General features: G+C 59.3%; 17 protein-coding genes and 1 long non-coding RNA gene across 42 annotated transcripts; 13 read left to right on the forward strand and 5 right to left on the reverse strand.

Annotated features, from left to right (window-relative positions):
* The first annotated feature begins 750 nt into the window (after nt 1-750).
* Nucleotides 751-11895, forward strand: GRB7 (growth factor receptor bound protein 7). 4 transcript variants are annotated; one of them, XM_068919423.1, is made up of 15 exons: nt 751-831; nt 4485-4653; nt 4790-4934; nt 5410-5566; nt 5673-5794; nt 6073-6150; nt 6224-6361; nt 6461-6571; nt 6794-6892; nt 7646-7726; nt 7835-7951; nt 8040-8100; nt 8263-8350; nt 9600-9693; nt 9771-11895. In XM_068919423.1, the coding sequence occupies exons 2-15, from the start codon at nt 4493-4495 to the stop codon at nt 9915-9917; spliced, it is 1599 nt and encodes a 532-aa protein (XP_068775524.1). In that variant the 5' UTR covers nt 751-831; nt 4485-4492; the 3' UTR covers nt 9918-11895. The 4 variants fall into 4 exon arrangements, with proteins under 4 accessions (XP_068775524.1, XP_068775522.1, XP_068775520.1 ...); XM_068919421.1 differs by lacking the exon at nt 751-831 and adding an exon at nt 2752-3875 and having other exon boundaries at nt 8043-8100; XM_068919419.1 differs by lacking the exon at nt 751-831 and adding an exon at nt 2753-3875.
* A 266-nt stretch (nt 11896-12161) lies between these two features.
* Nucleotides 12162-14732, forward strand: LOC138062165 (retinol dehydrogenase 8-like). The gene is made up of 6 exons (XM_068918765.1): nt 12162-12258; nt 12330-12491; nt 12587-12766; nt 12884-12977; nt 13295-13478; nt 14493-14732. The coding sequence occupies exons 1-6, from the start codon at nt 12162-12164 to the stop codon at nt 14730-14732; spliced, it is 957 nt and encodes a 318-aa protein (XP_068774866.1).
* A 6183-nt stretch (nt 14733-20915) lies between these two features.
* Nucleotides 20916-61355, reverse strand: IKZF3 (IKAROS family zinc finger 3). Of its 6 annotated transcripts, XM_068919173.1 has the most exons (9): nt 61155-61355; nt 60955-61007; nt 54766-54819; nt 53408-53518; nt 39233-39493; nt 38338-38505; nt 36505-36621; nt 29942-30058; nt 20916-24129 (listed from the first exon to the last, which is right to left on the reverse strand). In XM_068919173.1, the coding sequence occupies exons 3-9, from the start codon at nt 54803-54805 to the stop codon at nt 23426-23428; spliced, it is 1518 nt and encodes a 505-aa protein (XP_068775274.1). In that variant the 5' UTR covers nt 54806-54819; nt 60955-61007; nt 61155-61355; the 3' UTR covers nt 20916-23425. The 6 variants fall into 6 exon arrangements, with proteins under 6 accessions (XP_068775274.1, XP_068775278.1, XP_068775273.1 ...); XM_068919177.1 differs by lacking the exons at nt 60955-61007; nt 61155-61355 and adding an exon at nt 60491-60595; XM_068919172.1 differs by lacking the exons at nt 60955-61007; nt 61155-61355 and adding an exon at nt 58050-58263.
* A 4204-nt stretch (nt 61356-65559) lies between these two features.
* ZPBP2 (zona pellucida binding protein 2) lies at nt 65560-71779 on the forward strand. Of its 3 annotated transcripts, XM_068919297.1 has the most exons (8): nt 65560-65719; nt 66178-66255; nt 67171-67296; nt 67863-68024; nt 68921-69139; nt 70279-70364; nt 70961-71138; nt 71658-71779. In XM_068919297.1, the coding sequence occupies exons 1-8, from the start codon at nt 65644-65646 to the stop codon at nt 71753-71755; spliced, it is 1023 nt and encodes a 340-aa protein (XP_068775398.1). In that variant the 5' UTR covers nt 65560-65643; the 3' UTR covers nt 71756-71779. The 3 variants fall into 3 exon arrangements, with proteins under 3 accessions (XP_068775398.1, XP_068775400.1, XP_068775399.1); XM_068919299.1 differs by lacking the exon at nt 67863-68024; XM_068919298.1 differs by lacking the exon at nt 66178-66255.
* A 6755-nt stretch (nt 71780-78534) lies between these two features.
* Nucleotides 78535-81685, reverse strand: LRRC3C (leucine rich repeat containing 3C). The gene is made up of 2 exons (XM_068919043.1): nt 81632-81685; nt 78535-79512 (listed from the first exon to the last, which is right to left on the reverse strand). The coding sequence occupies exon 2, from the start codon at nt 79431-79433 to the stop codon at nt 78651-78653; it is 783 nt and encodes a 260-aa protein (XP_068775144.1). The 5' UTR covers nt 79434-79512; nt 81632-81685; the 3' UTR covers nt 78535-78650.
* Nucleotides 81686-89448: 7763 nt separating this feature from the next.
* On the forward strand, nt 89449-101921 carry ORMDL3 (ORMDL sphingolipid biosynthesis regulator 3). Of its 2 annotated transcripts, none has more exons than XM_068919324.1 (4): nt 89449-89531; nt 94628-94834; nt 96466-96617; nt 97602-101921. In XM_068919324.1, the coding sequence occupies exons 2-4, from the start codon at nt 94661-94663 to the stop codon at nt 97735-97737; spliced, it is 462 nt and encodes a 153-aa protein (XP_068775425.1). In that variant the 5' UTR covers nt 89449-89531; nt 94628-94660; the 3' UTR covers nt 97738-101921. The 2 variants fall into 2 exon arrangements, with proteins under 2 accessions (XP_068775425.1, XP_068775424.1); XM_068919323.1 differs by having other exon boundaries at nt 89454-89531; nt 94634-94834.
* Nucleotides 101922-102703: 782 nt separating this feature from the next.
* Nucleotides 102704-111069, forward strand: GSDMA (gasdermin A). 2 transcript variants are annotated; one of them, XM_009673801.2, is made up of 11 exons: nt 102704-102841; nt 104311-104573; nt 105631-105835; nt 106435-106600; nt 106688-106781; nt 107598-107645; nt 107866-107922; nt 108207-108361; nt 108866-109016; nt 109732-109805; nt 110475-111069. In XM_009673801.2, the coding sequence occupies exons 2-11, from the start codon at nt 104360-104362 to the stop codon at nt 110709-110711; spliced, it is 1401 nt and encodes a 466-aa protein (XP_009672096.1). In that variant the 5' UTR covers nt 102704-102841; nt 104311-104359; the 3' UTR covers nt 110712-111069. The 2 variants fall into 2 exon arrangements, with proteins under 2 accessions (XP_009672096.1, XP_009672098.1); XM_009673803.2 differs by having other exon boundaries at nt 107866-107913.
* Nucleotides 111070-111432: 363 nt separating this feature from the next.
* PSMD3 (proteasome 26S subunit, non-ATPase 3) lies at nt 111433-117034 on the forward strand. Its single transcript, XM_068919325.1, has 12 exons — nt 111433-111762; nt 112698-112888; nt 113276-113413; nt 113696-113832; nt 113956-114146; nt 114353-114456; nt 114647-114761; nt 115138-115257; nt 115400-115503; nt 115786-115941; nt 116301-116351; nt 116506-117034. Exons 1-12 carry the CDS (start codon nt 111594-111596, stop codon nt 116581-116583), a joined length of 1554 nt encoding a protein of 517 aa, XP_068775426.1. The 5' UTR covers nt 111433-111593; the 3' UTR covers nt 116584-117034.
* A 2651-nt stretch (nt 117035-119685) lies between these two features.
* On the forward strand, nt 119686-122315 carry CSF3 (colony stimulating factor 3). The gene is made up of 5 exons (XM_068918903.1): nt 119686-119839; nt 120182-120342; nt 120509-120616; nt 120800-120946; nt 121246-122315. The coding sequence occupies exons 1-5, from the start codon at nt 119812-119814 to the stop codon at nt 121414-121416; spliced, it is 615 nt and encodes a 204-aa protein (XP_068775004.1). The 5' UTR covers nt 119686-119811; the 3' UTR covers nt 121417-122315.
* Nucleotides 122316-124796: 2481 nt separating this feature from the next.
* On the reverse strand, nt 124797-145787 carry MED24 (mediator complex subunit 24). Of its 4 annotated transcripts, XM_068918905.1 has the most exons (26): nt 145724-145787; nt 145504-145635; nt 143127-143209; nt 142552-142590; nt 140853-140926; nt 139436-139659; nt 138666-138777; nt 137970-138120; nt 137555-137668; nt 136772-136819; nt 136452-136534; nt 136202-136288; nt 135770-135881; nt 134887-135029; nt 134029-134066; nt 133200-133282; nt 131122-131300; nt 130894-130993; nt 130322-130497; nt 129959-130223; nt 129551-129732; nt 129112-129205; nt 128643-128742; nt 126461-126538; nt 125803-125951; nt 124797-125232 (listed from the first exon to the last, which is right to left on the reverse strand). In XM_068918905.1, the coding sequence occupies exons 2-26, from the start codon at nt 145631-145633 to the stop codon at nt 125116-125118; spliced, it is 2961 nt and encodes a 986-aa protein (XP_068775006.1). In that variant the 5' UTR covers nt 145634-145635; nt 145724-145787; the 3' UTR covers nt 124797-125115. The 4 variants fall into 4 exon arrangements, with proteins under 4 accessions (XP_068775006.1, XP_068775005.1, XP_068775009.1 ...); XM_068918904.1 differs by lacking the exons at nt 128643-128742; nt 129112-129205 and having other exon boundaries at nt 145724-145784; XM_068918908.1 differs by lacking the exons at nt 142552-142590; nt 143127-143209 and having other exon boundaries at nt 145504-145779.
* Nucleotides 145788-157166: 11379 nt separating this feature from the next.
* Nucleotides 157167-165722, forward strand: THRA (thyroid hormone receptor alpha). The gene is made up of 8 exons (XM_068919191.1): nt 157167-157370; nt 160631-160692; nt 161993-162093; nt 162181-162328; nt 163183-163388; nt 163875-164021; nt 164104-164362; nt 165320-165722. The coding sequence occupies exons 1-8, from the start codon at nt 157318-157320 to the stop codon at nt 165568-165570; spliced, it is 1227 nt and encodes a 408-aa protein (XP_068775292.1). The 5' UTR covers nt 157167-157317; the 3' UTR covers nt 165571-165722.
* Nucleotides 165723-166171: 449 nt separating this feature from the next.
* Nucleotides 166172-168999, reverse strand: LOC138062220 (uncharacterized). The gene is made up of 2 exons (XR_011136312.1): nt 168919-168999; nt 166172-168794 (listed from the first exon to the last, which is right to left on the reverse strand). It is a non-coding gene; the product is annotated as an uncharacterized lncRNA (long non-coding RNA).
* A 58-nt stretch (nt 169000-169057) lies between these two features.
* Nucleotides 169058-175458, reverse strand: NR1D1 (nuclear receptor subfamily 1 group D member 1). Of its 2 annotated transcripts, XM_068919189.1 has the most exons (8): nt 175184-175458; nt 172238-172549; nt 172073-172161; nt 171830-171974; nt 170949-171415; nt 170660-170845; nt 169434-169644; nt 169061-169353 (listed from the first exon to the last, which is right to left on the reverse strand). In XM_068919189.1, the coding sequence occupies exons 1-8, from the start codon at nt 175209-175211 to the stop codon at nt 169154-169156; spliced, it is 1638 nt and encodes a 545-aa protein (XP_068775290.1). In that variant the 5' UTR covers nt 175212-175458; the 3' UTR covers nt 169061-169153. The 2 variants fall into 2 exon arrangements, with proteins under 2 accessions (XP_068775291.1, XP_068775290.1); XM_068919190.1 differs by lacking the exon at nt 172238-172549 and having other exon boundaries at nt 169058-169353.
* An 8415-nt stretch (nt 175459-183873) lies between these two features.
* MSL1 (MSL complex subunit 1) lies at nt 183874-195708 on the forward strand. The gene is made up of 8 exons (XM_068919248.1): nt 183874-184491; nt 191399-191622; nt 192030-192412; nt 193942-194006; nt 194308-194375; nt 194585-194709; nt 194802-194874; nt 195021-195708. The coding sequence occupies exons 1-8, from the start codon at nt 183913-183915 to the stop codon at nt 195109-195111; spliced, it is 1608 nt and encodes a 535-aa protein (XP_068775349.1). The 5' UTR covers nt 183874-183912; the 3' UTR covers nt 195112-195708.
* A 1150-nt stretch (nt 195709-196858) lies between these two features.
* CASC3 (CASC3 exon junction complex subunit) lies at nt 196859-211187 on the forward strand. Of its 3 annotated transcripts, none has more exons than XM_068919108.1 (14): nt 196859-197144; nt 198864-198891; nt 199260-199297; nt 201073-201231; nt 201321-201472; nt 201942-202118; nt 202510-203204; nt 204663-204727; nt 204986-205100; nt 205754-205852; nt 206646-206860; nt 208112-208234; nt 208397-208473; nt 209281-211187. In XM_068919108.1, the coding sequence occupies exons 1-13, from the start codon at nt 196869-196871 to the stop codon at nt 208430-208432; spliced, it is 2178 nt and encodes a 725-aa protein (XP_068775209.1). In that variant the 5' UTR covers nt 196859-196868; the 3' UTR covers nt 208433-208473; nt 209281-211187. The 3 variants fall into 3 exon arrangements, with proteins under 3 accessions (XP_068775209.1, XP_068775210.1, XP_068775208.1); XM_068919109.1 differs by having other exon boundaries at nt 208410-208473; XM_068919107.1 differs by lacking the exon at nt 208397-208473.
* A 3642-nt stretch (nt 211188-214829) lies between these two features.
* Nucleotides 214830-222611, forward strand: RAPGEFL1 (Rap guanine nucleotide exchange factor like 1). 2 transcript variants are annotated; one of them, XM_068919035.1, is made up of 15 exons: nt 214830-215256; nt 217676-217754; nt 218443-218593; nt 218667-218764; nt 219037-219149; nt 219278-219445; nt 219525-219622; nt 219738-219860; nt 219937-220115; nt 220196-220286; nt 220808-220858; nt 220939-221026; nt 221112-221176; nt 221901-221955; nt 222060-222611. In XM_068919035.1, exons 1-15 carry the CDS (start codon nt 214845-214847, stop codon nt 222182-222184), a joined length of 1896 nt encoding a protein of 631 aa, XP_068775136.1. In that variant the 5' UTR covers nt 214830-214844; the 3' UTR covers nt 222185-222611. The 2 variants fall into 2 exon arrangements, with proteins under 2 accessions (XP_068775136.1, XP_068775137.1); XM_068919036.1 differs by lacking the exon at nt 214830-215256 and adding an exon at nt 217379-217578.
* A 476-nt stretch (nt 222612-223087) lies between these two features.
* Nucleotides 223088-244687, forward strand: WIPF2 (WAS/WASL interacting protein family member 2). 5 transcript variants are annotated; one of them, XM_068919037.1, is made up of 9 exons: nt 223089-223219; nt 224940-225177; nt 236619-236743; nt 237325-237457; nt 237632-237751; nt 238237-238896; nt 240901-241110; nt 241708-241809; nt 242814-244687. In XM_068919037.1, exons 3-9 carry the CDS (start codon nt 236681-236683, stop codon nt 242852-242854), a joined length of 1329 nt encoding a protein of 442 aa, XP_068775138.1. In that variant the 5' UTR covers nt 223089-223219; nt 224940-225177; nt 236619-236680; the 3' UTR covers nt 242855-244687. The 5 variants fall into 5 exon arrangements, with proteins under 5 accessions (XP_068775140.1, XP_068775138.1, XP_068775139.1 ...); XM_068919038.1 differs by lacking the exon at nt 223089-223219 and adding an exon at nt 224111-224508; XM_068919041.1 differs by lacking the exons at nt 223089-223219; nt 224940-225177 and adding exons at nt 225429-235215; nt 235685-235770.
* A 440-nt stretch (nt 244688-245127) lies between these two features.
* Nucleotides 245128-252659, forward strand: CDC6 (cell division cycle 6). Of its 2 annotated transcripts, none has more exons than XM_068919193.1 (12): nt 245128-245208; nt 246143-246424; nt 247141-247368; nt 247450-247649; nt 248357-248529; nt 248838-248944; nt 249186-249325; nt 249737-249837; nt 250905-250969; nt 251595-251803; nt 251989-252129; nt 252213-252659. In XM_068919193.1, exons 2-12 carry the CDS (start codon nt 246151-246153, stop codon nt 252300-252302), a joined length of 1728 nt encoding a protein of 575 aa, XP_068775294.1. In that variant the 5' UTR covers nt 245128-245208; nt 246143-246150; the 3' UTR covers nt 252303-252659. The 2 variants fall into 2 exon arrangements, with proteins under 2 accessions (XP_068775294.1, XP_068775295.1); XM_068919194.1 differs by having other exon boundaries at nt 245141-245208; nt 246149-246424.
* Nucleotides 252660-261748: the final 9089 nt, after the last annotated feature.

Here is a 261748-nt window from a genome sequence, read left to right on the forward strand (position 1 = left end):
GGAGTCCCAAAACACCCATGGGAGCCCTGTAACACCTATGGGAGTCCCATGGCACCCACGAGAGTCCTATAGCACCCACGGGAGCCCCAAAGTACCCACAGGAGCTCTATATCACCTATGGGAGCCCCATGGCACCCACAGGAGCCCTATAACACCCACGGGAGCCCCATGACACCCATGAGAGCCCCAAAGCATCCATGGGAGCCATCTAGCACCCGCAGGAGCCCCACAGCACCCACGGGATCCCCATAGCACCCACAGGAACCTCATGGTACCAACGGGAGCCCCACAGTACCCTCAGGAGCCCTATAGCACCCATGGGAGCCCTGTAGCACCTTTGGGAGCCCTATAGCAGCCATAGGAGCCCCACACCCCCCTCACAGCCCCCAGGGGACCTTCTGGGTCCCCCATGTCCTAGCAGGTCCCCCACATCCCCGTTCCACATCCCCCCCCACACTGTGGGGCCCGCCCCAGCCCCCCAGGCTCTCCCCAGGCCCCCCGAGCTGCACCCAGCACCCTGGGGGGCCCGGACACCTGGGTTCCCACCTGGGCTTCGCCGTGTTGGTCCTGGGGGAGGGGGGGGGCCTGCCCCGGGGCGTTGTGGGAAACTCCCCATCACGGTGGGGGGGGTGGCGAGGAGCGCGGGGCCGGGGCACCCCAGGGTGGCGGGCGGGGGCCCTGGGCGCGGCGCCCCACGGCGGGCGCCCCACGGCGCGGCGGCCGGGCGGCGTGATGTCAGGCGGGGGCGGGAGCTGGCGCAGGTAGATAAAGGCTGGGGAAAACAGGAATGCCCAGCGCGGCGGGCGGGCGGCGGACGGCGGGCGCCTGCAGGTAGGAGCCGGCCCGGGGGGCCCCGCGCGGGGCCCCGGCACCTCGCGACGCCCCGGACGCCGGGGCCCAGCTCTGCTGGCCTCCCCTCCCCGGCCCTCCTTCCTCCCCGCTCTTCCTCCTCCTCCTCTCCTGCCCGGCTCGGCCTCGCCGCCACCCTGCCCCTGCACCTTGACACCCCCTGGCCCTGGGGCCCCCAGAGCCCTGGACCCCCGATGTGGGGCCTTGATGGTCCCTGATCCCCTGCCCCATGGCCCTGGTGGTCCTGGACCCCTGCCCCATAGTCCTGGTGGCCCTGGTCCCCTTGCCCCAGAGCCCCATGGACCTGGTCCCCTGTGTGTCCCAACCCCAGGACACCCCATGTTTCCCCCCCCACCATCACCACCATCACAGCTGGGGGTGTTGGGCTGCAGGGCCAAGGCCGGCATCAGGGTGGCCTGAGGCCACGGTGAGAGGCTGGCAGGTCGGCAGCGGAATTGTGCCACTCCCTGCAGTGTCCCCCCTGCCCCCATGTCCCCCATCCCCCTTGCACGGCCCCCCCCCACCCCCGTTACCCCGGCTGGGACGGGCCACGGACAGGGCGTCACACCAGGATGGGGATGGGGACGTCACACCGGGATGGGGACATCACAGCGGGACAGAGACGGGGTGGCACACTGGGATGGGGACGTCACACCGGGATGGGGACAGGGATGTCACATCGGGATGGGGACGGGGACGTCGCAGCAGCCCGGACCGCATCGGCCCTGGCGTGGCCGTGGACTTGGACCCCGAGCGGGCTGGCGGGAGGCGGGGGCCGCAGGCTGCCGGCGCCGGTGAATGATTAAGCCGGCGGGCGGGTGGCGGGGCCGGCGGTGCCCGTGCCGGGGCCAGAGGGGTCCCGCGGGGCGTCCGAGCCTGCTGGCGGCCGGCGAGTCACCGTGCTCTGGCACGGTACGCGTGCTGCGTGCCGGCCGGCCGCGCCGGACGGGCTGGGCCAAGCCAGGGGCCGCGCGGCCGCCTGCCCACCCGCTGCCGGGAACCGTCTCCCTGCTTTGGGGCCGAAAGGGCGAGAGGCCGGGGATGGCGCAGCGTGGCCCCGGCCGGCTCGGCGCCGTTCCCGCGGCGGGCGCGGGCCCCCGGCCCCGCGGCGCTGCCGGCCCCGGCCCGGATGCCAGCGCGCTGAGGTGGAGCTGGGAGCGGCCGCCAGAACTGGTTTGGCCGGACGCGAGGAGGTGTCTGGGCTGGGCTGCGAGGCTCCGCTTCCTCCTGCCGCCGCCACCGCCGCCGCCGCTCCGCCGGGCGCTGCTCGGCTCGGCTCAGCTCGGCTCGGCTCGGCTCAGCTCCGCCTGGTGCTGCTCAGCCAGCTCGGCTCAGCTCGGCTCGGCTCGGCTCAGCTCCACCTGGCGCTGCTCGGCCGGCTCGGCTCAGCTCAGCTCCGCTGGGCGCTGCTCGGCCAGCTCGGCTCAGCTCGGTTCAGCTCGGCTCGGCTCGGCTCAGCTCCGCCTGGCGCTGCTCGGCCGGCTCGGCTCAGCTCAGCTCCGCTGGGCGCTGCTCGGCCAGCTCAGCTCGGCTCAGCTCGGCTCGGCTCAGCTCTGCCTGGCACTGCTCGGCCAGCTCGGCTCAGCTTGGCTCGGCTCAGCTCCGCCTGGCGCTGCTTGGCCGGCTCGGCTCAGCTCGGCTCGGCTCGGCTCAGCTCAGCTCCGCCTGGCACTGCTCGGCCGGCTCGGCTCGGCTCGGCTCAGCTCGGCTCCGCTCGGCTCAGCTCCGCTGGGCGCTGCTTCGGCCAGCTCGGCTCGGCTCAGCTCGGCTCAGCTCAGCTCAGCTCCACCTGGCACTGCTCGGCCAGCTCAGCTCAGCTCGGCTCGGCTCGGCTCAGCTCCGCCTGGCGCTGCTCGGCCAGCTCGGCTCAGCTCGGCTCAGCTCAGCTCGGCTCAGCTCAGCTCCACCTGGCACTACTTGGTCTGGCTCTGCCTGGCCCACCTCGGCTCGGCTCGGCTCGGCCCGGTGCAGTGCAGCCCAGCCTGCTTGGTCCAGCCCGGCTCCGCTCTGCTCAGCTCAGCCCGGCACAGCTCGGCTCAGCTCCATCTGGCTTAACTTGTCTCTCCTTGGCCTGGTTCAGCTCAGCCCAGCCCAGCTCAGCCCAGCCCAGCTCAGCTCAGCCCAGTTTGGCTCAGCTCGGCCCTGCACGGCTCGGTTTGGCTCGCTCGGGCTCGGCATGGCTCATCCTTGCTTGGCCCCAGCTCGACTTAGCTCAGCCTGGCTCAACTCAGCTCGGCTCAGCCCGGCCGGGCTCATTTTAGCTCAGTTCAGCCCGGTTCAGCCCAGCCCGGTTTGGCTCAGCCCAGCTCGGCTCGGCTCGGCTCACCACCGCCTCCCAGCAAAGCCCAGCGGCGGAGCTGGGGGTGTCAGGGCGCCCGGTGGCGATTTTGGGGGATTCGTCCTGGGGGGCCGCGGTCGGCTGCCGCCACCGGGAAGCGGCTCCCAGGGTGGGGCAGCGCGTGGGCGGCCAGGGATTCTCGGGCGTCTCGTACGAGGTTGTGCTGGCAGGGGGGCACGCGCGCCCCGTCTCCCCGGCTGCCTCTTCCTGGAAGCACGTGGGTGTTTGAGGCTGATTTGGGTCCTAAAGTGATCGGGGCTGGGGCAGGAGGGACAGCGGGAGACCCGGCGGAGACGCCACCACCCCTGGGCGCAGCGCGAGGTGCAGGCCTGGCTCTTGCCCATCGCTCGTGGCCTGTGGAGGCAGCTGGCGGCCGGGTGCCTCCCTCTGGCCGGCTCCCGCGGGCTGAAGTGCAGAGCTGGCTGGTGTCCGGCTGCGCGACCCCCCGCCGGGGTCCCCCAGGGACCCGCCGAGCTCCATTCCCAGCACCCTGATCCGGGCCGGGGTTTCCTGGAGACCCAGCCAGGTGCTGCCCCCTTCACCCAGGCACCTGGGCACCCGCAGCCTGCAAGAGCCGGACTGGATCCCTGCAGCACGGAGGGAGCGGCCTCCCTGGGGCCAGGCCCACTCCTGCCACGAGCTGGCTGGGTCTCAGCTTGAATGGGGAGAGACTGGCGGGATGTGCGGGGTGAGGCTTTGGGGCTGTGTCCCTGCCCCTCTGCTGCCCCGTTCGCTGCTGGGGGGGGGGGGGGGGCTGGTCCCCAGGGACAGCGGGGAAGAGGCCTCGGAGGCATCGGAGGCGGCAGGCTGAGCCCTGGCGCACCGCGGAGGCAGATCTCCAGCTGGGACGGAGCTCAGGCACCGGCTGCAGCGCCGGGGCACAGCCCCGCGGACACCCCCGGCCTCGGCCCTCCCGCGACACCCCCAGCCCAGGGCCGGGGACGTGGGCCGGGAGCAGGCCGGGTGCCCGTCGCAGCGGGGCAGGAGCGAGCCGCGGGGGCAGGTGGGGCCATGCTGAGTCACCTCGCCGCACGCTGACTCACCGCTTGTCTGGGCGCCGGGGAAAAACACTGCCCAGGCGGGTGCCAGGGCGGGCTGCCCCGGGCAGCGGCGGGGCCGGCGGCTGGCGGGGTGCACGTGGCGTGGCGGGACCCCCGCCGGCTCCTGCCGTGCCCGCAGCCCAAAACTCCAGAGCCCGCTCTCCGGCCCCCAAGCTGGTGCGAGGACCCAGGCGTCCGGGCCTGGCCGGGGCTCGGGGCGGCGTTCAGCTACAGGACCTCCCCCTCTCTGCCCCCAGATAATGCCATGGACGGGGGGGCTGAGCCGAGCAGCCCCCTGGAGCCCCCCGGGGCGGGCGGCGCGGAGCAGGAGGGGGCCGCCAGCCTGCCTGGCGAGCGGGACGCGGGCGAGGGGCCGCCCGCCGCCGACGTCAAGCGCTCCCAGCCCCTCTTCATCCACGCCGGCAGGTCGGTGGGGGGTCCCGGACGCCTGGGTCCACCCGGGGCAGTGGGGGGTTGGAGTGCAGGTGGAGGGAGGCAGGAGCGGGCCGGGGGGCCGGGAGCTGCCGCGGCCCCGGCGCCCTCAGCCCCTCTGCGCCCGCAGCCGGAAGCCGGCGCTGGAGGAGCCGCGCGCCTCGTCGCTGCCCTGCATCCCCAACCCCTTCCCCGAGCTCTGCAGCCCCTCCAACTCCCCCATCCTGAGCAGCCCCGCCGTGGGGCAGGGGCCCCCCCGCGAAGGCGCCTCCCACGTGAGTCTCCCGGGCACCCCGCAGTTGTCCTACCCCGGGTCCCTTCCTGGCTGTGGCTTGGGGCAGGATGGCGCTGGGGCTGAGGCCTGATGCACTCATCACGGTGGGGGGGGCCAGGGCTTGCTGGTGGGGATGGACCATGGGGGAGCTAGGGGAGGGACTGGGTCCCCTGCAGTGCTGCTAGCGCCGGGCACATCCTTGCCGCTATTTTCGTCCCCAGGAGAGGGAGGGAAATGGGGAGGGGGCCCAGGCGTCCTGGGGGACCCCATGGGTGGGGGACACGGCGGTAGTGCAGCCGTGAGGGGTGCACTCGGACGCTGGGGTCCTCGGGAGGTGAAACCTCTCCAGGTGCCACCCACGACCAGCGAGGGACCCCCAGCTCTGCCCCATCCCCACGGGAGAGGGGCTGGCAGGAGGCAACTGGGGGCCCCGGGCGCCGGGGGACCCTGAGCACGTCCCCGGCGCGTCCCCGCAGGTGGTGAAGGTGTTCAGCGAGGACGGCGCGTGCCGCTCGCTGGAGGCGTCGGCGGGCACCACGGCGCGGCAGCTCTGCGAGATGCTGGTGCAGCGGGCGCAGGCGCTGCACGACCACAGCTGGGCCCTGGTGGAGCTGCACCAGCAGCTGGCCCTGGGTGAGCGGCGACGGCGCGGCCTGGCGCGGCGGCCGCGGGGCCGAGGGGTGGGCACGGCGCCGGGCACGGCGGGCGGTGAGCCGGCGCTGAGCCCCGCGCCCCGCAGAGCGGTGCCTCGAGGACCACGAGTCGGTGGTGGAGGTGCAGGGAACGTGGCCCCTGGGCGCCGACAGCCGCTTCGTCTTCCGCAAGAACTTCGCCAAGTACGAGCTCTTCAAGAGCAACGGGGTAAGCGGCCGCGGCGGCAAACGCCACCGGCACCCGGCACCCCACGGGGACCAGGATGCCCCGCAGGGACCCAGACACCCCACGGGGACCTGGGCACTCCGTGGGGAGATGGATGCCCGATGGGGACTGGGACGTCCCATAGAGACCAGGAGGTCCCATGGGGACCTGAACACCCCACAGGGACCCAGGCACCCCAGGGTGCTCCATGGGGACCCGGGCACCCCGTGGGAGCCCCAAACGCCCCATCCGTCTCCACTGATGCCCCTGTCCCCCCCCAGCAGTCCCTCTTCCCGGAGGTGATGGTGTCCAGCTGCCTGGAGGCCAACAAGAGCATGGCGCACTCGGAGCTCATCCAGGTAGGGGGCCACCACGCCACGGGGGCTCGCCGGGCCGGGGGGGACCCCGCCGTCACCCCTCGTCTCTCCCCAGAACTTCCTCAACTCCGGGAGCTGCCCCGAGGTCCAGGGCTTCCTGCAGCTGCGCGAGGGCGGGCGCAAGGTCTGGAAGCGCTTCTACTTCTCCCTGCGCCGCTCGGGGCTCTACTACTCCACCAAGGGCACGTCCAAGGTGAGGCCGCGGGGACGGCGGGTGCGAGCCCCAGGACCCACCCCGCAGGGCCGCCCCGCTCGCCGGCACCCGCCTGACGCCCCCTCCCCGGCCCCCCAGGACCCCCGGCACCTGCAGTATTTCGCCGACCTCACCGAGTCCAACGTCTACTACGTGACGCAGGGCAAGAAGCACTACGGGACGCCCACCGAGTTCGGCTTCTGCATCAAGGTGGGGGGCCCCCTCTACCCACCCGGCGGGGGCACGCCGGATAGAGCAGGGAGCACCCAGATGCCTGGGTCCCCTTTCCGAGTCTGGGGGCTGGGACTAGGCACCAGGACTCCTGGGTTTTGACCCAGCTCCTCTAGGGGGTCTCAGCACCAGGTCCCCCCACGCGGGGGGCTGAGGACCCTGCTGGGGCTGCCCCGTGACAGCGCTGGCCTCTCCTGGCAGCCCTACAAGGTGCGGAGCGGCACGAAGGGCCTGAAGCTCCTGTGCAGCGAGGATGAGCAGAGCCGGACGTGCTGGATGGCGGCTTTCCGCCTCTTCAAGGTGAGCCCGGCCCCATGGCGGAGGCGTGCGGGGTGGCTGCTCGCCCCCCGGCCCTGTGCCGGATGAAGGTCCCTGTCCTCAAGGGATGCCGGATGGATGTCAGGGTGGATGCTGGACGGCTGTCCCCATCCCTGTCCTTAAGGGATGCTGGACGGAGGTCCCCATCCTCGTCCCTAAGGGATGCTGGATGGAGGTCCCCATCCTCGTCCCTAAGGGATGCTGGATGGAGGTCCCTATCCCTGTCCCCAAGGGATGCTGGACAGATGTCCCCTTCCCTGTCCCCAAGGGATGCTGCATGGATATTCCCATCCCTATTCCTAAGGGATGCTGGACAGATGTCCCCATCCCTGTTCCCAAGAGATGCTGGATAGACGTCCCCATCCCTGTCCCCCACAAGGGATGCTGCATGGATATTCCCATCCCTGCTTTGCAGGGATGCTGGACAGATGTCCCCATCCCTGTCCCCCACAAGGGATGCTGCATGGCTGTCCCCATCCCTGTTTTGGAGGGATGCTGGACAGATGTCCCCATCCCTGTCCCCCAGGGATGCTGCATGGCTGTCCCCATCCCTGTTTTGGAGGGATGCTGGTTGGATGCTCACATCCCCAAGCCAGATGAAGGTCCCCATCCCCAAGGGATGCCGGATGGATGTCTCCATCCCTATTCCCGAGGGATGCTGGACGGATGTCCCCGTCCCCGTGCCGGGCAGGCACCCCTGCGGGGCCGGCCCGGCTCACAGTGCTCTCCCCGCAGTACGGCATGCAGCTCTACCGCAACTACCAGCAGGCGCAGGCCCGGCTCAGCCAGCCCCCCTGCATCGGCCCCACGCCCCTGGTGAGTGCCCGGCCCCTCGGCCCCCCGGCCGCCCCGCGTTGGGGCTCCCGACCCCCGGGGTGCTGCCGGCCCGGCCCGGCTCCCCCCAGCTCTCGCCGCCCCCCGCAGCGGAGCGTGTCGGACAACGCGCTGGTGGCCATGGACTTCTCGGGGTGCACGGGCCGGGTGATCGAGAACCCCAGCGAGGTGCTGACGGCGGCCCTGGAGGAGGCGCAGGCCTGGCGGGTGAGTCCAGGGGGACGGGGGATATGGGAGGGGTCGCCCTGGGGCCCCAGCCCCCCGCTAACACCCGCTCCTGGCTTTGCACTGCCAGAAGAAGACGACGCACCGGTTCAGCCTGCCGGCGGCCTGCCAGACCTCGCCGCTCAGCGTCGGTGAGCAGCGCCCGGCCCTGGGGTCCCATCCCACCCCGCCGGGCTGCAGGAGTCCCGCATCCCCGCCCAGGGGGGGTCCGGCACCCCCAGCGGCTGCGGGTGCCCACACCGGGGTGCCGGGCTGCCCCAAGGCCCCCGTGCGTAAAGCCCGTCTCCCCGCAGCCATCCACCGCACCCAGCCCTGGTTCCACGGGCGCATCTCCCGCGAGGACACCCAGCGCCTCATCGGCCAGCAGGGCCTGGTGGATGGGTACAAACCCGGGGGGATGCGGGACCCCTGGGGGGGATACGAGACCCTGGGGCTTGCCAGAGGATGTGGGAGCCCTGGGAGGGATATGGGACCCAGGGTCTCACAGGGGGATAGGGGACCCCTTGGGGATAGGGGACCCATGGGCAGATCACAGGGGGATAGGGGACCCATGGGCAGATCACAGGGGGATATGGGACCCATGGGGGATAGGGGACCCTGGGGATCACAGGGGGATAGGGGACCCATGGGGGATAGGGGACCCTGGGGATCACAGGGGGATATGGGACCCATGGGGGATAGGGGACCCTGGGTCTCACAGGGAGATAGGGGACCCATGGGGGATAGGGGACCCTGGGTCTCACAGGGGGATAGGGGACCCATGGGGAATAGGGGACCCTGGGTCTCACAGGGGGATAGGGGACCCATGGGAGATAGGGGACCCTGGGGATCACAGGGGGGTAGGGGACCCATGGGAGATAGGGGACCCTGGGGATCACAGGGGGGTAGGGGACCCATGGGGGATAGGGGACCCATGGGGATCACAGGGGGATAGGGGACCCATGGGGATCACAGGGGGATAGGGGACCCATGGGGGATAGGGGACCCTGGGGATCACAGGGGGGTAGGGGACCCATGGGGGATAGGGGACCCTGGGGATCACAGGGGGGTAGGGGACCCCTGGGGGATAGGGGACCCATGGGGATCACAGGGGGATAGGGGACCCATGGGGGATAGGGGACCCTGGGGATCACAGGGGGGTAGGGGACCCATGGGGGATAGGGGACCCTGGGGATCACAGGGGGGTAGGGGACCCATGGGGGATAGGGGACCCATGGGGATCACAGGGGGATAGGGAACCCCTGGGAGATAGGGGACCCTGGGGATCACAGGGGGATAGGGGACCCCCGGGGGATAGGGGACTCATGGGGTGGGCTTGCTGGGGGATATGGAACCACTGGTGGAATATGAGTCCCCCCAAGGCTTCAGGGGGGCATGGGACCCCCCCAGGGACTTTGGGACCCCTGGGGTGGGGTGGCTGGGGCTCGCAGAGGGACCCCTTGGGGACAGGAGGAGCCAAGGGACTCCCTGATGCCCAAAGCCAAGTGCAACCCCGGCCTCATTCCCACCCAGCTCTGGGCTTCGGGGTGGACAGAAGGGCCCCAGGGTGCACCCAGGCCCTGGCTGGGGGGCTCGGCGGGCGCCCAGGACCGGGGGGGGGCGCACGGTGACGCTGCTCTGGGGCTTGCAGCGTCTTCCTGGTGCGGGAGAGCCAGCGCAACCCCAAGGGCTTCGTGCTGTCCCTGTGCCACCTGCAGAAGGTCAAGCACTATCTCATCCTGCCGGTGAGTGGCCGCGGCCGGGCCGGGGGTGGCCGGGGGGCTCAACCGGCACCGCGGCCTGACGCCGGCTGTGCCCGCAGAGCGAGGAGGAGGGCCGGCTCTACTTCACCATGGACGACGGGCAGACCCGCTTCGCCGACCTCATCCAGCTGGTGGAGTTTCACCAGATCAACCGGGGCATCCTGCCCTGCAAGCTCCGGCACTACTGCACCTGCGTGGCCCTCTGAGCCCAGCCTGGCACGGCCAGCGTGGCACGGTCCTGCACGGCACAGCCAGCACGGCACGGTGCTGCACGGCACGGCCTGTGTGGCACAGTCCTGCACGGCATGGTGCTGCACGGCACAGCCGGCATGGCACGGTGCTGCATAGCATGGCCAGCGTGGCATGGTCCTGCCTGGCAGAGTCCTGCACAGCACGGTCCTGCATGGTGCGGTCCTGCACGGCACAGGCGGCGTGGCATGGTCCTGCACGGCATGGCCAGTGTGGCGTGGTCCTGCATGGTCCTGCATAGCATGGCCGGCATGGCACGGTGCTGCACGGCATGGCCAAAGTGGCACGGTCCTGCTCGACACGGCCGGCATGGCACGGTGCTGCACGGCATGGCCAAAGTGGCACAGTCCTGTTCGACACGGCCGGCATGGCACGGTGCTGCACGGCATGGCCAAAGTGGCACGGTCCTGCTCGACACGGCCGGCATGGCACGGTGCTGCACGGCATGGCCAAAGTGGCACAGTCCTGTTCGACACGGCCGGCATGGCACGGTGCTGCACGGCATGGCCAAAGTGGCACGGTCCTGCTCGACACGGCCGGCATGGCACGGTGCTGCACGGCATGGCCAAAGTGGCACGGTCCTGCTCGACACGGCCGGCATGGCATGGTGCTGCACGGCATGGCCAAAGTGGCACGGTCCTGCTCGACACGGCCGGCATGGCACGGTGCTGCACGGCATGGCCAAAGTGGCACGGTCCTGCTCGACACGGCCGGCATGGCACGGTGCTGCACGGCATGGCCAAAGTGGCACGGTCCTGCTCGACCCGGCCGGCATGGCACAGTGCTGCACGGCATGGCCGGCACAGCCTGACACGGTCCTGCATGGTGCTGCACGGCATGGCCCTGCACAGCCCTGCCTGGCACAGCCTGGCACAGCCCAGCACCGTCCTGCACAGCATGACGGGGTACAGCTGGCACAACCGGCCTGGCACAGCCTGGTACAGCCCAGCACCATCCTGCACAGCACGACAGGGTACAGCCGGCACAGCACAGCCTGGCACAGCCTGGTACAGCCCAGCACTGTCCTGCACAGCATGACGGGGTACAGCCGGCACAGCCTGGTACAGCCCTGCACCATCCTGCACAGCACGACAGGGTACAGCCGGCACAGCTGGCCTGGCACAGCCTGGTACAGCCCTGCACCATCCTGCACAGCATGACGGGGTACAGCTGGCACAGCACAGCCTGGCACAGCCCAGCACCATCCTGCACAGCAGGACGGGGTACAGCTGGCACAGCTGGCACAGCCCAGCACCGTCCTGCACAGCATGACGGGGTACAGCCCACCCAGCACAGCCGGTACAGCCCTGCACCGTCCTGCACAGCATGACGGGGCACAGCCGGCCCAGCAAAGCCGGTACAGCTCTGCACCATCCTGCACAGCACGACAGGGTACAGCCGGCACAGCTGGCACAGCACAGCCTGGTACAGCCCAGCACCGTCCTGCACAGCATGACGGGGTACAGCCCACCCAGCACAGCCGGTACAGCCCTGCACCGTCCTGCACAGCATGACGGGGCACAGCCGGCCCAGCAAAGCCGGTACAGCTCTGCACCATCCTGCACAGCACGACAGGGTACAGCCGGCACAGCTGGCACAGCACAGCCTGGCACAGCCCAGCACCGTCCTGCACAGCATGACGGGGCACAGCCGGCCCAGCACAGCCCAGCACCGTCCTGCCGCGGCGGCCCAGCCCCTGCCCGGCCCCCCACACTTGCACTTTCTCCCCAGGCGCCCCCTCCCCAGCACCCCTCACCCCGGGGCCGGCCGGGTGTGGGGACCCCACGGCGGGGGGGGGGGTCCCTGGCTGGGGTGGGGGACAGACCTCGGCGGAGGGCGAGGGGCACCGGCCACCGCGTCCCCTCCTCGTCCCCGGGTCCCCGGTCGAACTGTGACGTGTTTTGTACGAGTGACAATAAAGGTTATTTTTTCAGAGCTCCCGTTTTCGCGTGAGCCGAAAGCCCGAGGCGACCCGCGCCGGTCCCCGTCCCCGTCCCCAGCCCGGCCACCCCAGCGCTCCCTCCTCGGTGGCCCGTCCCCTCCGAGCGGGGACACGCGGCCGGCGGCCTCCCCGCGCCAGGGCCCCTCCGGCCGCCCGGGCACCACGTGCGGCTCAGCCCGGCAAATCCCCGGGGATTAGCGGCGGGGGGGGATTAAGGGGCCGTTAAAGCCGGGGGGAGGCGGGTGACGGGCACGCGGCCATGGCGCCCAAGACGGTGCTGATCACCGGCTGCTCCTCCGGCATCGGCTTGGCGCTGGCCGTGAAGCTGGCGCGGGACGAGCAGCGGCGCTTCAAGGGTGAGCGGGCGGCGGGGACGGCACGGCGGGGACGGGGACGGCCGCGGGGCTGAGCGGCCGCTCGCCCGCAGTGGTGGCCACCATGCGGGACGTGGGCAAGCGCGGGGCGCTGGAGGCGGCGGCGGGGCCGGCGCTGGGGCGCACGCTGGACGTCCGGCAGCTGGACGTGGCCGACGAGCGCTCCATCCGCGCCTGCGTCGACGGCATGCCCGGGCGCCGCGTGGACGTGTTGGGTGAGCGCGTTCCCCCCCCCCAACCTCCACCGCGGTCCCCGTCCCCCCCCTCCGCCCCGGTGACGGCGGCGCTGACGCCCAGCCGGTGCCGGCAGTCAGCAACGCCGGCGTGGGCATGATCGGCCCCCTCGAGTGCCAGAGCCTGGCCGACATGCAGCGCCTCATGGACACCAACTTCTTCGGCCTCGTCCGCCTGGTCAAGGAGGTGCTGCCCGACATGAAGCGGCGCCGCGGCGGCCACATCGTGGTCATCAGCAGCGTCATGGGGCTGCAGGGTACGGCGTCCTCTCCCCCCCCCCCGTGCCTCGGTTTCCCCAGGCTCGGCTCCGGGACGGCGGCGGGCCCCGGTGCCCGCTGAGCGGCCCCCCCCGCCGCCGCCCCATCTCGCCCAGGCATCGTCTTCAACGACGTCTACGCGGCCTCCAAGTTCGCCGTGGAGGGTTTCTGCGAGAGCCTGGTGGTGCAAGCGCTGCGCTTCAACATCGCGTGAGTCCCCGGCCCCGGGGGTCCCCGGCACTGGGGGGGGGGGGGATCCTGCACGCCGGGACCCCGCCGGAGGTCCCACCACCGGGGTGGGAGGGGGATCCTGCACACGGGGACCCCGCTGGAGGTCCCAGGGGTCCTGGACACTGGCGGGGGGGGGATCCTGCACGCCGGGACCCCGCCGGAGGTCCCACCACCGGGGTGGGAGGGGGATCCTGCACACGGGGACCCCGCTGGAGGTCCCGGGGGTCCTGGACACTGGCGGGGGGGGGATCCTGCACGCCGGGACCCCGCCGGAGGTCCCACCACCGCACCAGCAGGATCAGCCTGGTGGAGCCGGGGCCGGTGACGACGGCGTTCGAGGCGAAGGTCTACGAGGAGGCCGAGCGCGCCGACTACTCGCAGACGGACCCCGAGACGGCCGACATCTTCACCCGGCTCTACCTGCGGCGCTCCCGCGACGTCTTCGCCAGCCTGGGCCAGAGCCCCGAGGACGTGGCCGAGGTGCCGGGCGCCCCCAGCCCCGCAGGCAGCCCCCCAGCTCCCTCTCCCGCCCTATTTAGCAGAGAAGAGCAATTAGCCCTAACGGAGGAGCGCAAAACCCCACCTGCACCCGCCAGGGTTTCCCCTCCCGGGTTGACTCCTTCCTCCCGGCAGCGCTGAGCTCTGTTGGCCGGGGCTGAGCCCTGCCAGGGACGGGGACGGGGACGGGGATGGGATGGGGATGGGGATGGGGACAGGGACAGGGACAAGGACAGGACGGGGATGGGGATGGGGACAGGGACAAGGACGGGACAGGACGGGGATGGGGATGGGGACGGGGATGGGGATGGGGACAGGGACAAGGATGGGACGGGGATGGGATGGGGATGGGGATGGGGACAGGGACAAGGATGGGATGGGGCTGGGATGGGGATGGGGATGGGGACAAGGACGGGACGGGGATGGGATGGGGACAGGGACAAGGACAAGGACGGGACGGGGATGGGGACGGGGATGGGGACGGGGATGGGGATGGGGACAGGGACAGGGACAAGGATGATATGGGGCTGGGATGGGGATGGGGATGGGGACAGGGACAAGGACGGGATGGGGATGGGATGGGGATGGAGTTGAGGACAGGGACAAGGATGGGACGGGGATGGGATGGGGATGGTGATGGGACGGGGCTGGGGACAGGGACAGGGATGCAGATGGGATGGGATGGGGACGAGAACAGGGATGGCGATGGCGATGGCGACAGGGACAGGGATGGGGACAGGGATTGAGAAGTGGGCAGGGGGACACAAATAGGGATGGGGATGGGACAGGGATGGGGATGGCCCAGGGATAGGGATGGAGGGAGGGGGACAGGGCTGGGAATGGGGCCAGCGACGGAGGTTGGGACAAGGTGGGGATGGCGACGGGGGACTGCGGTGGGGATGTGGTGGAGAAAGGGACGGGGAGGGGAAGTGGCACGGCAACGGGGACAGGGCTGGAGGTGGGCCGGGGCCGGGGCGGTGACGGCGCCGCTTGCAGCACGTGCTGCGGGTGATGGAGGCGCCGCAGCCGCCCTTCCGGCACCAGACCAACGCGGCGTACGCGCCGCTGGCGGCCCTGAAGCACGCCGACCCCAGCGGCGCCCTCGCGACCCACGTTTTCTACAAGCTGGTGTTCAAGTACGAGGCGGTGCTGCGGCTCAGCCTGCGCGCCGTCCGCCTGCTCCACTGCAAGGCCCGCACGCTGCGCCAGGGCGCCCGGCTGCTGGGCTTCAGCTAGCGCCGGCGCCGGCCGCCGGACAGAGCCCCGGCGCCACGGGGCTCCCCGCCGCCCGGACGCCTGGGTCCCTCTCGCGGCCCGGGGAGCGGGTGCCACGGCAGGATCCCGGCTCCGAGGTCGCCCTGGGGCTGAGGGCAGCGGGTCCCCGGGGAGGCCGGGTACCGCAGCGGCTGCTCGGCGGCGCCCGGCGAGGGGCGAGCGGGGCCAGGACCCGCGCGGGGTTTCGCTTCCTGCTCCCGGCCCGAAATAGCGCCGGCCACGGGCTGCATTAAAATCGGGAGTGGTATTTTTAACCAGCACCGGGTGAAAAAGTACAGCGGCTTCCTCCGAGAGTGCAGCGGCCGTGACGGGGCTGGGAAGGGCTGGCAGCTGCCCCCGGCGCGTCCCCGCGTGTCCCCACGGCCCCCCGCGGCCCCCCCAGCGCCGAGCCCACGGCAGCGGGCAGGACGGGGGCTGCGGGGCGCCGCGCCGCTGGGGGGTGCTGAGGGTGCAGGCGCCAGTGTGGGGTCAGAGCTGGGCGCAGGGTGCAAAGGGTGCGCGGCGGGTTCAAAGGGTGCAGGGACTACTGCAGAGCTGCTGGCTGCAGGCAGCAGTGCCAGGGTGCTGGGTGCAGGGCCTGATGCATGGCGGGTGCAAAGAGGGTGCAGGGTGGGCGCAGAGTGCACGGCGGGCACAGGGATCGCAGCGGGGGGGTGCAGGGCTTGGGGAGGGTGACGAGTGTAGGGATCGATGCATGATGGGTGCAGGACGTAGGGAGGGTGCAGGACACAGGGAGGGTGCAGGATGCAGGGTGGGTGCAGGATGCAGGATGGGTGCAGGACCCAGGGAGGGTGCAGGATGCAGGATGGGTGCAGGCTGCAGGGTGGGTGCAGGACCCAGGGAGGGTGCAGGACGCAGGGAGGGTGCAGGCTGCAGCAAGGGTGCAGGACGCAGGGAGGGTGCAGGACGCAGGGAGGGTGCAGGACCCAGGGAGGGTGCAGGATGCAGGGTGGGTGCAGGACCCAGCGAGGGTGCAGGACCCAGGGAGGGTGCAGGATGCAGGGTGGGTGCAGGACCCAGCGAGGGTGCAGGACCCAGGGAGGGTGCAGGACCCAGCGAGGGTGCAGGCTGCAGGGTGAGTGCAGGACCCAGGGTGGGTGCAGGACCCAGGGAGGGTGCAGGCTGCAGCGTGGGTGCAGGACGCAGTGTAGGTGCAGGCTGCAGGGTGGGTGCTCCCTGCAGGCGTCGGTGCCCGTGCCGGCCGAGCCCCGGGAGCTGCTGCGGCACCTCGGGGCGGCCGGGGGCTCCCGCCGGCCGGGCTGGGGGACGGAGGCGCCGCGGGGCAGCACGTGGCCCGTGGCCGCCCGCCGCCGGCCAGCCGGCCTCGCCGGCCCGCACGTGGGCGCCTGGCGCGCCTGAACCCGGGAGATGACATGAGAGAGAGAAACCGCAGGGAGGCCGGGATGATTCAACGCCGGGCGCCGTTTCTGAGAAGCCTCCCCGGCTCCCGGCCCGGTTCCCGGCGCGGCCGCCCGAGCCGGGGCAGCGCGGGGGGCAGCGCGGGGGGCCGCGCCAGGCCCCGCACGTGGCCGCCCCGCACGTGGCCCTCGGGGCAGCAGGAAATTTTCTTGCAATCTTTTTTTTTTTTTTTTTTCCTCTCCCCGCCCCCCCCCCCGGGTCCCCTCCTTGCACAAGTTAATGACAAAGTGGGGACAACGGCCCCCCGTGGCCATGGCAACGGCGCGGCACCTGCGGGGACGGCGGCGTGCAGGGGTGACATCAAAGCGCCCGGCGGCGCAGACGCAGCCTCCCCCCCCCGCTGCGGTTTCTGCCGATTTGACTAACTTTCTCCGCTCCGGGGGGCAGGCGAGGGGGGCGGCGGGCGCCGGGGCCCCGAGGAAAGGCGACCCCCCCCCCCCAGGCAAAGCCGAGCCGGGGGCCGGCGGGGTGGTGGGGGGGGTGCGTTCCCCGGGCCGGGGGCGCCGGGCCGCCCTGCAGCCCCCGCGGGGTCCCCGCGCCGCAGCTGCCCCGCACCGAGCTGCAGGGCCCTCGGCTCCGCCGGCTGCGGCTACGGGGTCCTCGACAGCACCGGCGGCAAACGCAGAGCCGGGGCCAGCTGGGGGGGCTCCGCCTGGGCTTACAGCTGGGCTTACAGCTGCGGCCTTACACCTGGGCCACGCCGACGGCCGAGGACATCGCCTCAGGCCGAAAAGCGTCATCGCGTGGCCGAGGAGCATCGCCTCGGGCCGAGGTTGTCTCTGGCCGAGGAGCATCATTGCGTGGCCCAGGAGCGTCGTCCCCAGGCGAGGAGCCTTGTCCTCTGCTGAGGAGCCTTGTCCCCAGCCGAGGAGCCTTGTCCCCAGCCGAGGAGCGTTGTCCCCAGCCGAGGAGCCTTGTCCCCAGCCGAGGAGCGTTGTCCCTGGCTGAGGAGCATCATCCTGGCTGAGGAGCATCGTCCCCGGCCAAGGAGCATCGTCCCTGGCTGAGGAGCCTTGTCCCCAGCCGAGGAGCGTTGTCCCCAGGCGAGGAGTGTTGTCCCCAGCCGAGGAGCCTTGTCCCCAGCCAAGGAGCCTTGTCCCCAGCCGAGGAGCCTTGTCCCCAGCCGAGGAGCGTTGTCCCCAGCCGAGGAGCATCGTCCCGGCCGAGGCGCCCTCCTCGCTGCAGCCCTGCCGGGCGCCGGGCCGGAGGCTCTGGCCCCCGAGGCCGAAGGCGCCGGCGGGCGTCAGCAGCAGGTTCTTCTAAAAACAATGGTCTGCAGGGACTTTCCTTTGGAGGCCGCGTGCGGCAGCTCGCTCCCCGGAGGCCTTCGCTCGCTGCCCAGGTGTGCTGGCTCGCTGCTATGCAAATGGGAGGCCAGATATAACCGCGCCGGAGGGAACGGCTGGGCGGCAGCGCGCCGCTCCCCCGGGGGGGCTTCGCTTCCGCGCCGGCTGAGCGGGGCGCCAGGCGGAGCGGGCGCCCGGCGCGCCCTGAACCCGCTGCCCCCGCCGGGCCCGGGCTGGGGTGGTGGTGGGGGGGGGGGTCGCCCCAGGGCAGGGTGCCGCCGTCCGCAGCCCCCGCCGAGGGCGAGGACCCTCACGGCGCGGCGCGGCCGGGAGCGTGACTCAGGCGCCGGCGGGGACAGGGAGGAGGTGGTGGCGGTGACTCAGTTCTCCCTCACCTGCTTCTCGGGCCGAGGACGAGGCAGCTCGCGCCCGGGCGCCCGGCCCAGGCGGCGGCTCTCGCCCGGGACGCTCGCGCGGCACCGCTCAGCCCTGGGCAGGGCTTTCTGGGATTTGGGGAGAGTTGCGTGGGATTTTTCCTGCGGGGTAAAGCGTGTTTCAACGCGGGCGGAGGGGGAGCAAGTTCCTCCGCGCTGGGTCGCAACGACGGCGCGCCGGGCAATAAGGATCTCTCTGTCGTTGCAGCCGCTGCACGTTTCTATAAACCCACCGCTGAACGGGCTCCTGGTCCGAGTGCTAACGCCGCGCGTTGCCGAAAGGCCCCAGAGCCGGCGGGCTGCAGGCTCGCTCCCCCCGCTGGCCTGCTCGCCCCCTCGAGCACGGCACAGCACAGCACGGCATGGCACACTGCAGCACGGTGCAGCACGGTGCAGCACGGCACAGCACGGCGCAGCGCGGCACAGCACAGCACGGCATGGCACACTGCAGCACAGCACGGCATGGCACACTGCAGCATGGTGCAGCACGGCGCAGCACGGCACGGCATGGCACACTGCAGCATGGTGCAGCCCGGCACGGCACGGTGCAGCCTGGCACGGCACGGTGCAGCACGGCACGGTGCAGCACGCTGGGTTTTAAACGCTTCCCAGTGTCTGAAAGCGGAAGTACCGCAACACCGGCCGGCGTTTAAAACCCTTCTTCGCAGCACTTCACAGCAAGGGGAAAAATAACCTTTGCTGCTTGCCTTTAATCGAGAGGCTGGGAAAGAAGGGAAGGCAAAACGGAAAAAAGGAAGGATCTTTTTTTTTTCTTTTTTTTTTTTCTTTGGTTTTGTCCAGTTTATTGTGGTAGAAGGTGTCAGGAGAGTATGAAATAAGCGTGAACAACATCAATCTGGTAAAACAGGTGCTAAGAAAGGGCTGCGGCTGCGGCAGCTCGGCCGGAGCCGCCGGGCTGGCAGGGACGCGTCCGTCCCACGGCGGCTGTCGCGCAGGGTGGGGGCAGCTTGGGCCCATCAGAGCCTCCTGGAAACCCTGAGCCCCCCCACCCCGAGCTGAACCGGGGGCGCTTCAAGCACTTCTGGAAGCGGATCCAGACGCGTGGGGCTGAGCGTCGCCCTCACCCGCGTTTCCGTCGGGGCGCAGAGAGCGCCGGAGGGAGAGCAGAGCTGCCGGCCCCAGCTCAAACGCAGGGCGAGCCACGGGGGCGAGGGAGCAGAGGTCGAGGGCAGATAACAGAGCTGCCCTGGGCACATCACAGGGGACACCAGCTATTTCTACAGGCCTTGCCCGGAGGAGCAGCAAAAGTGGCCGTACGGGGCGAACGCGAGGAGCGGGCGGCTCTCCCTCTCCAGCGTGTCCACATTGGCTGCCTGAACGCCAGCGCTGCTCGGCCCGGGGCTGCCCGCGCGCAGCCCGGGGCTCGGGCCGCAGGATGGGCAGGCGAGCACAGCCTGCGTGCCTGCAGGAGTCTGGCGTCGTTGGAAGGCGCCGGGCATCACCTACAGATGATCCCGGGGGAACCCAGCTGCAAACGCAGCCACGAGTATTTTCCACTGTTGTGTCGCAACACCCAGCCGAGGCCACCACGAGCTCACACTTCAGGGCTTCTTGCTCCTCTGCACTTCTGCCAAAGCCTGGTTTCACTATTACTGCTTGCAGTAACACCAAGCCGAAAAGGACGGCGTTTCTTAACGCGTTGCGTTGCGAGCGCCAAGGTCTGCACTCGCTGCCTCCGGACACGTTTGTGCAGACGCCTAGGGAATTCCGTGGGAATCATTTCTGCCTTTACCAGGGCAAATGTGGGCTGCTACCCTCCCCTGAATGCTTACCGGGAGCTTGCAGGGCAGACAAGGAAGGTACCCTACAGCCCCCCAGCTCAAAGGGCATGCTTCTTTGGACCATATCATTCATCTATGCACCAAAGCTGAAGACTGATATCATTTTTCAGCAGTTAGAAGGGCAGACTACACTAGCTTCAAATCCCAGAGTGTATCAGCACTCCTCTAAGAACCTGGTTGGTGTTCTGCTAACCACAGCCATCGTGACCAGCTCAGCAGCTCTGAGTGGAAGGAACAGCTACATGCTGGTGACAGGTTTCATCACATCTTTTTGATTTACAGATCTAAAAAGTGATAGATTCAAGCCTAATAAAACCGGAGCTCCCAACCCCTGGAATTTAAGGACTTCTCTGAACTTGTTTCTATTAAATAAACAGAACTCGCCCTTCACTTTCTAGATCTGCGCAGTATTAGCATCTGTGTGTTTATAGCCTAAGGAACAAGCTTTGGCCTTGTGAGAGCAGTGAAGCACAGTACACCAGTACAGCAGCTGAGACCCCTTTAACAACTGTGTACATGAAAAATTTATTGAAATTCAAAGAATTTCAAAAAGAATTTCAAAGGAAACAGAAATTTCAAGAAGCTTTTAAACACAAAAGTCTTGCTTCTTAATGTTGAAACCTAACCAGTCTCCTAAGCCTCATCTGTGTTGCATGTTGCCTGGATATAATTAATCAATAGACAAAGTGAATCAGAAGAATCAGGTGGCTAGAGCGCATTTCAGAGAAAGATCTAAACAGAAATTTGTTTCATACCAAAAATCAAGTGAACGAGGAGCAGAATAAGTCAGGCTAACAACAATTAGCAACGGGTTTTGTTTCCCTTTTTCCTATCAGGTGATTTGCAAAGCCCTTTGAGCTCACAGACCTCGCGGGCCAGATGTGCCCAAGCCCGCGTGTGGTATGCGTTCGTTAGATGAGAGGGTGCTGCCAAACCGGGTCTCCTACCTCCCACTGCAATGCCGCTGCGGTTTGGTCCAAGGGGAAGGCTGCTCACTCCCTGGGTAGCGCTGCAGGCTCCAGCCTCTTCCGTCCCGGGCTCAAAGGGAGGCGAGCGCCTGCCGGCATGAAAGAGGCTGATCCTGGCCCAGGAGATCCCAGCACCGTGTGGGGCTAGCTCCCTCCATCCCTGCTCCCAAGCCATAATTAAGAGTAGGTACACACTTGTGAAATGTTTTGTGAGCATTACAGACCAGATAAATGGTACTCATAAAAACACATTGTTTTAATAAATGACTGGGTGAGATTCAACAACATGATCGTTCAACAGCAGAGCTGTAACAACGTTATCACTCATTAACTCCAGGCAGTACAAGGAACTGCTTTCAGTTCAGCCTTGTCTTGAAAACATAATTCTGCCCGAGCTGTGGTGGGAAAACGGTGCCTTCTAGGGCAGATGCTGTGAAAAGCTCTGTTTTTCCTTTCAAAAACCTGGCAGTATTGCTCATGTTGAACTTTTCGGAGGCTCAGTGGTTGATTGCTCACCTTATCTGGGAAGCAATGGTAGGTGGCTGAAGCCCTGCCTGGCGGTAAGTGAAGAGTGGGAGAGTAAACTCTGAAGAGTATTTTCAAGGATTCAGTAGTGGTGTGAGAAAGAAACCGGTGGTGTTGCACGACATATATACAGCAATCTGAGGTGCTTCCTGTGCAAATGACAAAGTTACATTTTACTATGTGCAATCTTATTCATTGCTGTTGAACCATGAGGAGCATTTTCACCAGTCGGGATGTACCTATAACTCAGTTGCTTTCCCCATGAAAATGCAGCCCTCTTCAGCATGAGACATGGAATTATTTAACAGTTTACACTAAATGAAATAGGAAACTGGCTTAAACCAGACCAAGTCTAGACTATTGCCCAAAAGGCAGTCCTCAGATGATTGGGTTAAACCATTTGTGAAACTGCAACCTCAGAAGTCACTCAAAAGAAGGATTTTTTTTTTTTTGTTGTGCTGTGACAACGGGTATTTATTAGGGAGAAGAACACACATCTACCCTGCTAACTAATATGTGCCTTATCATGAGAAAAATGGCCACTGGAAAAGATCTTAAAACTATTTTATAACTACGCACATAATATTGAACATGTTAGCAAAATAATTTCCCTTACTCATCCCCCAAAGATAAGCAGCATATAGTACTTTAGATATCAAAGCACTTTGCAGGCTAATTTATCCCTCTTCAGACATATTCCTATCAGAAAAATTAACGTAATTTCCTTTTTTCTACCTTAAAAATCAGGGAGAAAGTAAGTGTCTGACCTAAGGTAAAAGAAAGAGCCCAGGTCTGAGGCAGAATTGGAAGTCAGTATCCCTTGGCACTTCACTCAGATCTCTATGTCCCAACCTTGCTTCTTGGAAACAGATGAAACACCATGGATATTGGCTGGCACAGTCACATTGAAAAAGTACAAAAGGAATGCTGATGTCAAAAAATACAATGGATGCAAAAAGTCCATCAGAATACATCTAACTCTACATTATAAAAAAAATCTTGTAAAAAATAAACATACACTCAGCAAAACTGTTATCAAATTCATATCTTCAGCACAGTGACTAATAATACAGCTGCAGAACAATGATTAGATTAAAAGAACTATTTTTAAAACCAGCTTCAAAGTAATTGTAAATACTCATCTTGCAAAACAGCACATTTCACTCAGAGGGATATCCCCGTGTAAAACCAGACAGCGTGATTGAATTGTCAGCTCCCACACATTCATCTATGAAGATTCTCACAGTATCTACTGCCAGGACATGGTGACTCCTGCTCCGAGTCCAACACGTACTCCACTCTGCCAGCAGGGACTTTGCCTTCACATTGCCCTTTTAGAGCTGATCGTGGAGCGGATGGAACAACTGCAAGTTCTGCTGCTAGACTTGAGCAAGAGCAAGGCAGGGACACAAGTCACAGCAGTCTTCTTCTCTTTCTGAGCACCCATTGGAAAGGAGCACTTCCCATCCACAAAAATCAGGATTTTCCCCAGACTGCAGGGACAAGCCAACCAATGAGCTCACTGGGTATTCAAAAAATGTATATAATTGAAAAATCCCAACCCCAAAAGAAGTCTTATTTCTTATTTGGCTATTACTAAGATGTATGTGGGGAGTGACTTTTAAGAAAGTGAACAGAGAAGTACGAAAAATGAAAGTGTGGTGGGACCACATGCTCTTTAAGGCTCTGGGGAAAACCATTAAAAATGAATTAATACTCCCTCCCCAAATACACGTTTTCTGTGTTTCAGTGATTAACCATTTTAAGACCATAGGAATCGAAACAGCGAGAAAACGCTCTTCCTATGTACTTCTGACTATACATCTGCCCAACCAGACAAAATGGCAGTAGAGAATAAAACACTTCCGTGATGAGTTAAAGCATACACTATAAAAACAAATACATGTTAAAAATTTTAAAAATCTTAAATTGCTATTAATTTTCACAAAAATAAAGTTCATTTAAAATCTCTCTCTCTCTACTTCTGGTACTTATACAGTACCACTCACCATAGCAGCTAGGCATAGATGCTACAGAACAATGAATTACTTGTAAAAAACAAAAAACAAACCAAGAAAAACAACAAAACCCTCCCTCTGACATTGATTACTTAAAAACTGGCATAGAAAAATATTCAAGAAATTTCTTTATACTAATTAAAAACAAACAACCCTCCCTCCGATCTAAAACAAATCCTTTGATCTCAGAAAATCAATCCTTTTATTTCAGTACTACTCTGTGCTCTCCTCGTGCTATATGTGAGGAAAATTCATATCGGTCATGACTTCTGTACCCACACATGTTGCACTCGAAAGGATCACGGAATCCATGGCAGCCCATATGGATGGTGAACATCACATAATCCAAAAAGAGGACGCGGCAATGGTCACACCGGTAGACCCCGATAGCTTCCCCTTCCTTATTGATGACCTTAAAGGCATCACGTGGGCATATGGCAGGTGGCTTGATTATGTCATATGGCCTTGGAAAATCCTTCAAGGATTGGAGGCCATTACGGGCCTGAGGGGGGATCATTTGGCTTTGATGGAAGGTGTGATTCTGCCGTTCCTCGTGGTTGCTGTCAGTGTCTGTGGAGTCTTGGCCACTGTTGTTTGGGGAAAGGCCTCTATCAGAAGACAGACTTTTGTCTCTTAGGTGGGTATGGCTCTTTTCTGCATCTTGTGAGTTGCCATTTGGCATTTCGGAGCGGGTCAGTGGTATGGGATACAGGCTGCTTATGACAGGGACCATTTCAGAAGTGGGAGCCGGCGGTGTCTGCACAAGAGGGCGCAAGGCTTCGGCCCCAAGGTAGGTGATTGCATTATTTATGGCCTGGTCCATCATGCGTCCTTGCATTATGTCACTTTCCTTTTCATACATGAAACTTGAATTATAATTAACATCAAAACTATGTCGTTTCTCACCTGCAAGAGAGCAAAGGTATTAAATTATCAGGTTGGTTATAGAAGTATTTAAATTCTGTGATGCTCTTCCAGTAGTCTGGCAGTATTCTCTGGAAAGTAAAAAGGCATGAAATGTTCTCTGTGGAAAAAAGGTCATTTATATACACAAGTAGATTTTTTTTTAAAGCCTAAGACTGCTGGAAGCAAAAATCTAATAGATAAGCTAGCAATACTTTATTGGCCAAACCATCATTGATTTTTTTTTAATTATTCTGAGATTTAAGGGAAAGAATATCATCAAGAAAAGTTTCCATAGATTAATTTCTCTCACCTTTTTCTACAAAAGATGAATGATCATTAATGAAAAAACGTGTAAAAGAGCTAATCCATCATTAACCATACAAACTCCATTTAGGTACCCAGACTGCAACTTCTACTTCTTGAATTGCCTCCTGAAAAGCCTACCCCTCTTGAAAATGTGAAGACGTGTGCTGGCTGACATTTGATGCACTTGGCATTGCTTTATACGTACCTCATAGTTTAGAGGGACATAACAAAGAAGAATCTAAGTAGGAGGAAGGTCCTTGAATACGTGGTTGCAGCCAGAGAAAAAAGTTTGTGCCTAGCCTTTTCCTATTTCTTTGTATGGAAGTTTCTATTTTCTGACTGCAGATCTTTTGTCCTTATTTTGCCTAATTCCTCACTCTCACATTTCATGTACATCTCCGCTTGATTTCAGAGCATTAAACTGGAATTACGTTGTGGAGAATTTCCCTCACTGTATTTTGACAATTAAAAGTAACCAAAAAGTTATGCATATTCCCAGCCATGACATAATATAGCTTCCTCTGCACCAGGACTGCTTTCTTTGACTTTTACATAGATTTTCAGATAATCTAACATTGCTAACATTGGCAACTATATATATTTTTTTATATTTATATTTATATTTATATATATGTGCAGAACAACATATTTAGAGTAATTTGATAGGGGGCTAACAAAAGAGGAGCAAAACATATTCCCCTCTGGGTGTGCCAGGGCTGTGAATACTGCAGATTAGACAGAGTGGGAGGAAAGCTAAGAAACTGCCCACCTGAAATTTTGCTCACATCTCTTCAAACAAGGGATAAGGCAAGGAAGGGTAGCGTGGGCAGCACACTGGAACGAGTTTTCTACGTGCCAGGTGCCAGGAGGAAAGAAAATAGCACCCCCAAAGCGCTAAAGTCACTTTTTTGTGAATGTCTAGAAATAAGTAACTGAATTCTGTGGTTACACAAAACTTAAAATTGTTCATAGCTTAAAAAAAATGGATCAGACCAAATGTTTCACGTGCAAGTGACTTGCAAACATCAGATCCACTAATCTTTTAGTTACAGTAACTTGAGTAGCGCAGATGTTTATCAGTCACCTGTCAACACCATGACTCAATGTATATGAAACTCATCAGGTTTCACTGCAGAGGCAGAAAACCAGGAGCTCACGTTTCTTTTATAAAACACTCAAAAAGGTTAGTGAACCACAAGAGTGTAACTGCTTCCAACCCTCAACAAAACTTGTGATCCAACTTTACACAGAAGGAAACAAAACGATATAGCACATTTGAATGACTCATAAAACCAGCTCCAGGCAAGTGAAAGATGTAATCAAATTTGAAATTTTAAAAAATGTAACAAAAGCAAAAATACACAGGCTGCCTTGTAAATTTTGGGTTAAAACTCAGAAGTCACTAAGAGAAGATACAAAACCCACAGTCTGTGATCACTGAGGATCTCACACTATTTTTCCACTATCTTGGTGGCTTTTTAAAATCCCCACTATAGCTCATTCTGCCTCCCTTAAATTACCAGTTATATCAAATTAAATGCAAACACCCATTTTCACTCTCCTGACATACATTAACGTATCACATTGCTGTATACTTTTCAAAGGCCACTGCATTGCACAGCAGAAGCAGACTCATTTTAAGAGAGGGCAAGTAATCAAGTTGTAAAGCAGACTGTGAAATTTCTAAGATACTTTGGGAGGAAAAAGTATTACACAAAGAATGACATCTTTCTCTCTCCATTGTCTCAGTAGAGAGCCCAGGGTAAATACACTTCCAATTTAGATACCTCAGCAAGATGCCTGTATTTAGGTAGAATGAACCTTCATGCAAGTGTCGCAAAAAGTGCTAAGCGTATATCCAGAATGTCTAGCTACAGTGTGGTATCACAATCAGGTGGAAGGGGGCCACTTTCGATTTTTTCATTTATTTTTGCCCCGAGTCAAACACAGCAAACTTTTCCATGGAAAAAGATTAAACATCAGATCAGTACTTCACTCAACAAATACAGCAATCAATGATTTAGAAAAGGAGAGAGGAGTATATGGGACTGCAGAATGAGTAAGATGGACAGTGCCTGAAGCAGTTGATGATGTTTCATCTTTGTAGCTGGCAGGACAATGCAATAGATTGGAGTTCAGTTGCTATCTGTACCACAGGAAGCGCCACAAAGTTATTGCAAAACACTACATTTAGAACTTAATTTACAGGGTCTTCTACTGTTCATTTACAACGCAGTCCATTGGTTATCTAAAACATCTTTTTTCTCTCTTTTTTTGGTCTTAGTGCAACGCAAAAGCTCTCCCCTTCAAAATTCACACATGAGCCATAGCGTATGACACATACTCATGTGCTGCTCGGTGACGCTTCACTTGCTCTAAAACATATGCAGACTTCTGCAACCTGATGAGGTGTGGACACTGGAAACAGGGAGTGAACCTACTTCCTGTTGCTGTGCTAACCAAAGCAGACAATTTCTCGTTAGACTCTTCACATAGGGAGACAATGGTGTTTGCTAATCTGTCAGAACTGTACTAGCACTTTTACTGCTATGAGAAATAGATTCTTAATACTGCTCTCACAGACATCTTGTTTTTAAAAAGAAAGTAACAGAAGTCTATAGGCCAGATGCTCAGCTAGCGTAAAGTGGCAGAAACACACTGACTGCAAGAGTTACTTTCACTTGCACCCACTGAAGACCTATCCCCAAGAGTGTTTATACAGCAGGACCAGCACACTCACTGGAAGAACTAGTTTAACTCAAAGGAGTGCCTGGCAAGCTATGTTTATATCAGAGGGTATCCATTCTGCTGGACTATTTTTGTATCTCTTCATTACTTGAGCTGGGAAGCGCAAAGACTCAGGCTTTGTACATTTCGTCCATATGCACACAGAATAGAAATCCACAGCAAAGTAGCAAATACAAATTGCCAGTTTACAAATGGTAAACTTCCATTCAAACCCTCGTTCTCTCCAAACTCTCAGAAAAGCTGAGTATAAAATCTTTGCAAGAGAAGCCCTCGAAGAAGGGCCTACCACAGAGGTTGAAAGCCAAGTATGCAGTCTGCTCACCTGGGTCCTTATTTGAGAATTATACGTGTGCATGCTAAGAAAACATTTACACAAGGTAGCTACTGAAGATGAGTATGTGAGAAATAAAGAGGGCAAAAGTTCTCGTGCATGTAGGAATCTCTGCAGAACCATGAAATAATAAAGTTAGTTTTTTCGGATCAATAAACTTTCATCACAACAAGCCAAAGACAGCTTCTCAATATACATTTCTTTATCCCTGCTTCCTGACATAATGAAAAATCAGCACTCGTTCTGAGAACTCAATTTCCCAAGAAATCACAAAGCTGTCCTGGCAGATTTTCACTCCCACACATACAGTTCAGAAAGTCACAAAAGTCAAATCAAGGTCGGACAGGCTGCTGTTGCAAACGTGCTTCCCAGGGATAAAAGGGACCGAGTGAGTCATTTTTCACGCATTACCTAACAAGAACATGCCAATAATATAGGTTGTAGAAAAGCTGTAAGTTTCAGAAATTGGTTATTTTGTGCTTCTAAGTAAGGCATTCACTTTGTGCCACTAAGTACATGGCCACAGTTCCTCCAACTGCTCCCCAAAAACTTTTGCATGACACACTATCAGTTCATGCTATCTACAGATAACATTACTGAGCACTATCGTAGATCGGAAAAGGGATCTATTCCATACAGTAAGGAGTATGCTGGTAAAACAATTAAGCAGAACACTAGCACTTACACTTAATTTAAAGCATATGCTAAGTAGTTTTGCCCTGCTGCAGATGTGTTTAATAAATATATAAAGAGCAAATGGGTAGCCATTGTAAAACAAGATATGTGAAGCTGCTCTCAGCACTGAAAAAAAGGAAGCTAAAGATTTTCAAAACCATTTGCATTAGTATTACTTTTTGAATCACAGCATGACATGTAAGGTCTAAGTCACACAGTCAACAGTTTCAATATTAGGCACGCAAAGGGACTAATTTGGAGTGTGCTGGTGTTACTTCACTCCTGTATAAAAAGTGACATTTTTAAATCTATACTATGACATCTAAATAAAAGTTATCAATTTTCATAGATGAAAGTGCAGTACTACCCACCAAAGCCAGTAAGATCTACAGTACCTTTAAAAATTAAGTCTTTCTTATGTATATATGGATTTAGCAGCATACCTTTACCTAGGTTTAAACCTTAGCCCCAGAAGTTCAAGAAAGATCCTCAGAACCTCTCTCTGCCAGGTTGGGTCAGTCCAACGAGCAGCTGATCCCTGCCTGCACGCTCAACTCCACGCTTCTCCCCTCCCCAGTCATGTGTGTGAACAGTTACCACAGAGGCTGCTATTCTTCAGACAAAATTTATATCAAGAAAAACAAGTGTCCAGTACCACATATATCCATTCAGACTAATAAAATAAGACATTACTAGTACTAATATTATATAACTGCTAAGTAAAATCTTTACTTACAAGACAAAAAAATCCAAAATTATGGTTGCATTTTCTTTTTATAAAGGTCAAGATAATGAAATACAACTAGCCAATCATCCACTGAAATACAAACTTGCCAATAAGCTCAAGATTACATAAAAATTAAACCGATGAGCTCTTTTAATTAAAATAAAGTCCCTTTATTTTCCACTATGACGCGGAACAGATTTAGTTACATAAAACTACAGATTAGCATACCCATTTCAAATAGCTTACTGGCAAAAATATATTCCAAATATTCTAATTTTTACAGGAACACTGGAAATCTTAATCGTATCAGTGGTCTTTTTTTGATAAATTACTAAATATGATTTTAAACACTTTGAGATTGAAGTGAAGTAAAAAAATTATACAAATTAGTTATAGAAAGCAGTAAGTTTACCAAACAAATGTGTAAGATCCACAACATGCTACACTGATTGTATAAAATTAAATGCAAGGAAAACGCTATGGAAGCATCTTGTAGCTTAAATTACCCCAAGGAAGGATTTGATATTTTTCATCATATTCAAAGTCAGCAGATGACTAACAAAACTCCAATACTTTTCTGTCTTTAGGCCTCATTCCGCATATGCGTCCTACAAGTACCTTCAGCTCCTGCTGACTAGAAAGGGTAGTGATAGCACACAGCACTTTACAGGAAAAAAACAGAAAGGCATAGCGCTGTTAAGAAACTAGGAGAGAACAATTCAAATACATAACTACAGAAAACAGTGCATGAATGCTTACAAAACGTATGTATATATTGTCTGTACCAACAGATACAGAGTAGAGTAGTAGCTTATATCCAGTTCTCAAGTATCTCATCTATTTTTTAGTTGAATACCTACAACAAATCAGCACAAACATCAAAAAATTAAAGTTACTTTATTTATATTCTGTTGTATTAGACTGGATTATAAACTTGAAAAGGATACTTAAAATAAGCAGTGCCATTGTACTGTAGGTTACCAACTCTATTTAACTGTTGCACAAGAAAAGGCTTTTGTTCTTACCAATAAATTTCTGAGGCATTGAGCTTTTTCGCTTTGCCACGTTGCTTGCTAGCCTGTCCAGCACAAGGGCTCTTTCACTCCCCATCTCTGCCTTGATGTGCCTTGCCTCCACGTTTGCTAGTTTGGAAAATGTGAAAAGAAAAAACCACGTAGGTGAAAAGGAAAAAAAAGAAAAAAAGGAAGAAATGAATGGTTTAAGCTTCAGAGTTATGCCACATTAACTGGGAGGAAACTGTTTGGAGATCTGATGTAAACTTGTTTTGTTGCTTTTTCTGTTGTTCTTGCTTTTTGCGTCTTGGGCACCAGTTGCGGTCAGTGGAACCAAGCATAGAAACACACACTGATCTTGCAGTCCTGAGCTCATGCAAGGAGCGCATAAACCATACAAAACCAGTATCTTCATTAGCAAGAGGAAGTGTAAAATAAACAGGCTGGATGGGTTGGTTACAAAACGTAGATGGAGCTACAGCCTCTGTTAGCCTTTCTTTTTGATTCTGAGTAACACTGTGTGACACCTGCAGACTGACATAGTTCTCCAAAACTTCAATATGAGACATTCATTCCTTTTGTTATACTTAATATCAGTCATACATAGATGTCTTCTTAACTAAGCACTAAGAAATTCATACAAAAATATATCAGTATTCCATTCAAATAAAACCATAACCTTTCAGTATTCACTAACTCATTTTTTTCAAGTCTCATTATCACTTCTTCAGTCATTTTCTAATTAATACAGCTGAAGCAAATTGAGAATATTTTCCCTTTGGCACACTTGTGAGCATTAGCATTAGGAGTTTTAAAGCTCGTTAGAAGATCCAGAATTTCTAACTTTAGAAATACTTTATGCGCTCTAGGATCTTTCACTTAGGCTAGGCCATCAACTGCTTTAAGCACCTTACCATTTTCCAGAGTTCTCCTTTAGCTCTTTAGCTCTGTTAGCCAGTGCCCATCATCTCAAGGAAATTACTGCACGCTCTCAATCTCATGGAGGTTGCACAGGCTTTTGAGCTGGATCAGCCAAGCTGAAAAGGGCTGCCACCTCATCTCACAACTGCCAGACTAATACTGAATATAACTGCTGCAGCTCCCCTCCCCCCCAGCTTGCTCTCCTCTCAAGAACTAGTATCAGTAGTAGTAGTGGCAGCAGCCTTTAGTGATATTAAAGTAGCGCTAAGAACTGCAGGATTAGGGATCACTGTGCTGAAAACTGTACAGACACGTATTAGGAGACTGCCCACATCCTTAAGAGTTTGCTCTCTAAGTAGAGGTAAATGAGGACGAGGAAGGGAAATTTACCTTCCCAAAGTAAAACTTAGAAGGTTGAATTCCATGGCAAAAGAATCCTGGCTGCTGTGCTATTGTACTACTGCACACGGATACTTTAACTGTATGAAACACAATCTACAAAACAGAGAAGTAATACCAGAGGAAAATGATACAAACAGTTTGGCATCACTGCAGCCTTGCTAAGTACAGTTTTACAAAGTATTGGACTTAAATTAAACTATGCTAAGTACAGCAGGTGATAAAAATGCACTATCATCCTTCCATAGCTTACTGTGCAGCATTTCCCTACCATTTCCAAGTAAAATACTTCTTACTTGTTTATTGTTACTGTTATTGATATCAGATGACTTTCAGTCAGTACAAACCATGACTCACCAAACCTCAGCCATAACTATTTGTTAATGTTTGTACAGTATTCTGAAAATGCAAAGTGCTTCATAAGCGCTCAGTGCCACAAAAACTAGCTATGAATATGACTCAGGATGGATGGGATAACAGGGCTCAATTCAGTACTATGTTAATCTGGTTTCAGGAGGCTATAACCCCACGATATACATGCTAACCAGACTCACAGAGAGCATGCACACACAGTGCTTTAAAGACAACAATATCTCGCTTTTCTATTATGATTTTTAGTCTAAATTACTCTAATATGTTTAGAAACATACATACATATAAAGGCATAATTTCACCAACTGCTAAAATGCAACTGCTTCCAGCACGAACTAGTGCCAAGACACTACCTAACAGTTTACACAAAGTGAGGCAAAATATAGGCAGAACTTTGGATTTTGGCCAGAAACTCTTGTGAATAACGCTCTGAAGTTTTTAACTCCAGGACTTCTATTTTAATTTCATACTCCAAAAACTGGAACATTGAACATTTCACAATACATGATGAGAGTCTAGTCCTAATTCAAAGGCAAAGACATCCACCCTGAATACCCAGTACTACTTCTGAACACTTTAGATTCTCTTTAGATAACTCCAGTTCAAGGTTTGAACCATCCCAAACCCAGTATGCTTGTAATTTTGGATTACAGGGTCCTTGTACAAGCTATTAATAGCAGTAACTTTTAAAAAACTGACAACTCACAACCACCCTGAACAAGATAATAATATAAACAGTGTACTATATCCAAAACCGTTTAGTGTAAATGAAAAAGCAAAACAAAAAAGAACACAATACATCCCTGTCAAAATAGCAGTTCCCCGGTTCCTGCCATTTCTTTCTTTGCTTTTCTTATTTTTTCCTTCTAGGTCCTCTTTTTCCCTTCAATCTTTAATTTCAAGAGCTGTTGTACTAGTAAAACTTTGTTTTCATTTCACATGCTCAGAATCTTTTTCTGGGTCTTCTGACAGAACTCAAAGAGGCAAGTTTCTTTAAGTCATCTTAGCCAGCCTTAGAAATACACTGGAAGTTACATGTAGCATCTCAGTATCCTACTTGTCTTGTCAATGTTATTTATGTGCCACCAAGGGAACTTTATTACATTAGTGTCAAAAGGGCAGACAAGTGGCTTCCTGCAGAGGTAACAATAGTTACTGTCTCTTCAGCAGTCTCTTCTGAGTAAAGACTATTGACCTACATAATATGTTCTGAGACATCTGTAAATATCAATCTTCTAGCTTGGTGTCTGTCTGCCATTTTATTTTAAAGCTAAGGGTCTTTTCTTTCACATTAAGATTTTCTACTGCTTGCCAATGGCCATTTTTTTCTAAAGAAATAAATCATCTCTATTTATGGATCACAAAAGATCTTTGATAATGTCTGCCTAACATAGCTTTAGGAAAACAGAATCTACTTCCATTGAGACACAGATGGTTGAACAGTGCTCTCTCCCTCAATACTGGTCCCTCCACCCAGAAGCGAATTTAAAATGATCTCCTCCACCTTTTTCTTCTGGACCATTTATTAAGCAATCCAAGAATAATATTTAGTTGTTAGGAAGCACTTTTTATTACCTAAAATTCACTAAAGACTCCTCGAAAGAAAGAAAGAAATACTTAAGTCCTGTCTCTCTCTTCAATTACTTTACCCACTGGATGATTCCGCTATACACTGTGCCATTAACTTAAAGAACTAATTACCTAAATATTTCATGCAGTGGCCATATGAAGGCTCAGAAACATCTAATTTTAAAACAGCAACCCTCTAAAAATAAATTTCAGGCTGGCCTGATAGAATTGGTCAAGTGTCCAAAGTTACACTTAGAATAACTGAATAGTGATAAAGGAAATCTAGACTTCCAGAGCATTTAACCCATTTCACCCTGTGATCTTGAAATCCCCTACAAGCTAAACACTTCTGATGGTCAAAAGTGTTGCGTGGTCAAAAGGCGGTGGTAAAAAGCCTCATGGTCAAAACACAATAAAAACTCTAAGGATGCTGAAGGAAGCACCGCCGACTAAATAATTTACCCTCTTCCCTCTTGATCAGACCTGAACAATACTCTTACATGGGCCACTGGGTATTATATGGAAAGCCAAGCTCCTAACCATGGTATTTTACACAACAGTAGGATGGAGATTAGTTCTGATGCCCTGATCACTTTCAAACTTGGGCACTACCTCCTACTTACCTCACGATAGCAACTGGTTATGGTTTTTACTGTGATTACCTTCTGAGATTTCTCTGCAGTGCTTCTGAGTGTTGTTGCCCACCTCAGTAGTGTGCACATTTCAGTTGCAATCTTTTGTGTATAGAATACTTTCAGAAGAAAATTTTTATGCAAGTGTGATTTATCCATTATGAACGACTACTTGTGTTTTGTTGTAATTATTAGATGACCTCTTCATAAACAATGTTGTCAACTAGCCATAATGTCATGCTGCAGATGTACAGAAAGGGGGTACTTTTTTCCAGCCCAGAATGTGAATAGACAACCATTTAGCCTATACTGAATTGTTTTCACAGTGTGGTTTCTGTCACACCGTAACTGTGAGTATAGTTTTTAGAACGTGTGGGCATCGTTAACAAAACCCTAAAGTACAGAGCAGAGCTCAAATTAGAGGCATTGCTTCCTGTAGCATCTATGTGTGGTCATTAAATAATGGAGAGTGGAACACAGAGGTGGGTTATTGTGCAATGAGAACAACGTGACCAGAGATCGTTATCAGGGACCGAGCAACGTTCTAACAATATTGTTACATAAAACTTTTTTTCAGAAATATTTCCATGCTGCTACATTTGGAACATGCAGACCTCATGCTAAAAAGCAATCACAATGGTAACTATGGTCCTAATACTTTTCAATATTTTAATTAATTATTGGGTGGCATGTAGAGCATACATTTAAAGATGACTCCATATGGGAAGGCTGCAAGGACTCCAGAAAAGAGGATTGAAGTTCAAAATGACATAGGTAAGCAGGAAAATGGTCAGAAATCAAAAAAATGATGTTCACTAAAAATAAGAGCAAAGTGCTATACTTAGAGGGAAAAAACAAATCAAATGCATCAAACGAGCTCTTGACATCCTTTCCAGCCTTACTTTTCTATGATTCTGTGATGTAATATAGTGCTGATACCAGAGAATTGAATGGAAATGCCTCAGCAAGATTGGAGTTCCTGTTTTTAATAAAACTTACTACTCCACTAACAACACTGCAATATTTTTGAAGTGTGAAGGTCTTAAAGGCACAGGGCACAGCCACATCATGCTGAACTGGAAATTTACATTTCCTTTGTGACCAATTTAAGGCATACTGTACTACTTTAGTAAGTACTACATTGCAGATTCTGGATAAGTGAAATGTTGCTATTCTGAAATGAATATAAACTATGAGAATCATTTAAAAGCAGAAATCTATATTAGGTATCATGTTTTCCATTTTCATGTGGTGGACATCTCAAAATGATTGCCATCATGGGAGTTTATACTGTAACATAAAACCACAGTTACAATATGGATGGCTTCTCATGAAAATCAAAACTTGCTGATGCTCAGATAACCACTGACTTTTACTAATGCTCTAAAAAACATTACTTGCTGAAAAGAAGACACTCCATGAAAAACTAAAAAACCCAACTTCATTAAATCATTGTTTCTTTTTTGCATTTTTTGTAAGTGTGTGTGTCATAAAGCCTGATACCTCAACCTACTTGGCACAGGATAACAACTCTTGTACCTGCATAGTTATCAGCTTGTATCAATGGGTCTTCACACTGTTTTTCAGGCCTGGCTTGTGATGATGCCCGAAGATTTTTTGCTTGATAATCAGATGACTAAATACAATTTTGTTATTATTAAAGGGCTTTGGTTAACATTGCCATCTTTCTAAAATGAATTTTACATGTTTTCTTCTTGGAAATCTCAGTTTAACTTTTTGCTTGAGAAGAAAATTCTACTTGAAATTCAGAATCAAAAGTAGGAAGTTTGACACTTCATAGGGTTTTTTAAGGCTACATAGCAAAAGAATGGAAACCTGAATTCTGAAATTGTAGTCTTAGCTCTGTTATGGATGAGCTGTATAATTTGGGCAAGTCACAACCTTTCCCTGACTCTGTGAATAGGAAAAGTTATTCTTTCTTGACTCACTGGCATATTATGGGACTTAAATCAAGCAAATTCATTTTAGGATTTGAAATTTTCCAAGGAAAAAGGCTCAAAGAGGATAGCAGTTATTTTTCCATTGAATTGTTTTCAGACATCCAGCATTGAGACTGTGGAAAGGAAAAAAAGGATGAAGACTGTGTGTTTTGATCCATCTTATCTTCATCCTTTTTCAAAAGCAGCCCTACACCTAAGAAGACCTTTCTCTCTGATGCTCAGTGATCTTCAGGACAGTACTTCCATTCCCATGCCCTAGATCCATGCTGCTAAAACTTCAGTAAATGCTAAATGATTCTGACCAACAGTTCTTATCCTAAAGAAAAGGAAGCATCAAGTGGAGTGACATATGTGAACAACTGCTGTTAACAATTATGCGCATCAATTCATCCAATAAAATAAACCTCATAATAGAATTAATGTAGGAATAACTTACTATGGTGAGTGTCACCTACAGAAATGCTGCATTCAAGGTATTTCATATGTTTTATTCAAAGTAACTGTGAAATCAAAAAGTGATTAAAATAAAAGCATTCCTTAGCTAGCTGCCTGAGGGATGCATTAAACCAGACCCCTTCATAAGACATTGCAGCCCCTTAGGTTACTGAAAATGACTGTAATAAAAATTGTTCTCAAGCTATAAATTAACAGCTTACCAGATGCCCTTTTTTAAGCACTGTAATGTACCAAAAAAAAAAGCACTGTAACATGATAAACTTACCAGTCTCGCACATGCCAGCATTTTGCAAATATGTACGGCACCGCTCCTTGTGCTCCTCTAATGAGCTTCTTTGCTTGTAGCTTCTTCCACAAAACTCGCATTTGTATGGCTTCTCCACTAGAAAAACAAGAGAGCAGTATAAAATAACCACAAGAGACTAATAAAACAATGTCTTCCTGGCATTCAAGTATATAGTTACTGATAACACAACATTCAGCTCTTGGAGAATACTTTAAATTTCTATAAAGCTTATGAGCATTGTAATTATCACAAAATTAGGTTACATAAGGGTGAAATCCACCAGACATGTAGGGTTCCTGCAAGGCCCTCTTCGTTCTCTAAACTCAGCACCACAAAAGAAGAGGACTTAGAATTAGACACTGTTCCCAGGAGCTCAGGTTCCTAGAGCCCTACTCTAGTTGACTACTTTTCCTGGCATAACTTCCCTAGGGAAGACTAACCATACTACTGCTAAACAGGGATTGCAGCTCTCCTAACTGCCTGACCGAGGTCTGTCTATATAGGGTTTTTCAAGGATTTCATGAAAATGATCAAGTTAAACCAAACCCAGACCTTTTGTGAATGCTCTCATTTCATTTCCAAAGTCATTTATCATAAAGCAAATATATTCCTAATTACTGTAAGTTAAAACGAACCTGTTTGAAACTAAAGTAAAGATATCCACACAGCCTTTCCCAGTACCTTACATAAAAAGAATAAAACACTCCCTAAATTATCTCATTACTCTTTTGTGCACAAATGTTCCCTAACACATACAGGCACATTATCATTCCCAAATCAGTACAGTGCAAATATGGCCATCCTTATATTGTACACTGTGCAAAAAAAAACATATTCCCTACTGCTAGTGCAATTGTTCATTTATGATATGCTTAGAGAGATTTTCTTTACAGCTTTTAATAAGCCAGTTCCTAAAAGCTTCAGTGACAGTAACCACCTGATGTGCTTGAAGCATGATGTTTAACTCTTAGCCTCTTAGTTACCAGTGCTGTGCTGGGTCTTGGTCAAATCAGAATTTCATTTATCCATGTTATATAATCTCACTTTTAACTTTGATTCTTTGTGAGGTTAAACATTTTTTTTTTCTGTGAAGTGCAGTGCAGAGATAATATCTATAATTTAGAATAAATTCTTTCTTTCTAAGCCTCTCTATAAAACGGGACATACACAAATCAAAATGTAAGCACAAACTGGCTGCTAAAGACCAGGAGGAACTGTGATGAATCAATTTACACCTGGTTTGTTATTCGAGTCACCTCAGCTCTATGCCTCCATTTCTCCCATCCGTAAAATGGATGCAATACCCTAACAGTCCTGAAAAAAATTAGCATTTGTTAAGCATGTTAAGATATTCAGATGAAAGGCACTACCCAACAGTGAGGTATTAACAGGCAATAGAGCAACGCTGTTCTTGATTATGTTCCTAGAGCTATCCTAATGGCTCAGATCAGAATGGAAGAAAGCCCCAGCAAAGCATGTCTTAGCTACTGCACAAATTCAGAGGTTGCTAGCTTAGCCAACACCAAAGAGTTACATTGTGCAAGCAAGCATCCAGGCTAGGCCTTTTCTCGCAGCACTCAGCTCTGACAGTAGGTTTCCCTATGGTCTCTATCCTCATTAACATCAAAGAGCAGAGCTGAGTCCAAAGATAGTTCTATCAGTACAACAGGAAGAACGAGGGATCACTGATATTGTCAGCTCTTCAGAACTAGACTGGCTCATCAGACTTTGCTGACTGACCTTTCATTTTCCACATCTAGTGTCCTAGTGACACACATCTAAAACACATGAAGTGTCTTTGAAGTCACTTACCAGAATGTGTCCTTAAGTGACCTGTTAGCGCATCCCTCCTTTGGCAGGCATAACTGCAAAGATGACATTTAAAAGGTTTTTCCCCTGTATGTAGTTTAATGTGGCGGAGGAGGTTACCCTTCTGAGTAAAGGAAGCTCCGCACTGATTACACTGGAATGGCCGTTCACCTTAAAATGACATACAAAAAAGGACATTTAATGGTTATGTGGGTATCATACTATCCTCATACCCTTTTCTTCTTGGAAAAGGAAAGAATGAGATACTGGATCAATTTCTTTCTATAGAAACATACACAGCCCTTCCGCTGACTTCAGTGGGAGTTACATGCAGCTCTGGTGTCAGAGCTTTTCATAATATATGTTCAACTACGGAAAACACCGTACAGATTTTCCATGGAAATAAGCATTCTGCAGGAGGTGGATTTCAAAATGCTAGCAATTAAAAAAAAAGAAAAAGAAAAAGAAAAAGAAAAAAGAAAAAGAAAGCCTCACCTTACTGAAGGTCTAAACCGAAGATGCTCATGCATTTTTTGCCAAATTACAGCACAAAGAGAAATGCAACACACAGACTGGAAATGGCAGCACAAAAAACAACCTAACTTTTGTTTTGTGACTGAAATACTTAAGTGACATAGTGCCTTTCATCCAAAATTCTTAAAATGCCTCACAAAAATACTTTTACTTACATTCAACCTTGGTAAGAGAAAAGGTATTATTCTGCAGGTGAGTAAAGTGAGGCACAGAAAAATTAGTAACTTGCTTAAAGATCATAGGTGGAGTCAGGGACAGACTGAAGAGATCTTGATTTCGGTATCCTTCTTTTAAATAAATAGTGTATATTACAAACCACCCTTTCAGTATTTATTTCTTGCAAGAATAACATAGTGATATTTACCAGTGTGGCTACGCTTATGAACCATCAAGACATTGAGGCTAATGCAGGCTAATCCACAGATATCACAATTCATTTTTCCACTAGCTGGCCTGATGTTGTCATATGAACCAGAATGTCTTTCCAGTTTAATGCTTTCATATTCATTATATTCTCTGGGATAGGTGTAAGGTATTTCAGATTCTTCTGCATTTTCCATAGGCTCTGAATTTAAAGCACTCTCCTCTCTTTCACTGTATTCACCTTTCACTTTAACCACATCATCTGCAGGTAAAACATAAAGCACAAAAGTGAAAAAAGCTAATCTTAGACACCATGAAGTATCTTAGAAAAAAATCACAGCAAATTACACAATATGATATTAAAAATAACCCTACAAGTTTTATTTAAACTCACAGAGATAAAGAAATGCAGTTGAGACATGAATCTTCCTGGGTCATGTCTATTTGATAATTCTCGCAATAAGATAATCTTTAAACATATTGATCTGCCTGTTGAATAATTTTGATGCATAATTTCTTTCTACAGATTACAAAAGTATAATACAGTACATAGTTCTACCACTGCAATTGCAGGGTACTGTTCAGGATTCAAAAGAAAACACTTATTCCCACAATTCACAATTAGCCTATAGAGAATAGCGTCATGGAACGTTGCTGTGAATTCAAAATACAGTACGCCATAAATTAAAGGATACCTATGCGTTCATGTGAAACCTGTGGGGCTTGAAGCATGTATATAAAAATGTCTGTCCTAGTATAAGACTTCCAGTGTTCCCATGGTATTGCATAGTAAAGAGAGCCCCTTTTACCTTGCTTGTCATCAGTAATCCTAACCAATAATCTAATTTTCACTTTCAATTTTTAATTTCTATCCAAAGATGTCAAATGTTTGAGGAGCATCCAGTATTGATACCCATACTGTAAGATTACTATGTGAATAAAATGAGGCAAAGGCAGGGTAAAGATGTCTTATAGATAAATTTGTCCCAGAAACGTTAAAAGATTTATCCAAAGTCACATTGCAAGTATGTGGCAAAGAACTCCAAGCGACCCGAAGAGCAGCATGCAGGGCCTGCTGGATCTCCTTCTAGTAAATACCTTTGAGTAGGTTCCCGGAACTGTAGCAGCCTCCAGAGAAAATCAGAAATCAAAGACGTTCTCTTGGATTAATGAAATTTCACAACAAGATGGGAATGGAGCAAGTAGCTAATAATTTACTAACAATAATGCTCCCATGTAAAAATATAAGCAAATTGGTCACACTATATAAACAGCTGATGATTCCTGACTTACATGGCTGAATTTCCTTTCCACTATTAACTCTACCATTGCTAGCACTTGTGTTAAAACCTTACCAATCGACAGGACAGGTATTTTCAGCTTAAAGCTGATTTTTCTGTGTAGACAGGAGCTGCGTTATGCCTGAAACTTGAGTTATGCCTCAAACTACCAAGTGAAGAAAAGTACTAAGAGATAAAATATAGTTTCCTGTTTGAAAGTATTGTTCTCATGGCCACCTGTTCTTCTCTCAAAATGAGGGTTAGACAGTTAAATATGTCACTTAATCACTTGTCCTTTCTCCAAAGTACAGAACATGGACTACTGAATATGTATTAGCTCTGGTTCTGAGTAATAAACCACATCAAATGCAGAGAACAAACAATGGGTGATAGCGAAAATGAGGTGGCAACATAAAAGCAGCACTGAAAAATAAAAATCTGGCAACCAACACTTTCATGAAAACAAAATTTTCAGCTATAGCTTGGGGATAAAAAAATCACTCCTTTTTCCTCAGGGTTTGCACCAAGTCCAGCCAATCTGTCTTACCTTGGGCTAAAGTGGGGTAGAAGAAACAGCTGGCTGATAATTGCTTCATCCTAAGGAAGAATCCATGGTAGTGTGGAAAACTCCAAGAGATTTCTTTTAGTATTTTCCCTGGATGATGTTGTCCAAAGAAGGTTGATTTTTTTCTCCATATTGTGTGTGTTTTTATCCCCCTATCCTAGGCATTTTTTAGAGTTCGACATTAGGGTTGGCTGTCCAGATCCCAGAAGGACTTGCGTAGGCTTTGATGTTTGCTCAAAGAGTCACATGGAGGCCTTGATTCACCTATAAATGACCCATTTTTCTCTGTACCTGCTTCACTACTAGCCTTGCTTCACATCCTGACTCCTATTTCCACTGAAATAGGGTTTCCTCTGTACGCAGCTTCCGCTGCCAACTTCGTGTCTCAAGGATCACCCTAAGGTGATCCTGCTCTCAAAACTCTTTCTAAAGCTAATCTAAGCATCCACTTCCATCATTTTAAGGAGAATTTATTGCCAGTTACTGAAAGAATCTTTCAACAAAATCTCTTTTCCAAAATAATGTACTTTTTTTTCTAAAAAGGAGGCAGTTCCAAAATAATTTGTCACATCCTGCACAGAATGGTAAAAGGAAGTACACATTGCAGCTGCACCTTGTTGGTACTTTCAGAAGTGATTTCAATTCCCACTTTCTATTTAACGTCTCACCTTTCATCTGTATTAAGCGCAATTGCTTAACAGTGGAGGACTAGTTGTAACCTCCAATTGAGAGGACTTCTCTACCGTTTTCTACTGTTTCTCACCACAAGTTCATGGTTCACAACTTTTCACTCTTTTACAGAGTTATGTCAGTGTTCATGTAGCACGGTATGAATGTCATCTTGATTTCCACCTGGCAAGCACTTGCTGACTGGCATAAACTGGGCAAGCCATCCTACGGTTCCGCTGTGGAAAATAACTACCTTTGCATTTTCCATATTGTATTCTGACTGCTGGCAATGTTTTTGTTTTCTTAGAGTAAATGAGAAGGATGCACCTGAGTTCTGATCAAGGCTTTTCCACCACTGCCTCCCCCCCACCACTATCACTGCCACTCCAGCTGTCGGTGATATCCCACCAAAGCTCAATTGCTTTTCAGTTTGCATGTAGGCGTTTAAAGAACCTCAACGGAAAAGTTCAGCTTCTGATGACTGAAAACAACAGACAGCAGAAGCCATTAGGGAACAGGCTTTTTCACTGAGTAAATGCTAGAGTAGAAATGTTGGAATTCTTCTAACCCAGCACACTGGTTATAGTTCAGAGCCCAGTGATTCTACCGGGCCTTTCTGACAGGTTGAGAGAAGACAATGACACAGAAGAAAGCTCTGGTACAAAGTAGTCCAAGGAAAAGACGGCTCAGTACAGTCAGTCTGTAATTAACCAAGTGCAAAGGTCTGAAGCAACCAAATTCCATTTTTAGTCCCGGACTTTTGCTCTGTATACTGGTAGGCACAGGGAACACTTTGAGATCAAGAGAATGGCAGACGTGTGGAAAAGGGAAAAGTTTGTCTCTATTTTTTTAAAAGCACATCAACATATTCTGATGAGATTAGTGAGTTTCCATGCTGGTCCTCCTTAACCGAGGGAAAAGTTGCTGTCACATCAAGTAGAAAAGGGAAATCTAAGTGAAGAACACCACAATTATCCCTAACAATACTAGCAAGGTTCCCTGGGTTGAAAAGAGAAGTGTTATCATCTCTCCTGTGCTTAGGAAAGTAAAGAAGTTAAAAGAGGAAAAATCATTCATGTGTCCAACACAGGTAACTAGTTCTCTTGAGGCAGTTCATGAAGGTAATATACATTGCAGAAAAAATTTTGTAGATTTTACACAACAAAGTACTAGCTTGATGCATTAAGGCTGATGCACATGGTTTCATTTCCTGAGGAGATGATTCTAAGATGAAAGACATACTCCAGAGTAATATTTTTGTTTCACCTGAAACACTGTAAAAACAATGGGTTCTGGAAAAGATCCAAAATAAAGCTGTGGTGGCAACTTCAGACTGAGTCACCACACTAACGGTGCATGTATGTGTTCTATAAAATACAAGAATAAAAAAAGAAGTCAGTAACAGCAAACAATTAAGACAAGCTGGAGTGTTATCTTAGCTATTCTCTCTGAGAGGAAATTTCAGAAGGAAAAACCCCTAGTTGCTATATTTACTCCAAGACCTTGGCATCAGATATAAAGAAAAGAATGCAAGTTTTGTGCTGTTGTTAAGCAAAGTTTGCTGGTAATATTATGGAAAGCACAAAGAATAAAAACCAGAAGCCATTAAAGACTACAGCACAAAAGGGTGATGTTGCTCAAGTGTTTTACAAGGAGTGGGGTCATAATCATGAAATCCTCAGCACATGCAAAAAGTCAACTGGATAACAAAGAAACTTAATCATCTTAATGTGGCATTTTAATGATGCTGCTGATTTGCTATGCCAATTCAGAGATAATGAGCCCCTAATGCTACAGATGTTCAGCCAGACTAAAGGAAAAAAAGAAAGAAAAAAAAAAAGAAAAGCTTTTCTTGTATGCCATTTCCTAACTATCCAATTAAACAAATTGTGAAAGCATATAAATAGTTTACCAGGTTTTGACAGCTGTTAATAGGATTCAGATGCTTAGACTACTGAAGAACAAGAAGGGAGTCTATATATGTGTATACTGAAGAATTCTTGTGACTACCTGTATTTGACAGGTATTAACTGATGAATCATCACAGTTTATCTCCACAAATTGTCCCCAGACATTGTAGTACAAGTAAAAAACATTAAGGTAAACAGTACAAGTAAAAAACATTAAGGTAAACATGCCAGTTTTTGTCCCCTCACAAAATGTGAGATTCTTTTACCAAAATCAGCTTGAAAAAGACCAGCCGTACACTATGAAACTGAAAAAGTCAGTGGAGTTTCCAAACTAAAGTCCGAATCCTGTGTATTTATGAGAAACACAACATATACAATGGAATTAACACAATGTGTGGGAGATATGCCATGGAAAAACAAAACAAAACAAAACAAAATTCCTTAATAACCGCTTAAAGTGATGTTTGCAGTTCATCCAACCAAAACTGTAAATTGAAAATCAATGCTATACCTAAGTTACTTTTTTTTCTTAAATAATGAGAACAATTTTACATGACCTATCTATACTGAAAATTTGGAGACAGTAAGTAATAGAGAAGTGAAAACATACGGTTATAAAATGTGAAGTGCCACAACAGCAACATGAGATTTTTTTTATGGAGGCAATACTGTCAGAGGCAAAGCAACTTTTCTCTTCTTCATTCTTCTAATACCACTGCAGACATCACTTCTAGGGGAGAGAAAGGAGTTCAAGACTTTTTAGCCCAATCAGGCCTTGTTTCTTCCACTGATTCCAGTGGCAAGAGCAGTTCCATGACAATGGCAGAGATGCTTTTATGGGATCATTTGTTTGCTAAGAAAGGAAGAAGCAATCTCCAAATATCAGCTTTAACCTACATAGCAGTGGTAACAATAGCAGTGAAGATAACAGTGACATGCTCGTCTTCATAGCTAAAAATACATGCGTATTCCCTCCTATTACAAGCATAGAGTGGATGAGACTGGAGCTCGTCACACCCTAGCATGCTCATCGTTGAAATGCCCTTCTTGTGCCATTCATCATAGGCCAGAGTAGATTCTTCTGCAGTGAAAAATCTCAAATACTGCACTTAGGAGGTTTGTTCTACATCACGCTGGAAATCCACAGATTTCATTCCCTTGGCTTACCAAAAAATATGACTTGGAAATACTGGCTTTTGGTTTTTATTTTATTTTTATCTTTGTCTCTTCCAGGATTTTTAACTTCTTAGTACTATTGGTTAGTATCCATGTTCTACAAAAACAAATATCTATTTTGTTTAGGTACTATTTAAAACATAAAAATATATATGTATACATATTTATATGTATAAAACATACGTGAAGGGTAATTCCTCAATGAGCCAGGGCAGTATGCACCTGGTGGAAATTTCACTTCTAAAAATAGGAGAGAAACTTTCATAATTCCCCTCGGTGGAATGCATACTCTATGATAATTAGTCTCCTTGTTTTTATTGTTACTTGAAACAAAAATAGAAACAAACCAAATTGAAATGCAGCACTGAGAACTGCAAAAAATCATTCATCATATTCCAAGCATTTAGGTGTGTATCTTCTACTTCATTAATACTAGTGTATTTCTATCATCAAAACAGAATATAATTTGTTGTTGTTGATATTTCCTAGCTATTATCAGCTGTTCACCCTTCTATAACAATCTAGCATTTTTTAGGGCTTTCTCTTAAAATATGTTAAAATGATACTAACAGAAACATTGATAAAGGAAAGCTGTTATCCAAAACTGAGTGCTACCAGAACTGGAGTTAAACAGGACAACTGCACAGCAGCACCAAGCAGTGCTAGGCCATGGTTTAGGGAAGGAAATGAAAAATAATGCATCTAACTGACACTACAAAAAGAATTTGGGGAAGCTGAACATTATTACCTGAGAGAGAATACAACTGGAGACTAGAAAACTATGGTTAGTACTATGCTAAAATTATTGTGGAATTTTTTTATTATTATAAAAAGTATCAGTCTCCTTTTTTTCCCTCAGCTGCCCATACCCTTTAGTATTAAACAGGAGCACAGAATAATACTGAATCAGATAGAAAGGTTTCCCATGTTCCATGGCCTGCAGTGCGCAGCTTTTTCCATATGACCTCCCAGATGAATTTTGCTTCATTTGCGACACCTGCTAACGTTATCCTTTCAAACCTTAGTATCTTATCTTTAAAGTCTCCCTCTTAAAAAAAAAAAAACAAACAGAACAAGATGAAACCGTATGAGTTCCCTTCTGTTACAGTTAAGATGACATCAGTCATAGAAGACACTTCTAAAATTACAATTCCTAAAGTCCAGAAAGCCTGACACAATCACAACCGTTAAATCAGACTTCAATTAGACAGTTAATCAGAGAACATCTGGACCTAACAGTCAGACTGAAAAAGGCCACATGTTAAATTCAGATAATCACCTTCATTAGTTATATCAAGGGACCTATTACTAATATGACCATTCAAGCATGATCATCTCTGGTCAACTGCTTTTCCAAATTAGCTTCAAATCTGAGAAGTTGAAAGTATAGCTTTATTTACCCTTTTTGAATGGATTTTCCAAAAGCCTTCATTACAACGGGATACACTATTGTCACGTGTTTAATACTAGAAAACACAAATATGGAGTGAAGAGAACGTTTTGAACAAAAAAACAGGGAAATCTCTTTGTGATAAGTATCAGTGGAATTTTAACACCCATAAGCCGAAGACAAGAGCTTGCTTTTCAAGACGGTGCTTAAAAACTAAAACACTACAATCTTCATAAAATTAAATGTATCCATTTGACTGAACTATGAAATAATTTCTAACACCAAATATTCTAGATTTAGAGGCTTGAATTTTAGGTCACAAATCCACCCTCTCCAACTTTATATTTTATAATAAAGTGTCTACTTATTTTGTTTAGTCTGGTCTGGTTAGTCTATGGAGGCTTATCCATTCCTTCTCTGTTCCATTAATAACATTTGGACCCAAATGCAAAATTCAATCCTATTTGGCAGAAGGGAAAGTTTCTCAGAATTACTCAGTTCTGACAATTGGCCTGCTCAACAGATGACCCAGGAGTACACGCATCTCTTGAAACCACTCCTGGAGGTGGTGCTCCAGCACCAGGAGAAACAGTCAGTTGTGTTTGGTGCATTTGGCAGGTGAGACACAACAACATACTGTTCAACAATACATGCTATTCCAGGCTAGCCAGCTGGCTCCTCAGCATACTTACAGCTCTGGATTAAACAATGTTCATAATTGTTCCTGCATAGCAGCCACAGGAACAAAAATAGGAATAAGAATTGCAGCATGTGAACGTAGCGTGATGTAAATTGGTGCTGAGAATATGGAAAAGCTAGCTTGAAGTACCAGAAGCAAAATACGGTGTTGAACTCACACTGCAACTTTGCATAATTCAATTCAAAGTCAACCAGCCACAAGAAAAAACTCCACTGAAAACCAAACTCCATTAGTTCCAACACTAATGGAACCACTTGTTGCACTTTAACCAAGTTTTGACTCTTGTGGATTTATTCCTGCTTTCCAACACTTTTCCCAGCAGCACAAACAATAGCAGACCTTCCCCTCAAACTCGCACCTTTTGTGCCAAAGCACAGACTACTCTGGGGGCAAAACATGAGTCATCTTAATTTCTCCTTTCCATCAGCCCATGTTTCCAAAAATGGACTACTTTCTACAGTGACATGTGATCTGACTTCCTAGGGCCATTTTTTCACCTCTATTCATTTACTGCTGTATGCTGTACAAGAAAACAAATCAACTCATTTACCCTGGTCTAGATTTTACTTCAATGCCAAAGGAATAAATATTTCTCCCTCCTTTTATTTCAAAGAATCATTTTGTATGAATCCAAGTTACACACTATAGAATAAGTAGAAAAAAATGTGCTTTAAAAAGTTATGGAAAGAAGTCCAAAATCTATTTGAATGCCACTGTGTACCCATTCCCCTTTCAAGCTTTGTCTTTCTCTGATACCTGACACTGGTAGTTAGATGTCTCAAAATCAAACAATTCTATTTTCCTGCTAACTATGATGGCTTAAACAGAATAAGGAAGTAACTGTACTTTTCTGACTATTTCAAGGTAATCAGAGTTTCAGTATCTCCCGGCCCTAGATACTCTGGGCTACTGACTGCTCAGGATAATCCAAGCTGATGTCAACCATTTACAAGCTGTAGTGACACTAACTCGTGTTGATGTCATTGAACGTGTTTGGCAGCATTCCTGCTGTTGACAGTAGAGTACTGTAGAGCTAAAACAAAGTCAAGAGGATCTTTTGTTGATAACACTAAGATACAACTTTCAGTTCATACATAGCCACCGAAGCACAGAGACTTGACACAGTTAAGCAGTACAGACTCCTTGCCTGGTTTTAACACTTACAGAAATCCCCTGTTAAGTGAACTTCTGCAGCAAAGTACTGCTGATGTTGTGAGATAACCCCTGAGTCCCATGAGCGGTAGGGCTCGATCTGGGCTTGGGAGATGTAATATTCTGATAAAAAACGGCACTTCCTTTTCAAGCAGATAAGTGCGTGTGTTAACAGCACCACTGGAACCTCAGTGTGCGCCAAAGCGAGGGTTTGTCAGCCTCTCCTGTCTCACTCCAGCCTTTTAACCGCCCCCTTTCACACACCTAAATGCAGCAGCAATTAGCATCCATAAACCACAAATGTGGCTTCTATTTCTTTTTATTTCACAACCATGAAAGCTAGCTAACATTCACAACACCGAAAAAGTTGTCTGCCTCAACAGATGAGGGAATTAAGACATAATTGAACACTTGTGCTTGACTGCAACTCTCATGGGAAAGAACGTATTTTTTATTTAATTTTTAAATTAGGGACTCTTCAACATTGGCCACTCATGGTTGCAGTGGTGGGTGTGCAAAAAGAAGCAAGGGAAATCAAAATCCTTCTAGATATAGGAAGCACCATGGAAACAGTGTAGCTTTATGGTTGCACACAAGCATGCACCATGTGCACCACAGCATGCAGCTTAATTCCCTTGGGGTAGGGGGAAAGGTTTCCACTTTTTTTTTGTCCTCCATCAAGCTTTTAATTAACATATTACTATAGTCTTCTATCTTAACTGTTTGCCCTCTACTTAGCGATTATCATAGCTGAAGCCCTTTTAGAAGGACTGTATGATATGACTGGTTGAATTGCACTCATTGAAAGGAATCTTACTCTGTTGGTTATGACACAGGCAGAACGAACAAAACATCAGCCAGTGTTTGGACATGCACAGAGAAGTACAAATTTGAAATTGTTAGCTGCAAAGTGCATTTTTTCATCAAAAAGGCGCTAGTCCTAACGACACTTTGACACTATCAACTAGTTTATTTAATATCTTTATGAAATTTCTATAGCCTTCTGACAAGATTGCAGTATCCCTTTCTGCAGGCCTAACATAAAAGGTTCCACCAAACTAGAGTAGACAGCATCTAGATTTGATCAATCTCTATACTCTCAGACTTTGAACAGAAGTTCCCATGATGTATTCAGTGACACCCATTAATAATGCAAGAGCCACAAAAATAACAGTATAGTCTAAGAATTTAGATGATTACTACTTAGTATGAATGCTTACTCATGAAACATGGAAAAAACAGACATAATCATATTGATGAAAAATATCGCTATAGATACGTATTAAGGCAGAGGAAAGCAGACTATCAAAAGTTGGATTTCACTATATGAGTCAGTGGTCTCATGCTCTTCTTATGATAGCCCTCAGTAGATGGAACAAACCCTGTGGGCATAGATCATGCAGGGCTTCAGGATAAAAAAGGAGAATTTGCTGTATAGTATGCCATCATCAACAATGAATGTGAAAGTACAGACACTGAAGTGGAATTGTTCACCTACAAAAGGAAGGGATTGTGGAGGATACCATAATTAATGAGAACTACATATAAAGTTCTGCTTTTCCCTCTCTTCACATTTAATATATAATGAGCATATTAGGGGATCACAGCAAGATATACACACATTTATAAAATCGTTCATCTGGGAAAGTGTCAAATGTCAGAATTTTTTAATAGCCACACTTTTCAGGTGTAGGCAGAAGGCAATCAGTTTCCAACTAGCTTTCACTGATACTGATATTTCTATTCTGTGATTCTGGAGAATACTATATATTCACTTTTATAAGGGTTAGTGATCCCCAGAAGATAATACTCCCACCATACCAGCAGCATCCGAACGTGGTTTCACTTCTCCGGAAGCTAGATAGATAGTTATTGACCCACAAGGACTGTCAGTGACTAACATGGCTGTTATTGTCATACCCACTGCATTTTGTATAGTAGACTTGACATGGAAGGTAAGATTATTGGTAAATTTTAGAATCCAACACCAACTGGACCGGCATCAGTCTTTAGGAAGAAATTTATATGCACCTAATGATATAGCACAGCTTGAAGTACCACCACAGCACGCTTCAAATATTTAAGATTTATTGTGCTTCCAGGATCAGAATGATGGTAGAGAACTATGTGAAGCAATGAAGCAAACAATATGTATTTCTGTGCCATTTTACAGAGATACAGTAGCATTCATTTTTGTTTCTCTCCTAGTAATCATCTCTTTACTTCTGTAGTGAGAATCACAGAACAGATCACGGTACTGAGTAGCTTTATATTCACATTTATAATGAATGAACACTCTAGTGGTAAGGGAGTCTATCAAAGAATGAACTGCTCTTCTATTGATATTTAAAATGTTATCTTTGATGTGTAAATTTTCAGACCTTGCTTCAAGAACAAATTGTAAAGAGACCTGAAAGGCATCAACAGTAATAGAAGAAAAATGAATGGTGAAAAAAGAGCAGCATCAATATAAGCATTCTTTTAGAAGTGCATGAACTGTACCTCAAATGTATGGCAAAGAACCTTAGAGAAACATTACTGAAGCTGAAGGGCATGGGATAGTTACATAACTAAAAAAAAAAAAAAAAAAAAAAAAAGAGTTTCTTGATGCCATGATAACGTGCAAGTGGTATAGGCAGGGCTCCTGGAACAGGAAGGTGGGAAGAAGCCTCTTGGATGGTCAATTTTGAGGGGTTTGTGAAAGAAAGCTTCCTATATCCACAGCTTAGTGACTATGAGGAACAAATGGCAGGGATACTGGGAAAGGAGAGATAAGAAGTTATCTAGTGTAGGCAGAATGGTTATCAGGGATGGACTAACAGCTGAACTATAGTGGTGAATATCTGATGTGCTGTGGGATCTGAAAGAGCTGTCAGAAGCCTTGGATATAGAACAGGTTCAAGCCACTTTGGGGTTTTTCTTGTTTTGAAGTATTCAGATGTGTAATGATGTACATAGCTGTCTGATATGATTTTCAAAAGCACGTGACGTTTTTCCCAGTTCCACCAAATTATAAGGTACTCAGCTAGCTACACAGACGTTTTCAAAAATCTTCCTCAGCATCTATCTGCATCTCTTGGGTAAAATTTAGTTAGTCTGACTTGAAATAACCACACTGTTGATGATTCCATCTGAGATGGCTTTCTAGACTATTTTTCAGACACACACTGAAGGCAGCTTCTAGAGCACATTTCATCTCATTCTAAAGTAGATTTGTAAAACTGGTGAAGCTACAGTAGAATCTGCTTCTCCGCACAGACTATGAAAGAAGTCTAGATAACCAGCTCAGACATTCCTGTCTACAATGTCAGCTTCTAAGTTAAATTTAATGATTCTTACTGGGGGTGTCTAAATACTTTTGGAAAAAAAAAATCATCTTCCCTATTTTTGTCCATTCTTTGGTAGAAGTAAGACACTCCACTTACTGTGATAAGGAGGCCGTTTATACACTCACTGTGCATGCTCTGCAAATAAAAACATTACACTTCCCTTTTTAGGGTAAGCAAAGTGGAATTCATCTGCCCAAGTTAAGATTCTATAATGCAGACATCTATACAGAGCTACTCTCCACTGACAATAAAAGGAGTCCTCACAAGAAGCAGCTACTTTGGGGACACAAGACAGTTCATCGTAAACCAGGCACCCAAATCAGTGCACGCTATTTCTCTCCACCGACTGTCAAGGAAGGCTGGATACTAGTTCAGTTATAGATACCTAAAGCACTGGTGCCTAAGTGAGATGAATTTAACACTTAGCATGATCTCTTTCGCTAGTGCAGCACGCCCTTCTGCTTCTGTATCATTTTGTGCTTTGTTAAATAGATAAAAGTTTTATTTTTAGTAATTCAGAAGTTCAAAATTTGAATATTTCATTTTAATTCAAAATTAAATCATCACATTTATGTTACGGGAACAACCCAGGCTAGCTAGCTGACCAAAACCTAGACAATCCTTTAGTGATTTACTTGATTTATGCGATATGTAAACCCTACCTCAGAAAACTACTAACCAAAGCCACAGATGTAATTTGCCTTGACACTAGTATAGTTCCATGGACATGCTGTACTTGAGAGGCAACATGAAACTGGTAAAACCATGTATATCTTTTCCTCAGTATATATACCACATCCTCTACCAGGCAGCATTTTTCACTTTGTGGTTGAGAACTGGCATAAATGAACACACTCAGCTCACTGGCAGGAATGTTTATTAATGCTGTGATTTCAGTTTATGAGCTTCTACACCAAGGAAGAAATTCAAGGCCTCTTGCTCTGCATATATGCAATATGCCTTTATAAACTCTGGACTCCAAGGTCCTGTAAGGCTGCTGAGAGCCCAGGAGCTGCTTCTTTTATCTAGTCACTTCAGAGGTCCTAACAGTTTTTAAAGATGCACAGAAAGATACACTTATGTAGGTTCTCTTTTAAATAAAAATAATACATATTCTTTTAATGTTTTACTTACATCTTTGTCTCCTTTAAGAAATTACTAGCAAGTGTTTACTCCTTGAATTATACCATAAACATGGGGAGCTGACCAAACTTTTCTTCCCCCATGTTTTGAAGTAGGGGATTACCTCTATATTTTAAATTGTACAAGGCTGAGTTGTTCTATGAATTCAAAATAACCTGTCCTGTTTTTCCAAAAAAAGAAATTTGTCTGATTATTTTTAGATGTCACAGTAGCTTAATAATATTGATAAACAAGTGCTGTCCGAACACATACATTTGTCATAGGCAAACTACTTTTTTTTCCAAAAAGGATTTTCGTGAATTAGTTTCAGTAATAAGAGATTACTTTTGGGAGAATGAGTCCGCATGCAGTTCACTACCCACCTATCAGATAAATCAGTTTATTCCACATCTCTTTATCTGAAGGTTTTCCATTACCTCCAAACTTTATATTCGTGATGACATAAAACATGCTTTCTTCTCCCTATTGTGATCCAATAGGTAATAGTAAAGAGTATGTTAAAAACTCTAATGGGAAGACACACTTTTCTTAGCGTTTGTATGCTATGATGCATTAAAAGAGCTCATCATACACATACACTTTTTGTTTATCTTATCCATATTTCACAGATCCTGTATAAGTGACCTTTATCCAATGCATGTGAGGTTCCCTAATAGAGAACAGTTGCTCCCCTCTACGTGATCAAGGAATAAACGTTAAAACGCTCTAAGCTGTAATCGTATCTTTATTCCTTTTGCAGGCATGTAGGCAAAAGGCAGCCATGATCCAGAATAAACTTTTTGATCATTATCACAGCATAATCAGATGAGTAAAAGAGGACAAAATGTAACTATTAATTTTCATGATTCAATCCCCACTTTACCTGCTGCTTCTTCACTAGACTGATTGTGTTCCTTCATCTCCTCCACATTATCCATACTTTCCATTTCCTGGGATTTGTTCAAATTACAGTCTTTCAAAACCTCCTGTCCTTCTGAAAAAAGGGAATTGTTAAAAATAGTAATTAACAATTTATGCTCCAAGAATATTTCCAGGCAATTACCTCAAAGTATCTGCAAACTCCCAATATTGTTCACAACGCTCGTAACAATCTTTCTATAAATGCATTAGATTGCAATTTGGCTGAAGGGATTTGCTTAGATCTCCAAAAAGAGTACAAAAACCTTACACAGCGTAAGCATCTTTAAATAACTTCAGCTTTTGCTTAGATTTAACTCTTCTGGAGATTGTTCTAACTGAGAACAAAACAGGAATGAATTAAGTATATGTTACTGTATATGTCTTATTTATGCCAGTAACTGCTGATAATAGGTAAGCAAGCAAGCTCTTCAAAGCATGGAAGAGGAATCACAACCTTACTCTGTTCATTTGGGGCAAAATGTTAATTGCTCTGGCCCCAATCCAAGAACCTGCTGAAGCACATGTTTAATTTGAAGCCTCTTTGAACGCAACTGGACTTTTAGGCTTATTTCACATGTATGTTTTTAAACATCAACACTATCAGAACGTTTTCTGCTCATCACTGCTGCAGCAGTATGTCCCAGTATTCCAAGCCTCTTATCTGAAGGAAAACCATAGTTACAGATATAATAAAATTTGTTCGGGGGAAGTTTTTCAACTAAAGCTTCTTTCATAAAACAATATTATGCAGATCAACTCAATATTTTGCATATTTCTGTAAGTTTCAGCTATTGTTTAAAAGAACAATGCTTTCTTTAAACAATTCTGTAAACTTTTAAAATTCAAAGTAACATCTAAAACTGTTTTAAATTTAACATTTGGATAGTAAAATAAACACTTCTTCAAGCTAAATATTACATTGAATCTGAAAAAAAAGTTTTATTTTTGATTAGCTAAAAAGTAAAATACTTGTCCAACTCACACAGAGGTCTGTTTTCAGCTTTTCAAAAATGCAGTCAACGAAAAGGATCAGTTACTCTTGCATCCTTAGCAAAACTTCCATCTTTATTCTGAAAACACTCTTTTCCTACTATACAGTCTTGTTTTCTTTGGTATCATTTTTCAATCTTATACTGAACTTGCATTATTTTATTTCAATTCTGAAATATACTTTTTTTCCTTTAATGTCCATCTTCACATTTATGGCTGTTTTTCAGTTTCCTGGGAGTCTGAACAAGCTGCAATTCTTGTATTTTTCTCCACTTAAAATTATTATTTTCAGGAGAGGGTGAAAAAAATAGAACTTGAAAAGCATAGTACCTGCAGCCATTGGCTGTTCCTGAGAATTACTTAGGTCCATACCTGCCTGTGAATCTGCAAAAGACAGAGAAAAGTAGTCTGAATTGCTTAATATTTAAACCCATTCATAATATAACAGCATTCTAATCTAATATATTCCTGTTTTCCTGACATCACGCACAACTGAAAGAGCACAATTCTAAAAGAAATACCTACTAAATAATTGTTACTATTAATTGTACAACTTCGTTATACCTTGAGCATTGTCATATATGCAGAAAAGGAACCAGTATTATAACTTCTGAAAATTGTTGAACAAAATAACTTACACTGTCTATTTAATACCTCATCTTCCACCCTGTAAGCACAATATAGTGATAATAAATCTATATGAGGTGAATTTCTGTAGAGCATAAAGCATAAGATATTTCTAAATTCCTTTTTAAATAAAAAGGAAAGACTATTATCTTTACTAAGGGTACCTGATCTTAAGGGGAATGCAAATCTAATTCCAATTTAGAAATTGTGATAGAGATCATATAGCAAGAATTTAAAAATCTGTAGCGGACTACATATGTGGCCTTGTTTCCAAAAGCGCTGAGCGCTCTGTAGACCTCTTTTAAGTCAACATAAGCTGTAGACATTTACATCTCCCACTCCACTGCCTAAATTTATGTTGTTGAGTCTAATGGAGGTACAGATCTGGCCTGTCCAGATAAGCCTTTACTTGACGCCTTGCTGTCATGAGATTTCATTGAGAGCAGGGTAAATTTTCTTAACGGTGTCACAGCTACCTGCTTCCTTCCTCCTTTCTCTCCCCCTCTTTTTTTATTTAACATATCAGAAAATCTGTTATCATCTTTGTACATAAATTATAGCTCCAGGACTCAAACACATTCCTGACAGTTACATAACAGAAATACACATACAGCGGCCATGGGGTGTTAACCACTAGTGACATTTACCCCATAATTATCTATCTTTACCACCACTGCATATGGAACATTTTTGAGGTCTCTGCAACATCAAAATATAAAGCTCTATTAACTATAAAGTAAAAAAGCCTAATATCAGATGAGGCTACCCAAAAAATTCTGCATGACTAGAACTTAGGCTGATCCAACAAAATAAAAGCAAGCTCAGAAAAGAAAAAAGCAACACATCTGTCCAACAAAGGTTTTTTAAATGTCTGCTTCTGTAGTCTCCAAAATGCAAGTATTCATCTTCTATTTTTCAATAACGGGGCTAAGAGTTATATTATGTATGTAGTTCTCATTACTCTTAACTAGCTATTAGCAAAGAGCAGCAAGAAAAAAAAAAAAAGAATTTAAGGATGGGCTTATTAATGATTCAAACCATTCAGCAGTTGTCTAAACTCTTCAGAGTATAACTCCTGACTGCAGAGGAGCCGTTAAGCTATCATTAGCACTTAGGAAATGTATCCTAAAATTAAATCAGAGTTCCTATCCTTTCATGCACATTTAGCATGAATGAGAAGTTTTTCATTATGTCTCTTTTATTAGAACTAAGCATGTCACATTAACTTGTGTCATAAACAGAGTTGTGGAGTTAAATAACAAAAATGTTCAAATATTTACCAAGTCTGTATTTAAAAAAAAAAAAAAACAAAGAACTCCACGGTTGTGGCTTTTACTTTGTCTTTGTTTCATTTCATCATACTAAATAAATACTATCATACTGTTTCATTTTATGTGAAAAATGAGGTACAACGAGGCAAATGGACCAATTTATACTACAAATACTGATGGGAAAACACCAGTCAGTATATGGTAAATGAGCAAAAATCTCCTTAGTACTGATTTTATTTTACATCAATACATAGATACTTAAATCGCACAAATCTTTGTAATTATGCAAATGATTAATCTTTCAGCAAGAGAATCCAATATTCATTATTCTGAAATACTTGAATTCCATTTTAATTGCATGCAGAAGTTTTATGTAGGAGCCCCATCTGACTGACAGAGGACTGTTAACTGGTCAAAGCTCCAGGACTTAGCAAAAAGGATGCATTCCACATGCGTGCAGGTGTGGTTTCATAATTCTATCACAATTCTGGGCTTCCAAGGGTTATCAGGAGATCTTGAAAAGAAAAATTAAAGTCCCGCAGAGGCTGTTTTAAGTTAAGATAAAACTGCACCTATTTCTGTATCAATACGTTGTTTTAGAAACCATGGCATTTAAACCAGAACCTCTCCACGGCGTGTAGTTATTCCATTACACATGCATACATTGCTATAGCTTATTCAGTAAATTGTATTAGCACAAGGTAGGGTATTTCAGGACTCAAAGCAACACCACTACTAGTTAGTAAACTGTTCTTTCATGAGCACCTCTTTGAACTATAACTGCAGCATAACTGCTATAAAACGGTACTGCATTAACCACGCAATGCCATAACAGGATTTGTTTAGCCAGTTCTCAGACACAGATCTATCCAATGTGGAGCTTGTCCCTGAGTATTTATTTCTATTTGGTTGAGCATTACAAATTCCTATCCATAATGGGCTTCCGGGCACTACAATCCTTCTAAAAAGACAAGAATAATGACATAATGTATAACATTTCCCCATTGACAAATATCCCAGTCTTCATATCACTCTTAAACACATATTATCCACTCGTCTGTACCTGGTTTCTTTAGCCTTCTTTCAAAGAAGCTTCTTACAGCCTTAGTGGTCTCTCAGTATTTAACCTCAGGTCTCTTTTCTTAGTAAAGTATTTTAAGCCAAAACCTTCTCTGTGTCACGTAAATGAGCTAGGAGGAGAAGGTCTGGGAAGCTTCCATCCCCAATTCTATACAAATAATAAGACCGTATTTCTACCTAACGTTCAGAAAATCACAAACAGGGAAATCACTTACATAATACGTTAGTCTTCCCAAACTTCAAAGATATCCACTGCCTAGGGTGCATGGAAAAAATCTACTTGTCTCATGTGTATGTTGCAGCTGACGCACAATGGTGATTTACAAAGCAGAAGTAAAATTCATATGCTTTGAAACCTATCCTTAACCATCCTGTGTTCTACACCAATAGCCAAAGTGAGCAAAAATATTCAAATAGCTTATTAAAGAACTGTTATGGCATTTTAATACATAATTGTACTCATGTTTTATTCTGGCATTTGACCAGTTAAATAGAAGCAATAAAACTATCTAACTGCATTTTAACCAAAAAAATCCGTCATTTTTCCAAATAAACTATACCACTAATATCCTTCTAATATCAATACAGCAGAAAGCAGTGAAGCAGGAGGTAAAACTTGAATTATTATGGTCCTACCTGTTTGCCTCCAAAGCAAAAATCAGAACATTGCCATTGTATCACCAGCTCTATTTTTTCGATCCAACAGCATTCCAAAGGTCCAATCTTTTCCAATTCCATTCACAATTAGCCCTGCTATCACTGCACATAGAGCAAATAAGCTAGTTTCCTTGTCTTCGCATGGTCTTAAGCCAAAATAAAAATACAACGATCTGGGCCTCTGCCCTACAGTCAGACTCCCACAGCCTTATCCCTAAATCCGCACAGCAGAACCAATGTCTTTGCTATGTGCAGTGGCCAACCTCTTTTGCCTCGGCACATTTTTCACCTTCAAACTATGTTATACTCTTAAGAAGAGAAAGGCTATCTAACTTTCTGACTCAGTGGCCTTCTTCAGCATTTACAGTCTCAATGGCTTTCTGAAGAAAGTATCTAGCTCTGCTTCATCTTTGATGAAATAGGTATTTATTTTACCTTTCAGATTATATCATTGTTCCTAATAATATTTTTCTCATAATCTCAGAGAACTGTTATTAGTTTTCATTATTTTATTTGAAAGCATTCTTGTTTCTATTGCTATTCAGTTTCCTTTTAATGATTGAAATATTTCAAGTTTCATATTAAAAAAGCAGGCAAAAATGACTGCTTCCTACTTTTTTCATTCTAGCTTGTTCTGAAATGCAAGATGCATTTTGAAAAAGGCTTGAAAATTCCGACTATAGCAATATTCAGATGTTCTTTCAGCCAACATATTTCTCAGAAATAAACACTTTGTGCTTTTAATAATAGAGTCTCTAATACTCCACTACTCTTATGCACCACATATTGTTTAACATAGTATAGGCATTTTAAGGGCACGTACCATTTGAGGAAGAAATGCTGATCAGTAATATGTAACTAAGGGTAACATTTTGATTTTCACTGTAACAAAACAGCATAATCTATTCTAGTTTATGTTGTAGGAAATGATCTCTCCCCCCCCCCCCAAAAAAAAAAAAGTGGAATATCTTTTAGTAATTCAACATATTCATGGCAGTATAAAAGGTGGAAATGATTACTGGGATCTTTAGCAAAATAAACTAGTCATGCAGAGATGGGATGATGGGATTAAGTAAAGATTGCACATTCTGGCTTACTGGACCCAGTTCTGAAACACCTACTCTTGCAAGTACCCATTATCCAATCAGTAACCTGAGACTTCTCACGCTAAACACAGTGAAAAAAAAAATCAAGGAAAGAAATCTTGCTCCTTTTTCTCAATGAGAAATTTCCCCTTTATTTCAGTAGAACTACAATTTTATCGAAGACCTATGAAAACAGGGACATATAGTAGTTACTGTATCCAGAGATGTTACAGTATAACATCACCTTTTACATTAACTTCACCCCCAAACATAACCAGCTTTATTACACTTCAGACTCATTAACTGCACTTTATAAACCCCATATGCAGCACTAAAATTTAAAGGATAATTTCCACATTAACTTTTAAGTGCACAAGAAATAGGAAGACAAAAAGGTGATTTTCTTTTAATAATTACAGTTATAATGGCAGAAACATGCTCATTTTCTCAGAGATTAAAGTTACTGACACACCTAAAGAGCTTTCATCTGCCACAAAAGATGTACATTGGTCCCAACTTGATCGACTAAGAAAATTTAATTGCATTTTTAAATGCCAGACTGCTTCCAGACCCATTCTTTCAGAACATTCTTTACAGCTCTCAAGCTGTGATACTCTGAATTGAATCAGATTGTATTTAAATAATTACTTTTATAGAAACAAACATTTTTAAATCTTTAGCAAAGAGATTACATTACTTTAAAATAGACAATTGAATCTAGCTTAAAATAAACTTTTCAAGTTAGTGAGACAAGGCAGAATCTAAACACGAGCCTTTAAAATGATTTAAAATAGTACAGTAAGAATATCCACCTCTGAAATAATAAATGAGTGCCATTCTGCAAAGCTTTTTACCAGGCATGCTAAAAGTTACAGTAATTTCACCTTTCTTCAAAAGCTAATTCTGCTGTACCCCAAGATTAACTTGCAATGTGTTTCCTACTAGCTTTGAAAGTTGCATGCACTTTCTACAAGCAAAAGAAACCAACACGCCCTTTAATTCGTTAAAATCTAGAATACGAACAGTAGATAAAGCAGGCTCTAAACCCAACTTCATCATACATGTTGTGATGTTTCTGAAATTAAACACAGAAGGAAAAAAAAAAAAAAAAGCCTCGTTCGTTTCCTGTTTAATTGCAACACGCGATTAGATTTCTCCTCCAGAGGCTGCAATCTGTTTGCAGAAAGCGTTGAAGAAGGAGCAGTTTGGGACTAAACGCGAGGTCGAGCACGGGGCACACGCTACAAGCGCACCGGAGAGGGTCAGCGGGGAGGAGTGGGGGCTCCGCAAGCGGCAGCTCCTTCCCCTCGGGGAAGGAGCGGGGTCGTTTCTCACCTTCCATGCTCCGGCCGCGGCTCCCGGCTCCACGTGCCCGCCCGGGCTCGGGGACTGTCAGCGCGGGCGGCGGGAGCTCCCCGGCCTCGCCTCCCGCCCGCCGCGGGCACCGTGACATCCGGCCCGGCGCAGCGCCGGCGCTCGGCGGGCGGAGAGCGGCGCCGGGCGGCGGAGAGCGGCGCCGCCGCCGCCGGCAGGAGACCTTCCTCGGCGGAGCTGGCCATGGCTGAGCGGGCGCTTTTCGGTGGGCTCGGCCAGCAGCGCTTCGCCTCGCACACACGCACGGGCTGCGTGGCTCGCTGGGAGGGAAAGCGGTGGGGGAGCGGGTGGGGGAGGGCGAAACGTGCGTTTTTGCGGGGTGAGGAAAGCCCAGCTACTTCCTAAGATGTTGAAAAGCACCTTCAGGGCATGAGATTTACACCAGTCGAGGCGCTGCGTTCCCCTCTAGCACCTGCGCACCTTACCTGTAGCCAAGACTCCTCCAGCAGAAATCCTGGGTTGGTATCAGTGCACAGCGCTGAAAAACAGTGCAGGCAGAAGGTGAATGGCGAGGAGGGAGAGCAGGGCATATCCCTATTCTTGCACAAAACACTGAAGGGCCAAACAAAACAAACAAGCGAAACACCCCCCCCCCCCCACACACACACACACAAGAACAACACACCACGCATTGGGATGTTTTTCCAAAGAGCAGGCTTTCCAACAAGCTTCATGGGTAAGATCTTTCCCATCACTGGAGATGGATTCATGACGTGCCCTCGTAGACCTCGTAATAGGTCCCTGAACAGGCACAGGCAGGAATAGACCGAGGTAGATTGCACAGGGAGAAATCATGAAACATGAGCGTGACACTTCTCTAGGGGCTGCATGAGAGAGAGACAGAGACAGTTTTGAGTATCCAGACTCTCAGAGCTGTGACACACTGAGGCTTCTACAAAGAACCAAAAATACACAGTCTCAGGCTTGTTCTGTGTCTCAGCACTGCCAAGTGTGTCCTATTTGTTGCGGCTTTGAGGTTCCTTCAGTGCCACAGGAGTGGAAATCAAACAGCAGTTCTTTAAAGGGCTGCCCAGACTGCCTCACAAGGATTCCCCCGTGAGGTTCAGACATGCTCTCACGTTCATTGCCAAGGTCAGGATCCCATAGATTCCCAGATGCATGTCCCAGGTGAAGAGTTGTCTCCAACACATATCTCCACTTGCATATGTAACAAACAAAAAGAGCATCCTCCACTTCCTCCAGTGTCCCTGAGCACTCTTATGTGGGAAGCCATTTAACAACCCCTCCGGTGAAGGGGTTGCCAGTGACATAAATGGATCCATAACGCATTGCGAAAGTCCAGTCAAAAGAACTGCTTAGCATTCTAGGGAGTTTTTCATCTTTAAAGTCTGTAACAAGTGTTAACACCCAAAATACTGCTTGAAAGCCATATGTGTTGACTTAGCAAAGGACAATAGCTAGCCACATAAAGAGTTTAACAGAGTGACACACAACTATTTTGTATTGGCAGATTTCTGATTTTTTTTTTAATACAACATAGAGCACAGTAGTTTAATACTTTATTTGAATTTGTGTGGCAGTAGCATGCTATGATGCCAACGCACATGAAAGAACAATTTCTTTTCTATATTCTTAGTTTCCTTTGTGTGTAATTTGTCCTAATTCTGTTTACACATCATGTAGACATGCTAATGCGGTCTCACAACTGTTACACAAATGCTTTCTTTGCATTATTCTTTCATAAATGACACTCTTTGGACTGTACATTAAAATGAGATTATATTTTGGAGCTTGTTAAATGATCATTTTTGCATACCTAATATAAAAGTCTGAAAGGAAGCTCAGACTGCCCTAGGAAATTTGAGGTGTACCAGACCAACGTAGTCTTTAATTTATATGGTAGCTAAGAAATAGTAGTGCCTTTTTTTTTTTTTTTTTAAACCAAAGCCCAGAGATATTTACCAAGAAAAGGCCTAACAAGATTCTAGTTGGCCTAGATACCAAATCAGCACAAATCAGCAGAGAACATCAGTACAGAACAGTCAGTACCTGGCATGCTTTGACATCAACATATATTTTGTGCCTGGAGCTTCAGACTCTGATGAGCCAAAGAGACAACAGAGAGGAGAGAAAGAAAAAAAAAAAATCAAACCCCAAATACTTTATATGAAAGGCTCACTGATGGTTTTCATTATGACTTTAGTCAGGTGTACTTCTGGACCCCTGGAGTTATTTCTGCATCTGTTTATTACAGTTTTCTACTTGTTTCTTTATATCGAGTTTGGGGGTTGGTGTTTTTTTTTTTTTTTTTTTTTTACTTGCAACTCATTTATAGTTTTTAAACTGAGAAATGAATGTTTTGGGGTAAGGAGATCGAAAGAGATTTAATGCATATTGTTCCTTGAACACATACATTCCCACAAAGGTGTCCTACAGAAATCAGTAAGAATACTCATGCAGCTGCAAAATCTAGATGTTAATGAAATGGGTAATTAAATAGTGATCTTAGCTGATCATTTGGAAGATATGAAACTGAATGGTGTGAATGCCCATTACCATAGCTCTGGTGGGTGATAACTAGACAACGTGGAGACATGATTCTTATAGCCAGATTTGTCCTCTAATTTAAATGGTTATTTTCCCTCACATATTTACCACCACAGAAATAGAGAATTGATCATATCTTCTCTCTGCTTTTACTTCAGAGGCAGAAATCAAAAGAGCATGGGTTGCTTAGCCTATCAAAATTGGTACTGCATTCATAGCAGCCCTCCTTTGCATTGTCCCTGCTTTAGATCATTCAATTTAGAGACAAAGTTTGTGCTTTACATTCCAGATAACGCCTCTCCAGAGCCTTGTACACTGTCATTCATATGACCCTGCACTACTGGAAATGTCGCTGCATAATACCTAAGGTAACATATTTGCCTTTTTCATGATCAAACCTCTAGTCACACCATGATCAACGAGTTCACCATAGATTTTTTCCTCTTCTATAATTTTCAACTGATAGGGCTTCTAGCCACTGGCAAAAATACCTGGTACCCACACACACATTCTTTAAGCTAGCCACTTTTTGTCTGAGGTTCACAAATCTATAGCAACAATTTAATAGCCGGTAACTTAGAAATATCATACACTTTGAAAGGAATGAGTCATTTGACTAACACCACAGACCTGGAGCCTAATTATGTAGAAACCCAAAACTGCAGACAAAGCTTCATAGTAAAGATATTATTTTACAATAAGTAGCAAGTTGGATAATGAAGGGCTGTGTAGGACAGTTAAATTACAGTAGGGTATAAACATCCTTTGGAACAGAGACCGTTCAGACTGAGATATGACTAGTTTATAGCAGACACGTTAAGAACTGAATCATTTTGCCTACAGGGCATAAGTGTAAAATGTTAACTTTGAGTAAAATTGAAAACATTCAACACAGGGGAATGCTGGACTAATTGCAAAGTATTCAACAACTCAAGGGTATTAAAAATAAGAACTCTGACATATTTCTTATACTTTAGCCAGCCGGTTGAGACATAGTATCTTGGTCTAATGAAGCTCAAGGTGGGGGATACTGCTCCCCTACAACGAGAGAGAAGTGAAATAACGAGGCAGCGCACGCATTCAATAGGGCAAGGAGGTCTGAAAGATATAAAGTGAGAGGGTGACTAGTTTAAAATATCAATAGGCTTAAGTAAAGCTATCTTCTATCTGAGTATTTTCCTTCAATAATGTAATGTGTTTGAGATCTTTTTCATACTTATTTGTTTGTACCCCTTAAAGAAAATCCACAACTTGAATTCATAACTTTGTTTCATAACTTTTACATGGAAGCATTGAATTATAACTTTTACCGCTATTTATAAAAATAACTATAATTCCCTCATTGGCTGATTCCGTATTTGCTAATGCAAATACTGTTAATCTTTTTTGGGCGCTGGCATGCTCCGAAGCTGTAACATAAATATGACTTAGCTAACTACCAAAGGCTTGGCCACAATTTCTCATCTTGAGCATCTCACAATTTCCACTATGGTCAAATATAAGTACCCTTAACACCGTCTTCAGGTATGTTTTCTATATGCTATTGCAACACAATTTCTAGAAGCATATTTCTGCTTTTAGGAGTTCAGAAGTTGTAAGCAAGTCTTCTAAAGCATGCAACTGGCTTAGAAACCACAAAGTACTTGAATAAGTGCGGCATTCTGCTCTGTTTTTGAGCCAACAGGATATGCCCAGGTCTTATTTTCAGTCTTTTTTCACAACGAGCGGTAGGAATGTTTTTTGTTTTTAAGCTGCAAGTAGATCTCCCGTAACGACCTGCTCCAGAAACCACCACTTTTAAGAATATGCTGGTGTGCAAAGCTTGCAGTTACCTTGTCAAAGTTAGCAGTATTCGCAGTGTGGAGACACCAGCCAGGACGTCACTGTGGTTACAGGGCAGTTTCTGTGTGTGTGGAGCGGAGATGCAGGCCACAGCCAATACCTCCACCTATTTCCCCCCCTCCCCATAGTTTCCAGCTGCGTGGGCTAGGAAAGGAAACAGCACTTCTGAGCGCTGGCACACAAAAATAGATCTCACCGCGCGCTCTGGAAGAGCGGCGTGGAAGTTTTCCTACCACGGGGTGCAGCCGCACGGGACCCCCCAGGAGGGCGGCTGGCACCCACAAAGCGGGAACACCCTTCGCTAGCCGAGCACCCTGGAGGCCTGCGGGGTGCGAAGGGCAAAAAAAAAAAAAAAAAAGGAAAAGGAAAAAAACACCACCACCACACAAACAAGGGCGGGGAGAGGGTGTGGGTGGGGAAGGGGGGGAGTGCGTGGAAAAGGAAAGCAGCGTCGGAGCGAGCCGGGGACCCCTGAGGCGTTTTGGTTCCCTACCAGAAGGGCTCGGGCCAAAAACCGCCGCCGGCTGCGCGCGCCCGAGGAGGGCGGCGGCGCCCTGTCAGGAAAGGGCGGGAAGGCGGAGGGCGCGCGGAAAGGGCGGGAAGGGCCGTTAGCGCGCGCGCGCGCACCCCCCCCTTCTCCCCTCCCGCCCCGCCCCGCCGCCTCGCGCGCGCGGCGCCGGGCGAGGCGGGAAGGGCGGTTGGCGTCGCGCGGCGGCGGCGGCGGCCGTTGGCGCTCGGCGCGGCTGCTGCCCGGCCCTCTCGCCATGCCCGAGCCGCTGCGCTTCCCCGCCTGGGGCCTCCTAGGGCTGGCGGCGGTGGTAGCGCCTGCTTTGGCTCAAGGTAAAGCGGGAAGGACCGCTGTGAAGAGGGGGGGGGGCTTTCCGAGCAGCCCCCGCGCAGGGGGGGGACGTTGTTCTCCTCAGCGCTCCTCTGTGGGGCTCCCGCCGCCAGCCGAGCGGTGGCTTCCTCAAGGATCTCCTCAGCAGTCCGCGTGAAAACCCCTGGCTTTCTAGTTACATTTTGGAACCTTTTTTTTTTTTTCCTCTCTCCTTTCCCCCCTTTTTGAGGGGAGGAGAAAGGCTCAGCTAATTTGGAACCCCCTAGATTCAGGATAGGTTTGCAACCCTGGCACTGAAGCAGCTAAAACTGATAATTCAGCAACACGCGGGAGCCCTGTTTTTAAGAAAAGGGGAAGGAGCGCAAGACAGGAGGAGGAAACTCCCTAGAACAAAATAGGAGGGCTAACAATTAGGTGCTTAGACTTCTCTTAATAACTTCGTAAGTCCTTTTCTCTACAGAGAGAGCTGTAATTGAGAAAGAATATTCCGTTGATATATTTAAAAAGAATCATATTTATGGCAACATCAGACGAGAAGGTAAATTTGCTTTGTGTATTTCAGTCTTACTAGACTTTTTAAATGGAATTTATGTACAGTGGTAACGCATATAAGCAATACTACAGGTGGAAGTGATATGAAATCTGTTATACCAGACCTTTTCAGTCATAATTATGTACAAGTAGGTATATGTGAACAGCTAGAGAAAGCGTATCTCAGATGAAGTGGGAAAATATATAATTTTCCTATTTTATTGCAGTTCTTTATTTTCTTCCAACTGAATTAATATAACCTTTTTGTTCCACAAGAAGTTTCCTATCATGTTTCATCTGCCTGTTAAAGTTATATGAATAGATTGAGGTGAGCAAATTGAGTTTTGGATGTGACATTAAATACCTCATGACAGAAATATTGAATCCTAAATTGTTAATATATTTTTCAAGAATAACAAATCTGAAGTAGCAGTTGGCAACTTATGCTATTTATAAGTAGTGCCATCATAATGGCAACTTTTAATACAACCTAGTTGTGGTGCTGGAGACTCCAGAATATGATTCGGATGGTATACAATGATTGGGGTTGTGGATTTAGAAATACATTTCTCCTGTGGTGCTACTCCAAGCACTTGTGAGCATTTAATATCAGAAGGAGGGCTGTCCAGTCAGCAGCTCAACTGCAGACTTAAAGTCTGCTATATGTGACCTTGAAACTTGGTCTGTGTGGGACTAAGTGTTCGACATATAGTCAGCACCAGCCACATTGTGGACAGTTCCTTAAGAGTAGTAATAGCAAATACAGATCAAAGATCAATATAATGCTAAATTCATTTTCCATGCTGGGACTTGAAAAGTATAAAATTAAACACATATTTGAAAGAGGTATTTTGTTAATTTCATTAAAAAACTTTCATTAAATTTCATGTCAGCTCATTTACCTTGTTCTCTTGTATTGCAGTTAATGTGTACGTTAAAATGTTTACAAATAGCCCATTTCTAGTATGTATGGATTTAGCCCTTTCTCAAGAAGAGGTAATAGATCCCAACTATTTGTGGATTGGTCCAGATGGAAAAAATTTAGAAGGTTAGTTACTTTGTCCTGACTACAACTTATTTTCACTCCTCCTACCTTAGCCATTTTTTCCAGTCAGTCCTATGAGTTTTTACAGTACTCTGTCACATGCTTAGAAACAGCCTCTACCTCCTGGGGGGAGGGGATGGGAACTAGGAAAACATGCTGAGACAGAAAACAAACTACTTCTCCACTATTTACAAGGGGGGAAAAAGCCAACCACAAATGGCTAAATAGATTTCTGTATACGCAGTCACATATTTTCCTTTGTTTCTGTTGATGCTGTCCTGCATCAACCCATCTGGTGGGTCCAAATAGTCATGTAGTCCTTTGTCAATTTTTTCCACAAGCTCTGACATTTAGACTATGTTTCCTTTCTCCCTCTAAATTTTCAAATGCTTGAGATAAAAGGAAACTTGCAATAAGTCCTAAAGTTCCTCAACTATAGGCTGTTTCAGACCAACATGAATCAGTATATCATTATGTACAAGAGCAAGTTATCTTTAAGTGTTCTAAAAGAGTACAGCATCAAAAACCAAATATTTCCAGTAATCAGGTATTTCCTGTTTCGGTTCTAGGGCAAATATATGTGAATCTTACAGAAACAGGAAAGCTGATGGTGATAGGTTTTAAGGAGTCTATGTCTGGAGCCTACACTTGCACTCTTTCTCACAAAATCCTTGAAACCGATACACAGGACGAGAGAGAAATGTTTGAGGCATACAAATTTATGGTATATGGTAAGATCACCAGTTTACTAGTGAGCTAATACACGTAGCTTTTGTAATTTGGTGGTTTTATGAAGCGTGTGTTTATGTCAAGGTTTGACAAACAGAATTAGTTAACGTTTTATCCCAGAGTAAAAATAGTCTGTCAAATACCTTCCCAATTTTGGAAAAAGCTTAAATAACAGCTACCAAGAACGCATGGTGACCTGAAGAACGAAGTAATCTCTACCCTTGACAAGAACAAGGTGAACTACAATAACTCCAGTGACACCCGCGATCAGAAAAGGAAACTCGGGTCTGAGCACAGTCTCCTTCTAGAGAAAGGACCAAACTGAGAACATATGCTCATGCAGAGCAAGCCTTCTGACCCAATTGTTCGAGCTGTACACTTAGCTGTACACTTCTTCCACCATTTGTAACAACGGTTCATGAGTATCACTTCTCTACCCACCAAATAACACTTCCAAGAAATGATTAAAAGAGAAAACGCATTCCCTTTTTTCAATCATTTTTAAAGCATTCACTCCCAAACTGCAATTGCATAGGATATTTTTTCATAATTCCCATGCATTTTAGTAACATAAGTTTATAGATTCTAAAATGGCCTTGCTAGTTCTGCATTTATTTTAGTTTTACCATTTTTCTCTTTTAATATTTGGGAGCAGAGCCTCACAACCTAAGCACATAGGTTTCCTGTATATTTCCAACTAAATGTCTCTTACTATATGAGTCAGCTAAAAGATAGGTTTTTTTTCTGTTATGGTTAATGAGTAAACTTTATTTACTTGTTTACTTCTAAATAAAAGTTCATATTTAAGAAATAAAGTGCATTGATATAGATAAGGTACTGTGTAAGATAAAAATCTGTAATTACATTGCTGTACTCATTCACAAATCATTTTTTTAAGCATACAGGGAACCCGACTATGCATACAAGATAACTGTTCGCTTTACTACAAAGGAATGCAAGCTAGTAGCTAATGACAAGTTCTTTGAGGAACTGAAGATAATCTTGGACAATATAATCTCTGATCTGGCATGCCATGTCATAGATCCATCCTATAAATGCCATTCTGTCAAGAAACCAAAGCACAGCCTCCTGTATGAGCTATTTGTTACTTTTCAAGGTAAGAGATTTCAGTGTTTGGGAGGAATTCTTTTATTTTAAAAGCAACCAAGGAGTAGTATAAACAACATCTGAAATTATATTCGTCAAGTGTACCTTCCAAAGTTGTTTCCCCGCTTTCTTTTGGACTCCCTGTATTTTTTCTTAGTAGCCCACAGATGGAGCTAAAATGCAGTTTATATGTTGAGTTTGTAATAGTGTACTTCTTAAAAAGTAGCATTAGTTACTAAGGTGTAAGGTGTATAGTTTGAAAGAATTGTTGAAAGGAGGCAATGGATAATGTGTCTTGATTCTTCATTAATGCAATTGTAAAAGGAAAAGAGTCGTTAAAAAAATCAAATAACGAAAAATGAATATAAGTCTGTGACCTCTGTGGTTTTGCTTGATTCTAGGAAATTGCACAGAGATTAAAAACAAGAGCTTCACAGTTCCCTTATGTTAATACCGATGAGGCTGTATTGCCTTGCAAAACAGGTTAAATCAACTCTGATGGCTGCCCTAAGTTAGAGATGTTGTGTCACTGGGGAAAGGAAATTGTTCATGAGTACTTCAACCACATTTTCTTCTGCCTATATTCTCATCATGTGCCAAGAGGAACCCATCCCAGTGGGTTATGGAACGGTTTTGTGGCCATTTTACATCAAAGTGAATGAACGTTCAGCACAAATCAAAGACCAAAAGCTTTAAAGTTCAGATAAGACTTTAGTCCTTTCTATAATCTGAGGGTACTATGTGAGAATTTAATTCTGTTGTCTCCCTGTCTTCTTCTCATATTTTTCTCCATTATTTTTATTGGTAAACCTCAGTGACGCTTCCTGGAATGATGTGACTAAGTAAACGGATAGAAATCACCAGAACCATTTTCAAATTCAGATGCATCCAGTTAAGAGAAGTTTCAAAATGTGAACACTGTCTTGACTAGGGACAGTGACAGATGTAAGAAAGTTACCATTCTACACAGATTAGAAGCATTACTGAGAGGCTACAGTAAGATGAGTACCATACCATGCTAAAAGCAATAATAAATATTACTTATTTGTCAATGTTTTCCAACATTAACCTTGAAGATACATATGGATACATGCAGCGTAATGTATTCGTCAAGATACGTACATGAACATATCTTTTTCTCCCCCATAGTAAATCCTTTTGCACCAGGATGGGAAGAAGTTTGCAACCAGCTTCCTTATGATTGTGAAGATGCTACAAACATGAGAGTTCAAGAGGTTGTGTCAACCGCCTTTTGTCTTCTCTGCATATTAAACATGAATCTCTACTTTAGCATCTACAGAGCTGACTCATAATAATCCAACTCCTCCCAATATTTTTTGAATTAATAGCACTGTAAATAATGGTTCATGGTTTTCTAGTAATTCAATCCAAGATGGAAAATTGTTTTTAAAAGTCAGATTGATCCAAATTTTGTTGAAGACAAAAAGAAAAGACTTAATCTTGTTTATATTTACTTCATATTAATCTTTCATAAGAAAGATTAAGATAAGATTAGTATATTAGTATACTGTACTTCAAGTCCCCTAAATATTTGAGTTATGATTTGGTAAATGGAATATAGTTGAAAAATAAATCTGCTACAGCTGATATCTAAAATCTATCATCTCTAGCTTCTTAATGTGTATATATGTCATCACACTGCATACTGGGTCTGATTCTAGGCCCTCTGAAGCCAAGGGAAGACTCCAGTTAAGGTGACAGGTCAGTGTATGTGGGATCAGGAATATAAAGTACTTGCTGATAGTGAGATTTTATTTTTTCTTGATTAAGAATATCTTTTTATTCTTCTTCCAATGTTTCTAAATTTTAGGCAAGAGATCGTATTGAAGAGTTTTTTAATAAACAGGCATATGCTTTGAAGCATGACTTTCAAACTCTTCCTACAATACACTATGTGGACCACAGTTTTGAAGTTATTCGCATTGACAGCTGTCGACCAGGTTTTGGGAAAAACGATATCACCCACAATGACTGCGCTAGTTGCTGTGGTAAATATAAGATACGTTAATTTAAATTTTGGATGTTAGCCCTGATCACAGCTTCCTCAGAGGAAGCTTTTTTAAATAACACTTTGAAACATATTTCCTTTCATCTTTTGGAAAGACATTCAAATCGCAGATTAAAAAGTGATAGAAATGCAAAAGCAAGCTAGTAGTTTTGAAACATTTGTTAGTGAGTTAGGAGAGAGAACTATTTCCAAATAGAGTAAATGGAAGCAGTGAAGTGCCTTCTTCCAGGTCATTGGTCAGTGACAGTATTCAGGCTATAGGATAAATAAGAAAACGTTACCTTAATGGTACTGCTGCTGGAAAATATTCTGTTATTTTAAAAGATCTGCTTAGCAGCGCCTAGTTCTAGTTCTGGATGTAGGGTTATTGAAGGAAAGGCATTCTGAAGAACATCTCATTTACAGTGTTCTGTAGGCATGTAGTATTATCCAATGGTCATGGTCCCTGTCTGGGGTAAAGGGAAGTGACAAAAATACTGTAAATGTGTTTTATTTGCAGTGGTTTGTGATCCTGGAACATACAGTCCTAACAATGAAGTGACCTGCCGAACTTGTGTAAGAACTGAAATCAAACAGTATGGAGCAAAATCTTGCTAATAAACTTAGAAAAATAAAATTGGAAACGGAATAGAAGTTGTGAGAGCATTGTTTTTTGTGATGTCCCTTTTCTTTTTAGTTAGCAGTTCTGGAAACCTACACTTATTGGTGAACAGTAGCCAAACCCCATCATTCACGAAGCCCTATGTTTTTTTAATAATCTAAGTGGTTCCTGAATACAGAAAAGTGTAAAAAAGCACTCATGCAAAGTAAAGTAATTCAATGTAAAAAAAAGAATATAAAGAAAATTATGAAGTTTGCCATGTGGCTTTTAGTGGAAAAAAGCCTGGTTCTCAGTGGTGACACCAAACAAGCCACAGCCGTGCACTGTAGTTTGCTCAGAAAACATTAAGGAGCTATAAACAGTTCAGGGAAAGGTGGGAGATAGTTGTAGTGGAATTATGTGCCATCATGAAATATAATTATTTTTGAATCATAACGATTAAAGACTTCCAACTGGCAAGAGTAACTTCTAGCAGATATTAATATGTAACATATTAGTTATACTTCCCTTTGTTTTTGCCCGTTTTTGACAAACAAAAACAATTACTCTGTGTCTGGAATCTTGCAATCTGCACTATGCAAAGCTGGACGGATGCTAGGACCGATAAAACCTTGGTACCCGTCCACGCAGGGCTTTCTGTATTGCCGCCGCCAGTGGGAGCTCTGCTAACGATCACCTCACAGGACAGGGGAAAGTGAAATCTTAGGTTCTTGAGCAGGTCTCCAAAACGTAGGTTTAGTAAAAAATCCTACGGTCCAGCAGTCAGAAAAATTACAGAGCCTGCCTTTACGGCTTTCTTGTCTGCCGCTTCCAGCGGAGAAGCGGGTATGTCACGGGGAGGGACGGAGGGGAGAGCAAAGGGAGAAGGCAAGGCTGCCGAGCTGTCCCCATCTGTTCGCTTCCGCATCTTTTTCTTCATCTGCGTTAAATACTTAGGGCATAATTCTGCTGGCCCCAGGTGCTGTGCTCATACGAGCAGATTATCCTCTTACATCAGTTTTAAACTCCCAACAAGTTTACTAGATCAGTTACAAATAAAGAAACAAACTGCCAAAGCACTGGGAAGTTTTCTCCGCAGAACAGACCACCCCAAACTTCAGAAGCAGATCAGAGGTGGTATTTGCGATGCTTGACTATTTTGCTCGTTAAAAGTAAGTCTGTCCTGGTACTGCTTTATTACTTGCAAGAACCTCACAGGTGATACTGGCATCTACTAATTCCCACGCTACGCAGAGAACTGTCTCGGGCAAGCCTGTTGGAGCAGCTGGCCTGCAGCAGTCTGAGACCGCAGCGGGGTTACCAGAGCACCGGCTCCCAAAACTTGGGTTTTTTAACCTTTGCAAGCTGTTCTCTTGCTCTGAGTTGTTGCCTACTTAGTGACACTCTTTCGGAAGGACGCAAGGCAACCCTTTCCCTCTCCTGTCTCTTGAAGCTCAGCTGGCCGGGGCCCTTCCTTGTGCAAAACCCTGTGTCATACCCACCACCGTCCTGGTGGGAGCGATTCTGCGCCCCACCGCCTGTGCGTGCACACGCGGAGCGACGAGCTCTGCGCCCCCTCCCCTCGCACAGGGCAATCCCTTGCTTTTTGCACTGGGATGTCAATGCAGTACTAAGTCAAGCAAAACGGAGTACCTCTACTAAATAACCGCAACTTCTTATGGCATCTAGATATTCCTTGGTGGGTATTCATCCAAAAGTCAACCCGATTCAACCCGGCTTAACTTATCTAGTTTGACAGGAACACAGCAGGAGATGGTATGGGCACAGACCACGCTCCAAGCTTTTCATATTCATTACTTATTAAATACTGATGAATAAAATGTACTGTAACAAGAGCATTTAAACTGCCTGTAGGCTGATTATCTTAGCTGCCAACTGGACATTTTTGTGCACCAATCAGGCTTATACAGATTAAACAGAAGGGCATTCTGCATCGCTCCATGTATTTCTTGGCCTATTTCACAACAGAATAACTCGCAGAGGAACGCCACACGCAGAAATTAGATGGGGAGGGGGAAGAAAAAAAAAAGCATACTAAAGGTAACAGCTAATGAGTCACAAATGGACACTGATCTGCTTCGCCCTCCTCTCTTCCCTCCCCTTCTAAAAAGGTGAAGTTACAGCTAGCTCCTTTAGCACCTCAAGTTTTCCAATGGACCTTAAAAAGAAACGGAAAAACAGGTCGAACGTTTCCACGCGTTGCCCCAACGCTGGCAGCATTACGTTGCAGAGGAACGCGTGCCGTGAACCCTACCTGGACTGGTGCGAAAAACCGGCCTGAAACGGCTCTGCTCCCTCCTCTCCCGCGCGTAAGCTCTCTCCACCCAGCCCGAGCCCCGCTCTTCCGCTGCCTGCCGTCCCCCAAGACGCGGCTGCATCTCTTATCCACGACGCACCCTCACTCCAAGCTCGCTCCCTTTCCAAGCTGCTGGACCGCTGTCGGGTTGCACAAGCCACGATAAGCAGCTCGCGGGTCCCCGGCCTCGCTGCCGCCGCGGTCTGCCCCCGAGGGCCAGGCTCCAGCCCCGCTGCTTCTCGAGGAGGGTCGCGAGAGCCGCAAGGCAGCGATGGGCTCCCACGAACAACGCATTCGAAACTTAAATCTCCCTGCCCCTTCTTCTGCTCGCGCTCTCACGCGGGCTGCTACCAGCAGCACGTGAGCACTTCTAAACACGTAGGAACGACGTACATAACTAACGGGCATAACTGGAAGCCGCAGCCCGTTGCTTTAACGTCAGAGCTGCGTTTCCCCGGCCCGGGACGCAGCGGGCGTTACAGCACCCGCTGCCGCGGAGCCAGCGGGCCGCGCCGGCATCGCCGCCTCCGGCCGCAGCGTTTCCGCCGAGCCGCGAGCCGGCCGTTCCTCCAAACTCAAGCCATCTGCAGCCGGGGCGGAACAGGTCACGCGGTTCCCCGAGGCAGCGGAGTTACAGGCTGCAGCTTGCAGCTCCCTCCTGCACGCCAGGAAGCACCGCCGCTTTCCCCAGCCCGGAGCAAACGGGCTCTGCGGGACGGAGGGCGGCGGGAGCAGGGCAACTCATCACACCTGGTCTCGAGCCGGCTGCCAGGAGGGGCTGAGCAGCCCCGTTAGTGACGGGGGCGACCGAAGAAACACCTGGTGCAACCGGGGCTGGGTCATGCCCTGGGTGTTTCCGAAGGACCCAGCCCAATTTGGGGTCCCCGGCACCCTGCAGAGCAGCTTTTTGCAGGCCAAGAGCTGCAGGTGCCACTTCCGTTCCTTCTGGCGGGGTCCGCGTAACCCCGAGCACTGCCCGCGCCGGCGCTCAGGCCCTTCGGGGCGTCCCGAGATGCAGCTTTGGGCCGTGGAGACCGTGAACGTTAGGGACGACGCAATCCCGCGCGCCGCTGCGCGTCCTGCCGCGGGCGCGAGGGGAACGGCCGGGCTGCGACACCTCCAAAGCGGGTTATTTGTTGTGCAGGGTGCAAGCCCGCGGCTGGGGAGCCCGCTCCGGGACGGCAGCCGCCCTCAATTCCTCGGAGGGACCGAGCGTTTGTGTAGAAAATTAACCACATCCTCAAGTGCTCTGCTGAACTGGAACCAAAACCGGGGGAAAAAAGGAAAAAGAAAAAGAGCCCGTGCTACTTTCTGGCATCTAAATCGCAGCCTGGACGGAGGCCGCGGGCAGGACGGCGGGCGTCGGCGCAAGGAAGAGAAAGCTTTACAAATCCCCCTCCGCATTGCCTGCCACTTTTATTAATGGGCACAATCTCTCCTTTTAAAAAAAAAAAAAAAACAAAAAACAAAAAAGACAGTGAAAGGGCTCTGCTTGGCCCGGCGCGGCTCCGCTCCTCGGCCCGAGCCCCTGCCGCGCGGCTCGTGGCTCGAAGCCGCTCGGACTTCCTGGCGGCTGAAGCTGCGTTTCCCCCTGCAGAATTGCAGCGGCCGCGTTTTACCGACGACTCCGCTCGCGCAACCGGCAGCATGAATGAGTCCTTTGCAGGCAGTGAATAAGTATGATTCATTACTGGCAGCGATGCCACCGTAAACGGATTTTTTGGTGGTGAAAATAAATAAATAAGCCCGCATAACTGAAGGACTGTTGATGAAGTGTAGACCAGCTTTAATCACAGTGTAATTGCTGCCATCAGTTCTAATTACTTATAAATATTTTTATAATTGTGGAAATTAAACAATTAGACATCCTTCCTTCCCTCTTCTAAATCTAATCATTTAAAAGTCCAGGATACGGTCTGGGGCCAAGAACGCTGAACGTATTTCATTGAAGAAAGGAAGAACTGCTGTACCTTTTCCCTAAAACGCACGCGCATCCGTGCAAAATCAGCCACTGACGCCCCCCGCCGCGCAGGGACGGGGCCGGCGGCCGCTGCTACCGCGAGCCCATCGCCCCGGCCTGGCGCCTCGGCGCCGCAGCTTTTCCTTATTTCTTTCGGGCGGGAAGCGCTCGCTTTGGTCCCGTCGCCGGGCCGGGGTCGGCGCCGGCCGGGCGGTTCGGCTGGGCGCAGCCTCGAGCGCCCGGAAACGCCCCGCGCCAAGCGAGCCCGAGCCCCCGGCCGCCTCCTGCTGCTCATCGGTGCCAGCCCGGGAGCTCCCGTCTCGGCAACGCCTTGGGCCGGATGGCGGGAGATGGGGGGGCCGCTGGTGCTGGCCCCGCTGCTCCCCTGCCCAAGCGGCGAAAAGCTCCCCCCCTCCCGGTGCGGAGCCCCCCCAAAAAGGCTGCGTCGCCCCAGCGGACGCCTCCCCAGCGCGGGTCGGACCCTGCAGCACCCGCCAGGCGCCGGTGGGGGGGACCGGACCGAGCAGCCCCCCACCCATCCCGGCTGCTCCCTGCGCCGCGGAGCCCCCGGGACGTCCCGGCGCCGGCCGCGGCCGGGGGCGCCAGCAGGAGAGCAGGCGCCGCGCCAGCCCCCCGGGTGCCGCTGGCGGAAACCGAGCCGCGGCCTGTTCATTAATTCAAGGCGAAGGTTGGGTTACCGGCGGGAGCGAGGTGTCCCGTTGCTCGCGGCGCTGGCTGGGTCGGGAGCGGGGCACCGGGGCGGGTGGCCGTAGCCCCCCCGGCGAGAGCCTCCGGGAGCGACGCCAGGCACCAGGCGGACGCCAAAGTAGAAGCCAACTTTATTGTTGTATAAAGTAAGAACGTAAAAGGTCCCTTAAACAAAACGCAGATTGGGTCAGATGGTCGCAGGCGTCCCTCCGCTCGCCGCCGGTGCCGGGGGGGGGAGAGCCGCGGCACGGCGGGGCCGGGGGGCACCCGCTCTGCAGCCAGAAAGTAGGCACTTGTGGGAGGGCGCGAGCCGCCGGCCCCGCCGCCCCCCTCCCGGGCGCCGCGAAGGGACGGCGGAAATTACTAGAGAGGGGCCCGAGGCCTGCGCCCGCGTGTCGCCGGGCTCCGCGCCGCCTCCGGCACCGACCCGCCGCGCGGCCGGCCCCGGCTCGGAGGGCGTTCCAGCAGCTTTGGTTGATGCTCTTGGTGAATTAAGGCAATTTAGCTTCAGGTGGTTTTAAAAACCAGCCGGAACGGCTGTGTCTGGGGCTCGGCTGCAGGAGCCGGGGCTGCTTTGGCTTCGCGCCCACCCTCCCGCCGGCGGCTGCGCGGCCCAGGGCGAGGCGGACGCCCGGGCAGGGAGACCCCGGCGCCCGGCGGCTCAGGCCCCTCTCTAGCCCCCGCACGTGGAAACCAGGAACCTGCAGCCCAATACTGGAAATTGCACCAAGGGACACGGGGAGGGAGGAGCGGGGAGGGGGGGGGGTTTGGGGCGAGGGGAGGGTCAGGCTGCTGCCAGCGGCACGGGCGGTGGGCAAGGACGGGAGAGCGGGCGTCTCGGTGGCTCCCGTCACAGTGACCGGTCGGCCGGCTTGTGAGCCCTCGAGCAAAGAGCTGAGACCTTTCGCCCGGTGGCAATTCAGCGCCGGCCGCTGAGCAGCGTCCCCAGGGCCGTGCCAGGCTCCGGCCCCCGCGGAGCCAGCCGCGGCGGGGGGCTGCCGGGCTGCAGGCGCTGAGCCGGGCGGCCCCGGGGAGCGCCGAGGGGGACCCGGCGCCCCGGCACCGGTGCCGTGCCGCAGGGCTCAGCACCGGCAGGAGCCCGTCTCCCCGTTTGCTTCTTGCAGGGACGCAGCGCCCAGCTGGGGCAAGGTCCGGAGTTCGCCTACGAGCCGCCCCAGCTCCGCGCGGTCGCGACCCGACGGCCCCGCGCTCCGGCTGGCCCGGGGGCGGAGGGGAAGGGACAGCGAGGGCCAACGTGGGACAACGTCACCCAGCGCAAGAGCGGCGAAGCTCTCCCTGCAGCTCCGCAGCCGGGCAGGCCCGGGGCGCAGCCGGACGCGCTTCCTGCCCTTCCCGACCGGCGCGTCTCCATTTTCCTCCAGTCCCGCCGGGATGCTGGTTGCAGCTGGGACGCGTGATGCTCCAGGGCCTCGCTCCCGCACCGCTCGCCCCCGCCGCTGCCCGGGCAGGAGGGCCGGCGCCGAGCCCAGCCTGCCGCCCAGCCAGGCACGCAGCCAAAACCCGTTAATGCCCCAAGGGATTTCTGCCAAAGAAATAAAAGAGTTCAAAATGAAGTGTGAATGTCCAGGAAGGGGTGAGCGGGAGCGCTCGGGGCCCCGCTCTGGGTCCCTCCGGTCCTTTGCGGTTGGAAGCGAGCAGGCAGAGGCCCCGGTGGCTCTCGGGTGTGCTCGTCCACACCTAACCGCTCCCCATCGCAGCCGCTTCGTCGGGTCCAGGCCCTCGCGCTCCCGCTTGCTCCCAGCAGCCGCGGCTCCCGCGGCCGGATGTCGTTTCCCCGCGGAACGAAACCGCTATTATTACTGTGCGATGGCAACGGTGAATAACAGCCTCTACAGCCATGGGGAGCCCGCGGAGCAGCCGGGCCGCGGGCTCTCTGGGTACCCGTGTCCGCCGGGAGGCCGGCTCCTCACACCACGGTGCTGATGGTGGACGACTCCTCCGACCTCCGCTGCTTGCTGGGCAAGGACTTGAGATACTCCAGGTGCCGCCGGGCGTCCTCCTGGTTCTGCCGCACGTAGTAGACCAGGTAGGAGATCACCATGGCGAACCAGCCGAACATGGTGACCAGCATCGCGATGTCCGTGGTCTTTTTGTACACGTTGCAGAAGTCCGTGTCCGCGATCACTTGCAGGAAGGATTTGCCCACGTGCTCCTCCTGCGCGGAGGAGTCGCACACGATGCCGCCCGACGACCCGGCCGCCAGATCCACCGTCCGGATCAGCTCCTGCAGCCGGCAGTCACACAGCCAAGGGTTGTTGGAGAGGTTGACCTTGGCCTTCAGGTTGCTAAAGGCATCCTTGCTGACTGACACCAGCTTGTTGGAAGACAAGTCCAGAGAGTGCAAGTGATCCGCCAGGCCCCGGAAAGCCCCGCTCTCGACGCTGGCGATGGCGTTGTGAGACAGGTCCAGCTCCAGCAAGAGCGGCAGGTCCCGAAAGGCGTCGCGGGGCAGGAAGGGGATTCGGTTGGAGTCCAGGTAGAGCTTGTTGGTGTCATTGGGTATGTCTTGAGGGACCTCGGTCAGCCGAGCGTTGCTGCACCGGAAGGTCTTGAAGCCCTCCTCTTCCGAAGGGTAGCAGCCCTTTGGGAAGGCGGCGGCCGAGCGGAGGCAGGAGGCCACGAGCAGGAAGCTCGGAAGCAGCAGCCACATGGGAGCGGAGCGGAGCAGGAACCGGTCTGCCAGCGGCATGGTGCCGGCGTCTGCATAACCAGGCGGCCGCCTGCCCGTCAGCTGTGGTCCTCGGCGGTGCTGGCCGCGCTCGGTGCATCTGAGACGGAGACAGCAAGGGGACAGCGTCAGACCAGAGGCGCCGAGGAGCGGTGCTCGAACGCGGGGCAAACCGGCCGCCCTCAGGCCGCCGCTGCACCCCGCGCCGTCCGCCCGCGCCCCGGCGGCGGGCCCGTCCCCCTCCTGCCGTCAGCGGCCAAGCTCCCGGCTTCCCGCGCAGCAGGATTAGACCCCAGGAGGCCGAGCGGAGGCAGAGCTCCTGCGTGCGGACAGCTGGGCTGTAACAAACGGACGCGGCTCCGGCAGAGCCAGAGGCGGGGGTGAGATCCCCACCTCGCCAAGGTCACTGGGAGTTTGCTCGCTCGCTCGAAGGAGGCCAGCACATCCTGCAGCGGCGGCCTCGGGGACGCAGCGGCAGGGAAGCCCTGCTTCCAGGCAAACCGAGCCCCCGGGGGACGCGATGGGAAAAACAGGCGGGCAGAAGCAGAGCAGGTTCCCCGAGCGGTGCGGGACGTGCCTGGGGCTGTGGGGCCTGGGCAGCAGGCGAGCCGCACGTCCAGGCTGCTCGTCTCTGCTCACCAGCTCCAGTTTCCAACCAGTGCCCTGGGAAGACGCAGACACGTGCCAATATTTTTCTGCGGGGTGTCTGCTTTTGACTGTGGAGTGGCACAGGCGGATGTCTGGGCTCTGCTGTCCCCTGCCCCTGCAGGGTCCCGCTCCAGCCCACACCACCTCGTAACCATGGTCTCCATCCAGCCCTTTATTCCGGAGGGGAAAAACGTCACCAGGAAAGAAACAAAAACAGAAAAAGGAAATTCACTTGAGCTGAGCTTTTAATAAGTTCCCAGGGTGGTGGTAGCAGATAAGGGCCCCGTCTGAGACGTTACCCTGCTTTCCCAGCCGCGGCTCCTGCCACATCAAGGGGCCCGGGACCATCTCCGGCACGACCACGGTGGCAGAGCAATCTAAGCAGGATGCAGAAACTCTCCCCGGGCATCCCACGATTAAAGAAACGGGAATAAAAGGGGCACCCCCAGGGCACCTGGTTAAAACAGAGCTCCGCGAGACGCCCTGCGGCCGGGCTGTGCCCACCCGGGGCACAGGGCAAGTGTCCCTGCAGCCCACAAACGCCCCGCTCCCCGGAGGGCGACGGCCAGGAGCACCCTGCCGGGGGCAAACAGGCTCGCGGGCGCCCAGCCGGGCCTCGGCCAGCCTTACGGCCGCCAACCGCACCGGGCTGCCCGGCAAGGGGGCAGACGCAGCCACCCAAAGGTGGCCGTGGTAGAGCAGCCTGGACCTCAGCGCCCGGCTCGCTGCCTGCAGATGCCCTGCCGCGTTTGGCACGGTGGCTGCAGCCCCCGGGGGAGCACAGCTACTCCCTTCTCCAGCCCGAGCGCGCCGAGCGCCCCGGGGTCGGGCCAGCAGCGCTGGGGAGGTGGGGGGCGACCTCCGCGCACCTCGCTCCCGCCGCCGCTGAACGGCGACCGGGGCTCGGAGCCGCCACGGGGCACCCCGACACCCCGGCTCTGCAGCCTTTTTGCCCCAGGCTCCCGCTCTGCTGTGGCGGGCGCAGCGGGCCCTGCGCCCAGCGTGGCCGCGGCCCCCGGCCCCACGCCGCCGGGGCACCAGCCCCCCCCAGGTCTGCCCGCAGCGACCCAGGGCGAAGGCTGCGCCCTGGCACCGGCCCTCGCGCTGCCACGCGGTGCGAGCGCGGACCCCGGCACCACTGCAAGCGGCCAAGGCTGAGCCAGGCCCCGGGGGCCCAGGAAAGGGGGGTGCCCCGTCCGCAGGACCCGGGGGGGCTGGGGGAACCCTGCCGTGGGGGGGGGGGCTGCAGCTCTCAGAGGCCCCGAGATGGGGCGGTCACCGGCCCCGGCCCCACCGGGTGCACGCCGCGGAGAGGACGGGGGTGACGGGCCCCACGCAGCCCCCGTGCCAGGACGCCGGGGTCCCTGGGTCTCGGGCTAGGAGGGAGCGAGGGGGGGGCCGCCCGCAGCCGGGATGCCCGGGCTTCCCCCCGGCTCGGCGCGGCGCCGGGGGCGAGGGAAGCCCCGGTAATTCCCCGGGACCCCCCCTCCCCGCCTGCCTCCCGCCTTGCCCGGGGAGGGGACCGGAGCCGGGACGGCGGGGGCGGGGGGGGGGTCCCGGTGCGGACTCACCTGCCGTGCGCAGCCCCGCGGCGGCGGAGCGGCCGCGCCCCGCGCAGCGCGGCGGGCCCGGAGCCGGCGGCGGCGGCGGCGGCGGCGGCGGGGCCGGTGGGCGGGATCCGCCGCCCGGGCCTCCCCGGGGCTCCCCGCCCCCGGCCCGCCCCGCCGGGGGGGCTGTACAGCGCCGAGCACCCCCCCCCGCCTCCCGCCGCATCCGCGTCCTTCCCGGCCGTCCCCCCCCCCGGGACAGCCCCCCCCCCCGGGGAGCCTGCGGGGGGCGGCGAGGGGGGGGGGGCAGAGGCCGCCGGAGCTACGGGCTTGGCGCAGCCCCGGGCACCGCCGCGATGCTCCCAACCCCCTGCCCGGGGCTCACGTCCCGCCGGGGAACGGCCTCCACCGGCCCTCGCAGGGTGCACGGCGCTGCACGGCCCCCGGGCTCCTTCCCCGGGGCCGCGGCTGTCCGTGCGGCCCGGCGGGCGCCGGAGCCCTCGCTCCTGCCGGGGCCGGGGCCGCCCCCCCGGGGCTCCTACCGGCCACCGGTATCGGTTACTCGCGGGAAAGCCGAGCCGCGGAGGGCAGCAAGGCGGCCCAGAGCCTCGCCAGGGCCCGGGGAGGGGGGACGGACAGACCCCATGCCGCGGTCGTGTCCCCCCCCCCTCCCCTCCGCCCCCAACCCGGCTGCAGCGGGGCCGGCGCAGCACCGGCTCCCCGGGGCGCCCGGTGCCCGGTCCAGCCCGAGGCGGAGGAGGCACCTCGGCGGGCTCGGGGGGGGGGGGGGCGGGGGGCGGCGAGTGCAGCCCAGAGCATCCCGTTGCGCCCGGGATGCAGGATTTGCCCAGGTACCCCGGGGGCTGCCTGGGGGGGGGGTCTCCAGCCCCCGCCTCCCCCCCCACCCCGGCCCCGGGACACCGGCAGGTCCCAGCTCAGGACCATGGAGAGCGGCCGCCGTTACCGGGCCGGGCCGGGCCCGCGGCCCCGGTGCCCCCGGGCTGGCCGGGACCCGCGGCGCAGGCCGAGAGGCCACCCGGTGCCCGGCCAGGCCCTGCCTGCCGCTGCTCGCTGCCTGGAGGCGGCCGGCCGGGGGGGCTCGCCCCGTCCGTCCCCACCGGACACGGGCCCCGGCGGGCGACGGCCGTGCCCTCGCTGTGCCCCTGCGAGGGCATTCGCAGCCCCCCGCTCCCCGTAACCCGCCTCTCCTTGGCGGTACGGCCCAGCCTCGCGCGTTTCTGTTCCCCCGTGGCGCAAAGAGCATAAACCGTTTAGGAGGCGCCTGGCCTGCGTCTCGCATCAATTAGGAGAACAAAACCTGACGGCAGAGAGGCGCAGCCAGGCCTGGCGCCGCGCTGGGGAGAGGGGCTGGGGCACAGGGGGGCCCTGGGGGGGCTGAGCTGCCGTGACGCTGCCCTGGGAGGCCCCGTCTCCTCCCGGGTGCACGAGCAGGCTCAGGGCTTTGGGCTTCTCCTGCGGGTGCAGCACCCATCCCTCCGCCCCGCAGCCCCAGCCCTCCCCACCGGCCAGGGCACCGTCCCAGCCCAACGCAGCGGGAACTGCTCAAAAAGCAGCCTCTGGGCTACATGGGCACGAGGGACCCTGCTCTGCCAGGCACCCACTGACTCCCCCACAGCACCCCGCCAGGCAGGTAGGAGCCTCCTCCAGGGGCGATTTCCCTGGGGACGCCCCGGACTCTCACGCACCTCCGGCTGGGGCCAGGCAGCGAGGCCGAGTCGAGGGCAGCGCGGGGCGCACGGTGCCGCAGGAGCTCAGCCCGTCGCCGGCTCAGTGCACCGGGGCCGGCAGCGCTGCGCCATGCGGCCAGCGAGGGTCTGCGCACGCAGAGGGACCGGTCCGGATTTCCTCCCATCCCTGCCTGGAGGGCCGGCGTTGGAGAGAGGCCTGGGGCTGCCAGGCGCTGACAGCGTCAGCTCTCCGGGTCGTCCAACCGCTCTGTCCGGAGCCGAGCGGAGCCCGAGGTCGGGTCTGGGCAGGGTGCCGCTCAGGCGGGTGCTCTGGGACAAGCCCCGAGCGTCCGCGACATGCCGGCAGCTGGGGAGCAGCAGTTTGCTCTTGGCCACCCTCGCTCAGGATTGTCACTGGCAGGACGTGCACTGGGTTTGCCGTGTCCGCAGCCCAGAAGCGACGTTCGACCATGGGGCCGCCCAGGAGCTCCGAGGCTGGAGGTCTCCATGTAACGTACGCCCATCCGTCCTCCCCGGGCTGGAGAAGGGAGCAGCCCGAGCGCCGGTCGGAGGTCCCAGCGCTGCCGGGGAGCACGCCAGGGCGCTGCTCCGCGCAGCGGGAAACGGTGCGAGCGCTGGGGCAGCGCAGGCTCCTCCGGAGACGGCACGGCCTCCAGCAGCGCCGCCGGGACTTGGGGGCGTCGAGGAGCTGAGGCAGCCGGGCGGGTGGCTGCTCGTGGGCACTTGCAGTTTCGGCGAGTCCCGGGGAGCTCGGTCTGCTCGTGTTGAGACCCAGAGGCAGCAGAGTCAGGGCCCTCGGGCAGCCGGCACAGGGCCTTTGGGCAGCCAGCACTCACGAGGGTCCCGGGGTGGGGGGCACCCAGCCCCCCCCAGTGCCGGGCAGCCACAGCACCCGCCAGCCTGCCTACCTGGAGCCTGCAGTGCAGCACGACCCCGCGCCGGGAGCCTCCAGCTGCAAGCGCAGCAGGGCTGGCTAAAAATAGCCAGCATCAGCTCCTCGCTGCCACCGCCGGGCTAAATATAGCCCGGTATTGACCCAGCAGCAGGACGGACAGCCCGGGAGAGCAGGGGGGAGCACGGCCATCTGACATGGAGCGGGGCCGAGGGCGAGCGAGGCCCGGCAAACCACGCGGGACCGGCCCCGCGGAGAGCGGGCCGGCGGCGGAAACGGCAGCCACAGGCCTGGGCCTACGGATCAGGAGGGGGCGGGATCCCCCCCGGGGAACCCCCCCTGCCCCGGACACCTGCGTGGGTGAACCCAGGCTGGAGAGCCCAGGGAGCCGGGCCCCCCACCGCGCTCACGCACTGGCAGCGAGAGAGGCTGCCTGCTGCATCACTGAAAGGGATTAATATTTATGGAGGTTTAAAAATAGCCGTCGCATTGAGCTTCCCCCTCACGTGCAGAGTCAGCGGGGTGCAGGGAAGCTGCTAAATTAGATGTCACCGTGCAGAGGGATCTGCTCAGTCAGGCAGGAGCAGGGATAAAAATAGACCGTGCCGTGCGTGCGTGTCTCTCCTGCAAAGCAGGGCCAGCTCCCGCGGGATCCCCCGCCTCCGCTCACCGGCATCCCCGCGCCTCGCCCCGCCGGCCCCAGCTCCCGCGGGATCCCTCGCCTCCGCTCACCGGCATCCCCGCGCCTCGCCCCGCCGGCCCCAGCTCCCGCGGGATCCCCCGCCTCCGCTCACCGGCATCCCCGCGCCTCGCCCCGCCGGCCCCAGCTCCCGCGGGATCTCCCGCCTCCGCTCACCGGCATCCCCGCGCCTCGCCCCGCCGGCCCCAGCTCCCGCGGGATCCCCCGCCTCCGCTCACCGGCATCCCCGCGCCTCGCCCCGCCGGCCCCAGCTCCCGCGGGATCCCTCGCCTCCGCTCACCGGCATCCCCGCGCCTCGCCCCGCCGGCCCCAGCTCCCGCGGGATCCCCCGCCTCCGCTCACCGGCATCCCCGCGCCTCGCCCCGCCGGCCCCAGCTCCCGCGGGATCCCTCGCCTCCGCTCACCGGCATCCCCGCGCCTCGCCCCGCCGGCCCCAGCTCCCGCGGGATCCCTCACCTCCGCTCACCGGCATCCCCGCGCCTCGCCCCGCCGGCCCCAGCTCCCGCGGGATCCCTCGCCTCCGCTCACCGGCATCCCCGCGCCTCGCCCCGCCGGCCCCAGCTCCCGCGGGATCCCTCGCCTCCGCTCACCGGCATCCCCGCGCCTCGCCCCGCCGGCCCCAGCTCCCGCGGGATCCCTCACCTCCGCTCACCGGCATCCCCGCGCCTCGCCCCGCCGGCCCCAGCTCCCGCGGGATCCCTCGCCTCCGCTCACCGGCATCCCCGCGCCTCGCCCCGCCGGCCCCAGCTCCCGCGGGATCCCTCGCCTCCGCTCACCGGCATCCCCGCGCCTCGCCCCGCCGGCCCCAGCTCCCGCGGGATCCCTCGCCTCCGCTCACCGGCATCCCCGCGCCTCGCCCCGCCGGCCCCAGCTCCCGCGGGATCCCTCGCCTCCGCTCACCGGCATCCCCGCGCCTCGCCCCGCCGGCCCCAGCTCCCGCGGGATCCCTCGCCTCCGCTCACCGGCATCCCCGCGCCTCGCCCCGCCGGCCCCAGCTCCCGCGGGATCCCCCGCCTCCGCTCACCGGCATCCCCGCGCCTCGCCCCGCCGGCCCCAGCTCCCACGGGATCCCTCGCCTCCGCTCACCGGCATCCCCGCGCCTCGCCCCGCCGGCCCCAGCTCCCGCGGGATCCCTCGCCTCCGCTCACCGGCATCCCCGCGCCTCACCCCGCCGGCCCCAGCTCCCGCGGGATCCCTCGCCTCCGCTCACCGGCATCCCCGCGCCTCGCCCCGCCGGCCCCAGCTCCCGCGGGATCCCCCGCCTCCGCTCACCGGCATCCCCGCGCCTCGCCCCGCCGGCCCCAGCTCCCGCGGGATCCCTCGCCTCCGCTCACCGGCATCCCCGCGCCTCGCCCCGCCGGCCCCAGCTCCCGCGGGATCCCTCACCTCCGCTCACCGGCATCCCCGCGCCTCGCCCCGCCGGCCCCAGCTCCCGCGGGATCCCTCGCCTCCGCTCACCGGCATCCCCGCGCCTCACCCCGCCGGCCCCAGCTCCCGCGGGATCCCTCGCCTCCGCTCACCGGCATCCCCGCGCCTCGCCCCGCCGGCCCCAGCTCCCGCGGGATCCCCCGCCTCCGCTCACCGGCATCCCCGCGCCTCGCCCCGCCGGCCCCAGCTCCCGCGGGATCCCTCGCCTCCGCTCACCGGCATCCTCGCGTCTCGCCCCGCCGGCCCCAGCTCCCACGGGATCCCTCGCCCCACCGGCCCCGGAGAGGGCGGGCAGGGATTGGGCTCTCCTGTCCCGCCGGAGGTCTCAGCCTGGCAGCTGGACCGGCAGTGCTGTAGCGGTGCATGTGCCTGCTCCGCCCCAGCGTGCCCGGCCTCTGCCAAGGCCCTCCACGAGCAGCTGCCAGGGGGAGATCTCTGGCTCCGGGAATCAACGCCGGTGCCCTGCCAGCAGCGCGATGCCAGTGTGTGACAAGCGGGCAGCCCCAACCCTGGCAGCCGGCAGGGTCTCAGCGCCCCAGCCGTGCCCAGCCGGCGCACAACCACCTGCAGGCAAAAGCGAGAGCGTCCAGCTCAGGCCTGGAGCCTGCTCTGCGGCTGGTGCCAACCAGCACCGCGGCACCGAATCCAGATGGGACCATGTGGGGCCAGGGCTGGCCTGCAGGGCCTCCTCCTGGCTTGATCCTGAGCGGAGCAGGAGGGCAGCCCTTCCCCAAGCCTCCTGCAAGACTGGGCACGTGCTAAGGACCCCTGGGGGCTCCCCTTCTCCAGCAGCGCCCTTCTCGAGCCACCGCCTCCCCCGCGAGGGCGGTCCTGCCCCAGAGCTCCCAAGGGGACATGGGCGCACAGGCACCCATCCCTGGGAAGAGCACAGGAAAACCTTGATTAGCTCGGTGCAAAGCAGCACTGGAAACCCACCCAGGCCAACACGAAACTCCAGAGCGGCTTTGCAGAGCGGCCTGGGAGGGAACCGCTAGAGCTGTGAGGGGAGCTCTTGAGCGATACTGGCAGAGCTGCACGGGCAACGTGTGCGTGGAGAGGGCAGTTCAGGGGTGCAATATGAGAGGTCACAGGGCATCGGAGCCCGAGCTCCGCACAGAGGGCTGACGTCTCCTTGCCAGGGCTCAGCTTTGGGACCCCCACGGGAGCCGGCAGCAGAGCAGCTCCCGGCCGGGTGGTTTCCAGCACAAAGCTGCTTCCCCGTTCAGCGACAGCGCTGCACCCTCTGCCGCTCCTCGGAGGAAGAGCTCGTTGCTGCCGGCGCACACAAAGCCCTGCACAGATGGCTGTGCACACCGAGGGGCCGTGACAGCACCATGCTATTAGCTTTGATCATCGTGCAAACAAAGACAGGGCCAGATGGTCTCCCCCAACACACAACCGGAGGAATCCAGAGCTCCCAGCCCCTGACCTTGGCCCCGGCGCCCCAGCGGTGCGCACCGCCTGCTTGCACATACTACTTACATGTGTGCTGCTGCGTGGCTGTGGCTTTCCACAAGGAAGAGCTCCAGTGGTCGCAGGGGAAGGGAGCGACCCTCCCTGAGCCGGGTGCAAGTGCCTCGTTGGATCTGAGCCTCACTGTGCGCAGAGCTGGGAGTGGGGTACTTACTGCCACCAAATGCGTCCCCAGAGCGTTTCACTGGGGCTGTTCCTCTACAGCCTCCCCTGCCTCATGGATCTCTGAGGGGCCAGTTTGGACGCTGTTGCCAGAGGAGCCACCAGCCAAGTGGCCTCCAACATACAGCGGAGGGGCAGAGAAACTTCCGTTCAAGACCCCAAGACCCCCTGCTCCTAGAAGGGTTTCTTTTGAGACACCATTTCAGACCCCTGCTCCTGGAAGGGTTTCCTTCGAGACCCCATTTCAGACCCCTGCTCCTGGAAGGGTTTCCTTCGAGACCCCATTTCAGACCCCTGCTCCTGGAAGGGTTTCCTTCGAGACCCCATTTCAGACCCCTGCTCCTGGAAGGGTTTCCTTCGAGACCCCATTTCAGACCCCTGCTCCTAGAAGGGTTTCCTTCGAGACCCCAAATCAGACCCCTGCTCCTAGAAGGGTTTCCTTTGAGACCCCATTTCAGACCCCTGCTCCTAGAAGGGTTTCCTTCGAGACCCCAAATCAGACCCCTGCTCCTAGAAGGGTTTCCTTCGAGACCCCATTTCAGACCCCTGCTCCTAGAAGGGTTTCCTTCGAGACCCCATTTCAGACCCCTGCTCCTAGAAGGGTTTCCTTCGAGACCCCAAATCAGACCCCTGCTCCTAGAAGGGTTTCTTTCAAGACCCCATTTCAGACCCCTGCTCCTAGAAGGGTTTCCTTCGAGACCCCATTTCAGACCCCTGCTCCTGGAAGGGTTTCCTTCGAGACCCCATTTCAGACCCCTGCTCCTAGAAGGGTTTCTTTAGAGACACCATTTCAGACCCCTGCTCCTAGAAGGGTTTCTTTCAAGACCCCATTTCAGACCCCTGCTCCTAGAAGGGTTTCCTTCGAGACCCCATTTCAGACCCCTGCTCCTGGAAGGGTTTCCTTCGAGACCCCATTTCAGACCCCTGCTCCTAGAAGGGTTTCCTTCGAGACCCCATTTCAGACCCCTGCTCCTAGAAGGGTTTCTTTCAAGACCCCATTTCAGACCCCTGCTCCTAGAAGGGTTTCCTTCGAGACCCCATTTCAGACCCCTGCTCCTAGAAGGGTTTCCTTCGAGACCCCATTTCAGACTCCTGCTCCTAGAAGGGTTTCTTTCAAGACCCCATTTCAGACCCCTGCTCCTAGAAGGGTTTCCTTCGAGACCCCAAATCAGACCCCTGCTCCTAGAAGGGTTTCCTTCGAGACCCCATTTCAGACCCCTGCTCCTAGAAGGACACCCACCACTGGGTGACCGCAGCACCCAGTACCACGGGGCCCCCACCCCAGCTGCGGCCACGGCAGCGGGTGATTTTGGGGGAGCGGCGCCCCTCGTGGTGCCGTGGGGTGGCCGGAGCACGCGGGGCAGCTCGGTCCGTTCCCGTGCGCGGAGCCGCCGGAGCGGGAGCAGCGGCGCCGGGCTCGGGACTACAGCTCCCGGCGTGCCGCGGCGGCGGGGCGGGCCGGGCCGGGGCGGGTCGCGCCGTGGTGCCAGCCGGGAGCGCAGCCGGGGCGGCGGGGTGCGCGCCGGAGAGCCCCGGCCCGCCGCGCCCAGCGCCGCAGCGGTGAGTGCGGGCCGGGGCCGGGGGCCTCCCTCCGCTGGCGTGGGGAGGAGGGGGGGGGCGCGGTGCCCCGTCCGCTCGGGGCCGGCCCGGGTTAAAGGCCTCGTCGCCTCCCCGCGCTCCAGCAGGTGACGCCGGGCCGGTGTCGCGTCCCGGCCGCCACGGGAGGGCTCTGGGCTCCCGGGAGCGGGGCTGCGGCGCCGACAGCCCTCGCAGCAGGCAGGAGGGCGGGGAGAAGCCTTCTGGGTTCCTGTTCCCCCCGACAGCCGCGGGGACACCGCCAGAAGGCTTAGGGGCCCGAGGCTAGGGTTGGGGGCATGGAAAAACCCCTGGGCTGCAGTGGGAAGGCCCCACGGAGCAGGGGCGGCGTTCGGGCTGCAGCAGCCCAGGCAGGAGAGGGTGCCTTTCTTGTTTGTGTGCTCGCTCCCCTTTCGCCTGCCTCCAAAGCGGCGCTGAAAAGGCTTTGGGGCATAGGTCCTTCCATGCTGTGTCACTCGGGGCTTCTTTTGGGCAGGGGCCAGGTCTTTGTTTCCAGTTATACAGGGTCCAGGACACAGAGGAATCCTGAGCCTACGTCCATGTGTGCCTAGAAGAAATCTAACTTGTAGAGTTTCCTTCGTGGCTAAACTTTCCTTCTAAATTTAGCAGAAAAGGTTGAGAGTGAAAGAGATCCAGCTGCTAACACTGTCATCTGGGACTGCTCACGTTTCCGCTGGCGGCATTAATTGTGGCCTCATCTCAATCTGCAGTCCCGAGAGTCGTACCTCCGTTCTGGAGCCCCTGTTTTCTGTTTTGCAGCCAGGCCTCACTTCTATCCTGTAGGCTCTGGTATTGTGAGGAGGGAATTGACAGCTTTGGGGCTCAGACTTGCTAAATTCTATCGGTGACCCCAAGTGGGAGCGGGTTACAAAGGAGTGCTGCATTAGTCTAATATATCAGTCAGTTCCTTCAGCCATCAGCTCCCTTTAAATACAGCAACGTTCACTAAAATCTTTGTTGTACTTGAGACTCTGGTTCAAACACTGATGCCGTCTTGCAAAGAAGGGTTTAAAATATTTATTTACTTGGGAAAGAGCGATTGCCGTTGCTGCCTGAGATAGCGATCTCAGCTCCTCAGCTGCTCAGTTGGATCATAATTGCTTGCACTCTGGGAACATTAGAAAGATCAACCAAGATAAGCACCTATTGCACTAGTTGCATGTGTAGTGAAAGTTCCTGCGCAATAATATCTCAAGTGTGGCAAGCAGCAGAGGAGCTGGGAGGCTGTGCGCAAAGGGAAGCGGCCAGCCACACGGGCTCAGGCAGACCGGTGCAGGGCTCAGGACACCGCTGGGGGCCATGCGGTGAGTTGCCATCCTGCGATGCGCAGTGGGATATGACTGAGGGAAGAGTGATGTCATTGGCAGGCATTTATTGGGTCGCAGTTCAGCTGAATTGTGAGGGGACGGGAACAGACGGTGGTTATGCACCTCTGGGAGCAAGAAAAGGTGGGGAAGGAGCAGTACCTTGGGGTGTTAATAGCATAATTTTTGCCAGAGGTTGCAGGTCCTCCAGCAGCTGATTGGAGACAAAGCAAGTGGTAAACTCCTGGTGCTGTTTTGTTTCCCCTTTTCTTAGAAGTGGGGAGATGCTGTCACATCAGATGCTGAACTGACAGCCCTGACAGTGCTTGCTCTGAACCCCAGAATAAGAGTCTTCCTTTCCCCAAAAAGCTGTGGGGAGCCTGGGAGCTCGTGCAGCGGTGGGTGGGAACGCAAGGGAAGTCAGTAGACTGAGTATGCAAAGGACTGGGCAGACAGGAAGGGTTCAGCTCCTCTACCGCAACGCTCTGTTTGTATCTGAGCACAGTTACGACTTTTCCCCTCCTTGGATGGACACTGTCCAATGTCAGTGCAGTCCTGACCTTCACACTCGGTCTGATGAAATATTAAAGCTTTACTGTCCTGAAAAACTGCTGCACAACTGGGAAAGCACAGCTTAGCAGCCATCTGCTCTAGGGGTGGAGCTGGAGTTCCTCCTGCTTTTGTGTTTTGCTTTGTTTTTCCTGCAGGTGAACAAATCCCCAGTGTAAAATTAGAAAGCAAATACCATGAGATCTGGGATGGGGGTAGGGATCTGAGCTTTAAGAGCTCAGTCTCTCCCAGTTAGGCTTTTGCAATAATGTGCAAAGCTCTATGCGCAATCTAAAGCGTGTGAGCAAAGAGCTTGTGCAAGGGCTGCAAATATCAATCTAGAAATAGAGAAGATTCACAGATGAAATATTCTTAAGGTGGGAGAGGACAGAATGAGAAGCATGCAAAATTATCCTAATCATATGACCTAATGCTTGGCATCCCCCAAAGATGTCTTGCAAGAATAAATTAACATCTTGTACTACATGTGCTAGAGTTTCACCTGTCTAATCCTCATTTGTATAAGCAAGGAAACTGAGGCACGGGGAGGGGGAATTGCTTCAGCTACAGCTTCTAGGTTTGGCCCTGCTTTTCCATTGTCCCCAAGCTTCAGACTTGCAACTGCTCTAGTTTGTAGATGGGACCAAGGGGAATTTGCTCCTCATTTTTTGAAAATTAGACTAGTGATTGTCCTCAAATGGAAATTCCACTTTATTATTAAACACTCATGTTGCACCGCTACGCATCCGGTTTGATGGGAGGTTTGTTAACTTCAATAGTCTTTGGATAACAGCATGATTTTGAAAGAAGGGGAACCAGAAGGGCCCTTGAGAGATAACCTAGTCAACCTTCAATTCCAAGGAGAAATTTTAATAATCTTTTGCATTGCTTATGAAACTTGATTTTAAAATGTCCAGTGAGGGAGACTGATCACTTTCCATGGGCAGTCCATTCCAACATCACACTGTTTTTTGCTTTATAAAGCTGCTCTGAATCTTCATTGTGCAGTTAACTCCACTACAACAATTTATGCCTTTCTCTTTGCAGCTCTTTTAAGTATTTGAAAACTATTCATCACATCTCTCGAGTGTTCTCTAGACTAAACAAACCCATTTCCTTCAATCTGTCCTTGCAGGTCATGTTTTTCCTACACCTCTGTTCATTCTCATTGCTCTCCCCTGGACTCTCTCCAGCTGCTCCTTGAACTGGACAGTATTCTAGCTGAGGCGTTACCAATATCTAGGAGAATTATTTCATATGTCTGGCAAACAGTACTCCTGTTTATATGTTCCACAGTGGTGCTTGCCTTTTTTTTTTTTTTTACAACAATATGATATTCTTCACTCATGTTATGCTTCACTTCAACCCCTAGATGTTCTTTTGAAAACCTTTAGGAATTGCACCAGAATAAAGATGGGGTTTGGATTCTCAGCTAGGACTGGAGCGCTGAACCCTCTGGCTCCAAGTCCTGCTTTCAGACCAAGCTTCAGTCTTTGTCTGCAGTCTCCAGCAGCTGATATCCTTTGACCCAGGAGACAAGTGAAAAGAAGCCAAGCAGTCTGCAGACCTGCAGCTTGTGTGTTGGTAGTGAAACAAAAGCCTTCTCCAGATATAACTACCTGATGCCTGAGTAGCAGAGGTAGGTGAGCATCTTTTCTGCTCACCTAGCAGCCCTACCTCCCAACAGCTGCCTGCAACACTGAGTAACAGCCGCATGTGCAGCTGAGAGGCTTGGAAGTTACACTGTGCATACCAGGAGCTGCAGAATCAAGCGTTTGCTTTGTGTACTAGCCCTAGGCAGGGACAGGAAAGAGAGCGCCAGCTTCTGAAACAAGCCAGACCCAGCACTCTATAAGGAAACTCAGAACAGCTGGCAGTGACATACAGAGCATAATGTTAGATCTGGCTGGGACTCGCCTCCAGAGACCAAAGGCTGTGAGAGCTAGAGAGAACAGCAACTCAGTCTTCCAGCTGTGGGAACCAAAGCAGCAAAAATGCAAGGCTAGACATCGGGGGGAGGGGGGGAAGCCCTTGCCTTGCTGGTCCTCTGTACAACAAGGAAAACAATGTATTATCTAATGATGCTGCTCTTCCTTGGGAGATGGACAATGATGACTTTATGCAAGGCTTTCCCTCATCTCAGTGTAAAAGTATTCTACTTTACAGTTCTTTCCCCTTTGTGCCATTTCCTGTAATCCCTGAAAACTGCTAAGCCAGACACCTCGTCTTTCCGGTAGTGCTAAAATGTGACTGATACCTGCTCCTGCTAGTCATTAATGCAGCAATATAAAAATCCTTTCTGATATCTGCATTGTCCATAGTCCCAGAGAACCATTCCAAAAATTGGTGTTGCTATCCATTTGCTATCTGAAAGGATAATGCTGTCTGGCTTCCTCTTCTTCCTGGGATTGTTCAGAAAAACATCTCTCTGTTTTCCTCCTACATGGCATCTGTTCCTTCCAGGTAGGACAAGAGCTGTCTCCTTTGCAGCTCTTGCTACTGAAATATCCTCCCAATACAGTCTTCCTTGTGATCTCCAACTTTTCTTCTGTTGCTAGAGAAGAATCTCTCTCCTTCCTGATTCAGGACTTTTTGTTACTCTCTTCTTAAGTTTTAAATTGGAAGGCAAAACACATAAGCTAGACGAGGAGACCAGCAAACCCCTAGAGCCATGCAGAACCCTAATAAATCAGTGGAAGTAATAGAGAGCTCTGTCATTATATAGCTCTTGTGCCTTTTTTTCTGCAGACTTGTGCTTTATTTCTGAGTTTAAGGTATGCTGAACCCATAAACAAGTAAGTCGTTTCATGTGCAAGTGCTTCCACGATTAACACTGTGATGATGACTTTGAAAGTGCTTCAGTAATTTGTCTGAGTCTTCTCAGGCAATCGTGGGATTGAACCTTGACATCTTGGTTCCAAAAAGACATTTCAGCAGATCACAAGTAGCTCCTGTCACAGACAGGCTTCCTACACATTATTCTCAAATCTCAGCTGTTCCTGGATTTAGCTTCTCCTCAGAAATGTCAGCTCTACAAATGGAAATAATGAGTTGCAGAGAAGTGAACTGACTTGTGATTTTTATAGCAACTGCCACAGAATTCAGGTTTGCTTAACAGCAACAGAGAGCTCCACCCAAGCTGCTCTTATCTGAGTAACGTAGATGGAGGTTTACCGAGATCTGACTACTAACCTGGCTCTGGTTTAGTTTCAGGGGTGCCCGATTAATACAAAAGCCAACATGAACGTGGGAACAGCACACAGCGAGGTGAACCCCAACACCCGTGTCATGAACAGCCGGGGCATCTGGTTGTCCTACGTCCTCGGAATTGGCCTGCTGCACGTTGTACTCCTGAGTATCCCCTTCTTCAGCGTTCCTGTGGTTTGGACTCTTACTAACATCATCCACAACATGGTAAGGGAACAGCACGGTTGGCTTGATTTCCTGGGGCATGCAGAGGTGGGTCTCTCAGCACCAGCTGTTTTTGTGAGAGATCTAGTAAGATTCCTGTTGAAACAATTCCTTTTTCTGCATTTCCAAAGATGTGGGGTGACTTACTCAACTTCCACCCCTCAGACTGCACCTTTGCCTTTGTTTAGTGTCCCATCAGCAGAGAGAGACACTAAACATCTGGTGAGGCTGCTCAGAGTGGACACTGAACTGATCTGCCTGCAGGGTAGGTCCCTTTGCTGTGTCCACCTTAACAGAGGAATAGATTTCACAGGCCACAGAAGCTAGCATGACAGCTCTCACTGTGGTTGATACAATAAGACTGAATTGGCCTCATCAGAGTAAAAAACAAGATTAAAAATCAAACCAATTTGTTCAGCTTAAAGTGAAAGATTAATTCAGGAATAGATTTGCCTCTTCTAAGGATCAGGTACCTAAATGAACGTTAATCTGTGTTGTGCTAGATGCGTACGGATATGCACAGCAGACCCTGACAGATGCGTATGCTGCAGCAAGGAAAACCGTGTACCAGGGCTATCTGTGATGCCAGAACCTGCTCTGTTTATGCAGTGATGTCCTCTGCTATGCCCTGGAAAAGCTGCAGCCACTCAGTAAAACCTTCCCTAGCGAGCAGAGAAAAACCACGATCTGTTCAATGGCTTGCTTCTATGCCTCTGCCATTGCCTTGTGCAAGTCTTAGCATGCTTGTGTCCTAGAGCTGAGAGCAGACCTCTAGGCAGCAATTCACTCTCAGGAAAGAGAGACAAATTAACTTCACAGAAATGCAGCAATCCATTTCATAGCCTTTATTTTAAATAGCAACGCAGGCAGAGAATATCCAGGAGTCAAAAATGCCCCCCTTACTGGGGACCCTTGTGCTTATGTTATCCAAGTCTCTAGCAAAAAAAAGAAAAACAAAAAAAAAACCCCACACAACTGGAGCTGCTGGAGGCTGAGTTTAGCACGAATGCTGCCTGCTTTTCATCCAGATCCTTCCCCTTCTCTCCTCTGTTCCCCCCGCCTTGTGCCTGTCCTGGGACCAGGAAGGAGTTTAAAAGGCCAGCAATGACTGCATTTAAAAGACATGCCTAACTTGGCCAGATGCTTGCTGCTTATCTGTAATTCATGTTCTGCTTCAAGATGTTAACTTGTAATTAGAGTAGGAACAGACCCTTACTGCCTACAGGTCTACCAGCACTTTTTAAAGCATTTAGCATTGCTCTTGCATGGTACAAGGAGTCTGTGTTAATATCCTGATCCCAGAGATCCAAACACTGTAATGTTGCAACCACCTTCTTTGCTTATGCCCAGGAGCTGATTGAGAGGCCTCCAGTGCTAACAGCTAAGTCCGAGCTAGCCCCAGCCAGCAGTCTTCCTCCTTAGCTCTTGCGGCCTCATTAGCTGCTGTCAGTGTAAGAACACGTCCCAGCGATGGTAACGTGTCCCTCTAGCGGAACAGCGTGCTGGTGCAAGTTGCCAGTCTCACCCCTCTTTCGCAACTGTACTGTTCTTGCTGAAGTTGAACTCTCTGGTGGCGTGGTGCGGGACATACCGAACACTGTGTGTGCTTCAGGCTGCATTTATATTTGCTGCAGAGTATGTACATCTTCCTACATACCGTGAAAGGAACGCCTTTTGAGACTCCAGATCAAGGGAAGGCTCGGCTGCTCACGCACTGGGAGCAGATGGACTACGGCGTGCAGTTCACAGCATCACGCAAGTTCCTGACCATCATGCCCATTGTACTGTGAGTACTTCAGGGCAGTTGAGCTGTCTCACATGCCTGCGCTAATCAATGCTGCTGCTGAATATGCTGTCTTGGGAAAACAAAACACTATCACCCTCAAAGAAAATTAATTCCTTTCTGCTCCCTTCCCCAGTTCTGCCTTTAAAGGAATATATTTATTAACAGATGTATTTAGTAATAGGCTGTAGTATAACGTGCTTACACCTGTACTCTTCTTGGCCACTCTCAGGCTAAATGTTTTGGAGAACAGTCTCCAGCTTGCTTTGGGGGGGTCCTCTGCAACCTGAGTTAATGCTCACAGAGTACTTCTAGATAGATCAGTATAGACCTATGCTGTTCTAAGGTCCTGTATCCTGTACATTGCTGGGCTATTAGTGAACTTATTTTTATACACTATGGTAATACTTAAGAGCCTGTTGTGGACTAAGATCTTGTGATAATAGCTGCTGAACAGGAACAGAACAAAAACATGGGTCTTGTCCCAGAAGAGGTCAGATATAGGCTTAAGAAAACAGGTAAATGAAGAAAGAATGGAGAACCTGAGGAAAAAGGATGAGATCACTATGAACACACGTGATCTTGGCTTGCCTGGTTTCTACATGATACTATTTGTTTTTCTGGCTCAATGGCTCAAAAAGAGTTTGAGGCTGTTTTTAAAGAAGGGTACTGAAGAGTCTGGATGGACAGTTGGAGGCTACTCTTCCCATGTTCAAGAGGGAAAACAGGAGAAAGGAAATTAACGAGCGCTGTTTCTGCACCCAGATGCGTGGTTTGTCAAATCCAGGGTCTTCTTTCCCTGTCCCTAAGCTAGTTATTGCATCTATATAGGAGGTCTGGTTTTGTAGGGTGATTCATCCAAGGATTGAGGGAAGCCATAACTGATCATTTATTTGAAGGTATCTTTGTGCTTCTAGGAGCCATGAGGAAGACCGAAACCATAGGTGCTGTAATTCAACTTCCTCTTTTTGTTCCCCTCCTTTCCAGGTATTTTCTAACCAGCTTTTACACAAAGTATGACCGGATACACTTCATAATCAACACCGTCTCCCTTATGAGTGTCCTGATCCCCAAATTGCCCCAGTTTCATGGAGTCCGGATCTTTGGGATCAACAAGTACTGAACTGCTTGGATGGAGAGAATTGAAGAGGAGCAGGAGGGGGGGGGGGAAATTCCTTCTCTTTAGTCCTGTTTCTTTACTCTCATGCACACTGGGATATAGTTTCACGGCGGCTGTTTAAATGCAGTATCCAACAGACGTATACCGCATGCTGGATCCTCATGCCCAATAAATCTAAACAAGCTCCAGAGTAGAGTTTAGTGCAGAGCAGGATACATGATGCTGGATTTCTTTTATTCCAGTGTCATTAAGTACATGCAGGACACTGAGACTTCAAGGTACAAAGAGGATGAATTCTGGGGAGGTTTTCACCTATCCCAGACACTGAATGAAAAGTATGGGGATGAGGGGAAAAGCTTCTAGTGCTGGTACTATTGCTGTGGTAAATGCACTTTAAAATATATTTCCCTTTCTGAAGCTAGGTGCTTTAAGTGATACGTGGGGAAATGCAAAGGGATACAGCCAAACTTTCCCAATACTTGATTGTTTTAGGGTATGGGTTTCATATTTGGGCAAGGGGTGGGGGAGGAGAAGAGAATGACAGATTTTTATTTTTAAATCCTTTATCCCACTGAGAAAGGAAATTCTTTTACTGAAAAGAACACAGGAAGGCATGACCTGCAATTTGACAGAGTTTTCAGTTTTTTATGGTACCATTCATGTGGTTCAGGGGAAAAGTCCTAATCAGATTCTAAATCGTGCTAGTTATTTTCAACTCATACCAGAGTCTGAGTAACTTTGCTCCCCACCCCAACCAACCCATTTTAAAGCACACTCGGAGTGTTCAGCCAGTGCTCAGCAGAGCATTTGATTAAGGGGCAAGGTGCAAGTCATTTCAATGATTGACTAGAAATGTCACTGAGCTACTTGGTACATGGAGATCACATGAGGATGCAAGAAACTGAAGACTGACAGGTATAGGCCAAATGAGAGACAGCTGGCTGCTTGATACAGGCAGTTACTGGCTGTGACTGAAATTTTTCTCCTCCAGCCAGCAACTTGGTTTCCCAAGTCTGCGTATGCGTTACTGAGATCTGCCGGTTCTCCAGGTAGCTGTGGACTTAACTCAGCATCTCACTTCACACCAGGAAAAGCGTCTGATTTCTGACTTAGCTTGGAAGTCTGTCCCTCACCTTCATGCACAATGTCTTGCCCAAGTACTGCAGCAGCATGCCCTGGCCCTTGAATGACCATTGGAAAGGGTAAAGGAGCTGTAGAGAGCTGTACTGACAAGCAGCACCAGCAGCAGACAGCTAACTGAATTGACCAACAGAAGGATGCAATGGGTCACTGAAGATAACTGATGATTTAGTATAGAAACAACATTGAGCTTTTTCCCCGTAACATTATCCCCCTAAGTAAAATAGGTTTGCAGGTTTAGATCTCCTGGCTGAGATGTCTTTCTACTGTTCACAAAGCAGTAGGTTTTTATTTTGGGTTGTGTGCTGGTTGAAATATGTTTTTCCTCATGCTTCCCCTGAAAGCCTGTATTTTTGTTGTCTTAGTGCTTATATTGTCTCACATTTTTGACAATAATATAAACATTTTCAATATAGTATTTTTGTTCCTGCATTAGCCAAGTATAGCCTTAAGAGGTCAGTGGGCAGTAGAGTGGATATTGATGACTTCTCTTTGATGGCCTCAGCATAGGACAGGGATAGAAGAACTTCAGGTTTGCATATAAGGTGTAGTAATACTCCATGCATAATTTTGGGCAAGCAGTTTTACTTCTCTGTCTCAGATTTACTATCAGACTGCTGCAGAGAAAGGGAAAAAACATTTAATGCATCTCAGAGGGCTGTTGTAATGCACAGAGAAGCATTATCTAATATGTTTGAAAATGGAAATATTCTAAGTAAAAAGGAAGCTCTCAAGAAGATAGAAAAGAGTCTGGCTTGATATTTGAGTGCTAGTCTCCAGCAAGGGAGTTTGACAGATGTTTAATTTATTATTTGGTTTGTTTTTCTTTTTCTTCCTCTTTCTTGTGTGTTTTTTTTAAACCTTTTAACCACCATGACATAGAGATTGCTGCTTTAGTTAAGGTACTATATACCCTAAAGCTAATGTACTCTTTAAGCTACTAGACAATGACTTTTGAAATAAAATATTGTTTTCAAATTAGAGCTAGTTCTCCAATCAGCTCAGTATCTTTGATACCGTTGATTTCTTAATCATTTCAATGTCTTGAATGCCTGTAGAAAGACTGCTACCCTCACATTTGTAGAGCCTGTTCTTAACAGGATAGCTAGAGCAATATCCATAATGTAGACTGTACGGTGCTTAACAAATCTGAATGTCTGGCAGCACATGGAATGTGCACGCTAATGGCAAATCTCCAGAGGAAAGAACACAGTTTAGTTATTTAGGTAGAATGTGTGTGGGGGGGGGGGGGGAATCCACTTATTTGCAACAAAAACAGTTGATTTATCAAGGATGCTTTTCCTTAAAAACATTATTCCAATAAGATATATGTATTGACTATTTCTGTAATTACCTGCACATTACACAGAATCAGAGCAATTTTGATATTTTTAGCAGAAATGTAAACTGAAGCTGAAGGGGTCTGACTGAAGGGGTCAGATTTTCATGATGAAATACAGCACTAGCTTCATTGAAAGCCTTGGTGTTACAACAGCTGAGGATCTGAACATACATTATTTGTACTCTTAACTGACACTATGGACGTTTGATTCCATTTTGTTGAATTAAAGATTAACTGTAAAACAGCATAGAATAGAATGGAATTATAAGCTTCTCAAAAGGGCAGTTTTTAAAGCCTAAAGTCTAAAATCTCTTGTTAGACAAAGCCTTAATTATAATAGCAAACTTTTTTGATTTACTTTGTTCACACTGAAATGAATTAAAATAGCCATTACTCATATGTATTTGGGGTTATGTGGCAAATTACATTCTTCATAACATAGGCATAGCATTTTTGCTGTGGACTATCTGACAGTTAACTTGGACTCATACAGTTAATCCAATCAAGTGAAATATAAATGAAAACAGGAGAAATATGGAAAAAAGTGAGAGTAAAAACTGAAGAAACATTTCATGGGATAAGTCACTACTGAGAAAAGGGACATCAAGATAACATGGACAAGATGAGAGATTTTCAGACAGTAATGTATTTGCAGCTAGCATAGCAGCGATACAAGGGTGAAGCCTACCTTTTGCACAGAGAACCAGAATGCGAGTGAAAAGACTGTCCATTAGTTCGTTGAGATCACAGGATTTTCTCCCAAGTACCTGCATGAAGGAGAGAATTGATTGTTACTGATTTTAAATGGGATTTTGATCACAACACGTGATGTTTTCCTCTAGGCCTTGTACTGGCTCCCTGCATAGTGACTAAGGTAAACTTCAGCTGGAGAATTAAAGGTGGACTCCATTGTGTGAATGAGAAACAAAGAACGGACAAGTACGTACTTAAAATGCTTTTCATTTTTGTTTCGCTGTGGATGCAGAAGGGAAAAAGTTTTTGAAAACCGCCACTAGATGAGTTCACAGGCACTGGCAAAAGCCATCCCTTTGCCTGATCTTGTTGTGGGCAAAGACTTCTATAAGCCATTGTTAAGACCACGTACTTTCACACGGTATGGAAATTATTGCACCAGGAAGAATCACAAAACAATCACATACTACCAGCTTGATGTTTCTGAATTAGGGATCCTGTCTTGCAATTCATTTAATATAGCTAACAGGATGTCGTGGAGTCCAACCCTTTGCAGGAGAAAGCCTTTAAAAAAAAAAAAAAAAAAAAGAATATCCTGAGATTCAGGGCTACTTAATTCCAGAGTACTTTTTATTATTATTATTTTTTGTTAAATAAAAGCATGGTACTGGCCCTTAAAAAAGGGACAGCAGCTGAGTTACCACTGTTAACACATTAATATTTCCTGTGGTGACTCACATTGCTTTATCATTGCCCATAATATGTATTTTAAGCATGCAAGTGTACGTGTATATGTATCCTCACTGGATCAATTTAAGCAAGCTAAATTAGTTTTTTATGGAACATTCTTACATTGTACATAGTTTTAGGGTTATTTTCCAGTAGCCCTTCTTTTTGCTCTGTATACAAAAATTTCATCTAGAGAACTTTCTAAAATAAAGTGTGAATATTTTTATTACTCCTTTGTACAGTACTCTAAGAGAAACTAATAAAGTATTCATGTAAAAACTTGTATTTTGTTCCTTGAATTTTGCGTGGACAAGTTTTGCTGTTAAACAAGAGTGGCAGGTGAGTAACACTACATGGCAACTACAAGCCCACCAAATCCTAGACTGCAGTAAAGCAGAAAGCTTGCAGCCCGAATCCCTTAACAGAGTACTACACGGGTGAATTGCACAAACCCTCTGCCTAGTAACAGTGCAGCACAACACATGGAAATGTGTGTGCCTCACTATTCACCTGGAACACAGACAAATATAAACATGCAGAGTGCTTTGTCCTCAGTGTCCTACTCCTTGCACACCTGGTGTCCAGGCTTTTAAAAGCAAACTGTAGAAATTATATAAAAATCTTATAGAAAACCCCAAGAAGTTGTTTATGACAGCATTCATACCTGTAACACACAGACAGTGTCCAGAGATTTAAATTCAATGATAACAACATAAGGTGGCTAGTTAATAAAAGTGCTCCCAGTAAAATAATATCATTGCCCTCTTGTCTACAACACACCTAGTTATTTCTGACAGATTTAGTGAAATGCTCCTAAACCGTAATGCATTATTCCTCATCCTAATAGATAAAAAAAATGTAATATAACTGAAAATTAGATTAGAAAAGAAACTAATCTTACAATATAAGAAGAATTAATTTGTGGAACAACTTAAGGTTATCCGCACCCGCTGTAACAGACCCGTGACAGAACGCCACAGATTGAGGGAAGGAATTAAGACTGATGACAGAAATAAATTTTTGGAGGAAGAATTATGCAAACAATAGCCAATTACCCTAATATAGCACATACTTCCGGATATCTGAACTATTTCCCCAAACCGGTGCTCTAAGAGGCCGTACCACTTAGGAAGCACAGCAGATTGCCATACACATTTGCACCAACAGTAGAGGAGAAGAGAAGCCACTTCACGCTGTAAACAGGCAAGTAAATTTTTAAGAGCTTTCAGTATGGGAGAGGGGTAGACCAAACTGTCTGTTAAGAGTAGCTTCTTAGTTTTATCTTTTTTGAAGTCTGCCAAGAGAACAAGTCCTCTGCATACTACTAAAATGATCCCACATTAAACACAGAATGGAGTAGGACTATTTCTTCCCCCATCATTTCATACAATATTCCATCCTTCATGATGTGTCAATCTTTACAAGTTTGAAAATCAAACTTACTAAGTCTGTTTTTTCAGACCGCTGAGGGACATTAAGCAAGACAAAGGGAGCAGTGATTCCCCACCCACCGCCAGTATGGTGGGAATTGCTAATCTGAACTATAAAGGAAGGATCAGCTTCTCTTCCTTTCTCTAACAAAATCTGATAAAGTAGGGTGCAGAGGAGGGGGAAAAGCCTGCACACTTTTCTCCTCAATCAGTACAGTAGCCTTTTTAATTTGTAAAACAAAGATTTTCTTCATCATGCCTTACAAATGTTACTGGATGGATGAAGAAACAAAACTGAAAGTTGAGAAATAACAAGCTGCGCAAGGATACTATCTGACATGCAGTGTTTGCCTTTCTGCTTCTCAGACATCCAGCTTCCTCGAGGGGGAGACATAAGTAGAGAACTAGAACGTATCCAAGTAGCTGTGTTGGAACGCATATGTTTTTGGGGATAAGGAGCTAGCATAGATACAGATGAAATGCACCCAAAATGTTGATCTTGCCTACCTTTACCCTTAAGTCATTCTGCTCTCAACACTTTCACTTCCTCACTGTGAGACTTCAGCAAAATCACTTTTCTAATGCTTTAGCATTGTCATTTCCAAATAAATCATTCTTGTTTGTCAGGCTTCAAGATATAAGGGGATAAAATGCAGAAGTAGCACTCACACAGGAACTAAGAATCATCCTCTGCAAACTGCTAGTTCATCATGGCAGGAAATTGCTCAATCTCTCTCTTTTTTTTTTAATGTTACATGAGGTGAACACATTAGTTATTAGAGATGAAAATGTTTAGGACAACAGTAGCTGATATACTAGGTAGGCAGCCATGTCCAGTTCCAGTAATGAAAATTATTATGGTGTTGTTTGTTTCATATACCTGCACACATGTCTTAAGTGAAACTGTAGTAATAGACTCCAGTGCTGAAGATCAGTACCCTCGGAAACTAATAACTGTGTTCTCAGTCTACAAACAGTCTACGTGAAGACTGGAAATTAAAAGGCAAAATGGGATAAGCCTGAACAAGCTTAATTTGCAAGCTATGACTCCTACTCCTAGTTCTCCAAGAACTTCCATGTAAATAATCTTGGATAAATTATGTCCTTGTACAAATGTGGGTGTTTTTGGATATTATCCTTTCTGAAATGTCCTCAATAATTAAAAGTGCCAGATATTTTGCTACAACTTCCTATTCATATTTCAAGTAACTTTGCTTAATTTGTCTTTACCTCTTCCCTAAGGCACAAGTACACTTCCTTTCGGTTCAAGCTTTTATCAAGCTGCAGCAGAATGTTTAAAAAAGTTACCCAAACCATAGCAAAGCAGATGGATCCAAAAGGAGAACTGATTCCAGTTTACAGTATCTTAGACCAAGAACATTTCAGACCCCTCTGCCTAGTTAGAAGAAAAGGAAAAACCATATTCCGCCCAACTCCTGGCTACCTAAGAACAGAGTATAGTCTCTATGATGTGTTGCTACTCGGAGAAGACAAAACGAGTACAGGTAATGTGCAGATGTATCATTCTTAAGTTTACAATTTCTATAGACAAAACATTTAGATCATCCTGTTTTCTCTCAATGGCTACCATGTCCCATCTTCACTGAATCCCATGTTCTCTTTTTGCCCAGATCCCAGCCTAGATCTTCTCATTATATTTCTCTAGATGCTCCTCTTTTCTTTAGATCTCCAGATCCTCTTGATATTTCTCTATGCACTCTCCTGACGCTGTTGAGCAAGTGCTGAGTGGCCTTTTTTGGGCCACAGCCCAAAATGCTTCACCCCTGCCCTCCATTGGCACTACGCAGCACTAATCCCTTCCTTACGTCTCCATCCTCCGCAGTTTGCCCAGCCCCGTTCACGCCCTGCGTGGTCTAGAGGACCTACTACCAGCGGGGGTTCTCTGGGGTGCAGCTGCTGGTGGTGCCGTGATCTTGCAGCTGTGCCTTTGGTGGTGCAGCATTTCCCGTGGTGGCACAAACCACAGAAGCACACACTGCTGTGTCAAGAAGTGTCCCAGTGCTCTGCACAGCTGCTTCAGCATCTGCAAAATCATTGCATGGCCCTTTTCTCAGGGAGTTGTGGGGCCTCGAGTCAGTTCCTCTGCTCCCCCAATTGTTATTTCTTATGCACTACTTCGAGGGCTCCTGCAGCCCCCTTTATGTGCTGTTATTGCTCTCCTTGGGTCAGCATGGTGCCCCTGTGCTTCCCTGGGGCTTGAGCTGGACTGAGGAGGAACCACAGTCCTGAACCACAGTTCTGAACCACAGGGAGTTCCACCTAAACCTGAGAAAAAACTTCTTCACTGTGAGGGTGACAGAGCATTGGAACAGGTTGCCCAGAGAGGTAGTGGAGTCTCCTTCCCTGGAGATATTCAAAACCCGTCTGGATGTGATCCTGGGCAATATGCTCTAGAGGACCCTGCTTGAGCAGGGAGGTTGGACTAGATGATCTCCAGAGGTCCCTTCCAACCTAAACGATTCTGTGGTCTTTCTTGTGTGCATGAGTTATAATACTGAGTCTGTGTAATTACGTTTAAGCTAACGCATCAAATTATTTCAGAACTCCTCATTCCCGCTGAAGATGTTCAAGATTCAAGCCAAGTTACATTCACACATCATGTTGATGGCAGAGTTGAAGGGAAACTTCACCTTCCTGTTAACTCTGCAAACACAGAAGTGTCTACCCGCTGGTCCAAAGAGGGGTCCATCAAGCTGGAAAAGAAGAGCATACCAGTAGCAAAACTTGAGTCACTAAAAACAGAAAGGTAAGGCAGACAGGAATGGAGATTGCACTCTTTGGTCATACTCTTTTACCTTATGCCAGTTCACACAATAGTTTTTCAACTGCCAAAAACAAGATTAAAGCCTGAGACCGTACATTTTCCCTAACTATGCATACTTCTTGAGGCCCAGAAAGCGGTGGTAAAGGCTCCTTTCCTAGGTTTGTAATGCTTACAGATTTCTTTGTTCTTAAGAAAGTGGAAACACCTGAATGTGAGTCAAGCCATCTTTTCTCATGTTTTATACCTGGAAAGGAACACACAAATCAGGACAGACCACCTATGTGGCCTGCCAGAATACGGCCTCCTCTGCCACTTCTTTCCTGAGGGTCCCTGTCAGATGCAGAAGGGAAATGCATTGTGGACAGCAGAAACCGCACTTCATTTTCTGCCATCTTTTTTTTCCACAGAAGCCCTTTACACATTGTGACATTTATGTACACTCACATAATGGGAGAAAGTACACAAGCATAAAGCCTTTGTCTCTAAACAGGCTGCAGGTATTTTTGGTATAACTCACAGAATAAGAGGAAATAAGAGGAACAGACGCTTAGCAGAGATATTGCATCCTTTTTCTCCTTCAGAAAAATCAATATGAATCACTCCTTCATCAAACAATTAAAGAAAAAGCAACAGAATTTGTATGTGGTTCATGAATCAATACAAGCCTCAGAGGAGACCAACTATGAGGAATACAACAAGACAGAAGGGAGTTTCATGGCCCAACTTTATGCCAAGTTCAGCACACAGGTTGGATTTGTCTTTAACTTCAGGAGCCAGTCCTTTTAGAACATCTGCGTGCCATTCAGGTCTACTAACTCATTTTTCATTGACCAGGGCAGCAGAGGCTGCAAACACAGCATAACTATACCCAAAGGCTGCACCATAGCATTCAGAACAATGCAGCTGACTATTGAAGATGGATCATGGTGTAAGTAACTTTCAGGAACTTCCAATTCCTCTATTCAGGAAACAATGCAGCAGAGCAAAAACATTTTCTAAAACATCATTCAGCCTAATGGCCCCCGCCTTAGCTCATTTGCAAAATAAAATGAACGTATGCAATATTAACTGCAGAAACAAAGTGGGAAAAGTCACTATATAGTAAGTTAAAAGAGCTACTTGGGAAAGAGGTGCAGTCATGCTTTGTTTTGTAAGGAAACAAATTTGTAAGGAAATCTCAACCATAGATTTCACAAACTGCAAAGACAACTCCTGTTGAAAGACTGTGCAGAGGGCAAAAGTTCTTCTTTTCTTACAGAATAAAAGAGCTTGGGAAAAAACAGGGTGGCTGAACCTTCAATAGGAAGACCGGCATAAGAGGCTAGTCCTGGACAGGTAGAGAAAGAAAGGATGAACATCCATGAAACCTGCTGCAGGATTCTGGAGATTACATTTTGCCTTGCCCCCCTATCCTCTGTGCTTCGTGTACCTACATGGATCTTGCTGAATATAAATTGTCATTTTAATTTGCTCATATTTTAACATGCGGTTGGGCAGTTACAAATCTTGACATAAAGCACATTGCAAGAGAGAATGAGGTCTGAGAATGACAACTGAATTCAGAAATGAATGGGCAGAAGACAGATGCATTGGAGAACAGTGGAAATCATACCACAATCTGACCTACAACTAGCTCAGGAGATTTCATAACTGGGATATTAATATCTTCAGACTTAAAAAAATAAAAAAAAATCCAACTTTAAGTGTTTTCTAAATTAACAATTCCCTTTTTATTCTCTTGCAGGTATTCATCATTTCCCAGAAGAAAACATACAAACATTCGTGTCTGATGGCAAGCAATATATTTTAATGATTCCATTTGCATTACTTTTATCCATGTGGCTAAGCTGAAATTTCTCAGCATAAACACAAACCATCAAAAGCAATGCAATTAGCACAGGAGATTTCAGAACCAGGATACTAATATCTTCCAACTTCAAAAAAAACTTTTAAAAAATTATCCAACCTTAAGTATTTTCTAAATTAACAATTCCCTTTTTATTCTCTTGCAGGTATTCATCATTTCCGAGAAGATAATATACAAGTATTCGAATCTGATGGCAAGCAATGTATTTTAATATTTTCATTTACATTACTTTTATCCCATTTGGCTAAGCTGAAATTTCTCAACATAAACACAAACCATCAAAAGCAATGCATTTACTGTAGGCTACTGTCCATCACCTGAGCCATGACAACTGACCATAATAAAGTATACTCAAATTACCTATTATTTACTTTCACAAATATTAATCTACATGTTTCACGTTCTAATTTTAGGGATGCCAGTGGACCTCTTATAGTATTCCCTAGTTTACAAGTGACATATTTTTAACTCTTTCCTGGTTTTCAGGCTTCTCGCATGGAAAATTAGGAGCTCTAGAGAAGGAAGTTAAAGCAAAATATCAAATTTTCTCCATGTTGTCTGTGGATCTCTACGCCACGTTTTTAAAATCCATCAAAGCTGTCATGAGAAACAGAAACCTCTTTCAAGAATTGACCCAGAAAGTAAGCAAAGTTGTTCTTACTGCCAGAATTTGTAGGTACAAAGACCTCCACTATCATATGTCTGCTCCCAAGAGTCATCTCCTATGCCATGACTATCAAACCACATTACTCCTCTCAGCACATTCATCTGGTCTTTATCACCATAGAAAAAAAAGAGAGAAGGTGCTCAGGACAGAGTGGTCTGGGGAAACATGTCCCGCATATAGCTTAGCAGGCCTCCCTCATCTCAGCTTTTAGAGATTTTTTTTTTTATTTAAGAACACAGAAGAGTTCTTTATCTGAAGGTATCAACAAATCATTTAAATCCAGTATTCTGTATTTAGTTGTAGCCAGTGTGAATGTCATACTTCACTAAAGCCTCAATTAGAGCCTCAAAAATAGCTTAGGGAGAAGAAACCCATATTACATGACTGTATATATGTCTACTCCCGTAGTTACATTGCAATGCACTACCAGCAGCCTCTTCTCTTAAACTCTGAAATTTCTTTCTCTGATCCCTCCCAGGTGGAAGCAGTTCTTGATGAAACTGATAATTGTGAGCTGAAAACAGAGAGCCCAGACTTAAAAGACCTGCTGCACACTTTACAGGATACTCCAGGAGATCTCCTCCTTAAGCTTGCAGGAGCAATTAACTACACCCTTTATGCTTTAGATGGTAAGGTCCTCTGGTCATTCTAATAAAGAAATCTAGTAGCATCAAAATAGTCTGAAAGCATTCCTGTCTACAAGGCTAATAGAATACAAAAAATTTACAGAGCGTGAAAGATTTGTAGAGAACTTACCTAAAATCATTTCTTAGATTCTGGAAAATGGAGGTTTCGACGAGAGCACAGACCTGTCCATTACAGCTGCTGTTCCGCAACACTTTGAGGGTCACAGTGCAGTAACTGCTAGGAGCATAATACTGAATTACCACATATATAAAGGGATCCTCGAACAAAGCAAAGGAGGGCTTGAAATTTGAATTAAAACATAGGTAAAGGTGGGAAGATTAATTACAGAAACGAGTACCGATCCTGGGGTTCTTTTCCTAAGGCTGCCACAAGACATGGTTTCAATGTCCCCTCAACTCTCTCATCCCCATGATTTCTACTATTCAATATTATCATCATATGTAAATTAAAATACTACTTTCATTCATGTTGCAGGGAGACCGCATGATTAATTTAGCATAAAATGTCTGAAGAACTTTTGATCAAACAAGCATTCCATACTGACAGTTGATGTTCATTATTTTGCCAGTTGTCTTTGAAACAAAGCAGTGGAGTTTTTTTGATTGTTCGTTTTTGGTTGGGTTTGTTTGTTTGTTTGTTTGTGTGTGTGTGTGTGTGTTTTTTTTTTTTGGCTACAAACCTGTTTTAATTCTCCAGAGTTAACAGAGGATCAGCTGCTGCTATTGCTAGAGTCCTTGGAAGAGGATATTGTGTTCCAACAGCTTAAGTTGGTGAGAAACCACATATCATCTACTTGTCTCGAAATGCAGGGTTGTTTTTTTTTACTTTATTTCAAGCAACATTTAGATTATGGTATAAGTAGCAGTATCACAACTTAAGGTAACATTGGGAAGAAGGGAAGGAAGAATCACTACAGGCTTCAAACTCGACAGGGATCAAAACACTCACTTTGAGAGAAATCACACAAAACAGGAAGGCCTAAGTCTTCTAACATGTGTTTTGCAGATATAATAAATATTAAACTGGATGCAGCTGACTATCATTTTCTGGTATATTCCCTCTCTCTTTGGAAAAGAAAGGTACTTTGTCACTTGAGTTTACCAGAGTTGCAAGTATCCCCTTGATCACCAGTTAGGGGAGAAAGAGAACGCTGCTGTGGAATCTGTTAGCTTCTTGGGCTCCAGATTTACAAGCACAATAGCGTTTTGATTTCTGGGTCATTACTAATTCACAAGAAACTGGAGTACATGAATACGGTAATCTTTCCAGGTGAAAAGTGCTGTGTATAAATGTGTATTATTCAATGTGCCTATAAGATGTTAAAGCATTTCATAAGTCATTTATTCACTTAATGACTTCCAGTGATGGCTGGCACAGCCTTACTGCAGCACTGACGGGAGTTTTAAAATACTGATTTTGCTGTTTTTCTTGTTGTGAAGGTCAAGAGCATCTTGGGACATGACATACAAGATATGGAAGGGTGTTTCAGCATGGATGCCAGTCTGCTTTCCTTCTCACAAGAGAAGGAACAAAAATTAACCACCGCAATGTTAGAGATGAGTGGAGTGAAGATTCAGAAAAACGGATCTGCTGAATATAAGCAAGAAGCCTTCTCGTCCCTAGCAGCCCTGTATGCATCTTTATATGTGCTAGATCTGCTGAGTAAATCAGACTAGACTACACCTTTCTTCCCATGATTTAAAGGGAATGACTTGAGGATGTATTTGAAAGTCTGTCACTACAGGCTAGCTTCTCTCTCCAAGCTTCATTCCTGTCTAGGCGAGACGTTATCTATAAGCGCTCAGTGCTGCTTCTAAATGAGCGGGAAAAGCCGAGTATTAAGGCAAGGTATCTGCTTATAGAAGCCCAAAACCAAATCTCAGAACTAATTTCCCATGAGGCTTGGCCTCATCTTTCCACAAAATTCAGAAAACTGATGTGAAATTGTTTAGGTATTTAACTCTTTTCATAGCAAGCATAACAAATGCCCTCACTGTTTTTACAAGAATAAAAAGAATAACTTCTTACTAACTATCTGGGTGTCCTTAAAGGCAATTTTTTATTCACGCGTATAACACGGTCCAAAATGACTGACACTCAGCTAGGCCAGAACTCTTACCTGGGCGGCTGCGGGGGACCAGGCCGCGCGCTCAACGGGAGCCCAAGCTGAGGTAGCAGAGCTCGGGCTAGGCCCCGGGCCCGCTCAGAGGGACGGGGAAGAGCACGGAGCGCTCTCTCGGCCGGGGCCGGGGGAACGGGAGGCGGCGGCGACACCGGCAGCTAACGCTCCTCACGCCTCGCCTCAGCGCGGCAGGCGGGAAACACGCGCGCATGCGCAGAGCGGCGGGCGTAAATCACCCGAGCGCCTGCCGGAAACACCCGAGCGGGCGGGGCGGGGCAGAAGCCGAGAGGCTGCCGGGCACCACCCGAGCGAGGAGGTCGCTCGCCTGCTCGGCGCTCGACCGCGCGGGCCTGGCGGCGGTAGGCGCGCGGCTGGCCGCGCCTGGGCGGCTCCCGGCGTGCCCCGCGGTTGCTGCAGTGTCACGGCCGGCCCGGCCATGAAGCAGGAGGGCGCGTCCCGCCGCCGCGGCGACAAGGCCAAGGCGCCCCCCGACGGGCCGCCGCCCGCCCCCCCCGACGTGGAGATGCAGGAGGAGACGGCGACGGCGGCCGAGGTGGCCGGGGATCGGCAGCCGCAGCGCGAACTCGACGCCATCACGCTGGAGGGTGAGGGGGCCCCGGGCTGAGCTGGGGTGGGGGGATTGTGGGGGGGGCGGTGCAGCGGAGAGGAACCGAGGGGGGGTCTCTGCGAGGAGAGATGGTCGGGGGGGAAGTAGCCGCGGGGGGGGGTGTCTCTGTGGAGGGGGGGTAAGGTAGCTGGGGGGGGTCGGTAGTTGGGGGGGGTCTCCATGGGGGCAGAAGGTAGCTGGGGGGGGTCTCTTGCGGTGGGGGAGGTCCATATAGGAGACAGAGGAGCTATGGGGGGTCTTCATAACAGGAGGTAGTTGGAAGGAGGGCCCTATAGGAGAGGGGGGTTGTAGGGGGGGGTCCCTGCGGGAGGAAGGGAACCATGGGGAGCTGTAGTGAGTTTTGGGGAGGGAGGGTCTGTGTAGGGGAGTGCTTTGGGGGGTGCCTGTAGGGGAAGGAAGGTGGGGTAGGGTGCATCTGGAGGGGAGAAGCTGGGGGGGGGTTACTACGAGTAGAAGGGAACCAGGGATCTCTGTGGGGGAAGGGAGCTGTGGGGAATAGGTGAGGGGGATCCCTGTAAGGGAAAGAGAGCCGGGGGGGGTTCCTCTGGAGAGCCCCTGTGAGGGGGTGTAGGGACAGACAGACAAGGGCAGGGGAAGGAGGAATTTAGGGAAAAGCTGTGGTGGATAGCTTGGGGGGGGGGGCTATGAAGGAGGGATGGAGCCCATCATGGATCAAGGGATAGCTCAGGTGGGAAGGGGCCTCTGGAGGCGTCCAGCCTCCTGCTCAGAGGAGGATCAGCCACGGAGGCTGCGCACCCAGGGTCTCTCCTGGAGCTGCATCCAACGAGTACAGTGGAGATAGATGGGCGCAGTAGTGACAGGATGGAGCAGCCCTCTTACCTGCTGTGATTCTGGTCTCCGCTTTGCTTTGGGAGATGGTGCGCTAACGCCACATCCCCTTTGCTGCTACAGATATCAAAGAGCACGTGAAGCAGCTTGAGAAGGCCGTGTCGGGGAAGGAGCCACGCTACGTCCTGCGTGCCTTGCGGGCTCTGCCCTCCACGTCCCGCCGACTCAACTCCAACGTGCTCCACAAAGCCATCAACGGCTTCTTCACCTCCAACAGCACCATGCGCGACTTCCTCCTCAGCTTCCTGGAGGAGGTAAGGCTGCAGGGCATGGGGAGAGGCGACTGGCTGTGGAGGGGCTGCGCTGAGGAGCATCTGGGTGCTGCTGCGGGGCAGAAGGACATCAGGAAAGGCAAGGGCCTGGGGATGTTGGAGATGCGCTGTCTGGCTGGACAGGAGCAGGCGTGAAATCAGATAGGTCACTGCAGCCCCTAGCAGGGATGGGGCTGTGTTGCCAGCAGCTCTGGCTGGCTCCAGCGTGTCACGCTCAGTGGAGCCGCTGGTGGCTGCAGGCCTGGGGACCAGCCTCGCTTGTGGCGCTTCCTGCCAGCAGAGGCGTGAGGGGTGCTGGCCATGGAGGCCCTTCTGGGAAGGCGGTGGTGGACTGAGACCGGGGCCCAGTGTGTGTCTCTCTCCCCGCAGTCCATGGACACAGAAGCAGAGCTGCAGTTTCGCCCACGGACGGGGAAGGCAGCTTCAGCCCCTCTCTTGCCAGAAGTGGAGACCTACCTCCAGCTGCTTCTTGTAATCTACCTGATGAACAGCAAGCGATACCCAGAGGTGAGATTCCCCAGGCTGCCCGCTCTAAACCTGAGCTCTTCACACAGCACTCCTGCACCAGGCCAAGACCTGGGACTGGAGAGCCCCAGTGGCCGGCCTGCCTGCCTGCCTCATTGCCCCACAGTTTTCTCTTTCCCTCACCTGTTTTTGGAAGGGCTCTGCCAGAAGGCCGCCTCCAGGGTTTGCTGCAGCTCTTGGCCAAAGCAGCCCACAGCCCTGTCTGTCTCCCAGCTCCTCCTGGGCAGCAGCTCATTTGTTCTGACCTCTGCTCCTCTCCTGCAGGCCCAGAAAGTGTCCGATGACCTGATGCAGAAGATCAGTTCCCAAAACCGCCGTGCCCTTGACCTGGTGGTGGCTAAGTGTTATTATTACCACTCACGCATCTATGAGTTCCTGAATAAACTTGATGTGGTCAGGAGGTAGGACTGGCCCTCCACGATGGTTCTGGGTGCAGGCTCTCCCTGAGCTTGGCTCTGCGAGTCTGGGTGAGCCGGGCTATTTCTTTCCTCCCCTCCTTGACGCGCACTTTCCCTTCGCTGAAGCTTCCTGCATGCCCGGCTGCGGACAGCCACGCTGCGCCACGATGCAGACGGGCAGGCCACCCTCCTGAACCTGCTGCTGAGGAACTACCTTCACTACAACCTCTACGACCAAGCAGAAAAGCTCGTCTCCAAGTCCGTGTTTCCTGAGCAGGCCAACAACAACGAGTGGGCACGGTACCTCTATTACACAGGTGAGATACAGAGGGTCCTGCATGCCACTGGCAGATCAGGATGCATGTGAGATTTGGGTCTCTGGTCCTCCAGAAAATCTGTTTGAGCAGTCGGCATTGGGGCTTCAACTCTGAATTTAAAGCCCCAGCCAGGTGGGTCCAGTTGGATTCACTCGGTGGCTTTTCCAAACGCTTCCTGCCTCGTGTGAACCCTCTCCCTCTCCCAGGGCGCATCAAGGCCATTCAGCTGGAGTATTCAGAGGCGCGGAGGACCATGACGAATGCCCTGCGGAAGGCACCACAGCACACAGCTGTTGGCTTCAAACAGACGGTGAGCAAGCATGGGAAGCGCACAAGCGCTCGGGGGTGTTGGTTCCTTGTTGGTTGTGGATCGCAGTTGGGGCAGGGTAGGTCTCACCACCTTGCTGGCTTCCCTCCATTCTGCTCCTGTGGGGAAGCTGTCCGCAGGGTTTAGCCTTAGCCTGGGCTCTCTGGGGACTCATAGTCTCTTTTTGCTTAAGGTGCACAAGCTGCTCATCGTGGTGGAACTGCTGCTAGGGGAGATCCCGGACAGGCTCCAGTTCAGGCAGCCCTCTCTCAAGCGGTCACTCATGCCCTACTTCCTCCTGACTCAGGGTACGACGGGCCGTTCCTGCCCATGCTCGGCTCCTCTTGGGAGCCGTGGCACTGTGATGTCTTGGCACCATGTTTTGTGCTTCAAGGGAGCGGGAAGCCTTGGGGGGGTGGTGAGCAATGGGGGTTTCTCTCCTCTTGCCTCAAAGGGACCCAGCTGCCAGACTCCTCTTGGTGCCAGTCTGAAGTGCGAGTCCACAGTCCCTGAAAGGCTGTTGAGCAGCTGGGCGCAGGACACCTGGGTTCTCCTCTCAGCTCATAAGAGGAATGGATGGCAGGCCTGGGAGTCAGGCCCCCGCCTCACATTCCCTGCTAGCACCTCGGCCTTAGATCCTTCCCCGATTTACACGTTCTCTCCCCCTTCATCTGCCTGCTCCAGCCGTCAGGACTGGGAACCTGGCCAAGTTCAACCAGGTCCTCGATCAGTTTGGGGACAAGTTCCAGGCCGACGGGACCTACACCCTGATCATTCGCTTGAGGCACAACGTCATCAAGACAGGTAGGAGGTTGCCGCTCTGGTATTTGGGGGCTGTGTCACAGCTGGTGCTGCAGGCTTGGCGGGCAGCTGAGTGTCACCTTGTGCACCTGGGACTGTGGCTGCCTGGCAAAAGCGGGCTCAGTTCTCTTTCTTCTTGTCTCAGGTGTCCGTATGATCAGCCTCTCCTATTCTCGCATTTCCCTGGCTGATATCGCCCAGAAGCTACAGCTGGACAGTCCGGAGGATGCAGAGTTCATCGTTGCCAAGGTAGCTGCATATGAAATCTCACACGACTGTATGACTTCTGGGTCCCAGGACCTGTCTGCAGCTCCTGGTTCTTGCAGCTGGCCTTGCACTGCTGCCAGGCTGCTTCCGCCCATCTCTGCAACACTCCCTTCCTGGGGACACTTAGGTCACCATGTCCCGTCTCTGTGCGCTGTGTCCCGAGTCCAGCGCTCCTGTTGCAGCAGCCAACTCCCTTCGCGCTAAACTGCTGCCTCAGCCCTCAGAGACAGCGGGTGCCCTGACCACGTGCCCTCCGGCTTGCAGGCCATCCGGGATGGCGTGATCGAGGCCAGCATTAACCATGAGAAGGGTTATGTCCAGTCAAAAGAAATGATCGACATCTACTCAACCCGGGAGCCCCAGCTGGCATTTCACCAGCGCATCTCTTTCTGCCTCGACATCCACAACATGTCTGTCAAGGTGAGCGCAGCAGCACAGGCACCTCACGCTGGTCTCCAGCTGATTCTCTGGCAGGGCCTTTGCCACTGGGATTGCCCTATCAGGTGAATGGGCCACACTGGGAGGCTTCAGGCACGTCCACAGGGAATCACAGGGCTTCTCTGCAGAGCTGGAGGGAAGAGGGCTCCATCAGCCTCCCAGAACTGGCCCAGGCATCTTATTGCCTTCCCAGGTTCAGCCCCGATGGGAAAAGGAGGTCCAGCTAAGGCTGGGACAGAGCTGGCTTGAACGCAGTGGCTTTCTGCCTGGCAGAAGGGGACAACAGGGCAGAGTCGAGGCCTCTTTCTGCTCACAGCTTCTTGTCTCCCTTGTTTTTCCAGGCCATGAGGTTCCCGCCCAAATCTTACAACAAGGACTTGGAATCTGCAGAGGTGAGACCTCATCCGTGCCTCTGCTGCCCTCTGGCTCAGCTGGCTGTGTACTGGCAGAAGGCTTGCTCATGCTGCAGCCCAGCAGTCACCAAGGCCATTGGAAGGACCCGGATCCTCTCCCTCATGGCCGCTAACTTCTGCCTTCACTTTCCAGGAGCGCCGGGAGCGTGAGCAGCAGGACCTGGAGTTTGCAAAGGAGATGGCAGAAGACGATGATGACGGTTTCCCGTGACCCTCTGGCTTGGCCGTACTTTTTTTATTTGTCCCTAGGGAAGATGCTGTCTGAGCAGAGCTGCCTCACGCGGCCCCGGTCCCCGATCTGCCTTTCTTTTATAAATACCTGCATGTCTGTACCGGGGGAGGGGGACACGTGGGTTCCCTGGGCCCACAGCCACAGGCCCTGCTCTCTCGTTGCCCTCACCACCCACGGAGGGAACCCCCTTCCCCAGTAAACAAACGTTCTTTTAAGGTTGCTTGTGGTCGAAGTCGTTGCAGAGCCCCACGCGGAGGCACGCAAGGGCCCATGAATTGGGAGCTCCACGGGAAGCGGGGCTGGGGTGGGCGGGGGTCGGTAGAAGGGCTCCACGGGGACTGCAGTTGCCCCCGGCTCTCACAACAATAATGGGGTCAGGCTTTGTTAAGCTTCAATTATGACTTTTAAAATAAAAGTTGGAAAAACACCAGCCTGCTCTGTTCTGGCTGTGAGTTTGTTCTCAAGTCTGTGAGCAAGCATGGGGCTGGCCAGGGCCATCAGAGGCCTGGAAAAGCAGCTGTGGGCTGCTCTGGATGGCCGTGGGGGTACCTGGAGTGCTGCTGGTGCCCAGATACTCCTGCTCCAGCCCAGAGCTGGGACTGGCTCCAGCCCACACAAACCTCCAGGCCTGAAGCTGACAGGTGGAGCTGTGTGGTCAAGGCACCGCCAGTCCCAGCAGGATCCGATCCCTGGAGCTGGGCTGTGGACGCATCCTGGCTGCGCTGAGGCCCCAGGAGGTGGGGACAGGGGCCCCAGGGTGCACGGCCCAGCAGCATTGGCCCGACGTGGTGCACAGCTGGGGGCTGAGCTGAGTGTGGGTGCCTGTGGCACGCTGCCAGCAGTGGGGCTGGTGCTGGGAGTGCCTCAGCCGTGCTGACAGACACCAGCCGCCAGGATCCTGTTTCCCCAAAAGCTGCTTTGTTCTGGAGCTGCAAACGAAGGCCAGGGCAGGGATTACCAGGATTAGCAGCCTGCCCGGCAGCCTGTGTACACAGCAAGCACACAGCAGCGCTGCCTGGGCGGGAAGGGGCTGAGCCCCACATCCCCCTCCTGCCTGCCGGGAAAGACACCAGGTCTGCTCCAAGCAGGACCCTCTTGGTGCCCCGCAGCCCTCCCAGCCCCATAGGTGCTGGCCCAGGGAGCAAGGGACCCCCCAGGATCTGCCCCATCCCTCCAAGGGGTTTGCGCCCGGGTGCCAGACCCAGCCCTGCCGCGCTTGGAGTCTCTGCGCCCCTCGGGGGAGCGATGGGGACTGGGGGACATGCAGCGGCCCAGCGGGGTCCTGCTGGCAGCTGGGCTCATCCTCTGGGGAAATCTGGGAATCTCCCGGCACTCCCAAGCTGGGCTGGTGGCCAAGGGCCACGGGGGTCAGAAACGGGGCAGCCCCAGGGCAACGGATACGGCTTGTCCGTCCCCTGGGAACATCAGTGGAGCCACAGGTCAGACCCTGCCAGCTGGGATGGAGCAGGGAAGGGGACAGCCCCGGCTCGATGTAGCTGCTGCATCCGGCACTCGGGACACCTCGGAAACGCTCGCTTCCTTGCAGCTGGCGGAGGGGCCGGAGGGTCCCCGGGCGAGGCCGCGGAGGGGAAGGGCAGCCACGAGGCAGAACCGCAGCGGGGCGGGCGCCCGGGGCAGTCCCCGCAGCCGGGCCGGGGCAGCTCCGGCCCCGGGCGAATTGTGCTGGCCCAGCGCTCCCGCCCGCGCCTCGCCACCCACAGGTTTCGAGTTCGGACACCACTTCCTTCCTCAGAAAGCCAACCCGGGCTTTCGGCCCCACTTGGCTCTGATTCACGCCCCCCCCCCCAAACCGCAACAGCCCCGATTCCTGAAAGCACCAACCTGCTGAGATGGCAGCTCCGCTCAGCTCTGGGGAAAAGGGTGATGCCAGGGGCGTGCCAGCAGGTCACACTCTCCCCTTTCCATGGGGGCCCTAATCTGGATGGGCCCCGGCTGCCCCTGGCTCCGGGGAGGGAAAAGGCAGAGCCAGGAGGGGCAAATTTCTCCCAGGAAAATCCCACAAACAGGCTCCACTGCTGAGGTGCTTTCACACAGCCTGAGGGCAGCACACATGGTACTTCCAGGCCCTGGGAGGGGAAAGTTATCATTAGGTTTAAGAGTTAACACCTGCCTCATGCCGGGCAAGGCTCTGGGTGGTGTTCACAGCTGGGCTGTGCCTTTCCAGGTGTTTCCTTTCACCTAGCCGGAGGCTGGAGCGGCTCCAAGGGCTTGGGGCTCTGTGGTGGCGGGCAGCGCGGCTCACGAGTCGGCCCAGCCCGGTGCGGGCAGCGAGGGTCCCGGCGCCTGAGGCCGGGGGTTCCCGTCCCCTGCAGCCTGGGGGAGGGAAGGGACGGGACTGGGGCCCTGTGGCAGGGCGGTGGCGCAGGAGCGATGCCCCCCCCCCCGCAATCCTGGGTGCCAGGATCCCACCAGCCCCTTTCCCGGGTGCTGCCCCGCGTCCCAGCCGGCCCGTGCTGGGCAGGAGCCGACCCAGCTGGCACCGAGACAGCAAATAACCCGGGAAGCACTTGTGGGACCCGGCCGGAGCCAAAATCCCACGTCAGAGCAGCGGGGCAGCCGGAGGGCAGGGAGCAGCCGGGCTCGCTCCGGGGCCACGGCCGCCCGGGGCTTCTCTGGCAGCCACGTCCGCGAAGGGCCGGCTCCTGCCGGGGCTGGGCTGTGGGGTCTCGCCCGCCCTGACGCCGGGGCGAGGGGCTCGGGCGCCCGGCGGAGCCGGAGCCGGAGGGGCGGCCGCTCGGGCAGGGGCTGCACGAGGCGGGTGACGAGGCTGCGCCAAGCCGCCGGCTCCGCTCCGAGCCGCCCTGGGCCGCGGTCCAGCGGCACCGGGCACCTGAGACGGCGGGAGCCCCGTGGGCGAGTTAATCAGTCACCAACACGCGGCCCAGAGCCGCCGGCCCCAGGCGCCTGGGCTGGCCGGTGGGTGCCTGCGGCACGGAGCGGCACCAGGCTGGCGGGGGGCCAGGAAAGCCCCCGAGCCGCGGCGCGGGCCGGCCGGCCGGGAGCGCCCAGCTCCCAGGATTTGCATATCGGTGATTAAGACAATGAGGCAATCAGCACTGTTGCCACATCAGTGTGAATCCCCGGAGCCGTCTATAAAATGCCCTAATCGATGAGGCCGCGCAGAGCCAGGGCAGGAGCGAGCTGTGCCGGCCCGGGCAGCACTTGCAGAGAGGAGGAGACGCCGAGATGCCCACCGCCATGTGCTCCCTCACCCGTGAGTACCCCCAGCACCCAGTGCACCCTGCGCCCGGTGCACCCCAGCACCGATAGCACCCTGCACCCAGCACGCCCCGAGCACCTGTAGCACCCCAGCACCCCGCATCCAGCACCCCGAGCACCTGCATCACCCAGCACCCCAACACCCAGGACGCTCCAGCACCCAGAGCACCCCTACCGCCCTAGGGCCCCGCACACGCTGGCACCGGCGGGCTGGCGGGGCGCGGGGAGGGCGCAGCCGCCCGCCCTCCTTTCCGGGGCATCTTTGCGCCTTGCCTGCGGCGCTGGGGGCCAAACGCGCGGCGCCCGGGCGGGCGCTGAGCCAGCCGCTCTCCCGCAGGCGTGCTGGCGGCGGTGCTGGGCGCGGCGCTGTGGCGGGCGCTGCACGGGGCGCCGCTGCCCGAGTTCTCGGGCGACCAGGACTTCCAGCTCTTCCTGCGCAAAAACCTCGAGTTCACCCGCAAGATCAAGGGGGACGTGGCCGCGCTGCAGCGCGCCGTGGTGAGTGCCGGCACCGCGGGGGCCGCGCAGCGCCGGGGACCCGCGCCGCCGGGTCACGGATAAGGTGACCTTCCCCTGCCCGCGCTCGTCCGGCCAGGGGAGGGCTGCGGAGCGGGGGTCCCGCGCCGCTCCGGCCGCCCTGACGCCCTCCCCTCCTCGGCCGCAGTGCGACACCTTCCAGCTGTGCGAGGAGGAAGAGCTGCTGCTGGTGCGGCAGGACCTGGACATCACCCACGCCCCTCTGGAGAAGTGCCACAGCCGGACCTTCCAGGCGGTGAGTGCGCCGCGGGGGACCACCCATGTCACGAGCTGGCCGGTCTCAGCCCGGCCGGTTCCCCGCTGCTCGGCCGGCTTTGCCACCGCTTCTGGCTGCCCCAAGCCGAAAGTGGTCCCTCGCTGGCGCCGCGGTGGCCCCGGTCCCAGCCGGGCCCCGCTGACCCCAGCCGTATCCCCGCAGGAAGACTGCTTCGGCCAGATCCGCGAGGGGCTCCAGGCCTACCACGGCTCCCTGGCCTCCGTCCGCGAGCTGCTGCCCGCCCACGCCGGCCTCGTGGAGACGCTGCAGCTCGACGCCGCCAACCTCTCCTCCAACATCCAGCAGCAGGTGAGGAGCAGCCGGGGACGGCGGGGATGCGGTGGGGCTCAGCGCCCTGGGGAGGACGAGGGGCTCTGCACCCTGGGTGGCACCCCGGGGAGGACGTGGGGCTCTGCACCCCACATGGCACCCTAGGGAGGACGTGGGGCTCTGCACCCCGGGTGGCACCCCCGGGGAGGACATGGGGCTCGGCACCCCGGGTGGCACCGCGTCCCCGGGCAGAGGCAGGGGGTGCCAGGGCTCACGCCAGCTCTCCGGACGCCTCCGGTCCGAGGACCCCTCTGACGCGTCCCCCTGCCCCGCTCTAGATGGAGGACCTGGGCCTGGCCACGGTGACGTACCCCGCCGAGGAGCGGGGCGCCCTCCCCGCCTTCTCCTCCCCCTTCCACCACCAGGTCGGCGGCTTCTTCATCCTGGCCAACTTCCAGCGGTTCCTGGAGACGGCGTACCGGGCGCTGCGGCACCTGGCCCGGCTCTGACGCCCGGCGGCGCGGAGCCAGGCCGGGCCGCGGGCTCCCTGCCGCTCGCCGGGGCCACCCCGCGCCGCCCCGCGCCCCCCTCCCCGGGACAGCCCGGCTTTTCCGCTTATTTAATATTTATCGCTATTTAACATGGAGGAGCTGGCCCAGGTCTGCCCCGGGGTGCCGTCCGCGCACGGGTAGCTGTGCGCAGCATCAGCCTTGTTTAATATTTAAACAAAAGCGTATCTCTGCTACGAGGATCGGGAGCTGGGCCCAGGCCCGGCGGCTGCGCGTGCCTCGGTTTCCCCATCGCCTGGCCGGGTGCTGCCTGCCTCAGCATCCCCGCGCCGAGGGGGAAACCGTCTCCGTCCGGGGATGAAGAGGCTTCAGAGCAGCATCTCCCTGCCCGGTTTACAGCCCTGCAGGGACGATTTTGACGGGTGTTATTTGTATTATGCATATTTACATTAATTAATATTTATTAGCCATTAGGTATAGAGCAGGCGGGAGGGGAGGCTGGAGGAGCCCCCAGGCTCTCGACCCGCAGTCGGTGCAAGATGCCGAAGCAGCAGCCTCCGGGGAGCCGCGCTGCCCCCCTGGAGCTAAACGCTCTCTATTTATCCCAGTTTAACTTATTCGCACCCATTTCCAGGGCCGGGAGAGCGGCGCCCCGCTCACGGCCCGGCCCTGGCGAGCGGGGCCGCGGCGCGGTCCGGGCCCCCGAGCCCGGCGTCCGCCCGGCCCCGGCTCGGCTCCGCACTCCCGGGCCCGCGCGGCCGCCGGCGCCCTGGCAGGGGCTCCGTCCCGCTGTATTTTGTACTGGTATTTATTACTGCAGCTGGGTTAGCCCCAGAGAAATACATGGTATTTTTTATACACTATAAAAAACGGAAATAAACTCTATTTTTGCTCTGAAACGTGGGCTGTTTGCATTCCCCGCCGTCCCCCGCCTGCACTGTGGGTGAAGGGGCCGCGACGGCCGGGCCGGGCCGAGCTCGGCGGCTCCCGCGGCTGGGGCAGAGCCCCTCCGGGGCCGGGGCGCGCGGGGGCCCCGGATGCGGCCAGGGCCGGCCCGGCTCCCCGCGGCGCGGGGGCGGCAGCTTCCTCCCGCGCGGCTTGGGCAAGCACCGATTCCTAGAAAGCGCCGGCGGCAGCTCTGCGCCCGGGGGCCATGCAGCTCTGCCAGCGCAGCCGGGGTGCCCCGACACAGCAGCCCGTGAGCCCCCTGCTCTTTGCCCCGGCAGCACAGAGCCTTCCCGCGCCCAGGAAGGGAAGCACAGGCGTGATGAGCACTCAGGGCTCTGCGCAGGGCCGGCGGTGATGCTCGGGCCGGTCCCGGCTCCCGGCCTCGTCCGCTTCCCAACCCGCGATGCGCTGCTGGACAGTGACGCACCAGCACCGCCGGCCCCCGGCAATTCCTCTTTCGCTCCTGCCACAAGGGGATTTTGCTCTAGAGCCGCCCAGGACCGATGATGCCTCGGCCGCGCTCCCGGGGGCCTCCCAGAGCCTGGCGGCAGCGGGAAAACCGAGACGGACACACGGACGCGCCTGGGCACAGGCAGCAGAGCCGGGAGCCCGAGCCCTGGCCCCGGAGCAGCCCCTGGATCGTGGCAGAGCCCCAGCAGCCGCCGTGCCAGTCCCAGGCGAGCCCACGCGGGCAGCCCACGGCCTCTTCCCTATTCCTGCACCGGGCGTTTGGCCACCACGGCCTGTCCCCACGCTCCCGGGGTTGCAGCAGCCTGTGCTTCCTCCTGCCGGTCCCGTGCTCGCGTCCTGTGACCGCGCCGGCAGCCCCGGCCCCGCGGGGGCAGCTGCAGCCGGGCCCCTGCTCCCGCGTCCCCCCAGCCCACGGTCCCCCTGCCCCTCACCACCGTGGGGATGCCGCTGCCTGTGTTTATTTTGATGTGCGCCCTCCCTGCGCTGCCTTTCTGAAGAACAAACAGCGGGAGGCATCGCGCCTTCCTGCCCGGGCTTATCAGCGCTTACAGGAAACCCCTGCGCCAGCTCCAGCCCCTTCCAGGAAGGTGAAGCCCTGGGAGCTGGGGAAGGGCCAATGCCGAGCTCGGGGCAGCCGCACGGCCCCCACCGAGCAGGCAAATATTGACAGAGGCTGCGGGCACCCAGCTCTGCTCTTTGCTCCGAGCTAACGGTAAAGAGCTGCCCTTGCACGCAGGGGCCACGGGCTCAGGCCAGCCCCGCGTCACCATCGGCCGCCTTTCCCCCCACCGCCGCTCCGGCACTGCGGCACCGCTCTGCACCTCGGCCGGACACGGGGGAGAGAGCACCTGGGCCCCGCGCGCCCGCCCCGGGCTAGGAGACGCAGCCAGGACCCGGCTCCCACCCAAGAAGGGCAAGGCAGGTAGGGGGAAATGGTGCTGGGGCCCCGTTTCTCATGAGTCAAACGGAAATCGTTAATGAAAGGAGCAGAGGGGAAGCCGCCCCCACGGTGTCACCCCCTCAGGGAAGGGGTTTTGTGACAATTACAGGCGGATTCACCACCGAAGCAGCTGACCGGGTGCCGGGAGCCGCTCCCAGCCCGGGGCCGGCGCGGCGCAGCAGTGGCGAGGCCCGTTACTCACCGGCCGCGGGTGCCGTGCCTGCAGCCGGGGCCGCGGAGTGAACTCACGCTCACGTGGAAGAATTTCCAACATGAATTTGCTTGTATTTTACAGCCAGGCAGGAAAGCATCACTGCTCCACCCAGCTACGCATCTGCGGCGGGCCGGCTGGGCACAGAGCACCGTGCCGCCTTCCCAGGTTGGTCCGGGACCAGGGCAGGTGGGCTTAACCCCTCAGGAGAGGATGGGCAGCCCCGTGAACTCATCCACGCACAGCTTTCCTTCCCCCTTAGAGCTCTGAGTAAACCTAGACCAGCACCCAGGCGTAGGGCTCAGGCTCGCTCGCAGGGCAGGAGGGCCGGTACCACTGCAGAGGCCCGGGGCAGGCCCAGGGAGCCCCGGGAGCAGAAAAGGCTGCGCGAGTGTCTAGGACACATCTTCCCAGCCTGCCCCTTCCCTCCTGGCCAGCAGCAGCACAGGGACCTCCGGAGCCGGAGGCTGTATCTGAATCATCACATTTAATAGCTGCCACTCAGGCCTCTGCCCGTGAATCATCTGCACCCTCCGCAACCCTGTGCCCGAGGCGCCCCGTGACAAGCAGCCCCACTGCCGTTATGTGCTCCTAAAACCACACCTTTGGCTCAGACCTGTCTAACCACAGCCCTTGTAGCAGGTTAGGGATTTCCCTGCCCTCCCCTGCACGGTGCCGGTCTTTGCCACCCTCTCCCCCCTCCCTGGTTAAGTCCTGGCTCGGTGAGCTCACCTGGAGATGAGGCTGTCAGGAGCCCCGAGGCCCTGGGCTGCAGTCAGAAAACCGAACAGAAATGAGGCAAAGCCTGGCTCTATGAAAGGACTGAATTAATTAGAAAAAAAAAGCAGTGGGTTTGTCTCAGTCTCTGCATGCCCAGCACGAGGCAGTGAGATAAGAGCGATGCCGGGTGGCCAAACGCAGAGGAAAGCAGCCCCTGCTGCTGCCAGCTCTGCCCTTGGGAGCTGGGCATGGCCAGGCCGAGTCCGTGGTGACGGAGAGGCTTTTCCGGGTGTCCCTTGCCCCAGCCCACCATCCAGGCTGCTACAGACAGGCGGCGACAGCAGCCGCTGGCGTTTCCCGGCGGCTGCCCTGCAGCCCTCTCCTGCACGGCCGAAGGGGGATGCCGTGCTCACAAGGCAGCGATGGCCTTCGCAGCGACGCGGCGACCCAGGGGCAGGCTGAGGTCCGTAATGGCCAGGACAATTTTGGGACTGGACATGGTGGATACTTTCACCAGCTCTGAAACCTGCTCAGGGAGAGGAAATAGCTGATTCATGACAACATTGGAGACATCAGAGCCAGGCAGCAGGCTCAGACCAGGGCTACGAGGATGACCGAGCGGGCTGGTGAATGTAACCACAGAAACCAGAGCCTAAAATACCATGTCACCGCAACTGCACCGCAGGTGGCAACGCTGGGGCAATCCCTGGGTGTAGGCAGCACCCAGGACTTCAGGAAGCGGGTGGCAGAGCTGGGGCTGAAACTCGGTCTGTCAGCACTGAGCATTGAACCACGAGAGCTCGTGCACAGTGGGGAAGGAGCCGGAGAAGGAACAGCACAGCCCTCGTCTGCTCCAGGATCCCGCCACGCAAAAGCAGCATCTCCAAGCTATCCCCAGCGCTCCCCTGCCCCTGTGCCCGCACTAATGCTGCTAATGGAGCATCGTGTACAACCCCACAGCTGCTGTTATGAGAGGGGCAGCTTCCCGGGGGGGGCAGTCCTGTCCCCTTAAAACACCTGCATCCATCCCATGGGAGCAGCACCTGGCAATGGGAGAAGGATCTCACCGCAGCTGTCTCTCAGCTGCAGGACTCACCATGGTGAAGGGCATGAACTGGAGGATGCTGCCACGGCTGCCCTGCTCCAAGCAGTCCACGCACTCCTCCATGAACCACTGGACAAACTGGGTGTGGGTGCCAGCCGTCTTGGCCCCCAGGATGGAAGAGATGAGCAGGAAGAGGTTTGCTGCGGAGACAGGGAAGTGTCAGAAACCGGGCCAGTTCAGGGAGGATGGGGGGGGGGTCTGTCAGCCCTCTTGGCTGAGGGTAGCTCAAGCCTCTGCACAGGGTGCCCCTGGGGACTGAAGTTCCCACACCTAGAAGAGTCACATCCACCGCCCGCGGCCAAGCTCCCCAGGCTGGTCAAGGGTTGCGAGCCCAGGGACGGTCGTAAGAGCTCATCACCCCATGGAGCAGCTGGGGCCAAAGGCAAAGAAAGGTCAGGTCTATGGGAAGGACTCCCATGCCAGGCCCAGGAGGGAGCAGCACTGCAGCCAGCCCAGAAAACATCCCACACCACTGTCCCCTCTGCAGCCAGCCCAGAAAACATCCCACACCGCTGTCCCCTGAGGAGCACAGGGTTGCCCACGAGGCAGGGCTGTTCCTCTGCCCTGCGGGCAGAGCTGAGCCAGCCGCGCTGCCTGGGCCGATCCCACAGCCACAGCCAGGCCCCGTCACTGGTGACCCCGCCGTTACCTAGCACTCTGTTCAGCGGGTCCCTCATGCTGACGGTGTGAAGCTGGGAGGCGGAGAGCGAACTGCTCATCGAGCGATCTGACAGGGAGGAGAACATGCGTCAGGCTGGGCACAGGCTGCAACGGCCCCCCTCCGCCGTGCTGACATGCCCACCCTGGCCAACCCAGGCCATTTGAGCTCTCCCAGGTTCCAGGAGGGGAGGCAGAGGTTCGGAGCACGGTCCCCAGTGCCCTCCGCGTTCAGCCACCCCGAACGAGCGAGCACCATCCTCGCTGCTTGGACACACACGACACGTAAATAATCTCTGCGTTTGTCACTATCCCTCTCAGCTGGGGTGCAAGCGAGCAGCCCCGGCAGCACGGGGCAGGCCTACGCATGCCAGTCCGAGGCGTGACGGAGCACAGCGGCCCAGGGAGGGCTGCACACACTGCCGCTCCGAGGATGCGTCACGGGGCTTCGCTCTTGCACAAGCCAGACATATTCCAAGTCTGACCAAGTTTAATGACATCTCCAAGGGACAGGCACCAGTGAGACTGTGAGTACAACCTCCCTGTTACTCCATGTTTGGTTTTAATTGTAACAATGACTCGTTACTGACGCTTTGCAAGGGCACGAGCAGTGTAGCGCAATGTCACGATCAAGAGAGGAAAAGAATAGCGCTCCGCCAAGCTGAAGTAACGCACAGGCTATACATACTATGCATACCACTTATCACAGAGCCAGCTGGGTGGGGTGAGCCAGATGTTCAACAGCTGCACAGCAGCACTGGAAAGTCACTCTCAGGGAAGGATTTAGCTACCAGAGCTGAGACATGACCAGCAGACTAGCAGCAACCTTGGGAAGGCCGGGGGGATCTATCTTAGCCTAACTGAGCCTGCCAGGCTCAGCCTGAGGCACACCACCTTGTCCTGGGTGCTTCCAGAGGAGAGGAGTTGGTGGCACCTCCTATCCAGCAGGCCAGCGAGGTGTCCTGTGCAAACTTATCCTACATAGCTATTAAAAGTCAGTAGGACCCACCTTGTGCTGCTCTGAGGATGCTCGCTAAAAAAAGAAAGCCCTCCCCCACTTTTCTCATGGAATTATTGAGTTATGTGGCTAATGCAGGAAGCAGGATTTCCAAATCACTGCAGCAGAGACCAAAAAAGTCCTGAATGTCACTGGAAAGAGGTGGAAACTGCACCAACAGTTAAAAAAAGATAGTGAAATAAAGGGAAAACCCCAAATTTCAACAGTAATGAAACCAACAAAAACCACAGGTTGATGGATATACTGAAAACTGTCGAACAAAGAACCAGTAGCACTAAGGGCATTGGAAGAAACAATGATAAAGGAGCATCCTGACTCACTGTCAAGGAGTCCAAACATATTTTGGAGCTGCAACAGCTCACTGCATCGCATCCCCCATGGCAGCAGAGGGCCAAGGACCCCACGCCGCACTTCCTGCCAGCACTGTCGCAACCTGAAGCATCCGCACTCCAGCGACACAAGAGACATGACTTCATCAGCTCCGTTTGCTGCCTTGTTAACAACAGTGGAATTTCAGGATTTAATCAGAGATAAAGCTGAAACGTCACCTCCAGCCCTTACTGGGCTGTGACAGCACAACAGCTCTCCTGTCCCACGCAAAGTGGCCATGAGCAACAGGGCTTGAACAAAACCTCCCCAAGCTCCTTGGGCACCAGGCGCTGCCTTTGGTGGTAACACTAGGGAGGGGAGAAGTAACCTCATCACCTTTCCTAAAGTCCTTTTCATCACAAAGCCAAAAAATTTTAACCTTTTCTCAACGCAAAAGCTCCACAGGAACTTGGCAAAACCCTCCCACTTGAGCTCTCCAAAACACTTCTCAAAACACCCTCTTACTGTCCAATGCCGCTGTGGGTCTCTGAGTACTCACAGCACAGAGATCACCACGCTATTTCCCAGAGCTGCTAAAACAAGCGCCAAGCTCTAAGCCAGCGCTGCCTGCCTCCTGGTGCCAAACATGACACTTGTACCCAGGCCTGGAAAGGTGAAGCCCGGCAGAGGGGAGTGGAGAGCCCTCCCTCCTATATCCAAGAGCCAGGATCACTTGGTCAGCTCGGGAAAAAAAAAAAAAAAAAAGTTTTGCGCTAACACACGTTTCACACCCACAAGCGAGTGGCGAGGCAGGACCGCACCTTCCCCAGGAGCACTCTGCACTTACTGGGGCTGGAGAGGATGTTTGCGTCCTCCTCATTGGAGCTCAGCAGGCGCATGAGCTTGGAAGGCTGCGTGTCGTCCAGGGGGAACAGGCTGATGTAATCCTGCAGGGGCAGAGAGGATTCAGCCCCACCAGCCCTTCTCCCGGGGCTGCGCCAGGGCCCCCGGCCCCCCAGGCACGCGGGGCTGACAGCCCAGCCTGGGCTCTGCAAAGCGCCATGGCCCAGGACTAGGGTCTCCGGTCACCCCAGGGGTCACCCCGGGCCACCCCCCAACACTGTCTATCTCATTATGTTCCCCCTTCCCCAAGGGAAGGTCAAGGGACCAAATGTCGGAGAGCCCAGTGAGACCAGGTGGGGAGTCCAGCCTCAGCTACCCACCCATCAGCCTATTCAACCCTGCCATCTCCCGCAAACGCTGCCCATTTGGGCACATAAAGAGCCTCCGACCACCCCCCTCCATGCCAGGCACACCTCAATATCCTCTCGGTGTCTCTTCTTCTGCCTGGCAGATGCCTGGCCCTTGTTGTGGGAGGAATAGGAGCTCAGCGCGCACCAGACGGAGAGCCTAGCGACAGGAAGGGGGAGCTGCAGAGGTGCTGTCAGCCCACCCGGATCACAGCGTGGGAGCTCAGCTGGCTTTGAGGGAAGACAGCAAAGCCCAGAGCATGCACCAAGATGCCATGTGGCAGGTCCCTCCTCACTGAGGGGTGACAGCCAGCAGGGAATGGGGCCCAAGACACCAGTGCATCTCTTCCTGCAACCACTGTGCAGGGGCCCAAACGGAAATCGGGCTGCCAGGCCCTGGTCCAGGACACCCCAGCTGCCTCTCAGCACAGAACATCTCCCCAGCTCCACAAACAGACCCGCCACCACCCCAAAGGCCCACGTACCCACAGGACGGGGGCCTTACTTGGCCAGGGCCTTGCCCGGAGGGTCCATGAGGGTGTGCCACTTGGAGGAGTCTGTAAGCAGGTTGGGCAGGATGTGGCCCAGCAGGGTCAGCGTCAGCTGCTGCATATCCAGGCAGAAGATGGCGTAGAGTAGCTCCACGGCCCGCAGCGTGTGCTCCTTCCGCGTCTCCTTCAGCAGCTCCTGGAAGACACAGAGCCAAGCTGAGGGACGCACGGGCATGACTGGGCCTGCTCCGCTCATCTGCAGTGCCTGGGACTGTCACAGCGGACCTGGCCCGTACACCAGAAACAGCTAGGACTGACTCACGGGCTAGTCTTGGCATTCCTGGGCTCAACTCCCAGCTGCAGCACCGGGGGGTCATGGCCACCTCCCTCTCCAACCCAGCACAGCTTCCTCCACCCCATACCTTGACCAGGTTGTTGCAGAACCAGTAGACGCCCCCCATGTGCAGCAGGGTGTCGAAGATGTGGATGGAGCGGCTGTCGACCCAGCCCTTCTCCAGCACCTTGGTGAACACGCTCGTCAGCACTTCTTTGATGGGCTTCTTGGGGGGCAGCAGGTTCCAGTAGGGGATGGTGTCCATGCCCGTGGAGGGGAACTTGATCTGCGTGGCTGTCTGCTGCAGGACGTCGGCACACATGTGCTCCAGGATGGAGCTCATGATCACCACGCTGCAGCAGAGACAGGGGTCACACAGGCCCCGGGAGGCAGAGGGAGGGCAGGAAACGCCACAGCATGGGGCAACGTGCGCTGCAGGGCCTGGCCTCACCGCTCGTTGTAGAACTGCAGCGTATTCTCGCCATACAGGGGGGTCGCCAGTTGCCGGATCATCTGCAGGGACTTCTCCCGCTCATCCAAGCCCAGCATGCGGACATGCGCCACCAGCCAGGCCACTGCACACACTGCCATGCTGCACACCTTCCCCTTGATGTTGTCTGTGATTTTCTAGGGGAGGAAATGCAAGCAGAGGTGGATGAGGGGCAGCAAAGACCCCAGCCTGGGCACAGACACATGCAAAAGCACAGGCCTCATTTCAGCAACACCTCCCGGGGCACTAGGCCTTGGGCCTGCGGGGTCCAAGCCTTCCTCTCCTCCATGAGGTGAGCCTGCCCCTGCCAGCTCCACTGCCATGAATGGAGCAGTTTGGGGCAGTGTCAAGGGGCTCTCCATTCCCCATACAAGTTGTGAAGCAGCCAGCAAGGTATGCAGCTGCATTTGGGGCAGGAGGATGGGGGACCCCAGCCCTATTTGAGCCTTGACCCTGCCACTGTGGCCCCTCCTCAGGGCACAGTGCATGCTCGTGCCCTCCTCTGGCCCATGCCGTCTACCCACCAGGCCCACCTGGATAGACTCGAAGGTGAGCACACTGTTCTCCCACGCGTTGAGGATCTCCAGGATGGCAGCTGAGATGCTCAGACATGCCTCGTGCCACTTCATCTGCCTGTCAGAAGAAGAGAGGTTCAGACGTTTGCAGGCACAGGGAAACAGGAGGGCTGCTCCTCTGCCCAGTCCCAGGGATCGCTCTGGCCCAGCAGGGTCAGGCGCGCAGGGAGCCCCCCGAGCTCTTACACCAGCTTCATCTCGGAGGAGTTGTTCAGGAGAGCGACCAGGGACTCCACCTTGGTGGAGTCGGGGCGGAAGCAGGGGTGGTCGGGGTTGAGGATCTTGCCCTCCTCGGGCATGCAGGTCAGCATCCAGGTCTCGAAGAAGGGCACCTCGCCCGCCGGGCTTGACTCCGACAAAATCACCTGGAAGGGAAGCCGGCACAGGGTCAGCGCTCTGCGGGAGGACCCCTGCCCTGGGGCAGGCCCCCCACCCAAGGGAGCTCATGGCTGGGGGAACAGCGCCGCCCCGTGGCCAGCACAGAGAGGCTGATCCCTGGTCCTGCTCAGCCACCCAGTAAGGCACTGGCCAGCCACCCAGTAAGGCACTGGCCAGCCACCCAGTAAGGCACTGGCTTCCAGCCACCCAGTAAGGCACTGGCTTCCAGCCACCCAGTAAGGCACTGGCTTCCAGCCACCCAGTAAGGCACTGGCTTCCAGCCACCCAGTAAGGCACTGGCTTCCAGCCACCCAGTAAGGCACTGGCTTCCAGCCACCCAGTAAGGCACTGGCTTCCAGCCACCCAGTAAGGCACTGGCTTCCAGCCACCCAGTAAGGCACTGGCTTCCAGCCACCCAGTAAGGCACTGGCTTCCAGCCACCCAGTAAGGCACTGGCTTCCAGCCACCCAGTAAGGCACTGGCTTCCAGCCACCCAGTAAGGCACTGGCTTCCAGCCACCCAGTAAGGCACTGGCTTCCAGCCTGCAGGCTGTGGTTTGCCCCTCTCCCGTGGGACTCCCTAGGGGGGCTGTAGCCTGTCTCAGAGCAGCGCTCTGACTCTGACCGGTTGCACCGGGACTGGGTCAGCCCCGAGGGCTGCAAATGCCGCAGTGGGCCACCGTGTCCTGTCTAGAAAGGGCTGTTCACCCCCCACCAGCCGCTGCAGGGCCCGGGGAACCTTCTCTGCTGTGCCCCGGGCCCAGATGCCCCGAAAGAAGGCAGAGCCATGCTCGGGCTCCCCGGCAGCGGGGCCGGCTGGCCCCTCAGCTCCGCAGGGATGCAGTACAGCCCAGGAACGGGGGGCGCAGCCCAGGAACGGGGGGCGCAGCCCAGCTCGTAGCCAGCTGGGAAGGTTCCCGAGGGGGACACGAGCTGGGAATCCCACACACTGCTTCCTCCCTTCAGCCCTCCGTGACCCAAGGGATGCTATTTTTGTCAAAAGCGAAATGTTTTGCACATCTGTTCAACAACAGCTGGTCAGGAAAGTCTCTCTGGGCCGGGCTGGGGGCTGAGACCTCACCAGACAGCCCCAAGCACGTCTGGCTCCGAGCTGCCACGGGCCACGCTGCGCCAGCCTCCCCCCTCCCTGGGTCCAGGTGGGCTGGTCCCTGCCACGTTTCGCTCCCTCTCAGCGTTCCCGGTGTTCCGGTATCGTTCTGCCTCCCAACACACGCACACAGATGTCAAAACCTGGAAAATTCTCATGCAACCGAAGTGCCGTTTCCTGCAAGTTCCTCCTTTCAGGAGGGAGGGCTGACATTCAGCCTCGGCTGCACGGGTCCCCTGACCAGCGAACACGGGCCTCTGCCCACATCCAAACCATGCGGGACCGGAGCGGGAAAAGTCTGGCGAGATCAGAGCTGGCCAGGCCAGCCCCGGAGAGGGCACACGGGCAGCGTTCCACCCATACCACGGTGCTGCACATGGTGCTCTGCGTGGCACAGAAAGGGGCAGAGAAACTAGGAAGGTAAGTGAAAGCCCTCAGGAACGCTGCAGCCACCCCTGCTCCCTCGCCTTGTGTGGACAGGCCCTGCGGGGGCCGATTTCTAGTTGTACCAGGGGAAACGCACAGGGTGCTTCACGCACGTACAGCGGGGTGCTGCCAGAGGGGTGGCTGCGGGGCTTGCGAGGCCTCGGAGCCAGCGCCCAGGGAAGCGGCGGTGGCGGCAGGGTCCCAGCCAGCGGGGCGGGCTGGCCGCTAGAGGAGGCTGGCAGGCTGCAGAGCGCTGCTCTCGCAAGGTCAGAGTCCCATCCCTGCCCCGACCAGCTGGGATCAAGGTCTTGCTCCAGCCTTTTCCCCTCTGCAGACAGAAGGAAGGTGCTTACCTCCGAGCCATAGGTCTGGGCCACATGGCATAGCATGAGGAAAGAGATGTCGAAGAGCAGTGCTCGGACTGAGGCTGCTTTGGCTGAAGGAAGAGAAACAGAGGCCTTGGGGATCTGCAGCCTCAGCACGGGGGAGCTGGGAGGCAGGCGGGAGCCGTGAGCTGCAGGCCGGGACGACCCTGCTTCCTCACGAGAGCTCTCCTAACCCCAAAGCCCCCAAAAGTGCTTGTGTGTGAGCAAGAGCTCCAGGGGATGTACCAAGGGCCTCCCTCACCCCAGTGCGCCTCAGCCCAGGCCCCCAAAGTGGCTTTGGCTTCCCGTTCAGCAGCCTCGGCCCAGCCCTGCTGGGTCTGGGCTCCCCCCGCGCTGTGGAAGGTCAGAGCGCTCAGCATGTTTAATCACACACAAACGCAGTCAGAATCCTTATCTTGGGCTCTGTGCTGACACATCACCCCTTCCAGGGAGGGAGCCGGGGCAGGGCCGGCCTTGAGAGGCCCCACGGGCTGGGCTGGGGAGAAGGGAGACTTTTCCCTGCAAGCAGAGAGCACCCTGCGCTAGGGATGGATGCGCACACGCCAGGCACGAGGGCAGCGGGTCCCCAGGGGCCCAGATCTCTGCTGGCACCCAGCCACATGCCCATGTGCCGGGCACCCTCCTGGCAGCCCCCAGCCTGGTACGGCACAGCACGACTCTCTCTCTGGGGCTGCAGCCAGCCCTGGCTAACCCTGCTGCCAGCCAGGCCCCTCCAGGCCCCACACAGTGTCCCAGCACGTGGCAGCAGAAGCAGCACAGCTCAAACCACACCACACATGGGCGCGCACACACTTACAGCCTTCTCCGCTGATGTGCTTCGTGAATTCATTCAGCCTAGAGGGGGCAGAGAGAGCTGCAATGAAGCATTATCATCACTGCCGCAGTGAAACAGAGGCCTCTTCTCATCCCCAAGACAGCAGAGGAGCTGCCCCTGCCCACATCTCCTCTCTCCTGCCTGCATCCCAAGGCCCTGCCCTCCCAGCTCTGCACAGGCCCAGCAGCTGCTCCCCTCCCAGGATGGAGGGAACAGGGTGGGCAGGGGACCAAACCGGGGCCCAGTTCCACAAACACCCTCCAGCACAGCAAGAACGAGCTGCCTCCTTCCTCAGCCGCTGCTCCCCTGCAGCAGAACAGGTCCAGCACTTCTTTTCCCCCCTTACCCAATTAGTCCAGCACTGAGCATGGGCCTCTTGCAGGGCCAGCTCTGCGTGGAGATCTCTGAGCATGACCCTCTCTTCATGCCACAGCAGCACAAAGCTCGAACCAGAGCAAACACCAGGGCTGTGCTGTGGCCTGCTGAATGGCCAGGCACCTAGCTAGGCCTGCATGGTTTGAGCTGCCCCCAGGCCTCCCTGCTCGAAAAAGCACATCACGCCACTCCCGTGCATGCTGGTACGTGTGCTATAACCAGGCCACAGGCGTCTGGGGACTGGCATACAGCGAGCGCCCCGGATCTGAGACCGTGCTGGTGCTTTCAGCATGCAACCCTCAAAACAAATCCATTCTGATGCTCTGTGCTGTTCACAGAGGAGTGCAGGGGGAAGGGTGCTATGGGAGCCCCCCAGGGCTCTGCTGGATCCGGTGCTGCACAGGCACCTGCCTAGTGCCGGCCCTGCTAGCCCCTGGGAATGGGGTCACCTGGATGGACACTCACTTGATGAATTTCCGAGCAAAGGATTTCAGCTTGCCCGTTGCTGCTGCTGCTGCCAGCAGCAGATCCAGGCTCTTCCCAGATAGCATGTGGCCTAAGACCCCCAGCAAGCCCTCGGGGGATTTGGAGTGATCTGCATCCATAGTCTACCAAAAAAAAAGAGGGAAGGAAAAGAAAAAATCAGGGGAAGTGCGTATTTCAGAGAAGCAGTGAAACTGTGGACATGGGGGGCAGTGCTGATCGGCTGCCAGCGACATCCCATGAGGCCCCTGTGAGTACAGACCCACGTGGCTCAGAGGGACGGGGAGAGAGCCGCCAGCTCTGCAGGCACTGCAGGGCACGTCAGCTTAGCTGCGAAGCAGAGAACGGTTCAGTCACCACCCAGGAGAGCTGCAGCACAAAGGACAGCACAACCCGCAGCAAATCGTCCTCTCACACTCAGCAGCAGCAAGACAACCACAGTGAGGGACGGGGGGAGTCCCCCCCGGACCGGGGAGATGCACGCGGCGGAGCAGCTGAGAGGAGGACGGGCTGAGCTGGCCAGGCGCAGGCTGCTGGCACTAACAAGGAAACGTGCTGCCTGATGGCTCCCCTGGCTTCCTAGGAAGGGGGAGAAGGATCCCGGTGTCCACAAAGAGCGCCCGGCCCTACCAACAAGGCTGGAAGTGATTCCTCCACCACAGCACTGGGAGATCTAGCACCTGCCAGCCACCCCCGGCTGCCTGGGGAGACTGGTGCTGCTGGAAGTAGGCTCTGGGGCCCGGCCCAGCACGGAGGCGCAAGGATACTCACAGAATCACAGAACAGCTGAGGTTGGAACGGACCTCTGGAGATCATCTGGTCCAACCCTGCTCAAGCAGGGTCATCTAGAGCACATCGCACTCACCTTCAGGATATTGGTGACAGTCGGCTCAGCTCTAAGGATGAGCCCGGGGTTGGGCTGGATGTTGGCATTCTCTGCTGATTTCAAGCGTGGCGCATGTTCTCTGTCTGCCGTCCTGGAGGATGCGCAAGATGAGCGTCGTGAGCAGGAACTTCTCACCCCTTCCGCTCTCCTCGAGGTTCAGTCACCTCCAACACCTCCACCACCAGGGCCACGGCACCACCATCCCCGAGGGAACCAGCACCCACCACCTCCTCGTCCTCCCCACGGAGCCCAGGTTGCCACCACAGGGCAGTGCCAGCTGCCACTCTGAGAGGACACTTTGCCATATTCAGTTTGTCATCCTAAGCAAAGCCTTGTCCCTCCAGGCCTCCCAGCGGCAAGATAAGGCACTCCAACCCCCCTTGGTTACCCGAGCCTTCGAGGGGGCTGTACCGTTTGGCAATCAGGTTGGTCATGTTGGCCTCTGAGAGCAGCCCCTGCTTGCTGCACTCCTGCAGGAGCAGACTGGTACAATCGCAACTGGAACAGAGACAGGAGAGCATCGGGCTGAGGGATAGCACCCACCGCAAGCAGCACCCAGCTCTCTGCAGAGAGGCCGGGGGTCTCTGCGGTGCAGACCGGCCCCGGTGCTGCCACGCGCTCGTGGCGCTGGGGGTCAGCTGTGGACATGGCGGGCACTCACTTGCATCGCTGATCTGCTTTGTCAAGCAGAGGAGTCAGCTTCAGCAGGAACTCGAAGGCGCAGTTCACATCCTCAGTGAAGTCCTGCCGTTTACAAAGCCAAGCACTCAGCTGGGAGCAGCTGCTACGGGAGCTGACGCAACCCCACCTTTCCCTTCCACTCCATCCTATCCGTTAAAAGAAGGTTGCTGGGACACAGACCATTCCCCACCCCAGCCGCCCCCATGCAGCTTTGGCCAGACACCAGCACCACCGTGACAAACACGATTCACTTGTGCATACAACACTGAACAGCTCCAATTGACAGCCCTTGCTACTCACCTTCTCTCCTTGGGGATACTTCTTGAGTTTAACCAGGACCTGGGGGATCTGAAAGAAGTGGGGCACAGATGTGACCGACAAGGCAGACCCATCTCTGCAGTCAGGATCCCCCAGCCACACAGGCAGCAGGAGCCCAAGCAAAAAACTCCTGCAATCAGCAGCTGCTCTCCCAGCCCAGAGGAAGGAGCAATTCACAAGCAACCCATGCGCCCAGGGTGGTTCGTCCCACCACTTCCCCTCTGGAGGGTCCTTCAGCTATCACAAGGAGTAGCAGGGCACAGCCACTTCACGACAGCCAGGCAGAGGCCTAATGCTATGGAGAAGCTGGACACAGGACAGAGCATGTCTCAGCCCTGAAATTACACACAGATCTCTTTTGTCTGGCACAAAGACAAGAAGTAAAGTAGACAGCTCCGGGGCTGCTCACTGCTGAGCCATTGGGAGCATAGGCCCAAAGGCTGCTGTGGCATCCTTCAAAGACCATGATTTCCCCCCACAACATCCCAGGAAAGCCACTCAGCAGAGCAAAACGGGGCTAGGCTGAAAAAACAAACATCCCAGACAGCAAAGCTGATGCTCAGTGGGTTGTAGGAGGGCTGCCTGGAGGCTCTGCCATCTCACACGCTGTCCAGATGGGGTGTGAGGAGGACCCTGAGGGGCACGCAGCAGGAGAGAACTAATTGCTCTGCCAGGTTTTGGCACTCAGCAGGGACTGGGGTGTGGGGGGAAAAGGCAGTGGCAGGCTGTGGGCTAGAGCACCGTCTCCCAGGGGCTAGAGCCTACCTTCAGGAAGGTGAAGGCCGTCCACTTCAGCTCCTCCGTGCCCTCGGGGGACTCGATGAGGCCCACGAAACAGGCCTTCCAGATCTCCAGCACAAAGAGTGGGGAGGGGATGCGCTGCAGGGCACACACAGAGGACTCTATGTGAGGGCACTGGGGGGTCCAACCCTCCAAGGCCTCCAAGTGCCAGAAGAGCCATAAAGCGACTCCTCCAACCACAGCCAAGCCCTGAACCTTCTGCAAGGACCATCCACAAGAAGGACAAAGGTTTCCCCTGGGTCCATGGGCTCGTGCTGCTCCTAGCGGCTCTGCCCTTACCTGAGAACCAGGATCACACAACACGCAGAGCTGCAGCAAGGCCCTAGTCCCACACACCCCAGGCTACCCTGAGCAGGACAACGAGGTGCCTCTTCTGTACCTGCATCCTCTTCACCATCATCAGCTGCTCCACCAGTGGCTGGGTCTCTCCCGTGAGGTTCATGGTGCCCTCCAGCAGCACCACGGCGTGCACAGTGGGGAAGCCAGTCTTGTTCAGCTGCTCGGTGTGGACCGAGAGCATGGTGGGGATGCTGGGCGGGAGGCAACAGCAAGGGATCATGGGAGCATTGCAGGGACAGATCCTTGCTCTGCCTGTCCCATCCTCCCTTCCCAGACAGGCCCCAGATCTCTGCTGCCCTGCCTCCACCAGCCCCTCCAGGGGCCAGGGAGCTGTCCTCTGGCCCCACAGAGGAGCCTTTGGGGCATGGCCAAGTCCCTGCCTGGGCCCTGGGAGCACCTCCTGGGGGGATCCAAGATAGGGACAGCAGCTCTGGCCACACCACAACAGCTCAGTGTGCCCCTGCAGACGAGGGCTGGGATGGATGGCGAAGGGCCCGGGGGGATGCCGGAGGAGCAATCCCCAGGTAAGACTGCCTTGCAGCAGGTCACTGCCAGCCCTGTCCCCCTCCTACCCCACAGCCTCTTGCTAGCCTGTGACCAGCTCAGGAGTCAGAGCCAGGAAGGGACAGGAAAGCAAGGAGCCAGCGTGGAGGCAGCAGCAGGCTCTCAGGCCCCCAGAGCAGGGCTCAGACCCACTTTACCCTAGGAGCACGTGAAGACAGCAGCGCACAGCTACCTCTTGATGAGGGAGACGCAGTCGTCAGCCTGGCTTCGCAGCGGGGAGTTGCTGAGGCTGCTCAGGTTCTCCCCGAGCTTGATAAGGGACTGCTCCACGGCACTCCACGAGGCTGGGGAGGAAGAGCAGGCTTTTAGTTAGGGGGAAGGACAGCAACACGCCGAGGACCCAGGCAGGCTGGCTCAAAGGCCCGCAGCAGCACAAAGCGCCTGCCGAGGCTGGGGCTCCTCGCCAGGCCTTGCAGTGAGCAGACGTCAGCTCCTGTTGCATCTTCATAACCACAGGGCGCCCAGCTCCCCAGGGTGCCTTTGCCAACCCAAGCTGAGGGTGTGCATGCCACAGAGCAGCTCCTGCTCTGGGCTCAGCCTGGCACAGCCTTCTGGCGAGGCACACAGACAGACTGAGGGTGCAGGGCTGTGCCAGGCAGGCTGGTGGAGTGCAGGATCCACCCCGCGCCCAGGAACAGCTCACGCAGCCTTTGCATTAATTCTGCTCCTCTTCCAAGGGCACTGTGGAAGGGAGGGGGCAGAGGGTGGCACGGAGCCAAGGAGGAGACGGCTACAGCAACAGGGCTGGAAGATGGATGGGCTTGGAGCCGCAGGGACAATGCGGCAGGATCTGGGCAGGGGGAAGGGAGAGGTGGCCATGACGTCTCCCTGGGGCCAGCAGTGACTAGGAGGCAGCACTGGCAGCTGCCACGAGCCAAACGTGCCGACGGGCAGGGCCGGGCCGGGCCAGGCCGCGAGGCCTGGGCAGGGGCAGCGACATACACGTCTCCTCCAGCTTCGCGATGTGGATCAGGGCCCGGTTCTTGGTGCTGCTGAGCATTTTCTCCAGCCGCTCCAGACACATCTTCAGCTGGCTCTCAGCTGCTGCCTGCTCCAGTGTCTCCTTCACCTTCTCGGCGTAGAAGGCCGCGCAGCGCAGAAGCCAGTTGAGGGCACTCATCAGAGCCCGGCAGAGGCCGATGCACTCCTCTGCTTTGCCATGGCAGCTGTGAAGGGGAGAGGAAGGGGACTGCACTCATCGTGGGCCAGGTTGCTGCCCCCATTTTACACAGGGGAAACTGAGGCACAGAGACAGGGCAGCCAGGGGAACCAAAGCCACATCCTGTGCACCAACCTAGCCTAGCCTAGCCTAGCCTCCTCTGCCGCATGCCTCAATCTGTTCAGCCTGCAAACAAACCCCCAGCACCAGGGGAAATAAAGTCTTCCCAGTGCAGACTCCTCTCTGGCCACTCAACTACAGGGAAACTTTCCAAGCCTCTAATCAAATTATCTTGCTAAGAGAGGCTCAGCATTGATCAATGTGCTGTGAGAGGTGAATGCTTTCCCCTCCTGATGCACTAATCATTGGGGCCAGAAGTTTTGATCAAATTAAGCGCAGGATCAGATTAGGCGAGGACTGGATTAAGCGACCAGCTCTGCAGTTGGCCAGCAACAGCTCCTTGTCAACATCTGTGACTGATACATACTCATTGCTGCTGCTCCATTTCATGTAATTGAAGAGCTGCTACCTTCAGCCTTCTTCCTCCTCCTGCTTGCCCCCCGCGTGCTCTCCGCTCCAGCCTCCCAGAAGAGGCCACCAGGGGTTAACAGGAAGATTTCTCGGCTTTCTAAAAAAGTGTGTGGCCTGAATCGTCTGGGCTCCCCTGGGTCCTGCGACACCAGCGGAAGAGCACAAAGCAAAATAAGGCAGCTGCGTTCAGCGCCTGGGGCAGTCCAGGCAGGACGGAGCGCTAGCAGACGGGGACACACAGCCCAGGCCCTGGAAAGCCAGGGAGGCCACACACAAAAAAAAAAATCAAAACACATTGAGGTGACAGAACCCTCAGGCCACCAGGCCTATGCCCACCACTATCTACCTGAGCCAGGCAGGAACATCACCGTGGGGGCCCTTATCACAGCTGGTTTTTTCGCAGCTTCCAATGAAGCTGACGGGGTTTGAGGTTCCCTAGTCCTCTGCTTTGCCCATCCTGGCATTCACGTGGCATCCTCCACCCAGGACAGCCAGAGGGGGCCCAGGAGCACAGGAACAAACACGGAGCTGGAGGGAGAAACTGCCTCCCCCTGCTAGGGCGAGCGCCTTGGGCTTGGCAGCACCTTCTCGCCCCACCTCAGCTTTGGGCTCCTGGTACCAACACAGCCTGGGGATGAGATGGCAGGGCTGGAACGGGCTGCACCATACCTGAGGCGGTCGCAGAACATGTCCATTATCTCCAGCAACGACTGGACACACAGGTCTCGGGAGAAGTCGTCAAACTACAGCAGGGGAACAAGGGAGGATTTCAGACAGGGGGTGCCAGGCTCCAGCAGCTCCAAAAACAAGCAAAATCCCCTTCCCCGAAGGGCTGGGCCAGGCACTACCAGCCGCAGGACACTATTACCCTGGCAGCTGCTCAGCAGCCACTCGAATAGGAACTGGGCTGGGGCTGTCCAACAGCTGGGTTGTGCCCTCCCCGGGTCGCGGCAGGCAACTGGGCCACGGCAACGGGGACAAGCCTGGGTTTTCTAAACAACCTCGTAGAAGGCTGCAGCCGAGAGACGGCTGCGGGGGCCACAGCTCAGTTTTCAGGCCCCTCTCCGCCCCACGGGCTGTTGACAGGGCAGTGGCTCGGCGCCAGGCCCCGTGCCCACCCGCGGCCCGGCAAGCCTGGCAGCGGCCGCACGCGCTGACAGCCTGGCTGGCCGCGGGGCCTGCAGGATGGCGGGCAGCAGAAGCGCTGCTCCCCGCCTCCTCGACGGGGAAGGCAGCAGAGCAGATGGGGCCGCCCCGCCGGGCCGGAGCTAGCCCGCGGGTCTCCTCACGGCCCACGCTGATCTGAAGGAGGAAACCTCGGCTGTCAAGGTCAGCTCTCCGTCCGCCCCGCCGGAACAGGCGGCGACACGCGACCGAGGGAGCGAGACCAAGCCCGCGCCGTTTGGAGCGCGCCCGCTATGGCACTCGGTGTCCGTCAGCCCTGCACTAGCTCTCCCCTCCTCCAGGGGCTCGGTGACCACCCCAGCTCAGTGCCGAGGCTGCCCGTCCTCGCTGGGGCTTAGCGATGTGTTTACAGCACCGCTCCCCGCAGGCCCAAGGCTGTTGCGCCGTACTCAGCCTGCCTGCAGCGCTCCAAAATGACACCTGCATCGGATCGCTACCAGAGCCCTTCTGCTCCCACCCCCAGTAAACACACAAAGGTGGGAGGAAATAAATTCTTCTCATTTCGAATCAGAGGTCGCCCTGATAAAGCTATCGCCCAGGGAGGGCGGGAGGCCTGACACAGCCCGCGAGGGGCCACTCGCTCCCTTCAAAGCGGCCACATTCTGCCCCAGCGGTGCACAGAGGCAGCTCTGCCACCAGCTCCAGAGGACTGATCCCCAGCCGGAGAGGCACGGGGATGCCGAGCGCCCGTGGGAATCTGGCCCATCAAGCCAGGCAGGCAGACACAGCTACACGGCCCGGCATTGGCAGCGCTCCCTCGTGAGCGGCGCGGCTTCTCCATAACCAGCTCCGGATTCCCACAGTGCTGCCAGCACCGCTGGCCACAGAGGGATGTGGTTTCCGGCAGCTGGGGTGTGGTTTGCACGCACGATGCTGCGGGGTAGGAGCCTGCCAGGCCCCACACGATGGAGGGACGAGGCTTTCACACCCGCAGCACACCCAGCCCAGAGCACGACCGTCCCCGAACGAGAGCGGGGCCCTGTCAGGAACGGCGACAGCCCGTCCCCAGCAGGACACGAAAGGGCTGGCTCATTGCTAATCTGTGCCACCCAACCGCTGCTGACTCAGCGGAGGATGTCATTTTCCACTTGACCTATATTTGGTGAGAGTTCTGGGGAGGGAAATGGATATGTGGATCACAGGTAAAGAGAAAAACCTCAGACAGCAGCTGTCGGAGCCGTACCTTGCTGATGGCCGTCAGTACCGTGGAATAAGACACCATCTAAGAACAAAACACAAACCAAAACAAACCCGGCAGAGCAGCGTGTTAGTAGGTGATGTTTGTAAGCGCGGCGCCCGTTGCTGGGGAACGGCAAGGTCAGGGCATGGCCTCGCTGCCTGCCACCGCGGATGGGGCTGGGGCACTGACCCGGCACAAATCCAAACAGACATTTTTAGGTGATCGCTGATTTGTTTCACACAAACTTTAAACAATATTAAATGCTACAGTCAGAAAGTGCATGGCTTATAGCAACTGCAGAGGCTCTCGGAAGGCAAGGACTTCTACCCTGTCTGTGCGCAGCTGGGCGGCGGACGTACGCTATTTACAGACAGATCTTTGCTTTGGGCATGTGCCGAGCAGAGCTCTCCGCCACCCGCCCCGGCCGAGGGGGAGGCGCAATGCCTTCAAGGCGCAGACGGGAGATTTGGGGTGTCTGCCCGACACCAATGCCACACCCCAGTTTCTTTGCCCGCCTGCTACTTGGGGCTGCAAGGCAACACCCAGCAGCGCCTGCAGCACACAAAGAGTGTTATTACCTGGGAACTGATAGCATATTTCAGGTAGGACAAGATGAGTGGGTTCGGTGACGGCCCGATCATAGCCTGTTCGAGAAGAGCCTCTGCAAGCAAAGGAGAGGGGCCAGGAGGTCCCAGGTCAGCAAATACATGACATGGGGAAACACACGCACCAACACACACACTCACGCATACGTCGTGCTCTCGTTCTCTGCCTCATCCCACAGGGAAGGTGACAAAAATAAACTGTGCTTATCACAAAGACTTTGCACAGACCTTCCCTGAAATTAACTGAATCCCATAACTTTATAATCCCAGCAGCAAAAGCCAGTAAATAATTTAGGAAGCACAAGCAGCCTCCTGCTGACTCAGCTCTCCCAGGGTCCCCAGGCCCCAAACAGCACCTGATGCTCTCCAAACACGTTCCCCTTCCTCCCACAGACTGCCCAGGAGGCTCTGGCATCCACCACTGAGTGACTTTTGCTCTGGCACCTGGGGCTGAACTCGAGGCAAAGAGCCCCTCTGCTGAGATCAGCTCTGCATGTCTGGCACTCCCTCCTGCTGGCTGCCTGCCAGCGCCGGCCTTCGGAAGCTGGAGGGGCTCCTGCCCGTCCTATCTGCTCAGTCAAGCCTTTAATTGACCATTTGAACTATGGCAGAGTGCAGGAACTACCTCGCAAAAGCAGGCCCCAGGCTGCGGCACGGGCTGCAAGTAGGTCAACGCACCCAGACGCGAGAGGGGAAGCAGCCGTCCCCCCCCAAAGAAAACCGTCTCCCCAAAGAAAACGAGGAGCGGCCACGGCTGTATCACAGCCGCAGAAGCAAAAGGCACCCGGCATCTCAAACGGGGGCTCGGACCACATGCAAAAGCATCGCGGCTCAGAGACAGAAGGCTGATGGCAACCTTCCCCCTTCCCACCCCCATCTAATCAGGGAGCGTCAACGCGAGCCAGCCACATGCTGTTACCCACTGCAGACGTGTCAGCATAGATTTGCTGGGCACCGCCGTGATTCTGGCGGCTCGTGCCAGATTCTCCTCCTTTGTAGTCTGAACCTGAAACGCACGAGCTTGGAAAGACTGCGCCAGGGCTGCGGTGAGAGGGGCTTAGAAAGAAAGCAGCGCTATGAACACAGCGGTTGTTACAGCCATCCCGGCCTTCAGGAACACCCTCCCTGCGCGCTCACAACCTGCTGGCCCTCACACAACACTCGCACTGCCCAGGAAGGCCCGGCAATGCCAACATCCCCTCACAAGCAGTTCCTGAAGCCAGACGGACCCAGTTTCCTCCGCCTCCTTGCGGAGCAGCTGCCCTCCAACGCAGGCTGGGCTAACGAGCCTTTCCTTCAGCTGCCGCACTAAGAGGTGGTCAGGAGAAACCTGTCTTCACAGAAATTGTAGGCGCGGATTATCTCTAACCCTTTGACCGGACTTTATTTGGCAGAAAGCAGCCACTCTGCTCCCAGGGATACGCAGGCAGGCCCACACCAAGTACCCCACAGGCCTTGCTGCCTCAGCAAACTGAGCTGGAGAGGACCCTGCCTGGGTGAGGCAGGCAAAGGGCTGCAGGGCTGGAAATCGACCCCGGGAAGCAGCTGGCCGGCAGCAGGGCCGGGCCTCGAACCACCTTCCTGAGCACCAGCTCACCCCGAACCTCCCTGCGCGTCCCGCAGCGCTGAGACGGCGGCACCCTGCTGCCGCGTCCACGCCGGCCGCCCCGAGCGAACCTATTTCCCCAGGGCTGCCCCACAGTCTCCTCGGCCACAGCCGGCCCCGCAGCTCCGGCACGACCGAGACAGGCGTCGCCGAGCTCCGGGAAGCCTGGGGACCCCGCGCTGCCCTTCACGGAGCCCCCGCGGGTGGGGGCCGAACCGGCTGCGGGGACGCGGTTTGAAGGAACCTGCCCTCCGGAGCTGGGGCTGGGCCAGAGGCTGCTGAAAGAAAGCGCGGGTAGGACAGAGCGAGGGAAAAAGGTCAGCTGGGAAAAGGTCCTCCCCGCTCAGCGCGGCCAGGAGCGGTTCACCGCCCGCCTCAGGGCCGTTTCCCTCCACGGCCGTCCTCGAGCGGCGCTTCGTGTTTGTTTATCCCGGCTTTGCAAACAGGCGCTTGCTGCACAGGGGACAAAAAAAACCCACCACCAACAAAACGCACACCCTAGCAACAGGTTTCTACAACTGGCATAAAAGCCTGGCAAATCTTTAAACCACGTAACTCAGCAGGTAGCAGCGTTTGGCAGGATTTGTGTCAAACGCCCTTGAATAGGGACAGGAAAAGAAATTCTAATTAAAGGGGGCAGTGGGGGGGGGGCACAGAGCGGCACCTGGGCCCCGACGGCGCCGTTACCCGCCCTGGGTGGGGGAAACTGAGGCAGCAGGAGGAGGAGGAGCCCCCCCCCCTCACCTGCCAGGTTGAGGATGTCCCAGGTGGCGCCGCGGGGGAAGAACCGCTTCATGTTGACGGCCCACTGGAAGTCGCTCCAGCGCTCCTTCCAGGCCTGCAGGATGGCCTGCTTCAGGTTCACCACCTTCATGGCTGCGGGGAGAGCGCGTCAGCCCGGCCCGGGATCGGGATCGGGATCGGGATCGCTGCCGGTGCCGGTACCGCTGCCGCCTCCGCTCACCGGCGCCCAACAAGGCCGCGGGGCCTCAGCGCCTGGGCACCGCCATGTTGGCACCCGGCAGGAAGCCGCGCGCTGATTGGTCGGCGCGGCGCGGGGCAGGCTGGGAGATGTAGTAAGAGGCGGTGGCGTCATGGAGGGGGGAGCGGCGCGCCAGCGCGCGTGCGGCCGCGCGTGGGTGCGAACACGTGCGCGCAGAGGGGCGCGCGGAAGGGCGGCCGGGCGGGGGCTTCCGCGCCGATGCACGCGTGCACACCGCCCGCGTGCAAGCAGGGTGGGGGGGGGCGGTGTGGAAACCCCCCGCGCGCGCGCGCGCACGCGCGCAGACAGGCGCCCGCGCGCAACACGCGCCCGCCGAGGGGGGGGAGTGCACGCGCGCGGACACGGGCGTGCAAAACACGCGCGGGAAAACGCCCCGGCGCGAGCTCGGCTTGGCAGAAACAGGCGGGCAAAATGCGGGGGCGCACCCACGCGCGAGCTCGCGCGCTCGTGCAGAGGTGTGTGGCCGTGCGCGCGCGCGGGCTGCCGCGCGCGCGCGCGTGGTGGGGGCAGGCGCGCGCGGCCGGGCGCGCGGGAGACGGGGAGGGGAATGCAGGCGCGAGCCCGCACGCGCGCGCGCGCGCAGAGCCGCCGCGCGTGGGCGGGGGCGCGCGCGGGCCTGGCCGCCGGGGCGTGCGCGGACACGCGTGTGCACGCGGCGGGGCTCTGCCGGCGGCGCGGCCCCGCGTGGTGCAGCAACACGCGGCTCCCCGGAGCCCCCTTCCCCTCCACCCGCGCGGGGCCGCGGCCCCGCGTGGCCACCCACGGGCTGCTCCACCCCCCACCCCCACGCCGCTGTCCAAGGTGCTGAAGGGCGCTGGGGCAACCACGGGGGGGCGCGGGCGGCCTTGGGGCAGCCCCGCGGGGGCGGATGGGACCCCACGGGTTGAGGGAGCACCCCACGGGTTGAGGGAGCACCCCACGGGAGAGGGAGCAGGTGGGAGCCCCACGATGTGGCAGCGCCCGCCCTGCCGCTCCCCCCCCCCCTGCTCCGGGGGTCTCCGAGGCCCCTTAATTCCCGTGTTAATCATTCATGGGGCCGGGGCGCGCGGGCGGCTGCAAATCCCCCTGCGCCGGAGCCGGGATTAGGCGCTGCCCCGGCGCCGCGGGCCCCCGGCAGCCGGGGGGGCCCCGGCCCCTATTCATGAGGACGGATTTCCTGTGCCGGGGGCGGGGGCGGCCGGGGGTGGGGGGGACAGTCCCCGGCAGCTGGCGAGGGGTAACCGGACACTGCGCGGCCGCGGGTCCGCGCCCCGGGCCCCGGCAGGGGGGAGCGGGGGCACGGCGAGGCCGAGATGAACCCCCCCCCCGCCCCCGGCAGCAAGACCCCCTCCCATCCCCAGGGGCCCCTCAGCCACCCCGAACCGTCCCGCTGGGCTCCAGGGGGCACCGAGAGCAGCGTGGGGTGGCGGGACGGGACGGCAGGGTGCGGGGGTCCCTGTCCGGCCCCCCCCCTCAACCGCCTGGGAACGGAGCCCCCCGCCCAGCGCGGGGGCGGCCGGCGCCCGGGAAGGCGCCGCGGCCTCGCCGAGCTCCCCGCACCGCGGCCCGCCTTGGCAGGGCGCCGCGGCCCAGCTGCCTCCAGCCCCCCGGCGCCGGGGGCTGCCGGAAGGGGCCGCGGCCGTTCCCAGCGCCCCGCAGCCGGGGGGGCCGCCCTGCCCGCCGGGGGAACCCAGGCGTCCGGGCCCCCCCCCCGGGATGCGCTCGTCCCTGCTCTGAGCGGGGGGCCAGACGGGGCCGGTTCCCACCCGCCTGTGTCTGCCTGTTGGTATTTTATTGGGTGTGAAAGATTTTATTCCCATGATGAGTTCCCGGCAGGAAGCCGGAGGTGGGGGGGGGGGGGGGCCAGGCTGGAGATGGGCGACGCTCCCGCCGGAGCCCCCGGCACCCCAGCCTGCGTCCGTCCCCGGTGGCCCAAGCTCGGTTCCCGCGGGCCAGCCGGGTCCCGGGCCGCTTTCCCGCGCTGTCCACGGAGCGTCGCCCCCTTCCTGGGCGCCGGCGGCGGCCCCGGGGCGACGCTGGGCAGCCCGGAGGGCGGCAGGGCCCCGGTGGGGTCACCCGCAGGCTCGGCGGCACCCGCGGCGCGTTGCCCCAGCTCCGTGGCCGCGCTGCCAGGCCCCGGCTATATATAGCCGCTTCGCGCCGCAGAGCAGCGGGATGAATTTTAATGAGCTCGTTCCGGCCGATCGCATCTCGCCAGGAGCGAGACGCGGCCTCACCGCGTCCCTCCGGCTCCGGGCCGGCCGCGGGCGCTCGGATCGAGCCCGCCATGCCCGGCACCCGCGCCGAGCATCCGCGCGTGGGTCTCAGCCCGCAGGACGCCGGGGTCCGCTGCCAGCGCTGGGGCAAACGGCAGCCTCCTGCCCTGCCTCAGTTTCCCCCTCAGTGCGGGCAGCCCCAGGGTGCCGGGGGTCTCGGCGGCGCCGGGGCCAGCTGGGCCGCGGGGGGACCCGGGGACACGGCGTTTTGCTGAGGTTGCCGTGCCGTGCCGGCCCCGGGGGGCAGGATGAACTCAGCCCTGGCTGCGTCCTTATCGCAGGCAGACGGCGCGTGCGGCGGGGAAGGGCAGCCGCCGCCGCCGCCGCGTGTTTGCAGAGGATAAAGTGTACAGTACAGCGAGGGCAGGGGGCCGGGGCCGGGGCCGGGGCCGGGGCGGGCGCGCAGCCGCCCCTTCCCCCTGCCACGCTGGCTCCGCGCGGCCGCCGCGAGCCGCCGGCTGGGGGTGGGGCCGCGGGCGCCGGCGGGAGCCGACGAGCCCGGGGGTGCCGGGCACCCGCCACCGGCTGGGGCCGAGCACCCGGCACGGGGTGGAAGGTGGGTCTGCCCTGGGCACCATCGTGCCCTGGGTACCACCGTGCCCAGGGTGCCACCATGCCGCAGGTACCGCCACGCTCTGGTTGTCACTATGCTCCGGGTACCGCTATGCCCCGGCATCGCCATGCCCTGCGCGCTACCATGTCCTGGTTATCCCCATCCCCTGGGTACCGCCATCCCTTGGGTACCACCGTCCCCCGGGTATTCTTGTGCCCCGGATACCGCTGCCCCCTGCGTACCCCCATCCCTTGGGTACTGCCACTCCCTGGGTAGCACCGTCCCCTGGGCACCAGCATCCCTTGGGTACCACCATCCCTTGGGCGCTGCCGTTCCCTGGGTAGCACCCCAATACCACCGTCCCATGGGAACCACGATGCTCTGGGTATCCCTGTACACTCGATACCCCCCCCCGGGTACCCTCATTCCCTGGGCACACCCATCCCATGGGTACTGCCATCCCCTAGGTGCCACCATCCCGTGGGTACCCTCGTCCCCTGCGTGCCCCCATCTCCTGGGTACACCCGTCCCACGGCAACCACCGTGCTGCCTTGGCAAGCCGTGAAGGCGTGGGCCACAGTGCTGGGAGGTGCTGAGGGGTGGGAGCGGGCAAGCAGAGACCCCCCCCCGGCACCTCGGGGAGATCCCGGGGGTCCATCCCGGACCGCGGCCCCCGAGCATCCCTGCCAGGGCGGCCGCAGCTCCCGCCCGCGGGAAGGGGGCGCTGGCCCTTTAAGAGCCGGGCATGATGGGAGTTGTAGTCCGGGGGGGCGAGCGCAAGGCCTGCTGGGAAGGAGGTGGGGTGGGAAAGGCAGGCTGGGGGGCTGCTAAGGGGCAGCCCCCTATTGCACCCCAGGGCTCCCCCCAGCCCCGGCCCCCCGGTGTCCAAGTGCGCCCACCATCCCCGGCCCCACGGCCGCGTCCCCGCCCCACGGCACGGTCTCTCTCCCCTGGCAGACCCGGGTGCCGGTGGGTGCCGGTGCAGGGGGCCTGTCCGTGCCGGGTGTGGGACGTGCCTCGGTGGGCACCCAGGGGTGCACGGCCGGGCGCTGGCCCTGCTTCGCTCGCCCGAGTTCCCGGGGGTCCTGGCACCCCCTTGAGCGTGGAGCGGCGTGTCCCGCTGGGGCCGGCCCGGGGGCAGCGCAGGGCCTGGCCCCGGCTCCCCCACGCATCGCAGACGTCGCCGCCCCGCTGGCTTCCTGCGGGCTCTGTCCCCATCCCCTCTGGGCACTGACCCAACCACCCTGGAGCATCACCCCCCTCCTCCATGGGCACCATCCCTGTCCCTCCATGGGCACCGTGGGGGCCGTGGGCACCATCCCCAGCCTGCCTTGGGGACTGACCCAACCACCCTGGAGCATCACCCCCCTCCTCCATGGGCACCATCCCTGTCCCTCCATGGGCACCGTCCTCCTCCTCCATGGGCACCATCCATGTCCCTCCATGGGCACCGTCCTCCTCCTCCATGGGCACCATCCTCCTCCTGCATGGGCACCATCCCTGTCCCTCCATGAGCATCATCCCCCTCCATGGGCACCATCCCTATCCCTCCATGGGCATTGTCCTCATCCTGCCGTGGGCACCATCCCTGTCCTTCCATGGGCACCATCCCCATCCCACCGTGGGCACTGTCCCCATCCCGCCATGGGCACCGTCCCCAGCCCACCATGGGCACCGTCCCTGTTCTTCCATGGGCAGCATCCCTGTGCCTCCACAGACACCATCCCCAGCCTGCCGTGGGCACCGTCCCCATCCCGCCGTGGGCACCGTCCCCGTCCCTCCACAGACACCATCCCCCGCCTGCCGTGGGCACCGTCCCCATCCCGCCGTGGGCACCGTCCTCGTCCCTCCACGGGCACCGTCCCTGTCCCTCCAAGGGTGCCATCCCCAGCCCGCCGTGGGCACCGTCCCCCGGTGGGCTCCGTCCCGAGGTGGTGCCTCCGGCCGCCACCACGCCGGCTCCGCCGGGGCCCCACGGGCCGGGGGGGGGGGTGCTGCGGGGGGTGGGGGGGGCAGGGGGGAGGTGAGGGGGTGGGACACACGGCAGCCCGGGGCCCCCGAGGGGACGGAAGGGAGGGGGCGGCGGCCGGGGGCGGGGGGCGCGCGGGGCGGCGGCGGCGGCTGCAGGGAGCGGCCGCGGCCGGCGGAGGGGGCTGCGGGCGCGGCGGAGCGGGCGGGCGGCGCGGCGGGGCCGGGGGAGGAGCCAGGCGCCGTCGGCCGCCGCCGCCGCCGCCGCCGCCGCTGCGCCCCGCTCCGCTCGGCTCCGCTCCGCTCGGCTCCGCGCCCCGCGCCGCGCACCCCCGGCCCGCGCCGCCGCCGCCGCCCAGGTACGGCCCCGCCCGGCGGCCCCCGCCGGACCCCCCCCCCCCGACTCCCCACCCCCGGTTGTTTACCGTGGGCCCGACCCCCCCCCCCCCAACACACACACACACACCCCGCCGCGGGCGCGCAGGGCTGAGCCCGGGCGCAATTCGGTGCTTGCAATGGGGGGGGGAGGGGGGAGGGAACGGGCGCGGTGCAGCGGCGGGGGGAGGCTGCGGGGTGCGGAGCGCCGAGGTGCGGAGCGGCGCCGCCGGAGGGAGGGGGGGGGAAAAAACCAAAAAAAAAAAAAAAAAACCCCAAACCGGGGGAAATATTTTCTCGAAAAACGCGGGGGGGGCGCCGCGCCACGGCGGCCCGGCAGCGGAGCCGGGAAGGGCCGAGCCCCGGCGCGGGGAGGGGGGGGGGGCTGGGGGGGGGCCCTGCCCGGTGCCGCCTCTGCAGCCGAGCGCGGCCGCCCGCAGCGCCCGGGCCGGGCCGGGCCGTGGGAGCGCGGCGGCGGCGGCGGCGGCGGCGGCGGCGGCGGCGGGGGGCCCTGCGCGCCGAGCGGCGGCCGTGCCCCGTGGCCGTCCCCGCCCCGCGCCCCGCTCTTGGCAGGCGGCGTCAGGAATGCGCTTAAATTTTTTGTTCCCCCCCCCCTCTTTTCCCTCCCCCCCCCCCCCGCTGGAAGGAAAGCGCCTTTTTGTTTGTTTGTTTTGCTGCTTTTTGGCTGGGGTGGGGGCGAGGCCCGGCCGGGGGGCATCCCCCGGGGGAGTGGGGGGGGGGTCACCCGGCCGGCCGGGCTCGGTGCCCCCGCAGGGGTGTGGTGCGGCTGGGCTTCCCCCGGGGGGTCGCGCGGGGGGCCGGGCTGCTGCGCGCCCCCGAGAGCCGCCGGCCCCGCTGCAGCCCCCCCGGTGCGGAGCGGCCCGGCAGGAGCCCGTTGGCACACGGGGGAAACTGAGGCAGGGCACCGGGGCGCCCCGTCCAAGGTCACCCGAGGTGGCCGGCAGGGCTGCGACCGGCGTCACCGCCGAGCCGAGCCGAGCCGTGCTCAGCCGTGCCGCGGCGGCGGCGCAGCTCAGCTCCGCCGGGGCCCGGGCGCGTGCCAGGCAGCGCTGGCGCGGCACGCGGCCCCGCTCCCCCGCCGACCTTCAGCGGCGGCGGTGCCGTGACCCCCGCGCGCGCCCGGCCGAGCTGACACCGCCGCCACCGGCAGCGGGGGGGGGGGGCGCCCGGGCGGCCTCACCCAGCGCGACCTCCGCCGGCCTCGCGCCCGGCCTCGCCGCGGCCTCCCGCAGGCCCCGGCGCAGCCCGTCTGCAGGAGGCCGCGCGGCGGCGGCGTGCCTCGCTCCTCGGCGCTGCCCGGGGGTCTTTGCGCGGGGCGGGGAGCCGCCGGCACGGCACGGCACGGCTCCCTCCGCGGCGCGGGGCCTTGCACGCGCGCGTGCATCCTTGCACGGACACCTGCCGGGGGCACGGCCGGAGCCCCCTGGGCCGGCGCGGGCGACTGCGCGGCGCGCCGGCGCTGCAGCCCGGTGCCGAGTGGTCCCCGCGCCGGCGAGGGCCAGGGGTGCTTGGCACCCCCGCCGCGGCCACCCCCGCTGCGCCGTGGGGCAGGGCCGGACTCACGCCAAGGGCGGCGCGAGCCCCGGCGGCCGGCGGGCGCCCCCCTGCCGCCCCCGGCGGGCGTCCCCCTGCGCGCGGGGTGCTGCGGGGCCGCGGGCGCCCGGCCCCGGCCCTTCCGGGGGGGCGCAGCACCAGGAAGCGGCCCCCTCCCCGCTCCGCCACGCACTTTCCCGCGGCTGCCGGGAAAGCCTGGAGCAGGCGCGCGCCAGCCGGGACGGGACGGGAGGGGACGGGGCGGCCGCGGGGGCCCAGCCCCGGCCCCGCGGGACCCCCGGCTGCCGTGGGGCGCGGGGTGTGTTGTTTAATGCCTTAAATGCGGGGGGGGGGGGGGGGCGGGGCCAGGACGCCTGGGTCCTCTTCCAGGCGCTGGAGGAGGAGGAGGAGGAGGAGGAGGGTGTTGCGATGAGGGCGAAGGCGGGCGCAGGCAGGACGCCGGGGTGCCGGCCCGGCCGTGCCGAGCGGCGTCGGCAGCCGTCGAGGGAGCCGGGGGCTCCCGTCGGGCACGCGCCCGCCCGCCCCGGCCGGCCAGAGTTCGGGGGTCGGGGCGGGCGCCCGGCCGGGGCACCCGGCGGCCACGCGGGCACCCAGGCGTCCCGGCCGGCCGCGAGCCGGAGCCCCCGCTCCTTCCCCGATTTAGCAACGCCGCGCTCGCCCTGCCAAGCCCCCCTCCCCCAGCGCGCTCAGAATAGCTGCCTGGCGCCCTGCGTGCGCTCGCCGCCCCGCGCGGCCCCGGCCCGGCCCCCCCGGGGGCACCCCGGGGGCTCGGCACCCGCGGGCGCGCCGGCCGCCGCCGCTGAGCCCGCCGCCGCTCGTCACGCGTCAGGCGCCCCGCGGCCGAGCCCGGGGGCGCCGCCGCGCTGGTGCTGCGTGCCGCGGGGCGGCGCGGGCCGGGGGCGCCCGCGGTGGGCACGGGCGTCCGGCGGGGGGGCCCGGCCGCATCCTGCCGCGCCGGCGTGCGAGGGGGCGGCGCGGCACAGCGCGGCAGCTCCCGCGCCCGCCCGCCCGCCTGCCGCGCTTCCCCTCGGCGCCCCGGCGGCACGGGGAAACCGAGGCCGATGCGAAAGCGCTCGGGCTGCGCTCGGGCGGGATTCGGAGCCGGGCGTCCAGCCGGAGCTGCCGCTGCGGCTCGGTCCCGCCGCGGTTCGCGGTAGGATGGGCGCCCCCGGCCGCGGCGTTCGGGGTGCCCCGGGGTCGCCCTGGCCCTGATGTCAGGCGCATGGCATCCCCCGGCGCGCGGCTGCCCAGCTGCCGCCGCATGCCTGGGATTCCTGCGGCCTTGAGTCACGCGCAGCCGCGCGGCCCCGCTGCCACGGGCGCCCCGGTGCCGGCCGGGCACCGCCGGGCACGGGCATCGCGCTGGGAAGCACGCGCAGCGCCGGGTGCGTGCGCTGTGCCGGCACGTGCACACAGTGTCGGGCACCGCCGGGTGCGTTGCTCCGCAGCAGGACGCACGGATAGCGCTGGGCTCTGCCGGGTGCGTTGCACCATGCCGGGATGCACGACAGTGGTGGGCTGTGCCGGGTGCGTTGCACCGCAGCAGGACGCACGGATAGCGCCGGGCTGTGCCGGGTGCGTTGCACCATGCCGGGATGCACGACAGTGGTGGGCTGTGCCGGGTGCGTTGCACCGCAGCAGGACGCACGGATAGCGCCGGGCTGTGCCGGGTGCGTTGCTCCGCAGCAGGACGCACGGATAGCGCTGGGCTCTGCCGGGTGCGTTGCACCATGCCGGGATGCACGACAGTGGTGGGCTGTGCCGGGTGCGTTGCACCGCAGCAGGACGCACGAATAGCGCCGGGCTGTGCTGGGTGCGTTGCACCGCAGCAGGACACACGGATAGCGCCGGGCTGTGCCGGGTGCGTTGCACCGCAGCAGGACGCACGGATAGTGCCGGGCTGTGCCGGGTGCGTTGCACCGCAGCAGGACGCACGAATAGCGCCGGGCTGTGCCGGGTGCGTTGCACCGCAGCAGGATGCACGGATAGTGCCGGGCTGTGCCGGGTGCGTTGCACCGCAGCAGGACACACGGATAGCGCCGGGCTGTGCCGGGTGCGTTGCACCGCAGCAGGACACACGGATAGCGCCGGGCTGTGCCGGGTGCGTTGCACCGCAGCAGGATGCACGGATAGTGCCGGGCTGTGCCGGGTGCGTTGCACCGCAGCAGGACACACGGATAGCGCCGGGCTGTGCCGGGTGCGTTGCACCGCAGCAGGACACACGGATAGCGCCGGGCTGTGCCGGGTGCGTTGCACCGCAGCAGGACGCACGGATAGCGTCGGGCTGTGCTGGGTGCGTTGCACCGCAGCAGGACGCACGGATAGTGCCGGGCTGTGCTGGGTGCGTTGCACCGCAGCAGGACGCACGGATAGCGCCGGGCTCTGCCGGGTGCGTTGCACCACGCCGGGATGTACGACAGTGGTGGGCTGTGCCGGGTGCATTGCACCGCAGCAGGATGCACGGATAGCGCCGGGCTGTGCTGGGTGCGTTGCACCGCGCCGGGACACACGTGTTGCACGGGCCGCATGGGGCACCCGCTGCACCGCACGGGGACGCAGGCGCGGGGAGCGGGCCGTGCAGGGCGCAGGCGGTGCATTTTGGTGGGCCAGGCGCCGCCGCGGATGCCCCTCGTCCGTCCCCGCCGGGCTCCCGCGGCCCTTTCGTCGCCGCTGCGGGTCGCAGCCGGAGCCGCTGCTGCAGAGCGGCGGTGGCGGTGCCCGTGCCGGTGCCCGGGCGGGCGGCGGGGGCCCGGCCGCGGCGCCCTGCCCCCAGCCCCGCGCTAATCGCGCTAATTGGCACCTTGGCTAAAGCGCTTAGGCCCTCACCTCCGTGACCCAGATAGCAGCTGGGCCGGGGGGAGGGGGCGCCCGGACGCCTGGGACCCCGGCGCCCATCTGGCCGGGGCGCCGCGGGGCCGGGCACGGGTGCCGGCGCGGCCCGGCCGTGCCCCCCGCGTGCCGCGGCTCCCGCCGCCGGCCCAGCCCTGGACTTTGCCCCCGGGTTGTTTTCCAGCTCCTGCAAGCGCCCGACTCAGCAGAAACCCCGGCGGGGCGCGGGCCGGGCGGTGGGCGCGGGCCGGGGTCCTGCGGGCGCTGCGCCGGGTCCCCGCGCTCCCGCCCTGGGCCAGCCGGTCCCGGCAGCGACGCCGGCCGCGCGGGAGCACCCGGCCCGGGGGCTCGGGGCGCCCGGCATCACCGCGCGCACTGCCGCCGGCCTCAGCCCGGGCAGCGCCGCGGGGGGCTGAGACCTGACGGCGCTCGTTACACGTGGCCCGTTCTGCTGCCCGCAGGCAGCGGGAGACGGTGCCGGTGGCACGGGGCCCGCGGCGCACCGAGGAGGAAGAGGAGGAGGAGGAGAGCCGCCTCCCCGTGTCCGTCTGCCGCGGCCGCCCCGCGCCGGCGGGATTCCTCGAGCGCCGCAGCCCGCCCGCCGCCGCCGCTTCCTGCGGGCACCGCGGCACACGGCCCCGCGGCCCTCGGCACCCGGAGCTCGCCGGCCGCCGCCGCAGCCGCCCTGAGCCCAGGCTTTACCCCCCTCACCCCGCGGCGCCGCACCTTCCCGGGCATCTGCCAGCGCCACGCGTGTGCCGAGCGGGTCAGGGCTCTGCTGGCCGGGTCCCCGCAGCAGGGACGGGGCCGCCCCGGACTCCTGGGCCCCGGGGGCCGGCCGGGGGGGCCGGGTGCCCGCGGGGCGGCGGGCCCGCGCGCAGCCCTGGCACCCAGCCAGTGCCTATACTTGGAAGTCTCCGCGCGGCGTTCCCATATGGAACAAACATTTGCTGCAGCCCCCGGCCGCCGCGCCGCGCTGGCTCTATAGGTACCGCCCGCGGCCGGCCCCAAAGCCCGGCCTGGAGTGCCGTGCGTGGGGCGCTGTGCCCCCCCCCCAGCCCCAACCCGGGGCGGGAGCTGGGCAGGGGACCCAGGCGTCCGGGGCCGCCGGCGGGCGGGCATGCACGCAGGCGCGTGGCGTGCCGCGGGGCGATGCAGCATGCCTCGTGCGAGAGCCTCGTGCGAGAGCCTCGTGCGACGCATGGGGAGGGTCGCGCCGGCCGCGAGCCCCGGCCGGGGGCAGGCGCAGGGGAGCCCGGCGCCGTCCGGGCCCGCGGCAGCTCCCCGGTGCCGGCGCAGCGGTGCCCCGGCGCGGCCCGGCCGCAGCCGCGCTTTAAATCCGCCGGAGGAATTTCTGCCGCGGCCAAGACAAACGTGACCTACTTTCTGCCTGTCCCCGCTCGGAGCCGGAGGAGCCCGCGGGCCGGGCACGGCGCCTGCCCGGCCCCCCGCCGCCGCCCCGGTGCTGGGGGGGACGCAGCCGTGCACCGCGTGCGGGGGGGGGGGCCGGGGCGGCGCGGGGGGCCCCCGCCACCTGCCTCAGTTTCCCCCATCGCGGAGGGGTTTGGGGGGGGGGGGTCGGGCGGCGCTGCCCCCGCCCCGGCCCCCACCGCCGCCACGTCTCTGCCGCAGGAGAGCTCGCCCAGGAGGGATCGCCGGCCCCCGCCGCCGTAAGTCTCCCCCGCCCGGTGCCGGGGCCACGCATGAGCCGAGCGCGTCGGGGCTCAGCCCGGCCCGCTCGCGCCTGGCCCCCCCCCCCCCCCAACCCCGCAACCCGCGCACGGGGCGCGCTGAGGCCTCGCGCAGCTCGGTGCAGGCCTGAGCGGGCGCCGGCGGGCTCCCTCCGCAGGCTGGGCCGCGGGATGCTGCGCGGAGCTGAGCACTGAGGCGGGCGCCATGGGGCGCGCGTCGTAGCCGCCCGCCGCGGCCCCCCCGCGCCCAGCGCCGGTGGCGGAGCCCCCTCGGACGGTGCTGAGCGCTCCTTGATGGAATTGCGGTGAATGGAACAGAAGCCCAGCACCCTGGACCCGCTGTCGGAGCCAGAGGACACCCGGTGAGGCCCCCCCCGGCCCCCCGCCGCGCCGCCGGCTGCCCCTCTGCTGCGGCAGCCGGGAGCCCCGGGCGAGCCCCCCCGTGCCCCGCGCGTGTCCGCCCCGGTGCATCCCCGTGCCCTGTGCACACCCGTGCGCGCCTGCAGCCCGTGCACACCCGTGTCCCGTGCACACCCGTGCCCCATGCGCGCCTGCAGCCCATGCACACCCGTGCCCCATGCGCGCCTGCAGCCCGTGCACACCCGTGTCCCGTGCACACCCGTGCCCCATGCGCGCCTGCAGCCCGTGCACACCCGTTCTCTGTGCACACCCACGCCCCGTGCCCGCCCGCAGCCCGTGCACACCTGCACCCCGTGCGTGCCTGCAGCCCGTGCACACCCGTGCCCCATGCGCGCCTGTGCCCCATGCGCGCCTGCAGCCCGTGCACACCCGTGCTCTGTGCACACCTGCGCCCCGTGCGTGCCTGCAGCCCATGCACACCCGTGCCCCATGCGCGCCTGTGCCCCATGCGCGCCTGCAGCCCCTGCACACCCGTGCTCTGTGCACACCTGCGCCCCGTGCGTGCCTGCAGCCCGTGCACACCCGCAGCCCGTGCACACCCGTGCCCTGTGCGCACCCGTGCTCCATGCACGCCTGCAAGCCGCGCCTGTGCCTTGCATGCTCGTAGCCCATGTCCTCCGCATGCCCCGTGCACGCCCAAAGCCCGCACGAGCCCCTGCCCCGCGCGTGTCCCACGCACACTTGCAGCCTGGGCACGCCTGCAGCCAATGCAAACCTGTGCCCCAGGCGTGCCCGTGCTCTGTGTATGCCCTGTGCGTGCCCAAAGGCCATGCACGGCCGTGCTCCACGTGTGCGTGCCCCAGGCGTGTGTGCCCCGTGCATGCCCAACGCCCATGCGTGTGCATGTTGTGTGTGTGTCCCATGCATGTCCAACACGATGTGTGTGCGTGCTGTGTGCGTACCCTGTCCATGCCCATGCGCTGTGCGTGCCCAGCACCCATGCATGTGCGTGCCCCATGCGTGCCCAACGCCCATGCATGTGCATGCCCAACACCCATGCGTGTGCGTTCCCTGTGCACGCTCATGCCCCGCACCCATCCAGCACCCATGCGTGTGCGTGCCCTGTGCATGCCCAGTGCCCATGTGTGTGTGTGCCCCATGCATATGCATGTCATGTGTGTGCCCCAAGCATGCCTGTCCCCTGTGCACACCCAGTGCCCATGCATGTGCGTGCCCCATGCACGCCCAGCACCAATGCATGCCCATGCCCCAAGCGTGTGTGCTGTGTGCATGCCCCATGCATGCCTGTGCCCCATGCGTGTGCGTGCTGTGTGCGTGCCCCCTGCATACCGATGCGCCATGCATGTGTGTGCCCCATACGTGTGTGCTGTATGCATGCGCTGTGCATCCCCGTACATGTGCATGCCGTGTGTGTGCCCCATGCGTGTGCGTGCGCTGTGCATGCCCGTGCCCCGTGCGTGTGCATGCCGTGTGCGTGCGCTGTGCATGCCCGTGCCCCGTGCGTGTGCATGCCGTGTGCGTGCCCCATGCGTGTGCGTGCGCTGTGCATGCCTGTGCCCCGTGCATGTGCATGCCGTGTGCGTGCCCCATGCGTGTGTGTGCGCTGTGCATGCCCGTGCCCCATGCGTGTGCGGGCGCTGTGCATGCCTGTGCCCCGTGCATGTGCATGCCGTGTGCGTGCCCCATGCGTGTGTGTGCGCTGTGCATGCCCGTGCCCCATGCGTGTGCGTGCGCTGTGCATGCCCGTGCCCCGTGCGTGTGCATGCCGTGTGCGTGCCCCATGCGTGTGCGTGCGCTGTGCATGCCCGTGCCCCGTGCGTGTGCATGCCGTGTGCGTGCCCCATGCGTGTGCGTGCGCTGTGCATGCCCGTGCCCCGTGCGTGTGCATGCCGTGTGCGTGCCCCATGCGTGTGCGTGCGCTGTGCATGCCCGTGCCCCGTGCGTGTGCATGCCGTGTGCGCGCCCAAGCTCCCTGCAGCCGTGCCTGCGGAGGGGGAGGGCCACGGGCAGGGCCCAGGCGTCCGGGGGCCCCGCCAGCGCCGGGGCTATTTCGGGAGCGCTGCCCAGAGACGCACGTGCCCGGGGGGCCCGGCCGGGGTCACCTTGGGCGCCCGCCGCCCCCCGGACGCCTGGGCCCCCCGGGCGGGGGGCGATGCCCCAGCCCCGCCCGGCCGGGCCCGGCGCGGCAGCCAATGGGCTGGTGGCGTGCGGATGAGGCGCGGACCCCCGCCCGCGCCCATTGGCCGAGCCCCCGTGATGTCACTTCCCCGCTGAGCCAAAAGGACATTTTGTCTTTGACTGTAAATGAGCCCCTCCCCCACCGCCTTCCCGTCCCCTCCCCCACCACCCCTCCCCCGCACCGCCCCTCCCCCACTCACTTCCCCTCCCCTCCCCCACCCCTCGCCCATCCCCCCCGGATGCCGTGGCCCGGCCGGCCCACGCGTGTCCCCCTGCACACGTGCCACCAGCCCCGGGCCGGGGGCTGGCACACGCGTGCCCACATGGGCACACGCGGGGTGAGGGGTGCCCCTGTCACAGCGGCTGGCCGGACACGGGTCGCGGGGTGCACGGGGACACGGGATGCAGGGGCCTGGTTGCACGGGGACACGGGGTGCACAGGGACACGGGATGCAGGGACCTGGTTGCACGGGGACACGGGGTGCACGGGGACACGGGGTGCACAGGGACACGGGATGCAGGGGCCTGGTTGCACGGGGACACGGGGACACGGGATGCAGGGGCCTGGTTGCACGGGGACACGGGGACACGGGATGCAGGGGCCTGGTTGCACGGGGACACGGGGTGCACGGGGACACGGGAGGCAGGGGCCTGGTTGCATGGGGACACGGGGTTGCACAGGGACACGGGGTGCACAGGGACACGGGATGCAGGGACCTGGTTGCACGGGGACACGGGGTGCACAGGGACACGGGATTCAGGGACCTGGTTGCACGGGGACACGGGGTGCACAGGGACGTGGGGTGCAGGGGCCTGGCTGCACGGGGACACGGGGTGCACAGGGACGTGGGGTGCAGGGGCCTGGTTGCACAGGGACACGGGGTGCACAGGGACATGGGGTGCAGGGGCCTGGTTGCACGGGAATGTGGGGTGCATGAGGAGACGGTGCAGGGCCACAGGGTGCCTGGGGACATGGGTGGCACGGGTTGCAGGGCCACAGGGTGCCTGGGGACACGGGGCGCCGTCCGCGCGGGGTGCTGGCTCACGGCGCCTCTGCCCGCAGGTGGCTGGATGGCAAGCGCAAAAGAAAGAGCAGCCAATGTTTGGTGAAGAGCAGCATGTCAGGTACGCGCCCCACGTCCCTGCTGGGTCCCCCGGGCGCCCCATGGTCCCCTGGGCGCCCCACGTCCCTGCTGGGTCCCCCGGGCACCCCACATCCCTGCTAGGCACCCCATGGTCCCCTGGGCGCCCCACGTCCCTGCTGGGTCCCCCGGGCGCCCCACGTCCCCACCGGGCACCCCACGGTCCCCTGGGTGCCCCACGTCCCTGCTGGGTCCCCCGGGCGCCCCACGTCCCCGCCGGGCACCCCACGGTCCCCTGGGTGCCCCACGTCCCTGCTGGGTCCCCCGGGCGCCCCATGGTCCCCTGGGCGCCCCACGTCCCTGCTGGGTCCCCCGGGCACCCCACATCCCTGCTAGGCACCCCATGGTCCCCTGGGCGCCCCACGTCCCTGCTGGGTCCCCTGGGTGCCCCACATCCCTGCTAGGCACCCCATGGTCCCCCGGGCGCTCTATGTCCCCACTGGGTGCCCCATGGTCCCCTGGGTGCCCCATATCCATGCTCGGTCCCTTGGGCACCTCCTGGTCCACTGGGCACCCCACGTCCCTGCTGGGCACCCCAGGGTCCCCTGGCCTACCCATGTCCCTGCTGGGTCCCCGCCGGGCACCCCCGGGCACCCCATGTCCCCGCTGGGTCCCCGTGCCCCCCGCGTCGCTGCGGGGTGCCCGGGTCCCGCCTGGGTCAGGGGGGCGGCAGGTGCCGGCAGCACCCCGGGCACCCGCGATTCGGCGTGGCGGCCGGGGCCGGCCCCGCGCAGCGCCCAGCACCCAGCGCCGTGGCCGGGTACCCCGGCCCTGCCCCATTCCCCGGCGGGGAGCGGCCGGCGCTGGCGGGATCCTGCCGGGCGGGAGGAGGGGCCGGCTGGTGGGACCCAGGCGTCCGGGCCCCTCCCCCAGCCCGGACCCGCTGCGCACCCTCCCCTGCCAGGCCTGGGGGAGAGCCCAGGCGTCCGGGCTGCCCGCCCTGCATGCGGCACCCTGAGGCTCCCGGCTGCGCCGGCGGGGAGGCGGCTGCGCGCCGGTGCCCCGTGCCTCAGTTTCCCCGCGGGGCCGGGGAGCCCGGTGGTGGCAGCGGTGGGGACACTGGGCCATTGTGCGGCAGCGGCCGGCCCTGCCGCGGCGCAGCCGGGTCCCCGGCCCGGATAATGGGAGCTTTATTGCCGCAGGGGGCACCGGGCGGCCCCCCCCCCGGCTTAACCCTTCCCACGCCGCGGTCGCCCGCAGCGGGTCGGATGCGCCGTCGGGGGGAAACTGAGGCACGGGGGGTGCTCGGGCGCCGCGGTGGCCTGACGCGCTCGCGCCCCCAGGGTACATCCCTAGTTACCTGGACAAAGATGAACAGTGCGTGGTGTGCGGGGACAAAGCCACGGGCTACCACTACCGCTGCATCACCTGCGAGGGCTGCAAGGTGAGGGGCGCGGGGCGGCCGGGCCGGAGGGGCCGCGGCGGCGCCGCCGGGGGCTCACCGCCGCTCGGCCCCCTCCCCGCTCCGCAGGGCTTTTTCCGGCGGACCATCCAGAAGAACCTGCACCCGACCTACTCGTGCAAGTACGATGGCTGCTGCGTCATCGACAAGATCACCCGCAACCAGTGCCAGCTCTGCCGCTTCAAGAAGTGCATCTCCGTGGGCATGGCCATGGACCGTGAGTGCCGGGCGCCGCGGGGCGGCCAGTGCGGCTAGCGGTGCCATGGGGCCAGTCGGGGCGGCCAGTGCGGCTAGCGGTGCCGTGGGGCCGCTCGGGGCGGCCAGCGCAGCCCTAGGGCTGGTCGAGGTGGCCGGGGTGGCTAGCGGTGCCGTGGGGCCAGTCGGGGTGGCCGGGGTGGCTAGCGGTGCCGTGGGGCCAGTCGGGGTGGCCGGGGTGGCTAGCGGTGCCGTGGGGCCAGTCGGGGTGGCCGGGGTGGCTAGCGGTGCCGTGCGGCCAATTGGGGTGGGCAGTGGTGCCACGGGGCCGATCGAGGTGGCCGGCGTGGCTAGTGTTGCCATAGGGTCGGCTGGGGGGCCAGGGGAGCCGGGGGGCTGGCCGGGGGGTCAGTGGGTCTGGGGGGGGCCAGGGGACCGGCCGGGGGGGCCAGCGGGTCGGGGGGGGCCAGGGGACCGGCCGGGGGGCCAGCGGGTCGGGGGGGGCCAGGGGACCGGCCGGGGGGCCAGCGGGTCGGGGGGGGCCAGGGGACTGGCCGGGGGGGTCAGCGGGTCGGGGAGGGCCAGGGGACCGGCCAGGGGGGCCAGCGGGTCTGGGGAGGGCCAGGGGACCGGCCGGGGGGCCAGCAGGTCTGGGGGGGGCCAGGGGGCCGGCCGGGGGGCCAGCGGGTCGGGGAGGGCCAGGGGACCGGCCAGGGGGGCCAGCAGGTCTGGGGGGGGCCAGGGGGCCGGCCGGGGGGCCAGCGGGTCGGGGGGGCCAGGGGAGCCGGGGGGCCAGCAGGTCTGGGGGGGGCAGGGGAGCCGGGGGGCCAGCGGGTCGGGGGGGGCCGGGCGCCGCTGAGGGCCGGCCCGGCGCAGTGGTGCTGGACGACTCGAAGCGGGTAGCCAAGCGGAAGCTGATCGAGGAGAACCGGGAGCGGCGGCGGAAGGAGGAGATGATCAAGTCGCTGCAGCACCGGCCCGAGCCCAGCGCCGAGGAGTGGGAGCTCATCCACGTGGTGACCGAGGCGCACCGCAGCACCAACGCCCAGGGCAGCCACTGGAAGCAGAAGCGGAAATTCCTGGTGAGGGGCCGGGGCGGGGGGGGGACGCCAGCCCCGGGCTGGCTGAGCACCGGCGCGCTCGGCGCATGCATGAGGCCGCCACTCTGCCCTCCCGCGTGGGGCAGGGGGAGGAGGGGGCCCCGCTCCCCGTCCCGGGTGCCCTTGAGCGCGCCGGAGACACCCATCCCTCCCGGCAAGGGTTAAGGGTGACCGAAGGGGACAGCTGTGCCGTGGGGCGGCCGCCGTCACCGTCGGGTCCGGCTGTCCCCCCCCGCCGTCCGGCTGTCCGTGCCCGCTGCGCCGCCGGGCACACAGCTCCCTCTCCTGGCTGCTGCCCTGCGCCCAGGACGCCTGGGTCCCCTGTGTTGTGCCAGGGGCACCGTGCCTCAGTTTCCCCTGCACCGGGGGCGCCGTGACTCGATGTCCCCCGTGCCGGGGGTGCCGTGCCTCAGTTTCCCCCGCGCCGGGGGTGCCGGCGCTCACGGCCGCCCGCTCTGCCCGCGGCAGCCCGAGGACATCGGCCAGTCGCCCATGGCCTCCATGCCCGACGGGGACAAAGTCGACCTGGAGGCGTTCAGCGAGTTTACAAAAATCATCACCCCGGCCATCACCCGCGTGGTCGACTTTGCCAAAAAACTGCCCATGTTTTCGGAGGTAAGCGGCGGCGGCGGGGGGGGTCGGCGCGGGCGGGGGGGCCGCGGCGGGGGCCGGGGCCGCCTGACGCCGTGTGCCGCAGCTGCCTTGCGAAGACCAGATCATCCTGCTGAAGGGGTGCTGCATGGAGATCATGTCGCTGCGGGCGGCCGTGCGCTACGACCCCGAGAGCGAGACGCTGACGCTCAGCGGGGAGATGGCCGTCAAGCGGGAGCAGCTCAAGAACGGCGGCCTCGGCGTCGTCTCCGACGCCATCTTCGACCTGGGCAAGTCCCTCTCTGCCTTCAACCTGGACGACACCGAGGTGGCCCTGCTCCAGGCCGTGCTGCTCATGTCCTCAGGTGACGGCGCCGGCGCCGCGGCCGGGGGGGGACGACGCGGGACGCGGGGTGCAGCGATGCGCCCTGGAGGAGCCCAGGAGCCGTGCCGGGCTAGGGGGGACGGGGGGTGGGTGGCGCGGGGGAGCCGTGCCAGGCTGGGGGGGACGGGGGGGATGCCCAGGGCTGCCAGTGTGATGCCCGTGCCAGGGTGCCGGATGGGGATGCTCGGTGCGGTACCCGGATCACCAGAGCGCCAGACGGGGATGCTCAGGGCTGGCACCCCGGGCGCCAGACAGGGATACTCGGGGCTGGTACCCGGGGCGCCAGACAGAGATGCTCGGGGCCGGTACCCCGATTGCCAGGGCACTGGACAGGGATGCTTGGGGACAATACCCTGATTGCTAGGGCACTGGACAGGGATGCTCGGGGTGGTACCCGGGGTGCTGGACGGGGATGCTCAGGGCCAGTATCCAGGGCGCTGGACAAGGATGCTGGGGGACAGTACCCTGATTGCTGGTGCACCGAACGGGGATGCTCAGGACTGGTACCCGGGGCGCCAGATGGGGATGCTCGGGGCCAGTATCCAGGGCACTGGACAGGGATACTCGGGGCTGGTACCCAGGGTGCCAGACAGGGATACTCGGGGCTGGTACCCGGGGTGCCGGATGGGGATGCTCGGGGCCAGTATCCAGGGTGCTGGACAGGGATGCTCGGGGCCAGTACCCCGATTGCCAGGGCGCCAGACAGGGATACTCGGGGCTGGTACCCGGGGCGCCAGACAGGGATACTCGGGGCTGGTACCCGGGGTGCCGGATGGGGATGCTCGGGGCCAGTACCCAGGGTGCCAGACAGGGATACTCGGGGCTGGTACCCGGGGTGCCGGATGGGGATGCTCGGGGCTGGTACCCAGGCTGCGGGGGCGGGATGCTTCGTGCCGGGCAGCCGGCACGCTCCGGACATCTGTGCTTGCGCCCGCAGACCGGACGGGGCTGATCTGCGTGGACAAGATCGAGAAGTGCCAGGAGACGTACCTGCTGGCGTTCGAGCACTACATCAACTACCGCAAACACAACATTCCCCACTTCTGGCCCAAGCTGCTGATGAAGGTGACGGATCTGCGCATGATCGGGGCCTGCCACGCCAGCCGCTTCCTGCACATGAAGGTGGAGTGCCCCACCGAGCTCTTCCCACCCCTCTTCCTCGAGGTCTTCGAGGACCAGGAGGTGTAGGGCAGCCGCCCGCGCGCCGCCGCTCGCCCCCGCGCCGCCGCTCCCCCCTCCGCTTCCCCCCCTTTTTCTTTCTCTGCCCCCGAACCGTGGGCGAGGGCGGGCGGTGCTGCACCCCGGGGTGGGGGGCCGGGCGAGGGGGGGCCGGCGGCGGGGGGGACGCCGCCGCCTCGCGCGCCCGGGGGGCCCCGGCGTCCCCGCGGCCCGTCCGCGCCGGCCCGGCTCCGCGGCGCCCCGCGCTGCCACCTCCCTCGCCCCAGGACTTGACGAATTTTGTTTGTTTGCACAGGGAAGGGCCCCGACGGTCGAGCGTTTCCTTTATTGTTCTTCTCTTCTTAGATTATTATTTTTTAAGCATTTATTTCCCTCCCTGAGAGGCTAAAATATTAAACTAACTGCACTTTGGAAGGAGAGAGGAGAGGAGAGAGGAGGACGGGGGCTCCGGGGCTGCACAGGGAGACGCTGCCCGGGGCGGCGGGGGCCGCCGAGGCCGCATGCACTTTTGGCCCGGCAGCAGCGCGCGGGGAGCCAGGGGGCTGGGGACCCCGGGGTGCAGGGGCACCCGGTGCCGCGGGGGGCTGGAGAGGGGCACCCCGGCGTTGCGGGGTGCCGGGGCGTTGCAGCGTGCTGGGGTGTTGCAACGTGCCAGGGCGTCCCGGGGTTGCGCTGGGGTGTTGCACTGTGCCAAGGTGCCAGGGCGTTGCACTGTGCTGCAGCGTTGCAGCGTGCCGGGGTGCCCCGATGTTGCACCGTGCTGCAGCGTTGCACTGTGCTGCAGCGTTGCAGCGTGCCGGGGTGCCCCGATGTTGCACCGTGCTGCAGCGTTGCACTATGCTGCGGCGTTGCAGCGTGCCGGGGTGCCCCGATGTTGCACCGTGCTGCAGCGTTGCACTATGCTGCGGCGTTGCAGCGTGCCGGGGTGCCCCGATGTTGCAGCGTGCTGCAGCGTTGCAGCGTGCTGGGGCATCTCGATGTTGCACCGCGCTGCAGCGTTGCAGCATGCCAGGGCGTTGCAGCGTGCCAGGGCACCTCTGGCACCGCCGTGCAAGGGGGGACCCAGCCCCGTCCCACCGGGACCGGGGACCCCCCAATGCTACATCTCTGCTTTGCCCTCTACCTCTCGGCCGCGTGGTCCCGGCCCCCCCTGCAAACCGCTTCGTTTCGGGGCTTTGTTTTTCTCTGTCTTTTTTGGGGGCTGAGAGGAGGCGATTTTGTGCCAAGCGCCGGCGGCAGGAGCGCGTCGCGGGGTGCTGGCCCCCGCGGCAGGGGGGCTGCGGGGCCCCGCTGCGGCCGACCCCCCCCAACCAACACCCCCCCCCACACACACACACCTTTTCCGTTGTTTTTTCGTTATGTTGTTTTTTTTTTTTCTTGTCGTCGTCGTTTTATTTGTTCTGTTTTCCGTCAAAAGTTGCGATGGCCCGGAGGCGCCGGGCGCGGGCGAGCGCCCCCGGCCGCACTGCACTACTGCCGCGGCGCGGGGGCCCGGCGGGGTGCTGCAGAGCCGGCGGCGGCGCCTTGCAATGGTTTCATCACCTTTTTCCCCCCCGATTTAGGTTTGTGAATTTTCTTCTTACCTCAGGCGGGAGGCCGAGGGCTGGGGGCGGAGGGCGGGGGCCAAGCACCACCGGGCAGGCGAGGCAGGCAGGCTGGCAGAGCTGATCTAAGCTAATATATATATATATATACATACATATATATATATATATATATATATAAATATCTATAAAATATATAATTTTTGTAATTAAAAAAAAATCTTTTTACGGGTCGTTTAAAAGCAGCAATCCCAACATGAAACACTTCCTCGCCCCGTGCCTGGCCGCGGCGCTGGTGGCCCCGGGGCCGGGCTGGGGCTCGGGGCCGGGTCGGGCCGTTGCAATGGGCACGCGGTCGGTGGCACCCGTGGGGGCCACCCCGGCCCGGGAGGGGACACGGTGCCCTCGGCTCCCGCCGCGGGGCTTGGTTCGCGGTTGGTGCAAAATGTCTTAAGCTCTCGCCCCGGGCTCTGCTGGGCGGCGCGGCGCGGCGCCGGGTGCGGGTGGTGCAACGGGCGCCGGCGAACGCCCCGGGCACCGCCGTCGCCCACCCTCGAGCGAATCCCAGCGCGTCCCCGACCCAGCGCTCGGTGCTGCGCGTGGGCCCTGCTCTGCTCGCACCGGGGCCCCACGGCAGGCCTTAACACGGTGCCTTTGGGGCTGTGGGGCCGGGAGCCGGCAGGGTGCATGATGCCCATGCCATGCGCGTGCAATGCATGTGCAATGCATGAGCAATGCGCGTGCAATGCTGGTGCAGTGCCCAGGCAATGCGTGTGCCATGCACGAGCAATGTGTGTGCAATGCACATGCAGTGCTGGTGCAGTGCCCAGGCAATGCGTGTGCAATGCAAGAGCAATGTGTGTGCAATGCGCGTGCAGTGCTGGTGCAGTACCCAGGCAATGTGTGTGCAATGCACGTGCAGTGTCCAGGCAATGTGTGTGCAATGCACGAGCAATGCTGGTGCAGTGCCCAGGCAGTGTGTGTGCAATGCACGTGCAATGCTGGTGCAGTGCCCGTGCAATGCACGTGCAATGCACGGGCAATGCGCGTGCGAGAGCCGTGCAACGCGCACGCTCGCGGCTCTGTGGCCGTGCCGGGGCTCAGGGCAGGAGAGCCGTCACGGGACGTGTCTTAAGCAGCAGACGTGCCCCCGGAGCAGTGCGGCGCCGTGGGGCGGCTCGTCCCGGGGGGGGCCACAGCCCGCATCCCCCCCTCCCGTGTCCCCATCCCCGCCCCGTCCCCGCTCGCGTCCCCGCTCGCTCTCACCGTGCCGGGCCGCGGGGGTGCCCCCGCGCTCGTGAGCATGCACTCGCACTCACACTCGCTCGTCCGTGCACGCCCGCGGGTGCACGGCGCCCCGGGCCGCTCCGTCTCGTCTCCGTCTCGCCGTCGCACGTCCAGCGTCGCCCCCGGCTCGGCGCCCCGGGTGGGGGGACGGCCGCCGCGTCCCCGCGCCCCCCCCCCCCCCGGCACATACCTCATGGCTCCCGGAGCCGGCTCCTGCCCCGGCAGCGGGCGGCCGGGGGCGCGCGGCGCGGCGCGGGCTCCCCGCGTACCAGGCATCGTGCCCCCGGCCCGCGGCGGGGGCCGCGGCAGGGAGTCGCTGAATGTACGCGGGGCCGGGGGGGCCGGGGCAGGCGCTGCTGATTTACGTGACAATCACAAGTCTGTGACGTGCGATTTTAAACCCTTTTGTGTTTTGGTCAGGATTTTAAAGAAAGATATTTTTATGGTAATTGTTGCTGGTCTATTTTACTATATATTTATGTAATAAATATATGATGAAAAAAAAAAAAAAAAAAACCAAACCCACCCACACAGCTCGGCTGGCCTCCGGCCTCTGCTTTCCAGCGCTGGCCGCGGGGCGTCGCGGTCCCCCCCGGCGGGCGCCGCCAGCTGAGCTGCGGGGGCCCAGGCGTCCGGCCGCGCGCCTCCGCCGCGCCGGGCGCCCCCGGTGCTATGTACAGGGTCCCCGCGGGGGCGGGCGGGCAGGCGGGCGGGCGGCGCCGGGGGGGCCCCGGCGCCCGGGGGGCCCCGGCGTCCGGGCGCTACTGGGCGTCGATGCGGAAGGAGAGCAGCTTTTCGGAATGCAGGTTGTTGAGGGTGCGCAGGTCCGGCAGCTTGAGCAGCAGCTTGGTGAAGCGCGACGTCTCGGCCGGGTGCGTCTTCAGCACCAGGGCGCGCAGGGCGCGGATCAGCGTCTCCTGCAGCTGCTCCACCGACGCCGCGTCCTCCATGCCCGAGCGGTCTGCGGGGACGGGGCCGTGAGGCCGGCGGCCCCCGGCCCCCCGCGCCGCCCGCCCTGCGCCGCCCCCGCGCCGCCCCCACCTGCCGACACCAGCACGACGGCGGTGAAGAGCCCCAGCTCCTCGTCGCTGAGCTCCAGGGCGCTGAGCTTCTCGCTGAACTCGAACATGGAGCTGAGCAGGTCGCCCATGCCCATGCCCCAGAGCTCCTCCAGGCTGTACTTCGTCCGGCTCATGAACGTCACCGTCTGCTCCTTCACGTTGAACAGCGAGGCGAAGCGCACCATCAGCACCTGGGGCAACGGCGGCGCGTGAGGGGCTGCACGGCGCGCTGGGCTGCACTGCGCCGCGCCGGGCTGCATCACGCCATGCCGGGCTGCACCGTGCCATGCCGGGCCGCACCGTGCCATGCCGGGCCGCACCAGGCTGCATCGTGCCACAGCAGGCTGCACTGCGCCACACCGGGCTGCAACGAGCTGCACCAGGCTGCATCATGCCACGCCGTGCTGCACCGCACCATGCCGGGCTGCACCAGGCTGCGTCGTGTCACACCGGGCTGCACCAGGCTGCACCGTGCCACGCTGCGCTGCACCACGCCGCACCGCACCACGCCGGGCTGTGACGAGCTGCACCGGGCTGCGTCGTGTCACGCCGGGCTGCACCATGCCATGCCTGGCTGCGGCCAGCTGCACCGGGCTGTGTCATGCCACGCCAGGCTATACTGGGTTGCACCAGGCTGCACCAGGCTGTGTTGTGCCACACTGGGCTGCGCTGAGCTGCACCAGGCTGCGCTGTGCCATGCCAGGCTGCGCCATGCTGTGCTGCACCGAGCTGCACCAGGCTGTGCCATGCTGTACTACCCTGCACCAGGCTGCACTTTGCTGTGCTGCGCTGTTCTGCACTGCACCGGGCTGTGCCGCTCTGTGCCGTGCCATGCTGCACTGCACCATGCCGTGCTACCTCGTGCCACGCTGCACCGGGCTGTGTTGGGCTGTGCTGTGCTGCACCGTGCCATGCTGCACTGTGCCGTGCTGCACCATGCAATGCCATGCTGCACCGGGCTGTGTTGTGCCTGTGCCATGCCACTCTGTGCCATGCTGCACTGTGCTGTGCCGTGCCATGCCATGCTGCACCAGGCAATGCCGTGCTGCACTGTGCCGTGCCATGCCGTGCTGCAATGTGCCGTGCCATGTCAGGTCGTGCCGTGCTGTGCTGCACCAGGTGATGCCGTGCTGCACCGTGGCGTGCCGTGCCACACCAGCAGCCTCCCCGCCACCGTCCAGCGTCTCAGCCGCCCCCCAGACCTACCTCAAAGGTGCCGGCCTTGAGCAGGGTGACCTGGTCGTGCTGGGAGAGGGCCTGGAAGCCGGGAATGTGCTTGGCGAACTCCACCACCTCGCGGACGGCCGGCGTGAAGCTCAGGGAGAAGTCCTCCCAGATCTCCTGCACGGTGCGCCCGCTGCGCCCGGGCGGGTGCGTGTTCATGGGGCAGGCCTGCGGGCGACGGTGCGCCGTCAGCCCCCGCCGCTGCCCGCCGCCCGCACCAGGCGATTAGCGGCGATTAGCGGCTATAAATACCCGCAGGGCTGGCACTCACCGGCAGCAGCTCCGTGGGGCGGCGGGGCCAGGGGCAGCCCGGCGGCGGCGGGCCGGCGGCGGGGCAGAGCCGCGGCGCGGGGGGGCTGGGCGGCCAGGCCGGGGGGCCGGCGGGGGGCCCGTCCCAGCGCAGGATGCTGCCCTCGCAGGCCGGGGGGGCGCCCAGCTTGTCGTGGGCGTAGACGAAGATCTCCTTGTGCGCCTTGGCCACCTGGGCGATGACGTCCTCGGTGGCCCCCCCGGGGCTGGGCGACCGCGGCGGCGTCAGCTGCTGGGGGAACTGGGAGAAGCAGGCGGGGGGGGCGGGCGGCGGGGGGCCAGGGGGCGGCGCGCGGCCCCCACCGGGCGCCGGGCCCTCGCCGGCGTTGGGGCCGCTTGGCGGGGCGCTGCCCAGGCCGCTCATGGCGCTCTGCATCTCCGCCAGCATCCGCTGCTTCTCCCGCTTGGGGATGCGGCCGAAGCGCACCGCTGCGGGGGGACACGGCGGTTAGCACCTCCGGGCCACCACCCCCCCCGGCCAGCGGGACAAGGGCCCCGGGGGTCCCCGGAGCTTGGCCACATCCCTCCTCCCGCCCAGGTGGGTGCGTGCAGCTCCGAGCACAAGCAGGGCAGCTGGCGGGGGGGGGATGCACAGCATGCAAGCGTGCAAGCAAGCATGCACCATGTGCAAGCATGCAGAGTGTGCAAGCAAGTGTGCAAGCAAGCATGCACAGCATGCAAGCGTGCACAGCATGCAAGCGTGTGAGTGCAAGCAGGGGACCAGCCCTAGAGGGCACGTACGGCCCCGAGCACGGCTGGGGGACCGCGTGCGGCGCTGAGCGTGGCTGGGGGACCGCGTGCGGCGCTGAGCGCGCGGGCAGGATCGCGGGGGCCGGCGCTCACCGTCACGCGACATGCCGACCAGCAAGCACTTCTTGAAGCGGCACTGCTGGCAGCGGTTGCGGTTGATGCGGACGATGGAGCAGTTCTCGTTCTTGAGGCACTTCTTGTACTGGATGTTCTGCTGGATGCTGCGGCGGAAGAAGCCCTGCGGGGAGGCCGGGGGTGGGTGAGGGTGGGGGGGGGGCCCCAGGGGCACCGGGGTCCCCCACCACCACCACCCCGCGGCGCCGGCTGCCCTGCTACCTTGCAGCCCTCGCAGGCGTGGACGCCGTAGTGGAAGCCGGAGGCGACGTCGCCGCACACCTTGCAGAGCAGCACCATGCCATTGAGCTCTGCGGGGAGACGGGGGGTGAGCGGCGGCCGGGGCGCCCCCCCGGACCCCCCCCGGACCCCCGCCGCCCCGCTCACTCGTGATGGAGCCGCCGGCTTTGCTGGGGGAGCTGCGGCGCCGCTCGTCCGCCGGCTGCGCCCCGGCGAAGCTCCCCGAGGAGCCGTACGAGGAGGAGGAGGAGGAGGAGGAGGAGGAAGGGGAGCCGTCCTCGCGGGAGCCCAGCGAGCCCCCGCCGTAGCTGCGGGAGTCCTGGAGGGAGCCGGTGGGCGACGGCGGGAAGTAGGTGGGGAAGGGCTGGGAGCTGCCGTTGGAGCTGTCGCTGCACAGCGAGACGGGGCTGGTGCGGCTGGGCGAGGAGCCGCTGGAGCCCACGTAGCTGATCACGCCGCCTGCGGGCACAGCAGCGGGGGGGGGGGGTTGGTCACACGTGCAACGAGTGGCACCGGGCTCAGCCCCAGCCCTGGGGGCCGCTGCGGCGAGGGGCGTCCCGGGAGCGCCTCCGTGCCGGCTGGCACGCGAGCCGGGGCCGCCCGCGGCATCCCGTCCCACGCGGCACGGGGAACGGCCACGGCCGGCGCCCCGGGCACGGCGCCCCGGAAATGCCCCGGGCAGGAACGCGGCACGGGTGGCAGCGGCGGAGGCGTAACCGGGCTGCACCCGACCCGCCGCCGACCGCCGTGGCTCCCTCTGCAGCCCCCCAGCCGGGTGGTGGTGGTGGTGGGGGGTCCCGGCACCGGGGAGCCCCGCGGAGCTGGGAGCCCCCGGAGCGAGGCCGTGGCACGGGGCGGAGGTCAAGGCGCCGCGGGCCCCCCCCCCCCCCCCCCGCACCCACCGCTGGGACGCGGCTCCCGGCTGACGCAGCGCCGGACACGTGCCGGGCGGCGTTCCCGCACACGGGCTCGCCGGGCCGGGTGCCCGCGCCCCGCAGGGCGCCTCCGGCACAGATGCCACCGCGGAGCCGGAGGCAACGTGCCACCACCGCCCCCCCCGGCTGAGGGTCACCCAACGGGGACGGCGAGTCCCGCGTCCCTCGCAGGGTGCCCCCGCGCTGCCCGCCGTGCCCCTGGGCTCGGGGGCAGATTCCCCCCACCCACCCTGCATGCACCCCCCCCCCCTCCGTGCCACGGGGGGGGCCGGGGCAGCTGGCAGAGCCCCGGGCACGCAGCAGAGGGACGGCAGCTCCTGGGGCTGTGGGAAGCCCCGGGCCGAGCACCAGCGCCTCGGGGGGACCCCCGAGCCCAGAGCGGCAGCACTGGGGGGGGGGTCCAGGGCACCGGGAGCCTGGGGGGGGGTCCTGACCCCAAATGCACCAGGAGCCCATCCTGCCCTTAGACCCCCAAGGGACACCGGGGGTTCCCCAAGACATCGGGACATTGGGGGGGGGGGGATTCCCGGCCCCAGAGCACCGGGACATGGGGGATCCCAGATGCACCGGGACACTGTTGGGGGGGGGAATCCCCAGCTCATGGGGACCCCGGGGGATCCCTGAAACACCGGGACTTGGAGGGATCCCTGATGCACCGGGACACCGGCGGGGGATCCACATCCCCAGCACCGGGATCCCCGGGGGGGGTCCCTGAAACACCGGGACATGGGGGGATCCCTAAGCACCAGGACACCGGGGGGGGGGGGTCCCCAGCTGCAGCGCACCGGGACCCCGGGGGGGGGGGGCCTGAAGCACGGCGGGGGCCCGTGGAGGTCCGGCCCCGGGTCCCCGGCGCAGCGCTGGGGGCGGCGGGAGGCTCCGGTCCCGGGTCACCCCCGCGCCCGCCCCGCTGCCGCCGCCTCACGCCGCCGCGCCACGTGCTCGGGCCGCACGTGGCCGCCCCCGGGCCCGCCCCTCACGCTTTGCCCCGCCCCCGCCGCCCCATTGGCCGCCCGGGCCCTCCCTCCCGGCCCCCTCCGAGCCCCGGGGGGCCCGTTGCCGCGGCGATGGCGTCACCACGCCCCGCCCCCTTCTCCCCGCCCCCCCCCCCGGCCGCTGTTTAAAAGGGCGAGTGGAACGCGGCGTCCCCGCTTCCGCGTGTGACGTTGCGCGGGGGGGGGCGGGAGGGGGGAAGCGATGATGTAATGAGACGCCGGCGACCAATGGGCGGGGGCGGGGCGGGGCTGCGGGGAAAACAAACTCCGCACGTGGCAGCGCCGGGGAGGGGCCACGTGACGGGGGGGGCACGCGCGCCGGGGCGGCCCCGGCCCCCCCCCCCGTGACAGCCCTCGCCGGGGCCCGGCGCGCGTGACCCCCCACCCCCGGGGGCCCGGGCTGCCGCGGCGACCCTCACGCAACCCCTTCCCCGCGCCCCGGGGTCCGGCTGCACCCCCCCGCCCCGGGATCCGGGCTCGTCCCCGGGGTCCGGCTGCACCCCCCCGCCCCGGGATCCGGGCTCGTCCCCGGGGTCCGGGACTCCCTCGTCCCGGGGTCTGGCTGCAGCCCCCCGCCCCGGTGTCCGGCTGCGTCCCCCCCGCCCTGGGGTTCGGGACCCCCCGGTACCCGGTGCATCCCCTCCATCGCGGTGCGCAGGATTCCCCGGTCCCCGGTGCATCGCCCCCATCGCGGTGCCCAGGACCCTCCGGTCCCCGGTGCATCGCCCCCATCGCGGTGCCCAGGACCCTCCGGTCCCCGGTGCATCCCCCCCATCGCGGTGCCCAGGACCCCCCGGTTCCGGGTGCATCCCCCCCCCCCCATCGCGGTGTCCGGGACTGCCCGCTGTCCTAGCGCGTCCCTCCTACCCCAGTGTCCGGGACTTCCCGGTCCCGCCGCGCATCCCTCCCTGCCCCGGTGTCCGGGACTCCACCGTTTCCGGACTCACCCCCCCACTCCTCGCCCGCTGTCCACCGGCCGCGGTGTCCGGACCTTACCCCGCCGTGCAGCACCTCCCGGTGCCGGTACCAAGGAGCTCCGTCCCCGCTGCGCATCCCTCCCCGCTCCGCTGTCCGCACCCCTCCACCCGCCCGGTCCCCGGTGCGCGGACCGCGGCCGCGCTCCGCTGTCGGGACCCTCCCGGCGGGGCGGCGGGAGCACTGACCTGTGCTGCCGGTGTCGGGGGCGGCCATGGCGGGGCTGGCAGCCGGCTTGTCGCGGCTCCGCGCACCGGGCACCGAGCCGAGCCGCGCCGCGCTACACCGAGCCGTGCCAAAACCCAGCCGCGCTACACCGGGCCGTGCAAAAACCGAGCCGTGCCAAAACCGGGCCGTGCAAAAACCGAGCCGTGCCAAGGCGGACCGTGCAAAAACCGAGCCGATCGCTGCCGTGCCGCGCCGCCGCCCGGCAGGGCTGTTGTGCGCCCGCCGCCCGCCCCGCCGCCCGCCCGGCACCGGCCGCGGCTGCGCACTGGGCCGCACGCGGCGCCGCCGCCTCCCCCATGTGATTCCCGGGGAGAGCCTCGTGCCCCAGTGACACACTTTCCGCCGGCGGCCCCGGCGCCCGGCCCGGCGGCGCCGCGCCCCCCGCCCGCCCGGCCCCGGCAGCCCCGCCGCTGCACCGGGCCCGGCACCGGGGCGCCCGCGGAGGGCGGTGCACGGCCCCGGGGTGTCCGGGCATTGCACGGTTCCCGGGGTGTCCCGGCACTGCACGGTCCCGGGGGTGTCCCAGCATTGCACAGTTCCCGGGGTGTCCCGGTATTGCACGGTCCCGGGGGCGTCCGGGCAGTGCACGGTCCCGGGGTGTCCGGGCATTGCACGGCCCCGGGGTGTCCCGGCGCTGCATGGTCACGGGGTGTCCTGACACTGCATGGTGCCTGTCACTGGGGTGCCCGTGGAGGGCACTGCACAGTGCTGGGGTGTCCCAGCATTGCACGGCCCCAGGGTGCCCTGACACTGCACAGTGCCTATCACCAGGGTGCCCGCGGAGGGCACTGCACGGCCCTGGGGTGTCCCGGCAGTGCACAGCCCCAGAGGTGTTTGGGCATTGCACGTCCCCAGGGGTGTCCCAGCACTGCATAGCTCCGGGGGTGTCCTGACACTGCACGGTCCTGGGGTGTCGCAGCGCTGCATGGTCACGGGGTGTCCTGACACTGCACGGTGCCTGTCACTGGGGCGCCCGCGGAGGGCACTGCACGGCCCTGGGGTGTCCTGGCAGTGCACGGCCCCAGAGGTGTCTGGGCAATGCATGTTCCCAGGGGTGTCCCAGCACTGCACTGCCCCAGGGGTGACCCGGCACAGCACGGCCCCGGGGATGTCCCAGCATTGCACAGCCGCGGGGATGTCTGGGCACTGCATGGTACCCGGCACTGGGGCACCTGGAGAGGGCATTGCACAGCCCCAGGGATGCCCCAGCACAGCATGGTGCCCTGCACCAGGGGCAGCCGGGGAGGACATTGCATGGCCCCAGGGGTGCCCCAGCATGGCACGGTGCCTGGCACCAAGGGCACTTGGTATGGCATGACATCAGCACTGCAAAGCCCCTGGTGACACCCAGACCTGGCACTGGCACAGCAGGACCCACTGCCCTGGGGACACCGGTGCACACAGTATGGTGTGACACCCCCTGCCCTGCAAGGAACACCTGGGCACAGCATGGGACAGCACCATCCCATGCACTGGGCACCCTAACACCCATCACAGCGCTGTCCCCTGCACTGGGCACCCCTGGGCACAGCAGGGCACTGGCCCAGCTGAACCCCTGCACTGGAGCCACCCCTGCACGGCATGGCATGACCCCATGCACAGCCAAGCCCCCAGCACCCCCCTGCCCAGCACCTGGCTGTCCCTGGGCCACCATACCCAGTGGCAGCAGGGTGATGGGCACCCATGGCGGGCACCCCAAGGTGCCCAGGCCAGCGTGGCACACGCCAGGGGCCGTGCGAGCCAGTGCTGCCAGCCCTGCCTCGGCGGCCTGGGGTGCTCAGGCCGTGGGGTGCTGGTGCTGCTGGCGATGATCTTCCAGGGTGCCAGCACCCACCTCAGTGCCACGTGCCTGGCGCCGGCCCCCACCCAGGCCGGGAGGAGAAGACCCGGGGTGCAGATGCGCCCAGCACCGGGAAACCCTGCGAGCTGGTCCGGCGGGACAGGAGGTGTCGGGGCGCCCGCTCCGGGGCCGCCTCGCGCTGCTTGGGACACGGCGGGGACAGCGGGGCGCCCCGTCACCCCGCGGGACGCGCCGCTCGCACGCACCCTTGTGCCGCGCCGGGCGCCCCCGGCTGCTCCCGGACGGAGGTGGGGGACCGGGGCTCCCAGGGAGGCATGCCCCCCCCTCCTTGCCGGGGGGCCGGCGGCTGCCGGGGGCCGCCCAGCCCCTACGGGTGTTCGCGCCCTGCGGCGCCCGGTTCCTGGAAGCTAATCTAGAGGGCAGAGAGAGCGTTTTTACGCCCGTCCGCGGACGTCACGCGCCCGCGTGCTCGGGCGCCAGGTGAGCCGTGCCCGGGGAGCGGCGGGGGACGCGCGCGGGGCCCGGCCGGCCGCCCCAGCCCCGCCGGCGGCGCCGGACCTGCCCCGGCCGCGGCAGAGCCCCCGTGCAGCTGGCTGCAAGGATGCGGCTTAAAAATAGCATCGGCGGCGGGTTTGGCGGGGGGGTGGGGGGGGCGCGTGCCGCCGGGCCACGCTGCCGGGCCACGTGCCCGCGCCGCGCTCCCCCCGCGCCTGCCGGCACAAGGGTTTATTTTTACTTCAAGGCTGTTTACCTTGCTCTACCTTTTCCAGGAAAGAGGTCTGCCTCCCGCTGCCCTGGCACCGCTCGCCCGGCGCGGCCCCCCGGCGCGGGTGCAGCCCCCCGCCCGCCCCCCGGCCCCAGCCCGGCCCCCCGGCTGGGCCCCCCCATCCCGAGCCCGCCGCCAGGCTGCGGGGTGCCCTCGGCGCCCAGGCCAGGGCGTCCGTCCCGGCCGGTGCCCCGCACCGGGCTGGGGGCTCAGCGTCCCCCCCGCCGCGGCCAGGCCGTGCCTCAGTTTCCCCAGCTGCAGAACGGGCCCGGCACGGGGCCGGGCCGCAGCGGCCGCACGGGCGACTCGGGGGACGTCGGGTTTTGCCACGCTCTGAGTTTTGGCAGGAAACCCGCCGGGTGCCGATGCCGGCCGGGGACCCGCCGTGCCGGGGCCGCCGAGGGCAGCTCGCACCGCGGCGGGGCGGCGGGCTGGGGGCCGGCGGCTGGGGGCGGCGAGGCCGAGCCGGGGCCGGGGCGGCCGGGGCCCCTCGCCCCGGGCTGCCGCGGGCCGCCTCCGGCCGTGCAGCGCGCACATCCAGGCGTCGAGAGCCGAGCGCGGCCGCCGCGGCTCGTCGCCGCGGATTCTTGGCGCGGGCCGGCGGCGCGGCCGTGCCAGAACTCGCCCGCTCCCCTCCCTCGCGGAGAGGGAAAAAAACCCAGGTAAACAAGCCGGAGCGGGAGGCCTGGCCCGGAGAGCGCCGCGGCGGGGGTGCCCACCAGCCCGGCCCTGCCGGGGGGCAGGGGCGCCGCGGAGCGCCCGGCGGTGGGGCTGCCGCATCCAGCCGTGCAGACACCCCGGGGTGCAGCGTCCAAGGGTGCAGGGGAGCAGGGACCGCCCGGGGCGCAGCATCTAGGGGTGCAGGCGTGCAGGACATAGGCATGCAAGGGTGCAGAGACCCCCCAGGGTGCAGGATCTAGGGGTCCACGGCTGCAGGGGTGCAGGATCCAGGGGTGCAGGGGTGCAGAGACTCCCCCCAGGGTGCAGGATCTAGGGGTCCATGGGTGCATAGACCCCCTCCAGGGGTGCAGGATCCAGGGGTGCAGGGGTGCAGAGACTCCCCCCAGGGTGCAGGATCTAGGGGTCCATGGGTGCAGGGATGCAGGATATAGGCGTGCAAGGGTGCAGAGACCCCCCCCAGGGGTGCAGGATTCAAGTGTGTAGGGAGCTGAAGGTGCAGGATCCAGGGGTGCAGGGGTGCATAGACCCCCCCCTCCCCGGGGTGCAGGGCCCTGAGGGGTGCAGGGGCACAGAGGTGCAGGGGTGCAGAGGTGCAGGGGGTGCCGGGGGTGCCGGGGAAGTGCCCATGCCGGGGTGGGGAGCAGCCGGGGCCAGGCGGTGGCGGGGGGCGCAGGTCCCCTGGCCGGGGGGGTGTCCTGGCCGCGTCCTCGTGCAGGCCCCCGGACTGATTCCTCTGCATCTGCTTCTGTTTGCAGCAGCGGCCCCGACCCGCGCCGCAGCCATCGGTCCCCGAGCGCCCGGATCGGGGGAGGCCGAGGAGGAGCCCGGGCCGGCGGGCTCATCTTCGGCCTCACGGACCCCCCGCAGCAAACCGGAGCGGCGCGGGGCTGCCGGCGGCGCCGCGTGGGCGCCCACGGCCCTTTCCTGCAACCCCACCATCGCCCTCTCCAAATCTCGGGCTGGCCGGGCGCCGCGGCCGAGCTCGGCCGCCCCATGGAGGGGCCGAGCTCGGCCGCGGCTCTGCCAGCCCATGTGAGCCGGTGGCTCCCCTCCTCCTCCTCCTCCTCCTCCTCCTCCTCCTCCCGCTGGCTCTTTGCAAGCCCTCTCCATCTGAGCGAGCTGTTTGCAGCGCCGGCGTCACGTGGCCCTGGCATGTGAGACCTGCTCCATTTTTAGCCACAACAACTTCCCTGCAAAGCAGCCCTGCTGCAGAGCCATGTGCGGGCCGGGCGCGGGGCCGGGCACGTGGGCCTGCAGGAGCGGGGCCGGGCGGCCGCAGGAAACCCCCGGCGCAGCAAAACAGGCTGCGCGCGCCTGCGCGTGTGCGTGCGCGCGCGCGTGTGTGTGTGTGTGTGTGTGCGTGCGCGTGTGTGCGCGTGTGTGTGTGTGCATGGCGCAGCAGGGGAGGCAGGGCTTTAAATAAGGCTTGGCTCAGCCCGCCGCGCAGCAGGGAGAGCGGCTTCCCCTGCGCCGGGGCCGCGGCGAGCGCGGGGGCCCTGGCAAGGGCCCGGTGCAATGCGGCGGCGTTGCAGCACCGGCCGCCCCTGCCGCGCAGGGGACGCCCTGTGCCTGCTGGGGGTCCCTGACCCGTCTCCGGGGGCCGCTGTGCAGAGACGTCCAGCGCCCGCAGGTTGGGCTGGGGCTGCCCAGGGCCCCCCTGCGCCATGGGCCCCCCCGGCTAAGGCAGCTCTGCAGAGGTGCACATCCCCTGTGCCGTGCCCCCTGCATTCCCCTGTACCGTTCCCTGTACCATCCCCTGCCCTGTGCCCCCTGCCATCCCCTGCACCATGCCCCTGCCATCCCCTGCACTGTGCCCTGCGCCATCCCCTGCACTGTGCCCCTGCCATCCCCTGCGCTGTGCCCCTGCCATCCCCTGCACTGTGCCTCTGCATTCCCCTGCACTGTGCCCCTGCCATCCCCTGCACCATGCCCCTGCCATCCCCTGCACTGTGCCCCCTGCCATCCCCTGCACTGTGCCCCTGCCACCCCCTGCACTGTTCCCCTGCCATCCCCTGCACTGTGCCCCTGCCACCCCCTGCACCGTGCCCCTGCCATCCCCTGCACTGTGCCCCTGCCATCCCCTGCACTGTTCCCCCTGCCATCCCCTGCACCGTGCCCCTGCCATCCCCTGCACCGTGCCCCTGCCATCCCCTGCACTGTGCCCCCGCCATGCCCTGCGCTGTTCCCCTGCCATCCCCTGCACTGTGCCCCTGCCATCCCCTGCACCGTGCCCCTGCCATCCCCTGCACTGTGTCCCTGCCATCCCCTGCGCTGTGCCCCTGCCATGCCCTGCGCTGTTCCCCTGCCATCCCCTGCACCGTGCCCCTGCCATGCCCTGCGCTGTTCCCCTGCCATCCCCTGCACCGTGCCCCTGCCATGCCCTGCGCTGTGCCCCTGCCATCCCCTGCACCGTGCCCCTGCCATGCCCTGCGCTGTTCCCCTGCCACCCCCTGCACTGTGCCCCTGCCATCCCCTGCGCTGTTCCCCTGCCACCCCCTGCACTGTGCCCCTGCCATGCCCTGCGCTGTTCCCCTGCCACCCCCTGCACTGTGCCCCCTGCCATCCCCTGCGCTGTGCCCCTGCCATTCCCCTGCACTGTGCCCCTGCCATCCCCTGCGCTGTGCCTCTGCCATCCCCTGCACTGTGCCCCTGCCACCCCCTGCACTGTGCCCCTGCCACCCCCTGCACCGTGCCCCTGCCATGCCCTGCGCTGTGCCCTGCGCCATGCCCTGCACCGTGCCCCTGCCATCCCCTGCGCTGTGCCCCTGCCATGCCCTGCACCGTGCCCCTGCCATCCCCTGCACTGTGCCCCTGCCACCCCCTGCACTGTGCCCCTGCCACCCCCTGCACCGTGCCCCTGCCATCCCCTGCACTGTGCCCCTGCCACCCCCTGCACTGTGCCCCTGCCATCCCCTGCGCTGTGCCCCTGCCATGCCCTGCGCTGTTCCCCTGCCACCCCCTGCACTGTGCCCCTGCCATCCCCTGCACTGTGCCCCTGCCATGCCCTGCGCTGTTCCCCTGCCACCCCCTGCACTGTGCCCCTGCCACCCCCTGCACTGTGCCCCTGCCGTCCCCTGCACTGTGCCCTGCGCCATGCTCTATGCCGTACCCTGCATTTCCCCTGCGCCATACCCTGTGCCGTGCCCTGTGCCGTGCCTTGCACACCCCCTGCACTGTGCCCTGCCCCATGCCCTGCGCCGTGCCCTGGACTGTGCCCTGCACCGTGCCCTGTATGTCCTGTGTGCCACTACCCTGTTTGCAGTCGCTGCCTCGAGGGTGTGGTGTTTGCTCAGCAGGGTGCGGGGGGGAAATGCTGTGTGTGTGTGTGTGTGTGTGTGTGTGTGTGTGTGTGTGTATTTGTGTGTGTGTGTGTGTTTGTGTGTCACGTGCACATGCTGGGGACTGCAGTGCCTGCAGGGCTGTGTGCATATATGCACGCGTGTGTGTGTGCGCGCATGTGTGCGCGCGCATGTGTGTGTGTGCATGTGCAGGGGCAGTGAGGGCTGCAGTCCCTCCCTGCAGGACTGTGCATGTGTGGGTGCATGTGTGTGCGTGCGCATGTGCCGGGGGCTGCAGCTCCTGCAGTGCTGTGTGCATACGTGTCCATGCGTGTGTGTGTGCGTGGACAGTGGGGGGGTTGCAGTTCCTCCCGGCAGGAGTGTGCATATCCACACGTGTGTGCGTGCATGGGCCCATGTGCGTGTGTATGTGCATGCTGGGGGCTGCAGCCCATGCAGGCGTGTGCATACGTGTGTGCACGCATGGATGTGCGCACATGCACAGATGTTTGTCTATGCATGCGTGTGTGTGTTGGCCGCTGCCGTCTCTGCAGGGGTGCACGTGTGTGCATGCACGTGCAGTGGCCGTGTGCACATGTGTATGTAGTGGGGGCTGCACGCCCTCCCTGCAGGGCTGCATGTACCCATGCACACGTGTGCATGTGTGTGCTGGGAACTGCAGCCCCCAACACACCTATGCAGGTGTGTGCGTGTGCAGGCATGTGTGCACACGCGTGCACACCTGTGCAGAGGGGGCTGCAGTCCCTGCAGGGGCATGTGCACACATGTTCACGCGTGTGTTTGCATGTGCGGGGGGGGGCCACAGTCCTGGGCAGGCAGACCGCACATTACACTGCCGGCCCCACTGCCCGCTCCGCGGGGTCCTGTAGCGCCGAGGCAGAGCTGGCTGCAGCTCAGCGCTGGGCTGAGGCCCAGCAAACTCAGCTCACAGCAGAGCAGCAGCAGTGCGGCGGTCCCCCAGCACCCCGGGGCGCCCCGCGTGGGCCCGCGAGTGGCTACGGGTGCGTGGGGGGAGGCAGCGGTTAATTATCTCCCGTAATTAGCTGCCTACCTACCCGGGCGGGCCGGGCCGGGCCGGTCCCGGCCGGCGGCCGCCGCAGCCCGCCTTTCCCGGGGCCGTCCGGCGCCGGAGCCGCCGCGCTCGGGAGCCACCGGGCGGTGGTGGCGGGACACTGCTGCCGGCGGGGGCTCGGGGCCGGCCCTGGCCCCCGCCGGGGGCCCCCGTGACCTTGGGCTGGGGCCCGGTTCGGCCGGCTGGTGCCAGGCCCAGGCGGGAGGGGGTGGGGGGGACACGCGGGAACGGGTGACGCGGGGCCGAGCCCCACCGGCCCCTTTTCCCGCGGGGACGGGGACCGTCCCACGCCCTCCGCCCCGGGGACGGACGGACGCTGGGGCGCGGGTGCTGCCGGGAGAGGAGGAGGAGGAGGAGGAGGAGGCGCCCGGGGTGGGCCCAGGCCCCGGTGCTCTGCGTCGCCGCGGGGCTGAGGCCTGGCCTCAGCTCGTCACACGCGTGCCGCCCCAGACCGCGAGGCCTCCCTGGGGCCGTTGTTGGGGGGGGGGGGAGAGAGAAGTGTGTGTGTGTGTGCGTGTGTGTCCCCCCTCGCTGCTTTCCCAGCCCCGCTGCCTCCCGCGGGGACCCCCCAGAGCCCCGTCCCGCCGGTGGGCACTGTCACCCCCCCCAACCGCCCCCTCCCCAAAACACCCCCCACCACCCCCGCCAGCACACGTGTGCTCAGCCCGGTTTAAAGTTATCCGGGTGTGTGCGTGGGGGGGGCTCGTGCCCCCCCCATACCCACCCCACCCCACCGCGGGGGTCCCGCTCCCACGATGGGGGGGGGGGGGCGGCCGCGGCACCCGGTCGCTCCCGGTCCCCGGAGGGAAGGGGGGGGGGTGCAGGCCCGGCCTTCCCCCCCCCTCCCGGGCCCCCGCCCCCCGCGCGGGGAGGGGGCGGCGGGGCAGCCCCTGCCCGGGGGCCCGCGGCGGCGGCGGCGGCGGCCTGGGGCGGGGATGAGGGCGGCGGAGCGGCGGCTCCGCATGGGCCGCGGCGCCCGCGCTGCCGCCAGCTGCCGGCGGCCGCCCGCCCATGGCGCCGGGCGGTAGCAGCGGCGGCGGCGCGGTGCCGCGGCGGGTCCAGGCCGCGCCATGACCATGAGATCCACCGCCTTCCGGGCGGCGGTACCGGTACCGTTAGGCGGCACCGAGCGACCCGAACGGGAGCGACCGGCAACGGGCCCCAACGAGGCGCAGGAGGAAGGAGCCGCGCTGCAACGCCCGCCGCCGCCCCGGCAGCCCAAGGAGCCGCCGCCGCTGGGGGCACACAAGGGCCGCGGCGGCGGGGGGGTGCCGGCGGCGGCGGCGGGGGGGGCGCCCGGAGCGGCGGAGCAGAGCTGGGCCGGGCTGGCGCCGCTGGCCGGCAGCAAGCAGGCGGGCGCGGGGGATGCCAGCGGCCGGCCGCGCTGCCAGGCCGTGCTGCCGAGCCGCTCCGCCGCCGTCAAGGAGAGCGGCGGGTCGGGCCCCGCCGCCGCCGCCGCCGCCGCCGCCGAGCCCAAGTGGAGGAGCGGCGGGCGGCGGGGCGCCATGGGCGCCGGCGGCGGCTCGCCGGGCCAGGCCGCCTGCCTCAAGCAGATCCTGCTGCTCCAGCTGGACCTCATCGAGCAGCAGCAGCAGCAGCTGCAGGCCAAGGAGAAGGAGATCGAGGAGCTCAAGGCCGAGCGCGACACGGTACGGCGGGGGTTAACGGCGGGGGGGGGGGGCGCAAGGCAACCGGCGCCCCGAGGGTTAACGGTGGTGGTGGTGGGGGGGGGGGCGAGGTGAGTGCCCGCCCCCGCGGCGCCCAAGGGGTTAATACCCCCCCCCGGGTGTTTAAGGAATCAGTCACCCCCCCCCCTGGGGTACCCCCCCCCCCGTTTCTTAAAGGCACCCAAGGGGTTAACGACCTAACGACCCCCCCCCAAGGTGTTTAAAGAATCACTCTCACACCCCCCCCCCCGGGGTAAATCCCCCCCCCCTGTTTCTTAAAAGCACCCAAAGGGGTTAACACCTCCCCCGGGTGTTTAAGGAATCAGTCACATCCCCCCCCCGGGGTAAATCCCCCCCCCCTGTTTCTTAAAAGCACCCAAAGGGGTTAACACCCCCCCCGGGTGTTTAAGGAATCAGTCACATCCCCCCCCCTCAGGGTAAATCCACCCCCCCCGTGTTTCTTAAAAGCACCCAAGGGGTTAACGACCCCCCCCGGGTGTTTAAGGAACCAGTCACCCCCCCCCCCCGGGGTAAATCCACCCCCCCCATCTCTTAAAAGCGCCCAAGGGGTTAACATCCCCCCCCGGGTGTTTAAGGAACCAGTCACCCCCCCGGGGGTAAAACACCCCCCCATTTCTTAAAAGCACCTAAGGGGTTAATACCCCTTAACACCCCCGGGTGTTTCAGGAACCACTCACATTCCCCCCCCAGTTTCTTAAAAGCACCCAAAGGGGTTAACAGCCCCCCCCAAGGTGTTTAAGGAACTGGTCACTCCCCCCCATATCTCAAAAGCACCCAAGGGGTTAACACCCCCCCCGGGTGTTTAAGGAACCACTCACATCCCCCCCCCGGGGTAAATTCCCCCCCCTGTTTCTTAAAAGCACCCAAAGGGGTTAACAGCCCCCCCAAGGTGTTTAAGGAACCAGTCACTCCCCCCCATATCTCAAAAGCACCCAAGGGGTTAACACCCCCCCCCCGGGTATTTAAGGAACCACTCACATCCCCCCCCCCGGGGTAAATTCCCCCCAGCTCTTAAAGACACCCAAGGGGTTAACACCCCCCCAGGTGTTTAAGGAACCAGTCACCCCCCCCGGGGTAAAACACCCCCCACTGTTTCTTAAAAGCACCCAAAGGGGCTAACACCCCCCCCGGGTGTTTAAGGAACCGGTCACACACCCCCCCGGGGTAAAACACCCCCCTCTGTTTCTTAAAAGCACCCAAGGGGTTAACACCCCCCCCCGGGTGTTTAAGGAACCAGTCACCCCCCCAGGGATAAATCCACCCCTCCCTCATCTCTTAAAAGCACCTAAGGGGTTAACGACCCCCCCCATCTCAGGCATTGATGCCCCCCCATGGTAGCCCCCCCCCAGGTTTTAGTGCCCCCCCCTCAAGGCCTAAGGGGTTAAGGCCCCCCCCAGGCAGTGGTGCCCCCCCAGGTGTGCCTAAGGGGTTAATGCCCCCCCAAGGTACCCCCCAGCACGTCTATGGGGTTAACGTCCCCCCCAGGCATTGGTGCCCCCCCTCAAGGTGCCCCCCTGTCGTTAATGCCCCCCTAAGGTGTCCCCTCCATGTGCCCCCCCCGGTGCCCCTAAGGGGTTAATGCCCCCAAGCACCCAGGGGGTCAGTGACCCCCCCCAAGGTGTCCCCCCATGTACTCCCCCCCAGGTGCCCCAAGGGGTTAATGCCCCCCCACGTGTCCCCCCATGTGCCCCCAAGGGGTTAATACCCCCCAAGCACCCAGGGGGTCAATGACCCCCCAGATGCCCCCCCATGTGTCCCTGAGGGGTCAATGCCCCCTCATGTGTCCCCCCCCAAGCCCCTGGGGGGTGTCAATGCCCCCCCTGGTTCCCCCCAAGCACCCAGGGGGTCAGTGCCCCCCCGATGCCCCCTATGTTCTCCCCATGTGCCCCTAAGGGGTCAATGCCCCCCACAAAGTGTCCCCCCCATGGTTCCCCTCCAAGCACCCGGGGGGGGGTCAATGCCCCACCCAGGTGCCCCAAGGGGTCAGTGCCACCCCAGTGTGTCCCCCCGATTCCCCCCAAGCACCCAAGGGGTCAATGCTCCCCCAGGGGCCCCCCCATGTTCTCCCCATGTGCCCCTAAGGGGTCAATGCCCCCCCATGTGTCCCCCCCATGTGTCCCCCCCATGGTTCCCCCCCAAGCACGCAGGGGGTCAATGCCCCCCTCCCAGGCTCCCCCCATGTCCCCCCCCATGTGCCCCTAAAGGGTCAATGCCCCCCCATGTGTCCCCCCCATGGTTCCCCCCCAAGCACGCAGGGGGTCAGGGGCCCCCCAATGTCCCCCCCCATGTGCCCCTAAAGGGTCAATGCCCCCCCATGTGTCCCCCCCATGGTTCCCACCCAAGCACCCAGGGGGTCAATGCCCCCCTCCCAGGCCCCCCCCCATGTACCCCTAAGGGGTCAATGCCCCCCCAATATCCCCCCCATGGTTCCCCCCCAAGCACCCAGGGGGTCAGGGGCCCCCCCATGTCCCCCCCCATGTGCCCCTAAAGGGTCAATGCCCCCCCATGTGTCCCCCCCATGGTTCCCCCCCAAGCACCCAGGGGGTCAATGCCCCCACCCAGGCCCCCCCCATGTACCCCTAAGGGGTCAATGCCCCCCCAATATCCCCCCCATGGTTCCCCCCCTCCAAGCACCCGGGGGGGGGTCAGTGCCCCCCCCCCAGGCGTTAACGTCTCCCCCAGCGCCCGCGGGGCTCGAAGCCCCCCCGGGGGTTGAAGCCCCCCCCCCGGCGGCAGACAAAGGCGGCGGCAGCGCGGGGGTTACCGGGAGGGGCGGGGCGAGGCGGGGCGGGGCGGGGCGGGCGCTGCCCCCGCCCCCGCCCGAGGGTAACGGCGGGGGCACAAAGGGCCGGGGCGGGGCGGGCGGCGGCGCGCCAGGGGTTAACGGGCCCGTCGCCATGGCAGCGACGGGGGGGGCCTTAAAGAGCCCGCGTCCCTTGGCGGCGCGGGGTGGGGGGGGGGGCGGGTTAAGTTAAAGGGGCCGCCCGGGGGGTGGGGCCGGGCTGTGCGGGGCCCTGCTCTGTGCTCCCGGGGCAGTGCGCGGCCTGGTCCCGGTGCGGCTGTGGGGCTGCCCCGCTGCAGGGCCTGCACAGGCATGGACAGAAACCTGGTCCCGTGCGGCTGTGGGGCTGCCCCACTGCAGGGCATGCACAGGCATGGACAGAAACCTGGTCCCGGTGCGGCTGTGGGGCTGCCCCGCTGCAGGGCCTGCACAGGCATGGACAGAAACCTGGTCCCGTGCGGCTGTGGGGCTGCCCCACTGCAGGGCCTGCACAGGCATGGACAGAAACCTGGTCCCGTGCGGCTGTGGGGCTGCCCCACTGCAGGGCCTGCACAGGCATGGACAGAAACCTGGTCCCGTGCGGCTGTGGGGCTGCCCCGCTGCAGGGCATGCACAGGCATGCACGTGGGCCTGGTCCCGGTGTGGCTGTGGGGCTGCCCCACTGCAGGGCATGCACAGGCATGCACGTGGGCCTGGTCCTGGTGTGGCTGTGGGGCTGCCCCGCTGCAGGGCATGCACAGGCATGCACGCAGGCCTGGTCCTGGTGTGGCTGTGGGGCTGCCCCACTGCAGGGCATGCACGCGGGCCTGGTCCCGGTGTGGCTGTGGGGCTGCCCCGCTGCAGGGCATGCACGTGGGCCTGGTCCCGGTGTGGCTGTGGGGCTGCCCCGCTGCAGGGCATGCACGCGGGCCTGGTCCCGGTGTGGCTGTGGGGCTGCCCCGCTGCAGGGCATGCACGCGGGCCTGGTCCCGGTGTGGCTGTGGGGCTGCCCCACCGCAGGGCCTGCACGTGGGCCTGGTCCCGGTGCGGCTGTGGGGCTGCCCCGCTGCAGGGCCTGCACAGGCATGGACAGAAACCTGGTCCCGTGCGGCTGTGGGGCTGCCCCACTGCAGGGCCTGCACAGGCATGGACAGAAACCTGGTCCCGTGCGGCTGTGGGGCTGCCCCACTGCAGGGCCTGCACAGGCATGGACAGAAACCTGGTCCCTTGTGGCTGTGGGGCTGCCCCGCTGCAGGGCATGCACAGGCATGCACGCGGGCCTGGTCCCTTGTGGCTGTGGGGCTGCCCCGCTGCAGGGCATGCACAGGCATGGACAGAAACCTGGTCCTGGTGCGGCTGTGGGGCTGCCCCACTGCAGGGCCTGCACAGGCATGCACGCGGGCCTGGTCCCGTGCGGCTGTGGGGCTGCCCCACCGCAGGGCCTGCACGTGGGCCTGGTCCCGGTGTGGCTGTGGGGCTGCCCCGCTGCAGGGCATGCACAGGCATGGACAGAAACCTGGTCCCGTGCGGCTGTGGGGCTGCCCCACTGCAGGGCCTGCACAGGCATCAACATGGTCCCGGTCCCGGTGCGGCTGTGGGGCTGCCCCGCTGCAGGGCCTGCGCAGGCATGGACAGAAACCTGGTCCCGTGCGGCTGTGGGGCTGCCCCACTGCAGGGCATGCACAGGCATGGACAGAAACCTGGTCCCGTGCGGCTGTGGGGCTGCCCCACTGCAGGGCCTGCACAGGCATGGACAGAAACCTGGTCCCGTGCGGCTGTGGGGCTGCCCCGCTGCAGGGCCTGCACAGGCATGGACAGAAACCTGGTCCCGTGCGGCTGTGGGGCTGCCCCACTGCAGGGCCTGCACAGGCATGGACAGAAACCTGGTCCCGTGCGGCTGTGGGGCTGCCCCACTGCAGGGCATGCACAGGCATGCACGTGGGCCTGGTCCCTTGTGGCTGTGGGGCTGCCCCGCTGCAGGGCCTGCACAGGCATGCACGCGGGCCTGGTCCCGTGCGGCTGTGGGGCTGCCCCACCGCAGGGCCTGCACGTGGGCCTGGTCCCGGTGTGGCTGTGGGGCTGCCCCGCTGCAGGGCATGCACAGGCATGGACAGAAACCTGGTCCCGTGCGGCTGTGGGGCTGCCCCACTGCAGGGCATGCACAGGCATGGACAGAAACCTGGTCCCGTGCGGCTGTGGGGCTGCCCCACTGCAGGGCATGCACAGGCATGGACAGAAACCTGGTCCCGTGCGGCTGTGGGGCTGCCCCACTGCAGGGCCTGCACAGGCATGGACAGAAACCTGGTCCCGGTGTGGCTGTGGGGCTGCCCCGCTGCAGGGCCTGCACAGGCATGGACAGAAACCTGGTCCCGTGCGGCTGTGGGGCTGCCCCACTGCAGGGCATGCACAGGCATGGACAGAAACCTGGTCCCGTGCGGCTGTGGGGCTGCCCCACTGCAGGGCCTGCACAGGCATGGACAGAAACCTGGTCCCGTGCGGCTGTGGGGCTGCCCCACTGCAGGGCCTGCACAGGCATGGACAGAAACCTGGTCCCGGTGCGGCTGTGGGGCTGCCCCGCTGCAGGGCATGCACAGGCATGCACGCGGGCCTGGTCCCGGTGTGGCTGTGGGGCTGCCCCGCTGCAGGGCATGCACGTGGGCCTGGTCCCGGTGCGGCTGTGGGGCTGCCCCGCTGCAGGGCATGCACGTGGGCCTGGTCCCGGTGCGGCTGTGGGGCTGCCCCGCTGCAGGGCATGCACAGGCATGCACGCGGGCCTGGTCCCGGTGCGGCTGTGGGGCTGCCCCGCTGCAGAGCATGCACAGGCATGCACGCGGGCCTGGTCCCGGTGCGGCTGTGGGGCTGCCCCGCTGCAGGGCATGCACAGGCATCAACATGGGCCTGGTCCTGGTGTGGCTGTGGGGCTGCCCCGCTGCAGGGCATGCACAGGCCTGCACGCGGGCCTGGTCCCGGTGCGGCTGTGGGGCTGCCCCGCTGCAGGGCATGCACGCAGGCCTGGTCCCGGTGCGGCTGTGGGGCTGCCCCGCTGCAGGGCATGCACGCGGGCTGGCCCTGGGCATCGCCGTCCTTCCTGCCTCGCCGCAGGCCCGTGCAGCAGCTCGGCGCTGGGCAGGGCCGCCCCCCGGGGCACCCCCCTCCGATCGCCCCCCCGGCCTTGCCGGTCGGCACCGCGCAGCGAGGCAGGGCTGGCCGCCCCATGGCTGCGGGGCCGGGCCACGTGGTGCCGCCGCCGGCAGCGCCGCGGGGCGGTGCTTCCCCCTGCCGCAGCCTGCAAAGAAACCCAATGCCCCGTTCCCGCAGCTCGACGCGGGCGCCCGAGCGGCTCCCGAGGCCCCGTCCCCGCCGCAGCGCCGTCCTCGGCGGGCCGAGGCCGCCGGCGGCCTCCCGCCTCGCTTTGTCCCGCGGAGCCCCGCGAAACGGCTTTCCCCTCCCATCCGCGCGGCGGAGCCAGCCGTGACCCGCGGGGCGGCAGCGCTCCTGGGTCCGGCTGCGGCGCGGAGCCCCCCGCTCCCGCCGGGGCCGCGAGCGCGTCGCCCTAGCAGGGACCGCAGCTCGTCACCAGCCGCGTGCCCCGGCCCCAGGGCGCGGAGAGGATGCAGCAGAGTTCGGGAGACCCTGCCATCGCTCCCCGTCGCGTGCGAGGTTTGCAGCCGGCCGCTGCCCTGGCGGGCGGCGAGGCGCCAGCGCTCAGCGTGCCGGTGGCCGTCTTGCGCCGCCTGGGCGCCCGGGAGCGGTACCTGCCGCGGGTCGCCCGGCGTTCGTGTAATTCGCCGCGCGCCTCCGCTCGCGGTCCCCGGTCTCTGGGAGAGCGAGCGACGGCGCTCCTGCGGTCTCTGCCGCGCCTCGGAGCCGGCTCGGGGGCCGGGGGCTCCTCGCAAGCTTTCTCCCGCACCTCGGAGGCTCGCGATGGCACCCTGAGCGGCGCCGAGAAGTTGCAAGGTAACAGCCGGGACAGGTCGGAGGGCTTCGCAACCGGCGGGTTGGCGTCGCGCCGCTGCGGACCGGCTTCCCCTTGCGCGCCGGCGCGGCGCTCCGGGCCCCCGAGACCCGCGCCCGGCCCCCGAGCTGTGATGCCGCTCTGTGTTTCAGCTCCTGGCGCGCATCGAGCGCATGGAAAGGCGCGTGCAGCTGGTGAAGAAGGACACCGAGAGGGAGAAACACAGGATCTTCCAGGGCTTCGAGGTGGACGAGAAGGCCGAGGCGGAGGCGTGCGAGAAGCTGCCGCTGGAGTGCCAGCAGGAGCTGCTGGAGCCCTCGCAGACCCTGCCGCCCAAGCACTTCCCCTACGGCCGGAACGGGAAGGGGCACAAAAGGTAGAGGGGAGCGGAGGCAGGGACGGGGCCCCGCGGGGCGGCTCGCGCCGCCGCCAGCCTGGCCCGCCGGCTCCGGCGAGGGGAAACCTCCCGCCAGCGCGGGCCGAGGCGGGGTGGGAGGCGAGCAAAGACGCCGTGCCGGAGGAGTCTCTCGAGCTCGTCCGGGCCGGCCGCGGATTTTTCCCTTGCCGCCGCCAGGCTCGTCGGCGCTGTTTGGGCAGCGGTTGCAGCGCGCCCAAGAGGGAGAGCGGCCGGGGCGCGGAGCGAGCCCGCGCCGGGCGGGCAGCGCGAGCTCAGCGGTCCGCCGAGGAGCCCGGCCCGGCCGCCCCGCTCTAGGCAGCCGTCGGTGGCGGCCGGGCTGCAGGTGAGGAGCCGGGCGCCCCGCTCACCTCTCCCTCCTCCCGCAGGAAGCCGACGTTCGGGAGCGCCGAGAGGAAGACGCCCGTCAAGAAACTGGTGTCCGAGTTCCCCAAAGTGAAGAGCAAAACCTTGAAGCACTCTCCGGTGAAAGAGGAGTCGAGCGGCTCTTTGTCTGAAACTGTTTGTAAACGGGAACTGCGGAGCCAAGAGACTCCAGAAAAAAACCGGTCGCTCTTGGACACCCCGCTCAGACCCTCTGCCCCGCTGAAAGGGCCCGGCACCCACCCCAAGGAGAAGGGCTTCTTCAGTGAGATAGAAGATCTGCCGTATCTTTCAACCACGGAAATGTACTTGTGCCGCTGGCATCAGCCTCCCCCGTCGCCGCTGCCGTTGCGAGAGCCCTCCCCAAAGAAGGAGGAGACTGTAGCAAGTAAGCGATGGAGCCCCTGCTCGCAGCTGGCGCCGCGGGGCGAGCGGGCGCTCGGGCCGCACGGGCAGAGCCTCGAGGAGCGCGGGGCGGCCGGAGGAGGGCTGCCCTCGCCCCGCGGCCGGCCCCGAGCGCCCCGGGAGGCGCGAAGCCCGTCGCGCTCCGCTGCTCCTCCCGCAGAGGCGAGATCGCGGCAGCACCCTTTTCTCCGGGTTTCGTTCCTGCTTGAGCCCCGAGCCCCTCTGCGGCTCTCGGGCCGCCGGCGAGAAGAGGGCATCGCCCTGCCTGCGGCCGGGGCTCTCGCCGCGCGTCGCCCCGCTCGGCCGCGCTACCGCCGGCCGGGTCCGGCCGATGGCTCGGCCCCGCCGCGAGCCGGCCCCGCCGCCGGCCAGGCAGCGCCGGCCCCGCCAGCTCTCCCGTGCCGCTTCTCCGGCTCGTGCTCCGCGCTGCGGTCGCCGGGGAAGGGGCCCTCGCTCCGGGAGGAGGCTCTGCCGCCCCGGTCCCGGTCCCGTCCCCCCTCGCGCGGCCAGGCGCGGGGTTCGCTGCGGGGCGCCGGTTCCGGCGCCGGTTCCAGCCCCGGGGCAGCCCGCGTTGCCGCTTCTCCTCCGGGCATTTAGGCTGGGCCCTGCCGGGGCTCGGGGAGCGGTTGGTGCCGCGCAGGGCTCTGGCCCGGCTGCCTTTTGAACCGCCTCGGTTTCCAGGCGCATCGGTTTAAGCAAAACGTGAAGCAACTTCCTGTCCGCGGTTGGGAAACTGCGGGCTTCGGTTTGGGCTGGGCGATGCCCCTCAGCGGGGGAAAGCTGGGCAGCGCGCGACAGCCGGGAGCTGGCAGAAACGGCCTCCTGCTCGGCCGTGCCACCCCCTGCCCAGGCGTCGCCCCCGCGTGCCGCAGCGCGGGAGAGACCGGGCCGCGCCGCTGGCGGGGTCTCGGGGTCCCTTCGCTCGCCTCGCTCCTCCCTGGCGGCAAACACCCGCGGCAGACGGGGGGACGGCGAAGCGCCCGGCCGTGAGGGGGGGTCTCTGCCCGTCTCCTCGCGGAGCGGCTCTGGTGCTCGCCTGCGGGAGACGGAGGAGCGCAGCGCAGCCCGCCTGGGCCGGGCTTTCTTCCAGCCGCTGCAGCTCTGCCTCGTCCCCCAGCCGCCTCGGCCCCGCTGCCCCGGCCGTGAGCTGCGCCGCTAGCCGCAGGCCGGCGTTCGGGCCTTAACCGGGAGCTCCTCCCGGCGCCTGCCCGTCCCCCCGCCTCGCTCGGCGTTTGCAACTTCGCAGCCCGAGCCGGCGAGCGCCTTGAGCCAAACTCGCCTCTTGAGCGGCGCCTGCGGCTCCGGGCCCGCCGTGTCCCGCAAGCCGAGGCCCCTAGAAATCCCAGGGGAACGTCTAGCGGAGCCGCGGGCGGGTTTGGCGGCAGGTCGAGTCGCTCTCTCGGCGAAGGAGCAGCGAGCTGGAGAGCAGCGGCCGCGCGGGGCCGGGCGCGCGGGGCTGGCCCGGCCCGCCGGCCCCCCGCGCCGGTTTGACGCCTGCCCTTCCCTCCGCAGTTCCGTCGTGGAGGGACCATGTCGTGGAGCCCCTGAGAGACCCCAACCCCTCCGACCTGCTGGAGGTAGGCAGCCGCGGTCGCCTGGCGTTTCGGCGGGTTTCTCCCTGGCTTCGCTGCTCCGGGAAAGCAGTCGGAGGAGCCAGCAGCCTGCAGCGTTAGTTCTCGTCGCGGGGCTGGGAGTCTCTGATGCTCTGCTGGTCCATCTCCGACGATGGAGGCTCCCGCTGGTCCCGGGGCTGCGGGGGGGGGAAGAGCCGACGCGCGGCGTGGCGCGCGGTCCCGTCTCGCGCCGCTGCTGCGCCCGCCGGCCCTTCGCGCGCCGGAGCCCGGGGCGAAGCGCTCATCTCCCTTTCCGGCCTTGCAGAATCTAGATGACAGTGTGTTTTCCAAACGGCACGCGAAATTGGAGCTGGACGAGAAGAGAAGGAAAAGGTAGGAAGAAGAAGGATGATGTGGGGCCCCGCTTGCGCGTGCAGGCTCTGCAGGAGACGGGGGCTCGGCTTGGGGAGCGGGGCGGGAGACGGGTGGCGGCGGCGGCTTTGCGCGCCCGGCCGGAGGGTCGCGGCCGAGCCCGGGGCCGCAGCGGTGCCGCTAGGTCCCTGCGTGCAGCTCCTGACTGCCGGGGGCTTTATCTTTTCCAGATGGGACATCCAGAGGATCAGGGAACAAAGAATCCTGCAGCGGCTGCAGCTCCGAATGTACAAAAGGAAAGGGATCCAGGAGTCGGAGCCGGAAGTTACCTCATTTTTCCCTGAGCCAGACGACGGTGAGTTTTTGTGCTCGGCGGGTTTGGGGGAGCGGCGGGCGGAGGCGCCTGCCACGGGGGGGCCGAGTAACGCTCCCGCGTCTCTCCCGCAGTGGAAAGCTTGCTGATCACCCCCTACCTGCCCGTCGTCGCCTTTGGCCGGCCCCTACCAAAACTGACCCCGCAGTGAGTACCGGGGAGGGGTCCCGGAGGCTCGGCGCTGCCTGGGCAGAACAGACCCCGTTTCCTGCCCTGGGAAGGAGGGGCTCGCGGGACGGGGCGGCGGGCGCCGGTCCGGGCGGGCGCTGAGCGCCGGCCGGCTCTTCCCGCAGGAATTTCGAGCTGCCCTGGCTGGACGAGCGGAGCCGCTGCCGGCTGGAGATGCAGAAGAAGCAGACGCCTCACCGGACGTGCCGGAAATAGCCGCGCGGCGGGAGCTGGCCGCGAGGGGCCCCGAACGTCGCTCGGATCTCTGCCCTCTCGTCCCGTCCCGCGGACGGACGGTTTCGTCCCCTCCCCGTCCCCGGTTTCGTCGTCTTGGGTTTTCTTCCACGTTTGCCGCAGACTCCTTCCCCGCCGGCGCTCTGAGCCGGGGGTTTTCCTTCCGTTTCGATTCCCTCCTGCCTCGACAGCAAGTTCTCCGGCAGTATCGGGAGCAGCGGGGCCGCCGGCGCCTGGTCGCTCCCGGTCGAAGCTTCCCGCGAGCTGCTGCGGGGTCGGGGCCGCGGCTCGGCGCCCGCGCGGAGCGGGAGCCGCCGGGAAAGGCCTGGACGCGCCGCGGCGGCGAGAAAACGGACGGGTGAAATCGGTCCGTAGCTGCAGCGGGGCGAGAGGCGAATGTCTCTCTCTCTCTCTCTTTTTTTTTTTTTTTTTGTATTATTATTGTTATTATTATTTGTATTTCTCCCGCCCCATCTGGAATGGCTGTTAACAGGGCTGGAGGGGAGAGTTGAAAAAGAAAGAAAGAAACAAACAAAAAAAAACCCCCCTTTTTTGTGAAATAGAAATTCTATACGCACAACGTTCTTTTTTTTCTTTTTTTTTTTTTCTTTTTTCGTAATTTAAACGTTTTTGAGGACGGCGCCGCCAGGCCACGCGGGTGCCTGGGCGGCAGAGCCGGGGGCGGCGCGGCGGCCGTGCCCCCCCCGCGCTGGCGAAGCCCCCGGGGCGGCGGGAGCCCGGCCGGGCTGGGAGGGGGCCGAGGGGGGCCGTGCCCCCCCCCCGCCCGGGCTGCACCGCCGCTCTCTGTCCCCCGCCAAGGCCCTTCTCGGGCGTCTGCTTTTAGCACGGTAGCATGCGTCCTTCCCGGATTCCTGTGCAATTAGGAGCCAAGACATTAAAAGGAGCAAAAAGCGAGCGGAGCTTCTCATTTTCCTTCCTTCCCTCGATGTCGCCTGTCCCGCGGCGAGGGGCCGGGGCGACGGCCCCGAAACGGGCCCCCGGCCCTCCCGCTCCGCCGGGCGACGCCGCGAAACCGGCCTTTGGCGTTGGGCCGCCCGCCGCCCCGCTCGGCCCCGCTTCCTTGAACCCAGTTCGAACTAGCGTTGAGGAAACTCGTTAAAAAAAAAAAAAGCAAAAAAAAAGCAAAAAAAACTGAAATAAAGGAGCTCGTCCGTGCTCTGCGGCCCCGTTTGGCGGCCGTCTGGCGCCCGGCCGCCCGCTGTGACGCGAACCGTGGATGGCGTTTCCGAGGCGGGAGGTGGGTTTTCCTGTAAATACCATGGCAACGAGGGCGGCCGGCGGCGGGACCGGGCTGGCGAGGCCCCTGCCCGGCCGAGCGCCCCCCCGGCCCCCCGCCTGGACGCTGCTGCTGCTGCTTCTTCTTCTTTTTTTTTTTTTTTTTAATACAATAAAATAGAAAAACGACAGCTTCGTGGTGGTGTCTGCCTCGCGCCGCCCTGCCGGCCGTGACGTCACCCCGGCCGCTGTGACGTCATCGCGCGCGGTGACGCCACGGCCTCGCCCGGCGCGTGCCTGCCCCCTGCTGGCGAGCGAGGCTGCGGGAAGGGGAAGTGGGGTGGGTGGGGGGAGGGAGAGTCCGCTCGCTGCCGCGGGGGCTGCCGGGACGGCGGCGGACGCGCGGCGTGACGCCGGAAGCGGGCGCGGGGGCCGCCGGGAGTTGTAGTCCGTCCCGTGGTGCCCCGCGCCGCCCGCCCGCCCGCCCCTGCGGCTGGCCCAAGATGGCGGACCGGCGGCGGCAGCGCGCCTCGCAGGACAGCGAGGACGACTCGGACTCGGCCGCCTCCGACAGCGCCGACTCGGCCGCCAGCGCCGCCCGTTCCCGCTCCCGCTCGGGCTCCGGCTCCGCCTCGGGCTCCGGCTCCCGCTCGGGCTCGCCGCGGCCGCCGCACCGCCCGCCGCGGGGCGCCGCCGGGGCCCTCAGCGCCGGGCCGCGGGGCCGCGGGGCCGAGAGCGCCGCGGGGGGGGCGGCCAAGAGCGCGCCCGAGTCCGAGTGTGTGAGTGGGGCCGGGGGGACCCGGAAGAGGGGGAGACGGGGGAGTGGGGTGGGCCGGGAAGAGGGGGGACACTGGGGAGTGGGGGGGGCTGGTAGCGGGGGTAACTGGGAGGGGGCACTGGGGAGTAGGGCGAGCTGGGAGTGGGGGGACACTGGGGAATGGCGGGGCTGGGATTGGGGGGGGAGCTGGGGGGCTGGGAAGAGGGGGGCACAAGGGAATGAGGGGGGGCTGGGATTGGGGGGGAGCTGGGGGGGCTGGGAAGAGGGGGGCACAAGGGAATGAGGGGGGGGCTGGGAGTGGGGAAGGGGAGGGATGGGGGCACTGAGGAATAGGGGTACCTTTTAGGGGGTGAGGAGTTTGGGGGGGGAGTGGAGGGGCCTGGGGAGTGAGAGAGGAGGTGCTGGACTTGGGGGGGGGAGTCCGTGGGGCTGGGAGGGCACTAGGGATTTGGGGGCAGAAGCAGGGCACTGAGCCAGGGGAGTCAGGATGGCCCTGGGACCTGGTGGGGGTGACTGGGGATTGGGGGGGACACTGGGGTGTCTGGGGTGGAGAGAGCTGGAGAATTGATGGAGCACGGGGAGGGGGGCGCCTGGGGGTTTGAGTAGTACCAGCCTGGGGGAGGTGGGCCAAGCTGCCGCAGCAGGGGCTGGGGTGAGCCCCAGGGCAGGCTGGGCTCCACGACCCCCCAGCACTAACTGGGGGACCCCCCCCCTCCCCGGTCCTCATTTCCCACCCCTGGTGCCAGGCTGGGGCTCCCGCAGTGGGGCTGAGGCAGGAGGTTTGCTCCCCTCTTCCCTGGGGCAGGCTGCTCCCTTGGGGGCCCCTACTGGCACTGGAGCTTGCTGCCCAGGCCAGCCCATCCCTCCCCTTAAAAAAGGGGTAGACGTTTTAATGAGAACATTAAAAACTTTTTACGGAAACTTTTTGTGGTATAGCTGCTCCCTCGCATTTCTAGTATAAATCTTCTTATTTTACGGTATATAGCTGGGGGTTATTTTGTTGTGTCATGGTTTTATAGTGCTGGTTATTTCAAGTTCCTCCTGAAATTGCCGTGTATTTTTCTCTAGTTTTTAACTGTGGGGCTTATTTCATTAGTATATGGACTGATTTTATTTTTGATCTCAAGTTGGGTTTTTTTTTTTTTTTTCCCCGAATTGTTCAGTCAGGCAGTCTGTTCCCTTACTAGAAATTCTCTCTGGTCTGAATTGTTCCGGTTCATCTAGTGTTTTCTTTTGGATGTGGAGATATATCTCTGTTACTGGAGTCTATAGCAGATGTCTGTCTGAGCTTGGTCTTGCTCAGCATCTGTTAGTTTTTCCCAGCTCCTGCTTTAAGTAATCTCTCTTTTCCTTTCCTGAGTTAGCTGTCTTGGTCTGTATTGCCCAGAAAAAGAAGCCCTTCTTGTCTATTGATGGTCTTTTCCCTCCAAAGACCCCCAGCACTAACACAGTTCATGCTCTTTTCTTTGACGGGTACGCTCTTTAAGTTCCCTCTGTATAGCGTGCTCCACGATGAGGACTAAAAGACCTTAAAGCAAAGTACTACGGGTACTGAATTTGGTTCTTCCTGCTTGGAAATTCAGACTGAACTTCCAAGAACGGATGTGGTAGGACCAGGGCCAAGCTTTGTTGTAATTGTGTCTGGGATCGTAGGATGCCACAAGAATCTGGCTGCTCCCCTGCCTCTCCACTAATGAATTTTCTCTCCCTTTCTCTCTAGGAAAGCGAAGATGGCATTGAAGGAGATGGTGAGTAGTGATTCTCTTTGGCACCGCAAATGTTTTTGGGACACAAAAGCACAAACACGAGAAAATGCTTTTTTCAAAAGTTCTGCAGTTGTTGTCATCCCAAATATTACCTCATAATAGTAGACAAGCATGGAGTGCAAGGACAATCCTCCCTAAATTCACCTTTTGTTTCTCCTGTATGACTTAGTAATGGTATTTGTCAGGGGCACTTAGCATTAACCCCTGACTTCCCTTAGGTGTTACTGTATTGTGAGCACTTGCCAGCAGTAGCCAGGAGCATGGCGTGTTATGGTCAGAGAGAATCTGTTCTGAGGGACAGCACTATTCTATTTCTGCCTTGATGCTGATCTCCTTTTTCTCTCCCACAGCTGTACTCTCAGATTATGAAAGTGCAGAAGACTCAGAGGTAAGAGGAGTCTCTGTCCTGATGTTCTGTAGAATGACTGTGTCTTGCATAATTTTAGCACAAAACCCAGTTTGTGTCCTTCGTTCTCTTCCACTGACCCCGTCTGTAGCGATTGCCTTTGTCTCAAGATACCAGCTCATGTGCCTCGCACCCTCTTTACAAGGACTCAGAGTGACCTACGCTGCGGTAGTCCTCAATGCTGGAAGGAAAAGCCTTTTTCAGTCCGATCCTTCTTGCTAGGCAGTTGTCTTGTGGTCAGTCCACTGCTCTGTACAGCTGTTGCTAGGTCCATCCCTAGTTTAGAAGCTATCTGTGCTGCTGGGGAGGTGGGTATGGTACCAGTACGTAAGGAAAAAAATCTCTGGCTCCTCTGAGATTAGGTGTTAGATACAGGGGGAGGGGTTTGCTGTGGCTAAGAAGGATGTGGAACGGGCTGTAGGATGCTGGTTGCGTTTTAATTAGCTGAAATTAAAAACTAAGTATGGGGTTGGAAGCATCCCAAACAACATCCCTGTTTCCTGTGTACAGTGGCTGGAAGAATAATGCACTTAGTGGGTGCTGGTAGCTGTGTGTATCCTGCACAAATCGCCCCCTCACGTGCACTGATGAGGCCTGCTGTTTGAGCCGGTGAGGTAGCCTCGGCAGCAGCCTGTGGCTTTCCCTCGATGTTCGTTGCATGAGTGGAAATTTAACAACTTGAAGATGTTTGGAGAAGTTCTGTTTTCTCACTATTTTCTAATGTATGTTACAGTGAAAGTGTTTTTTTAGTGAAAACTCTTCTCTTGAGACAGATATCGTGGGGACTTTGTGGGGGACTATAAAACAAGGCAGATGAAATTGAAGCTGGTAGGGGCTGTTCATTTGTGAAGGAACCTCTGCCCTTAATATGGAAGGCGCATTGCAGGCTATAGAGGCATCATGTGGAAGGAATGGGGTGTCTCCCCCACTCACCTCGCAGCAGCTCGCCAAACCTCTAGAAAACAGGGTAGAGGGCTCCCTAGAGACTCTACACTCGGAGAACGTTGAAGCACAGGCGTGCTGGTGCACACTAGGCTGTTTGAGCCGCAGCAGTATTGCATCACTGACATGCCAGGATGACTCTGTTCCTGTGCCTAAAAATAATGCCACGTCTGGGTTTCCCTAATGTAAACAAAAGGAGCAGTTGATGTGCAAATATGCTGTGTTGAAAGAGAAAAATAGAGCAGTCTTTTTCTTAATCATGTGAAGCTATTTTTAGTGTCAATTCCAGCCTAAGCAAGGCTTGCAGGCTCCTGAAGGGTGAAATGAGGTCAGGCTCCTGCAAGCAGAGCGCTTGGAGTGAGTCAGCTGAGTAACTCCAGGGAATCTGGAAACACAGCAGTGGCTGGTTCCAGGCCTTCAGTGTGGGAAAGAAGGGACCTTCTAAGGGCCTGGTGGTAGAAACTTTCCCCCCTCGTTAGTTTGTCTCCCAGGCCTACACAAGCCGTTTCGTTTCAGTCAGATTAGAACTGTGGCTTTGCAGGGGAGCTGGTTCCAGCTCTGTGCTTTAGAAATCATGGTTGTTTGATCTATTGTCACTGATGAAAATCGATGGGGGGACATGTTCATTTAATCTTTGCATTCCCCATAAAAATATAGGGATAGGAAGGACCTTGAGAGGTAGTCCTCCACTATAAGAGAGTCAGATCTCTAACAACTGGAACAGGGATCTAATTCCAGAGCTGGGGACCTCTTTGGGAATTTCCTGGGGGACCTGCTGGTAATGGCACCTGTCTGAGTAACTGGGGCTCTTTCAGGCGGAGGAAGAGGATTACAGTGAGGAAGAAAGTGCGAAAGTGGAATTGAAGCAGGACAGCAACGATTCCTGTGAATCTGCAGCAAAAGCCGAGAAGGGGGATGAGAAACCTGACTCCAAAGGTGCTGTAACTGGTGAGAGACAAAGTGGAGACGGGCAGGTAGGTGTTAAACACATGCTTTCTCTGGGCCGTGAGGGGCTCTTCGTAGGAGGACTGCTGCAGTGTTAAGAGCTGTCTGATTTCGACAGGAGAGCACTGAACCTGTTGAGAATAAAGTTGGGAAAAAAGTTCCCAAGCACCTGGATGACGATGAGGATCGGAAGAACCCAGCTTACATCCCACGCAAAGGGCTCTTCTTTGAGCATGATCTCCGAGGGCAGACTCAAGAAGAGGAGGTCAGGTATGTAAGGATCCCCAACATATCTCTCTCTCTCTGTTAGACTAAGACTAACTCCCAGGCCAGTGTGAGGCAGCCCAGCTCTTGGCATCTGTGTGAAAAGCTGGGAAGGCGTCAGCAAGGAGGATCTCTCTGTGCTCTGGCCCAGTTGTGTACTAGCAGTGACCTGCCAGGACTGGCTTTGGTTCTTTGCTTTGAAAAAGAAAGGACTGGGCGTGGTACAGAAAACACAAGGCAAGCCTCTTGCCGCTGACCAGGGATACTCGCTGCTTTGGCAGCACGTGCAGTGCATGTGTTTACCCACATGCAGTGGGTAAACCAGCAGCTGCTGGGACAGGAAGGAAGGAGAGGTGCTGCCTCGTATGCACACCCTGTCCTAGAAATGCACGTTCTCTGTGTTTGATGCTCGTTGAAGCTGCCACATCTCCTTGGCTTTGCAATGACCTCTTGCTTCTCTCTATGACTGTTCCAGGCCGAAGGGTCGGCAGCGGAAGCTGTGGAAAGACGAGGGCCGCTGGGAACACGACAAATTCCGAGAGGATGAGCAGGCCCCCAAGACCAGGCAGGAGCTGATCGCGCTTTATGGCTATGACATCAGGTCAGCTCACAACCCCGATGACATCAAGCCGAGGAGGATGCGCAAACCAAGGTGAACAGCAAAGTCAGACTAGAGGCTGGCTCATCCCAGAGGGAGACCTTAGCCCTCATGCCAAGCACTTCCAACAAGAGGTGTGGAGCCCCTAAGTGGCTTTGGCCTGAGGGGGAGACCTAGGTCCTGGGAGTTGGATGCTGCCGAGGGATTCCCTGGCACTGCAGCACCTCTTGCTTCTCAAGCAGAAACGCTGAGCTCAGGGGAGAAACCATCTGCAGAGCGGTTCAGTAATGTGGGCTCAATTTGTTGTCTTGTGGGGCACAGAACCTTCTAGAAATTAACTTTAAACCAGAAGGTAATCCAGACAATTAGAAATGCTTTTCAGTGACAGCTTCATTTCTCACCTAGGGTTTTGTTTCCAGCCCTTTGTACCATTTTTCTTCCTCAGGTTTGGGAGTCCTCCTCAGCGAGACCCAAACTGGTCCAATGAGAGGCCGAGTAAGCCACCAAGACACCAAGGCCCAGACAACGCTTCAACTCCACCGCGAACGTTCACCAACAGGAGCTCCGCGGGTACAGGGAGAATGCCCCCGCCTAGGAACTATCCACGGATGGGTGGCTACAAGGAGACCCGCCCCAGCTATCGGGCTTCAGAAGCAAGTGTCCAGCATCTCTCTCGAAACGGTGAGCAGGCCAAGCAGGAAAGCAATTATCGAGCGAAGCGTGTAGAGCAAACCCCGGCGAGAGACAAGTCACCTGAGATGGAAGTGGCACATGTCCACAGCAGCCCTGTGAAGGAGGAGGTTGCTTTGGAAAGCCAGGCTACAACTGCCGATGCTGCACAGCCACCGCCAGACAGACCAATTGAAAAGAAGTCTTATTCCCGGGCAAGGAGGACCAGAATTAAAGCTGGGGATGCAGGAAAGTTGGCAGATGAAGTACCTGCTTCAGAAGGGCTGACGCCTGTGCCATCCAAACCTGTGCAAGTGGAGACATCCCCCCCACCAGCCAAGAGCAGTAACTGGGAATCGCCAGTAGAATCCAGCTTGGATGGACTCGAGCAAGAGATGACGCAAATGAATCTCACTGAGCAGAACTGGACTCCAGGGCAGTCTCAGTTCATACAGCCCCGGGAGCTTAGGGGTAAGTGGGTACAGCCTGTTAGTTTTCTGCTGAACTTCCCCCCCGTCCCCAGTAGACTGCAGTTCTGCTATTGTTGCAAACATCTCATAGTCGATCAGAGCTGAACTGTCTTTCCGTTAGTCCAGTCTCAGCTTAGATACGTGACAGAGGTTCATACTGTTGAGAAAGTACAGTGGAGATGATTAAAGGTGGCAAAACAGAACAGAAAGGGGGGGAATTAAATATCTGAGAATAAGTTAACTGAATCAGGGTTGGGAAAGACATAAGACTAGATCCTTTCCCTCTGTCTACCCTGTTTTGTGTTGAGAACGAGGAAGATTCAGTAAAGTGAAGGTCTGTGTGTGGAACAGACGACAGGAACTGGGCACAGTGTGTGAAACACAATGGGACCTGCTGCTGCAGCAGGAGTCAGTTTCTGGGGATAGGAGCGTTGCGATCAGTTTACAGGTAGGTGATCGTTAATCAGACTCATCTAGCGTCCCGCTCAGGAGCAGGAAGCAGCTTTCCTCCGCTTATCAGCAGGTTGTTCAGTAGACTCTGAGCTTATTTTATAGCACTGAGATTTGGCTGCCACTAGCTCAGGCCTGACTGGGACTGGCAAATGCATTTGCAGCTGGTAGGAGGAAGCTGCTCTGTTCACTGAGGCAGGCTGAAGCAGAGATCTATGGCAGAGTTAGACCCATGTGAGCCGAGAACTGAATTCCAGCTGAGAATCCACATGAGAGGTCATTCAGGTATAATTATCTCTTTGCAGAATTGGAGAGTCTTTTCTGGGGAGAGTTAAGAGTCCTTCCCAAGAGAAATAAAACTGGAGCAAGGAGAGGAAAGTGACTTGCTGCTTTCATAAGTACCTCCTGGGAGCTGGGTCTGTGCAGCCACTCCATGGGCACTTTCAGTATTTATTTAGCCCGCTTTCACTCCCTTGGAATTGCTTATAATTGATTTGACGCTGTGGTTTACCTGCGCAGTGCAACTTTGTTGTTTGGATTAAAATGCTTGCAAGGAGACCATGCTATAAGTGGTTACGCTCTTTAGTGAGTTTGAACTACAGATCATATGGTTCCATGTGCACACTTGGTTTCTGCTCTAAAGAGATCCTTGTTTCATTAGGAACAGAGCTTAGATTGGGATCTGGACTTCAAGCCAAGGATTTTCATTTATTTATCTATTTTAGGGAGATTTAAATGGTGTTGAGCAGCATGGATGACTGTACAGTGGTGCAAGAGCTTTTAATTTGTATTGAAATGCTTAAAATTGTAACCTAAGACATGAAGTTGTTATAAGGTTTTTCATTGTGAAAGCAAGAGCTGTGTCAGTACTTCTCATACAATAACTTCTGCAGACTGCCGGTGCACTTGTGGCAAGTGCCGGGTTGCTTCTGGCGGTGCTGGTGGGTGAGGTGGCAGTTTCTACTGAGAACAAATGCAAGCCATAATAACCAGTCTGTTTCTTCCTCAGGTATTCCTAACCATATGCACGTGGGAACTGGGCCGCCGCCTCAGTTTAACAGGATGGAGGAAATGGTAAAGCATGCTGTATGGAGTGTGACTCTTACTTTTAGAAGCGTGGAAGCCAAACGTTTATATGCTTCTGTGGTGTAATAATTAGAAGCTGTCTGTGACACTTCAGCCTTTCCCTTTCACGTGTATTCACAATTTTTACTGTGCGACCCAAATAGAGATTTGCAGGGGGCTGGTGGGTGAAGCGGGTCAGTGCTCCCCCCGGAGGGGGAATTCCTACGTCACGCGCTGACCATTGTCGATGCCTTTGGATTCTTTCAGGCGGTGCAGGGGGGCCGTGTGAAACGCTACTCATCGCAGCGGCAGAGACCGCCGGTTCCAGAGCCTGCCCCCCCTATGCACATCAGCATCGTGGAAGGGCACTACTATGACCCACGTGAGTGTTTCCCTGCTGCTCTGGCAGCTCTTCCGTGTGCTGAGAGCTGAGCTCTGAGCAGCCGGAGCGGGAGTCCTCTGCTCCTTCAGTGCTGTGTTAGAGTAGGACAGATCGGTGGGCTTTGCCTTTCCTTTCCTTTGTAAACATCATCGCTGCTTTGTCTCTCTAACTGTGACTAAAAGGCTGCTCTGAGCCTCGCTGGTTTGTGTTTAAACCTTGATATTTCCCATCTAAACGCAATCGTTGTTACCACCTTCCCTCCCTGTGCCAGGGCTTTGTCTGGGGCATTGCTTTTCTTCATAAGAAGTAGGAGTTAAAATTTGAAACCAGAGCGATTTCTTTGAACAGTTAAGCGTGAGGAGAGTTATGGAACAAGAATGGGACTGGGTTTGAAATTTACCGCAGTATTTAAAGTGTTAGAGAAGAAATTTTGCTGCTTTATAAAGGAAATAGGAAACTCTTCTATTGGGGATACATAGCATCTGTGAGCCTCGTGGATTGCGTTTGCCGTTCCTGATGGGAACGTGACAGTGCTAGTCTTGTAGCAATGCATTCGTGTGTTGTAACTGTAGTTGGCCTGTGCACGGAGCGTGATTTGCTGCAGCAGAATAAATTCAGTGAAGCTTTTCCTTAGGAACTGTTTTATGTTGCAGTACAATTCCAGGGACCAATCTACACCCACAATGAGAACCCTGCCCCGCTGCCTCCCCAAGGGATGATCGTACAGCCGGAAATGCACCTCCCTCATCCAGGTAACGATCCAACTCCCCAGTAGCACAGTGCAGCTGACAGTGATGTTGAGGTTGTGCCCTGTGGAGGGCTCAGGCACTGCTGGGGCTCGGGAGCAGTTCTGACACTGCCTTTGTCACTGAGGCAAGCCAGGGAATCCAGCTTCCCTGTTGTATAAAATGAGAGACGCCCGCTTCCCTCATGCGGTGAGGCTGAACAAATATACACTTTAAACAAAGAAAAATAGACCTTTTTGGGCCTTACAGCCAGTGCAGGGCTGAGATCACTTGAAAGTTTTGGCAGCCTCTAGCTGGATGTATGCAAGTGCTGTGCAGACCCTTTTGGCTGCATTGCTTTCCCCTTCAGTAGGATGTATCCACTGCCAGCTGTTGTGCTAGCTTTGTTCTTTAGATCCTACAGCTTGTCAACCAGAAAAGAAAAGCAGAAATGAGAGCTGCTGAGTTGTGATGTTCTCTACCTTGCCCACAAGAACTGTTCCCTGAAGTGGATGTGCTGACTGGGGCTGTGTCCGGTTCCTGTGATTCGGGACTGTCACTGGGGAGGAGGCTGGTGTGCTCTGCTGCGCTGAGTAGAGCTTCCTTTTTTTCCCTCTCCCGCGCAGGAGCTGGGGTCTTGTGGCTGCAGGCAAGGCCTCTTGAGCAAAGTGCTTCTCCTTCCTGCTGCGGTAGGGAAGGCCAGAGCAGGGCCAGCACAGCCATGCTTATGCATGTTGGCATTTTAGCAGCCTCAGCCTTCCCTGAAACCTGTTGACTTTACACGTGACATCACGTTCAGCTTATTTTTGTCACTTCCCAGGTTTACATCCCCACCAGACGCCAGCCCCAATGGCAAACCCTGGGCTGTATCCTCCACCAGTCTCCATGCCTCCGGGCCAGCCCCCTCCGCAGCAGCTGCTTGCACCTACTTATTTCTCCCCTCCTGGAGTCATGAATTTTGGGAATCCTGGCTACCCTTACCCCCCAGGAGCACTACCCCCACCGCCCCCTCCTCATCTCTATTCCAACACGCAGGTAAGCTAGCTGCGTTGTGCGTCTCCTCCCTGGACAGGAGCCTTTGAGCGTATATGGGATCCTGGGGGTGAGGGAGGAAGAGTTATGTTCTGTAAGTCTTCGAGGAGAGGATGTGGAATGTCAGAGCTCCTTCATAGTGGGCGTTTTTTTACTGTCATTTGTCTCTGTTTTGGGTGGGGAATTGAAAGGGAGTGCTCCCATGCCTGCTTTGCGTTTAACCTGGAATTGGGGTCTCATGGATGCAATATCTGTATTGATGGACCTCAGAATCAAAATTTTTCCCCTTCGGAACAAGGGAAACAGCCCGCGGGGAGCCTGTTAAACCATTTTGTCCCCTCCAGGTCTGTGCTGTCAAGGACACCTTGACAATTGTTTTGGAAGTCCTTCCTTTCTGTTTGCAAGACCGAGGCGGGAAGCTTGAAACTGCCTGGTGCTTTTCTTTGCCGCTGACCAGGAAAACCCTTTGTGTGAACAGCAGTCCCCACAGGGCCGGCTCTTCCTGTTAAACTTCCGACCTCTTGTGTCCACAATAGCTGTTCTGCAGAGAGGAGTGAGATCTCTGTGGGCATCTTGATGACAAACCAGAGGCTCCCTGTGGCTGGCTTGCAAACGGCACACGGCTGACACGCAGTGGCAGGCGAGAGATGTGCATTTCCCCCCCCAAAGCCAACAACCTTTCTGACCTTCCCTGCTCTCCTGGTCTGGCCAGAGCTGCCCTGATAGGGAATCAGCCTGCTTTTGGGGGCAGGTCCCAAGGCCCTGGGTACCTGAAAGTGATCGCGGTGTGAGGGGGAATCGTTATCTGCCTGGTTTGCACAGAAAAACAGTAGCTGCTGCTGTTTTGAAGTGCAAACATTGTATGGCACTTGGGGATTTCTGCAGGGCGAAAGGACCCCATCTGCTGTGACCTTCAGGCCAGTGTGACTGTGGTTTGCCAGAGCCACATGCCTGCCCACCCTGCCAAGAGCAGGGAGGTCCTGGTAAGGGGGCAATGGTCAAAGAGGGTGGTCTAGCTGCCACCCTCCAGGACTTTCAAACGCTGCTATTTTTGTCGAGTTGGAGAGCATAGCACAAATCAAACCAGGTCCCCTTGTGGCTATTCACCTTTGGCACTAGATAGCGGTATCTTTTTAGAGACCTACTTTGTGCCATGAAGGCTGCCTGAGGTACTTGGTGCTCTTGTGATGGGTGAGACTTGCTTGGTCCTCCAGAGCAAAGAGCGTTGACCTTTCTGCTCTCTGGGGAATGCAGGCCCAGTCCCAGGTGTATGGAGGGGTCACATACTACAATACTGTCCAGCAGCAAGTGCAGCCCAAACCTTCTCCACCACGAAGGACATCCCAGCCTGTGACTATCAAGCCACCACCACCTGAGGTATTGTGCCCTCTGCCTGTCTCCTCTGCGTGAGTGCGCCTGTGTGTGGTGTTATGACACTGGTGAGTGTGTGATTCCTCAGTCTCCCTCTCCCGTCCCAAAAAGTATGTTGTTCCAAGGAAATCCTAAACTGCCTAATCTTTGACATGTCCCAAACCTCAGCTTCTCGTTGCAGGTGGTAAGCAGGGCTCCAGTTAATTTGAGTTTCTAAATACTTTAAATCTAAACCCACGTAAAAAGTAAGTCCAAAGTTGACTCTTGCTTTCTTTTTTCACTCAGGGTAAAAACAAAACAAAGCACTTGTTAAAATAGAAAAATCCAGTCCTAAGCTAGGAGGCAGTGACTTCTCTGGAAGAATAAAAGCCAAGACCTTAACAAGATAGAGTTCAGGCAGCAGGCTTAGAGACTTTATGAGATGAGAGCTATTTCTCTATGCTGAGAACTGTTTGTGTGCGTGTGTGTAGATGCGCGGGAGTGTCACGTGCATGTTTGGTTTCCTTTATAATCTCTTCGTTAGCATATGGGAGTTGAATGAACCTGAATCATGGCAAGCCTGGACCCAGACAGGCATGTGCCGGGTGTTTTTCCTCTATTGGGGAGAGGCGGCGGCATGTGTTACAATAGAGGCCGGGCAGGAAGACTCCTGTGTTCAGTTCACAGCTCTGCCTCTGACCAGGGAGGAGTCACTTCACCCCTTTGTTTCCCCACCTGGGAAACGTGCAGCTTTTGTAAATCCCTGTGAGATAAACTGATAAAGATGCCCTTTGAAATGCCTAGCTATGGAAAAACGTTTCCACTCTAACCACCGAGAGAGCTTGGCTTGAAGGGAGCTTGGTTTACCCAGAGTAGGCATGGAGGAAGCCAAACGTGCTGGAGGGTGGTGGTCGCTTTCTAGCGCCCAGGCGTGGAGGATGTTTACCTGCAGCACCTTGGTGATAGTGCTATAAATCCTGTCAGGAGTTTGTGACAGGGGTAGCCTAACCCTGTGGTTTCTGTTTTCTCTTCCTTCCCCCCCCCTCCCCCCCCCCCCCATTCCCTTTCCTTAGGACAGCAAAAGTGAAAAATCAAAGGAGAGGAGCAACACGTAAAGATGTGGCCGTGGGAATCCGAACACCAGACTTGGCACCTCAGCAAGGAGGAAGCTCCTTCTTGGAAAAGGCTCCTTCCCTGTGCGTAGGTGAGGCAGCAGCCTGAAATCTGCTGCACCGTCTTGTGCTCAGGGCCAGGCACCTTCCCTCTCTGGTTTTACTGGTGCCCTCCTGAAAAACCATATCTCTTGCTGCTGCTGATCTGCCCTCCTTTCCCCTTCCCTCACTGGGGCACAGAGGTCATTGAAGAATCAACCACAAGAGTCGGTCCTTGGCCACAAGTTCTCGCAACTTCTCCCTTTTACTAAACGTCCACCCTTTTCCCTTTCTAGGATGTTAAACTAAACTGGCTTGATTGTGGTCTCTGTTTTTATTTAAGAAATGAACCAGCTCCTTCAGTAAAGCTGATTTGTTTCTTTTGGGTATTTTGAATTTGTTTGTCTGGCTAACAGGAACGTAACATCCCCCTACTACTGCCACCGTCCCCCCTTCCTCCCGCCCCGTGGAGACAGCTGATAAGTTAATTCTTGTTTTCAATTCTCTTTTAAATTAGCAAGTTTATTTCTGCCATTGTTTAAGGATAGGGCGGGCAGCTGAGTGTTAGGAGTCTGTCAGGAACGCACTGGCTGTGCAGTCACCACTTAATTTAGAAGCTCCTCCTATTTCTTTTTTGGAACAAGCCCTGTTGGTAACTGTGGTGTTGGCAGTTTCTGTCCGTGTATGTGCAAGCTCTCAGCTCGAATCAGACAAGAATCCGTGTGCATGAGCATAGGGCAAACCCCTTCCCCACTGTTACAAGTGCATCTTGCAGAGCAGGGGGAGATTTCCTCCCACCTCGCAGACCTCTGCTAAATCAAGAGGCAGAGAGAGTCGTTTACAGGCACCCAGGCATCTCAACGACTGTCAGAACAGCCCTGCCAGCGGCCAAACCAGCTAGACGGGGCAAGCACGTGAACGATTTGCTTCCAGCACTTGGGTGTTGCTGCTGTGGAAGTGGAAGGTGGTGTCCTGACCCGCCTTAACGCATCCAGCACGGTCTCTCTGATCCCTGAGGAGGAAGCGCTTCAGCCGGGCGCGTACGATCATGAAACCAGGTGCCTCCCTTCGGGACCCTGATGGCCTTGTTCCCTGCATTAGGATTCTCGAGCCAATCTGCTGAGGCAACTGGCGCTGCAGCGCTGCGGTTGCCGGGCTGGCCGGGCTGGCTGGCCCTGCTGCAGCGACACGCTGCCTCTCTGCAGCGCCGATCCTGCAGGCACCTCACCAGGCGGAGCAGCCGCGGCTTCCAGTCACGCTCGGGCTTGGCGATGTCCTCGCAGCCGTTTGCAAATTGCATTAGGAAACTTGGCACCGAGGCTGCTAATTCCTGCCGCTCGCCCTGAGCGCGTGCTGGGGCAGCGTGTGGAAGTGCCAGCTGCTGGCGCAGGCCTCTCGGCAAGAGTGGGAAAGTTATTCCTTGCAAGCAAGCGGCGTTTTGGCCTTCGAGTTCCCATCTGTGGCGAGGGAGGGGTGCCCAGAGCACCCACCTGCCTGCTTTCAGTTTGAGATCTTCTCATGCATGCCTGGCTCTCGAGCAGAAACACCTCCTTTGTTTGTTGTTTGTAACTCGATGACCTTTTGTACCTAATTTCAGATGTCAAATGACATTTTAAAAGCAGAAATCCTTTATGTTTTAAATGTAACTGTTTCTCTGCCTTAAGGCTGAAATGTATCCTTTAACATATCGGTCGCCTGACTGAAATCCTAGACCTTACAACACTGTGATGGGTTTTTGGTTTTGTTTATTTTGATTCCTGTTCGGTAGGAGTGCGCGTTTGTAACCAGCATTGTATTGACACGGAGCTGAGAAGACGTTTTAGAAAATAGCCCCCTCTGTGTCTCTCTTTCCTCGGGCTGCTCCGAGACCCGCTGGGACAGGCGCACGCGGCTGCGGGAAGGACCAGCGTCCCCTCCCATGCGCTGTCGGCAATCAAGGCCGCCGTGTGCCCAGGGAGCTGCTTTTCAATTTCCACGAGCTTCTTGCGCGACTGGAAAAGCGGCTGCCTTTGCTGCTAGCGCCAGCCGCCCTCGCCCCCACGCGCGGCTCCTCCCGCGGAGCAGCACAGCCCTTCCTGCCCGGGGCCAGCCGGCAGCGGCAGGAGGGAGCGAGCCCCTCGCCCGCGGCGCTCGTCCCAGCCCGGGGGTACGGAGCAAGCTCGCTCGCTCGCTCGCGGGGGAAGGAACAGCTGGTGCGCAGGTGGTGCGGGAGCGTGCCGCCTGCCTGCGTCTGCCCACGGCTCCCAGCGCTCCGCACCGCCGCCGGAGCTGGCCCGCGGCGTCCCCCCTCCTTGCGGCGCTCGGAGCCGGGATGCCATCTCCCTGCCTGCCCCTGAGCCGCTGCCGCGGGCTCACGGCTGAGGGGGAGGCGGCGGCATTTGCTGCTCTTTTGGAGGGATGGAGGCCGGGTGCTGGCAGGTGGTGGCGGAGCTCCCGTCGCTGCCGGGGACGAAGAGGCGAGGGGAGCTCCCCCGAGCCGCCGATGGGCCGAGCATCGCACCGGAGGTGTCGACTTCCCATCTCGCCCTGCCCGCCGCCTCGCTGCCCCTTCCCTCTCCAACCCCCGGGCCTCGGCTTCCCTTCCTGCTCGGGGCAAGGGCCGAGCCCCTGGCAGCGGCCGTCCCGGCCGGCTGGGACCTCGGTGGCCGCGCTCAGAAGCACCCGCAGGCCGCCGGCTGCGAAGCCCCTGGCTTCAAGGGCTTGAGGGTCCCCCGAGATCCCCTTTCCCAGCGCTGCAGCCTGCAAACGGGTTAACGAGCTGGTTCAGGGAGGGTTTTTTCCCTCCTTGTAATTTTTCCCTCCCACACAAGGTCTGTTTTGAGCAGTGCCTGGAGGCTTCACACCCCCACCGCCAGCTCGGCTGCCGGGGCGGGAACGAACGCTGCTGCAAATGGAGACGCCGGCTCGGGAGGGAAGAGCCTGCTCCAGATCCCAGCTCTTTAGGAGAAATAACAGCAAATTAATTAAGCTAATAGCTCGCTCTGCACCAGCAGGGCCCCCGTCTGTGCCCAGAGCCGGGGGAGACGGAGCGGGGGCTTCGGTGCCAGCCCCGGCCCAGATCTGGGGCACGTTTCCCGGCGGAGAGCGCGGCCTCGGCGCAGCGCGATGCTCCCGTCCCTCCCTCCGGCACTGGCCGCGGCTCTGTCCCCACACGGGGCCCTGTCCCCGCTCTCACGTCCGCTCCGTGCCTCAGTTTCCCCTCCTGCTCTCTCTCCGGCAGCGGGGAGAAGCCCCTCTCCGGGCGGCTGCAGCCTGGGCATCAGCGCTGCTCCCGCGGCCCCGGGACGGCGTTTTGCCGCCGGCTGCTCTCCCGTCTGCCGCGGCCGCCCCGAGATGGGGTTGCCAAGCAACTGCCGCATCGCGGCAGCGCGGGAACAAAGCCGGGACGGGGACCCCCAGCCCTCCCCGCGTCCCCCCAAACCCTCCCCGAATCGCTCCCCGCCGGCAGCCGCACGGCTCTGCGTGCCCCGGGCCGGGAGCGGGGCCCGGGGAGGGCGTTTGGGGTGGCCCGGGGACGCGGGGGGGGGCGGCAAGGAGAGGAGAAACCCGGGAAGCAAAGCGAGAGGGCGGTGCAGGGCCGGGAGCCCGGCGCGGGGCCCGGCAGCAGCGGGGCGCGGGGGGCCCAGCCCCGGCCGGCGGCTCTTCCTGCCGCGCCGTGCCGCGCCGTGCCCGGCCTCCCGCCTGCCCCGGCTTGCCAGCCCGCCCGCGGGGCCTCTTGGCGCTGGCACGTGGCGAGGGGGCAGGAGCCACCCGGCCCGCGCGGCTCCAGCTGGTCCCACGGCTCGACCCCAGTCCCGTGGGCTCCGGCTGTTCCCACGGCTCGACCCTGGCCCGCGTGGCTCCGGCTGTTCCCACGGCTCGACCCTGGCCCACGTGGCTCCGACTGTTGCCATTGCTCAACCCCGGCCCACGCGGCTCTGGCCGTTCCCACGGCTCGACCCCGGCCCCGTGGGCTCTGACTGTTCCCACGGCTCAATCCCAGCCCTGTGGGCTCCGGCTGTTCCCACGGCTCGACCCAGGCCCTGGGCAGGGCTGGGGTGTGTTGTCCTGGGGTGCTGGGGGGGGAGGTGCGAGGTGCAACGAGCTGTGTGGGAGGCAATGTTGGGTGTGAGATAGTGTCATGCTGTAGAGGGGAGACTGTCACTGTGTTGGGGTGTGCAACTGTGTCACTGTGTGTGACTGTGCTGCTGTGGGTGTGTGCAGGGTGTGTGGCTGTATCTCCAGGTGTGACTGTATTGCTGTGGGTGTGCAAAGGGGTGTGTCACTATATCACAGTGAGTGTGCGGGGGTGTGCAGCTGCACTGCCAGGTGTGACCGCGTCGCTGCGGGTGTGCACGGGGCTGTGTGGCTGCACCTCCTGGTGCGACCATGTCACTGCAGGTGTGCACGGGGCTACGCAGGCGCATCCCCTGGTGTGACCGCGTCGCTGTGGGTGTGCGTGGGGCTGTGTGGCTGCACCTCCTGGTGCGACCATGTCACTGCAGGTGTGCACGGGGCTGTGTGGCTGCACCTCCTGGTGCGACCATGTCACTGCAGGTGTGCACGGGGCTACGCAGGCGCATCCCCCGGTGTGACCGCGTCGCTGCGGGTGTGCACGGGGCTGTGTGGCTGCACCTCCTGGTGCGACCATGTCACTGCAGGTGTGCACGGGGCTGCGCAGGCGCATCCCCCGGTGTGACCGCGTCGCTGCGGGTGTGCACGGGGCTGCACAGGCGCATCCCCCGGTGTGACCACGTCGCTGCGGGTGTGCACGGGGCTGCACAGCCACATCCCCCAGTGTGACCGCGTCGCTGCAGGTGTGCACGGCGCTGCGCAGCCGCATCCCCCGGTGTGACCACGTCGCTGCGGGTGTGCACGGGGCTGCACAGGCGCATCCCCCGGTGTGACCACGTCGCTGCGGGTGTGCACGGGGCTGCACAGGCGCATCCCCCGGTGTGACCACGTCGCTGCGGGTGTGCACGGGGCTGCACAGCCGCATCCCCCGGTGTGACCGCGTCGCTGCGGGTGTGCACGGGGCTGTGTGGCTGCACCTCCTGGTGCGACCATGTCACTGCAGGTGTGCACGGGGCTGCACAGGCGCATCCCCCGGTGTGACCGCGTCGCTGCGGGTGTGCACGGGGCTGCACAGCCACATCCCCCGGTGTGACCGCGTCGCTGCGGGTGTGCACGGGGCTGCGCGGCCGCAGCGCGCTGCGCGCCCCGAGCGCCGCCGCCCCCCGCGCGGTCCCGCCGGCCGGGGCCGGGGCCGGGGCCGGGGCCGGGGCCGGGCCGGGGCGGGGCGGGCAGGTGCGGGCGGCGGCGGCGGCGGCGCGGGGCGGCCCCGGCCGGGGGCGGCGCTGGCGGCGGCTCCGCGGGCCGCGGCGGGGCGCAGCGCGCAGCAGGCGCGGGGCAGGCGGAGCGGGGCGCGCAGCCGGAGCCGCCCCGCCGCCGCCGCCGCCCCGCCGCCGCCCATGGCCCCCTGAGCCCGGCGCCGGCCCCGCGCGGCCATGAAGCCGCTGGAGAAGTTGCTGAAGAAGCAGGGCTCGCACCTGGCCGCCCGCCCCGCCGCGCCGCCGGGACCGGGACCGGGACTGGGGCCGCGGCGGCAGAGCCTGTCGCGCCCGCCCGCCTCCCCCGAGGAGCCGGCGGGGCCGGCGGGGCCGCGGGCGGGCGGCGAGGGGCGCTGGCTGGAGCTGCGGCCCCCCGAGGCGCCGCTGCGCTCGCCGCCGTCGCTCTCCTCCGAGGAGCTGTCCCCCGGCGGCGGCGGCGGCGGCGAGCGGGAGCCGCCGAGCCCCGAGCCGCCGCCCGCCGCCGCCTGCTGCTGGCCCCCGGCCGCCCCCGCGCCCCCCGAGCGGCTCCTGGCCGCGCTGCTGGAGCGGCTGGCGGCGGGCGGCGCGCACGGCCGCGGCTGCGGAGCAGGTACCGGCGCCGGGGGGGGCCGGGGGGGCCCGGCCGGCCGCTGGCGGCGGCGTTGCGGGGGCATTGCCGGGCGCTGGGGGGGGGGGGCGTTGCCGGGGGATGGGGGGATGCTGAGGGGCATTGCCGGGTGCTGGGGTAGGTGTTAGGGGGCATTGCCGGGTGCTGGGGGGCATTGCCGGGTGCTGGGGTAGGTGTTAGGGGGCATTGCCGGGTGCTGGGGGGCATTGCCGGGTGCTGGGGTAGGTGTTAGGGGGCATTGCCGGATGCTGGGGGGCATTGCCGGGTGCTGGGGTAGGTGTTAGGGGGCATTGCCGGGTGCTGGGGGGCATTGCCGGGTGCTGGGGTAGGTGTTAGGGGGCATTGCCGGGTGCTGGGGGGCATTGCCGGGTGCTGGGGGGCATTGCTGGATGTTAGGGGGCACTGCCGGTTGCTAGGGTGGGTGTTGGGGGGCACTGCCGGATGCTGGGGTGAGTGTTGGGGGGTATTGCCGGGTGCTGGGGTAGGTGTTAGAGGGCATTGCCGGGTGCTGGGGGGCATTGCCGGGTGCTGGGGGAGTGTTGGGGAGGCGTCACTAGGTGCTCAGGGAGTGTCAGGGTGCACGGAGGGGTGTTGTGGGGTATGGATGGGTGCCAGGGAGGGTGTTGCTGGGTGCTGGGGGGGTACTAGGGGGCGTTGCTGGGTGCTGGGGGGGGGGCATTGCTGGGTGCCGGGGTGCTGCTGTGTGCTGGGGCGTCTGGTGAGCGCTGCAAGGAGCTGCGGTGGGAGATGCTGGAGGGCCCAAGGGCGCTGCTGGGCACTGCGGTGGGCAGTGCTGGGGGGGTCCGCGGGGGCACGGCTGGGTGCTGCGGTGGGAGATGGCGGGGTGCCGGGGCAGGGGGCAGCAGGATGCGCTGTCAGCTGCTGGGGCGGGGGCTGCCCCTGTGCCCGGGTGGCACCGTGCAGGGCGCACGCGGGTGCCCGGCTGGGGCAGCAAGGCCGCGCTGGGGGCCGTGGGGGGCTGGGGCGCCCCCAGGAGCGGGGACGGAGGGGTCCCCTCCCGGCGGGCAGGGTGCCACGGAGCCGCCGCGCGGGGGGAGGCCGGCCAGCCGGCCGGAGGCCGAGGGCGACCGGGCGCTGCCTCCCGCGGCGCGGTGCGGAGCCGGGGCCATCGGCCTCTGGGTTAATCTTTAACGTTTTCCCGGGGCTAAGATTAGCCTGGGTGTCGGAGGCGCGCTGGAAGGGGGCACCGGGGCGGGCGCCCCTTCTCGTCGCCGCGCCGCGGGGAGCCGCTGCCAGGGCGGCAGCCGGGCGCGACGCGGGCAGGCCTGGGAGGGCTCCCCCTCTGCGGGGGGCCGCGCCGCTGCCCCCCACGGGCGCCCCGAGCCGCTGCCCCGGTGCAGCGCCGGGCCGGGGTGCAGCTCACCGAAACGAGGGAGCCCTTCAGCCGGCAGCGCCCAGGCCTGCGTGCGGCAGCCCGGGGCGCCCGCCGCGGGGTCCCCCCCGGGCCGGCCCTCGGCAGCGGCGGGGGCCCAGCGGCACGGCAGAGCCTCCCACGGCACCTGCCCACGGCCCCGGGCTGCTGCCGGCGGCGCTCGGGGCGGGGGCGCAGCGCGGGGGGCTGCGGCGGCATGGGGAAACTGAGGCCGGGCTGGAGGAGCACCGCGCTGGCGCCTGGCCCGGGGCGGACGAGCCCCGGCCCCCCGGCCCGTCTGCCAGCCCCAGCCTGCCCCACGCGGGGTCTGCTCCTGTTCAGGAAGGGGAGCTGGGGGTCCGGGCTGGTGGTGGGACCTCTTGGGGGGGGGGAAGGGGGAGGTTTCCTTCTGCCCCCCAAGCTGCACCCCCGGAGGGGGCTGGGGGCCGTGTCCGCCTTGCGTGCCCCCCCGTGCCCGGTTCGGGTCCCAGATCTGGGTGTTGGGGTGGGCTGGGGGGTCCGAGCGGCGCGGGGGCATCGCTGCACCCCAGCCCGCCCCGTCCTGCGCACGGCGGCTGCGGGTCCCCGCGGGCATCGTGGTGCCGGGGGGGGGGGGTCCGGGCTTGGCCCCAGTTCGCAGCTGGGGGGATGAGCCGGGGTCCGGGGGGGCGGCGGGGGGAGCCCCCGCACCTGCCCCAGCCGCCCGGGTCCCGCTCGCGGCCCGGGTTTCGGGGCCGGGCGAGGGAGCGGCGCCTTGTGCAAAGGTCGCAGCTGGGCGCGGGTGGCCATGGGCCTCGGGCAGCGCCGGCGGGTCCGGGCCCCTGGCGCGGGGCGGGCGCCGGGCCGCAGCCCCCCGTGTCCCCCGCCGCGGTGTCCCCGGGACGGGACGGAGTGGGTGCGTCCCGTCCTGCCCGGCCTGGCCCGGCGGCTCGGTGAGTCAGCGGCGCCCCGGGGAGCTGCTCCGCCGGCCCGGCCGGGCGCGGGCAGCAGCCGGGGGGGCACTCGCCCTGATGCCGCCGTCTCCCCCAGACTCGCTGCTCGATGACATCGTGCTCACGCACTCGCTCTTCCTCCCCACCGAGCGCTTCCTGCAGCAGCTGCACCAGCAATATCCTTGGGCGCGGGGCGGGCGGGAGAGCTGCACCCGGGTACCGCGGCCGCGGTGGGCACCGGGGGAGGTGCGAGGGGGGGCTCAAGAAGGGCATGAGGGTGCCGCAAGGGTGAGCACCAAGAGGGCACCAGGGTGTGCGTGAAGGTGAGCACAAGGTTGTGCCCAAGGGTGCCATGGGGGTGGGCACAAGGAGGGCTCCAAGGGGGACATGATGGTGGGTGTGAGGAGAGCACCAAGGTGGACATGAGGGTGGGCATGAGGAGGGCACCAAGGTGGGCATGAGGAGGGCACCAAGGTGGACATGAGGGTGGGCGTGAGGAAGACACCAAGGTGGGCATGAGGGTGGGTGTGAGGAGGGCATCAAGGTGGGCATGAGGGTGGGGGTGAGGAAGACACCAAGGTGGGCATGAGAGTGGACACAAGGAGGGCTCCAAGGTGGGCATGAAGTGTGCACAAGGGTGTCATGGGGATGGCACCGAGGTGGGCACGAGGGCGGGCGTGAGGAAGGCACAAGGCTGTGCACGAGGGGTGCACAAGGGTGCCGTGAGGGAGGGCGCCGTGCGGGTGGGCACACGAAGGGCGTCGGAGCGAGCGCGAGGAGGGCGCGGGGCGGGTGTCGGGGTCGCTGCCGCGCAGCGGCTGCCCGCGACGCCCGCTCCCCGTGGTTCCTCCTTGACGGTGGCACCTTCGTGCTGGCGGCGGGCGGCCCCCCGCCGTGCCGGGAGGAGGGCGCCGGGCTGCGGCGCAAGCGGGCCGTCCTGGCCGTCCTGCTCCATTTCCTGGAGACCTACAAGGGGCTGCTGCAGGAGGAGGAGAGCGCCGGCAAGGTCATCAAGGTGGGTGCGCGGCCGCGGCCCCCCGCGCCGCCCGGCCCCCCGGCGCCCCTGAGCCCCTCTCGCTGCCCCCCAGGAGCTCTACCTGCTCATCATGAAGGACACGTCCCTCTACCGCGACCTGGAGGACGAGATCCTCAAGCTGCACCAGCTGGTGGAGACCGTGGAGCTGAAGTGAGCGGGGCGCCGGGGGGTCCCCGTGGGGCGCAGGGGATGGGGGTGCCTAGGAGCTGGGGGGGTCATTAGCAGCCCTTCGGTGATGAGCAGGAGCCGGGTGGGGCCCCCTGCTCCGCCGTTTCTGGGGCACCCCATGGAGGGCACCCGAGGGTGCCGGCAGGGCTGCGGAGAGGGTTCGGGCAGGCGCCGGGGACGGGGCCCTGCTGCTGGCCGGGACCCCCGTGGCCGCACGCCCGGGGGGGGGCTCTGACCCGGCGCCGGTGCCGCAGGGTGGCCGACGAGACGCCCCCCCCGAACAAGCAGGTGAAGCCGCTGTTCAGGCACTTCCGCCGCATCGACTCGTGCCTGCAGACGCGCGTGGCCTTCCGGGGCTCCGACGAGAGTGAGTGAGCGGGGCCGCGCGCGGCCGCCGGCCCCCCGCCCTGCCGCAGCCTGCGCGCCCCTCGCTTTCCCCGGCCGGGCGGCCCGCAGGCCGGCGCGCCGCGCTCACGGCCCGGCCTCGCTCCGCAGTCTTCTGCCGCGTCTACATGCCCGACCACTCGTACGTCACCATCCGCAGCCGCCTCTCGGCCTCGGTGCAGGACATCCTGGCCTCGGTGACGGAGAAGCTGCAGTACTCGGAGGAGCAGAGCGCCCGCGAGGAAGCCCTCATCCTCGTCACCGTGGCCTCGTCCGGAGGTGCCGGGGCGCGGGGCCGGCGCGGGGCGGGCTGACCCGGGGCCGCCCGGCCCTGACGCCCGCCCGGCTCTGCCCGCAGAGAAAGCCGTGCTGCAGCCCAGCGAGGAGTGCGTCTTCACCGCGCTGGGCATCAACAGCCACCTCTTCGCCTGCACCAGGGACACCTTCGAGTCGCTGGTGAGGGCCGGGCCGCGGCGGGGGGCCCCGGGGCGCCCCGGCTGCTGGCACGGGACCGCGGCGGGCGGGAGACCGTCCTGCAGCGCCCTGGCAGCGCCGGGACCCGCCGCTGCAGGTGCCGCTGCCCGAGGAGATCCAGGTGGTGCCGGGGGACACGGAGATCCACCGCGCCGAGCCCGAGGAGGTGGCCAACCACCTCACCGCCTTCCACTGGGAGCTCTTCCGCTGCATCCACGAGGTGGGTCGGCGCCCGCCGCAGCCCCGCGCCGCCCCCGGCCGCGGCGCGGCGCCCTGACGGCGTCTCCCGGCGGCAGCTGGAGTTCGTGGACTACGTCTTCCACGGGGAGCGGGGCCGGCGGGAGACGGCCAACCTGGAGCTGATGCTGCAGCGCTGCAGCGAGGTGCAGCACTGGGTGGGCACCGAGCTGCTGCTCTGCGAGTCCCTGGGCAAGCGGGCTCACCTCCTCAAGAAGCTCATCAAGATCGCGGCCATGTGAGCGCGGGGACGCGTGGCCGGGGGGAGCGGGGGGTCCCCGCCAGCCCCGGCCCTCACCCTGCCCCCCCCGGCCGCAGATGCAAGCAGAACCAGGACATGCTCTCCTTCTACGCCGTCGTCATCGGGCTCAACAACGCCGCCATCAGCCGCCTGCGTCTCACCTGGGAGGTGAGGGACGCCGGCATGCCCCCGGCCCCGCGGAGACGCCCCCGGCCCCACGCCGATGCCCCCGGCCCCGCCGGGATGCTCAGGACCCTACCAGGATGCTCCTGGCCCCATGACGATGCTTCCAGGGCCCCCACTGGGATGCTCCCGGCCCCACGGGGATGCTCAGGGTGCCACCAGGATGCTTCTGGCCCCATGATGATGCTTGCAGGCCCCCCCCCCAGGATGCCCAGGGCCCCACCGGGATGCCCAGGCCCCCCCCAGGATGCTCCCGGCCCCACGGGGACGCTCAGGGTGCCACCAGGATGTTTCTGGCCCCATGATGATGCTTGCAGGCCCCCCCCCCAGGATGCCCCCGGCCCCCCCAGGATGCCCAGGGCCCCACCGGGATGCCCAGGCCCCCCCCCAGGATGCTCCCGGCCCCACGGGGACGCTCAGGGTGCCACCAGGATGCTCCTGGCCCCGTGGGGATGCTTCCAGCCCCGCCGGGATGCTCAGGGCCCCGCTGGGGTTTTGCGTTTCAGAAGCTCCCGGGGAAGTTCAAGAACCTGTTTCGGAAGTTCGAGAACCTGACGGTGAGGAGGGGCCGGGGGGCCGGGGTGGGTGCTGGTGCCCGTGGGGAGCCGGCCCGGCCCTGAGCCCCTGCTCCCCCCAGGACCCCTGCAGGAACCACAAGACCTACCGGGAGGTGCTGGCCAAGATGAAGCCCCCCCTCATCCCCTTCGTGCCGCTCATCCTCAAAGGTGAGGGCAGGGCCAGGGGGCCGGGGGCCGGGGTCCCGCTGCCGGCCGCCCCGCGGGGCCCCCTCACCCCTCCGCTCGCCCCCAGATCTCACCTTCTTGCACGAGGGCAGCAAGACCCTCCTGGATGGGCTCGTCAACATGGAGAAGCTGGTGAGCCCCCAGCACCCACGCGGTCCCCGGGGGAGGCATGGGGGTCCCTTGCAATGCGGGGGTGTCCCCAGGGCGTGCAGCAGGGTCCTGCAGGGGGGATGGTCCCCAGGGGGTACTGTCCCCAGAGCCAGGTCCCTGGGGTCCCCGTGGGTGGGTGTCCCTAGAGCCAGGTCCCTCAATCCCCATGGGTGGGTGTCGCTAAAGCCGGGTCCCCAGGGTCCCTGTGGTTGGGTGTCCCCGGGTGTCCCCAGAGCTGGGTCCCCTGGGGTCCCTGTGAGTGGGTGTCCCTGGATGTCCCCAGCGCTGGGTCCTTGTGGCTGGGTGTCCCTAGAGCTGGGTGTCCCTATGTCCCTAGAGCTGGGTGTCCCTGTGTCCCCATGGGTGGGTGTCCCCAGAGCCGTGTCCCCATGTCTCCAGAGCTAGGTGTCCCCATGTCCCCATGGGTGGGTGTCCCCAGGGCCATGTCCCCGTGGGTGGGTGTCCCTGTGTCCCCACAGGTGGGTGTCCCCAGAGCCACGTCCTCTTGTCCCCGTGGCTGTGTGTCCCCGCATCCCCGCGGGTGGGTGTCCCCAGAGCCGTGTCCCCATGGCTGTGTGTCCCCGTGGCCCCGTGAGTGGGTGTCCCCAGAGCTGTGTACTCGCGTCCCCGCGGGTGGGTATCCCCAGAGCTGTGTCCCCGTGTCCCCCCGTCCCCGGGGCTGACGCCTCCGGCGCTCTCTGCCCAGCACTGCATCGCCGAGAAAGTGCGGACGATCCGCAAGTACCGGAGCCGCCCGCTGTGTGAGTCGGGGCCGGGGGGGGGGAGCGGGATGCTGGGGTGTCCCTGCTGCTGTGTGTGCGTGCGTCCCCCCCCCCGGCCCGGCCCGCTGACCCCCTGCCCCCAGGCCTGGAGATGGAGGCGTCCCCCAGCCAGCTGCAGACCAAGGCCTACGTGCGCCAGCTGCGGGTCATCGACAACCAGAACCTGCTCTTCGAGCTCTCCTACAAGCTGGAGCCCAGCAGCCAGTGAGCGCCGGGGGGGCCCGGCCCGGCCCCCCAGCACTGACGCACTTTGGCGGGGGGGGGTGCGTCCCCGCCGCCCCCATTGCCTTTCCGGCGGGGCTGGGGGGCGGTGGCGGTGGAGGGGGGGGGTCCCGGGCCCCACCGTGGGGCAGCTCTGCCCCCCCTCTATTTTTTCTACGTGTCCCTCGCCCCCCCCCCCCAGCTTCTGGCTGCCTCCCACAGTGGCGGCGGTGCCTCTGCCCCCTCCTCCCCCCAGAATGTATATATTTTGTACCAAATGGCTGTCTTTAATTGTAAATTTATTTTTTAAGGAAAAAAAAAAAAGCTTATCAAAAAAAAAATCCCCCCCCCCCAAACCCCGAACGCCCCAACGCGTGTGGGGGGCGGCGGGGGCTGGTCGCGGAGGAGCGCGAATAAAAGCCGAGCTGTCCCGGCGCCGTGTCCTGCGTGTGCGGGGAAAGGGAGGGCACGCGGCGTGGGTGCCGCCTGGTGACGTCATCCCGGGTGTGATGTCACGGGCGAGGTCAGCGGCGCCCGCGCTGTGCAGCTGGGGGCGCGCGGTACCGGACGGGGGAGTCTTGACCTTCCCAACATGGCCGCCACGCGCGGCTGCGCAGGGCTCCCTTCGACCTTCCCAACATGGCGGCGGGGGCGGGGGTGGGAGAGCGGCCGCGGCCGCTCCGTCTGGGCAGATGCTGCCTGCCGTCCCGGCCCGCGGCTCGGCCCGTCTCCCGGCGCTCTGCCGAGGCCGCCGCGCACCTTCTCCTGCTCGCGGGGCGCCCGGGGCTCGCCGCGGCGTGACCTTCCTCACATGGCCGCCGCCGCCCACGACCAGCGCCCTTCCCAACATGGCTGCCTCCCCTGCCTGACCTTCCCAGCATGGCGCCGCGGCCCGGCCGCTCTTCCGCGTCCCTCACATCCGGCCCGGGCCGCGCATGCGCATACCGGGAGGCGACCGCCATTTTGTTTGGCCGGTGTTGGAGACCGGACGGCAACTTGGGCCGCGTTTCCGGGTGCGGCGGGAGGAGGCCGCGGGCGGCGGGTGAGAGCGGGGGGCTCCGGGGGCCGGGAGCGGGGGAATTGGCGAGCGGGGCTGTGTCTTGTGGGGCTGTTGTGTGGGGTGCAGAGGGATGGGTGGGGATGTGAGGCCTGTGTGGGGTGCAGAGGGATGGGGACAGGGTGTGGGGCCTCCGTGGGGTGCAGAGAGAGGGGTCAGGACAGGGTGTGCGGGGTGCAGAGGGGCCCATGTGGGGTGCAGAGGGATGGGGTGGAGGTGAGGGGCCTGTGTGGGGTGCAGAGGGGTCTGTGTGAGGTCTATGCGGGGTGCAAAGGGATGGGGTGAGGGTGGAGGGGTTTATCTGGGTGCAGAGGGGCCTATGTGGGGTGCAGAGGGATGGGGTGGAGGTGAGGGGCCTTTGTGGGGTGCAGAGGGGCCTACGTGGAGTCTATGTGGGGTGCAGAAGGATGGGGTGACGGCGGGGGGGGTTGTATGGGGTGCAGAGGGGTGGGGGACAGGGTGTGGGGCCTGTGTGGAGTGCAGAGGGGTGGAGACAGGGTATGGGGCCTGTGTGGGGTGCAGAGGGGTAGGATGAAGGTGAGGGGCCTATGTGGGGTCTTTGTGGGGTGTTGAGGTTGGGGGGCCTGTGTGGGGTGCAGAGAGATGAGGACAGGGTGCAGGGCCTGTGTGGGGTGCAGAGGGATAGGGTGGGGATGTGGGGCGGGGGTCATATTGCACAGGGTGTGTGCAGGGCGCAGTGGGGTGTGGCGGGGTTGAGTGCTTTGGGGTCTTGTGGGGTGGGAGTACCTGTGGGTGCCCTGGAGCCCCCAGGGAGTGCAGTGGGGTACGTAAGGTCAGTGGCATTGGGGTGCAGTGGGATGAGGTGGGTGTGTGGGGTACACTGGGGTCTTATGGAGTGTAGTGGGATGGGGTGGCTGTGGGCACACTGGGGACTGTATGGGGGCTGCTGTGGGGGGGCACAGTGGAAATAGGGTACACCGGAGTCATTTGGGGTGGCAGTGGGTGCTTTGGGGTCTCTAAGGGCGGTTGCATTGGGGCACCCTGAGGTTGTAGGGCAGTTTTTCTGGGCAAACATCAGTATAATTGGGAACGTCTGAACCAGGAGGGATGTTGGTGGAAGTGTTGGAGGTATGGGTGGGCTCTGCTGCTGCATATGGCTCTGCGGACCCTGGGGAGAAGTTCCCTGCTCCTGTTTCTCCCTGGCGTCATGGGAAGGTGTTTGTCCTGTTCTTCCCTTCACCCCCCCTTGAAGTGGTACCTCAGCTGTGTCCCAGTTCTCCTTGGAGGAGTGAGGACTCCGTACCTGTCTGGAGGTCTGTGGGAGGTTTTGGGTGATCCGTCATGCCATCCTGGGGTGTTGCAGCTGCCCTGGGATGGCGTTAAGGTACGGTCAGGTTGCTCCTCTGCTGGCAAACCGGAGTCTGAGCAGCCTCCATCTACGAAAACTTGAGGGTGGGGTGGCACGAGGCTGGGCAGCAAAGTGCTCCAAGTGCCCGTGGAGGCTGGGCTCTGCCTTCTGCTCTGGGTAAACACTGCCACAGCTGCGTGTTCCCAGCCTGCCGGGCCCTTCCCCACCCACGTAGCGTTATGGAAGTGTCTGCGCGTGCCAGATTCTGCCCAGGCAGCGCCCCAGCCTTCAGGACTGATTTTCTGCTGTGGGCTTAAGTCTTGGACCTCTCCAGAGTCTTGGTTCTAAGCAAACAAAATTAGTAGCTAATTGTTTTCTGTATGTCCTTTGGGACAGAAGGAGAGCAGCGTCGCTGTGGCACAAGCAGCCGCAGCCTTTCCACCTGCGAGGACTCAGCAGAATTGATATGGCTTGTTCCCGCCCTTGAATGCGCTGCTGCTCCTGACGTGGCTCTCCCAGACAGAGTCTGTGACCGGCTCTCGTCATTCAAGCTCTTTATGCACAAGGTCCTCAATGTGCCTTGATGTTCTCAGCTGCGACGCAGAGAGGACCACAAACGGGTTCAGGCTGCAGGGTACGTGTGCTGCGCAGGGACAAATCCTGTAGGCAGGCTACGTGCGTGAGCTGTTGTGTCTTGACACCAAGTTTTCCCTTGTTGGCGCTCTGCTCCAGTTGAGATGTTGCTTGTTTTGCTGTTTACCCTGTCACAAAAACCGCTCTGCGTGGAGCTGTGAGGCAGATCTGGGCCGCAGTGAGCGGGGGCCCAGGCCCGCGCTAGCGGGTGGAGAGGAGGTAGCAGAGTGGGTATGAGGGTGGCGGGGGGGGAGGGCATTGCAAGCCAGAGGCTGGAATTTGGGTTTCCACCAGCCCGGTGCTGTACAGCTTGCTATAAATCATGTTGTTTTTCAAGCGCTGCTCAGAGCCTGCTTGTTGGTGCGTGTGTGGGGGGCTACCCTCCTTGAATCGTAGTGGCTGTTAACCACGGCCCTGCTCTGAACTGCCCGTCTGTGGCTGAGCAGGGTAGGTGATCAGACCGTGCCTCCTCCACAGCTGCTTGGGACTTAGCCAGCAGTTACGAGGGGCAGGCGGGTGGGATGCTAAGGGAGCAGATGTGAGGTGCCTCCTGATCATCAGCTGATAGACAGATGTGAGACACTTCATGTCTTGTGACCACTCTGCAAATGTAATTGCTGAATTTCCACATCCTGCTGTCAAGGCAAAGCAAAGGCCGGGGGCCTTCCCAGCTGGTGGGAAGGAGACAGCAGGAAGTCAGCGACAGCAGAAAGGAGCCGGTGTGGTAGCGTCCTTGGGCCAGGTGGAGGCAGAGGTTTTGCATGAAAGTCATTTCAATGAACCACAGTGGAGACTGTTTCTTGTGCTCTGGGCTGGGCAGGAGCTCTTGGAGAGATGCCGTGATCCCAAATCCACCTCGTTTTACCTTTGGCAGACTTGGCTTCAGATTGGTGTCTGCCTGGGCTGCTCTGGCCTGGCCCGATCTCTGTTGTGGAGTGTCGCTGCTCTGCTGATGGCTGCCAGAGAGGATATAATCTAACTTGACTCCTGTCTTTGCTGCCAAAGGAGTCAGCTCAGTTTGCAGATGAGGTGTGAATCTGCCTGGCTCTGCGGTTTGGATGTGTTCTCCCAGGCAAACCTACCTGGCGAGCACGTCTGCTGCCGTGGCAGAGTGTCACATGTGCTGCTTTTCACAGCTCGGATGCCTGGGTTCATTTCTGCATGTCTCCACTTATTGAGTATGTCAAGTCTCGTAGGTGCTGCGGCACCATTGGTTCTGCAGAGCCTCTGGGGGAAGCGGCCTCTCTTCACACTTCACGTGCGGTGTAGTGAAAAGTGCCAGCGTAACCTCTGGTGGGTGGGGGCTGCCAGGCAGCGGCTCTGCGGGTCCTCCTGCTCGCTGCTGCGTATTGAGTTGCTGTGCTGCTGGAACGCAAATACAGAGCCTATTTTCCCATTGCTGCTCAGGAGCTGAGAGCACAAACCCCTCTTTGTGCAGAGCAGGGCGGTGTGTGGGGTGAGGAAGGACTTGGCTTGGTCCCTCTGTGAACAAACGAGGACTGTTGGACCCGACGATGCGGCGTGCCAAGCCGGGGTGCCATCTAGAGCGTATGTCAGTGCCCAGTGCAGAGACGTGAGCGTGGCATAGAGGGGAGTATGTCTTATTGGCACAAAATTGCCACCTTTACCGTCTGGAACGCTGCCCAGCCCCTCTGTGTTCCTTTCCATTGAACTGGGTCCATTTGAATTAGTTTCTGCAACTAAAAGTAGGTCTGTGGTTCCATGCTGTTGCAGGCCAGCTGGTGACGCAGACGTGCGAGTTTGTGAAGCTTTCAGGCTGCTGTGGCTGCAGGGTATTAGACCCTGAAATGAAAGTCGCTGCTCAAGAGTGCAACTCTGTTATTGGATTTTCTGCTCTTACTGAGTCGGGTCTTAAACGCGTTACCTCTGAAGTGACGCATGCCAGTCCCCCTCTCTACGAACGCCAAGGTGACGGGGCATATTCCAGGTCAGGGCTCGCTTCCCGCTTTGCTTTGCTTTAAAGTGCTGTTGTCGAGGCGTTCTGGTCCTTGTCTGACCTACTTACTTACATCTGGCTGCTTGGAAAGAAGGCAGATTTGCTCTGCCAAAGAAGTAGCTTTCTGCTGGGAAGCAAAGGTGGGAGGAGGGAGCTGGGGGAAAGTGCCCTCATAACGAGGGACTGAAGCGTGTTGAGTTTCTTCTGCTGGCTTTGTGAGGGCAGTTCTGGAATGAATGCCGCTCTCAGAGCGGTACTGCTCTTGCTCTGATGTTACTAGGTTGGTTCACAAATTAAAAGGTCCTTTCCAGAGCTGAGCTGGTTTCCTCATCACTGATCTCTGGGGGACTGCAGTGCTGAGAGCTGAAACCTGCTGCAGGGTCGCTTGCAGCACAGAGACCGCAGAGCTCTGCATGCTCAGGTGCTTCTCTCTGAGTCTTTCTGCTTCCTTTTGGCCAGGCTTCTTTCCCTTCCATGCTCTGGTTTCCCAATGCTGTAGCATCAGTGACCTTAGAAATACCCGCGGTTCTGCAGGCAGGACTGGCTGTACCAGCCAGAGATGCCGCAGCTCTGCGCCCCGGGTGCAGACTCTCCCCCGGCAGCCCCAGGGTGGAGACACCTCGGGAAGGATGCTCGCGGGGAGGTTTGCAGGGAGCTCTGCTTTTCCATTTAGGATGGGAGCAAATAAGGTGAGTTGCAAATGCACATCAGGGCTCGCTTGGAGCATGCCCCGCTCGTAGTCTGGGATGTGGGGAAGCGTGGGCGTTGCGCCGGGCCTGACGCTCTGGGACGGCTGCGTGCTCTGATTCAGCGCTGGCTCCCTCAAGTGTCCTTGTCAAATCTGACCTGCTGGCGCGGTGCTCCTGCAGTGATGTGCGCTGCCTTTGATTAGGCTGGGGCCTGTCTCTACCTTTGCCAAAGCAGCTGGGCACCTTTCTGTGCCTGTAGCCAGGATACGTGGACAGGGTTTGAGCTGGCCGCGGCTGCCTCTGCCCTGGGCTGTGCTCTGCAATGGCAGCGAGATTGGGCAGGGAGCATGCAGAGTCCTTCCCACCGACTGAAAATCCTCTCTGAGGTGCTCTGAATGCAGAACCTGCTTCCTCAAAGCATTCATCCTCTGCCTCGAGCAGAGCAGGAATCTCTCCAGATCTGTGCTGGGGTCCTCTCTGTGCCGTGGTGACAGCGGTGGCGAGCTGGGATGCCGCGCTCTCCCTGTGGGGCCAGCTGCGTTTCAGCCTGGAGGCGTGGGGCTTAAATCTTCCCTTGCACAGGCTGGAATCTGGGTCATTTGCCTGGCGGTGCTCGCGACGTTGTCCGAGCCTAATCCAGCCCCCTGCCTTTAGAAAAGCAGCCAGCAGTGGTGCGCGTGTTACCTTGCTGCTTTGAGCGCTCAGGGTAGCTGGTGCGCAGGCTGCTGGAGCGTTGGGATTGCGTCTGCAAGGACTGTTTGACCCCTGTCTTTGATTCTCCCCATCTGTCACGCTCCATTACTAGATCACGTCTCTAAGCAAACTCCCCTGTTCCTCTGCACTGGCTGTAAATTTGCAGTGTGCTTTTGGCGCCTAGCAACCTAAAAAGCAGCAGAGTGTGGAGCTGCCTGTGCAGAGAATTCGCTCTGACAGGGCTTGGCTCGATTTCACCCTTGGCATTGACATAGGCGCTTCCTTCACACTCTTACACCTACTGTAACTGCGGTAGTCACGGTGAAGGCCCGTAGGGCTGGGCCCTCAGCACCTTTGACCTCATGCCCGAGCAAGGACTTTGCGTTGCGGAGTCCACGGCGTCCATGTGAACTTTTGGCTCTTCCGAGGTGGCAGCTGCTGCGACCTGGAGCCTCCCAGAGAGCTGCTGTGATCCTGGGGAGGACGGGATGTTTTTGTAAATATGGATGTTGCACTGGTGAGACAAGCAGTAGGGCTCTGCATCCAGGCTGTCAACCATCGTATTGATCTTGCAGCATAAATCAGGACCGTTTATGCAGTTTCTATAGCTTTAGGGCCCTGCACAAATATTAAGTGCACGTGTCCCAAAATAACACTTAAGCGCTGGATATTCTATGGCAGCTTGTAAAGTTTTCTCCTAATTACTCTCACTGCAAGCCTGGGTTAGGGGAAAGATGCATTTTTTTTAGCCAATTAAATTTTTAAAAGCAATCAGTGATGGTTTTCCAAGTGACTGCTTCCTTTCTGTGAGGTCATTGTGGCTTTGGGGTGGTTCAGGGTAACTCTTCTGCAGTAGGGATTGTACCGTTCCAGCAGGCACCTCCTAACAGCACGGAGTGACTTGCGCTCTGGCTCTGTTATTCGCCCTGTCTATTCTGGATTGCAAATTGGTGCATCTCTGCTTGGCCTTTGCCTAGGAAAACCCTGACAATACTTGGCTGGATCTTGTGGAACAGCAAGAGACCTCGCACTCCGGCCTGGCTCTGTGCATCTCTTCCAGCGCTGTTTCCCACAGCCCGGCTCAGAGTAGCTCTTGCAAAAGAGTCGGCACAGAAGACAGAGGCTAGAGAGCAGCCAGGCCCCAGTGCCTCTGGCCTGCAGGAAAGGGGCAGAAAAAGGACAGTCGTGAACAGAGCTGGAGGTGTCCCTCAACCATCAAGGAGCCAGAGGAGGACAGCAAACACGATGCCATTGGTCAGGGGAAAAAACTGGTTGTAATGGTGAAAATTCATATTTTTTGCGAAAGAGTGAAGCAGAAGAGAGGTAGGAGGAGGAGAGTGGAGCTCTGCACCAGCAGTTCCCCAAATAACTCCACAGCGGGAGGGGACGGGCGACTCTGCGGGGTGCAGCGACACCCAGCGTGCCCTGCCTGGAGCAGTGCCCCAGGCCTGGAAGCTCTTCTGGACGGAGCAGATGAGGCAGCCGGGGGAGAGCGTGCTTGGAGAGCTCGGGCGAATCCAGCCCCCTTGGGCACCGGGTTATTGAGGTGAAGTGGCTGAAGGACTGTAAACAGTGGAGGAGGGTGGCCAGCAGGGCCAGGAGCGCTGCTGAGGCACCGCAGGGTTTCAAGCATGTTTAAGCTGAGTCTTTAAACCCAGGCAAAGGCCGGTACAGAGGGAACCGGAATCGGGGTGGAGGCAGGAGGGGGAAGAGTTTAAGCTGGAGCTGGTCCTGCAGTTCTTTAAAGGCACACAATATTCTCCCTCCAGGTTCCCAAGAACGGCAGACCTCAAAGCGCTGTATTCGTTTAGCTCATGGTTCTCCGCTAGCTTTTTCTTCTTTTGTGGTTGTAACTGCACCTGCTGGACTTGTTCAGGAGTGGGAGTTAGGGGGACTCGGCAGAACAGCAGCTTTTCTCCTAAAACACCTGCACAACCTGTTTAGTCTCATGATGCAGTGACCTCTTGCGGAGACGCTGTCCTGTTAGGGCCTGCGTGCTGGGGAAGGACCGTCGCTCCATAAGGGCAGAGGTGGAAGACCCAGAAACGTTGTACCTTCAGTTCTGGCCAGCGGCAGCACTTCCACCGAGAGGGTGGGTCAGGTTGTGGCCAAGTGCTCGGATGTTGGGGTGAGTCTGGAATAAAACCTTGGCACATGGGCTTGTTTTGAAAGTGTGGCCTTCAGCTGGGCCTGGTCGAATTTATGTGCTTTTCCTGGCAGAGGGCTCTACCTGGGTGTTTTGATGCCCTTTCCTCATGACTCAGACCTCCATTCAGCAGATGCTGAAGCAGCTGACAGCGTAAACTCAGGGGGGCAGACTGGAGCTGGATACTTGTTGACTGTTCCTGTGTAGTGCTGCAAGTTGTCCTAAGCTCCGCGCCGCGGAGCGTCTGGTCCTGTTTTACAGATAACTTTGTGCACTGTCAGTTTTGAATGACAGCCGGAAGAGCTGTGAGTTCATTCAGTGCTGGTTACTCTCTGCTGGTGGTGCTTTGACTGCAGCCTTGCGGAGAGGAGGACTGAAGGCCGATGCTTTGCTGGGTCTGTGCTTGCCGTGCAGAGCACGTTGAATGTGGCTTGTCAGCGCCTGCCTCTGAACTCGCCTGGCGTGTGTGTAAGTGGGCCCCCTCGGCCCTCAGAGGCTTTAAAAGGCTCTCGGAGGTGGCTGGAGTCTTCTCTGTTCCCCACCCTGCCTGGAGCAGCCTGAAGCCGCAGGAGTTTTCCTTGCTCAGTCTTCCCCGGTACCCTTTGGAGCGTCCCCGGTTCTTGCCAGCTCTACTTGGACAGACTAGGCGGTGATCCGCTCCAGTGTGCAGGCTGCACTTACTCTAGATGTTCAAACAGTTGCTAGAGCCCTTGGTGGAGGGGAAGGTGGGTCATTGCTAATTGCTGAAAAGCCGTTTTTATCTGAACTCTAGGCCAATAACACCAGGCTTGGGAGTCCTCTTTCCATTTAGCAGGGTATTGTTCTCTTAGAGGCGTGGGCTGTGCGGCCCATTATGTTCTCTGCTGTGGGTCACAGCCGAAGCAGCCGGGAAGTCCCTGTGTCTCCCTCCGCTTCCTCCCGTTGGAACAATCGGAGATCTCTGCCAGCGAGAGCGGTGGTTCAGAGAAGTTCCTGTCGGGTCCCTTCGTGTGCCACCTCTGCCTCCCCTTCTTCCTCTCCCTTCTCGCCTGGCACATGGGATGGGGAGAGGCAGGGAAGTCTGCGGGCCCTCGTGGGAAGGGCTCTTCCTGCTCTTCCCTTTGCTGTAGCCTAATGTCAGGACACGATTCCTTGCTGCTGATTAAATATTTCCTCTGCCAAATGAACCGAGCTGAGCTTGATGGAAAGCTGTTAGTGTATAGCCTGACTCTGGGGTCCCCTAATAGAGCAAGGTAGGGGATGGGGAAGCCTCAGCGCCACTGAGGGCTGTGGAATTTGGCCCGGAGGCATTAGAAACTTTGTGTTCAGGGTTTTGTTAAAAACGCATTGTCAGTGACCGTGGGTTGTTAATAATTCACAGTGAACGTCTGAGTCCCGCAGGGCTGGAGCGTGTCTGTCTGTCTGCACGCAGAGATGCACCAGCTCTTAGAGACGCTCCAAATCGAGATGGCAGCTCGCTCTCTTAAAGCATTCTGATACGATTTTAAAAGCCTGAATGACCTTAAATTCTGCAATGGCTGTCTTTCAGGATAAATTATTTATGTTGCATCTTCAGTGTTGCCTAAGCCCTTGCTCCTCAGAACCAGGCAGAAATGTCAGGCTTCAGAGGACAGGATCTGAATTTGGAAGGCTGCGCTCAGGATAACCAAGACTTGAGGGTTTGGATGGGAAAAGGTAGAAGAAAGAGGAGCCCTCTAATGTGGGGGTGGGAGGGAGGGCGTTTTGGAAGGTCCAGCCTTGGAAGTCGTCCCCGAACCGGTGCAGCCGCATTCTGCAGCCGACATCAGAGGGCTGGCAATTCCGCTTGATCTGCAGTTCAAAGCTGCTGCCTCCCTGAGGATGAAATGCTTCATCTTGGGTTTGCAAATGCAGACTCGCCGTGGAAGCAGTGTAGCTGTGAAATACAAATCTGCCACAGTGCCCAAATCCCCCTGAAAAGCAAGGAAACACGCTCATGGCGTCTGAAGGTCACTGCTGCATGTCCAGCCAAAAAAAAAAAAAAGAAAAGAAAAACCTCCCCGCCTTGAGGGACGAGCAGAAACCAGGGCCGCTTTCTGCAGAAAGCGTTTCATTTCCCTTTACGGCACATATGGACTTGAAAAATGCCTAAAAAACAGGGCGTGTGCTCCTGTCGCAGGTTTGTCGGGGCACAGGCCTTTCGAGGCGAAGCTTATCTGGGTCCTGAAGTCTAGGGATCCGCTGGATGTCCCAGCTCTGTGCTGCAGTGTCACCCCTGAGAGCTTGGGAGGTATGAATGGATGCAGTATTGTAAAATCAGGGATGGGGCGAGTGCTGGTGGATGGGAGGAAAAGCACGGGTGTGGGGGGACTATTTTGGTCTTTGCAGCTCATCTGAGCTGGCTGTGTTACGCTTCTGGCTGGAGGACAGCAGCTGTTAAGCTAATTCAGCTGTTTTACAAGAGAGGTGGACTGCTGAGTATAAAGTTCTTGTTTTTTAATAGCATTTTGAACCTGGGGTTGGCAGGGGAAGCTCGATTTCAAGTGCTGCGGGACTGCCGCAAGTCAGGGCTGCTGTAGGGCGAGAGGCGCTGAAGTGATGTGTCCGCTTTCCCCAGCGGTGGGACAGAGGCTGGCTCTGAGCAGCAGCTCTGAAAGCACCTTTCTCCAGGGCCACCTCGACTTCAGTAAACTCTCCTCCAGAGTAATAGCTTTGGTTTTCTTTCTTATATTGTCGTCCTCCTGGTTTCCTCACAGCTTTCTGGGTTTTTGTTTTTGATTTTAAAAGGAAAGCTACAGCACAAATCTGCCCCTTCTGGCTTTGCTGAAGATGAGCTTCCTTCTGCGCTTTGATCTAGAGGGTGTCTTTCACGCTGTCCCGATTCAGGTCTTCTAAATCACTTTCCCTGCAACTGCAGTAAGCTGCTGCTGTGGCATATGGAGCTCTCAAACATTAAGGTCTGGCTTCGGGAAAGAATCCTTGGTAACGAAGAACAAAGGGAAAGAAATGCCGAGAGAAGTCGGCTGTCTGAGCGGCGGCGTTTCACAGGGCACGGTTTCCGTAAGGCACACGCTAAACTAAGGATTGGTGCGCGTTGCTGGGAGAACCCCCAATTTTTTTTTTCTTGGAGGATTTAGCCTGTGTCTCCCTAATCTTTATCAGCTGTGTCTGTCTTCACAAGCATTATTTTAGAAACAGACACAGATTACTCCAGTGTTCCCACCCAGAGGTTTTAGCTTTTCTCATGGTATGAAATAATCGGCATCCGCCATGCGCTGGTTTGCTTTGGCCGAATTCGATGCCTCTTGATTTTTGTTTTTCAATGTGACCTTTGCTGTTAATCCACAGCCTGAATGGGGCCGCGTGCTGAAACGAAGTGACCCGTTTGTCGGGAATTCAGCTCTGCGTTATCCTCAAGCTGCTTTAGCTTAAACTCTTTTTTCCCCCCTCCCCTCTCTCTTCTAGGTCAGATCCTTTATTTGAATGTGGGTTTCAGTGCAGCAGTAGTTTTGAGGGCATGTTAGATACAGGGAAATAATGACTCATGGCTTTCTCTGTAGAAATACCCCTCTCTTCCCCAGTCAGTAGGTACACCGAGTTATGTTTCTGTGGGATTTTCCCTCGCCGCTCAGCCTGATGCAGTGCTTACGTGGTGGGCCAGCGGGGCCAAATGGGTGGAAGCGAGTGGCGTGCTCCTGTTTCAGATGTGGTATTGACTCGTTTTCTGACTGTCGACAAGTCCCCGTCTGCGTGCCGTGAGGTGATGGGTCGCTGTTGGGCCTGTCGCAGGAGTATCCAAATGCTGCTGGGCGCCCAGGGCGGTCTGTGGCTCGCAGCAAAGTGCAGAGCGGGGTGGGAAACGTCTCCGCGTGAGTAACGAGCCGGAGCGTAAACGTAGCTGGGAGCTGATGGGGCGTTTTTGTTCTCGTGGCTCAGGAGCGGAGGTGATGGCCTGCAGTCCTGGCACCGCTCCTGCGCTGGACGAGGCCTGTGACACACGAGACCCGTTTGGGAGTCTCATTACCTGGCACGTTTTTCAGCTGTAACTCCGCTAATTACCCTGAGCTGCTGGTGTTCAGACAAGACCTGGGCTCTCCTGCCCTGTCCCTTCCCACGGGCTGTGCCAGGAGGTCGTCCCACTGTCCTCGGGATGTGACGCTCCAGTCTGGCAGCAGCTTGCGTGGTCCCAAGCCTGGGGACGTGATCTCACTGCGGGATGGGAAGGAGCACCGGGGAAAAGAGCTCCTGTTTGAACACGTCTCGGGCAGTGCCTGCAAATCCCAGCCTGGTACATTATGAACTGTCTCTGATCTGCTTTGGTGGGAAAGGTACAGACTGCGTGGGTTTGCCGTGCTTTACTCCAGTTTGTGGAGCATACTGGCTTTGTGGGAGGGGTTGGTGGTGTAAGGGGCTGAGGCGGAAGCAGCTTGACATTAGTTCCTCTTCTGCGTGAGGCCTTGAGCTTGATCCGGAGCAAAATAACGCAGCACGTGTTGGAGGAGAAGGAGTATTTCTGAGAGGTTTGGAGTGAGGTAGCTTCTCTGGTGAGGCAGATGAGGGTCCTTTGAGTCGTGGGAGTAGTTTGTCTAGTAGAAGGTGAGTCTCAGAAGGGACCTGAATGTTAATACCCGATACAAACCCTTTCAAATATCATGGGCACCTAGCTTTCATTGCCTGGGTTATAAAGAAACTTTCACTGTTATGGCCTCTGTGGTTGCATATCCCGGAGATCAAGGATCAGAAATCTAGAGGCTTTAAATATGAAACTAGTTCTTACCAGGCATTGGTATCGTGGTTGGCTTTAACAATTAAGGAACTAGGTTCCCTAAGGAGAAGGGCTCTGGAGCAGGGCTTTTACCCCTGCCTCTCCATCAGCCTCAAGCACCCGAAACTCCCACGGTGGCAAGCGAGGCCTCCAGTCACAACATTCCTATTCCCTTAGCCGGTGCTGCCGGGATGGCCCTACCTGTAAGGCTGTTGTCAGAGACACGAGCCTGCCAGGGGCTGTCTTGTGATCACCTGGTGATTCAGGCTCTTCTTCCTGTCCCCACTTCCTCCATTTAAGCGTTCAGTCTGGTACTGATCCGAGCTTCTGCTGGGTTGTGCGGAGTCCAAAGGGCAAAGGGCTGCGCTGGTTTGGAGCTGCTCTGGGTAAGTCGTGGCGTGGGACAGCTTTGTTTCAGGCTTATAATCAGATGGATTGGGATGTAATTAGATCGATGTTAGGAAGGTTTGTTTTGCTGCCTGCTCACACGGATGCTGTCAAAGGGAGCTGTGGAGTTGCAGCTGTTAAAATTAAGTTAGATGTGGAGCACAATCAGCCTTTGGAAAATTGGGAGCTTATCAAAATAAGATCCAAGTGGTTTTGAAAATCTGGCTTATCTGCCAGGGCTGCTTGGGGATGGGAAAGTCTCTCCTTGTGCGAACCATAGGGCAGCACCACATGCCTTTTCATCTGCTTTCTGCTTGGTAATTTGTGTGGCAGATTTAACGACGTTTACAGCTAGAGGGGCCTACCGGGGATGTGTACCAGGGTTAGCCCTTGATTTGTGCTGATGAGCGTTGGCTTTGGGGGCCCTGTCACATTGCCATGTAAGCAGCCTCCTGCCGCAGGTAAAGCAGCTGGATTGATGGCGCAGAATTATCTTAGCCGGATTTTCTCTCCCAAGGGAAGGGGATTGGGCGAAAAACATCCTGGGTCTCGGCTGCCTGGCAGCTCTGGCTCAGCCGCAGGCTCTGCGTCGGGGTGCGTGGCCCCGGCCCCGGGGAGTCGCGGCTCCCGTCGCGGGGCGCTGAGAGGACCTGGCTGCCCTTTTGAGCCAGCCTGGAGGGGGCAGCCCAGGCCGACGCGCATCGGTCCTGCAGGGACCGCGGCTGCCCTGAAGCGCTGCTCGAGCTAAAGGGCCCTTGTGCGCTGTCCTGGGACTGCTCTTCTCCGTTGCTGGGCTCACTGGCTTTCCCCTCCGGTCCCTGACCGTTTCCTTCCTCCCTTTCTGCAGGTATGAGTGACGAGGCTCACCCCGAGCACTGAGCAGCTGGAGCCGCTGGGAGCCAGGCCAGGATGCCGATCCCTCCGCCCCCTCCACCCCCGCCTGGCCCCCCGCCGCCTCCCACCCTGAGTCAGGTAAGAGCCTTCTCGCAGCCTCACGGCTCCCGGCCCCTTCGCATGGCCGGGCTGGTGGTAGGGCGGCTTGTGTTCACGCGGTGCTTCTTGCTTGGGTCCCCTGTGCTGTGTGGCTGGACCTCCTGGAGTCAGCCTGCTGAGAGCCTCTGGCAGCTCATGAGCTGTGCCTCAGTTTCCCTTACAGCAGGGTTGGTGCAAGGGAAGGGGCAGGGCAGCACGCAGACCCCACGTTGCCTCCAGGCTTTCCTTTTGCATTAGTACCTCTGGCTCCATGGCTGCTCTGGAGGGAGAGCAGGGGATTTGACGTGTAGCTCTGAGCTGCGCCTTGGCTGTAGATAGGACAGGGTTTCTGCCCCATCCTCCAGGAGGGTAGTGTAGGACTTGATGGCTGGGGCAGCCAGGTTGCTCCATCTTGTAGAGGCATCTTGGAGAATGCTGTTTCCTGGCAGACGGTTGGGCTGCCTGTTGGCTCAGCAGAGGAGCAGGGTGTGGGACTGGGAAGATGGAGTCGGGCTGTGCTCTGTGCATTGAGGTATCCATGCTTATATGCAAGCTGCTGCTGAGCTGTTTCTTGTCTCCAGGCAAACACAGAGCCGCCAAAATTGAGCCGAGAGGAGCAGCGGGGGCGTGGGGCCCTGCTGCAGGACATTTGTAAAGGGACCAAGCTAAAGAAAGTCACACAAATCAATGACCGGAGTGCACCAATCCTGGAGAGTGAGTACCTGCCTGGCACGTCCCTGGGATGCTCTCAGCTTCTCTGAGCCCTGTGCTGGGTGCTGCCGTGGCCTTCAGGATGACTTCCTGGCTTCACTCATGTCATTTCCAGCGCCTCCTACTTGGAGGAGGCTGATAACACTGGACCTAACCTCTCTGCTTCTCTCTTTCCAGAGCCCAAGAGTAGTGGAGGCAGCAGCTATGGTTCTGGCTCAGCTGTGATCCAGCCAAAAGGAGGCCTCTTCCAAGGTGGTGTCCCCAAGCTCAGACCTGTAGGAGCAAAGGACAGCTCAGGTAATGGCCACGTGACCGTGCTTTGCCCTGGGAAGATCCCTGAGCAGAGAAGGGTCGAGGATCTTGCTGGGTTTGCCTGGAGGTTTCAGCTAGCTAAAGAGAGGGACCCCAAATCAACCTCCCACATGTTGCCACGGGCAAGCTGTGTTCTCTGTGCTGTACTGTCCCCATAGGAATAATCTCTTTGGAGGGCCTGGGAGTCATATGTGTTGTTGAACACTTCTGTCTATTTTTTGTGGCAACCTGCCTTCCAGCAAGCCAGAGAGCGAATAGCAGTGGTGAGAGAGGAGCTGTGTGTGGTTGAGAGCGGTGCCAGCTCCCTGCCTGTGCCAGACAGTGTTCCCCGAGGTCTGGCCCTTGTCGGTAGAGTGGGCAGGTTGCCACGTGCTGCGCGCAGGCTCTGGGATGAAGCATTGTCTGTTGCTCTCGCTGATTCTCAGCCTGTGCTGGGTCTGGCGAGTCACTCTGCTTTCCTTCCACCGCAGACAGCTCCAGTAAGCAAACCCTGCAAGTCCCCGGCTCCAGAGCAGCTGCCCCCAGGCCCCCGGTGCCCACCAGCAACAGCCGACCTCAAGATGATTCTGACAACAGTCGGGCCTCTCCCCCAGAGCTGCCGCGCATGCAGAGGCCCTCCCTGCCGGACCTCTCCCGGCCCAACAGCGCCGGCAGCACCGGCATGAAACACAGCTCATCCGCCCCGCCGCCTCCCCCGCCGGGCCGCCGCGCCGCCGCACCTCCCGCCCCCCCTCCTGCGCATGGCACCAAGGTGTCTTCCTACAACCGGGAGAAGCCCCTGCCACCAACCCCGGGACAGCGACTGCCTGTGAGCAGGGATGGACCCCCCGCCCCGCCACCCATCAAGCCCCCTCCTTCCCCCGTCAGCATCCGAACGGGATCGGGGGCTCAGAGCCAGTCTCTCGCGCCGCCGCCGCCTCCCTATCGGCAGCCCCCGGGTGTCCCCAACGGCCCTTCTAGCCCCATCAATGAGTCTGCCCCAGAGCTGCCGCAGAGACACAACTCGTTGCATAGGAAGACGCCGGGCCCGTTGCGAGGTCTCGCGCCGCCACCGCCTGCTTCAGCCTCCCCATCTCTCCAGAGTAGTCGCCCCCCTCCGCCGGCCAGAGACCCCCCCAGCAGAGGAGCAGGTAAGAACCTTTTGCTCTTTTAGTCCCAACTCCTTTGCGCCTGAGACTGAGAGCAGCCGTTGTGGGTCAGACTGGGGTCGCCTGCCCGTGGGGGTGGTCTGATGGCTGGCAGGAGATGCCTGGGGAAGAGTCAAAGCCGGGACACAGCGAGGTTTCTCCTGCACACGGCAGTCAGTGCAGTGGTTGCCTGAGCCAGAGGCAGTGTCTTGGACTGTCATGTTCAATAGATGTCCCTGGTCATGTCCTCTATTTATCCAGTTCCTTTTGTGCCTGTTGTTGGCGACGGGTTGTAGCTTGGCAGTTCTTGCACTTGAGGTTGGTGTGTCCTCCTGGGGGCTGGAGCCTCCCCCTGAGGTGGGAGGAGAGAGTACAACGGAGCCGGGCCTGTGCTGCGGTTTCTCTTCCTATGTCACCGAGGCAGTGACAGAAAGCTGCGGCAGAGCAGGGAGAAACGTTTCACCTGGCTACGCAGCAGGGAGAGCGTCCTGCAGAACCCAGAAAGTGTTCTGCCCTCTTTGTGGGCATCACGGCTGGTTTCAGCGCTAGGTGGTTTGAAGGACAGCTGGCGATAAAGGCTCTGTCACCTCTGATGCAGGTGCTGGGATTTTGGTGTCAGGCACCCTGACGGAGCCAGGCCATTGCATCAGGCCCCCTCTAAAGGAAGGCGGCACGTTCCCGTGGCCGATGCTGCTTGGGAAAATGTCTGAGCTCCCAGAGGCTGGCTGTCTCCCTGTCCCGTTGCTACCTGGGTGACTCAGTGGAGACCACTTGCTGTTCTCCCCGTGCACGGAGCTGGGTGGGAGTGTGTCGCGCTGCTGGGCATGGTGATGGCTTTGCCCCAGTGCCCCCGGTCTCCTGCGCGCTCCTGGGCTCTGCGTCCAGACCGCAGCTCCTGCCTGGTCCCCTGCCAAGCTGCTCTGTCCTTCCGGCCCTGCCGGAATCCCTCCATTGAGTTACAGCTGGGGATCTGCTGTGTTAGTCTGTGTAATTAGCCTAATTAGGAGCATGAACTGCCCCTGTGCATTGGTGGGAGGCTGGGCAGGAGTGAAAGGTGGGTCAGAGGGGCTGTGGGTCCTGTTAGTGCTTTGGGAGCCTACACCTTGTTCGCAGTGTTGCCTCCCTGCCGCGGCAGATGATGTCTTGCCTCCATGCAGGGCCGCCCGCTCTCAAACCCTCGTGTGTGCGTGCTTATAACAGCGCTTGGCTCCTCTGCGGTGCAGAGAGTGACCTGGGTCTGAAGCCGCGAGTCTGCCCTGCCTTGCCAGGGGATGGAGCTGTGCGCGGCTGCGATGGGCTGACAGCAGAGCCGCAGCGTGTGCCCGTGCCGCGGCTCGCCAGCTGGCCTGCTCCGGGCACAGGGCAGCGGCACGCGGTGGGGCTCCGCTGCGGGATTGCCTAGGCGCCCTGCGCAGTGGGGATGCTTTCTGGTAACAACGCGGGTTTAGACACAGGCTGCCCGGCAGCAGGGCACAGGGCTCGTGCCTGTCCTCCGAGACAGCGCGTGGCTGGCCGAGGGGGTGCTGGCAGACGTGGTCCCCTCCCCCGGGAGGTGAGGCCGCGGGCTGGGGGTGCACGAGGGCCGGGGCAGCCCGCTCAGGGTGGGCTGGCCCGCACGGCCTTGTGCCCTCGCAGCACTTCACCTGGTCCCCGTTTGCAGTGAGCCGGGAGGTGGCTGCGGGGCCAGCTGGCCTCCGGGGCTGGCCGCGCTCTGGGCAGGCGCCTGGCAGGTCCCCGCCGGAGCTGATGGGGAGGGAGGAATGCAGATGTCGGGAACGCGCAGGAAATCTCTGCTGGACGTGAGCTAGAAACATCCCTGGGCCGCAGTGCTGGCTGCTGGCGCTCTCCAGCTCAGCAGCTGGCCTGGAAAGCTACCTTGGAGGGTGTCCTTGGCCCCGCTGCCGAGGGGAGGGTTTGCCCTAGGGATGCCTCGTCTTGGCAGGCCGCCGCTGTCCTCACCCTTGCCCTCTGCGGGCTGCGTCGGTGCTGACACGGGTTTCCTTGCAGCCCCGCCGCCCCCACCGCCGATGCTGCGTAACGGTGGGCGAGACGCCCCACCGCCCCCGCCCCCTTACAGACTGCACGGGTCCGCCGAGCCCCCGAGCCGAGGGAAGCCGCCGCCGCCGCCCACGAGGACGCCGGCGGGGCCGCCCCCGCCACCCCCGCCAGTAAGGAATGGCCACCGGGACTCCATCGCCACCGTCAGAGCTTTCCTGGGTGAGTGAGGCCCCGCTGCGCTGCTGTTGGGCTGTGGATAGTGTTGTTGTAGGCCCCGCACAAACGCAAGCAGAGTGCTGCTCCCTGGCAGTCGGCAAACCTCGGGTGAGCCTGCGCCTGGCAGCAGAACCAGCTCCCCAGGGGTCTGTGCCAGCCCTGGGGGAAGGGACTGAGCTGGGAGTGCCCATGTTTATCCTCAGGCCATACGTGAGGGGAGAGAAGAAATCCTTTGTGTGGACATGCCGCCCCTTGTTGCCTCCTCAGCTGCTAACGTGAGAGAGGCAGAGACCTCTTGTCCAGCAGAGGAAGCTGGGGGTTGTAGAGCTGAGAGGGGAGGGACAGGACAGGATGCTCCTTGGGCTGCTTTATCCTGGCTTGGTGCTAGGCTTGGATCCAGAGGCACAAAGGTCCAGGCGCTACATGCTCATCGGTGACTGCTGTTCTCACCCGGGGCAGAAAATTGGAAACAGGAGGAACCGCAGGAGCTCCTGGGGGCCAGGCGCTGGCGTGCATGGCTGAGCCCTTCTGGCAAGGTCGACTTCAGTTGTGCTCGTTCAGAGCCACCCTCCCTGACCCACTTTTCCTCCTTCTCTGCAGATGACTTTGAATCCAAATATTCCTTTCACCCTGTCGAAGACTTTCCAGCCCCAGAAGAGTATAAATACTTCCAGAGGATCTACCCCAGCAAAACAAACAGAGGTAAGGGAAGAGCTAGTCTGCTGTCCTGCGTGGCCTGACTCCCCTCGAGGGTGCTGCTGGTGACAGGAGCTGACAGCGATGGAGCCGTGGCCACCCACCATCCCCTCTGTCAAGCCAGCCAGGGTAGAGCGTGCAGGGAGGCTGTGCTGGTGCTGCTGCTGAGCCGCCCTGGGTCGTGGCTTCAGGGGCTCTCCTGATCCTTGGCTTTCTCCGCGCAACAGCGCGGCCCTGGGGCCTGCACGTGCTTCTCAGGGCACTGAGCCCTCGAGGCAGCATGCTTCACCCTGGGCGGCCCCAGGGATTTGGGCTGGGAGAATGTCCTGTCCTACCTGCACTCTGCTGAGCCTGTGTGCAGAAATGCTTTAGGGCTTTTTCCTGGCCTTTGGTGCTGGAGCAGTTATAAAAGGACTCCAGAAGCTGGCCCTGCAGCTGAAATGCTGGTATTAGGCAGGCAGTGGAAGGGTAAAGAGCTGCTGTGCAAGCATTGGAACAGGTCAAACCGAGAGGCCCTGGGCAGAAGTGCTTGGATCTGACACTTCTGGGAGCCGGTTCCTCTCCCAGCGCAGCACAAAGTGCCCTTGCTGTTCTGCTGCTGCGAGTCAGCCCTGCAGATCCAGGAGGAGAGACTCAAGGGAGAACGGGATGCTCGTTTATTTTTAGAATGATAAATGTTTAATGTGGATTTGAAAAGCCCTGAGCTTTCCATGCATGCTGCAACGGCTGGTTCTCGAGTCGCAAATCCCAGGCTTCGGGCCTCGGCGGGGAATACGAGCAGGGGGGGCAGCAGCGTGGGCTGACGCGAGGGTGTGGAGGAGGGTAAGCAAACGTGCCAGGTGCCGCTCTGTTAACCCCCGAGGCAGCGATCCTCCGAACTGGCCCTGGCAGCCAGCGAGGAGGCTGGGGAGAAGCCGACACGTGTTAGCAGTGCCAGGCTTGCTGCCCCAGCAGCTGTGCGGGCAGTCTCCGCGCGGGTTCTGATTTCAGTGGGCCTTCTTGTCTTGCAGCTACCCGTGGGGCCCCCCCTCTGCCTCCCATCCCCAGGTGAAAGTGAGCTGTGCAGGGAGGTTGTTCCTGAGCAAAGATACGGACCTACTTCCCCTTCCTCAGATGGATCCTCCCCACCTCCCTGCCCTCTAGGAACCTGCATGAGAAACTCCCAGCGTCTTTGGTTTTCCCAGCTGTGCAAGGAAGAGCAGATAACTCCAGCTCAGCTGTCTCTGCCAGCCCACCTTCATCTATGCATCTCACCCTGGACTTGGTGACCTTGCTGGCAAGCCCGGATGGGCCCTTTCCTCCGCGCTCTCGTCGCAGATCCTGGATTGTGTCGGGACGGCGCTTCCAGCTGTGGTCTGGGCATCCAGGCATGAGAACTTGGGGCAGACGCCGAACCGCGCCGAGACCAGTTGATGGTGTTGGGACCAGAACCGGCTCAGTGCCCCTTTTTCCTCTGGGCTAAGGCAGGCTGAGGGTGTTGTGTGGGCTTGGAAAGGAGCTGGGGTAGGTCACATTTGCAGAGGGGTACAGGAAAAGGGGCGTCTCTGAGGGCGCTCCATCTGGGACACTCATGGGCAGAAATGCTGCGTATTAATCCATTAAGCTAACAGCGAAACGAGGAGGAGCAAGCAGAATGTTTTGTTACCCAAACACAGCAAATTGCTTTTTTGCACAGGAGCCAGTGAAGGAGCACGTGACGATCAGGACCATCCAGTCAGAGCCTGATGGTGCTGGGCTGCGCAGCCTGAGCCGCAGGGAGGCCAGAGGCTGCTCTGGGCAGGGACTGATCCGCAGCCGTAAGCAGGGACTGGGAGCAGGGGGCCGTGAGGCAGCTCGGCGGGGAACCCGCAGCCTTCCCTGCTGCTCTGCCTCTGCGCTCCCGCGCAGGGGACGTTTCCCCGCGGCTGCGCGACTCCCTTCGCCGTGCCCTGTCCTCGCACGGGAGCAGTCCAGCGGTGTTTCACCCCCTCGCGTGACGCAGCCAACCGGCGGGATGCCAACCCCTGCCGGCGTGTTTTAACCCAGTGGCAGCGGTGGAGGAGGGAGCCGTCCCTGCCGGGAGCCCCGCGCGCATCCCGCGCTTGGCTGGGCACCGCTGACCGCCGGGAGAGCCCTGCTTTTAACGCTGAATTACCAAACAGAGAATTTTAACAGGAAGATGCTACTCGTCGTCCGTGGAAGAAGCAGAGAGATGCGGGGTTTTTTGTTGCTGTTTTTTGTTGGTTTTCTCTTTAATGTGAGAGTGGAGAGCATTGGGGGAGTGGGAAGGGGCCTGCGCCAGGTGGCCTGGCCCAGCCGCTCCAGCGCCGGGTTCGTGCTCCTGGCGGCAGCGCCGGGGACCCTCGTCTCTAGCTGACGTTTTGCCTTATTTACACTACTTCTGTCAGACTGTTGGTACCAGGCTGGTTTCTCTGTGTATTTACTCGCAGTACCGGGGTGGGCTTTACATTAATCATAGTTACTGATCTATTTTGTACGTTGTAAAAAGCTTGTAATATAGGAGGAAGGTGGGCTCGTGGCAGGTGTACTAAACCCCTCACCTTTAACTGCTATTTTTTTTTTTTCTATGACGATGGAAACTTACCCTTTTCACGGGGGCCCTAGGCAGCACTCACGTTGAGGGACGTTGCCTGGCCCAGGGAAACCTTGGGGTTCGGTTTGGTTCGTTTTCCCCCGGAGGACGGGCCAGCCCAGCACTGCAGCTGGGGCAGGAGTTCATGCACTGTGCTGTTTTGTTTAAATAAAGGAGGAAAAAAAAAAAAAAAAAGGTTCTCTCTGTACCGTTGGCTCCTACCCCCTGTGTGGCGGCAAAGGGGGCTCTTTTAAGAGGGAACGGAATAAAAAACACAATAAGCTTGAAATTGCATTCAAATAAAAGTGGTAAAGCGGCCCATCTGCTCAAGGGTGAGGTCTGGCCCTCTGCTTGGCTTGGGGGGGTCGTTAGGGTGGGGGGGGTGCTGGCCAGGTGCTGCAGCCCGGGGCTGTGCCTCAGTTTCCCCTGGGTGAGCCCCAGTGAGAGGCAGGGCTGGGGGCCCTGGGAGCGGGACGGGGGGTACTGGGGGGCACTGGGAGCGGGACGGGGGGGTACTGGGGGGCTCTGGGGAAGAGGCAGGCCGGGGGGGGGCAGTGGGGGGGGCGTGGCCATGGTTTCCCGCCTCCACTTGGCTGCACTACACCTCCCAGCGTGCCTCGCGCGCCTCGGACTACCACTCCCGGCACACCCCGCGCGCGTGGCCTCCGATTGGCTCCTCGCGGCGACCCCCCCTCCCCCTCCTCGCGGCGCTTGGCGCGGAGCTCCGCGATTGGCGGCGGCGGCGGGCGGCGGAGCCAATAGGGAAGCGGGGGCGGGGCCGGGCCGGCTTGGTGGCGGGAAGTGCGGAGCTGCGGCGGAGTTGGCGCGAGAAGGTGGGTGGCGGTGGGGCCTGGGGGGCCGGGGGGCAGGGACGTGGGGCAGGGTGGGGGGAATGGGGGCAGGGACGTGGGGCTGTGGGGCAGGAGCTGGGGGGAATGGGGGCAGGGACGTGGGGCAGTGGGGCAGAGCTGGGGGGAATGGGGGCAGGGACGTGGGGCTGTGGGGCAGGGATGGGGGGGAATGGGGGCAGGGACGTGGGGCTGTGGGGCAGGGATGGGGGGAATGGGGGCAGGGACGTGGGGCTGTGGGGCAGGGATGGGGGGGAATGGGGGCAGGGACGTGGGGCTGTGGAGCAGGCTGGGGGGAATGGGTGTAGGGACGTGGGGCTGTGGGGCAGGAGCTGGAGAGAAGGGGGGCAGGGACGTGGGGCTGTGGGGCAGGAGCTGGGTGGTATTGGGAGCAGAGACGTGGGGCTATGGGGCAGGAGCTGGAGAGAAGGGGGGCAGGGACGTGGGGCTGTGGGGCAGGAGCTGGGTGGTGTTGGGAGCAGAGATGTGGGGCTATGGGGCAGGAGCTGGAGAGAAGGGGGGCAGGGACGTGGGGCTGTGGGGCAGGAGCTGGGTGGTGTTGGGAGCAGAGACGTGGGGCTATGGGGCAGGAGCTGGAGAGAAGGGGTGTAGGGACGTGGGGCTGTGGGGCAGGAGCTGGGGGGAATGGGGGCAGGGACGTGGGGCTATGGGGCAGGAGCTGGAACAGGTGGGGCAAGGCTGGGGGAGCAGAGGGATGGGAGCAGAGATGTGGGGCTGTGGGGCAGGACAGAGCTGGGGGGGGTGAGGAGCAGACGTGTGCCACCATGGGGGGCGGAGAGGTGGGGATGTGGGGTGGGAGGAGGTGGGGGCTGGGGCAGAGAGGTGGGGGTTCGGGTGGGGGTCAGCAGGGCAGAGCCGTGGGGCACTCCCCCGCCTGACCCACGCCGTTGCCCCGCAGCCGCAGCCATGCCCAGCACCAGGTCGCGGAGCCAGGCCGCCATCGACTTCCCCCGCCGGAAGAGCGCCCGGACCCCGGCCCGGCTCCCGGCCAAGAACCGCGACGCCCCGGCCAGCCCCGGCCCCGGCTCCGGCCCCGGCAGCGCCGCCGACCCCTGCGCCCTGCGCCTGGCGCCCTGGCCGAAGGACCCGGCCCCCGGCGCGGCCGAGCCCGGCCGGGCTGCTCTCGGCGCGCTCTCGCCGCGGACCAAGGCTTCGCCCCTGAGCCCCCGGAAACGCCTGGGTGAGCTGCCAGCGCCTCCTTCCCCGGGGGGAGCTTCGGGGCTGGGGGTCCCGGCCCTACGCCGGGCCTCTTTACCCCTCCCGTTGCCCTCGCGCAGCTGGAGTGTCGGTGAAATTTGTGATTTCTTGTTTTTCTTTTCTCCCCGTCTCCGGGGAGGAAGCTCTGCGGCAGGACCCCGGGCTGCTCCGCCGCGTGCAGCCCGCTCGGGAGTCGCGAGGAGCGAAGCCTCCCTGCGTTGCCCCGCTGCACAACGCCCTTGGCTCTGGTGCGACCCCGCCGCAAGGGAGTTTGGGGCCGTCTAATGGTGGCAGCTGCTGGCGTGGGCGGACAGAGCGGCTCCGAGCTTCGCCCTGCGGAGCAGGATGCGGTGCCGGACCATCCCGGGGGGCCGCGTCCTCGCTCCCTTCCGCAAAGCCCCGTTCCCCCAGCGCAGGCTTTTCCGGGCGTGGGGGATTGCGCAGGCCGGGGCTGAGCCCGCGTCCCCGCAGGGCTCTTCTCCACGGCAGGCGGATTTCACGAAACATATGCAGATATTTAGCTTGAACCCCTTCATGTTGCCGTTTCCCGTTTGTTTCTGAATTCCTCCGGGGTGCCCCCTCCCCGGTGGCCCCCAAAGCAGGCCCGCGGCCCCCGCTGTAGCTGGCCCTTCTCCGAGGACGTCGGTGCTTTCCCTGCCGCGCCGTCGTCCCCGCTGACCGCGGCGCGTCTCCCCGCAGGCGACGACAACTTGTGCAACATCCCGCACACGCTGCCCTGCTCGCCCACCAAGCAGAGCAGGAAGGAGAACAAGGGGCGCCGCTTGCTTTTCGGGGAGCCGTCGGCCCCCGGCTCCCCGGAGAAGGGGAGCGACCCGGGCCTCTCCCCGCGGCGCCAGGGCCAGGAGACCCCCCGGAGCTCGGAGCTCGGCCGGGAGCCCGTCTGCACCCGGCTCTTCAGGCAGGAAGGTGAGTGCTGGCGCGCCGAGGGGGACGGGATCCCCCCGGAGCGCGGGAGCCATCTCCCATACCTCCCTTTCCCCGGCGCAGGCTCTTGCTACCAGCAGGCGAAGCGCGTGCTGCACACCGCCGTCCCGGAGTGCCTCCACGCCAGGGAGAAGGAGATGAGCGTCATCAAGCGATTTCTGAAAGAGCATGTCTGCGGGGGGAGACCCGGCAGCCTTTACATCTCGGGAGCCCCTGGAACGGGGAAAACGGCCTGTCTGAGCAGGGTCCTGCAAGACTACAAGGTTTGTCACGGTTTTGGGGGGCTCTTTCCTCCAGGGGCCGAGGTCTTTGCTACAGCTGAAGCTGGAACAAGCTCACCTTTTATGAGGCTGGTGTTTTTCCCTGCGTTTAGCGGTCATGGTCTTGCTGCCTGGGGAGTATTTCAGGGCAGTCTGGTGCTAGGGTGGAAAGTTTCTGGTAGGTTTGGAGTAGCTTGTACAAGTGGTTTGGAACAAGCAGGAGGAGATCTTGCTTTTCTGCGCATTTGCAATAGCTTTTTCCACTCACTGTAGCTCAGCTGCTTTGGTTTGGAAGCAGAGCGCCTTGGGTCAGTTAACAGCCATTTCTGTACACAGCGTTATCCCTGCACGCGCAGCAATTGCTGGGTTCCTGCTGCAGAGCCTGTTTCAGTGTCGGGTCCGGAGCAGGCTGCCCGGCCGTGTGCATGGCGGGGCGAGACGGGTGCAGCCTAGGGGGGCTGGCAGAGCAGGGGAGAGCCGGGAGGGAGCTGCGCGAGGAGCAAGAGCCGAGCGGGGGAGAGCTCGGACTCGCTGCAGCGTCTCCCTGGGGAAGGGGGGCGGCTGGACGCAGACGTCCCCACGTGAAGCAGGCTTGCGGAGCCGCGTGTCCTGGCCACGGCTCTGCTCCGCTGTCTGGCTCTGCCGCCAGAGCTCTGCCGTGCCCAGCGGAGCCGCCAGTGCTGCAACTCTCCCATGTCTCTGTCTGGCAGGGCGAACTCACGAGGAGCAAAACCGTCATCCTGAACTGCATGTCCCTCAGCAGCTCGCAGGCCGTCTTCCCAGCCATCGCGGAGCAGCTGGGCCTGCAGGCAACGGCCAGGGTGGCCGGGCGGGAGATCGTGAGGAAGCTGGAGAAGCAGCTGACAGCAAAGGGGCCCATGGTGTGAGTTGCCCGCGCTGGGCGCCGCTTGTGGGCTGCTCTTGCTGCGCTGGAGCTGCCTCTCGCATCTGGGAGCTCGGGGTGGCCCTCGCCTTGGCCTGCTGGGACACATGTCCCCTGTGCGGGGTTTCTCCTGAGAGCTTTGATTTCTCTGAACGTGCGAAGCAGGTCGCAGAGGTAGTGGGAAAAGCCGGCCCTTATCCTGCTCCTGCGGTCCCGGCTGCGCCGTGGCGGATTTGCCACCCGCCGATGCTCGGGCTGCCTCGCGCACCCCTCCGGGGCTGACCTGAGCTTTCCTCTCCGCTGCGCAGCTTGCTGGTGCTGGATGAGATGGACCAGCTGGACAGCAAAGGGCAGGACGTGCTGTACACCGTGTTCGAGTGGCCCTGGCTGGCCGGCTCCAGGCTCGTCCTCATCGGTGAGTGTCAGCCGCGTGGCGACGTTTGCCCCATCCGACGCCCGGAGCTCCCTGCACGCGTCCGCGAGGGTGGCACAACTCGGCGGCGGAGCAGCGCTCGGTGCTTTAGACGCAGCCTTTGCGCAGCTCTGTCGTCCCCGGCCGCACGCTCCCCTCCTTGGGAAGAGCCCGCGTAGCTCCAGCCCGGGCAGGTGCCGGCCTCCCTCGCCGCCGCTCTCAGCGAGCTCGCTGTGCTTCGCAGGGATGGCCAATGCCCTGGACCTCACGGACCGCAGCCTGGCCCGGCTCCAGGCCCGGCCGACCTGCCGCCCCCAGCTGCTCACCTTCCCGCCTTACACCAGGGACCAGCTCGCCTCCATCCTGCACGAGCGCCTGAAGCAGGTGAAAACCGAGGCAACGGGGCCGCTTCTCCGGGCAAAGCTGGCAGGGGCTGCGGCGATCCGGCCGAGCCGCGCGCGTGGCGCTGACGCTGCCATTAACCGCGCGAAACGGGCTTCCGCTGCCGGGTTACTCCCGCCACGGGCTGGGCGGCCCGTTGAGCCGGCGCCTCGGGCGGAAGGGGGCCTGCGCCCTTCCCAGTCCTGCCGGTCGCTCTGCCGGCACCTCGGGGAGACGGGGCGAGGAAGCGGCGAGGTCCCGGCTGCGATGCCGCGAGCGGCGCTCTGATGCCCCAGCCCACGTGGCAGGAGGACTTGCCGGCTGCCCTGGGCCGGCCGCAGGGGTTATTTGCCGTCCCGGCAGCGCTGGGTCGTGGGAGGCCTCTCGCGTAATCGCGCTGCGTTTCCTCCGCAGGTGGCTGGTGACCCGGTCCTGGACAGCTCTGCCGTCCAGTTCTGTGCCCGCAAAGTCTCCGCGGTCTCTGGAGACGCCCGCAAGGCCCTGGATGTCTGCAGGTAAACGCCACCGCGCGGCCCTGCCTCCTCCAAAACCAGGCCGCTTCCCAGCGGCGCCGGCGAACGTGACTGCAGGCTCCGTTGCCGCTCGGCGCCCGAGCAGCGGGAGCGCTGCCGCCTGGCCCCGCTAATGGGAGAGCTCTTTGCAGTCCATTACCTATGGAGGGCGAGGCGAAGGCGCTGCCGGCCCTCCCCGCTGTGACTATAGATTGGTTAATTACATCTGTATTGCAGAAAGCCCCATTAGCAGCTCCCAAGCCGGTTTCTTGATGAAGCTGAACCAGTTTTTTGCCTTCAGAATTAGCTCTTCCCCTCCCCGGTCCGTCGGTTCGCGGGCAGCAGGGGTTCCCCGGCCCCTCTGCCGCCAGCCCGGCGCTGCTCGCTGCCGGGGATGCCGTGCCGAGGGCAGCCGCGCTGGAGCGGCCAGGTCGGAGCTTCCCGCTGCCGCGGGAGCGCTGCCAGGCCGCGCCGGCGTGGGCCGCGGGCCAGCTGGGCGCAGCGAGCGCCGGGCTTTGACCACGGGGTTTGGCCCGGGCTTCGGGCTGGGAGGAGCCGGGAGGCGAACAGAGATGTCTGGAGGCCGCCGGCCGAGGAAGCGGTCCAGACCCTGAGCCCGTCTCCTCTTACGGCTGCTCTTGGACATGGAGGCCGGCTTCTGGGCTGCTCCTCTCCCAGCCCCGAGCCCCCTCGGTCCCTGCAGCACCTGGAGCGTTCAGTCTCGTTAGGGCAGCGCTTAAGGAGGCGGAAATGAGTTGCTCTTAATGTGCTCTGCGCCGCTGCCTGCGTCCCCCCGCATCTCGCTGCGGCGCCCTCGGGGGCTGCTGTCCCCGCGCCTGCCGGAGGGGACCGGATCGGCCCCACGGACGGTGTCCCGTCCTGCAGGACCCATGGGGGACGTCGCCGTGAGCTGGAGCCAGGAGGGGGAGGATGGCCGTGGCCAGAGGCCGCTGGGCGGGGGACGGGTCGGGATGCTGGTGCACGCGGAGCCGAGCGAAGGCCAGGAGGGGTTTGGGGATTTCAGCTCCTGGCTGCTTTGGCCGACGTGACCTACGGGCACTGTCTCCTAGGCGAGCCGTCGAGATGGTGGAGCGGGACGTGAGGAGCCAGACCGTCCTCAAGCCGCTGCCTGGCTGTGAGTAGCTGCCGCCCGAGCCGCAGCGCTCGGCGCTTCTCCTCCCTCTCTCTTCGACAGCGGCTGCAGCCTTCCTTGCCGGGGCCAGTCGGGGTGTTCCCGGCTCCCCGGGGCCCGGCACGCGGTGCGTTTCCCGTCCGGCGCTCGGGAGCGCGACGGGGGGTCGCCCCACTTGGGGCCGGCCTCAAACAGAGCTGTTTGCCGAACTGGAGGTGCAAAGCCACCGCGTGCAAGGGGCAGCGGTTCAGCCCGGCATCCTGCCCCGGGGAGCCTTCTCTGGCCCCAGCTGCCGACCGGGGCAGCGTCGGTCCCCGTCCCTCCGCCCACGAGCCGTCACCGGCCTTGTGCCCCCGGCGCAGGGCTGAGAGAGGCCGACGCTGTCGCTGCGGGGATGGAGACCCCTCCAGCGTAACGTGTCTTGCTGCCTGCGACCCCTCCGCCAGGCCCCGTGCTGGGTCCGGCCTGGTGTAGCAGGATGCGTGGGTTTCCCTTCTCCCTTCCCACGTGCGAGCCCGGGGTGGCGGGGAGGGAAGGGGCTGCCCGCGCGGGGCCTCGCTCCGTGGCCGCCGCTCCTCCGCGCGCTCTGCCCCGGTTTCCCCTCGCCAAAGGCCCGTCCGCCCCGCAGGCGCGTCCCCGACGGCACCGGGCTCCGCCGTGCCCAAGCGCGTGGGGCTGCTGCACGTCTCCCGGGTCATCTCGGAGGTGTACGGCGACCGGATGGCCGCCGGCACCAGCGGGGCCAGGGACTCCTTCCCGCTGCAGCAGAAGATCCTGGTGTGCTCCCTGCTGCTGCTCGCCCGGCACCTCAAGACCAAGGAGGTGACGCTGGGGAAGGTGAGCTGCGCCGGGTGGCTGCGGCGCCCCGTCCCCGCGGGGAGGACGTCGCCTGGCCTGGGTCTCCCTTTCCGGCCAGCCGCGGGGCTGGCGCTCCGAGCGAGCCCGGAGAGGCGCGGGGCTGGCGCGCCACGCTGGCACGGGTGCAGGTGTCCTGGCCGTGGCCTAACGTTTTCTTTGCATAGCTCCACGACGCCTACAGCAAGGTGTGCCGGCGGCAGCAGCTCGCGGCCGCGGACCAGTCCGAGTGCCTGGCCCTGGCCGCCCTCCTGGAGGCCCGCGGCGTCCTCGAGCTGAAGCGCGCCAAGGAAGCCCGGCTCGCCAAGGTAGCGGCTCGCGGCGGGGGCGGGCGGCGGGGCGATGCCGCGGGAGCCGGCCTCCCGCTCAGCGGCTCTCGTGTCTCCGACAGGTTTCCCTGAAGATAGAGGAGAAGGACGTGGAGCACGCGCTGCAGGACGCTGCCCTGGTGGGGAGCATCCTGGCACAGGGGCTGCCGTAGCCCCCGCCGCGCCGCCCGCGCCCCTCTCGGCCCAGAGCCGCCCGAGCGGTGGTGCCCGGATGGATTGATGCGTGAATCGGACTCTGTTGCGGCCGCGTCGCCCTGTTGTTGTGTTTTTAATTGCATGTTCGTTTTCAGTCGCGCTGTGGCCTGGCAGCAAGTAAATGTTCCTGGAGGACCCGGACCGCGTTTGGAAAGCGGCTCTGGGCATCGTCCGGCGCTGCTGCCGCGGCTCCGTCCCCGTCCCTGAGCCGGGATCTTTGCTGACCTTCTGCTGTTCCTTCCTCGCAGCCAGCACGCAGACTGGGCCCTTGTGTTACCTTGACTGTGTATATATATTATTATTATTATTATTATTATTATTGCGCAGCCGGAGATCAAAGCGGGGAGGCTGGCGCCCGGTGCGAGCCCGTGCGCGGCAGCGGCGGGGGCGGAAATGAGATGGCAGCCGCTGCGCTGCCGGCCCCGGCCCCTTTGAAGTCGGGCGGGCGGTTTCCGCGGAGCAGATGGCGCTGGGAGCGCGGCGCTCGGCTCCCCGCGCGGCCGGAGCCCCGGGGCCGCCCCGGGCCGGTGGCGGCCCTGGTGCCTGCCGCCCCGCCGGGAAGTTTGCGGAGTTGGAGGGAGCGGCGGAGAGGCCCCGCGCCGCCCTTTCTGTCTCTCGCAGCAGCAATAAAGCCCTTCTGGTTTGGAAATAACGCGCCGCCTCCGCGCGCTCCTCTTTCTTTGTTTCCGGCGGGCCGGGGCGCGCGGGAGGCGGCCCCCCGGGCAGCGCCCGGCTCCCCCCGCCGTGCCGCTCTGCCTCGGCTCCTGCGTTCGCCTTGGGGACGAGGGGCTCTGCCGTCGCGGGGCCGGGGGCCGCTCCTGGGCGCCAGCTCGCGCCCTGCAGCCCCGGCCCTGCCTTGGCCCTCGGTGGCTCCTTGAAAGGGGCCGAGGTTTCGGACTGGGCACGGGGGCTCCCCAGGCGTCGTGCCAGGCTGCAGCGGGGGTCCCTGAGCCCCCAGGCCACCCCGCGCAGGTGGCCCCAGCAGGGGACCCTCTGCCTCTCGGGGGGCCCGGCTCCCACCCGCCGCCCTCCTTCCCTCGCCGCTGCCACCGCCGCCGGCTTGTTTTCAAGGCACTAATTGGGCTCGGGCTCCCGCCGGGCCGCTTTGATCTCTCAGCCGTTTCCCACAGCCTCAGCAGCGGGGCCTAATGAGGGGCCGGGGGGGGCAGCGCTGCCGGGGCCCCCCGGGGCCTGGCGCAGCCCCTGGTCCCCATGGTCGGCGGGCCGGGCGCCCTGCTGCCCTGCGCGGCCGGGGGGAGCCGGGCGCCGTCCCCGCGGGCTGCGTCACGGCAGGGGCTCAGGCCCCCGGGGCGGCACCCCGAGCCGCAGGACCCGTCCCATCCCGTCCATGCTGCGGTGACGCCCGGGTCTTTCCCAGCCGCGGGGACAGCGAGGCGCGGGCCGCTCGGCAGGGCGCAGCGTGGGGGCCGGGGCCCGGGGTGGTCCTGCTGCCTTGGGGGGGCACGGGGGGGCCGGGCGGCTCTGCACTGGGCCCCGCACCAGCACCCGGCGCCGGGGGACCGAGCCGGGGCGCAGGCTGTCTGGGGGCCCTGCTGCTCCCATCGGCGGTGGGCAGGGGGGTCGCGGCAGTCGCATCCTGCCCCCCAGCCGTGACGCAGCCCCACGTCAGCCTGGCGGCGGAGCCGCAGGTGACGGGGGCCGGAAGGAAGCGGCTGGCAGCGTGCGTGAGTGCAGCGACGCGACGGTGACGTGGGCGCAGCGGTGCCCCGCGGCCCTGCTGAGTGGGTGCCCGCCTGCTGCCCGGACGCCGAGGTCCCGGCTCCCGGCAGCGGAGCCGAGGGGCTGGGGGGTCCCCGGGCCCGGCAGCGTCCGGCCACGCCGGGCCCTGTGCGGGTCCCTGCTCCGGCACTAAGATGGGTGCTGGCCCGCGGCGCGCCGGGGTGGCGGCGGCCCCCGGCGGGGCCGGCCCCGCGGGCGGCAGGCATCCGGCCCCGCGCCGCCCTCCAGCGCCCGCTTTCTGCCGCAGTGGATGAAAAATCGATAGCGCAAATTGATTCACTCGTGCGGGTGCCAGAGCCTCCTGCCGGAGCCGTTAATCACCGGCGCGGCGAGGGGCCGCCCGGGCCCCCGCGCTGAGCCGCGGCCGGGGCGCCGGCAGTGCCGGGGAGGCTGCGGGGACGGCGTGGCCCCGTCCCCTTGCTCCAGCAAGTGCATACCCCGGTCCCCTTGCTCCGGCAGACGCCTGTCCCTGTCCCCTTGCTCCGGCACGTGCATGTCCGTCCCCGCTGGCGTGCGCCTGTCCATGCCGCTCAGGCCGGCCCGGGCCCAGGCGGGCCGCGGCGCGCGCGCGTGTCCGTCCCCGCGCTCACACACGTGTTGCCGGCCGGTCCGGGTGCCTGGCCCTCGGCGGCGTCCCCGGCGCCCCGGCCGCCCTCCCTGTCCTCCGCTGCACTCTCCTTACATAAGCGGCCACGTGGCCGGGCACGGCCCCCCCGCCGCGCTGTCACCGCCGGCACCCAGATCCCATCTGACAGCCCGTTTCCACTCGGCTGCGCCGGGGCCGGGCTGTGGGGCAGGACCCCGCGCGACCCTGTCGCACTGGCACCGCGGCCCGCTACGGCGGCGCCTCGGCCGCCCGGGGACGCCGGGCCCGCGCCGCTGCCCGGGGCGCCAGCGCGCGTCCCGCCGGCGCTGTGTCTCGCCGCGGCCGGACCGGCGGCCGGGCGGGATGCTGCCGGTGCGGGTGCCGGGGCCGGCGGTGGCCGACGCGGGGGCCGGGGCCGCGTGCCCGGCCGGCCGCCCCGGTGGCCGCGGAGGAGGGGCGGCCGCGCGCACATCTGGGAGTGATTTGGCACATTCCTCTCGGCTGAGCACATGCCGGCGGCTGGGCCTCGCCGCGGCCGGCGGCCCCGCGCGCCGGGGAGGGGGCGCCCGGCCCCGCGCCTGCGCGCCGGCGCCCGCCCTCTCCCGCCTCGCTTTGCCGAGCGCCCTGGGTGGCGGCAGCGCCGGGGGGACAGGGGCCCGCGAGCACGGCCCGGGGAGGCCAGCGGGGACCCCGGCGTCCTGGCATCCGCGCCGCAGGGGCTGCCGGACCCCCGTGGGGCCTGCGCTGAGGCCGCCCACCCTCCTCACACGTGTGCCTTCCCAGTACAGCCCTGCTCCGCTGCAGCCCTGTCCCCGTGCCCCGGGGCGCCAGGCAGGTGCAGGACTCCTGGGCCCGTTTCTGGCCTGCTGGTTGGGGGGCAGCAGGCTGGCGGCTCCCCTCGTGCCTCAGTTTCCCTCTGCGGAGGCGAGGGTGGCTCTGCGGGGCTGCTGCTGCCGGGCCACGGCGCCGCGCTCCCGGCGGCCCGGGGCTTCCTCGTTAGCGGTGCCAAGCGCGTTGACAAGCAGGTTTGCTGCGGGCAGAGCTGCGTGTCTGCTGAGGGGCCGCGGGGAGCCAAACGGACCCCGGTGGGGCTCGGCCCCGGGCAGCCCTGCCCTTGCCCCTGCCCCACGCTCGCCGTGGCTCTGCGTGGCCCAGGGACGTCCTGGTCCCGTCCCCTGGCCGGCAGCTCGGCCCGCGGCGCTGCGCCCAGGAGGTACCGGGTTCCCCGTCCGCGCCGCAGGACCCCCGGGAGGCCTTGCTGGGCCGCGGGGCGCTGCCCCCTCGCAGGCCCGCGGCGCTGCGCCCCCTCCTCTGGCTCGGGATGCGTTTCCGGCCCCTCGCCAGCGGTTCATGGAAGACAACAAGAGCGGGCCGGGGGGCCGGGGGGCCGGGGGCCGCGCAGCCAGCCTGCCGCAGGGGGCTCCCGCGCCGGCACGGCCCCCTCAGCCCCGGGCCCGGCACGGGGCTTTGCCGGTGCTGCACCCGGCCGCTGGCGTTCTCCCTTTTCTTCCCTTTCTCACAGCCGCCGCGCGGCCTTTGCTGGGCTGCGGGCGGGCAGGCGGGATGCGGCGGGCGCCGGGCCGGTCAGCGGGGCGGCGCGGGGGCCAGGCAGCGACAGCATGTGCATGCACATGTGCGTGTGCGTGAGCGTGTGCACACACATGCACGCGAGGGGACAACCCGGGCTGCAGCTGGGCCCCGCAGTGGCGGGGGGGGGCGGCTCCAGCCCCCTGGGGGGACTCGGCCCAGCTGGGCGGCAGGCGGGGGGTGCCAGGGTGCAGCACTGTGCGTCCCGGGGGCCCTGGGTGTCCCCAGCCCTGTCCCTCTGAGCCTGGGGGTGGCTCAGGGCCCCCCCGGCCCTGTCCCCTTCACCCCTCGGTGCCTGCAGCCCTGCCCCGGCCCCTCGGGGCAGCTCAGGGCCCCCCAGCCCTGCCCCTCCGGGCGCAGGCAGCCCGAGGAGGGCCCCCAGCTCTGCCCCCCGCGCTGTGCCCTGCCCCATGGCCCTGGGTGACCCCTGCCACCACCGCACGACCCTGAGCTCCCCCGGGTGACCCCTAGCCCTACCCCCCGCCCCGCGCGGCCTTGCGTGACCCCCCAGCTCGGGGACCCCCCAGAAGCAGCCGGCCGCTTTCCCGGGAGGGAGCGAGACCGGGGGAAACTGAGGCAGGGGCCGGGCGCAGAGCTGCTGCGCGCCGCCGCCGCCGCGGCCCCTTTAAGACTCCCCCCCCCCCTTCCACGGCGCGGCGCGCGCACCCACGTTCTCCCCTTCCGCCTTCTCGATACTTCAAAGAGTTACAATGTAGCCAGCGCCCCGCCCACTCCCCCCTCCCCGGCGGCGGCGCCCCATTGGTCGGCGGGGCGGGGCGGGGGCGGGGCCGAGCGCGGCGGGGCCGGGGCGGGGCGGGGCGGGGCGGCGCGCGCCCTCCCCCGCCGCCGCCGCCGCCGCCGCCGCTGCCGCGCTGCCGCCGCCGCCGCCGCCGCCGCCGCGGTGGTGTTGCCCAGCCCCGGGTAAAGTTTCCCCGCGAGCACATGACTCGCAATGGCCGCGGCCGCCGCGCGTTGAGCTCCCCCCGCCGCCCCCCGGCACCGGCTGGGCCGCCCCGCGCCGCCATGCAGCCGCCGCCCGGAGCCGCCCGGCCCTAGGGAACCGGCGGCGCCCCTCCGTGACCAGGTACCGAGCGGCCCCTTTCCTCTCCCCCCCCCACCCCAACCCCAAACCTACGCCCCGGGGGCTCTGCCCCGCCCGCCGTGCCCCGGCTCGGCACCGGGCTGGGGCAGGGCAGAGTCTCCCGAGTCCTCCCCCCCACCCCGGGAAGCCGGTTTTGCAGCGGGGGGGTGGGGGGGGCTCGGTTTGCACCGGGGCCGGGCGCGCCTCGCCGCCGGGGGGGGGGCTGTGGGGGTCGCCGCCTGCTGGCGGGGCTGCTCGGGGCCGTCCGAGGCTGGAGGGGGGTGCTGGAGCCCCCCTCGCTGCATTGGGGCGGTGGGTTCCCCCCCCGGAGCAGGGGTGCTGCTCCCCCCTCCCCGGGTTTAGGATTAAGTCGCCGAGTGCCCCAGAGCAGGAGCGTGGGGCCCCCCCACGCCTAGATTAGGGCTTTGCACCCCCAGGATTAGGAGGGTGGTGCCCCCCGTAAGTGGGTTGCTGGGTGCCCCCCCCCCCCGGAGCGTGGTTTCGGGGCCGTTTCTCCCTAGACCGGGGCCCTGGGCCGCGGCAGGGGCAGGATGCTGGCTGTCCCCCAGGAATCGGGGTGCTGGGGACCCCCCTCCCCCCCCAGACCGGGGCAGTAGGGACCTGCCGGCAGCCCCCCCCCCCCCCCCGGGCTGGATGTCGCAGCCCAATTTCCCCTCCCGGTGGTGCTGGTGGGGGGGGCTGGGTGCACCGTCGCTGCTTCCCCTTTCTGGGGGTGCCGGGGGAGCCCTGGGCACAGGCGCTGGCCCGGAGCGGTGGCCTCCGCGCGGGACGTGCAGCGCCCGCTCCCGCACCGGGGGGGTCACCCACCCGAGCTCGCTGGTGAGTGGGGCCGGGAGGGCGCCCGAGCCCGGCTGGGTGCCGCGGCGCTGGGCCGGCCGGGTGCCTGGCCCGAAGGCCCTCGGCGGTGGCGGCACCCCGACCCGGCCCGCTGGCCCCGGGGTTACGCGGGGCGCGGGAGGGGGCCGGCGTGGCGGCGGGGCTCTCGGGAATGGTGTCTGTGCCGTTTCCTGGCACGGCTCGGTGCTAACCTGGGGCTGGAGGAGGTAATTCTCCGAGGAGGAAGTAATCTCTCTCCCCGCAGCTGACAGAGCGCTGGCGCGGCTGCAGACGGCGGGCAGGGGCCGGGCAGGGGGCGCGCGCCGGGGCTCCGCCGCCCGCCCGCCCGCGCGCCCCCGGCACGCGTCCCTGGGAGCCGGGGGCCCGGCTGGTCCTCCGACCCCTGCTCCGCGCGGGCTGAGCCCTGGCGCGCTCCTCGCAGTGGTGACCGTGCGGGGTGGTGGTGGTGGTGGGCCCCCCCCCGGCTGCGCTGAGCGATACCCGGGACCCGCGGCCTCGTGCGTGCCCCGGGTGGGGGCCGCTGCTGGCTTGTGCCCCCCGGGTGGCCAAGAGGGGACGTGGGAGCCCTGGGTGAGCTGCTGGCAGGGCCCCGGTGCTCCCTGCTTCTGTCTGTGTAGCGGGGGTGTGTGCTGGGGGGGGATCCCCTTCCTCGCCAAATCTTTGACCTTTGACCTCCTTTGGCCGTTCGGGGTTGTCCCGTCTGTGGGCTGGTGCTGGGGGTCGGGGTCCCGTCCCCTGCGGGTGCCCAGGCTGGACGCGGCGGGGGGCCCCGGCGGGCGGCGCGCGCGGCACGGCTGCACCCCGCCTGCCTCCGTGCCGGGATTAGCGGGCCGCGGCTCCGCGGCTTAGCGGCCCCGCGCTCCCGGGCCATATGTCGCCCGCGGCCCGGCGGGCTGCGCTCCCTGCCCTTGGGGGGTGACCTTGCCGGCGGCCCTGGGACAGGCCGGTCCCTGTGATGCCGGGATGGAGGCGGGAGCCGGGGAGGGAGGTATCCCGCCAGGGCTCCCCGGCACCAGGGCGCCCGGCCCCTTGGTCCGCTCTGCTGCCGGAGCCCCCCCCCGGATAAGGCTGCTAAGCCGGGGGTGGCAGGATGGGTCCGGAGGGACGCGGGGCTCCGTCCGGGCCGTCCCGCCAGCCGGTGCGCCCGTAGGCACCGGCTTCCCAGCCCTGGGCACCCTGGCTTCGCTGCTTCCCGCCGCGTCCCCGCGCTCGGTCCCCGCGCCGCGCTGTCCCCCGTGCCGGGAAAGGGCACGGATCGAGCGCGGCACCGCGCGCCCGGCCCGCCTGCCTGCCTGCCCTCCGGCGCTGGTATTTACCAGCTCCGCGGCTCCTGCTCTATTTATAACTGGCAGGCTCTGTCGTTGCTATGTGCCACGCTCCGTCTGCGACTGCCCCGGGCGCCCGGGCCCCCGGCGGCCCCCCCCGGGGACAGGCCAGCGCCCGCTTCCAGCGCAACCAGCCCGGCGAGGCTCCGGCGCGCTGGGGAGGAGCGTGGCCAAGGCCGGACACCGGGGTCCCTCGCGCCGGTGCTGCGGGGCTTTAGGGACCCTGCGCGGCGGGGCAGCGGCCGGGTGGGTGCTGGGGCCCCCTTCTCACCGCGGGTCCCTGCGGGATGGACGCACGGCAGAGGGGGGTCCTGCACCCCGGGGTGCCCCAGGGCTTGGCGGGCGGCTCGCGGGGAAGGGCCGGCACCAGCCGAGAGGTGGCCGGGGGGGCTGCGGTTGTATCTGCGGTGACACATGTGCTGATTAGGGAAAATGGGTTAATCTCTCCTGTGGCTGGAGGTGGCTTAGTGCGGGGGGGGGGGGCGGCTCGTGGCCGGCCCCGGGGGGGCGCGTGCGCCCAGCTCGTCCGGCCCCGGGGCTGACCTCCACGCTGCTGGCCGAGCTGCGTCTCCCGCAGAGCTTGCGCCCGGCCAGGGGGATGCAGCATTGGCACCCGCGTCCGCAGCCCTCAGTGTCCTCCTGAGCCAGCCAGCGCGCCCGTGCTCGTGCTGCACGGGGCGCCCTGGCACCGGGGGCGTCGATAGCCTGGGAGCTTGGGGTCGTTTTGGCACCCCAGCTCCCCTGTGCCCGGTCCCAGTGCGGGCCTGGCCTGGCCTCCGTCCCGGCTCACGGGAGAGCCTGCACGGACCGGGGGCACGACGCCGTTGAACCCAGGCGTGCGGGGGCGTCGTGGCTGCGGGCCTGTTCGGTCCACCCACGCCAGCCCCGTGCGCCGTGTCCTGAGCGGCCCTTCGCCGCGGGCTGACCGCGCAGCCAGCTGCACTTGTCTGCCGGCTGTCGTCGAGCCAGAAAGGGCTGTCTGGGGCCGTGCTGTTCCCGGCAAGCCGTTCCCAGGGCGGCCTGGCTGCTCTGAGCATCCAGAGCTAAAAACAACCTGGGACTGTTGCGAGCAGCCGCCGTGTTGCAATCCGGCCGCTTCCCGGGAGCCAGCGTGCACCCATGCCTGGGAAGGGTACCCTCGGGACTACAACTCCCAGCATGCCGTGGGCCGGCCATGCCAGCAGGGGGGCGCCGGGCAGGGCTGGTGCATGCTGGGATCTGTAGTTCCCTGGGGCTGCACCCCTGGCTTCGGCTGAGGGACTGCACTGTTGGATTGGGGTCAGGTGGCTGGGATGGGTGCTCCCTCCGTTGTGCTGCGGAGGCTGGGAGCCCTGTGCCCACGGTGGGGTACGGAGGTGGGGGCTCCCAGGCTTGCAGTGCAAGGGGCTGGCAGATAGGGTTGACTTCCAAGAGTTGCTGGAGCCTTTTGGGGTGCAACCCTGCTCCAGCTGCCCCCTTCCAGGGCTCCGGAGAGAGCTGGGAGCCCAGCACCCAGGCCAGAGCCGTGCCGGTCGCGCCAGGCTGGAGCGGTGCCTGTGGCGCTGGCCGGGGGCCACTGCGGCTCAGCTGGGGCCGTGCCTGTCCCGGGGGCCGCGGCGGGGGCCGGGGCACCTGTTGCCAGAGAAGAATGGCGCGTCTGGTGGCGGGTGTAGGAGGTGTAACCGGAGCGGCGCGTTCCTGGCCGTAACCGGAGCCGGGCAGGCTGAGCTGCGACAGGTGGAATTTCATTTTGCAGCTCCAGCCCCGGCAGCGGCACATGGGGGGTGCCGGGGGCCCCGTGCCGTGGGGGCCGGCGGCAGCTCCCCGGAGCGCCTGTCTGCGCCCCGGCGGGGATGGGGAAGCAGGGTGGCACGCCGCTTGGTGTGGGGTGGGCAAGGGACCGCCGTGCTCGGGGACGATGTGGAGCAGGACGTCGTCCCCATGGGGCAGCGCAGGGCTCGCAGCCAGCACCGGGGCCCTCCCCGGTCGTGTGCCGGTCCGGCCCCGGGTTTGTCTATGCAAGGGGAAGCGGAGGCTGCCCAAGCGGGTCTGGCTGGGGGGCGCTGCCGGGGATGGGGGTCCCCGCTGGCCCATGGGGTGCTGGGGCTTTGGGGTGCTGGAGACTCCTGCGTGGGCCGGAGCTGCCCCCCAGCGCGCTGGCCGGGGTGGCTTTGCGCCCTGGCGGGGCCGGGGCAGCCCTGGCTGCGGCACGCGCTGCCCGTGCTGGAGCGTGTGCAGCCGGCTCCG

This window comes from Struthio camelus, chromosome 25 (genome assembly GCF_040807025.1).
Source record: "Struthio camelus isolate bStrCam1 chromosome 25, bStrCam1.hap1, whole genome shotgun sequence".
Lineage (NCBI taxonomy): Eukaryota > Metazoa > Chordata > Aves > Struthioniformes > Struthionidae > Struthio > Struthio camelus.

Bases quoted from the DNA above. Each gene is read 5' to 3' on its own strand.
- GRB7 (XM_068919419.1), top strand. From the start codon at position 3,848: ATGGGGAGAGACTGGCGGGATGTGCGGG. The intron at 5,567-5,672 runs GTGAGCGGCGAC...CGCGCCCCGCAG, and splicing joins GCACCAGCAGCTGGCCCTGG to AGCGGTGCCTCGAGGACCAC. The intron at 6,572-6,793 runs GTGGGGGGCCCC...CTCTCCTGGCAG, and splicing joins AGTTCGGCTTCTGCATCAAG to CCCTACAAGGTGCGGAGCGG.
- LOC138062165 (XM_068918765.1), top strand. From the start codon at position 12,162: ATGGCGCCCAAGACGGTGCTGATCACCGGCTGCTCCTCCGGCATCGGC. The intron at 12,259-12,329 runs GTGAGCGGGCGG...GCTCGCCCGCAG, and splicing joins CGAGCAGCGGCGCTTCAAGG to TGGTGGCCACCATGCGGGAC. The intron at 13,479-14,492 runs GTGCCGGGCGCC...CGCCGCTTGCAG, and splicing joins GCCCCGAGGACGTGGCCGAG to CACGTGCTGCGGGTGATGGA.
- IKZF3 (XM_068919171.1), bottom strand. From the start codon at position 57,680: ATGCACCCTAGGCAGTGGATATCTTTGAAGTTTGGGAAGACTAACGTA. The intron at 39,494-53,407 runs GTAAAGTGGGGA...TTTTACCTGCAG, and splicing joins GTCTAGTGAAGAAGCAGCAG to ATGATGTGGTTAAAGTGAAA. The intron at 30,059-36,504 runs GTAAGTTTATCA...TTTCCAAACTAG, and splicing joins TGCTGGCATGTGCGAGACTG to CAAACGTGGAGGCAAGGCAC.
- ZPBP2 (XM_068919297.1), top strand. From the start codon at position 65,644: ATGCCCGAGCCGCTGCGCTTCCCCGCCTGGGGCCTCCTAGGGCTGGCG. The intron at 65,720-66,177 runs GTAAAGCGGGAA...TTTTCTCTACAG, and splicing joins AGCGCCTGCTTTGGCTCAAG to AGAGAGCTGTAATTGAGAAA. The intron at 68,025-68,920 runs GTAAGATCACCA...CATTTTTTTAAG, and splicing joins ATACAAATTTATGGTATATG to CATACAGGGAACCCGACTAT.
- LRRC3C (XM_068919043.1), bottom strand. From the start codon at position 79,433: ATGCCGCTGGCAGACCGGTTCCTGCTCCGCTCCGCTCCCATGTGGCTG.
- ORMDL3 (XM_068919324.1), top strand. From the start codon at position 94,661: ATGAACGTGGGAACAGCACACAGCGAGGTGAACCCCAACACCCGTGTC. The intron at 94,835-96,465 runs GTAAGGGAACAG...TATTTGCTGCAG, and splicing joins CTAACATCATCCACAACATG to AGTATGTACATCTTCCTACA. The intron at 96,618-97,601 runs GTGAGTACTTCA...CCTCCTTTCCAG, and splicing joins ACCATCATGCCCATTGTACT to GTATTTTCTAACCAGCTTTT.
- GSDMA (XM_009673801.2), top strand. From the start codon at position 104,360: ATGTTTAAAAAAGTTACCCAAACCATAGCAAAGCAGATGGATCCAAAA. The intron at 104,574-105,630 runs GTAATGTGCAGA...AAATTATTTCAG, and splicing joins AGAAGACAAAACGAGTACAG to AACTCCTCATTCCCGCTGAA. The intron at 107,646-107,865 runs GCAAGCAATATA...ATTCTCTTGCAG, and splicing joins ACAAACATTCGTGTCTGATG to GTATTCATCATTTCCGAGAA.
- PSMD3 (XM_068919325.1), top strand. From the start codon at position 111,594: ATGAAGCAGGAGGGCGCGTCCCGCCGCCGCGGCGACAAGGCCAAGGCG. The intron at 113,414-113,695 runs GTGAGATTCCCC...CCTCTCCTGCAG, and splicing joins ACAGCAAGCGATACCCAGAG to GCCCAGAAAGTGTCCGATGA. The intron at 113,833-113,955 runs GTAGGACTGGCC...CCTTCGCTGAAG, and splicing joins AAACTTGATGTGGTCAGGAG to CTTCCTGCATGCCCGGCTGC.
- CSF3 (XM_068918903.1), top strand. From the start codon at position 119,812: ATGCCCACCGCCATGTGCTCCCTCACCC. The intron at 120,343-120,508 runs GTGAGTGCCGGC...CCTCGGCCGCAG, and splicing joins CCGCGCTGCAGCGCGCCGTG to TGCGACACCTTCCAGCTGTG. The intron at 120,617-120,799 runs GTGAGTGCGCCG...GTATCCCCGCAG, and splicing joins ACAGCCGGACCTTCCAGGCG to GAAGACTGCTTCGGCCAGAT.
- MED24 (XM_068918904.1), bottom strand. From the start codon at position 145,633: ATGAAGGTGGTGAACCTGAAGCAGGCCATCCTGCAGGCCTGGAAGGAG. The intron at 142,591-143,126 runs GTAATAACACTC...TTTTGTTCTTAG, and splicing joins AATATGCTATCAGTTCCCAG to ATGGTGTCTTATTCCACGGT. The intron at 130,224-130,321 runs GTGAGGCCAGGC...TCTCTGCTGCAG, and splicing joins CTGCAGTTCTACAACGAGCG to CGTGGTGATCATGAGCTCCA.
- THRA (XM_068919191.1), top strand. From the start codon at position 157,318: ATGGAACAGAAGCCCAGCACCCTGGACCCGCTGTCGGAGCCAGAGGAC. The intron at 162,094-162,180 runs GTGAGGGGCGCG...CCCGCTCCGCAG, and splicing joins TCACCTGCGAGGGCTGCAAG to GGCTTTTTCCGGCGGACCAT. The intron at 164,022-164,103 runs GTAAGCGGCGGC...CGTGTGCCGCAG, and splicing joins AACTGCCCATGTTTTCGGAG to CTGCCTTGCGAAGACCAGAT.
- NR1D1 (XM_068919189.1), bottom strand. From the start codon at position 175,211: ATGGCCGCCCCCGACACCGGCAGCACAG. The intron at 171,416-171,829 runs GTGAGCGCCGGC...GTCCCCCCGCAG, and splicing joins GGTCGGCATGTCGCGTGACG to CGGTGCGCTTCGGCCGCATC. The intron at 169,354-169,433 runs GTGGGGGCGGCG...CCGTCCCCGCAG, and splicing joins CGTCGTGCTGGTGTCGGCAG to ACCGCTCGGGCATGGAGGAC.
- MSL1 (XM_068919248.1), top strand. From the start codon at position 183,913: ATGACCATGAGATCCACCGCCTTCCGGGCGGCGGTACCGGTACCGTTA. The intron at 184,492-191,398 runs GTACGGCGGGGG...TCTGTGTTTCAG, and splicing joins TCAAGGCCGAGCGCGACACG to CTCCTGGCGCGCATCGAGCG. The intron at 194,376-194,584 runs GTAGGAAGAAGA...TATCTTTTCCAG, and splicing joins GACGAGAAGAGAAGGAAAAG to ATGGGACATCCAGAGGATCA.
- CASC3 (XM_068919107.1), top strand. From the start codon at position 196,869: ATGGCGGACCGGCGGCGGCAGCGCGCCTCGCAGGACAGCGAGGACGAC. The intron at 197,145-198,863 runs GTGAGTGGGGCC...CTTTCTCTCTAG, and splicing joins GCGCGCCCGAGTCCGAGTGT to GAAAGCGAAGATGGCATTGA. The intron at 206,861-208,111 runs GTAAGCTAGCTG...TGGGGAATGCAG, and splicing joins ATCTCTATTCCAACACGCAG to GCCCAGTCCCAGGTGTATGG.
- RAPGEFL1 (XM_068919035.1), top strand. From the start codon at position 214,845: ATGAAGCCGCTGGAGAAGTTGCTGAAGAAGCAGGGCTCGCACCTGGCC. The intron at 217,755-218,442 runs ATATCCTTGGGC...TGACGGTGGCAC, and splicing joins CTGCAGCAGCTGCACCAGCA to CTTCGTGCTGGCGGCGGGCG. The intron at 219,623-219,737 runs GTGAGGGCCGGG...CCGCCGCTGCAG, and splicing joins GGGACACCTTCGAGTCGCTG to GTGCCGCTGCCCGAGGAGAT.
- WIPF2 (XM_068919039.1), top strand. From the start codon at position 236,681: ATGCCGATCCCTCCGCCCCCTCCACCCCCGCCTGGCCCCCCGCCGCCT. The intron at 238,897-240,900 runs GTAAGAACCTTT...GTTTCCTTGCAG, and splicing joins CCCCCCCAGCAGAGGAGCAG to CCCCGCCGCCCCCACCGCCG. The intron at 241,810-242,813 runs GTAAGGGAAGAG...CTTGTCTTGCAG, and splicing joins CCCCAGCAAAACAAACAGAG to CTACCCGTGGGGCCCCCCCT.
- CDC6 (XM_068919193.1), top strand. From the start codon at position 246,151: ATGCCCAGCACCAGGTCGCGGAGCCAGGCCGCCATCGACTTCCCCCGC. The intron at 248,530-248,837 runs GTGAGTTGCCCG...TCCGCTGCGCAG, and splicing joins ACAGCAAAGGGGCCCATGGT to CTTGCTGGTGCTGGATGAGA. The intron at 249,838-250,904 runs GTAAACGCCACC...ACTGTCTCCTAG, and splicing joins AAGGCCCTGGATGTCTGCAG to GCGAGCCGTCGAGATGGTGG.